Here is a 214,472-nt window from a genome sequence, read left to right as displayed (position 1 = left end):
AAGGGCAGTCTTACTGCAGCAGCAGCGGTTCCAGACACCGTTACATAAAACGCAATATATTAAAAATACTAAATATTTAGTTAATTAGAAACGTTATAATTATTTCCCTTGGTATCCATCGAAGTGAAAACTTTCCTACTAAAATGTTGCAGGCACTCACAAACGTACTCCCGACGTTGCCGGCTTCTTCTAAAAACGTCAGTACACAGGTTATTTCTAGATTTTTTCATAGAACAGCTAGCAAGCGGAAGGAGCAAAGAGTTCCTGCTCTCAGTACTCCAAGCGGGACCGACTTTAAACTTTATACAGTTGCAAGCGATGGCCCGGTGTGAAGTACCGTCTATCCTTGCTGAGTACAATTTCCTTAGAGGCTAACTTAGCCTTTCCTTCCAAATTACCGCGAAACAGTTACAATAACGACGCGCGATAATGTTAATCTCCAAAATGAAATTTAGTTAAACTTTACCATTAAATTCTTTATTATTTTTTTTATTTTAGATTAAGTTTGATTATACAATTATAATTTTTCATTGTTATATTTTTATTTTTGTAGATATTGTTATACACTTCTTGCACTTTACCCTCAGTAGGTATTTTTCCTAACAAGCGGGAGCTTATCGCTTGGCCCGTGTCATCTCTTGAAATTTATGTTACTTGTTTTTATTTGTAATAAAGAGTATATTATGTAAAAATAACAGTCGACTTCTTGCGTAAAACAAGTCGTGTCTGAATTATTAAGTTTCAATTAGCATACACATATTGACCTATAAAAATTGCAGCTAAAAACGCGTAACGACAAGGTATCTAAAGAATAGCGATATTTGAAGAACTCATAAAAAGCAGACATCGTTTTTCTTTTAAAAAACTCTCTCATTTGCCTATCAATAGTGGTTCAAGCAGATCTGACCGTAATAAATGTCATACTTTATGGCACTTAGGGAAATATGCTAGGGAACGATTTTTATATTTTACGCGGTGACCGGGCATTGTTACGTTTGGTTCCTTGAAACTTTAAAATTATTCTAGTAAAGTTATTTGAATCATATATACTATTGTTAAACATATAGGACTTTTATAATATTTTTTCTTATTATCTATATTCTTAATAATGTGTAATTCTTAACAACATAAAACAGTTTTAAGAAAACACTTTTTAAACGGATTGAAGCTTAAAAAAATTATGTAAATAATTATAAGATTATAATAATAATACATAGCTTCAATCCGTTTAAAAAGTGTTTTCTTACGGCCAAAATTAATATTCAATCTCAATCCAATTTTAGCCATCTTAGATCGACAATTCAATCCATTTCTATAGAAAAGCATGCCAATATTTAAATCATAGATTGAGTTACCAATCTATTTTTTCAACCAATCCTTCAGAGGACCGATCAGAGATTGAAGATTGCCCTTTGTATGAAAATTAGTGTTTACACATGCCAATAACCTATATGTCCATTTTGACATTTTCTTTAATGTGTAAAAGCTATGTTAACAAAAGACAATACTATAAAACAGTTTTAGTACATTCTTTTGAGGCCACAGATCTGTGTCTGTTGCATGGCAATAGTCAAGTAGGTGATCAGCCTTCTGTGCCTGACACTCACCGTCGACTCTTTGGGTCTAAGGCAAGCCGGTTTCCTCGCGATGTTTTCCTTCACCGTTCGAGCCAATCAAACCTACCTCAGAGATGAGAGTCGCACGCTGTAGCCACTAAGCCAATACTACTCTTAACAATATATGTGTATAAAAAAGGGTCCCGCATACTAGCGTCGGGGATATTAAGAAATTTATAATAAAAAAAATACATTTGTTAGGGCTTATTGGGTTTATGTTCTTGTGTCTTTTTCTGCAGTCTTGTGAAGCGTATCTTGTTCTCATGCAGCACCTCTTCCGCTGTCGCAATCTCTGTCCAGTCCCTAACGTTACGCAGCAATATTTTTCCTTCCTTCACGCAGTTTACTCTAGATCCATCATTATTAATTGAAGGAGGTTGCGGCCATGGCCGGACTACGTGTCCCGGTATTTTTGCCATTGCTCGATAAATGGTGAGGAAAGGTGGTGTCGAATTCTAAGTATTCCTTTGTCGGTATAACGTCCCCTTATTAAAAAAAAAACAAATCATATCATTATAAAACCCTGATCTGTCCTAGCATATTTTAACCCTAACTTCGATGTGTCCGGCACAGCTGACATATAAAGTAAAAATACTTATTTATTTATTAACACCTCGTTGCAAATATTCAGAAACACACATTAATATAATTAAATAAAATGGAAAAAGGAGGGCCTTATCGCTTTGAGCGATCTCTTCGAGGCAAACTTTTGCCACAACTATCGATGAAAAAATTCTAAACATCTGTAGCGTCAATCATAAACCCATAAAAAATCTTTTCTTTAAACCCCAACCATAGAAGTGATCGATCAAGTTGAAAATATGAGTTTATGCAAAATTTTAATTCACAATGTGAGTACGTGTTTAAAATAAAATTATGTGGATTATCTGTGGTTTGGGTAAAGAATTTTTTAAATTGTATTTGTACATGAGAATAAGGGGTTGATATGCAATGTATTTTAAGAGGGGATGTTAACGGGCAGGAGGCTCATACCGCCGTGATACCACCATGATATACCCATGGACTTACATTGCCAGATCGCTAGCAAGCTAAGAAGCATATTAGAAAGTTTTAATTATTTCCCTTTAAATTTCCATCGAGGTGAAAACTTACCCTCTACAATGTTGTAGACACAATGTTGTGCGTTGCCGGCTTCTTCTAAAAAAGTCAGTTCACAGTTTTTAACTAGATTTTTTTACAGAACAGATAGGAAGCTTTGATTACGGTCGAGGTGAAGGAGGTGGTACCAAGAAAGAGAGGAGGAAGAAAGAAGATTCTTGAAGGACCCTAAGTCGAATTGGTTCGGAACTACTTCAGTGGGCAGCTGGTTTTACATAGTGGTAGTGCGCGGGAAAAATTGCCTTTAAACGCTCAGTTGTGGAATGACGTCGAGGTGATACAGGGTGTATAAATGTTTTTATATCGAAATCAAAAATTGTTTCGTCATTTATTTGTTTCTCATAACTCAAATTCAAAATCAAACATTATCCTTATTTGTAAAATTGTCTTAATTTATAAACTTTAGATGAACTATTTCTGTAAGAAGGGGCAAACGGGCAGGCTCATCGTTACTATTCACCAGGCGCCAATCTTGAACCCCAAGGTCCAAGAGGCTCCTGTACTCCAAAGAGAACAAAATCTAAGTTGGAGGAAATGCTAAAATTAGTTAAACAACATTAAATTTTGATATTATTAACTGTACTTTAACCTCATTTTATTATATAATTCCAATATTCAACAAAAACGCTCCAACGCAATATTTGCGTATAGGGTCTGCGAATGTTTGATAATATTTCTCCTATTTATAACCACGAATAAGCCCTAGACATTTAAAATGCGTCACGCATTGACATCCGACTCCGCTAAGATGTAGGGCTGTGGCAAAATATTGCTGGCAACCTAAAAACTGCTATTAATAGTAATAAAATATATATAGTCGATACCAACTCCGGGGAAATAAATACAAATACCACAACTTTCTAAAGGTTCAAATTCAACACCTTCTTCACCAATTCTTCAATTCTTCAGTCACCGTGACAACGAACGCTGTAAAGCACGCGAAACCTCGGAAAAGAAATTGTTTTCTTCCAATGTGTAGCTATGTTAACCAAAGACAATACTACTTTTACATTACTAATATTATTTCTCGGCCGATCGTCACATTTGTTAGTTGAGTCATTGTTGAGATTTACTCGGGTTACGTTAGACACATTTTTATTTTGATATATACTTTTTGTCAATTATAATTGATAATAGTTACGTCCACTATTTAAATTTTTATAGTGAGTGTTTAGTGCGTTTTTGAGAACTATCCTGAGGCAAGGTATTAGCATCAGTCTAACCTCTCTTTTTTCCCAAACTAATAGAATTTCTCCAAATCCTTACGGCTGATAATATTGTGTGCCTTTCTTCCTAGTAAGAAGATATTATAAAGAGTTATGTACACAGGAATTATTATTCTAGTATAAGATTGTGTATTGACGGCCACCGAACCGTTTTGTGTTGTACATAATTATTCATAAAATATTAACATAAAATTCGTTTTACGACAACCCTATAGAAATTTTCGCGGGATCATACGACACCCCCGTCAATATGTGTAATGTCAATACTGTCGTGTGAATAATTTTTCATCCATTCCTATTCCCATTTAATGTGTCAACCCACTATCAGCACCCGTACAGCATAAACTTTTCACATTGATAAAGATCATATTTCCAAATAGGTTATTGAAAAGCTGTGTGTAAGTTATTGCGTCGCGGGATTTCGTTTATGTACAAACAAATTAATTTAACGTAATTTAATATTTATGTTTCGTCGATGTTGATGTAACTTAGCTGATTAGGAAGCCAAAGATTGGGATATCGTACGCTCTTGCACTACTTCTCCTCGGTCTGCCTGTACACTGTCTCTCTTATGTGTGTACAGGAACTTTTAATAAGGAAAGAAAGAAATTCTAAGGAGAAGGTGCAAGAATGTCTTCTTGCTTTTTACTGACATACGAGTTTTTGAAATCGGTTCATTAGTTACAACTAACAAAATATAATTTATACGATACATTAAAATACCTTATGCAAAATAATTAGTATGGAATACTATATGTTGACAGAACAAATTTATTTTTAAAATTTCAATTAACAAATACCGGATATATTTGATTAGATTTACGATTTACAGTTTGTCTAGCTATGTCTATGTGGATCTTGGAACACACAGAAATAAGTCCTTTAAATAAAAAATGCGTAAGTCGTAGAGATTCCAAAGCCCTGCGGGACTTTATACGTCAAGTCTGTACACGACAGATTTGTATACAGTGTACATTAAATAGCTTTCGAAAATTGCGTTCCTTTACCGAAGCGTACATTCCTTTGCATACGGCCAACATTCTATTCAGGTTAGAACTATCATTCATTCCATACTGCGGTCAGCACCGAAGCCAGTCAAAAGAGCTTTGGCCTCAAAGCGCTCGGGAATAACATCTAACATCAAGAGAATACAAAATAAACGCGCAAAGAAAGAGTGCAAAATAAATGCGGCAACACCACATTACACAGCCATTGAATCAAAAGACAGACAGAGCGTGAAGTGATGAAAACTGGAAAAAATAATAAAGTCCCTTTTTACTTGTGACACTAGTACTATTCTGGGAGCCGTGTTCACTTGAGGGAGATGAATTCCTAGCACAGGCTTCAAGGATCTTAAGGGGTATAGTTAATTTTAGCATAACAGACGAAAACATGCATAAGGTATTAAAAAATAAACAGTTTCCAATACTATTAAGTATTTTTAATATTATTTTGTTATCTTTGGACTCTTGGGCCGTAAGATTCAAGTGCACAGGCGTGAATTAAAGATTGAGTAGGCGCCTGGTAGATAGGTACCGGTGACCACAGTTGGTGCTTTCCTCACTCAACGAATAAGTATCGCAATACAGCGAGAAAATGCTGCTTTAAAGGTACACTGCCACAGGGACCAAACTTTTTAATTTTCTATTACCAATTTTTAATTACTACAATTATTTTTTTTACTTGTAGTAATTAAAACATGGTAGGTTAAGAATATTATATATACTGTATACTTGTGTATTGGATATAAATTTTACTTGTTACTTTTTAAGTAATTATTTATTATACCATATTATTCATTCAGTGGGTACTCACGTTATGTATAATTAATTTTAAATACGGTTTTCATAGCTATTTGTACGTTACTCTTTTGTTTTGTTGATGTAATTATAATCTGGGAAAAATTTATATCTGAGTTGACGTCAACAGTAGGATCGATTTGCATGATCATGGAGGATGATTACTAGTATTTTTATTTATTTAATAATCGTACAGCTAACGTATGAAACAAAACAATATAAAGCCAAACCAGACTACATAGATAAGCAATATATATTAAGCAGAAAACAAATAATAGACAAAAAGATAATTTACCATTAAACAAACAACAAATATTACATAATATTATAAAAAAACTAGATTGTTACTGCTAAACAAAGTCAAAATTTTACTTTTTTTATCATTTTAATACCAGAAAACGCAAATTAAACGTGTCTAAATGTAATAATAACAAAAAGCCTTTTACCAAGTCAATCAAATCAAAACTTAATCATATATAATTAAAAAAATATTACACAAATGTTTTATCTCCACTAAGTAAAAAATTAAATAAATGCCTCCAAAATAGGAAAATATTTTTTTTCGAATGTCAGGATAACCGCGTGTGTAATTGTGATTGCACTTCAGTAGTGTCAGTATGAACTCTTGTAGGGACATGATTTTTACATCAAAAGAGGCGGCAACTTGAATCATCTAGTAAACAACACATCGGAGTGTTTGAAAGACTGCTGAGGTTTGAAAATTTACACTTTAGTACGCACAGACAGAATTCTTAATTTGTTACAGAAGCGTTTAAACGTTTTTTAAATCTTTCTTCATGTGTGAATGCATTTGAAGGGAAATAATTAAACATGGGATAGATACTGTTTTATGACAGCCATAAGTGAAACTGAAACAAATAATAGTTCGAAAAAACAGTAATGTTTAATCAGGATTAAAAAACGAGTAGTAATAGTCTTGTTTTTCTTCATCTTTGCCGTTGACAGGTAATAAAGCTTTCATGTAATTTAAATGATATGTTAATACAATTTTTTTTTAATTTCCGTATTTAACAAAATAATAAAATCACAATGTGTTACATTAGAAAACCGCTGTATTTATGTTTGTTGTTTGTATTAATGTGACTGTAGTATTTTTTAGGAGCGCGACAAATGCATATAAAATTAGTTTTTTAATTTACTGTTTATGTTGGTAGGCTTATATATATGGGACTGGGTAGATCTGTGTTAGCCGCGGTAGCAAGAAAACGTTGTTCTCTCGCCATATATTGTTCTCGATGTAAAGCCGAACTTGCGTTACCGCACGAGTCTATACGTCATGCTTCACTCGTTTTTTTAAGTCATCTCGAAAAACAAAATCACTCTGCTCTTTGTTCGTAAATAATACAATGCAGTTTTTGCCGCGCACCACTTCTATGTGGAACCAGCGGTCCTCTGAAGTATTTCCGAACCAACTCGACTTCGACTTAGGGTCCTTCAAGAAAAGAGCGTACCAATTCTTAAAAGGCTGAGAATCGCGAGCCCTCCGGCATTAAGAGTGTCCATCCATCATGTCCATCATGTTAAGAAAAATACAAGACCCGCAATAGACAATATTTTAGTTAATACTGAAGAAGCTTACCACTGTTATCTAGTCGTCAAAAGCAATAAGAATAAATTAAAATTATTTAAGTCTTCTTCTATATAGAACTGGCTGGAGACAAAAAAAATTAATTACGAACTGTTTATATTTACAATAATGTAGTTTTTATATTTTACCAAAGACATTTGAAGTAAGTTTTCTTTGCTAATAGACGATTCTCTAGTTCCCGGTATAAGCCTAATAACCCACCTAAAGTTTGATATAAACTTTAAGCGTATCATTAACACTATTACAATCTGTAATACATTAATAAAATTTCATGCGAGGGATTACATTGAGAGCGGCGCAAAGTTACGGCTTTTAATACAAAAATAAAGTTTTACGAGGACATGCAGTCTGTTGCAGCAGTGTTGAGCCCGATTTATTGCCATGTAAAGACCATTTATTTCCGATAGTTTCTGCGGACTATAAAATCTCAATCATTTGTGCTTTTTCCGTAGTTTTTAAACGCCTGCTGTATTTTGTTGCGCAAATACGATTGTTTCACATTATTCAATCGTCTGCTGGATCTTAAACAATAATATGTAAAATCAAATAGCGATTGTAATAGTAAAATATATGTTTTTGTATGGTTTGTTTTATATAACGGAGCAAACGGGGTTGCAGGTATTTTAAAAATAGGTACGCTCTTTTCTTGAAGGACCCTACGTCGAATTGGTTCGGAAATACTTCATTGGGCAGCTGTTAGCATAGTCACCACCACTATGGTACGCGGAAAAAAACTGTGTTAAAAATGCTCAGTTGTAAAGCGATGGAATTTCATACGACGTTTGATGATAAAACTCAGCTGCATATATTAATCTAAACACAAGCGCAAGATCCTGCAAACCTCGGATCTTCGCTTGGGCGGTCGATCATTAAAAGGACGGAAGCTCATTGGACTGAGTGAAGTACGCAGTAAGGACCTCGTCTGCCCAGGTGAAGGTTTCTAAGCCTTATCTGATAAAGAAGAAAGGCCAGTAGCTAAGGTGAAGAAGTTGTATTATAGCTAGTAGTCGTGATAGAAACGTTTGCGCGATTTATGGTTTGAATCTTCATCTCAGTTCTCGTACTGTTAGCCTCAGATTGTAATTGTTGCTAAAGGTACGTTGCTGTAGTGAAGAATTGGTCTTATTAGCAATGTGAATTTTTCATAGAAGACGCACACATTGCTGACGATTATAAAATGCGAGTGTTTTTAAATTTAAATACATATTTAATACAATACAGCGAGGGAATGTGTAATTGAACCCTACGGCCCAAGAGTTTTCTAACTATGGCTTTGTTTCCTTTGGAGTAGAGACTCTTGGGCTGTGGGTTTCAAGTGCACAGGTTTAGATTAAAGATTAAAGTCGGTGCCTGGTGTATATATAGCATAAATGCTGCCAGCATAAAATGTACACTGTCTGTGACAAACTTATTTTAATTTTCTATTCATACATTTTTGATTAAAATTATATTGTAAATACTATATATAATATTTGTGGATATAAATAACTATTTCTTTGATAAATATAAACGCGAATTGCATTACCTGCTGTCTACTGCCAATATGCACTTTTAAATAATTTCTTATTCACGTCTGAATAAAAAATACAATATTAACGCTTTAACATTTTTATCAGGTTTTAATTAATGTATTTTTTTATAAGTGCAGTGTTGGCCAAGTGGCTTCAGTGTGCGACTCTCATCCCTGAGTTAGTCGGTCCGATCTTCGGCTGTGCACCAATGGACTTTCTTTCTATGTGCGCATAAAACTTCGCTCGGACATCGTGAGTATACCAGATTGTCTTAGACCCGAAAATTCGACGTCGTGTTTCAGACACAAGACGCTGATTACCTACTAGCCTATTAGATTGACAAATGATCATGAACAGACATCTTAGACCTAAAAAGGTTGTAGCTCTGATTAATTTATACAATGAGTGGAAAAGGGGCAGGATTCCCCCCAACATTCGACGTTAAGCGTTACCGCCGAAGAACAGCCACTCAGCCCGGCGTGAGTGAATTGGTGTTAGAATCTTGAATCTAAAAAATGTTTAGGAAACAAGTATGAAATTTAATTATTCATAAATTAATCAGGTTTAACATTGTTGTGAAACCCGATAACAGAGCTGTAGATGTTAATTTGTTTGTATGTTGATAATGAGCAATGAAGATTATCTGACAGGTTAAAATATTCCGTACTTTTAATGCGACACAGATTACTATTAAGGTGACGAGATTTCTCACAAATTAACGTTTCTAAATCGGATTTAAAACATGTACAATGTAATAATAATAACGATTTATTTACAACATAATACACACGAGAAAAATCCAAATATGTACTCGTATGTGGGCCGTCTTACAGCTCAAAGTTAATTTTAGACAACCCAGACGTAAAAAATACAATATAAAACTTAAACGTAATGCTTTGGTATAAGATTGTACTAGTGTATTGATACGTTAGCCGCGTGTCAACTCCCTCGAACAAAAACAATAGCTAGCGCCATTGCAGAGCATGTGGAAAATAATAAATGAAACAAATACAAGAGTGTTTCCTCCAAGTTGGATTTTGTTCCCTTTGGAGTAGAAACTCTTGGGCCGAGGGGTTCAAGTGCACAGGCGCTAATTAAAGATTGAATTGGTGCGTGGTAGATAGTACCGGCAACCCTGGTGCTTTCCTTGCTCAAGGAATAAATATCGCAATACAGCAAGGAAAAGCTGCCAGCCTTGAAGGTACACAGGGACCAAACTTTTAAAATTTGTTTTAATTTTCTATTTATCAATTTTTAATTATTATTACTATCTAGGTTAAGAATATTGTAAATACTGTATATTTCTGTGTTGGAAATAAATATAATATTGTAAGGATTACCCAATGTAAAATTGCAACGTAAAAATAAGATTTTATAGTTAATGTCTAGGCGATATTATGTATTCCGTAATAACGTAAATATCTATTATTGGTTACCAAATTAAAGCCATACTACCATAGTTTAGACAAGGGTATTGATTTCATTTATGTCTTAAATTCCCAAAATCAAGAACTTATACGCCAAGAGATGCCCAAGGGCGATGTAGGTGATTAGATTCCTAAAAAAAAATGCCGTAAAACGAAAATCTATTTATACGAGGTGTCAAGCTTCTATTAGCTATAAATATATTTTAAGTACATTGCAATGCCTACATAAATAATTGTCGAATTTAGTAAATTACAGATTTAGACATTTAATATTTCTTACATTACATAAATTCTTGTTCAGGAAATTATTTGCGCCAAATATATGGCTTCCTCTAAGACGCAGGTATTTATTAGCGTATTTGTATTACTTCAAGGCATACACATATATTAATTTTGTGTTACGTTTCATAAGGCTTCAGTGTCGTTAGGTAGAATTGTTTACGTAGATTTGAAGTTCGAAATGTGATTCGTAATTGTCACAAGTCATTTGTATATAGACTGTCAAATGTCATTTAATATAACTTTTGATACTCTGTATCTTTGCATTAAGAACTAATGATGACTAAGATGCAGAACTATTAGATAAATGTGTTTTATACTAGTTTTTATGAAAGCCTTTTTTTAATAGTTTGTTAAGTAAGTATTTTAATAAGTATTTAAAGTAGTAATATGTAAGTATTTTCGTGATTTATTGAAATGTAACTGATTGGTTAGTATTGCATGGCACAAAATGTGAAATAAGTAATAATTATAATCCAGTATCGCTATAACCTATATGGATATATACATTTCATTGATAATTTTTATTACATAGACAAGTAAGTGATCCTTCTGTCTGACCCATGTAATCGATTTTCGATCGGCATCATGATGTTTTCCTTCGCTGTACGAGCGAGTAGATGCGCAAATTGAAAGTCCATTGGTGCACAGCCAGAAATTGAACCAACGACGTCACTCTGAAGCCTCTACGCCAACACAGCTTCGTTAAATACAGAGTAGTCTTAATTTACATGTATAAATAAGCAAGACTAAGTTGGCAATGGAAATTATAGTTTTTTATCTGTATCGTATTCTTCTTCATTATATAAGTAGTAGATCATCGAAAAGAGAAATATATCACTATAGCTATCATGTCAATTAAAAAGTAACCGCTATTATGTTTAAGAATTTTGATGATAAAAAGCTTGGCCTTAACAAGTTTAAATGATGGCCTCTTGCTCATCTAAAGCCGTAATGAAATACTGTTTCAGTAAATAGCTTGGCCTTAATAAATTTAAATGCTGGCATCTTGCTCACATGAAGCCGCAACGATCTGCTGTTTCAGTAAATAGCTTGGCCTTAAAAAAATTAAATGATGGCCTCTTGCTCATCAGAAGCCTTAATGAAATACTGTTTCATTAAATAGCTTGGTCTTAACAAATTTAAACGGCTACCTCTTGCTCATTTGAAGTCGAAATGATCTGCCGTTTCAGTAAATAGCTTGGCCTTAACAAACTTAAATGGTGGCCTCTTGCTCATCTGAAGCCGTAATGAATTACTGTTTCAGTAAATAAAGATAAGAGTTAGATTTTAATCTGACACAGTGATTTATCATTCATAGTTAATTTGTAAGATATTTAGATTATCTTACGATTGTTTAAGCAGTGAGTGTTGGTTGAGTCTCAATTCGGATCATGCGGTCAAAGACATTTTTTATAATAAATAGATATTTAATTGCAAGAATATGGTACTAAATTATTATGTTGGTACGATATTAACTTCGTATATTCTGCCACACCTAATGGTGTTTTGTCTTAAGATGGATCATATCATTTTATCACTACATCATCAAATTATTACAATATAGTTTGCACCCTGTGGCAATGTATGTTCTACGCTGGCAACATTTCCTCGCTGTATTACGACACTTCTTCGTTGAGCCACCAACCAGGCGCCAAAATCTTTAATTAGCGCCTGTGCACTTGAACCCACGGCCCATGAGCCTCTACTCCAATGGGGACAAAATTGGAGGAACGAAGTAGGAAAGACTTTTATATTTGAGCCGTTTATTATTATCAAATTAATATTAATTACAATGTTTTACTCTAATAATCATTAATAGATAATACATATGAAAAAAAAATCGCATTTAACGCTTGTAATGTGGTTTCGTTCAAAAGCCGCTTTTTGAACCAAAAATTAACGTCGTGTGTTAAAAAAATTAATCTCGACATGACACAGAAGTCTGAGGCTAAGACAAAGGCTTGTAGTGCAACTGTCTTTTTAACTCTGTTATCAATAGTAGATCGTAATTAAAAAATTAAGTTCATAACGTTTTTTCAATGGCACAGGTATCAAGAATTATTATACAAATAAAACGATTTAAGGAATAGTTTTAAGTTCCTATATTTCTTCTGTTTCACTCGAGTGATTAGGTAGGTAGGTTTTATTATAGGGTTTATTATTTTGTAAAATATATAATTTAAGCCGTTCGTATCAATTGAATTTTGGCAAGCAAATCCTATTACTAACAGCAGACTACTTTAGAAAAAAAAACGTCATTTGTTTTCCTTTAGTTTTCTAACTTGTTTAAAAATATTTATTATCCCAAAGAATTAGTAGTCATTTTTGCTTTTTTATCCGTTTTACTGTGATAATAATTATCGCTGCGATAGTAATTAACTAATTAACATTATTTTTATCTTCATCGTTTATAAAATAGTATTATTTATCTATTTATAACGAATTATTAATATAACTATAAAGTCCACTGTCACAGTAAAGGTTTTTATGTTTTAAAATACAGAGAGAAATATCGATCGGTAGCAAAAAGTTGTCCAAATGTCAAATTTTATAAACAAAACGCGGTTTTGACAGAGACTACAATTTTAGTCTAATAGTAGTAAGAATACATGAGGTGTACTAAGCACTAAGCCAATACGATAATGTCGTAAACAAAACATAATATCAAATACATACGATACGTAATATTGCTACTGTAAACTCACTCTGCGAATAAATGTCACTTGTAAAAGATGTTGAAAATGACCACATTTCAATAAAATTACATTTAAATTTAATAATAAATATTTAAAAACAAAACCGCACAATCAGCCATGTCAAACCAGTAAATGTCAAATTAAAATCCATATAATTATTTAGTATAAAACTGTATGAAGTTCGCATGGTCACGTGGCAATTATGTCAATCTATCTCAAGTAACTTTAATTTAAATTAAACATAATACATTGAGTGCCGTCTTTGAATTTTAAAAATGTCTTAAAACTTCCTAAGTGCTCGTACGCGGCTTGAAAGTTACTCTTATATTTTACAAAAGACTTATTACTATTGTATACGTTCTTAGAATATTAAAGTAGGTAGGTTGCCATTGTTTCACCCCCTTATATTGGTTTTAATGAGTAACAGAACCGATATAAGTGTCTCTTTGTTATTTAACTATAGTTTACATTATATACCCATATATATTGCTAATAAAAATAGGGCGTATTTTTCCCGCCTGTGTAACTAAAACATTTTTCGCTGTTTTACCTTGCAATAGTCAGTCACTAATCATTAACAATACTTAAATACGTCATGTAAACAAATTTATAAAGTTGGAGGCTGTATCCGTCAAAAGTTTGATAACCTCCAGTGGCCGTGACCTCCATTTCGACCGATACTGATCGCTGCCAACACTACCTACTACCTACCTACTGCGATCAAACACGAATCTACATTAACCCCTGCTTCGGAAGCCCTACTCTAACCAAACATTGTTCTATCATTTCTTTTTTTTATACCAAGGTTAGACAAAGATAATTCAAGTGAGTACGAAGATCTACAGATATTAGATTATTGTTTTTAATTTGATTTATAATCGATTTTCATTGAGCAATGCTAATAAAGAAATATATGTTGTAAGGGCTCATTCGCGCTTCCGCGGCATCCAGGCTCATATTGATTACCGGTGACATTCTTATCAATACACCCCCGGCGCGACCGCTCCACTCGCCACCCAAAAGAAACAGGAACGTTTCTTCGCGCGCTCGCAATACAACGGAAAAAAGGGCGGAGACAGCGTCGCGGCTGCGGCGGCCAATCGCGTCGCAGCGAGTCCGGCGGGCGGCCAATGGCGCGCGAGAGCCGGGGCGGGCGCGCGCACGCGGCCGCGCCCTCGTTTCGCTCTGGGTTTTTATTTATTGTTGCGCGAAACACCGCGCGCGACGGGTGTGTGATGCACGTATAGACGTCTCTGAGCATGGAGTCCGCCGTGGACTCAGCGTCGACCGCGAGTGAGGTTAGCGGTTCATCCGGGGGTTCGCCGAGGGTTAAGGCTGCTTCACCAGCGCGCGCCATCAGCCCGCCACAACTGCTGCAGCACAGAATGCAGCTCCCACCGCCTGGTTTGGGCCTGTTGGGCTCGTTGCAAATGATGCACCATTCGCCTCTCGAGCTGATGGCAGCGGCCCATCACCACGGCCCGCCTCGGTACGGCAGCCCTCCGCCTATTTCTACTTCCGACCCGTCAGCTAACGAATGCAAGCTGGTAGACTACCGCGGTCAGAAGGTCGCCGCGTTCATAATTCAGGGCGATACGATGTTGTGCTTGCCGCAGGCGTTTGAACTGTTCTTGAAACACTTGGTGGGTGGGCTACACACGGTGTACACGAAACTAAAGAGACTGGACATAGTGCCGCTGGTGTGCAATGTAGAGCAGGTGCGGATCTTGCGTGGCCTCGGTGCCATCCAGCCCGGTGTCAACCGCTGCAAGCTGCTCTCCTGCAAGGATTTCGACGTCCTCTACCGCGACTGCACCACAGCAAGGTACGTTTCTCTTAATATAGCTCGTTCAATTTCTACACACTCTTATTTAAAGTAGTTTTATTTTGTTAAAATAACTAATTAATGTTTTAAATTTTTATTTTATTTGCTGCAAAGATTAAGTCATTACAACCATTTGTGTCGTTTTTGTAGGTGTCATACGCATTTCTTTTATTGTTTTAATTTTATTTTGAAGCTAAAGATAAGTTACCATTTTTTTAACTAGCCAGGATTTAGTTAAATAATTAAAAATGTAGCCAGTTTATGTATTCGCATTTCGTACTTTAATTTTTAATTGACAAAACGTCTACCTAAGTTTAAAAAAGAATACCAAAAAGTTTTTAATTGATACACTGTAAGATTACTTCCACAAGTAATTACTTAGAACTAGAATTTAACGACAAACACCTCAACGGGAAGGGTCGTGTTGCATTAATTTTTCACATTTTAATACGCGCCAAATATTTCCACCGGGTTTAATATTAAAGCATTCCGGCGACGGAAGGGTTAAAATCTCTGTTAATTAGTGGTCGGTTATACATTTTTAAATAGTAATTTTTACAAACGCCAAAGTTAGATTAAAAAATCTTGTGTTGTTCGACGGGCTCCGCTAGGCCTATATCTCTTTCCCTGAATGCGTTTTTAAAAATGTAATGTGAGCGGAAACTGGGCTTTTGGGAGATATAAAATTGTTTTTTTCATTTGACGTTTTGTTTTTGTAATATTTTATGTTTGTTTAATGAACAGAGGGACACGGTGGACTTTAACTAACTTTTATTTGAATTTTATGAAATCATTTATGTTTAGGGTAAATTGAAGAGTTTTATATTCATGTGTTCATACAATTAGAATTTATTGTTTTATTATTTGTATATATATATGATAACTTAATTCTAAAAATTAATAACGTTGTTATGGAGTTAACTGTTAAGTTTGTTATTGAAGTGCTGGGAAAACTGACAGAGGTATTTTTGACTTAAAAGGGTTCCCGAATCCGACACAATATATCTAATGAATTGTTTTAATTTATTTCGTGGTTCATATTTATTCTTAGACTAGGTGATTGCTGTGAAAATGTGAATAGAAAAAGACAATGTAATACAAAATAATGAGTCGCAAATATTTAAATTAAAATATATTACCGTCTACATTTTATTAGAAGATACATTTAAAGTCTTAGTTAAAATTGATGATTAACTCCTATTAAAAACGGAAAGTTTTTTAACACGCGTTGATTTAACATTATCAATAATAATCTAATATTTCCGCACGGATGCGTTCGCGCGTCTTTTTCTCGTTTGACGAGCCGTGTCTTTGGTTAATTAATATCGGTTATTTTTAACACTTTTCAAATTCTTCTTTATTTATTTTTATATTCACATTTGGCCAATACAAAACAATAATAATGCAATATAATGTTATAACATGACGTTGACAAATGAATAATTAAAAAGGCAATAATAAAGAATAATAAACAACAATACATTCAGTTATGGTATGATAAATCTGAAGTCCTTGATGCTTAAATAATTAATATCTACGCTAAAGGTCTTACAAATGTTATAATTTTCTAGTATATATTATAAAGTATATATTATAATGTATTATGTATTTATAATAATTAAATTTCATAATACATTTAGTTATAGAATAGACGGAATTCCACTAAATATTTGACATAACAACTTAATAGTTCATCAATAAATCTATTATTTAAAAAAAAACAATAACTAAAAAAGAAGTTATATTAAACGAATTGTATAAACTTATGAAGTAGTCAAAATAATTATCGTCGTTGGAAAGACTCAAATTTCATTTCGAACACAAAATGGCCGCCAATAATTCGTGCAACGTATCACGATAAATTGTATTGACATGTTTCCACTATTACGATTTTAGTGATTCCATCGACAAAGAATTATAGATTACAAAACGTTTTTTATTACAAAAGCTTCGTGTGTGGACTTTTGATGGCAAAATAGATTTAATTTTAATTAATATTTAGTTTTTAATTGATACACTGAAAGATTACGAAGGGAAGTGTCGCGTCACATAAAGTTTTCACAATTAGATATATTATAAGGTCTTTAATTGTCATTAGACATATAATTTAGGCCTGCATGATGAGCTTTATTAAAAATGTTAACTGATTTGTTTTTTGTTACCTTTGTATGTAAGACATTTTTGCTTTACTCATGTGAAGCGACTAGGCGTCCCAAATTCATATGATCAAATAACTTCGGTTTTAATCTGTTAAAATTTGTACTTCATTCATATTTGATACGGCATATGGGCCTCTAGGAAACGGGATATTTTTAAGAACGCATCGCCCGCATTACAAAACGTGTACAATAGTGGACGTTCCTTTTCACGCTTCAATAATTGCTCGACAGCAGATAAACGAGATCGTGTCGGATTTCATTCGCTCAACGGAACCCCAACTTATAACTCTTTCATACATAGCCTATACCTATTAATAAAATCTGTGACAATGAGGCTTCAAAATTTGAATATTTAAATATGGAACCTACATTTTACCGCCGTTTTTTGACACCTAAGCATCTACGGTTTTATTGGTTAATCAAAATAGTTTGTAATTAGAACATTCCTATAGTGACTAGTAATAGATAAAGGCAATAAAACCTTTTTCTAGTTGAGTTACAATGATTTTTTTTTAAATGTTAAAGATGTTTGGACATTACTAACATATTAGGATACCTAATGAATGCTTATAGAGAAATACCAATTATAAAACGGTCATATATAGAACTTTATAATAGTACTGAGGTATCAAAGTAGGTATGAATGAATGAATTACAATAACAGTTAAACCCAATTAATCGGGTACTATTAATTAAGACTTAACACGATAATCCAATACATCCTAATTCGATTTGTATTCGGAATGTAATAGATCTTCCGTCTATTGTCTCTGCCTCACAATTAGGGGGTCATCAACACGACTTCTTATGGAATTTTCAGTTTAACGACTCATTTGATGGTCCGCCTTCAAACGGAGTGATATTTTGTAAATAAACAAAGAACTGAAATAACCGGCTCATTACCTTTGAGCGGTAGCCGGTAGTAGGTGTGACGGAACTTTGGGACCATTTTTTGTCGGATTTGGGACAAAAAGGGGTTAAACAAGTTTGTTTTAGATGTCTTTGGATATATTTTGGACGCTTTAGTTGTTTAATTTAAGTTTTCTTACTTTTAGAGGTTAGAAAACATATTTCTTAAAGAAACTTTTTCGTATGTTTTTTATTGAATTGGTTATAATTAATTTAGATGACATGCTGTTTATTTGTATTTTTCTCGTAGGCATTATAGAATTAACAGTCTTGTCTTCAACTTTGCTTTAAATTTCTTTGGAGTAGACTCTTTGGTCGTGGGGTTCAAGTGCACCGGTGCTAATTAAATATTTAACTTGGCGCCTGGTAGATAGTACATAGTGGTGACCCCAGCCCTGGTGCTTACCTTGCTCAACGAATAAGTATTGCAACGAGAAAATCTGCACAGCAAGGACCTTTTTGAATTAATTTCAGTTTTCTATTTCCTCCTTTTTATTTATTATAACTATGTAGGTAATACTGTAAATACTCTTTCGTTAGTTACTTTAGTCTGTGGTTATAACTAAACCGATAAATTGTTTTCCAATTTAAAGTAATAAACTAAAAATTTTGTTTATCAATAAATGTCTTCATTCTTATAGACGCATAAAGAACTTTACCTCATAGTCTTATAGACAGAACAGCACTATCCTAGTGGGTTCAGCGCGCGACTCTCATTCCTATGACCGTAGGTTCGAACCCGGCTGTGCACCAATGGACTGTCTATGTGTGTACCGCTCGTACAGTGAAGACATCGTGAGGAAACCTGCAGGCCTTAGACCTAGTTGCCTATTAGAAATTATCACGATGATATACCAGGCCAAGACCAAGGGTTATAGCAGCTAGTTTTCTTACACACGGATATATTGAATGACCGAAGTGTGGCATGTGTTCCACTGTTATGAATGATATACTAACACTGGCGGAGATCCAAGGCGTGGTTCTCATTGAAATATTAAACCAAGATGCTGTCTCAGACACATGCTCAGTACTAAATTATAAGCGTCTTCATTGCTTGTTCAGCGAAGATATTGTTTATTAAAAGCAAAGCTAAGTTTACATAGGAGTGTGTTTTGTTAATAACGCCTCAGTCGAGGTTTTGGCCTTAGACTCTCAGGACATTTATATTGTTAAATGTAGGGTTGTCATTTATGTTATATATTATGTGGAATATAGGTTATTAATAATTTTGTAATAACATATATACTACCTAGTGCGTTTAGTGTGTGTACGATTTCGTATCTACATTTGCTCTTCTTTAGTAAATCTATGGTCCTGGGTTCCATTCCTGGTGAAACGAAGTATAGAGGGCTAGAAGGCACTAAAGGCGTAAAATGCCAATCGCTTTATACTTCATTATTATGAGATTAGAACACGACTAATTCTAATCAATGTGATTTCACATTTGTACTTACTTTATTGACTTTGGACTTAGCGTCAATTATAAATAAATTATTTATTTCTTATATAAAAAATAAATATTAAACCTTTATCGAGCCCTCGTACTAAGTATTTAGAAATCTACCTTGTAATTCATCGAATTATCAGTTTATTTCAAAATCCTCACATTCTAAATTCAAATTCTCGCCTACTGTGTGTTTACAAAAATCGTTCCATACATTTTCATGAAAGCGTTCGAAATCCATTCAAATCTAACCATGAATGAATGAAAAAGGGACGGAGATAGCTTTCAGTGCATGTGCGAGCGGGATGGAATTTCAATAGTACGTTACGGAAATAGAGAATGATAACTCCGTCTAGCCGGAGGGATTCCCTCGTGTCATTTGTGTGCGTTTTTCGAATTACGCTTTTCGAGTGTGCGTTACGACTGTTATTTTCCCGAGTTTCCGGCTTCTTTCCTCCCCAGCTACTTGTTGATCAATCGTAATAAATTGCCTCCATTCCCATTGTGGAACAGTTTGTCGCTTTACTGCGTTTGAGGAAATTGCGTTTATACGGTTTATTTGTCGCGAAACTGCCTAATAGCTCGCATTTTGTTTGGTTTATACTAAATAGTTTCTTGTCACTGAATATAGGATAGGAAATTTAACATTTGTGCTTGGGAATCGTGTTTCATTGAAAATCCAAAAAGCTATGCGTAGATTATCTCTTGCTAGCATCAAATTATTGCTTATATAAAAGTAACAAAAAGGGTTATAGGCATCGGACATTTTCGCCTGTGTTAGTTTCATCAATTTTGGCGGTGTATCATAAGTCGTTAAATGTCAGTTTATTCACTTATAGGTTTCGCGCTAACTATATTATTACAAAACGTTTTAGTTTTGTATTATTTTTACAAAACTTAAACAAAAATATTTTACTAACAAATAAAGAAACACAGGTTTCAAAATGTTTTTTAAACAAGTAAGAAAAGATAATCTATGTAAAAATTCTTTTCCGTGCCAGATATTGAACATCGCATGTAACTCGGTAGCCATATAATTGCACTGTGTTGAGCTCTAATCATGTTTAATTATAGAGTCATTGCTGGTTATCATGAGATGAACGGTTTCACAGACTAGAGAATTGATTGAATAGATACGGATTCCTATTGAGTACACCTATGTGAAAAATAAAAGACGATTGCGCGGTTTGTTGGTCTGTGATTTGTCAACTCATTAGTTCACAGATACGCAGTCCGTCGTCCCGCTTGACACAACTTCATTGATCAAAACATGTTGAAAAACGCACCCGTTCTGTAAGCCGCGGCTTCTCTCATTAAATATGAAAATGCATTAAATAAAACCTATGTATAGTATAAAAACTTGTTAATGGACAGGCCAGGACTGTGTGTCGCTGTAAATGTGTACCTAGTACCTATGCGAATACATTAATTCATTCATCTTAGAATAGATTATTATGTTATTAATCAAACATAATAAAAACTTTAAACAGTTTGTATTGGTCATAAAATTAATTGTACTTGCTGACAAAATGGTGACATTGATGTTAAGTGTCATCTCGGGCCATAGACAAGTGTCTATGGCCACACAGAGCACATTCGTTGCCGGTTTTTTATGATTTGTTAGGCTCTTTTCTTGAAGGCTAGTAGCAAAGGAAAAAGTGTATTTCTACACGCACAAATCTCATGCTGAAACTTTGTTTTTAAAGTTACTTTAAATAATTAGTGACAATTATTTTCAATTTAACAATAAAACTGTATAACCATTTTGCACGCGTTCTTGGGTCAATTTTAAAATAATAAAAATTGTTAGGTACTTTTGGTCAAAGTATTATATTATTTGTTTATTTACTTAATCTGTTCATTCATATAACTTGATACATATTTTTACATTCACGTACAGTTTAAGAGCAATCTCGTTGATGCTTTGTTAATTATAGTAAAGCAGATCTCGCTATAATTAGATTTTTCTGACTCTTAATTTGCAGATGTTTTATAGCTGGGACAAGGCCGTGGCGGATTAACTTCAAGGTTATTATGGGGATTTATTCGTAAATATTTAATTCTAAGTAATTCAAACAGTTTCAGTATGACGGCTTTTCTTATTCCTACACACTTTTCCCTTAAAATTGAAGTGTCACCGCGGAAAGAAATGAGAGTACCGATTCTAAAAAGACCGGCAATCAACGAGGCCTCTGGCAATGATATAAACATTATTTACTCAAATACCATTTTTAAACTAAAACTCTTCAGATCTTTTTAGTCAAATTTGTAGGATTTTTTAATAACTATCACGGACATAGACTACAGATTACATGAAATACAATTACACGAAACATCTGGCATAAATAAATTGCATGTAAATAGATTGTTTTGATCCACAGAAGATACACGGTTATTAACAGAGAGATGCATATCAAAACAATAGTTGAGGAAATGCAGCGCAATGACGTTTTTGCCCGTTGCGCTCCGTTCACCTTTGTGAGAATAAGCTTATCTTTTGACCGTAAAAATCATTAATTGCATACAGTTAGTTGTACGGTAACCTAGAGTAACTTTCTTCATTAATTGGATGATAGATTTCTATGGATAATCTTTGTATTAGAGGCTTCATATAAAGTGATTCGAATTGTGTATAAAATAATATATTAAGTTAATAGTCATGCATGGTTAAACAATCTCTCGTACCAATAATTATTTACTAGGGTAGGCCGTTCATGGCAATTTTTGGTTTTTTATCTTTTATAAAATCTGCTAAATAGCTGCTCTACCTATAAATAATAATAATAGCAATTTATTTCAGTTAGTTTTACACACATAAATACTTAATACTTAAGTATTTATATTTTTATCTCATTGTTTTTAGGTATCTGTGTGCCCATTTTTGGCAAGAGTCTCCTTCAAGCCTCGCCATTCTCTACACCTGTCTATTCCATAAATAAATTGAAATTTGTCGTATATGTTTCGTAGTGAGTTTGTGGAGTGAGGATTTTAGAATTATTTAAGATATTCAATATATTATGATGCTGAAAACTCCTCATAAGTATTTTAGCCACTTCCTTAACGTAATGTCTTGTAACCCCAATATGGCGCAGGGCATACACAGTGAGTCCCCGTCGCATTCGCCTCGTATTATTTCGCCCCAAGTCTTTCCGGCTGCCTTTGCCTCGTCTGCAACTGTACACCAGGTTTGGGACTTCCACACTCCCGTTTTTCTTGCGGGTTCCAATCAAGAAAAGAAGAGAAGAATCTCTGGAGTGTATGGCCTATCCATTTCCACTTTCGTCGCTTGATCTGCTGGCTTATCTGTGTTTCTTGTGAGCGTGTATTTTAATACCAATTAATTCTTTGTCAAGTAAATTCAGTGGCGCTGTATCTGTTTCGTGATCCTCTCCTGTGCGTGACACACACTGGCTTTTTGGCTCTAAGACAAGCCCGTTTAGCTTACGATGTTTTCCTTCCTTAGATAGAAAGTCCATTAGTGCACAGCCAGCGATAGAACCTACAACCATCACTTTTAAGCATCACTCAGATAAATAATGACGATCCAACTCGATAACTAAAGTTATGATACTGTCATACACATTATTAATAACCACTTATTTTTGTTACTCCAACTTAACAAGCAGCACAAACTGAAAAAGACAACTAAGCCTCGTTAAACTCTGATATACGATCTATAAAAAGTAATAAAACATTCGCAACAATTTAAAAGAGTATCGATAAAAAGTTATATCAAATCTTCCAGTCAGAGATAGTAAATTGCCCTTTATAGCATCAATTTTGTGTCTGTTACACTGCTTTTATTGTTATAGTCTTACAATGTAGGAAGATAATTAGAAAATAAAATCATGAGTAAATATAAACGGGCCGTAAATAGTAGTATAACATTAATACCTGCCGCTGAGTTTCACCAAGGCAGAGGCAGAATACCAAAATCCATCCGTATCGTCTCGACTTTATGGAACCAGCTGCCCACTGAAGTAAACCAACTCGGGTGCTTAAAGAAAAGAGCGCACCAATTCTTAAAAGGCCGCAACGCACTTGCGAGTACTTTGTAATTGAGAGTGTCCATGGGTATATCACTAGACATCAGGCAAGCCTTCGTTGTGCTCAGTGTTCTATAAAATATATATTTATAAATAGAAGCTCTTATTAACTGATATTTTATTATAATATAAAAAATAAAATAGTTTTAGAAACCTATTATGTGCATTTCTCTATAATTCAAATATATTGTTATATTTGTATAAAACATCTATCTAACGTATATCTTGCGGTATAAAATAGTTTTTTCAGAACGCTTACAAAGTAAAAGAGCGAAGACATCGGAATTTCTGTTTAATCTAGGGAATTTACGATCGATATAAATTTATTTTTATATCTACAAGAGACACATTTAAAATAATTATAGTCGCCTCACGTGGAATAACTTTGTTTCTATTTTACAACCGCGCCGACCCCCGGTGCGTATTCTTATTCGTACTTCGCACTTTCCGTTTTTACGAGTTTTGTTTATGCGATCCTTGATTTGTATTAATTGACTTTGCTTGATTATATTGAGATAAAGAATGGGCACAAAGTAACGTATTGCAATTCGAATTCCATTGCCTGTGAAGTGTGTGTTTTGAAGTGTTTAAATTTCATAAGTTTAACAAGAACGAAAAATGTACAACATTTTCGGTGTGACATACCGTTCGGTGATTTTTAACTTTGTTTACGTGTCTAAAAATCGATAGTTTGTAAAAGTGTAAAATCAATAGTGGTCCAGATGTACAAAAATGGGGCACGGGAATCGATTTGTCCCATATTTTGGCGGTCTAGCGACCGCGCCGTCGAGGGTAACGCTCGCGATAAGGGATAGTGCCCCCCTACAGGGGCGGGGGTACACCCTGCCCCCCTCTATAATATTTGCCGCCCCCGGGCCATACTTACGCCCCTCAGTATTTACGGGTTAGAGAAAAACAAGGGTACTCGAGCTTCGGAAGGTGCAACGTGGATTTTAATCCTTTCTGATGTTTTATGATTGATGACGGATTTCGCGATCGGCGCTGCTCTGATGTTGATGGATTCTTTATGATTCCTGCTCGTGCGATCGTGTGTGGGACCCGAATGCTGTGATTAAATTTGCAAGTGCAAATAGATTACGTACGTGTGTGTACGTTTCGGCTCGGGAGAAAAAATGCGGGGCAACGTCAAGTTAGAACGTGAAAGCGTGGTTTCGCATATAAATCTAGTTCGTGATCCCGCAAAACGTCTCTTCTTTACATCACAAATTAGTCTCACGAGCTTCGAGCGTTTCGTCCAGTCGTAGATATGCATTTATAAATTCATTAAAATTCAAATAAGTTCTGTTAACATGCACCATTTATTCTAAATGACGTATACATTTTAAATTGCCGCTAGCGCCATCTGCCAATCAACGAGAGTTAAAGATTCTAAAAAACTTAATTAGTCTACTTTCAAAGACAGAGCATTGACGTCTGGAGGGACATGCTTTTAGATTTGTGACCTTGTCCCGTGGATATAGAGTCGATGTTGCTCCCGTCAACGTTAGATTAGTTTAGTCATGACAATATAATGTAGTGATGACGAGTGAAGATGTCCATCAAATATTGACGCGTGCGCGATCCCGATCACAATATACTGTCAGGGCCAAATGGCTAATTATTATTTTAGTCGTTATAAAACAGCTGATGGGACTATTTTTAAACAATTACTCCGTGCCATTTTGCTAAAGGTCACGCATACATCAACTACACATTGTTACAATTTACATTTTTTGCAACCGATTCCGAGAAAATGAGCTATTTGGTTTTAGTATCTACTAGAATTGTCTGGGACTTCGTTTGCGTAGAATTATTGAAAAAGTACCACTGATATATGTATATAGGCAGGTACGCAGGGACTTGGAACTTAACTTGAAGTTGGTTAAGAAGAGGGCGCCTTAAAAAAAGGTGGATAAAAGATATTGAAGCGTTAGCAGGAAGCGAATGGAGATAGAAAGCCCAGGATAAAGATATTTGGAAAAAGCTGGCGGGAGCCTTGACCCGTGAATGGGTTCCAATCAATGGTACTGAAGGAAATTAGCATATTAGGGTATCAAGAGAAAAATTTATATAACAACTCTAACCATTTGTTAAGTTCGGAAAAAAGCGGGCTTTATTATTATTAAGTTCAAAGATCATTTACCCTAATTTATTTAATTTCTATCTTTTTTACCGGTTAGTATATTTTTTGTACACAAAGGTGTTACCGACGGAAACATTTCTATGGAAAATTAAGTTTTCGGATTGATAGCATTCATTGTTCTTTTAATTGGGGTCATTCGTCGCGTTCTAGACGAAATACGCTGGTCATCTTACATTTTCTTTATTCAACTTAAAGGAAATTTAATTATCAATGCAATTTATTGCTATTTATTGAATGGAAATCACCTTTTAGGTGTTTTCTTTCAATGTGCAAATCCTATGTTAACAAAAGACAGTACTAAGTACTATTTAGAATTTATATTTAGTTTATTTATTCATTTAAGAAACAAACAAAACAAAACAAAAACAAAACAGATACATCTCTAAATTGTATATATATATTTTAAGCACGGAAAAAACATTATTATATATTATATCTTGTACGTAAGTTTAGCCGTCTTAGCCCTCGATTTTTCTGGAACTATACTCCATGGTATGCCGAATCACTAGGCAGGCTCAAAGACTGTTTCTAACACTTCTTTAAAAACCAAAACAAATTGAATATTTTTAAAATATTATTATACTAAAACAGAACACGACTTTTTTGACAACCAAAATAGCTTTTTTGTCACATATCAACACGGTATTATGCTATTAAACCCACCTACTATATTTGTTTTCTTAAATTCATCTGGTTATAGAAGTACAACTTTCTTTTGTTATTTATAACAGAGGGCAAACGGAAAGGCGTCTCACCTGATGTTAAGTGATAATAGACACATTGGTGTGATTGCGAGTGCCTTGCCTTTTAAAACGTGGAAAATTTGGTCTTATTTGGCCAAAGTGTGTAAAGTTATCAATAAATGAAACGTCAAGAAATTGTCCGGATATGGTCTATTGTTGTGTTGAATTTATAAGAAGCCGCCAAAAGTGTAAACGCAGTGACAATCTATTTAAATGACGATAGTATGTTTGTAAATAATATACAGAACATACATTTAAAAGGTAAATAGCGCTTAAAAGCATTTTATCTCATTTAATTTCATAGATATCAAAAGGGTTGCACAGTGGGCCGAGTGCTGACTCGCACAAAACGTTCTGCATATCCTTGATTGATGTGCCCTGTAATTATTTAGACACGTTAATAATACAGCTTTCTGATGACTTAAGACGAATGAGAAACTTTATCGGACTCTTAATAGACTTGATTAACGAATTTGCGTTTTAATTTCTAATTTTAATTAAGGAAATGTAGTGTTTTGGTCTGGTCGGACTTTACTTTTTTTATTTATTTTACAGAAAAATATAATAAAATCATATTTAAGAAACCGCTGTGGTTTATTTTATATAAATGTAACTTATATATAAAAGTAATTGATATCACCAAATAATGATTTTAATTTTCGTAGTAGACAATAGCTTTTTTTATTGTCTCTGACTGCTGTTTAAAATGAAGTTTAACAAATAACAACAGATAAGTAGAATAAAAACCAAATTTGATATATTTCTAGAATTAGAAAATATCTATGAATCCACAGATGTGTAATAGATAATTTTTAAAATTGAATTTCGAACACTAGGTGACTAATAGTTATTCATCAAACTCCACCCAGAGATTTACGTAAACACAGGGCCACACCTTTCGTACAATTTTCATAATTCCATACCGTAGTTATTTACATAAATGGCGTACGTACAGATTGTCTTTATGTTTGTTGTGCGTGCGACCCCCGCTCAAACATTTGGAATTAGTAAATAGTTATGGCGGAAAAAAAGCAATTATGCAAATGAAACATTTTGAGGCAAATAGTGAGTGACTTTTATCGTTTCTATGAAAAACACAGAAATTTATATTAATAGTATTCACGCGCTAAACAGAAACGATTTACTATTAAAAACACAATAGTCAAATTTCTAAATAATATATTTTCGTTACTGTATTGACTACATAATGGGGCAGACACATATCAGCAACTGTCTCTTTGTACAAGCATAATCAAACAATGGTTTCCTTCCCGCAACTCATATATAAAAACCAAGATCTATTAGGTTAAATTTATTTTATTTATATATTATTAACATCATATATAACGTGATATAAATAAAGAACTTATAATTATTACTATTATTATTATATCTACAGTATATTGTTTCTATCATATCTAAAATATTTGACAGTTAAGGTAAACAAAAATTTTACGTAAAATTAAATGTTAAAAATATTATCGTATCGTCCGTAATTCAAACGCACAAACTCAGGGATGAGAAAAAGTTTGTCTACATGCTTTGTCATTGCATAAATTATGACTCAAATTGCACCAAAGAAAAACATGTTATTAAGAAAATAATGAAATTGGCATATCCATTCAGATTGTAGATATGAATGCGTTATGATATACATTATTAGGTTTAATAACAAACGTCAAAAGTGCCCCGTCACAGACTCAATAGAGTACGTAGCGTTTAACGCACCCTCGAAAATTGAAATAAAAAAGCATTCGAGATGTAACAGCGATATGATTTGGCATTTTTATTCCACTCAACACTCATTCAATTCGAACACAAATAGCCTAAAAACTAGTGTAATGTTTAATTAAGTCATCCTTTTAACTATTATTTTATGTACATAATTTAGTTTATATGATTTCATTTTTATTACAATAAATGTTTAAGGTAATTGTGTGGTTTTATATTAAACATAGTGAATTTAAAATACCATGTATTTTAAATAATACGCTGCTTTTAGAAAAACTAGATTTTTTAACAATCGTTTAAGATTTCAAAATGTTAAGTCGGTATTGTTAATTGAATAAAGCGCCATCTGTTGACATTGATCAAACTATATTTTAATGCGTAACAATTTAGTATCAATATTTTTGATTCGGTTCCGACAATTTAAAATGCAATTGGGGTACCTCCCTAATAATTATTTTTAACATAATTATAAGCAAGATTGTACCAAAGTGACTTGTAATTTTAACCCCTGTTTTTATGTATAGTAAAAAAGTTATAACTATTACATTCTTAAATTTAACTGGTATCATTATTTTCATAATACGTTTATTATTTGTACGTCCTAGAACCCCGCATTTATTAATTTTTGAAATTTATAATTATTAATTTAAAATAAATAATTTTTGCACATACAAAGTACGTATACTACGTACAGATATATTTTCCTTCTTAAGTGAAGAGAATAAAAAATATTTGAATTTCTAGCACAATACAGGTCAACAGAATTTTGCTTCTCATTTTAATGTTTTTTTATCAGTATGGACATTAATATCCCTCGTATTATTCGGAGTATTCCAACATTCGGACAGACCCTAGTCATAAGAATGTGATTAATTAAATAAATGTAAGCGAAAGAAATTCGACAACCCTTGGCCTTGTTTTTTATCAGAAATTCCATTTTGATCAATTATTCAATTGAAGTTATTCAACATTATTACATTTAGGGGCTTTTAAAGAGGTAGACGCATTGGTTTAGTTAGTATCCAGTGCAAATAAGTCTCGTTTTAAACCCCGGAAGGCCGGGAAGACAAACCTCGGATGAGTATTTTTAAAAGGCAGTCGAGAGTCTGCTCAAAAGTCGGATATCCGTCACATCGAGCTGTGAGTTATGGAAAAGAGAGTTCACGTGTTCGCGCACACAATTGAGCGCTATAAACATATCTATATAGATAGTTATAGAAAATTGCCAGTCTCAATATAGATTGGTGAATCAGTTGAGGGTATTATTTAGGGAAGTATGCCAAATTAGGATTGATCGTTCGCTTCCACTCTACCGATTAATATATTAACAACTCTTCATACATGCTGGTAAAAAATTAGATAGAAAACTTATGATAAAATCTCACAAAACAATCTACCTTCTTTCTTTGATTGTAATTTGTTAATTGTTGGTTGATAAATAAACTTTGTAATCTAAGTTAATAACGTAATCACTGTTATCATATTATTTATTACTGTTATATTTTGTTTATTATTGTTATTACTGTTATATATATATATATATATATATTATTGCTTTCGCAATACAAAGGTATATATATAACTTATGAACAAGCGAATAAAGCCTGTCTTATGAATGTATGAATGTTACAAACGATCGCATTTCATATTAAAATTCCTACTAATCTGATGGCACTATTGTTATTGAGTTCATTATCCTATTCTAGCGATTGTTAGGTGTAAACATCATAGAATGTGATCTATCGGATTTCAGCAAAGTTCATTGAATTGTGGCTTATATTACTTCGGTATTTAATGATTTAACCGTTTCTGTACGGACGCAAGAGAGTTTTAAACTTATCTGTAGACTGACAAATATGTAATAATAATAATCAATGGGGCTACAACCTTTTTAGGTCTGGGCCTCAGATTTCTGTATCTGTTTCATGATCATGTTTTAATGGAATAGGCAAGTAGGTGATCAGCTTTCTGTGCCTGACGCTCGCCGTCGACTTTTTGGGTCTAAGGCAAGCCGGTTTTCTCGCTCTTCACCGTTCGAGCTAATGTTAAATGCACACATAGAAAGAAAATCCATTGGTACACAGCCAGGTATCGAACCTATGACCTTAGGGATGAGAGTCGCACGCTAGAGCCACTAGGACAACACTACTCCAAACATGTAAAGCTGACAAATATGTAAAGCTAGCATAATAATACAGTACTGTTCAATAGAAAGCGACGCATTCAAACAAGTATCGCAAATTTTTTTTTTAAGCATGTAAATCGGGAATACTATTTGTACATTTCTTTAGAATATTATATAGGCTGACCCGGTTCGCGAACTGACAAAATATCTAGATAGCATATACATAAGCTTGCAGTTAAATACACATTGGGACCAGAGCTTATATATACAAAATAAAGATCGGTGAAGTCGCTGCGACAATCACCGTGACGCGAGGTTTTTATCATAAAGAGGAATTTTGATTACGAATACTCTCAAATACTAATGACCGATTTCAGACTACCATATCCATATCCCTGAGTAAAATAGGCTTTATTTATTTCCAATATATAAAGACATGTTCGACCCGAGAGATTTTGTATCTATGTTAACATTTTGAGCTAGGCCTTCTCCAATTAGACTTATTTCTTTGATGGCTGAAGTGTTGTGTGGTTAGAAATTCTTTCACGGTACTGATAAGCTAAATTTTTTATCAGTAATAGAACTTTAATAACTTATGTAGTTACTCAATTCGGTAAACAAGATTAAACGCATCCTGCTACCCGGTGGCCCAATCTGTTATCACGGAAATTTATGAATAGGACCTGTGTAATTGTTTGTAGGAGACAAAAGCTTCTTTGAGAATTTTACTATCGTTTTATCTATGGAAAAATCTATGTTCATATAAAATTGTTTATTACTTTTTATAGAACAGATAACGCATATAAAGACATAAATGTTTTACATTTCATAAATCAAAGACAAGGCGACACTTAATAGCATATAATTATGAACATTCTAGAGTAATTCATTTAGAAAATAAGAGATATCAAATCATATAAATTAATTTAAAAAAAGAAAGAAATTTAACGTTTAGATATTTAAAAACAATAAATAAGGCTTAAGTATTAACTGAATTGTGGCTTTTGTTGATCACGATTGGTAGAGCAATAACAACTACGCTGCTCTGTGGTCGCAATAACCTTCATACTGCACTGACCACAGACTACACTAATGTGCTATATTGATTTCGGTTATGGTTATTTCAGATATATACTCTGTTTATTATTATAGCCAGCCTTATTCGTTCGATTTTCAAATTATCCTTAGACAATCATTACACAAATTTAGTAGGAAATGCTATCTTCAATTAAACCGCTTCGCTCAAGCATGTAACTCTTATCGCTGTTGCATGTTTTTTCAATATGCAATCCCGACAATCGTGCTTATCCGACAATCAGAATTCTCAAGTTTTTCACATTCGTTAACGGTTTTAATTGAGTTTCATAACTAGCTTCGTGTCAATCGAACATCAATGTATGACGATAGATAATTTGTAGTATCAGCATACCATACGATATAAATCGAACTAGCGACTAACAACCTTGAAAAATTACTATCCTCATGAATCATTCTATGTATTGGTGGAAATGCAATAAATTTCATACAATTACTTTAGATAGATAGACTCGGTGTTGGGTGGGGTTTTTTCTTTGCAATTCCATGTATCACAAAAATGTCTTTTCATATTTCGGATATTTATCGTCTGTGACACTCAATAGTAACGTGGCCCATGGTAAAGAATTTTTAAAATCGGTTCAGTAGATTACTCTACAAATGTTACACTTTACAATATTAATATAGATTAGAATTAAAAAATATCAAAGTGTGAGTGTATCTTCGTGTCTGTGTTTAGCAGTTGTTAATTGATTCGAGTGATTGATTAACTCGTAACGAAATTACTAAGTTATGAAAATGGTTAAGCAATAATCCTAGCGTGCTATTACACATAAGATAATCTAGAAGATTGGTGGCATGCTCTATTTGTGTGATTTTACGTAAAAACGATTTCCGGAAGCCGATGTCTTAATATGTCCGAATGATGTATGCATGCATGTATGTATGTATGAAATGAGAGAGGTTATGGTGGAAAATATGGGGATTGTATGGAAATGTGGAAATAAACGATTTGTTCTCGTTTAAATGCCCCACCCTTTTGCTTAGTTTTAGAATAATAAACTAGAAATATGATTCAGTTCTATAAATTTGGAAAGATTTCATAGATAATATTCTAATTTTTTCCTACTATACATTTTTAGTCTGCACTAGCTACGTGGAAAGGCTGCCTCAACATGTTTAGCCAAGAAGTCTTTTATTTGTTTAAATTTTTGACGACGACCTGTAATTTCGCCACTACTCTATTGATTGTCTATAAGATTCAAGATCCTTCAGATATTTTTTCAAGAACCAACAATACACGTTAGTAAGATTTGGTGATAATTTCCTTTAAATTTTCAGGTCTAGCATTTTTAGGTCTGAGGATATCGTAGTACAGTAAAGTATAATGTTTATTGGCTATTGAAATTGTTAGAAATGATGCTATCTTATTTAAAATTGGTTGCATGCCGTGAGGTTTGTGAATTATTGTTGTCAGTATAACAACATAATACTCCTTTATGATCGTTGTACCGTGTGTACTAAAGAAATATTTGCCAGACAATTACTTCATAAATTTTATACCCACTTTGTAATACAACGTTATGTCCTCAAAAAACGCGAGGATCAAATAAAAATAACGCCGTCACCTAATACTAAAATTACTATTACTCTATTTAAAACAGACGTCACAGATAATAAATAGGTAGAAAATAAGTGATTTTTACTCTGTATTTATTTCACTTTTGCATTAATTCACATCAGGCAAGTTCTGCAGTGTTACCACATGGGAATTTGGTAATGGACTGAAATGGTGTTTAATTTGAAAGCGTTGAAGTCAATTGAACTTATATATTATTATATAAATTATCTATTCAGTTTAGAGTATGTATTTATAAATGTTACAAATTTCCGTTGATACATTGATTGTATCATCATACTATATACCTCTTTCCTCGCATTATTCAGTGAATTTGTCGAATACAACATGATGCGATAAAAGCGAGATATTCCAAGCTCATACGAGGAACAGGTTTTAGCTTCAACTGTTTTGACTGCGATCTTTCGCTAAGTAACCTTACGTAGTTGTAATAGAGAATCACCACTACTATTGTAACATTGTATGGCATAAATCGTAAATGTCAGTCGCCTGCGGGTAATCGCTCCTGTTGGCTCTTGCTTTCTGATCTAGGTATTATACAGACTTATGTGGATATATAGAACTAAGAAACATTTGCGTTATGATAACAAAAACAAAAGTTGTATAGTCGTGTTTTGTTTTTGCAAATTTTCTTGTTTCTTTTGATCGCATAGATAGAAATATTTTATTGCTATAGTAATCTGTGTAAATCTCTTGTTATTTGATTATATTAATCAGTAATGTATAATTCGTGAACGTATGATATATGTTAGTTAATTAATGTAATTTTTAGTGATGTATTTTGGCTAACAATAACATTGTCGTTAACTGTCCACGATGATTTTGACATTAACAATTGACTCAGATATTATGCACATAGGAGAAAATATTAAATATTTTATATTACTCGCATAGTCCATTATAAATTTGTTCACAGTAAAACAAACCATAAGAAATATCTAAGAAAATATTTTTTTCAATTAATTGTTTCCAAAGTAACCCTTTTAATTAGCCGTGTTTGAATTACAAGCAGAGACTTAAACGATTCAGATATAATATTTCTTCTGAGTGCAATAAATTATGAAGACATAGGATTTTGTTTGCAAAGAGGGAGATATTTAAAGTGTAGGAATTGTGGGATTACTAAATAGGAATTTAAAATAGTACTACGGTTAATTAACATTTAATTTATAAGATATGTTGTTCAATACGTCTATACTCTTTGGTTGATTATTAGAAGTCTGTGGAATGTTTTTTATTAAGAGCATCTGTTTTATTGATTCAGTTTCTATACCTACCGATACGAATTAACTTTCCTTCGACGGAAATCGAATTGAGGGCATCACTATAAAGTCATATATATTTTATACAGTAGTTTTGCAACATATAGCAAGTTTACTGAACTTAAATGATTTTTAAAAAGAGGATACTGAATCAATAAGATTAATATTGATTAAGAAACTGAGTTATTGCACTATATTTTCAAGTCGTATATATCTAAAGCGTATCAAGAAATAAATACTTTCATTGTAAAATCCTTTGTTTAATCAGATTTCTAAGACGAAATAATGTACTAATTGGGTTGGTTTTAATCCGAATTGCGGATGAAGGGAAATTAATGCCCTCCGGTGAATAAACGAGCAATTATTTTTCTTAAAAATGTTTGTTACGTCAAAACTTTTTCCTTAGGGCAGGTGTGCTAAAGAGTTCTCCCTTAGTTTTATATCTATTGTTTATCTTTTTTTATTGCTTTCAAAACAAAACCTCTACAAAGTTTCTGTTCGAATTTTGAATTACTAATTGTTGATACTGGCTATAAAAAAACAAAATGACTATTCCTTGTCTATTGCGTATGAATTTTGCTAGTTATCTATGAAATTTGAGATACGATTTAAGGAAAAGCTTTAAGTCTATAATTGATATTGTACATTTTGATTACTCAGATTAACAAAGCAAATAATATAAAACAGATCAACGTAATAATTTGTTTGATTTACAAAAGGGGCGGAAAATAATAAGGCACCGTTTAATTGAGAGCTTAGAAATTTCTAGCCCCTTGAGTTTCTCATGAAGAGTGTTTACTTTCTGCGTATCCTTCTTTATTATACTTCAAAAATTAGGATATTAATTTGAAAGCGTACTTGTATAAATTTAACTAATGTTAAATTAACTGCTGAATCAAATTTATTATTAATACCAGTTTTAAACAAGTATATGTTGATAAATCACGCCAAGTACGCTAAATTAATGTGGATACAATTTACCTTATTATCAATTTTTTGTGAGTAAATTTCTTAATGAGAAATAATAATCTACTATATACATAGAAACCGGCTTCTAACAATCGTATACAGCATATAGTGTATGTAGGTGTGCCTTAAATAGGCTGCTAGACCCCCACATCCCGACACATCACAATCAATTGATACCTAAAACATGTCAATCTAATTTGAACCTATCAAATATAATTTGCTATGATCTCACTTCACTTGTATCGTTTAAATATAGAATTTTTTTATCTATGCTCCAACTTTTGCTAATATACCCGCTTAAGTATAGACTATGTACGTTTTTTTTTTAAAGGAATTTTGCTGTTCCACATAATACCAACATATGCCGGTCAATTTTGATTTTAGAACATTGTTTAATGTTTTGTTTATACAATTTTTTTCTTTCGGAGGTTTTTCAAATTTGTTTCTACTAATGACTTCTAATTTTGAAATATTCGAAATTCATTCTAAAACAATCAACGATCAAAGGAAGATATGTCGGTCAATTTGTTTACTAGTGATTTGTTACGCTTTGGGCGGATAGTGGCTTCGATGATAAATTGCAGTCGCTCAAAACAATTAAAGAAATTTGAACCTTATTATCCTTAAAAAAATTTCTACCTTCGCATTATCTATGTCTCATCACAGATGGTTTCTTTCATCTTTCGGATTCTTGTCGCCAATGACACTGCATATCCACGATTGCCTACTGACAAATGTATACCAGTTATTTCGTGAATTGAAACAAATCTATTGTAAAGATAAGTTTGAAGAGTTTGTCTATACTAAACTGTATACTAACAATACTCCTTGAATAGAAGGGAAAAATTAATGCTAAATTGCACTTATTTACAGCGTTGCGACGATCAATCATGGCGGCCAAGTCATCAGGCGGTTCAAATGTCAAACCTAGGGTGGCGGTAAAAAAAGAAAAACTGAATTGCCATTATTAAAAAAGTGACTGTGACTTTATTTCCATTGTCGAATGTCGATTCGGGATTATTAACTGACTTGCATTATTTTTTGTGTTATAATATTGATAGATTGGTTTTTTTAGTCGGATTTTGAATTGTTATGAGCTGGCAGTGGTAAGTGTAGATTTTATCCACACACTTATAGCTTATTGGCGACTAGAAATATCGCAGTCATTGCAATTAAGAACATGAAAATAACAATAACAATCGGTTATTTAATCCAACCATATTCATACCTATTAAAAGTATTTACTGAGTTGAATGTTCTATTCTATTATTCTGTGCTATCGAAATATTATCTATGGAGATATTATCTATGTTTTTGTGCACTTCGTGTCTTACGTCTTTTAGTTATTAAACGAAAAGTAATACAATCGAATAGAAAGGAAATTTGATGGAATTAGATTCAATTTAACCAAATTGACTTCCTACGAATTTACGATTTCGTTTGCGTGATCTCGTCCAGTAATAATCTAATAAATTCGTCCATTGGGATAGGGCAGTCAATATCGTAATGACTCAATATTAATCGGAGTATTAGGTTTCGTTTATTGGAATTATATTTCCACATTTATGTATTTAACGATTTCATACATGTTGGTTCCGATTGTAATGAACATTGAGTAACTAGCTTATATAAAGCCAATTATAAGATGTAATCAATAAATAACTCGTTATAAGAAACGCGATGAAACCGCGGGTGTAGTGTAACGATTGGCGACACGAACTAATCCGCGAATTACTCTCTAGCGATTTAGGACTGATAAGATCGGCTGATCTAGGTGTATTGGCTAGTCTAAAGCATAGACTATCGGCCGGAGACTAGAGCACTATGGCGGTACTGCAAACATGCCGGCATCGCGTGCGAGCGCACAATATCATCGGAGTCAAGCCGCTTTACGCTACCCCATATTTTAACAACTGTCCTAATACATCTTGCAATGTTGTTTTTAAATGTTTTTGCCACATTATTGTTTGATCTTTTTGAATGTTTACTTTTAATTTTTGTATCATATTTTTTGTTGCCTTATTGATTCATGGTAATACGAATAGCTGCCACTATATGCTACAATTTACGTGCATGTAAATTTATCTGTGTATTCGAGGAAAAGAATTGTTTTTTAAATTTGAAATTTTCAACGAATTGGATCGAATTTTTTCTTCATTTCAGGTGCCTGTCAATGAAAGCGCCAGACAGGTATGTGCCTAAGTTGCTCGCGCGTTCGGTTTCGTTTGAAAACGTTCGGGCAGGATTGTCCCTCGACTGGTCTCTCGGGCCCCGGTGTAGCTTGGACCACAGATGACACAACCACGACGCGGGATAAGAGTATTATTTTTCCACCAAAATTGCTTTAATGTGTGTTAAATTAAATGTGTTTATTTATTCACGAATTCCATTTACCATCTCTCATCTACTGGAATTTGGTACCATTGAATGCTTGATTGGCTCTTGGAATTCTAGTACAGACCCTATATGTATCGGTGGTGTGATTTATTTTAAATGTCGATCAAATTGTGGTTTAATTAGTTGTCGTTGTAATGCTTCCAGGTTACACCCTTGTAATTTGATAGGTTTTTAATTCCTAAACACAGATAAATTTACCAATTGTAGAGTATTGCCTGTTTGTTTGAGCATGGTTGTGTTTTGTTTTGGCGTCCTAGAAACAGCTGCTTGAACTGGTAAGTTTAGAAGATTTGTATGTAAATTTAAGGTCTTTCGCGTCGATTGTATCATTCGAATTTTATCCGATGACAAACGATGACGATAATCATCAAATCGTAAGGGATTTAACGCCTCCGTTGGCACGCTTCTTTTGTTGGCAACATAAAGCCAGCCATTAACATGTTTGATAAAATGCTGGCCGCACAAAAAAGACCGTACGGCTACCGTGGACTCCCCACTGAGACATCTCATTGAGGTAGGATGCCATACAGTGGAGCACAAAGCTAACACAAAGATGCATGTTATATTATTGTTCATTGTGGATGATGGGTAGTTCTTAATTCGAACTTTAATACTTGCATGCTTACATTGCTGTTTTATAATGAGGCTTCGTGAGAAATATTTAAAATTACTGTATGTAATCGTGATTATTTAGAGTTAGTTTGGGACAATTTTAATTGTAAAAAAGGACGTTTTTAAGTTTTAATTCACTACACAATGAAGAAATATCTTAAAATATATAGGAGCGTATATTCAAGTTATTCATATCGATACAGATTTATATTTAAATCCCATTAACAGTCGCTTATATCAAAGGAGAATATTTTTTATCTGTCTAATGGAATTGGAATCAAATGTCAATAATATAATCCTATGATGGAATGAGAATTAGGATAAGGGCATGGTCTTTATTAATTGAGAAAAAAAGAATAGGTGAAAGTTATGTTTTATTATAAGGGCTTAGTTATTTATTAAATATAACTTTATTGCGTTAATTTTAAATTAAGTTATAGAAATGTAAATAGTATATTAAAGTAATTTTAATGACGCCTATTACTCTCAAAATCGGTTCAATTAAAAAAATGTTTTTTGTTATATTTAAAATCATGTATCCAGATAACACAATTTACACTTATGAACGTCAATAAAGAGATACTACATAATATATTAAATGCTTCGAATGTTACATTTGCCAATTCTCAAATTAAGGGCGTAGAACGGAAGAGAAGAACTGGCAATAAACTCTCCGCCACTCTTTCGCCAAGTTTTTTGTTTTGCAAAATGTTTGTAAGGAGCTGAAACCATTACTCTATGATCCACATGACTTTAAGTACTTAATTAATAATAAAGAACAAAGATTTTTCTTCTATCAGCAGTAGGCATGGTGAAATAGTAGCACGCACTTTCATTCTCGTGGGAACAACACGCAAATACATAGTCGAAATAACGCACATAACATATATAAACCCCAACCTTTTCTTACGTTTCTAATAATCTTCAAATTATTAAACTCATATGATGACTTTTGTTTTCGAAACAAAATAATAGCAAAATTAACAGGGAAATCACAACAAAAGATCCGTTTACATTTTAACACCTTTACTAACAAAGGCCGATTTGGAATAAACACAACTCCCCTTTGACCGTCGGAAGGTAATTTTCACTTTGGAAAACGGAATGGAAATGATTTTATAAAGGGTTTACAGTTGTCACCCTTCGGGCGTTCACACATTTCTATTTGAATAACCGAGTTCTGTTCTGCGTATTCTTTCTTCTATATTACTACAAAGATAATGCGATACTTTAATATGTATATAACTAGCTGCCCCCGCGGACTTAGTTTCTCCTTAATGTGGTAGTTAGCAATAATACCGTGACACGAAAGAAATTTTACTGTATTATCGTCACTATAATTTGAATTAGATTTACACTTCGGTCTAAGTAACACGTGGTTGGCTATGCTAACACCAAAAATTAGAAAAGTAGAAATAATTGAATTTCACGGTATTTCGTTTACTACAAAATAAATTTAATTTATACTTTAGCCCCAATAACACGTGGTAATCATGATATTGAATTGTAGCTTATATGACACGTTTGTCGGTTTACCATAGCAGTGCCATCTATTGATTACTTACTCAATCCAGTCGAAAAGTATCGACATCTGTTAGAATCTTTTGTAGTTAACAGATAATATTGACTGTCAATTAATTATAGACAAATAATTTGCAATAAAATAAAATTGCGACTATAATTAAAGATCTAAGCTATCCTATCTCTTAAGTTGGACTAGACTGCTCACGGTGTGCCAATTTAATTTAAAATCGGTTAAGTAGTTTAGGAGTCCATCGCGGACTAACATCGTGACAGGAATTATTCAATTAGTGACCTAATAGTCTTTAATTTCTTCAGGTAATTGTAGAATTGTTGAATTGACAATAAAGGATTGAGCTGATAATATCACAAATAAATTACTCATAATTTCTATATAAACTTTCCCAGGCATATTTAGCTTGAAATATGCAAGTGCTTAGATATATTCGAGTATTTCTCGTGTACATACACAATGATACCGCAAAGAGCTTGTAAGACGGATTAGCAGCTGAGAAGCTAGTGAACCTTGTTGAACCTATAAAAATCTATCTAACCGTTAACCTATTTAAGCGTTTATCTTGAGGTCATTTGTACCTCGTCTTGTCTTTAAATATTTTTAATGAAATTGGTGTGTATTGGTCGGGTCTGCGCTTCCTGTTTTTATGGTAAAAAGAAATTTAGTTTTATTAATTGCCACTTCGTTGCATTACAATATAATGGCTTACAATATATCGGCGGCCCTATCGCTTTCGAGCGATCGCTCCCAGGCAACCACTGTGAGAAAATAAAAGAATTAAGTTAGATAAGGTAGGCAAGAAGTGCAAAAATACATATAGTTATTAAGACAAAACTAAACAGGCACAAATAAAACAAACTAAACTAAAAAAGGCTACATGAAAAATAAAAAGTGCACATGAATCAGTCTCACGTCATTTAGTCGTTAGTACGAAAGTTAGGGATACGATGTGGACAGGTAATCTTTAATAATATATATTTATATAAAAACAAAAAGATCCTGAAAAATAAAAATATCACAAACATAAAAAAGTAAAATAAATCACACCACCGTCGTACGCAGTTATTGCGTTAGAGTCTACCAAAAAATTTGCTGCTGATTTTTCGAACTTCTTACCATGTTTGACCCTAAACTGACTAGATACCTAACAGCCTTGTTACTCGCCTAGAAGGCTTGTTTATACCGCTATAAATAAAGTAAATGTGAAAATTCCGCACACCTCAGGGGGTTGTTGCGAATTATGTCACGAATGGCCGGTGCGTTGGTCTTCACTGACCGCACTCACCCAGTTGCGCGTATAGGCGTGAGGACCACGGAACTTTCCCTCTCGTTATCCCCTCGCTGATAAGGGCTACATTATCAGTAATAAAACTCCATAACAATTAAACTTGTCTGAGTAAACTAAACTTGTGTATTGTTAAACTATATTAATGTATTTTGATAAGATTTTTGGAAAAGCAAGAGATATGTTTGCAAGGTTAACTTTATATAGGTACTGGTTAGAAATGCCATGACATTTTAAACTGATGATAACATATCTGAGCTTCATTGTCAGCAAGGAAATATCTGAAGCGGACGATCTGCCTCCACCGGTTTCTGTCCAGCCCTCTTTGATAACAGTGTATAGGGTTGAGGACGTTGAATTTTTTCTCGTGATCTTTTGCCTTCTGTTAAATAAACCACGATCATTGTATTGCCGAAATATGGTAGATTACTATAAATAATAATTTATGGAAAAAATCGGCAACTTGTAAACGACCTCTAGTAGAAAATTAATATCATACAATTTATATCGCAGAATAATAAATGGAGACAATCAAAACTCACTGAAAACATGTTACATAACAAATGAATCTATAAAATTAATTGGACAAGTAATCGAAAACTCACAAAGAATTTCTTCATCTCTCTGATAGGGGAGCGGGAAACAAATGAGGGGCGGACATTGAATAATTCGATTTCCTTATTTGCACCAATCAATATCTTATAAGGGAATCCGATATCTTTGAACGAGTAATAATTTATTGACATTGTATGAAGAATCTAAAACATTTTTCATACCAGCAATTACGCGAACAATCCCATCGTTCTTAACAAATACTTCGTCTCCATAGAATTTGAAAGGTTTAATCTTAGTAATGCATCATAAGATATCTAATTGTAAACTCAGGTGCACCAGTATAATAATTAACTCTCGAGTGATCCCCTCGTAATGGTTAAAGGGTGGTATAGCTTGAGGAAGGCGACGTCGGTCGCAGAAGGCATATTAGTAGATATAATTGCATTTGCTACCGACCTCCTGACGTTTGCTACAGGATTGCAACTTGCGACCCGATCTTATAGACAATTGAGTTACACAAACCACCCTCTGGAATGACTTACCGCTGATGGGAATATTTTGCTTATTGATTAAAGCCTTAAACTTGAAATAAGTTTAAGACTCGTAACGTCAACGGTTCAGGATAAATTCCGGATATAATAAGGGTAACTTCATTTTTGATTAATTAAGTCGGTTGCTTCGTTTCATGAGCTGATATTAAATTTGGCCAGTACAGGCTACTTATTTAATTCCGGATATAAAATTTCTGTGATTGAGTCCCAGCGGGTGGAGTTGAGGGGCGTGAATTCCAACAAAATTAGCACCAGGGGTCGAAATAAAAAAGCGAAGGAAAAATTTAATGAACAGGAAAATGCTCCTTTTGCAGCTATTCCATCTATTTATCTACATCGGGATGCCCATTACCTTGCTAAGAGAAAAGTTTACATTTTTAATTTAATGATTCCACTTTGTGGAAGTTGGGCGGGTTTCGGCGAGTTCTTAATTTGGGGATTTCTGAGGCGTCTCGTTTTGTAAATATTATTCCTTTAATAAGACCTCACGTCGAGGGGGTCCTACTGAAGTCCGTGATTACGACTCTCTTTGCCAGCTTCATTTTCGTCATTTTGATTGGCGCTAATGAAATTTTTCCTACTCCACCATTTCCTTGTTCCTGACAGACTAATTTCAAGAGACCCGAGAAATCTTATGTTGTCATCAACACACCCTATAAACTGTTATTGAAGGCAATTTGAGTACAGCTGAGCCGTGTCTTGATGCTGTTTAAATTTTTCACTTTTGTTAATGCGATTTCTTGCTTTATCTCTCTTGTTCCCGGGAAGTATGTGTCCCATCTGTAGCAAAATTTTTAAATTGTCGCGGCCCATCTGTGTCTCCCAACAATGACACTTCGCTTTTAGCGGCTGTTTTAAAATTGAATATTTGATGATCTCTCTCCCTTATGACGTGTTCGCGGTGAGTGGGCCAATTCTGTATGAGATAATATCTTTTCTTAACGATGGCATCAATTACAAAAGCAGTGGGTCGTTATGTTTATTTTTTTATTGAAAGATACAGGTTTTATGTTGAGGCATAGGTTTTTATTATTAAGCTATTTATAACAATAAAGGCGCCGTCCGTATTCTGGGTATCTACTGGCCCGAGAAGATCTCTAACGAGCAACTTTGGGAACGCTGCCTAGTAACCCTAAGTAGCCAGCAGTTCAAACCATGCAAGTGGTTTGGCCATACATTCCGAAGAGAGCATGCGCTGGATTGGAACCCGTAAGGAAAGCGGAAGCATTGCCGTCCCAAGCAAACCTGGCCTCATATAGTTTCAGATGAGGCCATGAGAGCCGGAAAGACTTGAACGAGCGATGAAATATGAGGCTCAATAACGGGTTATAGGACATTAAGTAATTACATATAACGACTGTATATTTTTGATTTGTTATCAACAACTGTACGGCACTCCAAAGTTCCCATTATAAACGTAAATTGTTAGAGCTTAGTACGTTTGTAATTACAATGATAAGCAACTTCAATAAGGGCGCTTTTATCAAGTTCGTACTTTTGGAATCTAATTTGAATTTCGCTTGATATGTGGACTCTTTATTAGTTGATATTGTGTTTGCTATCCGTTATCAATGTTTGTTATTCGATTGAGTGAGCGGTTACAACTCAAATGATAAATTCAGGTGTTAATTGATATAAAATAATATATCGTTCCCAATATCGACGTGTTGATAAACATTTATCATAGAGGCAAAAGTAATCACCTGCTTAGTTTCATGTATGGATAGGTAGGAAATTAATTATTGAAGAAGGTACACTAATTTGTCATAATTATGACCGAATTAATATATCAGAATGCCAAATTTGCATTTAAACGCTTACGACATCAGACAATTTAGAAAATTACAGTTATTTTAATAGAAATTATGGATAGTGAGCGAGGGTTGTTGGGGTCGAGTTTTTTACGAAAACATCTGTTGTGTACGACGAATGATTTTTGTTATTTTAAAAAGAGACATGATGGATCAGTTTCAACACGTATCTATATGCCGGTCTCTTTGTTGCTTGGTTTATGGCTTTGTAATGTGTTTCTTTGTTTGTTCAGTACGGAGCAGTTGCTACTTAAATTATTTGAAATTTTCTCTTTTGATTAAAGGGCCAAGTCCAAACAGGAGTAATTTGATGAACTCTTAAAAGTAGTTAAATTTTTTTCAAATAAAATATGACAAGATTACGATATATCATGGTGTTATAACAAAGCTTTTTGAGTGGTACTTAGTGGTAGGTAATTGGTGGGTTCTACACACAAAAAATATAAATACAGTACAAAACATGTTTCTAAATCTTCTTACACAGATGCTGCTAATCTTACTAAGATGGTTTCCTCAATTCAAGATTAGTATTGAATTTGGGCGCCAAAGCATAAAAAAGGCCAAATGCATTACGAGTGTCATCCCAATCTTTTGTGAGTGTGGGAGTGTCTTAAGTATTTAAAAGTATGCTTTTGGAAACCGATGTTGCGTGTTTTTTAATAGGATTTAGAGATTGCTATCCGAACATCTTATCTTGTAAAGAATTTTTTAATATTAACATGTGCTGAAGTTTTTCAATGCATTACCCCACTTTCAGTATACGTTCGAAATTTAAATTTCTACTTTTACTACAATAATTTTTCTGATTACGGCAACGTACTCATGAGCCCTCTGGTATTAACTGTCCTTTGGCGGTATCAATTAAAAGGTGAGCGTCATTCCCGTTTCTTTTCTACAGTGTACGTTCGAAATTTAAATTTCTACTTTTACTACAATAATTTTTCTGATTACGGCAACTTACTCATGAGCCCTCTGGTATTAACTGTCCTTTGGCGGTATCAATTAAAAGGTGAGCGTCATTCCCGTTTCTTTTCTACAGTGTACGTTCGAAATTTAAATTTCTACTTTTACTACAATAATTTTTCTGATTACGGCAACTTACTCATGAGCCCTCTGGTATTAACTGTCCATTGGCGGTATCAATTAAAAGGTGAGCGTCATTCCCGTTTCTTTTCTACAGTGTACGTTCGAAATTTAAATTTCTACTTTTACTACAATAATTTTTCTGATTATGGCAACGTACTCATGAGCCCTCTGGTATTAACTGTCCTTTGGCGGTATCAATTAAAAGGTGAGCCTCATTCCCGTTTCTTTTCTACAGTGTACGTTCTAAATTTAAATTTCTACTTGCGAATGTGACTAAATACGTTTACTATACAAAATTTTCTGTTTTTAGCGACGCACTCGTAAGCTATCTGGCATTTAGTGTCCACTGGCCGTATCACTTAACATCAGAACTTCTGCCCGTTATAAAAAAGATATTTGTCATTTATTTATTAGTAGTATACATTAATTTTTTTGTTGTTGTTGTCCAGACATTTTACGACTTGTATTAACTCTTTAGTGAAGCAATATTTACAGATAAAACGTTTATTACGTTAATAATTTAATTTGTATCGATGGTTAAGTATATAATATACTATATATATTAAGCTAATTGAAAAGCGAAAAAATTGAGAGCAGTATTAGCCTAGTGGATTAGTCGTAGGTTCGATCCCCGGCTGAGCACCAATGACTTTCTATCTATGTGCGCATTTAACATTCGAACAGTGAAGGAAAATCGATCCAAATTAACCTAAAAAGTCCACTGCTTGTGTCAGGCATAGGTTGATTAACTTGCCTCTTAGATTGACAAATGAAATGACTTGCCGTCTCATGAAACAGAAACCTGAGGCCCAGACCTTAAAAGGTTGTAGCGCCACTGATTTATTTTTTATTAAGCTAATTCAATTAGAGATTATTGCAGACAGTGAAATTAAAGTGTAATCACTATTTGCGTCATATCAACATGAACACGCTATCTTAGTAAAAGTTTAATATGACGGATTTATTAATCAACTTTTTGTGTCATAGGAAATAGGCCGTATAGGAAATTATAGAAAGATGGACTTTATACATACCATTCAAATTCCGGTGATTTTTTAAACTATTTTGTACAATATCTATGGGAGCGTCGGTACTCTGTTACCAATATTTTATATTTTAAAACAGGATTTTTTTGCTGTTCTGTTCTGTGTATTCTGACAAACACGACGTCGAGCAATCTTTCATTTCTTTTTCTCTCAAACATTACACATTAAAATGAAGACAATCAAACACGTATGAAAATATGTTAGTAAAACGGATATACGTGTCAATATTATTATTAAGCCTTTATTGCTGTACACCCATACTGATATTATATAAATAAACCTAATACTGGGTATTATATAAATAAACACTTATTTAAGTTACATACCCTAACTTAATCTTATGAGAAATGCCGGTTTTGGTGATTAGCGTGTCCTGTGAAGCATAGGTCTCTTCCAGTTGCTTCCATTCTCCTCTCCTTGTCCAAGTTGTGCCTTATATTCTCTTTATATCGTCTGCTCGTTATTTTTCAGTCCTTTTTTCCTTTTTCCCTCGCGTGGTTGCCATTCTGTAATATTTATTCTCGTGATGTGCCCGGTCCAGCGATATTTCAATTGCCTTATTGCGTCCCCAATTTCAAATGACTTTTGTACTGTAGGACCCCAATGGGGGATATACATTAAAATTACTTACAAACACTTCTCACTTGGCTCTCGTTATTAGGCACACAGTACCAGTCCTGAAAAGAGTCGCCCCAAACATGAGTAGGTAATAAATTTAGTATAGTTATCGCGGCTGCGTGGAACTCAATTTAAAGTGGCTTTACTTCAAGCAAAATATATTAAAGTTAATTTATCACACTTTAGTAATTATTTACGTAAATAATATTTTTTATCGCCCATGGACACTCGCATGGCGAAAAGGCTCGTAACCTGACCATTTAAGAATTGGTACGCTCTTACCTTGAAGGACCCTAATATGTTTTAATTTACAATTATTAATACACTCGTAGTAGTTAATCGCAAAAAGCATTATCAATAAAAAGGTTATACCAAGGTCTCGTATTTGTGTCTTTCCAAATTAATCCATAAAATAATTACCGTAATAAATCATCCCGAACAAAAATCCATCAAACTAATTTAATTCAAAATGTATCCATTTCCTTTTTGCAAACAAAATAAAGGCACATTCACATCGGTTACTGAAAGTACTGCAGTGAAGTTAGAAAAAAGAAACGAGAAATATGATTAATCACCAAGTTGATTTTTTGCGTGAAATTAAAAACACGACTCGACGCGTTAAGGAATTTCAGAGGGAATGTGTTGTTTTAATTGTTTTTGTGCATTTTGTTTATTGTTTAAGCGAGGTTTGTTCATTTGTTCGAATTTTGATGATAGCACATTTATTACCGTATTTAGTGTAATTAAAATTTTGGTATAAACAAAGTCACTTGACGATTTACGGTGACGGTTATGATGTTATTTAAATAATACATATTCAGTCGGTAATTCTAGAATTAATTATTTAGTCGAATGGGTTAGATGTGGCGCTTAGATTGGTGACGAGATTTAAATAAATACTCATATAATTATTGTAAATAGTCGTTTCTTAATCTGGTAAAAGTTCGATAATTGTGTAATTTTTTTATTTTATTTATTCACACTTCCTTACATTTATACAAGAACAAATAATATAATTAAAAAAAAAATATGAGGCACGCAACACGCGGCCGTATCGCTAACAAGCGATCTTTTCCAGGCAACCTTAGTAAGAGAAGTAACCAAAAAGTTAATATAATGGTGCAACTGGTAAACTGCAAGAAGTGCATAGCCAAATCATACGAAAAAAATTGAACCTTAATCTAAAATAATACAAAAAAAATTGTAACACAAATTAAAAATTTTAAAAGCTAGTGTCATAGATTCGTGAATTGCATTTTTTGTGTATAAAAATAACTTTTTCATCATAATGATTTTATAATATAATATTTATTTTGTACAAAAATGCAAGAAAATATGTCGTTACACATGCATCAATTACATTAGAACATTGAAATTAAATAGAAGCAAGAAAAAACAAAAACATAATCTAATTAAAAACTTATAAATAGCAACATTAAGTTTCTTAAAACCATAAGCGTTAATACCTAAGGAGTTACGGAATAGGTTGCGGAAGTAACAATGGCAATGGTGATACGTAATTATAGTAGCTGTTTCGAGCTTTATGAACGATCAAAATTGCATGGGCACGTGTACAAAATACACTTTGCAAAGTAGATTTAAATTTTAATACAAAGCTTTCTGTTGAGGGTTGTAGACGTGATGGAAATGTGTGGATACGCCACGCATCTACCCACATTTTGTATTTATAAGGTAGGTCTAAAGGGAATTAGTCAAAATAAACAAAAACATTTTTATATATTCATCTCAAATACTTTAGTTATCTAAAATAGTTTTTGTTAATCTAAGCCAAAATATAAATAAATTTTTGTCAATTTTGCTTCCACAAAAGCGTACAAAACAGCCAGGAAGAGAAACATACAACACTTTTTTAAATGCCTATATCTTTTAATTTAATGCTTCGAGAGAATTAATAAATCCTTGGCAAAATAAAGCAATATAATCACTACATATACAGATTGAGATTATACTCCAACCTTCTCTGCACAAAGACACAATTTAACATTACGATCAAGCCTAATTTAAGACTAATAAGTAATTTATAACTAACCTAATTTACTAAAAAGGATTTAACATAAGTGTCCAATATAAACTTACATCCTCTAATTCTCCAATACACTCTATTTTATCACCTTCAAGTAATAAAAAAAATTTTACCAACGGAATATCCATATAAAACTTTCACATCCGGAGACTCAGGTGTCGACTGCGGCCGATTTCACAAGACAATGCTTAATAATTTCATTTCACCATTACGGCGGCCATCTTTACTCGCAGTTAGAGGGCATCGCAACCCCCCGCAATTTGCATTACTCGGACCGCGTAGAACACAACACCTTGAATATATAATTTTGTTGTACTAACAGCAAGTTCGCGTGGGAATTCTTTATTGATGAAATAAAATGCTAAGGCCTATTATGATAGAAATGAGTTAAGGTTTCCTCATGAAAACGGATTTATAAATGTTGTCTAAGATAAAACCAGGTTTTTTTGGTTGTTGACAATTTTTTTAGAGAACGGCAGGCAACGGGCAGGAGGCTCACCTGATCTTAAGAATGGACACTCAATGCTCTGCCTCGCAGGTGCGTAGCCGGCCTTTTAATTTTTTTTCTTTTCTCGAAGGACACTAAGTCGAATTGGTTGGATGCGGTTAGCGAGTTTAAGTAAATATTTTTGTTATAAATAGTCGTAATACGATAAAAGGTTTTTTAATGTCCGAAACTATAATGACTGAAACCATTTTTTCATGCATTACTGGTGATGTATTTACAATGACACAGATTAAATGAAAGTATTTACTATAAAATGTTAATTAACATTAGCTCGAACGGTGAAGGAAAACATCGTGAGGAAACCGGCTTGGCTTAGACCAAAAAAGTCGACGGCGTGCGGCATAGAAGGCATGAAATAGATACAGAAATCTGAGGCCCAGACCTCAAAAGATTGTACCACCATTAATTTTTTTTACTATAAACAGAGTAATAACTCATGCTATATGCCCTTGTTTTGCAAAATGTAAATTTCCAACATTATTAAAATTTATATTGTATTTTTAATAAGGACAAGTATTTTTTAATATAAATTTCAATCCATACTTGTTTTCCAAATTTAAAAACAACTTCAACCCATAACTTGCGGAATACCACAACTTTCCTAGATTTATTTTAGCGCTTACTTTATGCTACCAATAAAAGCCTTCAGTAGGTTTTGTTTCAATACATTGTTGCGGAATGTATTGGGCTATAAAAATGAAATTGGAGCCTCGATGCACCATTGAGTTAATTAGTGCTCTTTGGTTTTTTTTAAATCGCCTAATTGCAGGCGTGAACCAGAAGTAAATTACAAATTGAACTTTTGTCAAAATCACTTATGCTGGAAACATTTGATTGTTGGGTTGTGAAGCGTTGTACCTTTTTTTAAGGGCCTTTACAGCACTCAAACTGTTTTAGGGAGCTTAGCTCGGCCTGAATGGGCAATTTTCCCGCGACTAGCGTCTCCTGCGAGACTCGGACTGCGTCTCACAGCACAGCACAGCTATACCGATTTATAGAAGACTGGTACCATCCATCACGCAAAAATGATATTCATGACAGACGGGAAAAAAATCCTGAATATAAAAATGATTTGGCGGGTATCTAATACGGGAAGTCAAGATTCCTTTTTTAAAATCCTAATAATAAAAATATTATAATTTTTAATAGCTTGGGAATATAAATATATATTTAGGCGTAAGTAAAATTTAAAGAATTGTATCAATAATAAACTGTGATCGTAATAGCCTCCTTCGCCCCCGCTAATGTAAAAGTTACAAAGCGTTATGGACTTACGAGTTTGTTTGGGTTGCTATAAATTAATGTGTTGTCTTCGGTAAGATCATTTCAAACAATAAGAGTTTTTGTTTTATAATAACTACGCATTTGGATTTACGTAAAAGTTCATTTAATAATTGTTTTCAATTTAACTTAAATGTATCTCTTTGTATTATCGCGTTAACGGTAATGATGAAAATTGGTCTCTACTTTCGCTTTTAAGATACAATATAAGTTAAAAAGTCTTAAACATTCCTCCCTTTGGCAATTATTGGCAAATTCCAATTGGAAACGATCATGGCTTCGAATTAGGCAAAAGTTCAACCCTACTGCGGCATAACTTGCACCTCAAATACTTATTACGACTTCCAGGGGAACGTATAATTCCATTTCGTGTTTCCAACTCTTTAAGGCATTAATAGAATAAAGTCACAGTAAAAGGTTCTAAATTCGAATTTCGCCAAGTTTGTCTTTGGTTATAGACTATATTAAATGTCGTGTTATATGTGTTGATTTACAGATGTGTTACAATTAATAAGTTGCCTAAAGTATAATTTTAGTACGAATTTGTATTTCACTTACAATTCGAATATACTTATAATATTTTTTTAACAAAAATATATGTAACCTTTGATAATTTTGTTTGCAATGCTTTTCTCAGCTAACATACAAACATCTAGATCGAGAACATTAGAATTTTGAAAATCGAATATCATTTTTTGTTAGAATTTAGGTAATTTATAATTATCTCGCTTAGTGATGAAGTCACAGGCATAGCCTATAAAATTCGTGTCTAACATTCCCACATATAAGTGCCATTATGCGGTATGAATGGGCTATAGGGGCATCTTATACTTCAGGATATTGACACTTGTTCTGTCATCAGCTTTTGTTCTATCACGTGTTAGGTTACATGAATACAAACGTACACGTGTTAGAGCTCCTACAATTCAATGAAGGTATTTTTTGATGCTTTTACTAGATTACCCACGAGTCTATATATCGCAAGTTCTGTGGGTGTGGTGTTCTGTGATTACATATAAATATATCTACCTACTACTTTGGATTCGTATCTGTCTGTAGCATGTACACTACCTTTTAATTTACCATATTCTGTTCTGATCAAAAAAGTATCTATATATTGTTTATTCGGTTTTTATAAATTTTATGCAACCTCATTTATATAAGTCATTTTAATAGCGCCATTTTGTAAGTCAATGCGTTCAAGTTTACAAGTTAATGCTATAAATGGAATAATTCAAATGAATAAAAATGGGGAATTAATGTATTATGCAGTTCTTAAACATCACAATGTCAATTGTCAAAGATTGATAGCTGTTATAAATGGTTGTTTTAAAAGTTTTTTGTTTTCGTAATTACGAATACAGTTACATAGATTAGCTATTGCAGATATTCTAAGTGAAAGATAATCGCATCTAGCGTCGTTCGCGCGTTATAATTAGTACAAATCGTCTGCTTCCAACGCAATGTAGACTTATGAATCTTATAGACAAGTATTTTTTTTGTTACGTTTCTCAATCTACAATATTATTAAAAGGAACAATTTGTTGTATTGAATAGCCTCCAATATTACATATTGAAAAAATTTGGTACAGTATATGTACTTTTACAACATAGCACGAGGACTTACTATGCTACAGTTTACGACTAATTAGGAGATCATACTCTCATATTTGTTGTAAGTTGTTCGTGTTTACGAAATGATTGTTGGTCTGTGGCTTAGCGAACATTAATAAAATTTAAATAACTTAGAATACCTACATCTTTGATGAACATAATAGATTCAAAAAAATTTACGACGGACGGTAAAAACCATTGAGAATAGGGCAAAGTAATATAGAAGACATGTAGATGTATTTATTCCAGTTGAATGCATTACTAAAATTGGTTTACTCAAGAACATAACAAAATTCACTTACATGAGAAAATATACTCATACAATAATAAATTGTATTACTATAGTAAAGAGAGTGCAACAGCAGGAAAGAAACAGAAAACTTATCAGATAAACTGCAATGAAATTAAAAACAAGAAAGATAAAAACGACAATGAATAATCGTTCATCGAAACCTCTAATTCAACAAATAACACACAAATCTATAATTTAGATATAATAGTTATATATTAAAAAAATGTCTATTTCAATTAATTTAACTTATTTTCTGACGTTCATAAGTGTACTTGTTTAACTATATAGAATTAAGTTATTTTGAGTTTATGTTTATCGTGACATCGTTATAATAATAATGAATAAATAGAAAATTAAAACAAATATAAACAGTCTGATCAATGTTAGATATTTGTTATTTTAGTAAGTGTGACTATAACAAATAATTTCACAGGAACTCTATACGTTTTATATCACGTAATCCTTGCTGGAATGGTGGAGCCGCGAGAGTTAATAGATTCAATAATTCATCGAGATGCGAAAAGCAATAGATAGGACGATTGATGGCACTTGTATCGAGTCAGGAGAAATTTACGACATCGCAAACACTAATTATAGCAATCATGGAGTTGTCTCTGCTGAATATCGATTTCACCTTGCAAAAAAGAGTATTTTCACAAAAGTAACTGTTACTGAATGTTTACTTTTAACATTCCACTGAATACCGTTTGATTTATTAGATGGCCCGATTTTTTACGCCACTCGCAATCAAAAACGAGTTACAGATTTAGTTGATTCGATTCGGCTTCGAATTGTAAGTGACAAATTTTATGAGAAATATCTATTGGGAATGGCTTTGATCGCTTCACTGACTACGATTTAACAAGTCAAATCAAGATTGATTTTTTACAAAACCAACGAAGTCTTTTTGGTTTTTGCGAACCATTATTTACGCTTGTGGTTGATAACGTGGCGTCAAATCATCGGCGGTTTGGAGCTTAATCGCCTTGAACTCAAAAGTGCCTTTTTAGGGACAATGCGAACAACAGAACTAATTTATTTTGGAAAGTGGTCGCTACCGAAGTTGCAGACGAAAATATTCGGTATAAACGCGCCGTTACTAATTATTTATCCTTAAAAAACTGTTGAAATTGAATCTAAACATTTGTCTCTTAACGAATCGTGTCGCGGCGGCGTCTACACAAAGCGGGATGATTCGGCGATTCCGTTCCATTTTCAAATGCTCGCTGCCCATTCGTTCCCTCGGCTACGCCTACCCAATAAATTAGATGCCTGGCGTAGAACGCATAGTTACAAAGTACAAACTAATGAAATCTCGAAAAGATCTCAACCCATTTTCTTAACAACTTTTCCGAGAGAACAATCGCCTTCAAAGATTTTACCCTAAGAAATAATTCTGTTAATAACGCTCAGCGCTCGCGCGGGTATGTTATGCAACCATAGGAATTTCATTAGATACACACGCGTCTGTTTGTTAAGGCGTTTTCCATTGCTAAAAGTTTCTTGAGGCGGGTATAATTCCTTTGTTTGTTCTCGGGGTGGCGCTCCCACCTCACCCACTACGTTTTCTAAGTCATCGGCTCCAATTATGCCCCTTTGTAGGTTTTGATATGTAAATTCGCGATTTTATTAAACAAACCATGATGCCATTGGAGGGCAGCGAAGCGGATTAATAGCTTCTCAGATTTGTGTAATCGCTTTCTCCTTAGATAAGATCAAGACGCGAGGGATCTATTTGTTGTTCAGTTAACCTTCTTAGCAAGTGCGATTGTTTCATACTTAATTAAATTCTCAATTGGGATAATCCTTTGAGTTATTTAAATTTTATTGACACTTGCTAAGCCACTTTAGCGAGAGCAACATAATCATTTCATGAACACGAACATCTTACAGCAACAAATGTGAGATTATAATCTTGTTAGTCATTCGTCCTCTATAGCAAACGTCACCGTACTATGTACATGGTACAGTACCAAAAAAGTTTATACATACATAATTTATCTGAATAAAAGACATTCATTCTGAAGAAATGTATAGAAGGATTGGGCAGACCTGGAAAAGTACTCACACAAGTGGTCACACTATGCCAATCTCATTAAAAAGGAAATTATCTAACATGTGTTTCACCAAAACAGCATGCATTCAACGCTTAGAAATTATTAATTCGGATTAATTTATATTAACAAGGAAATCAGCGCCTCTTCTGGTATTGTCTACCCTTAGGAATATAAATTGTCTATATTAAATATAAAATCCACATATAACCAGGCGTTATACGATAGGTCTAATTAAAGTTGTAATTTCGTTGAATGTTATGACTCCCCAAATTGATCCGCGCATAGATACATAAAACGGACATTACGATACAAACTACCCATTCGATTTAAGCTTAATTTTTACCCCAGCACTATTAATATTTTACCGAGCATCAGGCGAACGTTTGCGCCATATTACATCGCATAAATTAATAATCTCGTTCGCTTGTTTAACTGCGAATCAGATGAGTTTTATTGACAATTTGTTGGGAAAGTGCAATTTGCGGAATGGGCAGCGAGTGGCCGCGAGAGGTCGCTATATGGGGGAGACTAAACTGTTAACAATTTGAATTAGCTTTAATTAATCAAAGTTTTTCATGAGTACAATTTACATACGAGAACCGCAGTGTTGATTTCTATATATTTTTACTATAAGGTCATCAACAATATTTTTGCAAAAATAAATAATGGTTTGGCCGGAATTGGTGATAATTTTTTACTTCTTACTACTTTAGGCGCGTTAGGAAAAAAATATGAGAGTAAATTTTTACGATGCGCGCGCACACCGTCACAAAAAACCGACAACATGAAGTTACCTATAGTCATTTTAGTTTTTTTGTGATATTTAAATAAACTTTATTTAACTAGATAATGCGTCATAATAAAACTTTTAATACATAAAAACCGTTTTTCCATTGTTAGTGAGTCTGCAAACGTAGAATAAATTTTTTGTAAAGATATTTATCTTGTTACGCCAAAGAAGTATAACTACTAACGCGTGTACATAAGTATACACACATTTTTTGCTTCATCTATTTCATACATCTTTGTCATACCTTCGTCTCATTAAAATACAGTGTGATTTGTTTGTTTGTTATCGTTGGAATGATATTCCTTATAGAAATACTACTAGACACCTACCACTAACGTGAATCCCTTTATCGTTTGCACGTATGCTATACTAAAATCAATTAAGCTCCATAAATTGAGTAAGACAATCGTTAACTGCTCCATCGGCTGTCAGTAGATGCAAATGTTTCCATCGCATTACTGTAACTCAATAGTTGCACGAATGTACACAATTGCATTTGGGGTTGCATTGAGAACTATTGTGCAAACAGGGGCCTCTGTGCCTGCATGATCTATGGCATATACATTTACGCTTATTAACTTAGGTAATTTAGTGGCCTAATGGAGCACTATCGACTAGTTCACTTCGTGTGTAATGAAATAATTCTTTGGTATTGTAGACTTATGATAACGTTGAATCGTTTGGTGATATCATCACTTATTCATATTCTCGATCGTTCTAAGATAAGACGCATGAATTTCTTTTACTTAGTTGCGTACAAAAAATATCCAGAAAAAGTTTTGATTCCATATTCAAAAATTACTGCCACTTCTGCAGTGTAGAAGTGACGGGAAAAATAATAAAAATTATTTGTCAAGATGATATTATATTTATATATTCGATGCTTTAATAAACACGCTTGTTTTTGTTTATAATCCATTTAGCATTGTATAGAACAAATATCGTATGATATAGTCTTCTTAATTGTATTAACAATATTGTTTTGACACTTTTAAAATATATGACATACATAAAACTTTGTTTCGACTTTGAATACCTGTGTCATCTCAGCCGGAGTCACCTTTATAAGAAGTTTTATATAAGAAATTGCGACTATGACTTATTTGTCACCTTGTGTATGTTTAACATATGTATGAGCGAAACTCACTGTCGCCTCGAATTAACACACGCTTTTGTTATTGTTCAATTTGATTTCGCCGCTGGCTGCTTTATTATTTTAATGAGACTCAATTTTCAGGGATAATTGAATGGACGTTGCGCAGCCCTGATTATTATTATTTCATTTGATACCTAACTTTGGTGTCTATCGATATGACGTAACTATAGTAGTCACTTTATTTTATTTTACTAATACTATTTTATTAGAATGTCTAGTATTTCTGTTTTTAATCATACACTAGGTTACAAAACACTTAAACAACCGTGTTAAATGTATTTAATCATCTAAAAAGTGATCAATTCCACTTAGGGTTCTTCAAGAAGAAAACGTACTATTTCTTAAAAGGACAGCAATTGAGTGGTTCCATAGGCTTAACATCCGGTGAGCCTCCTGCCCGTTTGCCTCTTGTTCTATAAAACAAAATTATTTCAATTAAAAATTATAACACTAATACCTGTTGGCCGGAAAATTAAATGAAAAAAAAGCAAAATTCTAAAATCAGCGTAGTAAAAAAACATTACTAAAAACTAAGCTAAATAAAAAACTAACAGTTCCCACCGTACTATGACTAATTGGTAAAAAGACAACAAGTAAAACCGCCAATTTGAACCATTTATTTGCCGTCTAATGGGCATAGTTTTGTGTATAGTTAAAGTTGACACAGTGTCGCAATTTAATTAAAAGGGGGCGCTTTGATTCGCGCCATTCGAATGAAAGTAATAATGGAATTGTTTGATTATAATCTATATTTTCGCAAAAAGAGTATTATTTATGATTGGCGTACTTAATTAGTGCATAGTAATGGCAACACTGCTCTAGCCACTGATTCAGCTTGCGACTCTCACCCCTGAGGTCGCAGGTTCGATCCCAGTCTGTGCACCAATGGACTATCTGTCTATGTGCGTATTTAACATTCGAACCGTGAAGGTAGACATCGTGAGAAAACCGACTTGCCTAAGACCCAAAATATCGACGGCATGTGTCAGGCAGAGGAGGCTGATCATCTACTTACCTATTAGATTGACAAATGATCATGAAACAGATACAGAAATATGAGGCCCAGACCTAAAAAAAAATTGGTAACTAAAGTATTGGTAAATTAAACCGAAATAGAGGTATATAACGTAAATACTGATTATTAATCGTACATTAGGTACTACATTACATAACGTAGTTATCCCTGAAACGAAATCTAGACTATTAAGTCGATTTCTACTTAATGAGTCGATAAAACAGAATGATGGGCAACACGAGCGACCGCAGACCGCAGCACGCGACTTGAGGTCTGGCTGTGTCATCTACCATCACATCAATGTGGGTAAATATTATCGGTCTATATTTAAAACTAGACATTGAAAGTTACAGCATATGCGTCAATAGATGGCGTGATTTTAAATGACATAAAAAATCTAATTTTTATATGAATTATTGTGAACTCTTTTTATATTTTTGAGTGTTAATCTCATTAATTAATTATAAGGGGACGAATGGTATTTCAAATTTAACTTTTCGGTTTTTTAAAATTGAGTTAAGAAGTTGGTTAAAATACATATCTACAAATAATACTTTCATTTTATACGGAACAATGGTGCAAACGGAAAATATAATGTTGTCAAACTTACGTGTTAAATATAACAAACAATTCTTAGTTTTGACAGCCATTGCGTGACTAGTCTGCCTAATTAGCTTTTTTCTCCTTTAATTTAAAATAAATTGGTTATTTCTATTAACCTGTTATTGCTCTATTTATTTATGACTTCGAATATTATTACAAATATACTTATAAATACTTAATTGGAACGGGAGTGTGTAATATTGCATTTACCAAAATTATAAACAGTTAAATAATTACCAACAATTTACCGAGTATAACGTCACTTTTGATTACTGCTTATGACGACGACGAGACGTATGACTGTTGGTAGCTGATGACAGCTGACACATTACCGGAGACCTCTTTGTTATTACTCTGTATTGTCTATATCAAGAAAAAAAGAAATGTGAGGGCCGACAGTGATAGTGTCTTTGTATTTAATTTTTGCCTATGTTGCTTTAATCATATTTTTTACTTTCGAGCAAGAACCATACGCTCAGTCACCCCATATAACCTCAAATATATAAAATTTTATTCAATTATCAATTAAGATGAAATAAAATCGCAGACACTAACTTATTAACAGAGATTTTGTTTTCCCAAACATTCCATGTCCGAACATTGTCAGGTTTATTTACGTAAAAAGACGTTTAATTTGTTATATTTGCTGAAGATAAGGTGCTCTGATGCTGGGAACGGAAGTTGATGGCGTGACGTTCGAGATAATAGTGGATACAGTAGTTTCGATAAGGGTGTATTTAATTACTTAAAATATCCTGTAGACTAATCTATTACAAAATTTTATAAAGAAATATTTGTCATACAAAATGTTATTCAACTCTCAACCTTTCAACTTTGAGATATAGTATCTAACCTTTAGCCATTTCTTTTTTATTTATTGTATGTATGAGGAAAACTCCCTTTAAAATTACATTGGTAGTTAGGTCATCAAACGCCTCAAAAAACGGATTGAAGCTATGTATTATTATTATAAACTTATAATACATAGCTTCAAACAGATTAAAAAAGTGTTTTCTTGATGTGTAAAAGCTATGTTAACAAAACAGAACTTGAGATTAAAATAAATTAGAATTAAATTTTATAAATTGAATATCTACCATATAGTTTGTTTAAATTAAGAGAAATAGGTGATCATACCCGGATGTGGATGTAGAACAATTGATTCCCACATGTTTTAACAAAACAAAACAAAGCTAGAACACTGAAATAACAAATCGATTATGAAACGATGATAACGGTACAAGTAATAAGCTATAGAGGTTTCAACTCGCCCAAGAGCCACGATGTTAGTTCGGAGTAATTTTGATATAACAAAAAACATATCATATATTAATAGATGGTTTGTTTATTGTTTAAGTGGAGTTTTATGTTTAGAAAGACGTGTCCGCTCATCGTTTATCCCTTGGACGGATATAAGTCCGGATAGTTTCACTCAACGATCTAATATTTAATAGTTTTATGATGTATTATCAAAACAAATCTCTGTTACCGAAGTACATTTCGGATGCAGTTGTTGAATACACGGTTTTGATACTTTACACTGTGTGTGTACAAGTAATACTTAACATTTGTTAAAGGGTGTACTTTTACACTAGCTGCCCACTGACGTATTTTCAAATCAAGTTGATTCAGGCTCCTTCAAGAGCGTACCTATTATTAAAAGGCCGGCAACGCACTCGCGAACCCTCTGGCATTGAGAGTGTCCATGGGCGGTATCACTGAATATCAGATGAGCTTCCTGCAAAATTGCCCCCTATTCTAAAATATATGTGTTTGGGCTGCATGTAAGGTAGATTCACTTCAGATTTGTGTAGAAAGCATGGTGAACTGGAAACTCCAACAAAGGTGGCGAGAAGTTGTTCATCCTAAGCGGTTGGAATAACTTCGTTAGCGTGTTTCATGATGTATGTACGTACGTACGTGTACGTGTACGTCATCACAGTTAGTTAGTTATACAAGAGTGAGATATATGAAATATGTTTTTAATACAATTATCAATAAGTTCTGACTCTTGGCAAAAATCTTTGAGGATCTGATAAAGCTACACATTTAGCAAAAAAAAATTAAAATATCAAAACGATTCAATCAGCGTCTACCACAAATATACTCGATACAAAAGGACTTAGCGTGTTTTTTCTAGATATTTTATTATGAACTTCTGTTCAACATCCAGATGTTTGAGTCTGATCAAACAAAAGATTTTTCATTACTTCGTGTCAGATTGTAACTATTACATGTTTGATTTATGAATAATAGGTGTTTACTTTAAGATTCTTTACATTTGATATTCTACAATATTCTATTTTTATTGGTGACTATATAGGTTTTGAATTCAACAATATTTTTTGTCTTTAACATATTTATATTGCGTTTATTAATGTACCTACTAAATACAACATTATAACAACAATATACAAAAATCTTTTTTCAGTGCGGCAGTGTATTATACGGCAAACACACAGTTACATAGAAACAATTCTACGTATTAATAATAACTGTTTACTCTTAATAATTCGTTAACAATTACACTTGATCTTCTAACAATCATTTCCTTTATTACTTACATATAATAGTAACAGGATTTTATTCGTTTTTGGGAGGTCGCTCTGAGGACAAATAAAATATCGCCGGTTTCGAAGACAGTAATAAGTACTCGCAACTTTTTTATTAAGGGTCTTGAGTCTTTACTCATTAATAAGACCTTTACTGCTCCTCTTTCCTGCCATTTGCCGCGTTACATCTGCAGCGGATCCTTCTCCAGTCTGTCGATCCAGTTGTACCTGATTTGTAACAAAAAATAAATCAATGGCACTACAACGTTTTTAGGTTTGGGCCTCAGATTTCTGTATCTGTTTCATGATCATTTGCAAATGGAATAGGCAAGTAAGTGATCAGCCTTCTGTGCTTGACACAAGCCCTCGATTTTATTCTTATGGGTCTAAGACAAGCCGGTTTCCTCACGATGTTTTCCTTCACCGATGGAGCTAATGTTAAATGCGCACATAGAAAGAAAATCCATTTGTGCACAGCCGGGGTTCGAACCTACGATCTCTCGAGTTGAGAGTCGCATGCTGTAGCCTAATTAGAATAATTAAAACTAAAATAGTATGTTTATTATAAGTGTGTGTGTGAGATTTGAGAACTCTTTTAAGTAAAAAATAACTGTGTCGTGTTCCCAGCTCTTGCATAACAAAGTTAATATTTTTGAATTACAATTTTGATTTCTTTTTACCACAAATTCTTCTCGTAATGTATTGTTTATTATTTATGTTCATTAAGTGGTTAGAAGTTTAAACTAAAACACTATTTATTTTGAATGAAACCGATGAAGTATTAGCCATATGTGAATAACTATTTTTAATATACAAATAACCTTTTAAATGAACAATTTGAGTTTCACGTGTTAATGGTTGGTGATGAATGATCCTTTTTTGTGATGTGACTCAGCGGTATTAGAATTAATTTTGAAATCGACTATGGCAGGTAATTTTTAAATTCTAAAAAGGCTTCAAAACGGTAGCAAACCGCAAATACCGTAACAAATATACAATGGTTAGGTTGGACGCGGCGGAGCTTGGTGGCGCCATCTGCAATTTTTACACCAATTTGCGAAATGATTAGTTTTCGCTTTGAGCTATTGTCATATGTAGGAACGATTATTTTTCTCTAATTATTAACAAACTGTTTAAGCGAATGTTTTATTTATGCAATATCCTTATAGACGATTGAATCATGTTCCACAACTGAGCGTTTTTAAGGCAGTTTCTGCCGCCCACCACCACTACCCATAAAGTTATTTTGAACCAATTCGACTTACGAATCTTCAAGAAAAGAGCGTACCAATTCTTAAAAGGCCGGCAACGGACTTGCGAGCCCTCTGGAATTGAAACTACATTAGGTAGTAAACATCAGGCCTCCTCCTCCTGTTCGATATTTGATGAAATTAATAATAAGCGCAGGTGGAAACAAATAATTATTTATATATAATTAAAACGTCTGCTTAAAATTAATGTAGTATAGTATAGTAAAGAGTTTAAAACTTCTGTTCATCTTGGCTATAATAATCACATCTTATGTGATCTACACGACTGAGTTTTGTAGCTGCTTAATGGTCCGTAGAATCAGTTTCCGCACTTAGACGCTTACCTTAGTCCTTAGTCCTGGCTACCTCAGTCAGCCTAGCTCTTTCCAGAGTCACAAAAGTCTCCTGAACACCTTGTAGGCTTCACGGAGTGACCTTACTGCTCCGAGGATTTCTGTACGTTGGTTAGACACAGCCACGCATTTCAGGACTACGTGGGTGACTGATTTCTCTGCGCTGAAACAGCCTCTCCGCATGGGGATGTCTGTCACACCCGTAATTGTGTAAAGTTTTGTAGCTGGTTAAACTATGTTTGTTTTGGCGTCAAATATGGCTCACTGTCTTTTATTTTTATACCAATATAGTATATAGCTGGCTGTTCTAGACTGATATAAAATTCAATACTGTTGAAAAGTAATTTCATTTCAATTCGAAATTAAGGGCGCATAGGGGCGTAACGGTCAGTCGTCCAGAAATTGTACAATTTCATTTAACAAAACAGAGCGTCGATTTACAATGGCGACGTCCGAACCACGGTCGTCAAAGTGAACAAAACGTGCCAAACGCAAACGAAAAGTGGAAAATGAAACGTCACAAAGAGAAATTAATATTTTTGCCGATACAATTTTAAATGTGCAAATGTTGTATTAATAAAAAAATTACGCAAAACGAACGGACTTTGAAAAAAATATTTTTGCCTCTTTACAAATATATGATGATAGGCATTCGCAAGTGTTTCAACTTTGTAGCAAATAATATTATAATCGTGCCTGGATTAACAGGTATTAGAAATTCCATTAATTTTTTGTATGTAACGGGAGCAAACGGGCAGGAGGCGTACCTGATGTTAAGTGATACCGCCAGTGGACATTGCCGGATCGCTCGGATGTACGTGGCCGGCCTTTATTTTATATTAGTTTTATGTAATTGAAGTAGGTATAGTATATTTCTTCTCGTGTGTGTATCTTTTGCAAACATAGATGATTGTTATAATATATTTTTTACATCGTATACTTTGTGATTTACGCAGTCGTAGTACAGAAACATCGAGTCTTTGTTTAAAAATCGTAGAATTTTAAAAGATAAAAATAATATGCCAGACCCTATTACCGACGACAATAGGATAACGACAAAAGAAAATTGGAAGATGGCTCTTTGGCAGAGGATAATGTTACAGTGATATTACGCTAATATACATTTAAATACCAATTATGATAAAAGTAATAAATACAACAAGGAATTTTTCCCTACATTTTTACGTAATAGGCTTCTAACATTGTTTTATAATATTTTAGTTTCAGGCCTTCCTTACTCTTTAATTTAAAAAATTACGTGTTAATTCGATCGGCAATTGTTTTTTGTTGACAATTACAATCTAGTCAACGATATCTATTATATAATGTATATGATAACTTTCATAGCTTAAATTAATAGTTTATGGTTAAAATAAATCAATGACGCTACAACGTTTTTAGGCCTCAGATTCTGTATCTGTTTCATAATCATCTGTTAATCGAATAGGCAAGTAGGTGATAAGCCTTCTGTGCCTGACGCACGCCGTCGACTTATTGGGTGAAAGCTGGTTTCCTCACGATGTTTTCCATCACCGTTTGAGCTAATGTTAAATGCGCACATAGAAAGAAAATCCATTGGTTCACAGCCGGGGATCGAACGTACGACCTGAGGGATGAGAGTCGCATGCTAAAGCCACTAGGCCAACACTGCAAGTTTAACGTTAACCAACAATATATAATAAATGATATAAAAAAGTTTTGTTAAGCTAAAAACAAATAATATGTTTCTCGTATAACCAAAAGCAATGTTATTGGATACATATCGAAATGTAGGGTACGTAGAAGACTTTAGAAAGCAAAATTTAATTTATAACTCTTTGATATTAAACCTTTGATACAAAACAATGAAGTATCGAAACAACCAAACGTAAAATCCACTCTTTCTGACGGTGACGTCTTTTAGTCGAGTTTCCTTTGTAATTAAATATTGAAATTAAGAAATGAACAGCCGCTAATTACAAGAGCTTGTCCCTTGGGGGCTGATTATTTTGCCCCACCATTTGTAGAAAGGGCTCCCTTGTAATATTATATTAATAGGTTATCCTTGTTACATTTCTATGTTTTAAAGTATTTTACGATTTAGAAATATTATTTACAAATTAATTTGAATTATACATACATGAACTGTTATCTAATAAACTTTTTGATTTACGTTTATATTCTTAAAGCCTGGAAGACATCCCATATAAAGGTTAGGACTTTTTTGTTTATTGAATTTTTATGTTTTTTAATTCCTATGTACCTAAGAATACCAAACTGCATCCGGCATCCGTTCCACAACTGAGCGATTTTTAAGGCTGTTTCTGCTGCACACCACCACTATTTGGTACCAGCAAGAGTTAAGTAGTATTTTTAAGCCAATTCTAATTAGAGAGCGTAAATTTTTTTAAAGGCCGGCAACGCACTCGCAAGGATCTGCCCGTTAGCCCTTTGTTCTATAAATGAAAAGAAACCTAGACTATGCTATGTGTATTTGTACGTGAAATATAAAATAACGTATATATCCTTTAAATGTACAAAGTTTGATAAAAGTTTGCTCTGTGGGTAGAAGCAAAAAATGTAGTCACCATAGAGGCCACATAAATCCAATATTTGGACATTTCAATTATCACGTGGCGTGTTCACGTTCGTGCCAGCAGTAATAAAAATGTTAAAAAATAATTATCGCCCATTTCATCTTATATAGTAAAAGACTCAACTCGATACAATCGCTGATAAAAAGCTTTTGTAATTCGAAGTTGTAATAAGCTGATCTCAAAATGTCTGTATTAACTGTCTCGAATCAAATGAGTTTAATATCAAATATAATTAGTTTTGTAAAGTACTTCGAATAAATTGAAATGTTGCTACCGATGGATGGAAAAAAGCCCACAGCGAGGTTCCATACAAAAAAAGCATATGTACAGTAAAATATTTTTAGAGCAGCATTGTGTTGAAAACATCGATATGCTTTAATATAAATACATTATTCCAACATACAAATATATACTACATACAATATTCTTAACCTACATAATAATTAAAATTAGATATAACTAAATATTCTTCATGTTTGTTTAGTTGTATGCAGACGAAAGTTCCTTTATAAGGATTCATTATTGATATAGAATCCATACATCTCCCATTTACAATTCCTCGTTGAAATAGGATTAACGGTGATGCATATTCATAATTGATTTGCGTGAAACAAAACGTATAGGGCTACCAAGCACTGAAAATTCTGTTTTACCCGAGGGACAGGTAACATTAGGAGAACATCTTGCTCCATCAGAACAAGAAATAATTGTAAAGCCAAATTACGGTCGCAAAACTTTTCCACCCCAAAGAATTTTTTATTTAATTTTTATTTTTACGACATGCTTACGCGGCTTTGCTTTCACATTTTATTGTTATGTCCGATGTGCCCTCTAATTTTTGGCTTCAATTAGATTTTTGTTTCGCTTTATTAGAACATTGTTTTTAATGATTCTGTGTTCTAAATGTTCAAACTAAATTAACGTATCTCTCTTTCTTCCTCAGGTACTTCTCTAAGTAGGTATTGTATTAATCGAGGAATGAAACCCGCTTGAACCGGAACTCGTTTAGAAAATAGAGCAACGCTTTTTATAACCGAATTCATTTATCATGTTTGTAGTGAACCCAAGACAAACTGCTACTGCGTTTGAGTTTACCGTAGATAAGATTAGGTCGGTTTGTTTTACCTTGTCTACCGAATCCTGAGCCATTTTTAAGACAGAGCTCCATTGTTTGACGTGTTTCCTACTTCACCGAAATTCATATTTAAATCCTTCTCAACGGTTTCCTGTCGCCTTGTTATTGTTAAAAATACAGTCCCGCTTAATGAAAGCTATCATTAAAATCGATACAGTAAACAATCGTAAATGAATTTGAAAATAGAACACCTTAATATTTGTCTCATCTTTCAGCTTTATTAACATCGTGTCCATAGACAGGATGTACTTCACTAACTGATTTAAAGTCTAATTTAATGCGTAAACATTCCCAGACGGTAGTGCACCGTAAATAATTACATGAAACGGGAACAAAAAATTTATAAACATATTATGACTATTAGGTAGATAGGCTGTCAACACCTCGTGTTTGGACTTTTACAAGCATGTGTTTAAAAATTATGGAAAGGCTTGGCTTGGCTTTACCGCTTGGTTGTATATTCTGTGGGGAAATATCCGAAATCTTTTGTGATTTGATCTGTGACATGAATGATGAATATTGCTTAGCAAATATAACAAAAAGCAAAACTATCGGCGGTGTCTATTTCACTAGGGTTGGGTTTGATATGCCAATACTATTTTGGTTGCAATTTAATGTTATTGTGTTTGAAAAAATGTTTGATGAAATAAATATTAAAGATAATACTATATTAATATAAGAGACGCGCGATAGAAACCAGTGGAAACAAATGGTACGGTTACTGAAGATACTACGGGGTTAATTCATTAGTTAATTCAAAATTAACATTTAGTTAAAAAGTAATAAATAGTTATGTTGTTACAGTATTCAAAGTTTTTTTTTGATTAAATAAATATATTTATACTATATTATTAAATACTAAAAAACAAATAACTCAGGCACTTTCATATAAAATACTAACCATAAAGTATAAATAGTCATATATTAAAAGCACCTTCAAAGTGGGACGCATCTTATCAATGATTCCACATTGTCTTTAAGTAAATGGCGAACAGGAACATAATGGAAGGTTTGCGTGTTAAATTTCGATAGTATGCGAATAAATCGTTTGAAATCGTTCAGTAATAAATCGACTTTTTAATGGCAATTTATCTGAATGAGCTTCGGTGTTCCGATTACGGCTAAGTGGCGACAGGCGATGTCGGGAGGCACGCGTTATCGTTGACACTTTCTGTTTTGTTTTTTTTCCTCTGTTTATTATGGTATTGATGTGGCATTGTTCCATGATGGGGCAGTATATAAAAACTCTTTTGTATTAACGCGATAATCTGTGCTCGTGTAACTTCCGGTAGCAGTTGAGTTTATGGTAGCGACATCAGCTCTATGGATATTGAGATAATTTGCTTACAACAAATCATCAAAAGTTAGAGAGTACAGGAGCCGGTGTGAATAGAAAAACTTTCCAATTGCATAGCCTGTAGGGGACGGTTGTATTGGAGTTAATACGGGTAGTATTTCGTAGTAATTTTTTAAATAAATATTCACGGTATACGGTATACAAAATATCCAAACGAAATTATTTAACGAAAATAATTTTAATACATTACCAAAACTTCAATAGGGGTCAAAGATGTTCACTATACATCTACGCGTCCTTGGAAGCTATTGTCCACTATTACCAATATAACATTTCTGATAAGCCCCTTATCACTTGCAACGGAAAAAGAATCGTCAAAAGCAGACACGCCCTAAGCGTAACCGAAAACGAGTCGCACCGCAATCCAAGCTAATGGAGTGTCTCATAATGACGGTTGCTGACATAAAAATAAATAGCCGAGAGTCAGTTTCTGCGTAAGCCGATACTATGATAACAGCATCGCTCCCTCGATAATTGCCGAACTTGTTCCTCTGTACACGCGTTAACTTCGATATGTCATTACGGGATACCAATGTAATTGATCATGTAGCTGTTTTATCGTATTTGAATTTCGAACAAATTTCGTTTTTTAAGACACAATAATAGTTACAATACTGGTATTATGTTGTTTAATGAATACTTAATAAATCTGGATATTTTTTTGCTGCATCATTTTCCCTGTTATTTATGTAAATGAACTTACGTTCATTACTCAATACAATACATTCCAGTCAAATTCGGAATTCAACAATGTTTGTAACATGCGTCATATATTTTTTTTATTCTAAATTCAAAAATCACTGAATTTTGGCTCTTCCACAGAACTGCCATTGACTTCGAAATTTAAAATAAATACACATTCAAAATTCAAAATTCAAATCGCTTTGATTTGAACGCTAAAATTAAATTCGAAATTTAAAATAATAGTATCTCATTGGCAAAGAGATACCTGTATATACGTAGTTAATTGCCACAAAGGAACCTTGCTAGGCACAATAGGCTTAAGCGCAAAGATTTAGGTGGTCATATATTGCGTTGACCATAGACTATTACATGTCCATAAATCACGGATGGGAAAACAATAAGCGTGAAATTGTGGAAACGGAGGATGCATTAAATCTTAGGGGAGTGAAATAAATAAAAATAAATCTGATGCTACCCTCGCGAGAACTTGATTTATTAGATAAGTCCGTTAAGAAATGCCTGAGATACTGTAAAATGCAATTTATGTTATTAATTAACGTTTTGTTTTAAATGATAATTTTATTGGATTGTAGCTTTTGCGATTATTTATTATTTAGGCTTTATGGCTCGTATTCTTGAACGTATCTCAAGTCACGAACATGTATTTTGCACAAAAATGTTAAACTTGACAGTTTGACAGATGATATAAGATTTGAGTCGGAATCACGTTTGAGAATACGGATTTAGCGACATATATAATTATTACATTTTTTAAATAAGATATAAAAATCTTAATAAAATTTTTGTACTGCGTTTTGCATGTGTATGTTAGTATGTATGAAAAGTGTACCGTCTTAAACGGCAGTAACGTGCTACTATGTCCGCAGCTCCAGACCGGGTCGACCACCGAAACGAGCCTCCGGAGTTGGTCTTTCGCTGGCCGCTTCGCCCTTCCCAGGACATCCTTTCAAGAAGCACCGTCTAGAGAATGGAGACTATTCACCTTATGAAAATGGTCATATGAGTGGTAAGTCAATAAAAACATAAATATCTCTTAAATTTGGAACATAGATAAAAAAATAATACAAACTTTTTAGTGCAATTTGTTAAAGACGTGTCACACACACATCGACCAGTTACCTCGCGAATCAACTACTATAAGTTTAGACAGTCTTCGAAATAAAAAATAATTCGTTAATATCTGTGAAAAAATACCTGGAGGACTTAATGATTCTCTGTCCTTATAATTATGACTTTTTATGTTTCATAGTAACCACCTCTTTTATTTAAATATTTAGAACTGTAATTGACATTAATTCCTCCCAACCCAACTATGGACCTGTCACGTTAATTTAATTGACATTAATTCTTCCTATGTACCTGTCATTAACAAACGCATTTTTTTACTTTAATGTAGTCTGTGGTATAACAAGATAACATCGCGTTTCAACACGCCCCGGATAGGCGTTGGATCAGCGTAGGCCGAAACCCTGATCCCGTATACAAATTACACAAATACAAAATTATCCCAAACGCAGAAAAGGGAATAAAGTGATTAAATAGAGCTCAGCGCAAGACGGCTGGCAATCAATCATTTTTGTCGCTCATGCTTTGTTTATCATTTGTTTATATCCCGTTTTCTCCTATGGGTTACGAATGTGCCCTCTCCCTCTGCTGAAGTGTCGTGCCAGACAAGGGAGCAATTACATTCGTGATCTTGCATAAGCGGCACTTGCTTATCACGCTCTGCCGCATTTGACTTTGAGTATCGCTTTTTTCCCTAAAATTTGCAATTCGAAACACTCTCGCAAGTGAAAAAAAGATTTTTCCCTGTTCCATGCATTTCAAGTGTGAATGTAATTTTGTACAGGTTTTGTTTAAGCAGGGTTGGTTTCGGTGTGCTATTCTAATCCCTGAGTTTGATGGTTTCTAAATAAATTCTATATTTCTTATGTTATCTTACGAACTTTGCAGCCTATTCTTTGCGCATATTCACTCGGTAAGGTTAAGGAGAAGTCGAATATGTGATCTGATCATCTTGTCTAGAATAAATAATAATCACGAAACGGATACATCTGAGGCTCAAACCTAAAAGGTTGTAACGGCACTGGTTGTTTTAAATGCAGAATGTTCATATATAACTATATATAAACTAATACTTCAGCTGGCAAACCGGTTTAGTAGAAATAAATTATTAAATATATATATATAAAATTTTCCTGACTTAGATAGTAAGTAATTACACAAAACAACATATAAGAAATATATGAATAAAATTACAAAAACAATAATGTAGCTTATAATATCAATTTATAATTAAATTCGTGCCCGATTCAAATTTCTACTTTACGGAGCTGACGTTAAGCCAATATTATTTTGACGAGTCGTTGACAGTGGTTTACAGTTGATGAAACACACGGCACAAACACGCCAAGAAAATCCGTGTACTCACAAGACACACACACTCAGGCGGTGACTGTGTGGGTGGCCCATTTTCACCCCGTGAAATAATAGGATAGGAAAACATCGGAGAATATAATCCTTCGAAGGTTGAGTGGAATAGGAATATGAAAGGGACGCGTCAGCCCACGTGCGTTGAAAGGGTTATCTGTAGATGTTAAATCAAAATTGTTCATTCCGTTTTGATAAGATCGAATAAATGTTAATGAAAGCTTTAGGAACAGTTTTCCGTGGATTCGTTGACATTTGATAATACTAAGTTATATTATATACTTTGTTTATTGTGTAATAATAATAAAAAAGTATTTATTGTATAATAATAATAATAAAAAAATAAATAAAAAAAACTATCTTCAGTCGTCTTAGGCTTGTGTGATAGACTAACAGGATATATACAAGAAAATATATTTAAAAAATACAATACTGAACTTAAAACTACACTAAAATATAGAAATACATATACATATTAAAAAATAACATATTAAAATTATTTATATTAAGTATGGAGACACTTACAGACGAAGGGAACAGGAAAGAGAGGAACACAATCAGAAGAAGTTTACAATTGTGGTGGAAATAGAAGCTGGACACAGTTTTGTGTCCACTGTCGTGTATGTAAAACTTATTTACCAAGACCAATGACACTTCCAGAAAATTGTCTAAGACGATCTTGATAATAATAGTAATTAAAATTGATAAGCATATACTTTTAATTTAAATTTGACTGGCAGCATTTTCTCGCTGTATTGCGATACTTATTTGTTGAGCGAGGAAAGCACCAGCTCTGGGGTCACTGGTACTATCTACCAGGCGCCAAAACCTTTAATTAGTGCCTGTGTACTTAAACTCCACGGCCCAAGAGTCTCTACTCCAAAGGAAACAAAGCCATAGTTAGAAAACTCTTGGGCCGTAGGGTTCAATTACACATTCCCTCGCTGTATTGTATTAAATATGTATTTAAATTTAAAAACACTCGCATTTTATAATCGTCAGCAATCTGTGCGTCTAGTATGAAAAATTCACATTGCTAATAAGACCACTTCTTCACTACAGCAACGTACCTATAGCAAGAATTACAATCTGAGGCTAACAGTACGAGAACTGAGATGAAGATTCAAACCATAAATAGTTTAGTTTGAAAAAACTGTACACACAACGGCAATTCGGGTCGTCACGGCTTCTAAGGCGAATGAACGTGAATTTATATACATTGTATATCAGTAAGAAATATATTATTTAGTCGTAATTAGTATTGATGTCTTGTAGACGAATCAATGGAGATGACGTGATGATTATAATTACAGGCTGGTACATTATTTTCCGTTACACAACGGGGGATAATGTACGCATTATAACATTAACAGGGGTTATTGAATTCTGTTACTGATGTAAGGATTTGCCTGTTTGTTAGGGGTGATGGATCAGTCAATTTGAGATTCACACCGTTTGTTTGAAACGATGTGATTTCTTACAATAACTTGACAATTCGTTTTAGCGTGGCTGGAGACAATGAATTGAAAAAATGTGGAGGGAATTAAGTTTTATTTCTTAAAGCTTAAAACAAAACATACATTGTTAGGGATGGGCCTTACCGTTTGCGAACTTACTGGTAGTACTAGTAATAAATCAATTATTATACCACACTTAATCTAAAATTAAAAAACCATGAAATACAAAAATTTGGTTGAGCAGGACAGGATATGTTTAAGAAGTGTTTATGACGCAGAATGATTGTATGTAACACAAGAAATTTTAGTCCAGAAATGTAGATCAAAAAATCCCTAGTAAAAAAAATATAAACATAGGTATTAAAAATATTTCGTAATTCAAAAAATATCAAAGGAACTTGTGTTAATTAATATAATATATTTTCCTGTGCTTTTTTTATTTGTATTTAATTATACTAGACATAGTATACAAAGTCAAACTTGAAAAATTTAAAAATGTCATACCCTCATTTTGGAAAAAAAATTGTCGTCGTCACTTGACAGTAAAAGTAATTACAAAAGAAAATCGTCGTTACTTGACAGAAACCTACTATATTGTAAATTTTCCATAACCTAAGATATAATTAAACAAGACATCCGTGTTCGTGAGGGTAGTCATTGTATCGAAATAGTTTTTATTCGCGAACGAAATAATACATATTGAAGTCAGCATACAATGATTTAAACATCAAGCAATTGCTGGTAATCAAACAAATTACTAAATACCATATGAGGAAACGGGCAACAATGAGCGTGGTGGCAACAATAATTAAACGCCCAAGTGATTTGGAACGACGTATAGTCTAGGAGCTGATGGACAATTGTTTGTATCACTTATAAAATGTGCTTTAGACGGAATTTGAAGTTCGTGAATTACACAGCGCTACAAGCTCTTTAGGTCCTCAGATTTGGATTTGGGTCTTAGGCAATCTAGTTTATTCATGATGTTTTCCTTCACCGTTCGAGGATTATCTTAGAGACGAGAATCGCACGTTGGGGCTTCAACATTGCTACAATATGCATTTACGATTGGTCATGGAAAACGGCAGCCTTGGGCTTTTCCAATCCGTTTCAATTTTATTTCAGTCAGGCCATATTGTCGTGGCCAATATAGTGTTATTTGTTTGATAATTTTAAATAAAAAGTAACAATAGTGTCGACAGAATAAAAGATCGTCGTATCTAAACAAAATATCTCTCATACTGAAAGAATTAAAAATTCATTATGGATGCATAGCATCGTTGTTACATTGTATACAAGTAAATATTTGTTTTTTTTATGTATTTATTTATTTCGTTATCCTACAGCTAACACAAATTATACGTAACAACCAAACAATTATTCTAAAGATATAGCCAACGATGAAATACATAATACACAAAAAGGTTCAAACATTTACAAAGGGCAAACAATTAGCTATTATTAATAACTAAGTATTACCTATTTCGGCTGTGTTGTGTAATCGTGTATGTGGTGTTTATATTTTTAAATGGTTATCAAGGCAGAAATGTACTTACTATTATAATTGATAAGGCAGATGACGTCATAAATATGTATATGTCAGCTCTTAGACTAAAAACCAAACAAATAATTTGTGAAGACAACGATATTTTTGAATTGCATTTAGAAATGTATCGATACGTACTTGACAATACTAAAAAACCATGCAGTAAATACAAATATTATGCACTTCTTACAGAAGTATTATTTTGTCTCTTTCTCTCAGAGTGATATTCACCGCGATGAAAAGAGACGGTCGAAACGTTTTTTAATGAATCTATAGTTGAGTTACTTATTTCAGAAGAGGGTAATTTAAGTTAATTTCCCGTCTATAATGATCATCATGTCTAGTGTAAGAATTACAATAAAATTGCTTTAACATATTACTCACACCTTTGCACTTCAGGGTCGAGACACTCATTTTATTTTTTGCGATGTTCAAGCATAACAGAGGAATTTCTTTTAATTAGCAATACCGGCGCATTTGAATGCCAACACCCTCGACATTTTTGGTATGTAATTGTTTGTAATTTTTAAACAAGGTAATATATTTTTAGTACCTTACAAGGCGCGTTTAATAAAACGACCCAGTTCTTGAATCAAATTATTTAAAAAAAATAGTGCAATGAATCTTCTATTAATCTTATCTGTTAAAATTATTATGGTTATTAATTGATATTGTTTTGAGAGCTTCTTTTTATTTGTTAAAAAACAATCCGCTTTGATATCTATGACTTGAATACTCTCAGTTCGAAATTTGAAATTTGGCGCCTTACCACAGAGTCGATAGATTATAGTAATAAATCAAATTGGTCTTTTAAGTATTCATTTGAATTTCGAACATTTCGCATTTCTACCATTCGAATACATTCAGCCCGTACTACTCGTCTTGACCATAAAGTAGGACTAACGAGACTCTGTAGCGCATGTTCAAGTGTGAAGATAGCGATCTCAGTTCACGGGCTAATGCTATTACCTTTCTTCTCCTAATGTAAGCTTAGATCCTAATGATATTTATTCGACAACTTTGTGTTGTGCATTCACCGTTCTCCTGGTATTTATTATTGATGAAGAATTTTTAATTATAATAATAATTGTAAGAACATATGAGATTGTATTTTTTATTAGAACCAAATTTAAAATGTATTTGTCATAGTTATGTGGCACTGCACGTTACGTAACACCTGAATGTCCTGAGTTCGATTCCCATTGAAAAACCTTGTTTTGTATTGGCTGATAATTGAGCAACTCGTGGACACACGTGTATAAGATAATAAAATATATAATACTCTATCTAAGATTATAAATAACTACTAATAACTACTCGGCTAATATTTTTATGGGGATAAAAAATAATGTGTCCTGTACACTTAGAGGTATGATTTAATTTGAATTTATGTGTGATTAGTGGAATTATCCAGGACAATTTTATAAGGTAATGAGTTTTAGTTATAATTTATTTATACCATCAATCATTATAACTACGTAAGTTTATTTTATAAAACAAATGGATAGTTCGAGTTAATAATGCATTTCTTTGCTCCAGTGCAGTTGGCTTCAACAAGTAATGACACGGAATTATTACCTCTACATAATACATGTATATTGTGTATAATTGTGCGATAAGTTCACGCTAACTGCAATTACACAGTTGCCTTTAGAATTTACAAAAACACGTCTACAACTCGAACCGTAATTGCTCTATAAAATTGAATTATTGAATTAATTAAGTTAATCGTCAAATTAACGTTACGTCACTTTTTATAATAAGAACAAACTAACCTAGCATATTTTAATGTTTTCCTATACAATTATATTCTAAATTCAAAAGTTTTAGGTCGACTATCTAAATTTGTCTTTGGAATATAGACCTCTTTTATCTGAAATTAATTATAGTCTTCATATGGTGCATAGAGCATAGAGTCGATGCAAGAAAATACTCTTTATTATGTGTAAGTATTATCTATTACGATAGTTGTTTTGCATATTCGAAATTCTAAAGATAACTACTGTGGCCAAATCAAATAAGAGCTATCATCTAAAAGCAACATTGAAAAGTTGAATAGCCGCAGCTGCCGGTAAAAACTCCCGACAGATAATCTCTCTTTTGTGCAAAGATATTAATAAAAATATGGTTCAATATTACTGTATCTTTGATATGCAACAATGGCATCGATTCCTTTGTGAAAATTTACGCATGACTTCTTAACAAGTGATACATGTGTAATTGTAATATTTAAAGTACTTCGTGGAATGTTTAGCCTACGTAAAAACATATTAAACCGTTTTAATTGAAATAATCTGTTGTAATCAACTATTACATCAGTGGCGAAACAACCTTTTAGGTCTGGGCCTCAGATGTCTGTATCTGTGTCATGATCATTTATAAATCTAATAGGCAAGAGGGAGATCAGGCTTTGGGTGCACGCCACACACGCCGTCGACTTTTTTTGGTCTAAGGCAAGCTGGTTTCCTCACGATTACTTCGTTCACCGTTAGCGCGATTGTTAAAGAAAGTTTAATGATGCACAGCCAGGGATCAAACCTACGACCTCGGGCATGAATGTCGCTAAAGCTTAGGCCAATACTGCTCAACTTTTACCAAAATCAAAATCAACTTTTACCAAAGCTGATAAGTGATCTTTAGATAAAGACTGTTTCACTTACTATCTCAGATACAGTGCTTCTTACTATATGCTGTTATAGTAAGTTTCTCTGTTTTTCTGTTCGAAACAAATGCACTATTAAAATAAATATTTAAAACTGAAACAAAAAAAATATGTGTGTACTCATGTACACGCGTTACAAGTTATACTTCTATGGCGTAACAAGATAAAAATCTTTTCAAACATTTTATCTTTCGCCTTATTCTACGTTTGTAGAAAATTACACTAACTATAGAAAAAGGGTATTTACTACATTTAACGTTTTATAACTTATTACGGTTGATATTAAATTATAACGCATTATCTAGTTAAACAAAGTTTATTTAAATATCATAAAAAAATATTTCTACATAACTAAAAAAATGGAATTTTTTTATTTTAATATGTTGACTACGCTTCTACTACTTCTACTACTTCAGGGCGTCGGGTTTTTGTGATGTGTGGTGTCGGATTTATGTGACGGTGTGCGGGTGTCGGTATTTTGTGACGGTGTGCGCGCGCATCGTAAAAATTTACTCTCATTATTTTTCCCCAACGCACCAAAAGAAGTATGACTTCAAAAAAGTATGTAACAATATTTTATCACAAAATGTAATTCTCGGAACATATCATTAAACCACCGAGGCGTTTAACGTCTTTAATTAAATACGTATAATAACGAGCATGACACATACTAATCCACACATTTATATTTATCAGGGATAAAACTGTATCCCGGTCAATTTACGAGTAATTAAGCCTGACCCTCTTTCGCACATTGAGGGAGTTTTATTTGGTTGGAATCGTCCTGCCAAACTCATTTAACATTGGCTAATATCGTGTTTAGATGAACGTTTTGGTGTCAATCTTTTGCGGGTTTTCTCTTATAGTTTACGCATCTAAAATTGACGTAACTCTAACTCTTTGTATGAATTCGAAACTTACAAAAACTTAGTCTACTACAGTGTAAATCATCTGTCTCTTATCGTCACAGGAAAACATAATTTGAATAAAAGAGACGAAACAGAACTTTCGTTAATAATATTAAATCGCTGTGATCCAACTATCTTATAATCCATTCGGGTACGATATTTTATTTGTAACACTGATGTATCCCGTTCTTTCACAGCATAGACATAATATGTCTGAAAGAGACGAATGAGTACTTTATTTGTAGGGTGTAATTAGACTGATTCCTGTGGTATTTGGTTAGTAAATAAAGGCTGAATCGTTTCGCCAATAGTATAGAGGTCTCTAGGATATATAGGAAAACATCAATAGTTGATAATATACATTAATCACTATAATAAACGCAGAAGCATAATTGCGCAGACGCATTATAAAAAGATCACAATAAATTATTTAGTGATTTTCCATGAAACGTATTTTTAATAGTTGATAATTTCCGTTCGTTTGTTTTATTATGTTTACACAATGATTGTTCGGACCTGTGCGCTTACGAAAGTACACGTACAGTTTAATAAAGATATATCACAACGTTCTTGAGACTATAACTTCTCAAATTGCCTTCGTAAGTAAGGGACATGGATTAGCGAGTGCTAGGGCAAATATTTTATTACAGACGAAATCTCCAGCCCTCAACGTTTTATTGTTCATAAGGCTCGTCCGAGCCAAATGAAAGACTTTATAGCTGAGATACAGAGACTGCGTCTCGTTTAGAAGATATGGATAAATTGCTTCTTGATTCGGTAAACAACACTCAACAAGAAATTGTATAAAGTTGAGTTCTAAATTTAAAATTTGAATCGTATTTCAAAGATGGTGTTCTATTTGATTTAAGAATAACACTCAACAAAAATAGAAATTGTGATTTATATTTAAAATGTAATTTTAAAAAGGATATTGGTAATAATCTTCCAAATTTGATTTGAGGTGTTCTAAATTTAAAATGAGAAATGGAATGCTGTGTCTCGTTTTAGTAACATTAAATTATAATGGATTATACAAATAAATTCAACGCGTACAAAAAATTAAAATCTATTCAAGTATAAAACGAAAAACAAGTCATATACGCATAGTGTAAACATAGAAAAATAGACTTTACTTTTCTGGCAGTTGTAAGCCAATCAAGATAAAACAGCTCCATAGAATATTTTGTCTTTGGAATGTCATACAGGCTTTACTGTTGACTCACTTTATTGACCGCTCGCATTTTCACGATTGTGTATTATTGATTGTAGTTCGCACGTGACCGTCGCCGAGAGTAATAGTGCTTTGTCGGCGAATATATTTGTGTAGATGTTTGATGGATTGATCTTTTGTTAACGTATTATTCCCTTATTTGACAAAGAGATTGGATATCACATTGTCTTGTTAGAATCTTTTCTACGTGATAAGGAAATGTATGTAATCACATCTTTTCTTTAAAAGATACGCAAACTGGTAGGAGGCTGATCCGATGTTAAGTGATACAATCGCGGGTGCGTTGTCGGCCTTTTAATCTAAGTGGAATAGGTTCGCAAATAGTTCAGCGAATTTGCATACGAAATTGATTCAGTAACGGGTGCCCTCGATAGCGAAAAGTAGCAGTTCCCAGTTAAATATAATATTTATACCATAATCGCTGCGCTTGCGAGCGACAACGAGCGATTTATTCACTAAATTACAGTCGCTTATTTTAGCCAATCGTATATGCCATTGGTGATCTGACCGTACAATTATGTGTTTATTGTAAATGCTACGATTGCCGGCTGACTGTAATTTTCATTTAATTCGCCTTGTTTTGTATCATTTTCAAGAATTTTGTTTCATTTGTAATTCCATTTTTAAAATTTACACCGTTTATTGTTTTAAAATTAGAATCCTTTGATATTGTATTACACTTTGCTCGCGAAATAAACGAAAATGCTTTTCGGCTGTGACACCTGTTGTAATTATACAATATACAAACGTAATAGATATATATTTTAATGCTCAAAACGGCACACTGGTACCAAACTTTTTGCCACGCACCACCCCAATGCGGAACCAGCTGCCCACTGAAGTATTTCCGAACCAGTTCAACGTATAATTGAAAAGGACAGAAGGAAAATGTCATTTACGAAACATACTTGGATAAAACATACTCAATGGATATTGCGTATATTACAATAGTCAACAACTCTAGTACCTAACTGATGCCTTTCAAAACGTTTTCTTACTTTAAGTCTCCTAACCCAATACTCATATTAGTATGATACCCTATAATCATGCAGACATGAAATTGAGCTACTGTGACGAAGTTATCACAATTATAACGAACTTTTAACCAAGCTTCTCTTCTTGTCCGGGCGATTTTGTATGCAATTTTGATGCTGTTCAGATAGGAACACTTTCGCTGTAACTTTTGAGTTCATCGGTGCTGATATGCCTACTGAGTAGTCTCTGTTCCGAGAGATTTTAATGGATTTAATGCGACTCTTTGTATTTCGTTGTTTGTTTACTTATAATTATGACTAAAACCAGTTTTCACGCAGCTTGTATCAGTGCAATTACCTCCAACATTGTATTTTATAACCCTTTATTCCCTAGTTTTATGAATATATTTTTCTTGATTTACAAGCCTTAAAACTTTATACGTCATAATAAATGCGCTATTTATGGCATTAGGCCTATAAGTTATAGATAATAAATAACGAGGTGGGTTCCAAAATAGGCTTTTAATAAATAAGTATTAATATCAAAATATGATCTACTTATAAGAATTTGTTAATTAAATTTACTTAAAAAAACAAGTATAATAATGGATAAGAAAATTATGACGGTTTTACTGCTAAGACCAGATTCTTACAGACAATCCCGAAGAAATTTGACTACGAATTTTCTCCTGAAAACATTACTTATTATTGTAATAAATTATAAAGATCTTGGAATAAACTCCAGACCTATCACTTTTTAGCCATTGAAAGCTTCTACAGATTGAGCCTAAAAATATAATTTTGTCTTTATAATAAACAAGGAGGTTTATGTTTTGTCTAATTTTCGCATTATATACATCCTCTTTTGAACACATAAGTGATGTCATTAAGTCTCTAAACTACTGAACTATCTCAACGCAGGCGGATGGAGTCTATATGTTCCGAGCTTCGAGCTTCTAAAGATCGAGACTAAAAATATGATTTCGTCTTTATAATAAACAAAAGGAGGTTTATTTTTCGTCAATTTTCGGATCATATCCATCCTCTTTTAAACACATAAGTGATATCATTAAGTTGAATTCTATCGAATCTAGTTCAAAATAATGGGCCGTAATTTGGTGCGATTGTTGAGGACAATCGATATTCGACCAATCGATGTAATGATGGGGTATTTAATCGACGTTTTATTTCTTTAAATGTCCGATCAGTGGATGAGCTTAATCATAGTTATGATATCAAGGGGCATTTTGAGGCCCGGGGCGTTAGCCTTTTTTGTTAAATTTGGTGGAGAATGCGAAATGTTAAATTTATATAAAAAGTTGGGGTTTTGTTTGTTTTCCTAATACATATTACTAAGTTTTAACTTAATATAAATAATCTCAGTACAATCTAAAAAAAGTTTCGAATTAAGAAATAGAAATTTTGTTTTTAAGTTAGAACTGAAATCGTTTGTCATAATCCTGGATAAAAGCTTAGTTACTGAATTTAAGTGAAATAATTGTTACCTTGTCATGGTAAGAATTGTACAAACATTGATATTTTATTTGTGTTATAAGTATACTAAGTTTAATTTAATATGTATAAAAAAACATATTTTATTCGATGCCAAATATCACAATTATGAACTAATTTTCTATGAATGCCGGACGCTCCCAATTAGACAAGGATGGGGATACAAAAATCGAAAGAAAGAAAGAGATGAAATGTAAGGGTTGCTAACCGCAGGTTATTATGAGATTTAACACGTATTTAGTTAATTAGTAAGTGCGGTTGACCGATGCGGTTGTTGGGTATACTTTGCCCTGGGAATCACTTGTTGCCGACAAAAGTTATATTTATTTTCGCGACATATTACCGCTTCTTTAAGCTTAGTATAAGTAATATTCCAGACATAAATAATATTTTCTGCATTAAAAATGCGCTGCTTTTAAGGTTTGTCAATCTTATCAGCCTGTCACACGCTGTCGACTTAGTGAGTCTTAGGCAAGCCGGTTTCCTCCACTGGTGCACAGTGGGGGATTGAACCTACGACCTCATGAATAAGTGTCCCATGCGTAAGCCACAAGGCCAGCAATGCTTGTAATGAATTGCATGGCATGTCAGGACCGTAGCAAGTGGAAATCCGTGATCTCTGCCTACTCTTTCAGTAAAAGGCGTCTCTTTGTAAAATGCAGCGTTGGCCTAGTGGCTTGAGGCGACCTAACTGTTGGAGTCAAAGCTGGGTATGGGAATTTATCACTGATTGTGAATCCATGTGTCATCTCTTTGTCTGAATTATGAATGACATTAAGTATTCAAAAAGATCAGTACTTGAAACTGGCGTAAAGTTAAAACTATTGCCATAATATAAAAATGTGTGCGTGTACTAGTTACACACGTAAGACGTGAAACTTCTTTATGACCTTATTTTTCAAAAAATGATCTACTATATGCAACTTTATAGAAATTTATTGAATAAAGTTAAATAAGATAAAGTTTAACAAAAAGGCTTCTATTATCATAGACATGAATACAAATAATACAATTATTTTCATTTTACCTTATTACTACTAAGATTATTACAGAATTTTATTAATTGTAATAGAGTTATTACTATCATTGTTATCGTTATTAAATATTTTTGTTATTATTGGCTTCGTTCGAGTCTCATCGAATAAATCGTGGTAATTGAAATAATCATGAAAACGATCGCGCTTAACGGAAAAATGTGACGCGTAACCGAAAAATGTGACAGTACATTTCTTTACAACGCCGATAAAGAAGTTCAAAAAAAAAACAGAAATAAAATAGTTAACAATTATGGATATTTAAATATGTAAATAAGTTTTAACGGATTATAGAGAAACAAACATTATGTCCAGTAGACCCTGAATTAATTGAGCAGGTTTATTTACTTAGTTAACCGAGTGGTTATCTCCTCAACCATACGCCGTAAAATGTATTTGTTTGAGTTACGTAGTTTTGTTATTACTATTTTGGTTTAAAGGTTTTGTTCAGAAACTTCACGCAAGCTCACGTTACTTCAGCTTTAATTTTAATGATTGACTATAATAATGCGTAATCCCTTACAAAAATTAAAAATCATGATTGATTTGCCAACATGCCTAATTGTTCGTTTATTTATTGTATATCGTATGTGTCCACCGTATTTTATTTGAATTTTCCATAAACGGTTGTCTGTAAGCTATAGCACGAAAGCGAAATCGAAAGCGTTACTATCGTTTTTAATCATTATAATTTGCACTGATATTTTAAATGAATGAATGATATAATTAATATTGACAATACCTAATAAAGAACTTAATCAATTCCTATGTAGCTCAAGTGAAAACTTCTTTTGTCATTGCAAATTTGATAGAATTGATGAACAGCCAAGGTGAACTTACGATTTCAGGTTTAAGAATCCTACGGTTAAATAATAGACAACCTTTGCTCGTGTGAATAAAAGACAATATTATCTTAATGTCATCAAAGCCTGCATCGCTTTTAAGTCACGTATGAATGAAGTTATCTGCACCTTAAACATACAGAGCCATACAAATAATAGTTCTATGTTCGAAATTCAAATATTTCAAACACCTTTCTTATTCGTAAATAAAGCGGTACTAGACGTTCGAAATTCAATATTACCAAAAATACCTTTCTAATTGGAAAACAAAGCGGAACACATATTTAATACTCAGCAATCCCAAATCCTTTGTTCAATGGAAAAGGTTTTCCTTTACCCGAACGTTAATTCGTGTTTAATTCGACACCATGTTAATTGTTACCTACACCCTGCTTGGTGACCTCGGGGCGACTGTGTCCAAAAGACACCCTGTGGGGTACAGGGGGTCATTTTAAGAATATTTGCGTTACCCCCAATGTTTACACGGGATGTTTGTGGTACAGAAAACAATAGTCTCGAAATTCATTGCTCATTTTATTATTGTTGATACACCGTTTTACGGGCGATTCGATTATTGGAACGAGTAATTAAATGATAATACTGGGTATTAATTGGATTTTACCTGAGTAGGTACGTGATTACTTTCGAGTGGGCCGCTATTTATGAATGTCGTTGAATTATTCAGGAATGTTTATAGGGAACAAATTGTTTAAGCCTTTTGTGATTTAAATGTTTAATAAATGCTGTTTATAAAAATTGGATACTAGTTCATTGAACTCCAAACCCGTTACTACTTTTGTTACGAAATTAAATTTTTTGCGTATGCGTGGTCCATACCACCCGTATTTATTTCAAACGCTGTTGCTAGATTACCAGTACGGTATACGGCATAGGGCAGGCTCATTTCTCCGTAATTGTTTGATCTTAAAGCACTAAAAATGTTGTTAAGACAAAAATATATAATAAGTACATTCTTAAGAATAAACACCTCACAGAAAACAGTACAAGTAACGATATGTTGTTTTTTTACAGAAATGGCCAGAATGGAGAAGTCCCCACTACTCGCAAACGGGTATAATGCACCCCCCACTCACCTTGGTCCTATGGGTTTCATGCACCAACATGCTCTGATGTCACCGGGTATGCCACACCATGGTGTACCGCGGCCTGACGGGTCAATCATCAAGGGACAACCAATGCACAACATGGAAGCACTGGCAAGGTGAGTAAATAGTAATATGGGAACCTAAGTACAATCCTACTCTTACTAAAGTCTGGTAGGACTCAGTCAGGGAATTCGAGTGTTTTTTTTATTGACCGTTCAACAGTGAACTATAAAGGTTTTCGAACACACCAAAATAGTAGGTTTAGTCCAAAGTAAACCGATTAACATACTTGCCATGTGAAAGCCTTAAGAAAATATCCAGGTAGTAATTAAAATAATCAACGTAAAAAAAGTACAGCAGTGTTACCATAAGCACTAACTGAAAATAAATTTCTGTCTCTGAAAAACCCATTAGGAGTTAAAACCTATAAAATAACACAAACCAGCGTATGTTACAGCTCTCAAACAAAAGCAAGCTACTATGGCTTATCCAGCTACGTCTAAGATTAGTCGGATAAGCTTAGCATGAGTCTAGCCACATTTCTAAGCTTCAAACTCAAGTCTTCATAATACGACGTAATTTGAAGTTGCAATTGCTTTTAACGCCATCTAGATATTAGAATCAAAACTATAATTTTAAAAGGAAAAGGCGTCAGCAATATTGCTGATGTAAACTTATATGTCAAATGTCAAAATTGGCACAGACTAAATGTGAAATAACTTCTATAAACTAAAATTTTAATTCTTAACTACCATGAAGTTTAAGAAACTTTTTAATTTAACAAATTCATTTAGTTGTTTAGTTTTAAGTCTATTTACAGGATATACAAGAAATGTCATAAATGCTTTGTCCGGATATTGGTGACGTAAAACTGTGGCTTCCCTTACATGGTATAGAAGTAATTTTTTATTTATATAATAAACTGTACATGGTAGGGGTGACGTTATTTCTGTCTTTATAACAACAATGATTGACCGCAATGGAGTTTACATAAGCGTCTTAATAACTTTAAAATTTTCTCAACTAAAGAAACACGTTACTTTTCCGTACCTAGGTTAAAAAAGTTTAACCCTTATGGATTTCCACACAGCAATTATTGTATATGCTAAAAGATATTTCTGGTCTGTATGTTATACGTGGTATATGAAGAAATCCGTTAAATGTAGTATAATTAGTTCGTAATCAGATTACTTGTAAATGAGTCCAAAGAAACCTACCGGGTCACAAGTGATACAGGTTAAATGTCTAAGCGAGTTAAGCTAATAAGAAAAGTACAAACATCGAATGCCCTCACTTCCGGGGAAGACCCGCAACGCCACTTGACTCGACTTACCCCAGTGTCTTACTGGCACTTTCGTGATTAACTTACCGACATATGTCCCTTTGCGTAATGCGATGGATAAGGGAGGAAACGAAAAAAATATAGATTTTTTGTGCCTGTATAGCTTTACTTTCAATATTTTATACTAGCTATTTGACTTTAAACCAGCATTAATCAAATGATTATCCATACAAACTTTGTCTACAATATTAGGCGAGTTAATTCGGTTTCCAAGTACATGAAATGTCCACTACTTTATCCATATTCATTCTCAATCTTCGGTGTTATTCACTCACTCTAAATTCCGTTAAAAAATAAGTTCATAAATTTTCTTTTATAGAAATCTTGTTTTGAATTCAAAATAAAAATAAACCAATCTGGTGCAGTTGTTTGGTTGTACATTTCGGCGATTTCATTTGTTTTATTTATATTTCCTTGTACTCTAATTAAAAATTGGAATAAAGAAGGTACTTTTTTCGCACGTTCGTCGCATTTAAGCCTCACGTATGCAGCAGTTCTCTGGAAGCAGCATTATACAAAGTATTGTACATACCAAAAAAATGCTTCATTGTACAAATAACCGTAATCAACCATGATACAAGCTACTGTGCATTATTTAAATTAGAACATCTAGATATAGTCTGTATTTTAAAAAGTTCTATTCATTTACTGAACTGTGAAATTGACTAATTATGACAAAGCCTCCAGTTACGCTTGTTAACAACGTATTTATAACGAACATAATAATTATAGATCTTAATGAACAACCATATTAAATAAAAACTAGATTTGTATTACAATAGAAAATATTTCTAGAACATATAGAACACATAGTAAATCGTTATTGAATTGTTTTTTTATTAACTCATTTGTTTCTTTCTGTAAAATTTGACAGAAGATGTAATTTTTGCTTTTACGAATAAGTTTAATCTAGAATTGGCTGTTATTTATATTCCTCTTTTTCTATGCAGTATCAAACTAGAAATTCAATTAATTTAATAAGAACATCTTTCGACCCAGGTAATTGTTAGTACGTAATATCCTACTTATAAGTTTCACTTAAGGATGGCATGTAACCCTTCTGTATTGTAAGAAATATTCAAGAAGTTTACAAACAAAGTGTTCAAGTAATTCAGAAACAATTTCAACGATCACGCATGAGTTGTTCCAACACAAATATAAGCGATTGTTTTAAAAACATAATTAATTTCGACCCCTCGACCAGTCTAACGGAACATTTAATATTGAGTGCTCATAATTATTCCTTTCTCATTCAAACCCTTTTCATTTGCAAACTTTTATTTTCAATACTTTGTTGCAAGTTTTTGTCTTCCGCGCTTATTAAGATTCTTTACGTTTTAAATGTTCAATTTCGGTTCTTTTATAGTCTCACTAGGAGAACAAAGCAGTTAATTTCGTGATTCATATATTTAAGAATATACTCGTATAGTCGGTCACATAGCCCCGCATTGGAGCATGGGTGAGACACATTTCTACGTTTTATAGACTATTTTATTGCCACTATTCTTAAAAGGCCGGCAACGCACTTGCGAACCTTCTGACAGTTGTGGCCATGGTGGTATCACTTTAAATCAGAAAAAACACCCTTTTTGCTTGCCCCTGTTCTTAAATAGCGTTGTTGAGTACATCAGTTTTTGGATTTCCTTTTACAAACCGCTTTCTTCTGCTAATATGACTCTTAATGTTTTATTTTCCGTTTTTCTTATTTTACTTTCTGTCAACAGATCGGGCATATGGGAAAATTGTCGAGCCGCATACGAAGATATCGTCAAACATCTTGAGAGGTATGATTATTTTTATTTTAGTTAATTTTTTATCTTTCTTACTTGGTCAATGGCACCATCATTCATAACAGAACAAAACATTGGTTACACGTTTGATTCCAAAGATTTAATTAAAACAAAAACATTGTATAAAGCAAACAACAAACCAGTAATTTAAATGATAGGGAGTGTGAAATAAGAGGAGACAATTAGCTGGATTGGATGTATTTTTAACAAATGACCGGTTGTAGGGACGCGGGGGTAAAAACAATTCATCAAACTCATTCAGAGCTAATCTCGATGCGAGGAAAAAGCGGCTCTCATGTAAATTGGGCCGATTCGAGGGCCAATGTTTGGGGGAAAGCGCTTTTCTTTTCTTGTTTAATGGATGGTGATTGATCGGCGGTTCGCTTGAACGATACTCGCGGTTTCGACTTCATTTTCAAATGCTTCAATTGAATGTTGCAATCTGATGTTGATTGAAGAGATTTATGAGAGGTTTACGGGATAATGTATTTAAATTGAGCTGTAAAAGCGCTTTTTTCATCAGCGGTGTTTTAATTTGTATCGATTATAAAAATAAATACTTGTAGTAGTTGCTAATATATAAAGATGCTTACAATTTGAATATTTAATCAATAAAATATTCTTAAGCCTGGAACAACTATTGTATGATATACACACAAACATATTACATTCTTAACCTACATAGTAATAATAATCATTAAAATGTGTAAATAGAAAATTAAAACAAATTTAAAAAGTTTGGTCCGACCGTTTTCTTTTGTGTTTATAAAAAAAATTAAAATACCTATTTTTATATTTATTATATATAACTATTTTTTAACAACGTAGCACTGCATTAGTTACCATGGTTACATTTCATATGAAATAAAGCCGTATGTACTTGTTAAAAGGCAATTTTATTAATTCCTCTTAATTAATTTAGTAGATTGAAAATAAAACACGTCCCTCTCGACCAGTGTTGGGTAGAATTACAGTCGGACAGCGCGCCGTGTACCGATGTGTCACTGTCACTCGGGGTCCTGGATTAAGGCCGTTTTTTTAAAGAATTTTAAATTTACTTTGCAAATATCCACTAGAAAATCCCTTAATAAAAATTGTTCTTATATTAGCTATTATGATTGTTAAATTCCAACAATCTTCCTAATTCTTATTTATGCAATATCTTACGTTCAAGCTCCATCTATAAACTTCATTAAATTAAAACTCGTATGAGACACTATACCAACAAAAACTTAAATATAACTAAATTAACATATACTGTCAAGTTGTCAAATGCCATTCCTATGTGTCGCCAAGTATTTTGACTTAAAGAACAGAGAAATTACGTGGCAAATTGAAAAAACAAAAGACGATTTTTATCTATAGTTGCATATCTAAGGATAAGGCTTAGTTTATACTTAATATATATTGTAATAAAAACAAAGAGTTCATATGTTTCAATAGTCGTAACCATTCTTTCAATCTTATGTTCTCAAACTCAAACTTTTGAGTTTTTTTTTCTTTTTTGTCTTCAAAGGTTCGATTATTTTATATGATTCGAATAGCTATTAATTGTAAATCCTTGAGTTTCCTTGTGAGCACATTATCTCGGTCGGTTTGATTCGCGCATGCGTCAAGACCGGTTTTCATCTTAACTCCAATTAATTGACAGGATTATCTCTGTTTTAATATAATTTGTAATGTTTGTTTTGTTTCCTTTATGCATCCGACCGTGCTTATTTGATTTAATGACGATTATCTTGGGTATTTTCATAATTAAACCTGGTTTAATAATTGTCGCAACTATTACGATTTTCCACATAAATCAAAAATCTTTTACAAAGGTTCTTTTCCTTTCAATTGTTCAAGAATAATAATGCCAATTAAAACATAATCAAATCTATAATGTTCATATAAAGATACCTTATACATGTCTTTCTGTAAACAAAAAGACGTAGACTTTAAATACTTCAAATGAAATGCCACCAGATGCACAACAAATACTCTGTTTTATACGGATTGAACATAGACAATTGGCGGTAAATCAAACGTCGACTCAATTAGCAGTCAACAAATCGTTGGGATCTATTCATTCGTCCGGTTTAATTCCGTTTCGGATCGAATTAGCAGCGATTAATCGGCGTGCGGCGGGTTAAGCCAGGAGGGCAGACTCCAGCACACATCGCTTTGACATCAATCGTTATTCATTCCACTGTTTCTACTACCGGAAATCTTCCATCTACTAACCCTTATGTATCTCTTTGTCAGGCATTTTAAACTAAGCCAGAAGACAAGCTATTATAGATATTTAGTGAAGAGAATTCTATGAGTATACAAATAGCGCTGCGTTTTATCTCTGGACCTCAGATATATGTATCGGTTCCGTGATCATTTCTGAGGTATGCCGGATACCGCAAAATGTCTTCCTTCTCCGTACGAGCGAGTGTTAAATGCGCACATAGACAGAAACTCCATTTGAGCACAGCCGGGGATCGAACCTATGACCGTAGGGATGAGAGTCGCACGCTGACGCCACAAGCCTATACTGTTTTAAAAATATGATTAAAAGATTACTTTAATTCTATTAATAAGATTGAAATATCGTTAAAAGTATTTTTGATTTGGACGCCCACCCAGCGGTAGTTGAAATGGCTTCAGGTTCAATCGCCTGACACAATAACTGCATCCCAGTTCTACTGGCATATTACCGTTGGATAATACAGGCATTCTGACTAGGTTGCATTAAAGACAGTCACAAAATAAAAATTCAATATTTATATAAGAAAATGCCTTAAGAACATTTGTGTGATTGAATCTTCCACCATTAATTTCAGTGAAGATCAAACGAAGACCGAGGGTGATATTTATCAAGGATATTGCGAATTATTTTAATCAAATCAAATTCCCTCCGTTGTAAACAAATGCTTTTGATTAATGAGACGCGCGACAGAGCTTTTCGCTGTGATAAAACACCCGAGCAAAAGGCAAAATTAATGGTCATAAAATGAACTCTTGTATCCGCGAGATAAAGATGCTGAATGCTTCTATAATTTTTCTTGCTTCCTATTTGAAATATGATTGCGTTGATCGCATCTGGTGACTCTACATTTACTGAGCAGCTTCTGTTCACTTCTGTGTTGACGCTTTGAGATATTTTGATTGTCATCGCGCAATGCCATTAATAATGGCGACTTTTGATTTTCAGGCTAATATGCGAAGGGCGTTGTTAAAGGGTGCCGAGGCAGGCCCTCGGAATACCTCCCGAGTTTGTCGCCGATGTGGTCGTACTGGCATTTTATGAAGCTCTTTGTACTTTGCCCTTTTACGGTTGAAACTATTCGGATAGTTCCGTTGGTGAACCGAACTATTTATTGCATTCGCTTTGTCTTGTTGGAATGTGGTTTTAGTTTTAAAATATAACCCAAAATGTAAGATCCATTTTTGAATTATAAAACTTTTGTTCTAAATTCAAAATCCGCACAATGTGATTGCTTTCTGGATAGGGCGGCGTCTAACATTGTTATACAAGTTGCAGAGTCAGCCTATATTAATCTGGATCCGGCGCCTGACAGCACAAGTCAAATTTCTCATCAAAAATAAGAATTAATGGTGAACAGCATTAATCATTAGCTCGCAAACGGCACGAGGTGTCTGTATCCCATTATTTTGCATTACTAATGATATGTACACAACGATAAGGGATGCTTTATAAAAACTCACGATGTATCGCTTATCTCCATCGATTTTATGTCTTACACTGCGCTTGTAATGAGGTCTTTTTTGTGATTTTTGAAACTCGTATAACGTGTTTATTGTTTTACTAGTTTAATTAAATGAATAACTTGCAATAATGTCATTTGCGATCGTGATTTGAATTAGAATCCTCTCTTTGTTAGTTGTCAGAATATACTCACAAAACTGTTTAGTTCATTGTATTTAATTTTTTTATCGTTTTAAATGTGATAAAAAAATCCAGTATAAATAAACAAATGTTAACTTTAATTCTGTAATTAGGAAAGTCAGTTAAATAATTGTCAACTTATAAGCTCATCTTATTAGAACTTGTCAATCAGGTATACAGCACATGCGAACCACAAATTGGGTAAGGTAATCAATTAGGATCCTTCACTCAATAATTTTTAATAAGTTCGTATAACTAATTACTTCCTCTCCAATAGGCGTGACTAGGCTATTTCTAGAAGTCCACAAAAGTGGTTGACAGAAGGTGTCACCTCTCCTTTAATTACACACTGGCCTCATTCCTTCGCGCCCTATTAGTACGCATCAATCAATGTTGCCAATACCTATTTTTTACCCCGGCTCGAGTGTTTTTCCCTTGCCTTTTTGTTTACGGAGATTTTTTTAAGTGGGGAATAATTTGATGAGGTCTGCCACCCGACTGCGTTGGACGCGGGCGATACTCATTTGTCATCGTCTTGTCATTTATGCATTTCTTTTGAACAGTTGTATCGCTAAAGTAATTATGTAAGTTTTTAGCCGGCTTTTTCCATTTGCTTGAGAACTCTTCGGTATATTGATCAACTTGGACGCTTTTTATTTGGTGATTACATTCCACCATATCAATTACCTTAGTTTTTTATGAGTATGATTACAGTAACATCTTTTTATATTTCACTAAATTAGATGTATATGTAAATTATAATTTAGCAACAATCCTTTGCTAAATAATAATTAAATATTATATTTATTAGTACATAAATTACTTCATAACTATACAATATTTTAATATAATTTTGATTCGTTTGATTACCGAAACCGCAAAACTATGAATATGAAATCAGCACGTCATAATACTGATCATTGATGGGGTAAATCAAATATGTGAATGTACAGATCAAAAGAATTCATTACAATGTGTAAATCACAATTTGCATGTGGCGCATATCATGAATATGCATTTGAAGCTCGAGTTTGAACATTCAGTGCCTTGTTTACTGCGAACTGTGCACTCGAACGTATGAACAATCTGTCGTTCAGAAAATAGGGTGAATATCAGTAACTAACTTCTATATTTTTTGTCTATGCATTCTGCGGGTTTATTATATTGGTCTTTAAAATAAATGCATTAATGACCCTAAGTCACCCAACCACGAAGGCTTTTAAGGAAACCATTTATATTAAGTATATATATGTTACTCGATAAAGAAATTAATTTAAATAAACTTGAAGATTTGTTTATTAATTAAAGTGGTTGCCTGGAAGAGATCGCTCGAAAGCGATAAGGCCGCCACAACTTTTTAGGGTTTTGATTTAATTATGTTCAATTTTTTTATATTGTAGTGTAACGAAGTGTAAATAAATAAAATAAATAAATATAGTCAAAAATTAAATTAAGGTTTAGCCAAAGCATTTCCCTTTTAAATTTAAAAAAAAAAAAAAACTACAAAAACTTCATAATCATTTTTCAGAAAGTCAATTGGTACACAGCCAGAGATCGAATCTACGATGAGAGTCGCACGCTGAAACCTAGACTAACACTGAAGTTTTACACCAATTACAATAAGATATAACGTGACAAATACGACCATTTAACTTCGTATCTTTAATAACTAATAATTAATAAGATAGATCTACATTCTAGTTGGTGCAAGCGGTCGTATATCAATCGCTGAATGTGCACACCGGACACTTGTATTCGCTTTCTGACCTTTTCCCCGGTTTGTTATGCAAATCTCGGCGGGAATTAAACGCGAATAAAAAGTATTACTCTGTGTTTACTCGCTGACTTTGCGCCAGTTGTGAGTCGAGTGTGAGCGCGCATAAATTCACTTTTAAAAATTATTAGACGTGAAAATTTAAAACACAAAAATTTGTTTAATGCTTATAGAATGACCATTTTCGTGAGATATACACTTATAGATTTCACAAACTATAAACCTCCTTCGTTTTTATTTGGTAAAAAAGAAATCTGTGCAAACACAATAACTGGTTTCGGTAAAAAGTCTGTAAGCTAAGTGATGAACCATATTTTCGTATACAATTAAAACGGAGACCGTAATTCAGTAAGCTTGAACAACAAGAAAACAAATATTCCAGCCATGAGAATCGATGTAATAATCTCAAAACCCTCAACTGATTTTTTTACAGATTCACTTATAGATAGTTCGAATACTGAGAAAGGTTTAGGTGAATAATTATAAATTCATATATTTATAATTATTATATATTTATTATTATTTATTATACTTATACATATAATTATAAATATATAAATATTAATAATTATATATAATACTTATATATAATTATTAATATATGAATTGACTGGAACAAAACAATTATTACTGTCGAGGTCGCAAAAAATCTTGCCAAAAAATACATACCACAGAAGCTTGTTTTGTTCATCATTGCAGATGTTTAGATTTTTAATAAACTCAAAGCCATTTCATTAAAGAATTATCTGGAGACAGGTGATGTTGACAAGGCTCCAGACAACAGCTATAGATAATTAAATGGATTTGCGATTGAAGCTCATATAATCTGTATAATTGAATTAAGCTAATTTTCATACTTGTAAGTCACATCCACAGACTTCATTGTAACTATGCTTACAAATGCCACTTCTTTGCGTAAGTAAGACAAAATCGCATTATGGAAAAACTAGAACAGGCTAATAAGGGTTAATGGTTTTAAATAGAAATATTCCTCTTTTACTTGTATAACTAGATTTAGCTGTGTTTATCTTTGTATGAACGTATAGTAAATAAACATAAAAATGTTAAAGAAAATTCAAAATATTTCATGATTCACTTGGATAAATGAATGAAATAAATCAATGGCACCACAACCTTATTAGATCTGGCCCTCAGATTTCTGTATCTGTTTGATGATCATTTGTAATTCTCTAGGCAAGTAGGTGATCAGCCTTCTATGCCTGACTCACGCCGTCGACTTATTGTGTTTAAGGCAAGCCGGTTCGAGCGAATGTTAAATACGCTCATATAAACCGAGGCTCGAACCTACGACCTCAGGAATGCGAGTCGCACGCTGAATCCACTAGGCCAACGGCCAAATATCTTGGTTGTATCGGGATTTATTTTTATAATTCCGTTATTAAATTAATGACACTACAATTGCTATTATATATAAGGTATGTTTAAATTTGCCATTAAGTACTCAAATTAACTTTAAATCACATAAACGTGACGAGAGACGTACAAAAATAAAAATAAAATTAGTTTTTTTAATTAATTAGTTAGTTGTAATTTTTTTTGATTTGGTTATCGTTTGCACTTAACTAGATTTTTTTTAAAGTTATTTTCCCTACTAGGAGGAGATTTAATGCATAGCTATAAGGCCCGTTGTGTCACTAATAATTTATGTTATTTTTTTTATTTCAATGTTACGAAATTCAAATATATACTATATTGTCCAAATATTAATTTACGTACATAAACTTAATTGTGATTCGCTCATCAATGTAAAAGGTTATACGAGTATAAAAAGTTGAAAATTGAAATAAATAATTGATCGTAGATAAATAAGGGTCATATTGGCATCGTACGGGTTAAATAACCATTCAACCCTACAACCACAAATCAAATGTTTTGATAGCGCGGTATTAACGAGACAATTTGATTGCGGACATATCCGCGGCAAATTGCTTCTAAATTATATTTTCTGTTTACTTTCTGCCAAACCCGTGATGATACAGACATGATGTTCACAACGTTAATTGTCAAAATCGATGTGTTTATTGATATTGTGTAAACAAATATGTTGAAAGCATAGGTTTTGACTTATGCTATATCATTAGTGGAAAAGGAAGGTATTAAATGTCGATTATATCCACGATTAGAAAACTCATACAAAAGCTGATATTGTAAGGCATATAATTCAAATATTATCTACATTTAACGAAAGGTTTTTAAAAAATTGAACTACGTAATTAGAATAAAAAATATAAATTTAGATAAAATAAATTTATGCATATCGTCAGTTCAAAATCGTAAAAACAAACCGTAGGTTTAAATCAAAAGCATGTTTTCGTCATCAACGTTCGAAATTTGAAAATTTGTTATAAAGTTGGAATCTGTCATCTAAATGATCGAATAGTTGAATCACTAATTATGATATTAAAACAAAATTTGTAATATGTGAAAAACATCGAAAATCGTTCGTTAGAAGCGGTATCTTTAAAGGGCCTAAAATTTCATAAAAGTAATGATATCTACGAGTAAATTCATTAATGTCATTGTTAAAGACATTTATAGGTGATCCGATGTTATCAATAGGTGTTAGTTTTATCAATGCATTGAACAATACTATGATGGATGGGCTGCGGGACTCTGAGTTAATGATGGGACATCTCAGTTATTATCTCCTTTCTCGTCTTTTTGTTATAATGATTTTGAATATTATAAATAATACAGCTAACACTTTTGTTAGGCGAGATTTGTTTAAATAATTTAGTCTTATATTTTTTAGTTACGGTTTAGCTTCACAATTCAGTGGCAGAGTTCTGGATTTTATTTTAGGTGCTTTTGGGGTTAGACGACTGATCTCCAATATAGAAAAGACATAACTAAACATCTGAACATCTGTTTACGATTTATATATTCTTTAACCTAAATCAATAATTAGCAGTTTGTAAGAATCACTTATATAGTTAATACCACCTACCCAACACACCACCGTATGGTTCGTGCAACAGTGACAACTACAGCAAAAGTTAGGAGTAGAAAACAATTTATAGACAAGACTGAAAAATCTAAGAATATTGGATATATTAACCAATATAATATCAAAATACAGCGAATTAACCAGTGTCGAAAAGCTCTGGCCGCGTTTTGCCCACGACAGACACGAGTGCAACTGCATGGAGGAACGGTGGACAAACCAAAACCTGACAATGCAAGTATATGATGGTTCCTTAATGGTACATTGTATTTTACCTACTGTTAAAAAATATTTTTTTAGGATCCACATAAATGAACCTTCGATTAAGTTCTGGAAATTATATTGTTATTTTTAAAGGAACACCTAAAAAATATTAAACCTTTTTTTCTGAGCCTTTATAAATAACGGTCGGCGTTAAATTCGTTTGTTCGACTTAAATAACACACAAATAAAATAGTTCTACTTATTAATGGAAGAGCTTTTTCTACCCAAAGATTGTGGTTACAAGCAATGACATCCACTTCAATAATGTGACTCGACCCACCGAAAGACAACGCTAAACAAAAGAAATTTGATTTACTTTGACGAGCACCACTCATGCAGCTTAAGGATCAGGAAGGGTTTGTCTCTTTGCATTATCGAAGGAATTGGACTGGAAGCCTGCTGATGCATGTAAATTCTCTGTGGTTATCATATGCCGAAGCCGTATTCATGCAATCTGTGGTCACTGAATCGTTCTAGTGTTACATCGCAAAAAAATCTTCTCCCCAGGTATCAGTGAAATTAAACATTATCAAAAAACATTCCCATTACACTTAATGGTTATGTCCCTAAAAAGTCCGGGGCTACGAATCGTAGAAGCAATTTTGCATAATTATCCAACATTGCGTCGGGAGACAGGCGTCGCCCTGGCGCTTAAATCCTAATAACATCGTACGGGCCCGATCGGAATCTCGTTACCGTACTGTAATCTGCTTTCAACAAATACGACGTTATTTCATTAAATTTTGGAACTACTTCGCTTTAATTAATTTCCTTTGTTTCAAACACTTTTCGGGAAACCTGACCCAAACTTAGTAGCTATTGTAACAAAATGAACATGCACAGTCGTTCATCTTCACAGATTCACCAGCGACAACTTAAATCTCGTCACGTACTTCTAATATCGTAATGAGCTGGAAAGCTTCGAAGACATATTTTATTTTCTTCCCGACAGATTTTATATTTCATTTCACGTTTCATAAGCGAAATTTGCGTGTCCCTCTTTGCATTTGGCAAGCGTAATGCCTCCGTCGCTTAGTGCACTTTTATTACGGTATTAAGTGACGTAATTTTTCCATATTATATTATTCAAATTTAAATAACTGTCTCCGGTTTCCCCCGCGAGGTCCCGCTGCCGATTTCTTTGTCGCCCCTGAATTTGGTTGTTTACGGTTTCTCTTTTGTTCAAGAACAAAATGTCTATAGAGTATTTTTTATTGTTATCTTATAAGAATCCGTCATATGATATAATATATTCTAATCTAACTGGAAATATTTTAAGGGTTATTTTTGAACATTTTTTAAAATACGAATTAAGATCTTTGAACACTTTCAGCAAGTGTTTGTGTTGTTTATTGATTAAATATAAAAACTTAATCATCCTTAGTTAGATTTAGATTCTAACTTTGTTTAGATAAATACAGTAAAAATTCTCACATTAATAACATAAATGATGGAAAGCCGTACAAAACCATGATAACAATTTCATGACGACTCCTTGTATTTATTATTCTGAAACTGAAGAAGTTAGTAGGCCGCAATTTTTACAAATGACATCGTGACGTTTATGGGAAGGGTGCGCCCAACAAGTCATCATGTTACTTTTTTCCCATTATTTCGCGATTTTATTTTTGATGCTACTTAAATAGAGACAAAACTTTTACAAATTTAACATCTTAAGGGACTGTTTTTTATATATTTTAAAAAGACAATACCATACATTAGATCCATTTCGCAATTATAATATGCATATTTTGTTGAAGCCATTAGTGTCTAGAAATCCTTAGTCCCCTTGATGTATTCGAATTAAGACAAAATATAAAGTAAGAAACTTGTTGTTTGCGAAATCCCCTTACCATGTTGTTTTCTTTATAATTTATTCCATTCCCTCCCCTATACATTGGCCGCTGATATTTTTTATTCGATTAGTAAACCCCTAAGGTGTTTTTAGCCTTTTTTCGCTCGATTTTCTTCGAAGCTTTGTTGACTATTCGGGGGTTACTATTCTTACTGTGGATGAGGAAGCTTATTTGTTTTTGATATTGGGTATTTTTCGTCAGTCTCAACCTTTCTTATTACTCATGTTTCATTTAACTGTTTGGTACCTATATATATGGTATAATACTGTCTTTTCTTTCTTATATTATTAAGTTATATTATTGATTGTTTGTTTTTTATGTTTTATCAAATAGTAAATTAAAATACCTAAAACCAGGAAAATGCAAAACGTTATAATTAAAATTAATGAATGTTTCACTTGTAAGCAATATTACATTTCTTAGGGAGAAACATAAATTGGGATGAGATCGAATCCTCAAACCGCTACTTACACACTCGATTTGTTCGTAAAGGTGGCGGGGGAAGAACTTTTTGATGGATCGGACGGAGTTTGTTTTGCATGTGAGTGATATGTCTGAAATAATAAATGTTGAGGCGTCGACGTCCCCATCACCCCCGGGAGGGTGAGCTAAAGCGATTTTTGATTTGGGTGTCAAGCAAATGTTTTACGCTCGGAGAGGATTTCATTTTCTTGATACGCGTTTTGATACATAATAACGGCAGTGCTATCAAAAGCTTCGTTTAATACTTCCTCTAATCAGATTATGCATACAAGAATGGTTCGTAACGTTAGTGCGGTATTAGGCTGTATGAGCGGTTCAGAATTAACTAATCAGCGTACATTGGCTCGATGGTAGATTGCATCGTATTGTCCGCGCTCGTGGCCCCGGAATATCTGTTTAGGCCACTGCTCGTCCTGTAATGGCAGTGGTTTACGTTAACTAAGTTAACTTTCATTATCCACATGGACATTCATGTTGATAGTTAATGATATCGATTAGTTATGGCTTTTGTAATTTGAAAATGGAATTGATAAGTGTTAAGATAAAAAGTTGTGAACATAATAATTGTATTGCATTAATTGCTTTTTTTTAGGGACGATACAATTATGTAATTATTAAAGAATGTAAGATTCATAAAGCTCGGACGGATTTACATAAAGAGCCGCTCTCCCCAACTGTCCGACGCGATTTTTTCTCCATCAAGCGACGTTTCTACACCAATTATTTACAATTTGACAAGTAAATGAATAATATTTCCTGATTTCTGACTGCTGCTCCTGGCAGTTGGGGAGAATATTCATTAATTTTCCAGGAAAATCACTGTATCATTTCCATTAATTAACCTACATCTAATAAACCGATCCCACTGGTTTACGGGTATCGTGTTGTTTTTGATTTAGTTTTTATCCCGGGTTCAATTTTGCGTGTTTTTTTTTTGTATCGAAATTCTAAACTAAATTTCCAGCGAATATTAAAAAAAATAAGAGCAGTGTTGGCCTCGTGGTTTCATCGTGCGTCTTATCCCTGAGGTTGATGAGGTTGACCATCGTGAGAAAACTGGCATGCCCTAGACCCATATGTCGATGGCTTGTGCCTGGCACATCTGATCACCTACCTACTTACCTCTTAGATTGACAAAATGATCATGAAACAGATACAGAAATCTGAGGGACAGAACTAAAACAAATTTGTAGTGCTACTGATTCATTCAACACAAAACTATAATTGTCTTCTATGTATCCATAGATGGGTTATAAAATAGGAAATGAGTAAAATAAAAACAATTATAATGATTAATCTTTGAAGCCATCTTCATTTTTAATATAACACATTGTGAATGTCATCCATCACATTAACAGTATAATGATAAAAATAAAAGGAAGTGGATATAATTTATTGCTTTATTGATATAGGCGTTATCTTTTGTCCGATCGTAATGATTTAGTTTCTTTTGAATGTCTGAGCTCATTAAAATTCGATTCAAAACGAATTGATTTGTCAAATATATAATTTGAACTTTTTTACTTTGACGCTTTGATCTTGCCAATTTGTGGGAAAGATATCAAAGATATAAAGAATTATTAACATATTAATAGCGGCGGAAATGAAAAATATATTAATTCAGTCGGAGCTCCGTGACTCGTCAAAGTACGAAACGACTCCATTTTGAGGGTTCAAATGTAGAGTAACGTTAAAGTAGAGCTTTTAATAATATAATAGATGGTATTTATGAAAACTCTATTAACATGAAATAAAAATATATACTATATAGAATATGATGTTTATTTACTTTTTTGTATTCAATCCCTGTACTTAAAATACAAATAAAAAGGAATATTTTTAAAATATTGGTTTTATAGATTATTAACTATATATATAACGATTCTAAATTATTTATAGTAAATTATAGAACTATTTTGAAAAACTATTTTAGCCAATAAATATCTTTGCAATATAAATAAACTAATTTATTTTAAAACATTTCATATCATTTGAATACTGCATGACTATTTCCAACCTACTGGCAACCTACTAGCAATACTGATGAAGTAAAATAAATTGTAATAATAATTGTATTGTGATATGAAATATCACTACCAGAAGTAGAATAAGTCTTGACTCTCTGTTTGTCGCATTACTCTGTAATCCACAAAAGGGTTCCAAGGCTTAAAACAGCCACTTATTATGTATGTTACATTTCACTTTCAGACGTCATTTATATTCAAATGCTCAAAAGGCATTACTGGGCAAAAATGGTAAAATTAACCCCTTTGAAATGAGCGAAATTGGTTGCGGAAAATTTTTCATATCTTATACACTGAGCTTGTTTTTCTCGTGTTATAATGAATTATTTATTATGTGTTTAGAAGACAATTTCTAATTAGAAATTTCATTTCCAATTTCATTCTCGGTAGATACGAGAAGAAAGTTCGTACAGGCCTATGTATCTATGTTTTGTGTTGTATTATTTAAGATCATTACAGTAGTTTTATTTCTATTACACCGACACCTAATTAACATATTACGTAATCAATTACCGCTCTCTTAAAGCTTTTTATATATATATAATATATATTATATATATAAAAAGCTAGTATAATATATATTACTAGCTGACCCGGCAAATATATATATATATATATATAGTATATTAAATTATTTCCAAATTGCAAATATATAGTATATTATTTCCAGGACTTTTTTTTAGTTCAATAAAAGTAACCTATCTACCAAAAAAGAATAGGGGTTGATTGTAGAGGGGTTACAATAATGGGTTGTATGTATTTTTGTATGTTGTATCAAAAAAAAAAACATTTTTTTTTCTTTTTAAACAAAATTATAAAAAAAATTGGAGTGTGCGTCCTTATCACTTAGGGGTTTGAAAGAGATAGTAGCCGATTTTTCTTTCTTCTTCGAGTCTTTCTCAATATGATACATAAGCATCGGTCGAGTCGAGGAGTATGGGAACAAACATTGTTACACGAGAACTTTATATATTTAAGTTTATATATTAGTGTGTTTAATCAATTTAAAAACGCAATATAAATATGAATGAGCCGAGAAGACTGAAATGTCGCCGCTGTCTGATAGCGACATACATCTCATTCGTATATAATTAATGTTGTCACGTAAAAAAAATATAATTTTAAAATGAGTATAGTAAAGTAGTAAAGTTCTTTTAACGTATTTACATATTATATCATTCTTAAGAAAACTCTTTTTAAACGGATTGAAGCTATGTATTTTAAACTTATAAATAAAATAACTTTAAAATTACTCTACATTTGAACCCTCAAAATTACGAGTCGTTTCGTACTTTGACGAGTCACGGAGCTCCGACTAAAACTTATACATATAATAGATAGCTTTAATCCGTTTAAAAAGTGTTGTCTTAATGTGTAAAAGCTATGTTAACAAAAAAACAATACTATGTATCATTCTTACTAAACTTAACTCATTTATTAATAGACCAAAAAACATATTTTCCGACGATATGATACGGTAGCTAATAATTCATAATCAAAAGAATTAGGGTACGCATCCCAACAAAATTACATGCAGCGTCTTCAACAAAGAAACTCAGCGGGGTTCTATGATATTATACTTTTTCCTTTGACTTGCACAGTAGGTAGTATGCTTTATGGTTTCAAATGATACTGTTAGCATTGAGATTTGCGTGGTAGCGTGACCGATTTATTGCCGACGCAACATAACGAGATCCTGACATATCCATTCATTAATAATATCAATTAATGTTTGCGTGTTTCATAGTTTTTTATCCGATGATCTGCGAGTGTTTATTGATTAAAAAATATTGTTGAAATGTTTAATTTATGAGTTTCACTTTATATGTGAAAAGTTATGTGATGAATGTTGAGATCTTGTTGAAATTATAAGTACTTTAAAAAACATATTTGTAACTGATGTTTTGTTGTCGACTTTTGTCATTATTCTCATTTATAGAGATGTTAATGATAACACCGGTCAACATAATGTTTAAATTTGACTTGGAAGCATACAATTTCGATATTTTAGGTTGTAAATAAAAAAATGAAAATTTTTGCTTTTGTTTTGGAGCTCGATTGAATGATAATTTTGAATTCGGGATGAAACCATTCGAATAAATATGTTTATTTATACATGATCGTTTTTATTATAACAGTGCCATCTAGCGGCGCTAATTACTATCACAAAAGAAAACTTTATACCAAAAAAGGTATTTTCTTTTCGTTTTTGTGCATCATAAAATAAACTTTAGGCCAAAAATTTATTGACCTTTTATAATTAGACCGTTAATATGTAATTACAAATATATGGTTATGCTTTGATAATTCTCTTTGATTAACTCTGCCTTTGATTACTGAGTTATTTGGCATCGACCAATCAAAGATCGCTTTAAAAAAAACGGTTAATTAGTTGATGTATTTTATTATAATCATATGAAGTTTTAATTATTTTTAACTCTCTTTTGTTGCAGGCTACGAGACGAGCGAGGCGACATTGAACGCGTTATTGCGATGGACAAAGCTCGCGAAGGTTCACATAATGGTGAGTAATTACATCAAGCTATGGAAGTCATACATATCTGGAATCTCATGCGTAAAGATAATATATTTTTATTTGTTGACTGGTTGTAGTATACTACATTTTTCCGATCACCTCGATGTCCGTCGTTCCTGAACTGAGTGTTTTATACGTCAGTTTTTGCCGCGCACCACCGCTATCTGGAACCATTCCTAGATAATGATTTAACAAGCTAACAATTGTTACAGGGTCATCGCCAGGCCATAGTCCTGTTCTGAACCTATCAAAGTCAGGGTCCGGAGACCGGGAAAGGTCTGACCGTGAACGGGGAGAGAGGGGCGAAGGTTCAGCCAGTGGCCGAAGCTCAGCTGCTTCGCGCCGGACCCCTCAGCCACCCCGGATCTCTTCGGCAGCCACAGCACCGTCTCCAAGATCACATACGGATGAGAGCGACGCTGCCCTCTCTGACCAGGATGACCATAACGTTAAGGACGAAGATGAAGGTACATTTTCTCGAGAATAACTGTCTTTGTAAGACAACGATTACCATTGTACGCTATCTTTAATGTTTATTTGGTCTTAAACATTTAATATCAGTCTACACCGAACATTATTCCGAATAATAAAAATGGATTTTATTTTTCTCACTTTTGACCAGAGTTGGTTAGTGACTTGAGTGTATAACATTCCTGAGGTTGTAGGTTTGATCCCCGGCTCTACCAACAGTTTCTTTCTTACTATTCGACTCTGGTTCGTACGGTAAAGAAAAATAGTAAAGAAATCAGATTTTTTTCAGACTCAAACTTGTGCGTTGATAGGCACGGAAGGCTACCAATATTAAGAAAAAAATTCACGCGAAACATACTGAAATCTAATTCCAAGATTATGGGTTGTAGCACCTAGGACATGCTAGGTTACAAAGTCAGTGTATAAAATCTCATCATGTTTTCAATAACGTGTAAGTGAAATTACTGTGTAAGAGCTTTTAAATTCTCAAGCAATTGTAGTAAGAAAATTATCAACCATAAAAGCTCTACTCTCTCTTATTTTAGAACGCAACATTGCAATATAAGTTTATGTCTATCGCTTCAATTAAAACGGTGACTGATCGTTCCGTTTCTCTGTTAAAAAGCTACTCAAGCATAATATGGGAAATGGAAGAAACAATCGTGATTATAGAGTAATAAAAATATTCCCATGAATTCTATTTTTACACTTCACTTATATTTTAATGGCTATAATGACTTAGACTGAGCTCTATTATCTATTAAATCTATGGAGTTTTTGGCGCAAATTGGTCCGTAGACATGACACTGTCAACTTGTACGAGCACAGAGCATATTTGCTGTATTATGCTGCACAGAGTGTGCTCGTACAAAGGAAATTGTAAAATGAACTGCTTCTTAGCGAACGACCGAGAGAAACCAGACATATAAGTTGAGTAATAAAGAAGTGACAGATAATTAATAAAACTGATACAGAAAGGTAAAAAATATCGACACTTATTTTTTTACATAGAATTTCAAGTATTTTTCCATTTCAGAACCATATTTCTCTTCTTTCAATTAAATGCTGCAATCGTAGTTAGAAATTATTTAGACAGACATGACCAACGTTATTATCCTTACCCATCAAGTAAAATCAACGAACATTATATTAAATTACATACATTACTAAAACATTTAGCTTTCTATACGTTTTTGCAGATTTAGACTTAAATACTAGTTATCACTTAGATCATCAATCAAAAGATTTAATGCAACGTCACGAATTCATCAGTTAGTAATTTAAAGTGATATTAATGTACAATATGATGATAATAGAAAGTAATAATAAGATCGCGGGTATCATCGAAAATTATAAAAAAATATCAACGACTACCGTCATAAATCGTTTTTTTCTTACCTTTTATCTATTAGCCATTGCGCTTTATTTAACTTCCGTAAATCAAAATCCGACACATTTGACGTACGACAATCAGACTTCACGTAAATCTCATTTCTGAATCGCACCCAGATATTTTAATCGCGGCAGCGTCCGCAAGAAGAAGAGGTATATGTTTAACAAGCCAAAAAGTATTAGAAGCCCGATCTGCTAATTTCATAAATTAAATGTTGTATTGCCTTTCAATAGTTATCTATTTTAATAATAAATTACGGAAAGCCGTTGTAAAGCAAAACAATGATCGATGAATGTAAATACTCGAAGAGTACAATAGGTAAATTAAGTGAAACAATAACGTTTGTGTACTCAAGTTATTGCAGATTGTACACAAAATACTTGAAAACGTGGGAAATACTTAACGGTCACGGGGGATAGATTCTTATTTTAAAACTATTCATTAATGATATAAACTAAATATCATTAATGAAATGGTGCATTAACTATAAGATTCATTAGAATTAATGAACATTGAAATATCAATAATTATATTGTGGAGGAAATCTTTTGTTAAATAAAATGTCTGATTGTTATTCAAAAAATATTAATTATATTTTCAATTGTTGAATATTAATTAAATAAATAATTAATGAAACAAGGATTTATGTAAGTTTGTTACATTTATTAATGTTTTAAGTTTTGCGACTGACCTACTTAACAGAGGTGGTAAAACAATTCGTGAGTTTTATTTAATTTAAATATATGTTTCATCGTTTAAGCAAAATCGCGGTCTTAAAACATTCAGACGTTGGTATTTTCGAAAAGCTAATTTAAAAATTGGCCGGAATAATAATTAAAAACGAGTAAAATGCTAAAATCATATTTATTTATAATTAATTTCCGTACGTGCGCGATGATCACGATGTAGAATAAAAAAGCTCTTTGACCGTGTCATTCAACTTTGATCTCTGTCTGGACCTATATTACCTCCTTCTTTCAATCACACCTTTCCAAACTTAATCACACCTAAGATTATAAAGGCGTACAATTCAATTTCAACTCAATTTTAATTAGCATAGAGTTCGTTTTACAAGCATTGGGTTAGTCGGAATTTTGTTAATTGGTCTTATTAGGCAGAATATGTTGTGACAACTGGGAAAGTGCTATCGTGAACATCGACAATGACGAAACGATGTTGTCTTCATTATATGATGAGCGTTCACTATCTTGTCAGTTAAATTAAATGTATCGATAGATTACTTTTTGACCGTGAGAGAATTCAATTGGTTTTTTGTACGCTTTGTATTTACAAAGACGCGGTTCTATTTATATCTAAAGAGTGTACGAGAGTAACTATTTGATTAACCTTTTCTAATATACTTAATGGAAAGTACGCCTTATTAAAACTTACAAGCAGATTTATATTTATCGCTTATTTCTAAGATTTTTTCATATGGAATCAGTGTAAATATGTTTAATCGAATCCTGTTGGAAACAATTTCTTTATCATAGATCATTCATTATATTGGAATAATGTACCATCAGCAAACACTAATTTAACTGCATATAAAAAAAATGTGAGCAGTGTTAGCCTAGTGGCTTCAGCGTACGGCTCTCATCCCTGAGATCGTAGGTACGATCCCCGGCCGTGCACCAACAGTCTTTCTTTCTATCTGCGCATTTAACATTGGCTCGAACGGTGAAGGAAAACATCGTGAAAAACCGGCTTGCCTTAGACCCAATGTTCGATAGCGTGAGTCAGGCACAGAAGGTTGATCACCAACTTGCCCATTAGATTAACAAATCATCGTGAAACAGATACAGAAATCTGAAGCCCAGACCTAAAAAGGATGTAGTGCCATTGATTTATAAAAAAAAAATACTTAAAACTAATCAGTTAACTTAGGTTTTTATTGTTTTTTGCCCTTTTGTTAAATTATTTTTTTCATTCTTACTGAATTTATTAGTTATTAAATAATAATTCTTAACATCTATTATTATTATTAAACATCGATCTTGTACGATATGTAGGGCTAAAAGTAAGACATACCTTGCGATTGATTTTGCTGATGCTACATGCAAATGGGCTCGCATCAAAGCCTAGAGCCACGCGATTACCATGTTCAGTGCAGTTATAATTGCAATATGAATGCATATGTATCCAACGAGCTTCTAATGGCTGTTCACGTTTCTATTATAATACAAGATTCATACAATGTTGATATTAAGAATGTCATAAGTTTTATTTGTAATTTCGTCTCAAACTAACCGGATGGCCACTACTTCCGTGCGTCTTTATCTTTCATGTAACACAATTGTTTAACTTATAAGCTCATCCAAAACACAAACGCCACATAGAATGAAATACAAAAAAAAAAACTAATTAAGCTATTCTGTGGCACCGGTGTCGCAGTTATTTTCACAAAAAACTTTTTTATCAAGATGATTACTGTCAAATGTCACAATGTTGTCGATATAAAAAAGATAATTTGCGCGGTAGCAGATCTCACGACGGTTCATTCGCAGACTATATTATCTTTTGATATAGTTTTTTATTCATTTAAAGTGTCACTTGGAAACACAATTGTTCTAGTCGAAGCAATTTCACAGGTCGAGAGTAAAGTCTTGTGCCGTAGGCAGACATACGTCTGTGTTTCAATCACTTTTTTAATGAATCAAACATTCTTTGAAAATGAAAATCTTTAATCCAGGTGGCGATATAAGCGACGGAGAAAGAGATCTACAATCGGCGAATTCACCAGCCCCAGTGAGCTATGCACCTCAGTCAGGCTCCCCACCTTCAGTGCCAGTAGACCCATCAGCAGACACCCTGGTCTCATCCACAGAAACCCTCCTAAGAAACATACAAGGGCTTCTTAAAGTTGCAGCTGATAATGCCCGTCAACAGGAGAGACAAATTAGTTATGAGAAAGGTAAGTTCCAAATTTGATCAAATATTTAATGATTTATCGTATGAATAAACGTTGTTATTGATACGATGATTTCATTAAGCTTTCACAAGAATGCAAGTAAAAAATGGAATAATTTTTTTACAGTCAAAGTAAATGTATACGTACATACAAAATATGAACATGAACAGATAGGACTTATCATTATTTTCTATCATATGTTAATACTCCATAAAACTCTATAAACGGTATAAGTTTTGTATTTTCTTACATTATTAATAATACACCAAAGAAACAAGTTTTCCATAAATGTGATTAATTAAACAGTTACATGACACAAAATCATAGGCCTACAGCTGTAGTTTGCATATTTTGTTTATAGACTGTCGTCAGATCTTATCTTACAAATACCTACTTTTATATTATCTGTTTACCTATAGTGAATACATTGGTTACCTTAGCTCTACGGATTCAAGTAATTCCAGTGGAAGTCTTTCCATACCGAATCGAATATTTCTGTATTTCGAATGGAAACTATGGAGGCTGTATTAAGATTATTAAAAAAATTGTCTAGTCAATAACAATATAATTTATGGGTAGCAATATGAAGTACGGAGACAGTGTGAATTCAAATAAGCACAGCACAGCTTCGTGCCTTTTGCAAATAGCCGTAGAACAGATGCGTCTGAGTTATAGTCCAGCCCACTATCATTACATACGATTCCATTCGGACAGCATAATTGTTTAATTGATATTTCTGCGAGTTATTTATACACGTCATTCCGTTTTCCCCACGAGAAATATCTTCGTGCGCTATGCCTGTCGAAACCGAACCTCGTTGAGACCCATTACTATCTCAACACAACAGCTATGATTGTTACCTGTAATCTAAACCATTGTTAAAACCTCGCAGCTTATAATATTCCAATATTAAAATAACACCTGCACGAATTCAAACACGCCCAAAGAAAAACGAAAAACAATTGTAACAAAATTCATAAAAATACAGAGGAGAAAACTCGCGGCTGGAGTCATCATCAAAACTTGAATATCAATATTGCGCCTGGAGCCAATTGTATTAATAAACAAAACAAAATGGGAAATAATAATACTATAGGCCAACAAAAGGTTCCATTTCTCCCCTGACATGTTAGCGAGTGCTAAACGAATAACCCCCTAAGCATACTGTTTTAAGATTGTAAATCGCCTGTATTTAGATAAACCCGTAATTTTGTTATTACGATAATAAAATCATTGTTGATGAAACATTTTTTTCAAATTCATGTATCTGCTGATCCTTACCGATGAATTTTATAGAAATTACAGCAATCACTCTTGTAGTTCGCTTAGCTGAATTGATAGGTTTAGCCAGGCAGTTTGCATTTTTATTGGCGCTCACGTCAGTCTGACATATGGCAAGGTCATTGGCACGATAACGTCAACACTTTTTTTCTGTACTGCCGAACATCATAGGTATGGAACTGTTTTACGTTTGTGTGAAAAAACATCATATCATCGCCCTCCTGTTGCTAGCAAATAGGAGATCACTATCTAGACACATTTGCTGGCAATTTTTACACTAGACATGCAGAGTGGGTGTCGTACAGACAAATGTGTCTCGCATTCACTGCGTTATCAGATAACCATGAGGAGGGTTGTTTGAAAGGCATTCTATGATAAAACTTGCCGATTTGAAAGTGTCAACAGAGTCACAATGAATTGTAAATTGTGCCCATTTCGACTAGACTGTAGAAAATTTGAAAAAGATCAACTACCTCGCATTTTTATATCCGAACTTAAGCTGAATTCCACTAAATAACCTTGAAGTCTGATTGGGAATGGTCTTAAAGCATCGATATCTCGTGCGATACGATGCATTTCTTCGACTTAAAATGTTCACTCCTCCGTGAAAAAAGTAAACACAGGTAACACGCAGAATCGTTCCGATTGCAATCATCGCGACATAAATCTGCTTCGGCTACTCTTTAATCCTTTATCCCTGTTAACTCTTACCGCTTAGTTTATTTCTGAACCGTTCTGGTCTTGTTACCGCGCTTTTATACACCTCTTTTGTTTTACAACTATCAGTTTTTGTTAAGCTAAGTGCTGTTCAATGGACAAATGGCACATGCGCAAGTAGATACGGATGTATTTTATGGGGTTCGGTAATAAAGGGAATTCCACTTCCATATCAAGAGATAGCTAGCGTAGCTCGTAGTAGGCAGACGCGATTGTAATACTACGTTAAGAAGCTAATTTTAGTACAACCAATTTAGACTTTTCACCTTTAGCTGGAATATTTATGCGTGATTAATAATAGCGTTGTTATAATGGTATAGTACAGCATTGTTATGATTATAGAGAATCGCAATGTCGTGGGGGAAACAAGCCATCAATAATATGGAAGTGACCGATCGAACAAACACGAACTGGTCAATGATAAAAACTGATGAGCAAATAAACAGACAGGACTTGTGTACTCAGCTAATGGATTCAATTGATATGAAAGCTTTTACAATACTGACGGGACAGACGCTATTACGTTGTGGTGAAATCAAATTAGTGACAATTTGCGATTCCCTTTTTATTTAACATGAAACGGTACTGCGGACTCTTCATGAGTTAATATGATTAAAGACTTCCTCTGCCTATCTTTATTGCATAAATTATGCGTAGCTTCAAAGAAAGTAAAGGAATAGTTCTATTGTAACGCTTTGCTGTATCATAAGTTAGGTGAGCAATGCAAACAACCGCCTCCAGGCAACTAACGAGCCACTGCGCTCACTGAAGATGCCTGCGCGCAGATAGACCGAACGATGCATTGTTGCCGCGCCGCGCTAGCTTTCGCGCCATTGTGCTTTAGGTGTTCCACAAAAATCACTTTATTCAATCTCTGTTTGTTTACCTCAAGTCGACGAGATGAATTATTGCTTTTACGTGCTATCAGAAATATAGCTTTATTGGAGAGCTGCATTCTATACATATATCGTGATGATCATTCAAGACGACATCAAGTCTTTCCAATAGGCTATAACTGATGTGTGGTTTACGTACCACTTGTTCATACGTAAACAATAAGTGACATTAACCACCATTAGCGTAAGGATATTAAAATGCCATTCCTGCAAAGTAGATATGCGACATCAGACGGCCATATTGGATTACTTGCGCGTGTTGCTCCGGTTACACTGCGCACGCGACTCGACCACACGCATGCCACGCCATCTAGTGGCCTCGGTATGAACAATGAACATGACATACCGTGCATATGTCAACAGCCCTTATATCAGTTTTTAATATGAGAATTTCATAAACAATGCTTAAATAATTATTGAAATGTTCTATGAAATGCGATTACCGTATTTAGATCTCTCGTTACACAGCCATAAATTTTCTAAGGTAGCTCAAATATGAATCCTGTGAGCAACAACCTAAGAAACTCCCTAAGGATATCGGAGTGAATACTAACAGAAGTGGCAGATGTGCGAATGACCGAAATTTTGATTTTGCACTTTGCTGTGAGGTGTTAAGGCAACATATCTATTGCGTCATCGCGAGTTACGTCGTTATCAAATTCCGATTATAACAAAGGGGTAAAGTGAGACAATCGTAAAGTTTAATAATAATTACATTCTCAACTCTCCTCCCAGTTTGTGCACAATAATTAACCGCTCGGAATTACTTAGTTGAAATAATTCAATATGACGTACGCCGAATTACTCGTAAGGTAAAATGCCTTTATTGAATAGCGACTGAGATTTATAAAATTATTTAAATATACATATACTAACTTACTAACAATTTTTAAAGGATTAACATTAAAAAAAACATTAATTTTGAATTATAAAACAATATTCTCAACCTACTTAGTAATAATAATATATCGAATTAAAATATTTTTATTAAGTCTGGTCCATGTGTCTTTAATCCTGGCAGGATTTTCATGGTGTATTGCGATACTTATTCGTTAAGAGGGGAATGCACCAACTCAGGGGTTACTGGTTATGTCTACCAGATCCTATGAAATATTTAAATAAGAAAATAAACACTACGTTTAAAAAATCCCTGTGTATACCAACATCGCTAGCAGCATTTCCCTGTTGATCCATCCGAGATTTTCCAGGTAATTTGACCTAAAATTGTTTCTTAGTTTTTGCCCAACTTGCTTCTTGTGGACTGCAATTTCACTTGACGTTATAATATGCTACTCCCAGTTTATTGTATCTCTTTGTACTTATCACGAATATTTCTATGGATTTGATCATCGTTAATATTTAAGCGACATAAACCTCGGTTAAGGAGTTATTTCAAGGCAAACGTAACCAGGCCTATGTATGCAAAATATTTGTATTCCGGAAGAGGTCTTTTTGTATGGTTATATACGTCTCTTTGGGGTGAAACAAGACCCTTGTAATTTACATACGGAATTACTATCCCCAGTGATATGCTTGTTACACGTGTTTATTATATTATGAAATTATGAGTACACGCGCCTTCCTATGTTCATGTTTTTTGTGATCATTTTTGTACCAAATTCAGTCTATAGTGGTTAAATGGTTAACCGTCTAAGTTTCTATACGTTTGCATTTAATTTTCAAACACCGATAACACACCTGCAAGTTAAAAAGGATTAAGGGTGTTAATCAAAGGGTGTAGGAGACCTATAATATATCTAAGTTAATAAATATTTACAACATAAGGACAAAAAACGTTATTCAAAATGCTTTCTATCCTAAAAATTACTCTCTACATTTCAAACCCTCTTAAAGATTCTCTTGTTCAAATACAAGATATAGCCATTAAAACTCCACCTTCCATTATTTTTCATTAAACGGCATTCCTAATTTCAATACAGAGGGAAAAATCGTAATATAAGTCATAGCATGCAGCTGGACCACCGTGGGAATATAAATCTGTTTTATATGCAGTTAAATTTTAAGCTAATAAGAGAAAAAATTACCAGAACCGCAGAACATAACACAAGGAACAACTAATGAAAGCTTAGAAGCATTCACATAAATCTTTTTTACATTTTTAATACCAATATCGGAGGGGAAAAATGAAACGACACAGATCTTATTTGAACACGGGTCTGTTGATATTTTTTATTATCTATGGTCGGTGTTGTTGGTCTAATGAGTACAAAGCAGGATATGTACCAATAGATTTATTTAGTTTTAGCGCATTAAAACTTGCTTGGTGAAATCAAACATCGTAAGGAAAGCCTTACAACCCTAAAAAAATCGATATATTTGAGACATAGGTAGCTGACCTACTAAAAGGATGCAATTAGCGAAGACTCATATAGGGCTGTAGCGTCTATAGATTATTTTAAATTTATGGTGGATATATTAAGCTTAGATTTACACAGCTAAATGGCTGGCATTGCAGGCTTTGATATCTCTTTTGTAGTAAAGCTTTTTCATATCGTATCGAATCTGAAGGAGTCGTGTAGTCTCATTAAAATAATACACGGCTACCGGATAATCTTATCCACTGTGTTTCGATCGCAGATTGGGTGCGCGTGCGTCGATAACATAGAGTTATTTCGTTGCACGCTCGTGTTTATTTTTATATGCGAATTCTTGGCGACATCTTCATTATTTGTTCTTAAAGTATGGCCGTAAAGATTGTATTTATCTTTTACGAATAATTATGAAGTTGGAAGACTATGATCTAGTTGTGATAAAATAATTTCTATGCGTAATATACTATTGTTATATGTCTATTTTATATTTATCACATAGGATTGGTACATAAACAACTTCATACAAATAAATTAAACAGTGTTAATATTTAATATATAGGTATTGACAGTTACAATTTACAGATAACGCAAAATGTAGCGTAGATAATAAACAACATATTTTTACCTTACAACCACTTTCCACAGAGACATGAAATCTCCATAAAATGTATGCGAAGAACGTTCTAAATTTCACACATAATAAAGTGGAGCAATTCTTATGATTATTAGCGTAGAGACTGCGGGAATAATCCTTCGCAGTGACATCCCGTGACATAAGCCGGAAAAATCTAATAACAATAAAATAAAATTGCCAGTTTGTAAATTTAAAAGCAAAGGGAAGAAAATTCGTTTTTCCGTGCCATGACAGCCATTATCGTTACTTTGAATTTCCCTCACTGGAACGTGAATTAACTTGATGGATTTACAATACACAATTATGTTTATTTTATTGGAGATATTGTGAAATTTGTTGCTTATCGTCAATCTAATACAGAAAAAATTATGTATAGAAAAATATTACAATATTTTTACCAGTTTTTTTAAAATAATTGCGACATGAAAGTTGTGTTTTTTATGTATGTTAATACAATTTTTTATGTGTTTTATAAATCACCAATGGAACACTATACCTCCGTTATACGCCATATTATGAGTCACAAAAACCTTAGAATGTGTGTATGTAAAAGCCGCCCAAGCCAAACTTTAAAGGAAACCTAAAAATTATACAATCTAATATTTTTACTAATTAAATTCTCATCACCCATAACTTCCTTATCCACATTTTAAACGTCTCAACAGGAACCGAGGGGATACCATTGTTTTCAATTTGAAATGGACGCATTCACCTTAACGCGCTTAAATTATTTTGTCAGTTTTGAGTCGTAAATTTTAGGTAGACTTTAATTGTAATTTTAACTGCTCAACTTACAGGCGGGAAAATATGTCTTAATTCGCCAGTGACTTATGTTCAATGTGCATATCTGGGGGATTGGTATTGTTTATAGCTTTTAAATGTAAAATTTCTTGGCTATTATTGCGTTAAATTTATTTCTTGACATTGCTACCTATAGAAATATATCATATGTTATTGTTGTTAGTTCATATAATCGTCAAAGTAACAAATGCGATAATAAATATACAATCCTTTATTACTGTAAAAAGCGGTTGTGTTGGCCTAGCGGCTTCAGCACGGGACTCTCGTCCGTAAAGTCGTTAGATCGATCCCCGGCAGTGCTCCAATGGACTTTGTGTGCGCAATTGCTGGTACTTTTATGGAAAACATCGTGAGAAAACCAGTATACCTTGGACTCGTCGACTGTGTGTGTCATACATAAATCTGAGATCCAGACCTAATTGGTTGTAGCGGGTTTATTATTTTCTTTTTGATGATATGTATAAACTTATATACAATAAGTTTTGCTGCCACACTAGATAATAAAAAATAAAATAAATAATACTTGGTTTCCTCCGCATTGATCCAATCGTAGTGTCATTAAAGAACCTTCATATATGTACTTTACAAATCGCATCTGACCGAATGTATGTTGATGAATTAGTACCACTAGTAGTTCTTAAGTCGAAAATATATAAAATAATGTATATCACCTTCGTATCTATGCCAACTAAGTCTTTTCAATGGAATAAGTCTGAATAATATAAAAAGTGCATCCAAACAAGAGAAATAGGGTGGTGCGGATAAATTTAAATATTGTTGCTTTTATTGAGTGCGTGAAATTGAAGAGAAATAAAATTTTCTCGCGACCCTCAGGGAGTCAAATCGTATTCCTTCTAAAAATAACAAATAGAATGACTTTAACAGTCGAGAGCTCATCCTAACTTCGTTATAGCTGAGTTTTTTCATTTTTACATTTAAAACGCTACATGAGTTTTGCAGGTAACAATATTTCAACACAGTAAAATTATTAAGACGAATATATTGTTTTATACATATGTTTCTTTCCTCGTAAAATAGTAAGTAGATCAATTGAATTGTTGTTAAGTACCGTGTGCCTCAACTAACTGCCTAATTTGTATGAATAAAATCGTTATAAAAATATATACTTTCATTCAATAGTTACTAGTTACGATTTGCAATATGAAAGCTGTTTAAAGCTCTATGATAGTTCACAACAAAACTTTATACACAAACGTTACATACAATTTAGTTAAGTCAATATTGAAAAACACTTTAAAGTGACTCCTAAAAAAGCATACAATTTTTTTTTTCTAAAGTCCCGATCATCGGTTCGAGAAGCGATATCAGTTAATTATTCGAGGCCATCACTAAATTGCGTAACCAAAATCGATTCTTTTGTTTATGGGTTTCGATCCTTTCAATCATCTATCGGCCATTGAGCGGTATCATAATAATTGTCCATAATTACACATTCCCTGAACGGCGCATCACTTTTATTGTTATTTTATTTATAAAGTAATATTCTTCAAATTTAATTCGATACATCGATTTAGTTATAATCGAATTTAATGCTTGATAACAATCATTTAATGCGGTGATAAATTTGTCAGTAATTTCAGTTCGGAAACAACTTTTTTATGCATACATTTCAACGGACATGTTTATGTAAACTAAATTGTAGGTTTGATCATGATGGTCCTGTTCAGTAAATCCTATTACTAAAAATAAACAAATGTTTTATTTACAAAGTAAGTGGTACATTCAGATTGATTAATTGTAATAAAAATAGGCATGCAAATAATTACAATAAGAAATTAAGTTATTTATAATTATTGTCGAAACTAATTAGTCTAAATCCCATCCAATAATCCCATTTAAAAAGCAAGGTGCCTTACCTTATAATGTAAGGATATATTTATTTCTTTTAAGTAACAGTACATTGGCTGCAGACGCGTCTTGGTTAAAGAATCTTAGACAATGTTTTGGTAAAAGCACCAAGTCATTGTTCAGAAGCGCGGCATCCCTAATAAAACTAGTTGTCGCCAACCTTCGTAACGAGATGACACTACAAGAAAGAGTTTCTTACGTTTTCATTCTCCGTACGAGCCTGATTTTTCCACAAGCAACACTCGACGTGAATATATTTGAGTACAATGCCGTGATAGCAGCTCAGTCCTATTGAAATACTTACAGTATTTGTTGAAGGGCTTGTTCAATCAGACTAGATTTCGAACAAATCAGTCAGATCAGAACAGTAAAGAGATAGATCGCCACTTAATACTCAAAGACCACCGGGAGCATCTTTTGTTGCGACGCAACTCGCAAGATGTGGAGATATGCCGCATACCGGCTCTTAATGGGCGTCCCTTGGTAATTTAAGTCTCATGTGCGAAACCTTTCTTAACTAAAAGCCTTTTAAATTATAGCATACATCGATTGATTTGAAATTAATCTCGATCAGAGCGCTTTCATGAAATTAGTGCAATCTTGCAAATTGCTGTTTATATTTTTACCTTTATCTATAAGGGCTCTGGAGATTTCAACTCCAACACAGAAATTTATTTAGACGACTACACGTTGTCTAAGCATATAGCAAGGCGCATAGTTGGATTGCTAAAGGTCCAAAGTTCTACGCCTAAATAAAAATTTAACATTAACGTGCGTCACAAATATCACCGTATGCCGTATTTGCTAAATCTATTATGAAACTTAAATACTACCTGTATTACATCTCTTGTCACTTGTCATTCATTTAAATTTTAAATCCTTTTTTTGAATATTGTCTTATTCACTGTTTACATATGTTTGAAGTGCTTTGTTTTGTTCCATTCGTTTTGTCTAAATAACTATATGTCTTATGTTTTTTTGCCTTATCTATATTATATATCTTACATTGGTTGCTTGGAAGACATCGCTCGAAAGCGATAAGGCTTGCCAGTTGCCCTCTTTTTCATTTCATTATGTCAATTGTATTTCTCGATGTAATAGTTAAGTGAACGTTACTTTAACTATTCACGACATTACTTTAACTTTAGACTGAATTGTTGATCTTGTGTCCGTAGAAACTACATCACTAAGATTAACATTATTTTTTATGAGACCATCATAAATCTTTAAAATAATCTTTTCTCACTTTAACTATTTATGACATTACTTTAACTTCAGACTGAATTGTTGATCTTGTATCCGTAGAAACTATTAGACTAAGATTATGATACCATCTTTAAAATTTTAAAATGTTTTCTTATAAGGATTATTAGTAAGCTATTTAAGTGATATATGAAAAACAAACAATAACAAGCATACATTTCAATTTACAAGATCCAAAGTGTAGATAGCCCTTTCAAGCCTTATTCTCAAGGCTTATCACATGGCATAATAAAAGCAAGTTAGCTTGTATCTGTATTATCTTGGAGATTATTGAACAACGATATGGTCCAGTCTTCTTTACATTGTTAAAACTTTATACATTTTGCCCTCATTATCGCATGAAGAATTTTAATCCACAACCTAGTTAAGCTGGACTAAAATATTATATACGACAAATTTAAATAAATTATTGTGTACGAGATTTATTTCACTATAATATGTACGTCTATTTCGCCATCTCTAGACCTGCTGATAGAAGCTAAACGGTTTTATCTTTACGATTAATTGCTTCAATGTTATAACGCGTGGAGTATATTGTAATCGTAAGTAAATAACAAGCAACTGTAAAACAAATTGGTGATATTATATCTAGGTGATATTGGCAGATTGAGTGCAGAGCAGTGTTCCCGGCTGTGCACTAATAGAGTTTCTGTCTATGTACGTGTTTAACTCGCGTGAGGAAACCGACATTATTTAGACCCAAAAAAGATGACAGCGTGTGTCAGTCTCTCTATTAGAAAAACAAAACAAATAATTCCGTAACAGATACGGAAATCTAAAAGGTTGTCCCGTCACAAGTGTATGAATATAAAAAAATTTTTTGTCGAAACCGTCCGTAATTAGTACGATTCGTTATTATCATGTTTATGACTTAGATCATAATAAATCATTTGACAATTTGACTCCACAATAATCATGTTCATTGTGTTTTCGATAACATTGTAATTATTTCAACCGACACTCGATAGTACAATCAATACTCCCAGACCGTAATTATAGATGCCAACTCGCAAACTTTAGTGAAACTGTATGCTAGGTAGACAAGTTATTTGTGTACGTACGTACTGAAATTATTCTCGATTGCTCAACAACTTTAAAGCTAGAACATTTGTTCTTTTTAATTCTGGTTTTTATTAAATTCTTCTTTCGAAATTATTGGAAAAATAATTACCGTCACATTTTATTCAACCAATTTCTGTAAAGTTGCATATAGTAGATCATTTTTCGAAAAATAAGTTTCACTTTTTAAGTGAACACTAGTATAAGCACACATTTACATTTATTTGTACGCACACATAGATAATATACTGCTCTTACTGATATTTAACTAAAAACCTTTAAAATTATGTATATACATATACACAATAAAGTAATTAAATCGAAAGAGAAAGTTTTCGAATAAGTCTGATGTGTTACTGTTTGACAATTTTTATGTTAAAAATTATTTTATTTTTCTCAAGCAATCTCTCTTTTTCTCAGCAATTTTTATTCAAAGACAGTAAGTCTTTAAGTAGGAATCTTCAAATTACAATATTACAATATAAATAATAATTGAATTTGAATTTATTCTTATCACTCTCGAAACACTTTGCAAATGAAACGGGACAACAAACGAATACACTTAAATACAGAAAAAGGCCGTTAACGTTAACGTAGTACTTTTATGATCTGTGGAACTTCACATGTCTACCACAAGCTCACTAACGTCTCGAGGCTCCCCAATCACTTCCGGCAGGTTAGGTTAATTGAAAGTTATGCAAATCTCTGGATTCTCCTTAACAATAGTACCGGGATTCCGAATGAGTTAATCTCTGTTTATGTTCCTAATCGGCCCCTCGCTAACGGCCTTGTTGCCGGTTTAACTCACTGTTAAATTTATACAAAGCCTTTTGTGTACCGAGAAACATTTATAAGTTTAAATGTTGTTTATTCTGAATTTAATAGAAATAATAGGATTGTGATTGGATTTAATTGTATCTAAATATAATCTAATACAAATTTAAAAAAAATATTGACTACAAATGGAAATTTATCAGGTTTACGCAATACAGAATACATTGTCGGAGCTAAAAGCTTAGTACATTTATAATAAGGAAAGATAATTAAACATAATATTCGAAATTACACCCGTATCACCTCGACTCCCACCGTCCCACAACAGAGGGTTTTTAAGGCAGGTCTTGTCACGCACCACCACTATGTAGAACCAGCTGCCCATTGAAGTATCTCTTAACCAATTCGACTTAGGGTCCTTCAAAAAAAGAGCAGGCCAAAGGCCAGCATTGAGAGTGTCCATGAGCGCCGATATCACTTAACATCAGGTGAGCCTCCTGCCCGTTTGTCTCCTGTACTATAAAGAGACACGTACCTATTGTTCCAGTAACAAAGACACAGAAAGCTGGTAATCTACTTGCTTTAAAAAATACCACGAAATAGACGAAGATGTTTGTTTGTCTCGATGGCCCAGTGGTTACGAAAAGACTTTAACATAACCCTCAACTCTTTTGTTTCAGCTGAATTAAAGATGGACGTTTTGAGAGAGCGGGAAGTGAAAGATAATTTAGAGAGACAACTAGTGGACGAGCAGAAAATGAGAGGTAAGTACATTCTTTAATAGTGCGGTATATTTAATTCCATTCAAGCCCACACCATATATTCTGAAATTCACCTTAAGAACAAACCTTAATTTCATTGCTATACATACCATAAAAGTATCGTGAAGCATCATAAATACGTAACATTACCCTCGATAAGACTCGATATTCGCCACAATAATTAACTATAGATCATATTACACACCTATTGTTTGCAATATCATTTATATCCGGTGTATATTGTGTTATTCAATAACTAATTTAGTGTTTCTGAAGTTTTTGCAGCGATGTAACTCCTGTAGGGCGATTCTCTTTTGTTTTAAAATTAACAATATTAAGACGATACCAAATCTTAAATCTGTTAATAACGGACATTTTTATTGAACCTCTTAACTTAACGTAGATATAGAGTGATTTGTGTTAGAAATGTTTTGGTTTCCTCACGAATTCCTTGATAAAATGTAGGAGCATTCTATTTTACTAGTAAAATTCTGTTCTTCAGTAGCTGAACTAATTTTTATAAACATTTTTGATAAATGTACGTTGCTTGCGTTTACAAACATCTGATCACTGCGTGAGTTTAAGAAATAAATAAAATATTTAATTGATTTCACTTTATATGGCGTCGTAAATCAATAAAACAAGAGTTATCTGCCATTTATTAATCGTTGTTATTTTCACGCAACTTCGCTCCTTCACACGTTATGATGTAGGTCTTATTGTCAGCGCACGCACATAAATCCTGCTGATGTCTCAAGCATTGTTTAATGTTTTCATCGATTTATTGATATGTTCACACTAACACATTACGATTGCGTTTCTATAATTACCACAATTGTTTCTAACTAGGAAGAAACACCTTGTTGATCGGCTTCGCTTCCAATTAATCATGATTCAATGTAAAAAAAACATTTGTAATATGCTAGCGTTTTTTGAGAAATAACATTTTATATTGTGTGATTGCGTAGAATTTATTTGTTTAATGTAAATGAAAATATAACTATAATATTGAATACAGACTGGTCCTATCATTTTAACGGTTAGAATATTTTTCAGTTTCCCTCGATTTCAAGACTATTACATTTATATTAACAATCATAATTTGTAGTATAATTAGAATTACATTTATTATCAGTCATTTTTATTATTGTATTATTATACAAAATACTAACATTTATAATGTATATAAATCATTCGTGTTTATTTCCCTGGCAATTACAAAGGCCACAATAGAATACCACCCCTTTTGTAAAAGTGTTAGCAAAGAAAGCAAGAACGCAAAGGTGACCTTTGTAAATGTCAAGTGACACCATATCGACCTAAGACAAAGGGTTTATGTCTTTTGAAACAGATATTGGTTTAACCTTTTAATACCCCTAAGGTAAGTTTTGATTTGATCAAAATTGTTAAATGTATGACTAGTGGTTTTAGTAACGTCTACATACAAGTTGGTTATTTTTGCGTCTCTTCGCTTAAACTAACGTAAACTAAACGTATTGATACATTTACGATTATTGGCTAAAGCTCTTTTCACTTCCCTATGAACTAATCGGGCGTTATATGCGTTGAACAAATAAATAACGTAATTCATTGATTTATGACTTGCCTTTGATGTCTCGAACTCCATATAAAGGTTTCAAAGACAAAACTATATATAAGACGTCCTAAGCTTAACTATAAGGCCGGCAACGCATTCGCGAACCCTCTGGCATTGAGAGTGTCCAAGGGCGGTATCACTTAGCATGGGTGAGCCTCCTGCCCGATTACGCTCTGTTCTATAAAAAATAATCCATTAAAATACGTTTAGATATTTTGGGTTAAAAATAATGATTCTATTACTTATATGATTAATTTTATGATATTTGAAGTTAATTTAAGTTTGTAATGTTATTGAAGAAAACGATTGATAGTCCTATTAAAATCAAGGACGTAATAAATTAAAACGTGAACAGTGTCACCGTTCAAAATAACACAGCTTCAGTTTAGTAAAACAACGCTGCCCTGTAATATAATGACGTTTAAACCTGCTACGTTAGACATTTGAAACCTTTGAAATTTGCATACATTTATATATGAATGCAGTATGCAACAAAGAGGGAAATGCAGATCCCATACATATTTCACACGGTGAATGAACCCGATTGCGACGTGAGCAATACTGTTAATTGCCAAAAACCAATCATCAGATAGCGCTCTGTGGACAGTATGAAATACGCCTTTACACAAAAGCTTTCAACAGCATTGTGCCCGTGAAATTTTAACTCAATCAACAAACAATTGCATAGAACCGCTTTAATTGAATAGAACATTATTAAAGTCTTTAAGGACTTCTAGAAGCTTTTTAAGTGGAACTGTTGTGTATAAAGAATATGTCAGCTAACGTAGCTTAGCATAATTCTTAGAAACAATTTCGTTTGATATAAAAGACCAATTTTCTGTGTAAATATAAAAACGTCAACACGATGTATAGATGCTAATAAATACGTTTTACAATATGTATTTTAATTTAAATAAGGGCAAATAGGATTGTTATTGGGTAAAGTTGTAACATAAGTTTATGCCGCGTTATACTCGGCCCAACAATCAATCAGGGCTGCCATGAAATTGGAATAGGTTTAATGTATGTGGATCTAATCAATGTCAAGACCCAGGCACCCGGCAACATTGGAGATTTTTTGAGCATTTATTTTAACAGTAAAAAAATTAAGAAGTGAAACTTCTTTATGACTGAGAAAAATGATCTATTATGTGCAACTTTACAAAAACTGGTTAAATAACGTAAAATTAGTTTAACAAAAGGCTTTTATTATCATAGCCATGAATACAAATAATACCATTATTTCATTTTACCTCATTACTACTTAGGTAATTACAGAATTTCATTAATTGTAATAGAATATACATTTATGTTCCGTTTAAAAAGTGTTTTCTTAATATATTTATGTTATTAATGCCTTCGAGTCTCTTCAAATTTACCGTGGTAGAAACAAGAAAAAGATAACAAGCGCGTAACCGAAAAATGTGACGGTAAATTATTTCCAACGTCGATAAAGAAGTTTCCCTTCAATAATCATTTAACTAAATTGAATACTTCCTTTATTGTATACATAAATATACAAACGTAATAGGATAGGTGTCAAAACTTAAAATGGGGCAAGGGCCCATATATCTACGTCTATATTGTTAATAATTGTTTTATATCTGTGTATCTATATAGGTCTAAACGAGTTTTAAGGATGATTCCTAAACGTCAAGAAACTTTTAAATTTAAATTTGGAACTCAATAATACAGCATACAGTGTAATTAGTTTTGCTAACCAAATTCATAGTAGATGTATCTTAATTATACGAAATAACTCGATCATTTTGATTTATTCGCTTATAATTGAGACAGACCTTCCCTGTAAGGGATGACTTACAAGGGTTACCACAGAATCTTACGGAACAAGGGACTAGGATGTCATAGGTCAGTACTTTGAGATTGTAGGGCTACGAAAATCTGCATCTGCCATGTATTCGAAGTTCTATTTTTGAATTTCGGCGAAACTATAACTTGTCTGTTTACCTCTGTATGAATAAATGGCCAAATAATTTAAGATATTTTTTAAAGCTGGCACTTCTCCATCCTTTGACTTTAAAAAAAACAAGTATTTGTTGAGTATTTCTCTATCCTTATAAAGCTCTACTATGAATATAACCAGAAATCGAACCACCACATCAAAAGCAAACCAAGAACGCACTGAGCCTTATGAGCATAACATATTAACACATTAAAAATGATTATCAAATATAAATTAACGTTAAAATTTTCATATATCATTCGCGAGACTGTAATTTTGATTAAATTTTCCTTATGATTCTATATTTAATAGGAGTGGAGTATTCTCATTGTACTTGAGAATCCGTAATTAAATAACATGTAGGCAACATTACTGTCTTGAAAGGGTTGGGGAAATGTAACGCCAATTATGCGAGCATAATGTTAGGAATGGAGGGTTATTGACGTACTATTGAAGATATATCAAGAAATAATTGTGTCATTGTATCGCATCCACTATGGTTTATTATTAACGAATGTATTTTTTTTGTTGTTGGCATCTTTGGCTTATTTCATTTACGTGAATTTATTACATTACAACGTACGCTATCACGTTAAATTTTTAAAAACAAACTTTATTAATATGAACTATATCTAAACAAACTTATTACTTTCTTTAAGTAATAGTTAACTTAATATATACTTGTGAACGTCAGAAAATAATATTATGCTTCTAAATATAGTGCCAGTTCTCAAATCAAGGGCGTAGAATGGAGGAGAACTGGCTATCAATTCTCCAACATCCTTTTATATCACCCTTTCTTAAAAAAAATTGTAAGCACCTGCAGCCATCGTGCTCCTCATCACACGTTAGAATTTAAAGAATACGTACCCTAGGTGATAGATTCAAGCACTGTTTAACAAAATAACTTTCAGTGTGAATAACTATAGAACACTATGAATGGGTAAGTTAAACAAAAGTGAGCGCCATAGATAAATTCAATCACTGACTATTATTAGATCGGATTCAACCAAATTGAATTTGGTCAAATTTTATCTTCATTTGCACAGCCCACTGCATCAACTGAACAATTGCAAAAACAATGCCCTAGGATTAGTTCATTTCTATTAGTTTCGGCTGTGATTTTGAACTTTAATTCGAAAATTTAAATATTGGTGTCTGAAATTGAATTTATTTATAAAACACAACGATTTTAATATCCGAGCTGGAAATGCATATGTTCTGCCTCGAAAAGTATCGCCCAGTATGCCAACGTCCCAACACCTAGAGAAATCAAAACATTAACTTACTTCTGGGGCTATGGAACAAATATCACCGCTATATAATTAAAGCATAGATATACATATATCCCGAATCCTGGGTTCGATCCTATGCAATTGTTTTAGACTTGCCCCACATCCGTTGTAATCTAACAAATGAATCACCCCAATACCCAAAATTTGTGATCTGAAAATCGTTTACAAAAATACCAACGATTCCTCAAACTCGTGAGGAGATATCAAAAAATATTTCGGATACTTACTAAATCCTGACCGCGCCATGTTCGTGCGGTGAATTTCGGACGAGCGCCGTGTACAGAATCCAATTATAGATGATAACCTCTTTTGTACTTTTTGGCAAAATAAATATCGTTGACACTGTGTCCTCTATGATTTATGGTTGTGTTGATTTATCTCTTGCCTTATGCTTCGTCTACGTATGAATATTGGTATTAAGTTTTGAAGTATCAAGATGAGTGACCTTATTTCTAAAATATTACTGTCGATATTACGACGTATTTGAAGTAATTTTTCGTCTCTTTCTGTCAAATTGTTTTTACGCTATGATGAAAAGAAACAGTACTTTAGTAGTAACGAATATTTATTACGAACTAGTTGCCCCCTCGATCTTGGTCTCGCCTCATCATGATCTTTTACTTAGCCCACCTTTTTAGTAATAAAACCAATTTATTAAATGATTATGATATGGCGACAATGAGAATGAAAGTCTAGATAAAAATATTTATAATATTGGTAAAATATTAAGACTTGTTGAGCGTTGCAATAAATAAAGTAATTAAATCGTTAACTTTTTTGTGGCATAACTTGTTGAGGTGAATTCGCAAAGCCTGGTAAATATTTGCGCCTGAACGTTGCATTAGCGGTTTCTCCTTTTGTCGGTTTAACACGATTGTTGCTTTTTAATTGTATACTGCTTTCTTAACATATTTTCTTAATAACAATCATAATTATTAATTAAGATACGCCTTAATCATATAAATCTATATCAGTAGAACACATGTTTATATTTCAACTCTTGCTTTCAAAAATTCTTAATTCTATGATGGAAAGGGATCTGTCTTAAGATACTTTTAAGTTGATGTGACAGATTTTAAGTTTTGCTAGATTCCAGTAAGTTGATTAATATCCAAAGTATTTCAAAATCGTTGTCTGTATTTGCAAATAAATTTTGTACGTACATATAAACAAATATACGAGCAACTATAAATACTTAAATTGACAATGCAGACCAATAACGTTTTACAAGCCTTTTAACTTAAATTTAGAAAACCACATATTCTAATTGAATTTTACCGTAACCATTATGAGCATCGTTCGAGCGAAATCCATCGTCCAATTTCCTGCTAAAAGAAAATTTCAATAAGAGGAAAGCAACAAACGCACAAATCGGATCAATGTCGGATGTTCTCGTGAAATGAAGCGCAGTATGAGCTTCGGTGGCGCATCACTAATGCAAATGATTAGATTTAACCGACTGGTCAGAGCCCTAATGCCTAAATTTAGTGTATTGTACATAGATTATTCAGTAATATGACAATTGACATCAATAATAAATAGATGTAAGTGTTTATTCGAATTCCTTCTTTATTTGAATTGTTGATACACGCTCGTCCATAAAACCTCTTTAGCGACCTTTTGAATCAATTTTCAAATCACGATAGTCACATTCGAAATTCGAACTGATTATGATGTTTATTTTCGTTTTTTTTAACAGATAATTAATTGTTTTCTAAAAAAATATAGAATACAAACTTGATGGCGATTTAAAATCGGCAGTAAATAACTACCGACCACTTGTTGAATTAAAAGTCAAGCCGTGTTAAGGGGCGGCAAGAAAACGGATCCAAATGAATCTCGCATTACACAATTCACAGCTAAGTAGAATACCCTGTTTAACCTCTGAACACAAATGGACTACCTTATACGAAGAATGGTTTTTAAACATTATCTTATCTATATGTATCGCTTTTTCACATCGTTTGTAGTGATTTTTTGACGGGTATAAAACTCAGCAGTCTAACAAAATAAAGTTTAAAATAACATTACTTTAAAAAGATATTGTATTTACAAACTTGAGTATAAACTTAAAAGAACCGTGAAAGAATGGTACAAAAATCAATTAATTCTATTTCAACTAGAATAGTAATTAAGATTAAGTTTAATTTAACCAGGCATCAGTCGAGTTCTCACAATGTACCTTACCTTGTAATTACAACTTCTGTAATTACGAACTTGTAGCCAACATTACATACGCTAATCAAGTCCCTATTCATAGCAATAAATATAAAGTATAATAAAACCTCAGTAGCGGAAATAAATATTAAGACCCTATGTCTAATTAATTTTGTATACGCGGGGCTGCAATGTCTTGGGAGTAACATACAATGAGATGGCGGTAACTTGATCTACAAGTACGCTAAATTAGAATTTATGAATGTATGGGATATTGTTAAAATACGCAAATTATTTTACGGCTGCGTGGGAAGAAAATTAATTTTGGAAGAATTTTTGGTATCGATTTGTCTATATCGTGAGTGGGGCTTCTTGTTAATTTTCTTTGCTAAAATAATTATTAAATAGCAAATAATATTAGCCTTTCGAAAAGTTATATGTCTTCTTTATTGACGCAAATTCCCAGTATACAATTTAGATCCATTCTCCGTAATACGCGTACTTGAATAATATTATTTTGCTTTGATACAATATGTTGCATTTTATTGATTAAACATGTATGAAAGGCGATCGAAATATGGTAAAAGCTTTTAAAAGTGTTTCGACTTTTTATTCTTTATTAAATATAGTCGTGTCGATTTTGCTACGACCGAATTGTCGATTTGTGTCCAACCGAATGAGCGCGCCATGTGTTCAACGTATCATATTTGTAATCTGATATCTTAATTTGCTTTACATAATATCATAGAGAAATTAATTCTACCAATGGACCAGGCAACCACCGTGACGGGCAGTCACGTGCTTAATTTGACCATACTTTATAAATATCAATTGAAAATATACTTCGGTTCACGGTTTATATGTTTTTATTTTAGAATTTTATCAGTTTTTTGTATCCACATGTATTAATTAAAATCATTGCAAACAATTTAATATTACTCGTGAATCAAATCGATTTTATCGTTCATAATTAAATATTGAATTTTTAAAATCATGTCCGAGTTGCTGAAAGAATTGAAAATATTCATAATTATAGATACTTATTGATTGAAAAATAATAATATTTATCATTTGATATAGTTTTTTGCACGTTAGATTTCAGAACCTACAATTCAACATATAAACTGCCATGACAGAACACAGTCACAGTCTAGAATTTGTTCAATAGAGTGTGTAAGCGTATTGCGTGTTCAGTGTCTTAACTAAATGATTCAACCACTGGTAAAGCCTATTCTTTCGATCTATTGAGTACGTCTGACATTATTTCACTACAGGAACTCTACTAGTCATTATTTAACGCATCATGTTTAAAAACCACTTGTCCTTTTATCGTTTTTGCTTGTCACGTTTAGGAAATAGTGCCACCGAGGTATAGATGGATGGCTTTTGGCGATTATTAGTATAAATCTTATTTAGACGGCCAAATGGACAGCTTTACTTATATAACTTATACAAATTGTTTACTAAAACCTAAGCATAACAATCAAATATACAGTATTTACAATTTTCTTAACCTACATAGTAAAAATAAAATTATATGTATTGCGATACTTATTCGTTGAGCAAGGAAAGCACTAAGTTATGGAGTCACCATATCCACCAGGGGCAAACTTTAATCTTTATTATATTATTTTAATTTTATAACTTGATAAGATAAGTCTTACTTAGATTTAGTCTTTAAAGAACAAGCCAAAAACTAAGTCGGGGTACGATTTTATGACACACAACAACTATTTTTTTTGTCACATATCAAATAAAATTAATTGTTTTAATTATACATATTTCAATCTTGAAAAACATTTGTTTCTTTAAATCTCATTAAATAACTTTGACAATGACAGACGACCCGAAAACCCTTTTAATTTGTAAAGCGCAAGAACAACAAGGACTCGCATTATTATTATTGAAGAAGTTTTACCAATTAATTATAGAAACAAACGAAGCACGGAATTAGTGTCATGGCTTTTGGAAGTCAAAATCAATTTACAACTTAAATGCTGTTTGAACGGACTTCGTACAAAAAGTTTCATTAGCAAATTTATAATATTTTTTCCAAATAGTATTCAAAATTCAAAATCATTTATTCATATAGGTCATATACACGTATGAACGTCAAAAACAGAAACGGATATGAAATGCTTCTAATTTTACTGCTAGCTCTCAAATCAAGGGCATAGAACGGAAGAGAAGAACTGGCCTGAACTCTCCGCCACGCTTTTTAATCGCCAAGTTTTTGTTTTACATAACGCTTGTGCAACTGCAACAATTACACCACATTCCACATGACATCTTATATCGTATGGGTATATATGGTAGAGCGATTCGCTATTTGACACAATTTTTAGCCAGACTTTGACCAATTTTTTCGTGGTACATTATAAAAATGAAAATTTATCATTATAATATAAAGGTGAATTCAAACCAAAAAGCCGATATCTATATATCAGACACAGAAGGCTGATTACCTACTTGACTATAAAACAAAAACGATCGCAACGCCACTGGATTATTATTATTAAACTAACATAAATGTTGAGTTTTTAAAACGAGAATTGTTTTTTTTTAAATTAAAGAAAAAAGCATACGAATACGCTGCTCTAATAAACAAAGTATTATGCACATACGTGAAAAATCCATAATTTTAAAGGAATTACGCCCTGTTTTTGCCTCCTCCCAGCCGGGCATAGGAAATTCAATAATAATTGAACTTGTGTCCGCTAGACCGCATCCGGTGTCTCGGCGAAATTACTTATTGATCTCAACGGCATGCACTTAATAATTAAAATATCGCCTTTAAATTTGATAGCCTAGTTTTTCAGTTACAATATTGTATGGTTAATTTTATGGCATTAACTATTTTGTCCTATAATATCGTATATCTTATCTGAAATCATAAAATAAACAATCTCTTATTTCTAATAAAGTAGAAATAGAAACGGCGGATTTAAATTGTTAGAAATGGTACGTTTATACATTAAAGTATATAAGTATAATACATAAAGAGAGTATTATAGTATAGATACATACACGAATATATTACTTAGACAACAGTCCCATAGAAGAAGAATATAATTGTGTCCTTCGCACCCAATTAATCCCAAACGTAAAAATGTTTATTTATACACATATGAAACAAGATATGTAAAACGCAAAAACTATTATAGTTATTTCTCGATGAATATAATATTCACTGAGGCTATCGTAGTTGATAGTTATTAGTAATGAAACGTGATGGACCTGACTGTTCCATGATTTTAAATTTGTAATATCTGAAATGTGATTCGAATTTCAAATTTCTACCCCATGTTGTTCTGATAAATCAAGTCGAGTTTAAATATTTCTACATGAATATAACAGTTTGCGAACCAATAAATGTTGCTAGACGTTAAAATTGTGTTTACGGGACCACACACGATCAACAGACTTGGTGAAGCCATACTGAATTGATTGCAGGATATCGTATTTATGTTTCAAATATCATATTTAGCTCTCAGATCAATTTTGCATTATGACAGGATGCGTTTAGGTTTACAGTTTCCATTTGTGGTTTATGCTGTAATTGTAAAGTACTTATTAATTATATTATTGCGTTTAATTAAAAAGTTTAATAACAGAAAACAAAACATATATTATTACAATGTAAATTTTTTGTTACATTTTATCTTACATACAATTTTCCATTTTTAATTCCGAATGACTTGATTATATTGTTACATTATATTTCGTGTCTCGTTCTTTACAAAAGTTAGCTCAGTTCAAGTGGACCATGTACTGATTTTTTTTTAATTTAATTAATGCATACTTTTTATAAATTCCTTTTTTTAAATTAACATAAAATATTACACCAGCTGTATCGCCCGAGGTTTGCCCACTCAGTGTAAGCGTGATGTTATATCTATGGCCTTTAATGTAACACTGTAAACTTGGAATCGTTACAAGAAAGTCGACACTTGACAGTCAATAAAATCGATATCGTGTTCTAGTAGCGAGTCGTGAAAGGCGATTCCGTTAAAATCGTTAAATACCCGGTAGCGAGACGTTTACGCTATAACGGTTTATCGACTTATAGCTACGAGAATTGTTTATCCACAGCTAGTATAAATATTGCCAAGTTGAAATGTTTAGTGTGAATGGTATTAGTTTAGTTTGTAACTAGAGTAACAAGCAGTGTTGGCCTAGAGGCTTCAACGTGCCACTCAGGGATGACCTGAGTTAGGTAGGTTTGATCTCCGGTTGTGTCAATGGACTCCAATATGCGCATTTAACATTCGCTCGAACGGTGAAGGAAAACATGGAAAGAAAATACTTGCGTTAGACCTAAATATTCGACCTACATGCCTATTTGATTGACAAATGATCATGAAACAGATACCGATATCTGAGGCCAAGACCTAAAAAGCTTGTAGCGCCGGTGATTTATTGATTAATCGTAAAACGTAAAGATGTGCCATGCCATCTAAAACGTCCGTAAGAATCTAGCATGCCCTAGATGTCGCGTGTCAGGCACAGAAGTACGATCATATACTTGTCTATAAAAAACTACTCTAGAAACAGTTACAAAAATTTGCCGCCGAGACAAACCATCAATATATATATTTTTAATTTAAATTAATTTTTGTAACAATATATTTATGAAAAGATACCTCTCAATATGAGGACTCCATTCGCCCAATTGATTCATAAAAAATTAAACTACAAAATGCTTTTTATTTAATTGAAACGGTGAAATTTCGAATATTGAAAAATATTCACTGCAAAACTTTATAGTCAATTAATGCCTTCTTTGAAATCATATAAAGCATTTATTAAACTGTCAACACCCGTTAGTTCAAATGGACCGGACATACGTTTCCCGCCTTGGTTTCCCGACTAGGGGCGCCGATTCGCACCCCCATGATGAATTTACCTTTTATTTTGTCCCACTTGACTCGATTGAGAGTGATTTTTGAGCGTGAATGGGCAGCCAGTGTAATTTGCCACTGACAGGGCGAAATGTACATTAAAAGCTATAAAGGATCGGATGAAACTCAATTGGAGCTGTTATTTTAAGATAAAAACTTTGCAATTCGCAAAAAACGTATCACTTTGCAAACGGACAGTATTGCTTGACTGAAGTGAATCTCGAATGTAATTAGTTTGACGGCACTCGCCGTCCACCTTGATACAATCGCCGTGCGAATTCATTTAACTTTCATAGACAAAGTTTACACCAGCTTTATACCGCAACAAAACTTAACAGAATCTTAGTGGTACACTGTAACTGCGCCCCTCTCGAATAGTTGTTAGACAATAAATTATTTAATAACCCTTCGGTCGTGGACCCGACCTGTACACTTAATCAAGGAATATATTCGACGGAATCACCTCTTTAGAAACAATTAATTCCGTCTTGATTAGGACCCTTGCACTTAGATGTCTTTGAGCCGCTCATAATGGACACGGCCTTGTTACGAACAATACTTCACCAATTATCTTTTAATTTGCAGATCTAGCATCGAATTTATAATAAGTATGAATACCTTAAAATTCATTGGTTCAATTTTAGCGTAAAGTATTATATATCGGCAAATATCGACTGTTTCATGCACCAAACTAATTAAGTGGTTAAGCTTTGAATATTGTAGCTAAACACTTGAGTGGTCCTCGAAAGTTTCTCTAATTCGTTCGCTTCGTGTTACAAAGCTGTGCAGAACTCATCTGTAATTATTCATCCCGAGTGACCGGCACCGACGGATATCGGGTTATTGCTAAGGCACTTCGTAACTCATGAGCACATCGTGTCCCGTTACACACTTACTTGAGCATTACCTACTAACTACTCAGACATTGCAATGATTGTCTAAAATAACGTGTGTTCCATTTTTGACTTCGGAAGTTCGATAAATAAATATGAAAAACTTCGATTTAGTTTCGATATAAATTCTACTTCAAACATTATTCTTATTGAGCCCAACATCCGTAAACTTTTAATTTTCTGCACAAAACGTTTATGGGGTCGTCTATTTGATGTCCAGGGTTGGCGAAGTTCGAACGCTTTATTACTGTGTCCGGCTTTAAGTGGGTGTAAAGTTTCAACACCCTTTGATTTACTTGCAAAGCGGGGAATTTGTATGCGAGAAATCGAACCATTTATTCGCGTCGCATTTGTTTTTATTAGATTTGTGTGTACACTCTTCCAACACGATACACCTCTCAAATAAACCTTTGTATCCGATTGGCATTACTTAATAGTTTCTGGGGGAATACTAACCACATAATGGAACTCGCAATTATTACACTAATACCCTAAAAGGACTCACCTTAATCCCCTAATCGGAAGCCAAACTAACGCGATGCCGACCCGCATAGAAATATCTTAAATTGGCAACACGGTCCGATGGGTCGACCATAAAACATCTTAATGAGTACACCAGCAGCTGTGGAGCTCCATATTGCCTCTCATATCCATGCAAACTACCCGCCGATGTCTTAGCGGCGTTACTTTCCTCCGTGTTTACAAGTAGACAACTAATTTGTTGCAATATGTGCATAGGGCAACATTATGAGCGCTATCTGCTCAGTGCGTGTCTTGCATATATTACTTCCTAACCACTAGGTGTCTCAACGTGACCCTTCCTTGATACCCTTTATATTCAAATTCAGCCCCGACCGGCCATTTGGACACGGATTTGTTATAAGATTAAAGGAAGATTTCACTTGTGAAACAATATGGCTAACGATTTACATATTTCGTTTCCTTATTAGTTTCGGGATATTTGTTTTGGGGCCGATAAATTTACATCCACTGACCGATTAAATAACCTTTAGGCATCTTTAATGGGGGTGCCGCGTGGTCGCTGGTGGCCTTAGCAAATGTGTGCCTGTGCGTAATTGAATATTTTATGGAGTGACGCAAATTTACTGAGGGAAAACTTTATTGATTTCTCTTGGCGAGTTTAATTCTTAGGAACAACTAGAGCTTTTACTAATGAAAAGTCAACATTGATGTCTCGTTTCTCCTCAACTCTCATGTGTTTATCGTTTGCATTTATCTGTTGACTGTTTTTATTCCGCAGTTGACATTTACCCTCTGTTTCAACAAACTCATCATATTTCACTTCGAGTTTCTTTCATTCGCGTACAAGTGCTCGCGTTACATTACCTCTATTCATCTCGAGATAGCTTCACTTAGTTTCCTCTTTTTCAGTGCTCGGGTTAATTTCTGCATCTTTATTATTCGAGTGGCCGGTACAGTGTAGTCTGGTAGCGTAGATTGTGTGGCGGAAAGCAAACTTGAATTGTTGGGTCGCGTGGAGGTAATGAACGTGCGGGTGGGACATGGCTGCTGGAGGCGTCTAGGTGCCCTCTCACCGCGAGGAGGATGGGGGGGCATCGAGGAGTGGAAAGGGGGGATGCAACGCGTCCTGTATGCACAGTGCCGCTTCCGCATTCGTTAATGCAAAAGCGAGCACAGACTTCAGGTGTACATTTTCAGCGCTTGTATGCTTTATACTCGATTCTAAGGCATACGACTTTGTGCAATGTTAAACCTTAATTATTATTACATTTTATCTTGTACACGTCTTCAGTAATATGCTTCGAGAAAGCAATTTCATGAAAGCTCTTATCTTCCATACAAGTAGTTATTGTGTTTTGCGTTTAATTAAGAGATAGTAATAACTTTGTGTATTTCAGAAGATACATTTAATAATTTACCATCTAAAGGAATGCGTATAAAAATTGTAAAGGACAATTCTTATTCTTATTTTCATATAATGCCTACACAAAAGCTATCTGGAGACTTAACAATTCATTATTACATTCGTTCATTTCGGGTTCATTAAAATCGCATTAGGATTAATTTTTCTCGTCCCCATTTTAATTCGCAGTTTGCCAAGGGGATCTGGCTGGACGGCTGCAATCATCCACTGTAAATATTTGTTAAAATTTACCTGCGCCTTCATGATATTACACAAGTTGAGCTAGACTCCATTGTCAATTGAAAAGCTTTTAACTCAAATTCCATTCTCGTAAAAATATATTGTATTAAGTACGTCTTTCACATATATCTCATAATAGAATTCTATTTAAGTTTACGTGTTGCAAAGCGTCATTAAATGCAATTTTCTTGCACTATACATTATTAGCTGATCGATACCATTAGTCTTCGTATAAATTGATTTTAACACGACCAAAGATACATAACACATAACCTATACGTACGTCATACTTATGTCATTATTGTCATAAATTAATGTCCGTCATAAATAATGATTAAGGTTTTTTGCCTTAACGACGTCGACGATTTCAGTTACGTATCATAAATATACTTATGGAAATAGATATAGTTTAACAATCGTAGCTTAGTCAACGAAGTCTCCATTTATTTATAGCATTATACCCGGAAGTATTGTATTGCTCTCTAGGGAAACAAAAGGTTTGTATTCAGCAAAAGGCTATAAAACCAATAAGACAATCACCAATAAGTAACAGCACCACTTGTATGAGTCTGTTTTGTCTTTGCATATGTTTTTTGACAATTGACAAGTGTGCCATTTTTGTTTTTTTTATGAGAAATAATTTTACTGCACGTAAATTAATATTTTGTATGCAGCGAAGCCTCATGATTTCATTTGCACGCGATATGGCCCTCCGACGAATATCTACAATATTATTAAGTCAGGCATATTAATAAAGGTGTCGTGTTTCGACCACACTCACTTCGCAGGAAGCATGGCCCGATGAGCGACTCCAACGAAAACAGTGTTCATTCTGATTCGATTGCCCTATCTACCTGTCTCTTTCTTATTTAGTGTTTAATTTGTTTCTACACTATCATGCTATGTAACCACACTACATTATTTCCTTAAATTAATTGTGATTTTAACACGATTAATTTATGTTATTGCCAATATAAAAGAGAAACCTAATATTTTATTTGTGTATTTATACTTTTGTGTGTAAACTATCTCTAGAGAAACTATGTATGCGTATTAATTATTATTTTATAACTGTGAAGTCGTAATAGTTCTAAATGTTTGAGATATCAAAAATTTTACGGAGCATAAAATTTATAGACGAACACCCTTATGTTATGGGACATATTTATGATAAAAATCATCATTAATAATTCGTACATTTGAGTAAAATTAAGATAAAATTTTATAAATATTTGATATTCAGTATTTAAATTAATAGTCCAGTATCAGACACAAGTACCAATCTCCTAGATTCCCAGAAGAAAAAAAATCTAACAAATCCTAAATTAATATATATATTCAAATGAACCGCTTTGAATTATTACAACATAATTTTTTGCACGTACAGATTTCTTTATCGTCGCGTGAAGATATCTCTAACTAGATTCTCAAATTACAATTATATTAATAGAATTAGATATTTTGTAACATATAGTTTGTTGTTATAGTTTTCTTTAATAAGTTAGAAAGAAGTGCAATAAAAAGCTAGCTATATACCCATCTATATTAAATTTGAATACTAAAGCTCCCAAAAAACTTCGTATCAAGGTTGTATTACAGTCCTATACAAAAAATTTAAACCAGAATATTTTTTATAATTAGGGAAATAAAGATTATCTTAACACTAAAATGGCGTTTCGCCGGGGGCTGCAATATCGTACATTTCACGGTCCGTAATTCGGCTGTATCGACACGGATATAATAACCAGTGGAATGGTAACTATAAAGAGAGATTGTATTTTTTACTAACGTCGTAAGAAGTTGGAATGTCCGACCGGCCCTTTGATCGGTTTGATAAAAGTGCTTTCAATTTTCTCTCCTTTTTCATAACAAATTTCCCTTACCTTTATTGTAAATATGGAATGTAACGTTATGGAATATTATAAGTCATAATACGCGTGGTATTGACATTTGACAGCTAAAAGCGTTGCACAGATTACACAGCTAAATAAAAAACTAAATCCGAATGGCCATTAGCAACATTCGAATTCGGAAGTTTTCCTAATTTTTGGTTCGCGCGTATCTTTGAATTTAGTTAGGGTTTTTTTAAGACATAAGTGAAAAGATAAAAGATATCTGTGTAGTTAAGGTCATTCGTAGCACATAACTCAGAGTCCCCACTTCGCCGACAAGAACAATAATCCGCGCAATTTTGAGGAAAATTGTTATCGCGAGAGCCACTCGCCTCATAAATTTTGTCCAAATAAAACAGAGGAAACAGATAAAAAGCTAAACTGCTGTCAGCAAATAGTTTACGGATATTGTCGCGGACACTTTGGGAGGACACTCGTGATGTACGATCGTTGCCTTTTTATACGCGTTTTCTTTACATATTCACATACAGGCATACAGTTATTTATTTACACTCCGTTGCTCATAATGCAATTCAAAACTACGTAAATTTTTTATGGTGCAACGAACGGGGCTGTTGCTAATCGCTTCCAGCCTATATAGAAGTTAAATAGCGATAAAAACAATTAAACAAGGATCTTAATAGTAATTATAACAATAATTTATTTGTCTACCTCAAAGTATCTATATTTAAGTATGTGTATCTTAGTTAAAATATGCTTAAATGTCAAAAAGATGACAGGTCAAAATCTGTAATTGACATGAACTATTTAGTGAAACGTTCTACATTCAAATAGTATCTATAAATGAATACTATATTTCAAATATAGAATATAAAACGTAAGTCACTCCAATCAATACCGTCATTGAACCGAACATACGCCACGATAAGTGACTCATCTTATCTGACAAACATTATTTCATACACATCTATCGGAAAGCCATTCCGACTGTGTCTGATTTTATTCTAGGCAATTTATTTTCAATAAAGAACTATAAAAAAGACTTATCTAAATGGCTTCGTGCGACTGAGAGGGGAGGCTGTCATAAAAATAGATTCATATTTACTTTTCATCATACTTGGTGAGTGTGAGAAGTTAAGTTAAATGTAACTATTTGATTAAAATAATAAACTAAACTTTATTTAGATTGATCGTAAAAAAAATCTTCACTCAATACTTTATATTTCGTTTAAGAAAACAAATTTATTATATATTTCTAATTTCCCTCAAAGATCCTACTCATTTACATATTATTTGAACAAAGCACCCAAGGGGACCGTTTCAAGCATTTATGAGTCGAAAGTATTAAAGAAAAACCGGATATGAATAAAGAGATAGATACGAAATAAGTAAGAAAAGCGTGCAAGAAAATCGCTCGCGGCGAATGAGCCCCGCGGAAGGCGGCATTGTTCCGCGACTTTTAAAAACGAAACAAAATGAACGAGGGGAAGGAAATCGGATGAAAATATGAATAGAGTTCACCTATACATAGAACGAAACGAAACGTCGGAGATCGGGTCTCAACCGCGGCGGTCCGCAAATATAATTTGCATAGTCAAGTAGCCGAACTTTTGTCTACAACGGATGTTCGCAACCATATTCGTTCGTTACTTTTTAACCACACTCTCATTCTGTCGGATCGGGATGGACTTTTTATTGCATTTTTTCCCCTTTGAACGGATTCCTTCAATATTTCGCCGGTTTGTTTTTATTCATACACTCGTTCGTCGAATTGTTTCGTTACATATTGCGTGTTTGCGATGAAACAACAAAAGAAATAAAACATCACTAATCTTTAATTAAATTAATAACACAAAGAACTATTTGATTCAGGCATTATTGTCGAGCACAAAGGATAAGAACTTTTTATTACAAACCTCTTTGGTGCCGAAAAGAAATAATCTATTGAAGAATTATTACGATTCATCTTTGCTCATGATTTTATGTTGGAACAAGCGCCGCATCACAAAGCGACGCCGCCGATCCGTAACCAAATATTGACTTATAAAAACAATAGACCGATATTGCTACTCCGCCTTATTGAATTCAATGAATGCTTAATACTTCTAGAGCTGGATATTAATATTTAAACCGTATAATTTCATTTTTGGTCAAAAGAGGCAAACAAAGCGTTGCTTGGGCCATTAGTTAATGCGTTAATAAACAAATGAGGTGAGATAAAAAGGTCCAAAAATAAACGTCATCGAAGTGAGAAACTGTTTTTCAGAGGTGTTAGACTGTACCGGTGTTCAAAGTCGACGGCCCGTTGAATTTTCCACTGACTGGACGTTTGGATGAACACATTCGTATAGACCGAACCTTTTCATATATGATGCTCAAATCTGTAAATTAACCGAAACACCGCACCTAATCTCTATTTGTACTCCTACTTTGTAACCTTTTAAGGAGAAAATAACTTAATTATGTAGTAGGCAGGACGTAAGGGAATGAGAATAAAAACACTAGGTTATGGGTAGATTATTATGTACAATGTCAGGGGTCGTGAAACAAATGATGCGTAGGAGTCGATCACTATTGAACCCCGACCGATTCATTAGCAACAACATTAATTACTAGCGAATGCTAATGAGAAAATATGCTTTCTAGTTTATGATTTACTTTAAAATTGTGTTTTTACAAAGGCACTATTATACAGAGATATTATTTAAATTTTAATTAGAGTTCAATCAAATAATTTCAAAATTAGAACCTATTAAATACAAGAAAATTAACTTTTAATAATATATATCCTATTTATTGAAAAACCAAATCTAAATTTAATGTTTTTCTTTCTAGTAATGTACCAGAAACGATTGAAAAAAGAACGGAAGCAACGACAACAAATACAAGAACAACTAGAGATGGAATTCAAGAGGCGGCAGAAGATAGAAGAAGCTCTCAAACAATCTGGGGCCCCTTCCGAAATACTTAGAATAGTTACTGGTTAGTATAACGATATTATTGAAACTGAATGCCATCCATTTTGTCTTATTTATTATATTTTTGGACACATACGTGATGTTGAGTTTAATCGTAAAACAACTTTTTTTATTTTTCATTTTTTTTTATAAACAAAAGAACATTTTATGTGCGTGTTACTCTGTCAATTAGACAAGTGAAGCTCGCCATTCTCGCATGCATCGAGCGCACTGAAGTTAGTTACATTAAGAATTACATTAGTAATAACAATTATAAAAATCTTATACTTGATGCTGGCTAATGCACAAACCGTGAGAAAAAAAAACAGTACGTTAAATAATTACACATTGCCGCTCTTATAAGCCAACTAGGTGTTATTACGGCCTTTAATTTATTAAATGTTATTTGATTTTGGGACATTATTGAGAATTTTCAACTCACACGAATAGTTGTTGTACACTTGGAACATTATCTAATCGTAAACCTATCGTGTCTAAATGGCAGGCCGTTGTCTTCCTTGAAATGTTGCTCGTATTAGCCGTATTTCCTTGTCAAATCACCCATAGCTCAACAAGTAACGTCGAGTGCTACTGACATGTTAACTTACCGTCTGTCAAAGTATCTGCAAGCGATTCTGACAGCGGCAAACAAATTTCAACTATATTGATTGGTCGATTAGAACTATTTCAGTATATTTGCGTTATAACATTCGCAGTTGATGAGTGCGTGACGTAAGAAGGGTGGTAAACGCTAGTGATGGTGTGTACTAATCTCCGTGTCAGGAAATCGTTCTGTAGACCATTTGAAACGTGGGCCTATAAGCTAACACGCATTGGAGTTCGATTGCATAATCTTGATTTCATTTTGCTTTACAAATCCTTCAATTAACTTAAGACTCTTAACTTAACTCAATCCAAGGAATACTTATGACTTTTCACTTTGAATTGAATTGCCTGTGAATATAACTTAATAATGTCTTTAAGACTATAAAAGAGGAAAAATAATTAAGATTAACATTTAAGGAAAAAATTAGTTTGTAAATAAAATCGTATATATCTTCCAGAGAACCTAACGCCGCAGACGCAAGAGAATCGGCCGGAGAGAGAGAACGGCACAGAGAGTAAGCCGCCAAGCACTGAACCGCCAACCACCTCACCACCATTCCAACGGGAGCCACCAAGAACACCGGACAAGCCGCAATGGAACTATCCCCCACCACCGGTGGACATTATGAGCGGGGGAGCCGCTTTCTGGCAGAATTACTCTGGTAAGAATATGCCCCACTATTGATTCTGATACTATAATTTATGGGAAATATAATATAGGGGTTTTAATTGATAATTTTAATTATGTTCGGAATATCAACATGTCAGGTCGAGCACTACCACTTTTTTTGTTTAATTTAAATATGACTCTTTATTTTTTAACTCTAATATTTTGATACAGTATTTGAGTTATAACACCAGCAGTGTTGGTCTAGTGGCTTTAGCGAGCTACTCTCGTCCCTGAGGTCCCAGGTTCGATCACCGTCTTTGCACCAATGGACTTTCTTTCCTTTTATCGCATTAAACATTTGCTCGAACGGTGAAGGAAAACATCGTGAGGAAACCGGCTTGCCTTAGACCCAAAAAGGCGACGGCATGATCACCTACTTGCCTATTAGATTAACAAATCACCTGAATGGTTGTAGCGCCATTGATTTATTTTATTTTAATTTGAGTTATAACTATTTATCTATAGGTAAGTCCTTAAACAACGTGTAAGCTTAAATATACAAGAAAATATGACTTCACAATTTTACACATACAATTCTATTAGAACATTGAAGAATCGTTATACATCTTATATATAAATCAAACTATTGCTAATAAAAATCTGTTAAGTACTCTTTGAACGAATAAACAACAAAAAACGCGTTTCTAAAGGAAATTATAGCATGAGGGTTGTAAAAGGAAATTCAACATCAAAATTTTATACTCATACCATACAGAATTGAAAATGTCAAGTATTTTAAAAGCACAAAATGAACGATACATGCACAATGTAATGTTATTGGGGCGTTTTGATTCGAATTGTGAATTGTAAACCCCTGGAATGCTGTTATTGGTTTTTGGCCATTGATGGCTTTTGGGAAAGAAAATTCATAAAAACCATACAATTACTTAAATTTATTTCCTGGAACTCAAACCCTGGATAGTTTAAGTTTAATTAGTTTTTATGTTTGTTCAATTATGAGTATTTTTACTCGAATGTTTAAAGTATTTCATGATATCTTCCTATATTTGATCGAGAAAAAGTTCTCAGAATTGTTCGTTCAGTAAACTAGCCATTTAGTAAAGATGTCTATAACATAAAACATGTTTAATGAGTGTTGGAAGTGGACCTTCGCTGCCCAAATTCTCAAGATTATTACCTGCGTCTGTACTTTGTGATACCGATTTTAAGTCTGTGTGAAATCTCTATGTAACACAATATCTGTACCCATCAGCGACAACAGCGCTTAACATTAAAAGGAGTTCCATAGAACCGGTCAAATAACAGTGTCCATTATATACAAATAATAATAAATGTTAGTGGAAGAAAATAATTTAAGATGCAATGGCTTTATTATTTATTTTAAACGTATATTTTATTAGATCCACTCATCATTATAAACTTTAATCAAAATAGGGCGATGGTAATTAACTTAATATCAATTGTACTTTGCCATTTGACATTTGCATATTTATGGAGTCAAAAGGTTTACGTGTACACAATAAACGATTTCCCCCATTGAAACGAGTGCTTTCCGAGTTGAAATTGCAACTAATTTAAGTGCTGCCCCAGTGTCTGATACACGCTAACACGCGAATCTAAGTATTTTGTAAGTGTGATTCAACATCAGAGATTCTTTTAAATCATTATTTATTCGTAACAACCTGGCTAACTTCGTACAGCCTAACAGGACATTTCAAACCGTGAAACAGGAAATTTATTTTTTCGTAAATTTTCTAATACTTTTTGGTATTCGGGACCGAGAAAAATATAACAAATAAAAGCATAAAAATCAAGATAATTGTCATTACTCGTTCAATTAAAAATGCGTGAAATTTTTAAACATTTACCAAAAATTTAAATTTCGAAATGTGTTTGGACGATTTAAGGTTATCATAAGATAATTAATATACGCACAATGGACCTATTGAGCGTCTAAGTGCGGAAACAGAGTCCACACATACAAGATAATTAATAAAAATAAGAAGCGACCCAACATTTTTGATTCCATTGAAAGATCATTTTCGAATTACAAATTTTAATTTTGATTCGATTAAATATACAACTTTTTTTTAATTTTTTTCAACAATTAATATTTAAAATATATATAGAAATGGTATTTGATCCAGTTTGGTGAGCTGTTTTTCGTGTTGTTATTATATTTTGTTTATTCTATATGATTTTAAATGAATAAACATAATATAATTTATACAGGGTAGGTACCCATCAGGTACTCACTCATCCAGCCATGGAAATTTTGTACCATACATTACATTTTTAACATTATGTTTACCATACGAATGAAGCAACGGATGTTAAGTAATACAAAGTTGAAAAATTAATAAAGAGGCAACTTCGGGCACTTTTTAGGTGCGCTTGTAAAATGAATGGAAATAAAATATACCGCACAGGTGCGGCCGAAACCTTTGACGATATTAACTTTTTGTTCATAATGTAAAATATGCAATATATATACAAATTCAATTTCTGAACAAGAAACATTTCTTTATTTTTAAATGTATTTTAATTGTCATGAAATTGATTCTTTGAAAAAATCTTGATACGATAATAGGAATTCAATCAGTTTAATTTGATACGCTTCAGTACTAGAAGGGCCAACTCGCTTCCTATAAACGTTTTTAGTCTCATACAATGCATTTATATTGTGTAAACTGTAGATCCAAAGATAGCGTAAAAACTAGTTAAATTTTAACTCTAACTGATTGACATTTCACCTATGTCCTGGACCTATTAATAATCACTCGCGCTAACAACCAGTGGAGTTACAACCTTTTGACATCTGGGCCTTAGATATCTGTATCTGTTTCGTAATCATTTGTTTTTCTAACAGCTGATGAGCATTTTGTGCCAGTCACACGTTGCCGTCTTGCATGCCGGTTTGCATGTTTTCATTGACGTTACGATGGAGTGTTTTTTTTATTTATTTCTTAAAGTGTACCATATCATACATAGTACTAAATTTACGGCATATTTTACAACATCTTCCATATAAAATGTGTGACAATTGAAGTAAACGTAAGTGTTTAATTTTTTTTAAATACAATTAAAACATATACAAGATAATATCCTGTAAGAGGTCACTGCTCAGTATATACTTATTTAGCTGTTTATATAAGAAGGTAACACCGGCTAAATTTCTCCGATCGTACAATTATATCATATGAATTTTTTTAAGTCGCTGATGGTTAAATGCGCACATAGACAGAGTGTCTATTGCACAGCCGGGGATCGAACGTACACCCTCGTGGATTTCAGTCGCACGCCGAAGCCACTAGGCGAACTTTGCTCTCGTTTATAGTTTCTTTAGTCATTATGTAGTTAAAAATTCAATTTGTTTCGTAGGTGAGATTTGGACATAATAATTATTTTTTCCATTATTCCTAAGTTTTTCTCTTAACAGAAAACTGACAGAAAACGATCTGAGTAAGGCAATTCTCTGAAATATTCTTCTCAATACTTTCTTCACTTAAGTTTTGTCAATAGGTATCTATTTTTATGGTAATTTAAGGTAGAACGCGTTCAGTCCAGTTACTTTCTGTTTTGTCCAAAAAAATTAATATTTCAAAGTTCAAAGCCTCTAGTTTGTAAAGAATACCCTTTGAAACAAATATAATTATTTTTCTAACAATAATTAATACACCCGTGTCGAATACCGTGTTACGTTTTTTACAAAGCGATTGAGTTACAAAAAGTTTCAAAGCCTTCGAAAAAGTTTCGAACAATGACATTTATGTTTAAAATTAAACAACTGAAAAAGGCAAGTTTTTGTGAGAACAAAGCGAGAAAATTATTATCTTTAGAATCGATAAAACATCGATGACGCAATTTATTGTTCGGAAATCTATTTAATTACATAACCGATTCGTTACTCATCAAACTCTGCATAGATTGAACTTTTTACCACTAGATGGTGATGCTAGTAAATCAAACAAAACAGATAATTTTTCAGTAATGAAAAACAATTACTTATCCTTTTGAAGTATATCTAGTAATATAATAACTTTAGCAGACGGTTCACGGAAAACTCTTTACGAGAGCGCTCAAGCATAACAGTTATTTCAAAGAACAAATAGATTATAGCACTCAAAGGAACCGGCAATCTTATTTTAAAAGCAGCAAATGCAAAAATATTACGTATTCAAACAGACCTAATGGGACATTTAGGGGTGGCAGCGAAGTGAAACGGCAAAGGCCGAAGCTTTTAAGTGTATAATATTTAATTGTGACGCCCTAGGCGAATAATCTCGCCCGGGATAATAGGTTTCTGTTTCGGGACAACCCTCGATGAGCGACACTTGTGAGTGTGACGCCCTGGAGCCAGTCTACACTGAACAAATCGGATTATAATTGAGTTTTTTCAACTGACAAATTAATCTTGCACAAAACAAATGCTAAACACAGACGAGTTTGTATCAAGAAAGTGTCAATTTGGGGCTTGTTAGTTTCTTAAACTTATAATTCTAAAGTGGAAATAATGAGACGGTTTTGGCAAATTTTAACTTTGGTTTTAATTAAATTTCATTTTTACCAATACAAAAATTCAAGGAATGTTGATAACAGATATGTTTTGCTTAATTTCCAATGTGAAATCATTTTCTTATCAGAATTTCATTTAATAAATGTAGCAGAAACTTAGCAATCATTTTCGTTTGCATTGAATGTTCTCCTCTTTTAAGAAGTAAGCAAAAAAGATTCCGTTTATATCTTTTATATCTCGTAAATTGCAGGAGGTGACAAGCGTTGCATGAAATTGAATAAGCATATTTCGTAAAATACGACGTTTTGAGAGACAATTGGCTTACCTCACCTATTTGGGCCTTTTTAAACTTTGTCAATTTATTTAAAATCTTGTAAGAATATTTGATTGTGTTTCGCTTTGACTTTCTGACGTTTAGCAGGTTAGGATTCTTCAGAAATGTATTATCGTCCAAGTTAGTTGTATGTCTATCGACCAAGAATTTTCAAATATCATTTCTTAATTTTCCTTAACCTATAATTAACTTTATTAATTCAACAGGCCTTTTCGCTTTGTGACTTTTAAATGTGTAATTTTAAAAGGCTTCTAGAATACTGGGTGTCTAATAGCCATTTTAATTGACATTAAATAGAATTAAAAGTTTTGTTGTTATGTGAAAATTACATTCACATCGTGTCGAACGCAGAGCAAATGAGTATCAACCCTTTCAAAATTTAATAAACGATTCTAATATGGCAAGTGTACGTTTTTACCGAAGGGAATATCGAATATTAAATTAGGAAGTGCCATGGAGATGTGGACTCCGTTTGATGTCAGATTTTCCCAACGTTAATGACATTTTCCATGGTACATGTATGGGTTATATGACAATCGTCAACTCTGTAATGAAAATTACTTATTTGAAATATTAACGTTTCGTATGAATTGAGGAAGCTACATTTTGTAAAAAAATCTCGTAAGAATAGATTGTTTATGAAGCAAACACATTTCTTTTTGTATAATTCATTTCTTAAGTCTTTCATTCAGTATCTATCGAACTGAAATAATTATTTTATTCGCCGGTAATCTGTGATTACCTGTGGCGCAGACACGGCCATCCGATATAAAAAAAAGTCCAAACTAAAGTTATACTAAAGTTTGTCTTTGATATCTAGTAAATTAAGTTGAAGTAGTTATTAAAAACACCAATAGTTATTTTAAAAAATCGTAAGAATTATATCGTGCGAAGTTATCGTATTATAGTATGTATGCCAGCAAGAACGATGGAGCTGTCAGCAAGGTTGCGTCAGCACATAGAACATATTAAATATAAAATTTTAAATATAAAATTTTGTTTGTCAACAGAATCCTTGGCTCAGGAGTTAGAAATGGAGCGCAAATCACGGCAGCAGGCACTCGAAAGAGATGTGAAGAGTCCCTTATCCGACCGTGCAGCTTACTACAAGAACTCAGTGCTATTCAGCTCAGCCACTTAGCTGACGAGCACCGGGGTCACCGAACACCCCGACAACCAAGAGTGCGATAAAGATAACGACGATACGAGAAAACCTATGATAAGTGTCAAACCTGAGTTTAGAGAAAAATGAATCCAAAGATTGTTATTGGTACAGTTCAAGTAGTCGATCCTAACGGATGTTACTGATAAAATCAATCATTGTTCATGTATATTGAAATCAATTCGTAATATTTAACATTTCAATGTATAAGATCTCGATTTGAGATTAGTGTAAATAATGTAAGCGTGTAGCTATTGCATAAGACGAGGTTACGATAACATTTCTTCCATAGTGAAATTTGTAAATATTTCTTTATATGTTAGTATTAAGATCGATTCATGTTATTTATTCACGAACATATTTTAATCTTTAATGTACCTTGAAACATTTACGAATGCCATATTTACGTTTAAGACTAATCAGCATTAATGTTTTCTGGAAGATCTGTTCTTACGTTATCGAATACAATTTTGTGAAACCATTGGAATTGATAGAAGACTGTTCTATGTATCTTTTTTGAGTTTTTTTACTTCAATCAGGCTTCATTATCTTTCTCAGACCATAGCTTGTTCAGAATTTAAAATTTTATCAATTCGAAAAGAGCATGTGATCTTCATGTAATTTATTAAAATTTAGTGCAATGATTAGCTGTAACTGATACTAGAAATACCTTATAGTACGATAATTACGTTAAGATAGCAGTTAAACAGTTCTTTGAATTACAATAATAATGACTGAATAAAAGTTGTTCACTGAAAGCGTTTCAACAATTGCTTAGTAGATATTGTATAATAATGACACATCCCATATCTACAAGAGTACGAGAGTAATTATAAGTTAGGTTTATAGAAAGAAAAAATGATAGCATTATCGGTACATAGATTACGAAGCGAATATAACTTCATTAGAGCATCGATCGGCGTTTGACTATTCAATAAGATTCAAGGATTTGAACAAGTAGTCAGGCGCCGATGGACCGAAGCTTGTCGGTTTACGTATTATCTGTAATGGGTAATGAGTAATGGATAATCTAGTTGTTATTATAAATGTTTAGCTGAATGAACTTGTGTGGTTGTACAGCGCGTGAATGTGGTTCCCGATACGGTAACTTTATTTTCCAACAAGTGCGTTATATTAAATTATTTTGGCATACACTTGTGGTAATTTTTGTCAATTCATGGACGCTTCACACTTTTGTTCTTGTATGCAAGCATTATTTATTATTTTTATTGTAATAATATTTTACTTAAATTGTGTGTGTGCCTTGTATCGTAGAGAAAATATCAAGATTAAAAGGGAAAACTATCAGTTCGTGTTTGATTTATGTATCCTACAAAATACCTTAATATGTGACCAACGTTTACCTTTAAAACCTATTAAATTTATTGGAAAAACATGCTACATATACCAAATGAAATCAAATCATTTATTTGCGCTTGATTAAGTTATTAATGCCACTTTGATTGCATTTAATCAAATGGACGTATTACGTACGTACGTTTGTATTATTAAACACTTGTATAAGTAATAAAGAATTGAGTACTATTAACTTGTCTTTGATACTAGAAAACATAACAACATAATTTTTTAAAGACCCAACAACCGTCAAAGGCAATGCAGCTAATTTAGAACCTCATGGTTACATATAAATTGCTCGCAACGTATATATGTAATTAAGATAACACTTGTTGAGCAATGGCGCTGGTATCGGCTGCCATTTTTATTATAATTTAATAACATCAAAGTCAAATCAATTCAAAACAGTTCATAAGTATTCATAAATCTACAGATTAACAGGCTTTCTGACAGTCTATAGCAATGTTGCTAGATTTATAAATTAACGACTATTTAATGGTCAATAATAATAATGAGTTATTATTAATATTGGCAAATCAAATAAACAATATAACTGTTTAGAACTGATTTGACTTTAATGTTATTGAAATATAATAAAAATGGCAGCTGATACCAGCGCCATTGCTCCGACATACTTTACTTAAAAAAAATTACGAACAGAAGTATTTGGTCCAAAAAGGTTAGATTTTATTGTTGCTAAATTCATTTATAGAACTTATTTAAGCGACGCGAGGCTTAATCTTTTAGTGGACACCTACCCACTACAACCCAACTACTCCATCTGCTATGGACATAGTAACATTTTCCGTTCATCCGTTTCCCCGTCAAGAGAGTCTGCTGATCCAGTACGAAGGTCACAGTGGAGAACTGGTGTCGCATCGTACCACCTCCCAAGCCTTCTTGTGCGTTGAGAGTTTGCATCTGGCAACAAAAAACAACACAACGCTTTCAAAAATCAATCATTTCTGTAAGGCGCTCCTTGTCAGCGTCCACTCATAGCTTTGACTATGAGGGCGACAGATCTATTCCGGGTGGTTAGAGACCTCCATCCAGAGTTCCACACTGGGCAAAAAAGTGTGTTGTCAAGGTTCTCACACGTAAGGTCCAGAGGGTCATCCAAGGCCTATGATGACCTTAACGATTCTGTAAGAGAGCGCCCCTATCTTCTATTTACCCTCAAGTTGAGCAATGGAGATGTACTCGGTCGAAAAATACCGTCACATAAAACACTAATAAGAAAGTTAAATTTGATCACAGTTCTACTGCTATCCGGTTAAATCGGAAAAGTTCATATTTATTGCTAATAGATTTCCGGTGGATGAACACGAGGTTATTTGGGATGCAATTTTATTTTGTCCATATGAATGATTTTTGTATTTGCCCCGAGGCGACTGGACGCTTCGATGCGTCGATCACCCTTCCGATTTCGGACCTCGAATCATATATTGAGGTCTATCCCGAACACATTTTTTCTCGATTAATGCTAAAGATGGGGTTTTGTTATATTACAGTATTTTAGATACGCCCGAGGCGATGTTTATGTTTTAAATTTCGGACCTTGATATTTGACCCGGGTAAAAATTATTAAATGCTAAGGAAAAATACAAATACTGTCATAGGGCGTGTATAGCTAAATACAAGTCAAACAAAATATAACGTCCTTTTTACCACAGATCATATAAGCTTCTATTTTGGATACTTTAATTAGACCCATTGCGTTATTTCTTATGAAATCATATTTTATTAAACGTGCATACGTTTATAAGTTTTTGGCAACCAGCCCTCTTCAATTAACACAGGTCATTTCTGCTAACACAAGTGTCATCCGCTGTTTCTAGTAAACTACAAAAAACGCTATTTAATATCTTATTAAATTATGTATTTAAATTTAAACATTTCGTAAGTAAGTCGTTACGCTTATAACTAATGAATGAATCAACGTTTTTGTAATAGTAATAATAGAAAATTGTAACCTACTTATAATTGTGTATCCCTTAAAGAAAATTTTGGAAACAATTCCAAGTAAATTGTTGTCTCATGGCAGTTAATATTGCGGGCATAAATATTGTCGCACGCGACAGGGCCTCGCCGCCTTTAGTCTCTATTGAAGTATGACTTATACAGACTGTTCATTTTTAAATATAAATTAAAATCTGTATTTTTTGGATTCCGAAGTCATCGGATACTTTCAGATAAAACTGACTTTGTTCTACAGTAAATAACACATTACTATTATTATTATTTACTAATTAATAAAACTAACATCGAGTGATTTACATAAGTAGTAACAGTAATGTGTTTTAATTTGAATTATAATATTAAATTGGATGGTATTTGAATACCTTCTTTAATGGTGTATTTATTTTTTATTTGTAAATCTAAAACTGACACAAATATAGGTACTACTACAATTATAGGTACTAGTAAAATATATATGATAAGGCCGAGTCATAACGTATTTTGTTTTGTCATAGTCTACGATACACATTAAAAGCATCCTTTACAATCCACGCACACGCATATCACCTGCCGACGCGCGTAATTTTCGCTCTCAACGGATTAGTTTTTCTTACGATAATTAAATAACTTTGAGCTACGTTCGTTGCGTGATGTATGGGCTTGTTTATTGTCTTGTAAACTGCTATATTCGTTAGAGGGTGAGATGTATGCCTTGTGTAATTGCCTCGGCAATGTTTTATTGCGCAACGAGCGTGCACCGAGTTTCCAGGTTATAAGTTATATGAAATATAAACAGTTACTTGTTCTAATAGAATATTCGTTTATTTCTGGATGGACTATAGTTTGTTTTCACATTGAATAACTTTGTAGGTAACGAGAAGTGTGCACAAAAACACTGCAATAACTACTTCACTATTTTTATTGCTGGCAGCATTTCCTTGAAATACGATATACATACTTTCCAATGTCTACTATTATAGCCAAATGAAGATCGCATTCTTTCGCAAGATTCATTTTTATTGAATCTAATGCTATATTAAGAAGCAAGTGGGATTGTTGTACATTATTTATTATTCCCACCACTGAATACTTCTATCGTTTCATTTGTATACTTCATTTGTTTAACGTGTTTTAATTACTGAAAATAATAAAAAATTAACGATAAATTAGTCTGTACGTGCGTTTTGTTTTAATTTTCAAATGATATGTACATAAAACTTTATAATATTATAAAGTTTCATTTAATTCAAGATATTTATGGTTGTAAATAAATGCTATTTTCTTTTAGGGTCTTCCAATTCATCTTCTTGTAAAAGCGTGTTAACTATCATATATTAAAATCAAACACGCATTAGACATATTAAGTTGTGATAAAATAAATATTAGTTCCTAATCAGTGTTACATTACTTCGACAGTCTTTCGTCTACCATTAGGATGAGAGTTAACACGAACCAGTTATTAATTAAATTGTTTCTTTGTTGCAAAAGGTATTATATCAAAAATGGCCATATATACCCTTTTGTTATTACAATCGCATAATTTCTATGAATTCATGTTGCCATTAAAAATTACATTGTAAGACCCAAAGACATAAATCGTTGCTTTCATCTTCTAAAATAATAATCTTTATTCATTTTCATTTAACGGGCCAAAGACGATTACTTTACAATGAAAGGTGGCAACAAAATCCGCTGTAATAACAACTTACCAACTTTGTGGGAAAGGGTTCTTGTAAGGGTTGAATTAAATGCAATTTCTATAATGCTTATAACAATAGATAGATTATATTTATAGTTTTAAACTGATTTTTATATCTATTCCTCTGTCCTAAGAAGAAGATTGCCACTTGCTTGCCTTCGCGGTTTGGAAAAAAATATAATTTATTACAATGCAGAAATGCTGCCAGCTTTAAAGGTATGCTGCCGCAGGGTACAAACATTTTAATTTTCTTTTAATTTCCATTTTAAAGTATTATTTTTATTACTAAATAGGTTAAGAATATTGCAGATATGTTTCTGTGTTATAAATTATAGTAGTCATAATTGAATTGTACTACAAATTTGTAGGGTCTAGGTCTTACAGTTTCATATGACTCATTGAGATTGACCCATTTTTCTTTATAGGCTTTTCTAAATAGGTATCTGTTACTGACACGTAACGTCAGATTTTTGGTCTAGACATACCGGATTCCTCATGATATTTACGTTTACCGTATGAGCGAGCGAGCGTAAATAGTTTCAACGTGCGACTCATCCCTGGCCTTCAAGGTTCGATTCCCGGCTATGCACCAATTGTTATTCTGTCTATATCCGCATTGAACACCGCTCGTACGGTGCAAGAAAACATCGTGAGGAAACCGGGCATGTCTTGGACCAAAAAAGTCGACGGTCTGTATCAGGCATAGAATATTGACCTACTTGCCTATTAGAAATGATAGCAAAAGAGATACAGGAATCTGAGGCCCTGATCTAAAAGGTTATAGTGACATTGATTTATATTCTATGTTTATTTTATTACATATCAATATAGGTATTGGTAGTAACATTTACTATATAATGTAAAACTGTTTTACTGTTCTTTCGTAGTTGCTATTACTAAGTAGATTTTATGATGATTTAAGTTAAGTGATAGCTATGGACACCGTCAATGCCAGAGTGCTCGAGAGTACGTTGTTGGCTTTTTAAATATTGTTAAGGTAGTGTAATACAAGCAACTTAATTGCGCATTCAACCCGGATTCAAACTCAACACTACAGGGTTTAGAATCTAGGCAGGGCTACTAAGATAAAAGAATTAGGAATAATTCGTTCTGTATCATGTGTTATTATGATACTCAATACTTACTTTTGACGCTCGTCATAATTGAAGGTCATGTCGAATTTCTCTTAACTCGCCCGTCTTCGGAGAGCGTCTAGTTGATGGTGAGGTCTAGAAGTAGAACTTTACTTGGCCTAGTTAAAAGAGTAATGCCTATATCTGCTCTCTCATTAAATAATATTGCTATGAAACGAGAGAATTATTTAATTAAAGAGGTTTATGGTGATTAACCCATTTTATACTGATCTAGGATTATCTTTGCAGTTTGCCTATATCGTATAGTTTATCGTGTTTCCCGGCAAAAAAGTGATGTCCAGCAGTTCATTGAATGGCACCTTCCTATCTCATGGATCGAAGTACTTTACTGTGTACCCTATCGAAGTCAGCAATGTAATATTAATATAAAATTATATTTTCAATCATCTTCTAGTTGATGACTTTAAATATAGTAAATGCAAATAAAATATTAAATTTTTGCTTTATATATCCCTAATAACACTAATAATTTTTTTCTTTAATGTAATATATTTCAAAGGCATATAAAGCAGTGATGAATGTCAATAGCATTTGAATAGCTTTTATTTATTTGAAAACAATTGAATGAAACCACTTCTATTATTGGGATATGTCAGAAAAAGGTGTTTTTCAGCAAACACAGACAAAGCCTTTGCCGACATCATTCACTGTAGCGATAAGGGTTTCTCTAATCGTCATTAGCTATTAACTCTTGCAAACTTGCGATTGGAAACTTCAGAATTATACGAAAGCATCGATAAAATGGCGTCGGTCGATGAAGGCGGCACAGAGACACAATAATAAATTGTAATTACAATTTAAAATGAGCAGGCGTCGCAGTGGGTGTGGCCTCCCGTGAACCACCTCGCCTCTCACCTGTGTGCACTTTTTACACACATGCAAGTAATTAGTGCATATGTGTGCAGTTAATAAGAAAAATTTCTTAGGTATGAATCGATAATCTGAAATACATAAGGCAACTGTTGACATAACTATATAGTTAACTATATATATAGTTAACTATATGAAATATCTGAATGAAATATCTGTTATATATATATATATATAACAGATATTTCATTCGAAATATTTTAATAACATTTATCGGCTTCGTAGTTAAAGAGTGAATAATAATTCAGTGGCGCTTCAACCCCTACGGGCCTCGGGTGGCATCCGTTTCTTTGATCATTTTAATTTCATAGACATGTAGGTCATCAGCCTTCTCTCTGACACATGCAAGCGAGTGTTAGATGTGTACATAGTTGCACTTACCGGCTGTGGACAGACGGGGATCGAACCTACGACCTCAAGTTTAAGAGTCGCACGCTATATCCTCTAAGCCAAACTACTTAACACAGTTTAAGAGCCTCTTTTTATGGTCCATCTTCCTCCATTAAGCCCTGCATTGGCCTCTTTGCATTCACTGTGCCAACCACCTAGACGATGTCCTCCGTTCACCCAGTTGGTGTACGTGGCCTTTAGTTCTGCCAAGGTCTCAATGATAGAGGTTAAAGAGAGTTAAAGGGTTATCAATCGTTAATATATTCTGTATAATTTCCGGAGATGGAACTACGAAAATATCTCAATTCCCTCAAAAGCCTGTTCAATGAAACATATAAATATATATCAAATTTACGTTTATTACATACTTATATTTTACACTATGAATCTGTTATCATATCATATATTGTAAAACGGTATAGAACACAGTATATGATTTCCAAAGCCAAAAAAGCTGTATTGAAACAATATTCACATTAGCTTTTTGTTACAAAAACGATTTGATTCGTATCAAATGGCTATTTACCAAAATTATATGTTTCAAAACTACTTGTTCTTGTTTTCCCTTCCCCTACATTCGAATATGATTTTAATTAAAGAGATGACTACAATGCCTTATAACATAATGTGGTTCTGTATATTTACAAGTATTTGCAACTAACAATTTGTAACGAAATATTAAAAAAGTATTCACGGACTGATATGTACAATATAGTTCTTATTAGATAAAATAATAATAACTTTAGTTTATACTGTAAGTAAAAACACAGACACACAAATATACTGTGTTTACAATATTCTTAACCTGCTTAATAATAATAATAATTAAAAATAGAACATTTGAATATATTCAAAAAGTCTGTTCCCTGTGGCAGTGGTCGCTGTATTGCGATACTTATATGATATCTTAATTGTAAATTAATGTCATGATAATTGTTAAATTATGAATTCTACAGAAAGATACCACATTATATATATTGATCATGTCTAATCAGTGGCTCTTAACAACTATTACATATAATATATTTTTATATAGAACAGTATTTGAAACATACTCTGAATTGCCTTAAGGAACCCGAAAAAAAGGATAGAGATCATAATCGGAAAGGTTTGGGTTCGAGCCCGAATTAAATGGGAATACATTTTAATGATTATTATGGCCATAAATGAATTGCTGTGGCATCAATGTTCACATCGTAAAATTGAACGCTTTTCACCTTTTCAATAATTTATGGGTTCAACCAATCAATCATAGGAAATCTATGGCGTGTAAATTGTTTGATCTAAATATGTAATAATCATATGTTTTCGTAAAATAAATAAATAAAAAGCCTTTTTTATTTCTTGCAAAATAACAAAGTTAAGTGTATTTATTATTTAATTATAATATTTATATATTCCAATTATTTATAAGATGGGCCGTAGTCTTCCTCCAAGGATTTCCAGGTATCTCGGTTTTGGGTGAGTTGCATCCAGCTGGAGCCGGCCGTTTTAGTTTTAGTATGAGCTTTAAGATTTTTACTTAAAATTTAATGAATTTTTAATAAGTATTATGAATTATCGAAATTTTATACTTTATAGTACAAAGACTATTTCAATGTCATTAAACTGGTTTAACTAAAGCACAGATACTTCTATGATTTTTTTGACACCTATATGAATTGACTTAAAATCTTATGACTCCCGTGTCATAGGGAGCGTCTACTATGCAACATCAGCGGTCGTTCTGGGAAGCTTCCCAGCAGGCAGCAGGCAACTGCTTCACCTTTTGACTTCACTAAAGGTCAGCTTCTTTCGCGTTTGCTTCGTTGCTGTTTTGTTCTGCCTGTCCTTTTGTCTGAGGATTCCAGTCGACAGTTTGCTGGCCAATGTGACTTGTATAACTCCGGAGCGTGTGGCCCACTTCCAATTTCGGCGTTTTCATTCTTTGAATATTGAGCTGCTATTACGGCGATTCACATTAAATTTATTAGCTTTACTTACTCATATAAGAATACGATAAGCCACTATGAAACAAACAAGTAACTCAGTATAATGCAATGTATTTTCTCGTATTTTCTCCATGGGGGTCATCTGTGGCTAGAACTAAGGCATGTAGGTTTTCTCTGGATGTTTTTCTTCACCATGCGAACGTGATTTAAGTGCGCACGTAGAAAAGTGTGTTGCAAAGCCCAGATTCAATAGTACGACCTCAGGGATGAGAGTCGAACGCTGATGCCACTGGGCGAAGATCGTTTTTTTTGTTAATATTCTGTATGAGTTTACGTTGTTTTTCGATGCGTAATTACGATTAATGAATTGATCGGCAGTTTCAAGTAAAATTAAATTCAGTTGCCCAAAATAAAGGTGCACTTACTTAATCAAAAGACCACGGGTAGCAAACCTAACAATATAACATATTCCATTTGTATGGTTTAATTTATAAGATTTTTCTACTCTATATTTTAAATTAATACAATCGAATTGACCATACAAGCGTTATTTCGATTATCAGTTAGAAAAGCTTTTCTTCTTCAATCCTCATCAATAATGAAGATCGTGACTGTTGTAAAGCTTTCGAACATCTCAAATCTAAAAACCGTAAATTTTTATATCCATTTAAGTTGCTTTATTTAAAAATACCGTAATAGAATTGCAAATTAGAGAAGGTCAGATGAGCTTGGTGACATAAAACCTTTGTCCAGAGAACAGCTGATGAGTTGGAGTAGTAAATAATAATATATATTATATATATAATAAGTACTTCGTCGTAAAGCTGTTTATTGTCGTTTTTGCAGACGCTTATTTAATTAAATTATTAATCAAAGTTACGTAAGACAAAGACGATACCTTGTGGTTTATGTTATGATTTAGGATGGCTAATATACGAATACATAAACTTAATATTAGCATTTTATTTTATATAACTGGGGTCAAATGGACAGGAGGCTCTGTATAAATGAACACTTTACCAGAAGGATCGTATGTGCGTTTCCGGCCTTTTAAGAATTGGTGCGCTCTTTTCTTAAAACACACAAAAATATATCATTGATTTTTAAGGCAAGACGTTCATCCTCTATGAACGCCTCTTTATTTTTAATATGCATTACGGCCAGAACTGCTACTATTGCTTTTTTATATCAGCTTAATAAACTTGATAAATAAGCTTTTAACTTGGACTGAACCACCAGAAAAGCGTAGAGAGCACTCTTCGTGTGGCACACAATGCCGGCATGTTTGTCCCTTCTGTTTGTCGTGCTCGCACCAGCTCACTGAAATAGAGAAATTATAACTAAATTTTCAAACCACATCGAAAAGTTGGTTATAATTTATCACGTGTTAGCTATTCCGTTTGGAAATATTTGCACGTCCATTGTGTAGCTGAGAGCAAATTGAGCACGATAAACATTGCAATTTGTGACAGAATTGCATAATTAACCATTTAATTTGTTACTTTAATGAGGCGTAAGGGAACAAATATAAGTTACGAATTTAATTTGGAACATTTTCTAAGTAAAAACTGCCGGGCTATTCAGTCCCTATTTGATAACTTTTTACTACATTCGAGAGTAGCAAGAGCAAGAGTTTTAGCTTATCATTATCAATTTTCACCCAGGAATCAAACCCGACCTTATTTCGCAACAATAACAAACTATATATTAAATAATTTGTTATCTAATAGCCGTCTGAGGTAAACTTTTAATTAAATAAAACACACGTTTAATACACATACACACATAATTCAAAGATATACACACACACCACTCATGCTTTAGTTTTATTTTGTTACTTTAGTTTAGTCTTTGTATGTAGTCATCCCTATGTATATTTTCTATCCGCGATGGAAGGCTGGTGACCGGTTACCACAGGACTTCTATAGTCCTATTATAGACACCAGACCCTAATATAGATGGTCAATACCTGCGAGTACATGACAAGTAATCCCCTGAGAAGGCAAATAAATTTTGTTGTTATGACATATTAAACACGCTACAGTATATATATGATATAAACACACAACTTTTTTGTATGAGAAGGTTTGTCAATGGATATTACAATAAAATCTTACATATAAAAGCATACAAAAAACAACTGGCGCCTCAACCCTTTATATTAGTCTCACATTTCTGTATCTGTATCGTGATTTTTTATTTTTTTCTTAATGAATGCCTTCTGTGCCTGACAGACGCCGTCTTTGAGTCTAAGGCATGCCGGTTTTCTTACGATATTTATCTTGACAGTACGAGCGAGTGTTAAATTAAGTCCACTGATACATAGCTAGGATTCAAACCTACGACCTCACTAGGCCAGCGCTGTTGTATACAGAAAAAAAGGAAATTAATTGCAGTTTGTGAATAACACACACAGAGTATTACTTACTGACATACACACTTGAACTAAAAAGTCAGCTTATTCAAGGTGATATTAGAATATTAGTTATCATTTAATTATGCAAAATACACTAGTTAACAGAAGTACTATGTTATAAATTTACGACAAAATGGCCTCCATCATGACTTATTAGAAAAACTTAAAACCCCATGCGGTAATTGAATAAGTTGCAATTTTAATTATCTAAGTTAATTAAATGCGTCATGCCTTAATAATTGTAATAGAATAATTATATATAATTGCCTCCAAGTATAGGGAAACAGGTAGAAAGCTAATAGAGTTATTTATTTAGCAAGAGACATGTCCTATTTTGCCACACGCGAATTTGCAATTTCATAAAAAATAGGTGCAACGTGCGTGGTACAAAGAGCTGATTTTTTAAATTCACAAATGGGAATAATTAGAGTTAATAGATTTAGCCAATTAATGTGATTTATGCTTTCAACTATAATTTTTCTATCTCTTATCCGTTCTTAGTATATTTTAATTGACTTTTAGACATTAATATACATATAAGACGTTGACGCGCGTGTCGTTAACATTACAAATAGCCAAAGATACCCATAGCTTTGTTTATATTCTTTTAAATTCTTTCAAAGGTAATGCAATGTAAAGAATATTTTTTTTTAGAAAACAACTCTCAGACCGCTTGTTTATCAAATAGTTTTGGAAATCTAAAATAATACTAGTTAAGGTTTAATTCAAAAGTTTTTTTTACCTTCTACGTGGTTTAATATTAATTGAACATAATTAGCACACACTAATATGTACTGTGAGCGGATTGCCAACAATAAGAATAATAATCAAATCAAATGACTGGCCACTAATAGAACAAAATTTAAATGTAAATGCGACATTTTTACGCCGCCATTGCAGTGATAGAAAGATAAGCGCAAAATAAATCAGTTCCTTGGTTAGTGACCAATTGCGTTTTGTAGGAGTGGATAAAGTCGCGTGCTGCCTTCCATTAGCCCGCCTTTCTGGGCCAAGTGCCAATCTTATTACGTATTCTAATCTCTATGGACTTTTATCCAGTGATTTGCTAATATTTCGTTTAGCACCGCATAAAGCCTTCTTGGATATTTGACATCTTTGGTGGCCTTTTATACTTTCCGAATACTGGCTGGCACGGAAAAAACAAAGTTTTGCTGTGATTTAACAATTAACTTAATTTTGAAGTATTTTTTAGAATTTAGTTTACCCGCGATAATATTATTTTATGCAATAAGTGTACTCAAGGGTTAAAAATTGGTCAGAACTATTTATTGTAGATACTTGCTTTATTACATCACAATGAGTTTTATGTTCGCAGTTTGTTTAAAGAGTAATTATTTTTTCGACTTCTATTTCTTATATTTTTAAAACCTTTTACATATCATTGTAAGTGTATTATCGTTTTTTCACTGTACTTTATTCATCTTTCAATAATACAAAATATAATTCTGAAATGTGTTAAGTCAAGTTGACTTACCTAAAATATATCTTAAAATTCGTAAATAGCTAAACGTTGAAAACATCACCATTAGTAAGAACGCGTAAAGCGAGATGCGAGCAATAACTCAATTACTGGGGAGGCTGGGGTATGGGGTGAAGACGTCGGAGGATTATAAGAACTTCGTTAGTCTCACGTAGGTGTCTAACTCAGGTCTGAGACGACAGGGATTATCGCTTTTGCCCTTAGCGTTGCATTTTGTAAACTATTTACATCGAACCAAGTAATTTAGTACACAATCAGACAGTTATATATGCTAACATGTCCTGGCATGGCTGGACAATTATTAGGTTAAATATTTTGGAAATATATATATGTATATAATATGTAGAAACATTTATCTGCGGCTACCTACAACAAAAGTATAAATCTTTTAGCTTCCTTACTAGATGTCGCTTAAGTATTATTTGCGATTGGGATTGCACATTAATAAATATTAATCCGGTAATGCCACAGACTTCTATAGAATTGTGTCTATGGCGTTGATTATATTTTGTTATATCTATAGATAGGGAGTTGGTAAGATCTCTGTGCCACCCGTCGAATTTTGGATGTGAATTTCTTCATTTTCTCCTTCGCAATACGAGAAAGTATCACGCGTATAAAAGTAAGATTCTGATATATGCCTTCGATGGTGATGTGAAGCTCTGTCAAAATTCTAGAAGAAATTGGATGTATTTTCTATTTTTAAAATTTAAAAAGAATAAACACCATTAATTGCGTACTAACTAAGTAACAAAGAATTTTTATTATAAACATTACAATATAGTGATTCTAAATTTGATTATTTTAAGTAAATTTTAAAAGTGTTCAAGCTTTTGTCAGGTCGCTTGACACTCCCAATGCGGCAAACTGATTTTTGCGTCTGTTTTAATTATTTGCTTCTCAGTAGCCTGGCTAAACTATACATAAAAAAGCCAGTGGAAAGAAGCTTTTAAGGTGTGATGTGATGTATGCGTATCTGTTCCGTGATAATTTGTTTTTTCTAACACGCCTACATATTGTGTATAAGAAATACCAGCTTTCCTCTCGATGTTTTTAATGTCAGAGATGAGAGTCGCCAACAATGGATAAAATAGAAGTCCCTAAAGTAGTCCCTAAAATAAAAAGGTGTATGGCGCTATAAAAACAATGCATCAGATAACTGTATTATTATGTAATCACAGCTTTCAAAATTTTGCAACTATAGATTTTACATTATTTATCTATATATTTATGAAAATGAATCCTTATTTTCCTTGATCTCGGCCTCACGCCGGACCGATTTCGCTAATTCTTTTTTGTTGTGTTTGTTATTGTCAGGAGAAGGTTCTGATGACAGAAAAAAAGGAAATTGCGCGTAAAATTGGAAAATTTAAGAATACTTAACCACCATATTGAGTAGTCCTGATTTTTGTTACTTCGCTAATTGTTTGTGGCATTAATCTAGAAAATCCATGTTTTTCTCGTGGCCAGTTATGTGTCGCAACAGCAACAAAACTATTTATATACGCGCCAGAAACAAAGAATGCTGTATATCATAAAGCATTAAAACAATGAACACTTTGTTTATGAAATATTTTTTAGTTATTATACCAATTCAAAATTAATATTCATAGTTAAGACTGGACAAGGTCTGTCGGGTCCGCTAGTTCCTTATAAAAAAGAAATAATTAACATTCAGTTAAACAGTATATTATTTTCATTGATGTATAAATAAAAACGACCCCCTGAATAGTGGTTCTAAGTCAGTAAAGACTCTTTTAATACATTTAGTCGCAAGTATATAAATATATATATTAAATCTATTAGATAGTGTTCGCTAAAACTAATTTAACTCCCGTATGAGCATCTATGAATACGAACAGGCAATTTCCGTACTTTTACATACAAAATCGCTTCTATAAACTCCACTGCAATCTAACTTTGTGAAAATTGTTGCCATATAATGCAAGTCACAGTCGTACAAATACAGGTTTCAATGTGTATTTTATGACTTCGTGCGCTTGTATGACTTCGTTTTAAGTCTAGATAATCTAGAAATCAGGTGAGTGTACTCCTACTTACCTAGATTATGATACCTAGTAGGGGTTTCCTCTTGTCTACTTTTAAATACCTTCGAACGAAGGAGGTATAACAAAGGGTTCAAGCTTGAAACAGTAGTATTGATAACCTTTATGGTCAACGTATTATCAGTTAATAAATGATTTAAGAAAAATTAAACCGATCAATATTATAAAGGTGTGCAAAAGAATGCACCAATTTTGTTCAAGCTTGGACTGTTTTAAAAGTTGGAATATATTTTATTTAAATCCAAACGATCTTCTTCTTTTTCAAGTTTCTTAGAAGTTTGTGGACAAACAAATTTAAAATTTTGGACATGTGCTTGAAAGCCTAAATACTAATACGATCCAATTTTAACAATATGTTATACAAACTGAGTCGAAGTCGAAAATCATTTATTCATATAGGTAACAAAATGTACACTTATGAATGTCAAAAAAAAGGAAATATACATTAAATGCTGATCACTTGGTTCTTAAATAGATAACATAGCTTAAAAGGCCAGCCTTTTCAGTGACAAATAGGAATTTTCTCGATTTTTTCACGTTTGTAGGCCGACAATATTTTTATTTGAAACGAACAGTACGTACGTACCGTACACATAGAAAGAACCATCTATTGCACAGCCGTAATTTGAAAGTTCGTAGCTAACTCATAATCATTAAATAATCGTCACAATGTTTTAATAAATTTAATTTTTTTTTAATATTTGACAGAAACGTATTGTTAATACGAGATACGAATCGTTTTTTGGGCAAAAAAGGTAATGTAAGCGTTGTGTTCTTTGTGCGTTTGTTATGTTGATATTATGATATAATATCTAAAGTGAAGCATGGCGTAATGGTTGCAATACCTTACAACTGTATTATTATTATTAATTTCTTGTGCACCAAAAACTTGGGAATGAAAAAGAGTGACGGAGTTTCTTGCCAGTTCTTCTCGCGCGCTCTATGCCCTATTTGGAAACAGGGAGTAAATGTAAATTTTAAACTACACACATATGTTAATAAATAAATTTTCATTTCATTTAATAATGCAAACCAAAGCAACCTTTGTCTTTTCTGTAAAATTGTGTATACTTGGAAAGAGTCCAATTATAGTCAAACCTGGATAATGGAGAGTTCAATCTCACTCTCGCTTATAGAGGTTACTAACCCTAAATTTGTAATTTGTTTTGACATTTGTTACTGTACGTATGTATTTTTATTGTAGCTATAGTTCCTCCTAAATAATATAAATAAATAAAGCTCGACTGTCGCTTATAGAGGTATAGATAAGTAGCAGTCTCACTTACGGAGGTCCATGAGGCAAAAACGACTCTCTCTCGACTCGACAGAGATTTCTGTTTCTTGCTAATAGAGTTTTAGGGAGCTTAAAATGACAGGTCCCGGCTATTACTCTCACTTACCCAGGTTTGATTGTATTCAGATTTTTTTACAAATAACGCGGTTTCTACGTAGAAAAACTAGAATTTCTTATAAACTGATCCAACCCTTTATTGATTTAACTATAGACCAAACTACAATTTCATATAATGGAGGGTAACGGAAGATACGACCACATCCTGTTTAATGATGTTTCTAGAATTATTAACTAAGATTTGACGTAGGTGAATTCTAAGTTTCGAACCCTCCCGAGTTCCGGTCCATGGATAGCTATTGTTGGAAAGCGAATCTGTATTCTGCTAATCATATTAACAAGTTAAATTCCTCAATTGTAATAGCGAATTTATTACTCGGTTTTAAAGTGCAAAATTGAGGTATCCTTACATTGTTGGTCATTAATAAAACCTTTACGAACTCTCTGACGATTTCATCAAACACGAAACTACACGACTGTCTAACTAACACAGTTATACTTTCCATACAAAAATGTATCATTACTTTTTAACACGATAGCTAAGCATTATATTTACGTATTGACACATAGACATGCACTGACTATATTTCCTTCAGGCTTCTATTATAATTCGTCGTACTATTTTAACCAAACTGACATTTATTCCAAAACTTAGAAGATGACTGCCCAAAACACAATTCAATCGATCTAAGTTGGTAAGTTAACCCTTTGACGGGCGGGCACTTCCGTTCGCCTCTCATTTTAACGTTTCACCCACTCATACGATATTAAAGATTGCTATCAACAAGGAAGGTGCTCTAAATCGCTTCGTTTTCATTAAAACATCCATAGCTCCAAATTAAATGGCCTATAGCTTAGTCATGTTAAATACGTGTTTATATTTTTTTAATAGTCGTCCGCAGTTTTATCTTCGTGAGGACAAAATCGGTAACAAATTATCATTAAGATAATTTTGTATGTATTGTGTGAAAACTTCAGTCAGTACAGGAAGTGTCTATATATGTTTATATAAAGGCTAGTATTTGAGCCGAACCAAACATACCTCATAGATTTTTGGTATAAAGATTGATTGATTGGTTTGATTTCTCACGGTGTACTTTTATTATTATATTTTATTGAAGAGGCAGCAACTGGGCAGAAGGTTTCTCTATTAAGTGATAACGCCGCGGATGGACACTTTTAATACCAGAGGGCGCGCGAAAACATTGCCGTCTTTTTAGGAATAGGTACGCTCTTTTCTTGAAGGACCCTAAGTCGAATTAGTTCGGCAATACTTCTGTAGTGCGCGGCAAAAACTATTCTAAATATTACTCAGTAGTGGAACAACAGATGTCGAGGTGATACGGATGGAATTTTGAATTCTGGGCCTCAGATTTCTGTATCTGTTTCATGATCGTTTGTGAATTGAATATGCAAGTAGGTGATCAGTCTTCTGTGCCTGACACACACCGTCGACTTGTTGGGTCTAAGGGAAGCTGGTTTCCTAATGATGTATTCCTTCACCGTTCGAGCAAATTTTAAATGCGCAAAGATCATCCATTGGTGTACAGCCGGGGATCGAAACCTACCTCAGGGATGAGAGTCGCACGGTGAAGCCACTAGCTGCTGCTGAAACTCACAATTACATATAGAAAATATATACAATAACAAACATGAAATTACATATATAAAATATATATGTACATAGGTTGTAAGGCCCTAAATGTATAAGGCTGATCATATAGTTGTCTGTGAAGAAAAGTTATCACGGAACAGATACAGATATGTAAATCAATACTAAAGTTATCTCTGAGACCCAAAACTTGGTTAAAACAATTAATGCAAACAATAATATAATCAAACTGTTGAGAGAACACATTATACAAATCTAATACTTGAAATGACACATCAATTCTTAAATATCATGATAAATATCTCTGATATCATATCTCGTTTCAGAATTAAAATCAGAGCATGGTCCAGTAAAATTTTGCCCCAGTCTCTCAACCCCGTCCAATCACATTATCCGAGCCACCATCGAAGCAGTAAATTAAGAATTAGCAACGAACTTGATTATTTTAAAACATGCATCGCATACTTTCTAATAAGACTGAAAGATAGACGAATATATATAAAACTACTAAAAAAATTGCTACTAAATGGAAAATAAATCTATATATATTTTCATATTTTTTTTAATTCTAATTGTATAATTATCTTAGTATAGTTAATACTAATTATTTAAAGAGTTTATAAATTGTCACAATAATGTCAATGTCACAGTTTCGACCTAATGGCTTCAGTGACTCTCATCCCTTAGGTCGTAGGTTCGTTCGCGGCTATGCACTAATGGTATTTCAATATGCGCATTACATACTCGCTACAGCAAACATCGTAAAGAAACCTGCATGTCTAAGAACTAAACTGTCGATGGCGTGTGTCAGGCAGTTTGCTGATGACCACGAAACCCATACCTAAGAAACTAAGATGCTGTAGAATGTAAAAGGGCTTATTTTAAAATCTATCACCCAATTTTTGAAAAAAAAGTAAAACTTTTCTCTAAAAAGCTTAATACAACTTGCGAACGACAACGACTAATATGTAGTTCATGAAAAAATCGCGATCAAAACGGGTATAGGAAATGGTATCGTGACAAAGTCCCATACCTCACACGGGCGCAGTACATCATCGCTCAAATAAAAACCAATTACGATCACAAAAACCATACACTACAATACATGCACACATTTTCCTTATAGAATTTTCTGATCGCATTTGTTCTTAATAACTGCTGTAATTCCACAAAGTGAGTTTAATTAAAATATTTTTATCTTAATAACGTCTTTTGGCTACGTTCCACAGTTTTTTTTACATTTAGTTGTGTTGTGTTGTTATAAAGTTAGTTGATGCAACAGTTTAAACCTAGTTAAGGGTTGAAAATCAACCCTGAGCGTTCAACACCGGCTATGCACCGATTTTTATTCTGATCTACTTGACTTTATAGCGTAGGCGAGTATTTGGACCATAGACACCAATTGTAAATAACTTAACATTGACATTATTTTATGTTCCTATTATAAGACATTGTAATAATTGATATGACATTTGCATGCCTATTTATATGGCTGATTGTGCAGATATTTGTAGTTGATCGATCTAATTGTACCACTATCTTGGCAAATGAACAATTTGTTATTTACACTTGCTCGTGATGTTGACGAAACCTATTATTGCAGTCCCCTCATTGTACAAACGTATCAAATATGTTTCAATGTTAAAAAAGTTTGTATAGTACTAAATAAATCGTTCTAGGAATCGCTCTAAACAGTTGTTATAATGTAAAATAACATTTCTTGTATGAATTACACAAATAACCATAAATTGTTTATATATTCCATCAAGCGATTGATTCGATTTATTTACCTGTCAGTTTTTATGAGTTGCAATCAAATTTGCGTCATCCATGGATATAACAAAAAGTACAAATAACAAAATTATTGAATTTTGCAATTTAATATCAGCAAGCGAGCCCACTGCTGTCCGTAATTACCAATGCGGGCCCAATTCATCATTCTTTATTACAAGTACAAAATTCCATGTAAATTTCATGCACGACCAATGGAACAACTTGAATATATCGCGGAATCTCTGTTTTTGCATATACATTTGATTGGAATTATAATAATGTAGTTAAATTGGTCATTGCTTCCAATTTTAAAAAATTATGATAATTTTATATTGCTTCTTCTAATAAGTTCTTGTTTTCTAGGGATCGTTGATGATACTAAGTAGTATTGTTGTCTGCAACCATGTGAACCAGAAAAAATAAGCGGCGAGCTCTACCTGAGCTTTGATTTGAAAAACTGTCCAAATCTATGTATGATCTATGTCTATCCTTTCTATTATTTATTATCAAGTAATCTTTATAGATTTCAATTAAGAGTTAAGAGTTGCTGGCAGAGTTCGGCATTGTGGGATTTTTTATTAAAATTATAAGACTAAAAATTATATATGAAAGATGGCGGACAACTACCAATTTTTAAAGTAATAAATATATATTTTTTTAATTATATCGAAAAACACCACAGGTTTCGTTTAAAATACATAATTCTCATGCATAATACTCAGTTTTTAATTAGATAAAGAGTCAAATAATATTAACGAATAAAAAAAATCAATGGCACTACAACCTTAATCAAACCAAAATCTGGGCCACAGATTTCTGTATCTGTTTCATGATCATTTGTTAATCCTTCCTAAAGGCTATTGCTTATGTGCCTGACGCACGCCGTCGACTTTTCGGGTCTAAGGCAAGCCGGTTTGTTCACGATGTTTTCCTTCACCGTGCAAATTTTAGAGAGAAAATCCATTGGTGCACAGCCGGGGATCGAACCTACGACCTCAGGGATGAGAGTCGCACCCTAAAGCCACTAGGCCAACCCTGCTCTAATATTAAGGAATACATTTGTAATTAATCAAAAAACATTTTATAAAATCCTTTCGAAGACCTTAGGTGAGATGCGATTTTTGTTTAGTAATTTACTGTTATATATATATATACCTTCTACGGTTATATGAATTACATCGCGAAGTTTAAATCTGAATGATTATCACGAAATGACTTTCAAAATTATTGTCACAACATTGCGTAGCGACAAAGCCCTCGTACCAAGTGAAAATGTCATTAATGCCTGAGTGAAAATTGGGGTCTAATCTCGTCTCGGCAAAGCTTATTACATTTATACAACGAAGTAATCTCCGAATAAACTTTTCAATGGAAACTGTTGAATCATTGAGACTAACCTATACTTAAGGAACAGTCAGTTTAGTTACCTAATTGAAACTTAAAATATAGTATCACAGGATGTTATGTTTAACTTAACCATTGAAAGCTAAAAAGGTTCCTCTCTGCCGATTGCCTGTTAAAGGTAATCGGCCCTTATATTAGCCGAAATAAAAGATTAATTGAAGATACAATTTTCAAAATATGCTTAGCAAAAACCTTACGGAAAATTATATTAATGTTGGTTAATAATTAAAACTTAATGACGAATCTATCGTTGTTCGCTAATATTTACATTACCTTGTTATACTTATCACACAAAAGTGAAAAATTAAATTTTACGGACAATTTACTTGTATCACCTAGAGGCCCGGTCAGGTTTTACGTAAGCACTATTGTGGGGGAGGGGGATCCTTGATTTTCAACAGTATTTATTTACTTTTGGTCATCTTACCCACACGTTGTCTATGCCTGAAAACTAAATTATTACAGCTAAATTTATTATTGTATTTTAGTTGAATTTTTCAGTTTACATATATTATTTATAAGTAAATAAACAATTTCATGTGAATAAGCTAAAAAATAATGTACGTTTAATCCTTTTCATCATTGGCAAACATGGCGGGGCCTTCGCAAACCGCGAAGTCATTGCAACGCAATAACCAATTGTGACCATATTACGTCCTATCACAAAGACTTGCTACCCAACTGATATATTTTGACTGGAAAGGAATTCGTTTAACTTTATAAAAACACAATTATTTTTTTATTAAAATTATGAGACTATAAAATTACATATGAAAGATGGCGGACAACTACTAATTTTTTAAGTAATATATATATTTTTTTGTAATTATATCGAGAAACACTACAGGTTACGTTTAAAATACATAATTATACTCGGTTTTTAATGAGATAAAGAGTCAAATAAAATTAACGAATAAAAAAAATCGTTAAATTTGTGTACACATTGTGTAACAAGTTCAAAAACCTCAAGTTTCTGTCTGATTCGTGATCATTTGTAAAACACTATTATTTATTTAGGAAACAAAAACATATATTAATCTAAAGGCAAAATTTATATATATATAATATAAGACTTTTAAATTAACTTAGATGGACTCAAAATTGTTTATATTTTATTTTTGTGTCCGAGACAATATGACTTTGAATTATTTGATAGGCTTTCGTAGTTTAAATATAAAAACCAGTACTAATATATATTTATGGTGACAGTAATAGGTTCAGCTAGTTTTTTACACGTTAATTTGCTTATTACGTCTCATAAATTTAATATAGTTTTAGTCTAATATTACAATTATCTTTTCGTATTCGCTTAGCTCCTTCTCTATCTTTCTTTCTCTACTGTACAAACATTACCGGTACATCGAATCCCTTTTATTCCCGTAACTTTCGTACCAATTGACGTCAGACTGATCTTAAATTATTGTGATTCAGGTGCACTTTTTAATTTTCATATGTCCTTTATATATATTGTCCTGAACATTGAATACATAATTGCTTTGTTTTGTCTATATATGTTATATGTATTTTTGCACTTCTCGTGTACCTTATCTATTTTTTTTTCTTTCTCCCAGTGGTTGCCTGGAAGAGATCGCACGAAAGCGATAAAGTTGCTGCAAGTTGCCCTCCTCTTCATTTCATTATGGCAATTGTACATTGTTTCTGTACATGCAACGAAGTGTTAATAAATTAAAACATTGTGTCAAGGTCACTTCTAGAACTATGTGTATGGACTTTTTATGGGTTTGACTGTGATGCGACAAAGTTCGTTCGTTTTTGCGCAAACATATCGGCGACAATGGAAGGCCGTCTTTTGTATTTTTTCGTTTGATTGATGATTTTAATTTCCTTCTCCGATATTGAAATATGTAGTAACAGTAAAGATTACATTAATCTCCTAAAATAAAGATTCAGATCTATATTTAAATACGTATTTATAAAAAATAATGTTGTTAAAGAGCAGTGTTGGCCTAGTGGCTTCAGCATGCGACTCGCATCCCTGAGGTCGTAGGTTCGAGCCCTGGCTATACACCAATGGAGTTAATTTCTATGTGCGCATTTAACATTCGCTCGAACGTTGAAGGAAAACATCGTGAAGAAACCGTCTTTCTTTAGACCCAAAAAGTCGACGGCGTGCGTCAAGCACATAAGGCTGATCCCCTACTTGACTATTAGATTAACAAATGATCATGAAACAGATACAGAAATCTGTGGCCCAGATCTAAAAATGTTGTAGCGCCATTCATTTATTTATTTTGTAATTGTTAAATCAGAAATATATTTAATAGAGGACACAATTTGTAGTTGAGCTATATTAATATTTTTCATAATATTAATATAGCTCAAATTTTATTCATAAAAATAGTTAAACAGATATGGCGATTAAAATGTTTATGTTTTTTCACATGGGGTGTATGCGGGTTCGCCAGAAAAAGTAACGAATGCAGCTAAAGGAATTGATTACATAGTCCAGTTTAGTAGTCAATTTTTTTTTATTAAAACAAAACTGTGAAAAGAAAATGTATAAAATTATTTTGACAGGCAGAAAATGTGTTAATATTACCAATTATCCACATAAACGTAAATGACACAATTATTTTATTAATAAATTATTTTGAACCTATTCTTAGAATTTATCTATCATTAATCACTGTTTCTTAACGATTAACATCATCCCTGGGTTCGATTACCAACGACTCAACAAATTTATTGTTGAATGAAATAAATTAATAATTAATTCATGAAACAATAATGAACGAATAACCCAGACATGTATACTCCTCACTCAGTTTGCCCTTATACTCCCTTCCAATAAACAAACCTATTGGTTATATAGGACGGTACAGAAACCTATTCCGGGAAACGCGGATGTGACGTCGCATTTAAATATGGCGCCCACATCATCCCAGTGACGTTGTGACCAACCATTTATCACTCGGTAAGCCTCCGCCGATATTATGATCAATTCCATTCGCCCTCCCAGGTCTCTATTACATGTTTACTACAATATCCACTCCTATAGACACATTAGATTTTTGCTACCTTAACAATATTTAAAAGGCCGACAACGTACACTTAACTAAAATTATCATAAAATCGACTTACCAATAACTTACTACTAAAGAACAGTAAAACATTTTTACATTATATAGTAAATGTTACTACCAATGCCTATATTTATACGTAATAAAATATACATACAAAATAAATCAATGCATGCAATCCCTACATGCATGCCGTCGACTGCAGGCAAGCCGGTTTTCTCACGATGTTTTCCTTCACCGTTCGAGCGAATGTTAAATGCGCGCATAGAATTAAAGTCCATTGGTACACAGCCGGGGATCGAACCTACCACCTTAGGGATGCGAGCCGCACACTGAAGACACTTTGTTCCAACTGGCCAACTTTGTTCGCTAAAAAATATAAAACGGATCAAAAAATCTTCGCTTCTTTCATTTATTTTAAGCTTTTAATATTACATGTAATAGTTCGTTATAGGAATCGGCCGTATTACATACTTTATATGGTGATAGTCACCACCTGGAATAGTGGCTTTTAAAATCACCATTTTATCGCATAACGACTAAAATGGAAAATCCAGTTTAAGGTTAAGACGAAAGATTTTCCGGCGCAAAGTGCAGTGTTAGAAATTCGAAGCATATCGAAACTATAAGATTCGTGAAGGAAAACATCACATCACATCACCATAGAAAATGTGTCAGGCAGAAGGATCACCTACTTGTCTATGAAATAAAAATGAGGCCAACACCCATATACAGAAAACAAGCGTGAAGTGGCCCACGCAAGATGTGTGTCGCGTTTCGTTTAATGTTCATCCGAATCATGGCAGCGTTCCAACTCTTCAAAATTTGAAGCGTACCTCTATCCTCAAAGGCTGGCAACGCACCCACTGCAAATGGTTGTCTATGGGCTGCGATGACTGCCCTTTTTGGGCGTTCTGCAGGCTCGTTTGCCCACCTATTATAAATATTAAAAAAACAGTTGTAACGCCAACGGATTTTTATAACCCATAGTATAATAGTAATATAAGCCTAATTTAGTTTAGTATGAGAAAAACCAAATACATATAATAAGGTAAGCTAGATAGTTCTATAGTCGCAACAGACTCAAGTAGTTGAAACATGTGCATGGAATGGCGGACGACAGACCTCCAACTCCAAGGTATTTACTGAACTCACATCCTGGTGGCAAGAGAAAACTCGGTAGGCCGAGGCTAAATGTCGTCAAAGACCTCGAATCAATAGGTGATTGAAGTTGAACGCAAGAAGCCCGAGATAGTTTGTACGGGGAAATGTACTTACGAAGGCCCATATTGCCATAGCCATTGATGATGATGAATAATAATGGGATAAAACTAATTAGCATACAATTGTTTTTTTTTAATTTTAAACTCTAAAATATTACAATAATAGCGGCTTCTCTACACCTAAATCACTTCTAGGAGGTAACTAATTAAAATGCAAAGTTTTACAATAAGTCTAACCTGAAGAGGTGTGTTTTAGGTCAGAATTAAACTCTGACTGACTATATAGAAAAATCTGTCCGGAAAAGTGCAAAATTCAAAGACTATTCTCGATTGAGTGTAGCCATATCCAATCACTTATCACAGACAATGTAACAAAGACGGTGTCGGTTATCAAGTATGGCAACTCAAAGTGCGCCTCACAAAAGATATAACCGGAAAGAGAGCTACTCCACTGGTCCCTAGTTTGATCTGAGTGCCATCTCAGGAATCTGCGTGATCAATTGATATCGGCACGGAGTAACACTTGTAATTTTGATCCTTGTAATTCGCTTTTTACTGTGGGGTTGTTCGTTAAATTTTGGTAAATACTGATTATTTACTATAAATAAAAAAATATTTAATGCAATGGAATATTTTGTCGTTGCCTCTTGTGAGAGTCTATTCTAATCTATCTATTGTAAGTACGTGTATTAATAATGTTTATTTTTGTAGAATCTTGTATAGTATATAATTACGAGACGTATATTAATAAAGTTTAGTTAATCTAACTCCTTACAATTTTATTGAAGCAATTCAATCTAATTATGTATTTACATACAGTTAAACACAGTGAGACAACTGATCGTATATTGTAAGAGCTGGAACACCAAGGTTGCTGCTCAGACAACCACCATTCGATTTTACAAAATTTGATTAAACGCTACGTGAAGAGCAGAAGAAAAACTTACGTTTATTCCATAATTCGTCATCGATATTTAAATTGCAAAAGTTGAGGTCAATGAAATAAAACTTACTCCATCATAATTTTAAGAAACTTAGAAACTCATAAAAGTAAATCGCACTCAATTATTCACCGTCCCCTCGGCAAGCACTTGAAAAAATCCAATCAGCATAACTCGTCACCTTATCGATCCTCAATTTGTGAACACTTTTCATTTTATGCATAGAGAAAACAATATGCAATTCTGAGCTTTATTACTTGAGCAATAATTTGTTTTATTGATATGAACGAAGTTTAAAATATTCATAGCTTGTACTGGATCGTATTTAAATATTTACATAAGTGTCACGCAGCGGTTGACGGTTGTCGATAAAATGAGTGGAGCTGTCGGGAATTGGCTTAAGGGGAAACGTAAATTATGGAAACGTATTAGATTATCTCTCTTATTTTTAAACTCCGTTGATGCGAATTTATTTTGACATTAGTTATTATCTTATTCTGCCATATACTGTTGTCTAGTTATTGAAATCTATAAAAAATATTAAAGGCTAAAAATAAAAATTGTCATAACATAACTAACTAGACTGGCCATAAACACTGTTACATAAAAACTTTTTTTTTTCTTCAACTTTTTAATTATTTTGAATTTGGAACGCGTCAATTATTTTAAAAACTAGAGAAAAGTGGCGAAGTTTCCTTGGAAACAGTGCGTCAATGTATATGTATAATATAATATGTAGGTTTAAAGTTTAATAATATTACATTACTTCATTAAACAAAATGCATTTTCATTTGTAACAGAACTTATGGGTGGACTAGGTAGTATACGTGACAGCTTATACGATGAGAAGTGACATATATCACTTAGCAATGTAAGATGTAGGTATGATTTTACTATAGACACAAGTTACTATTAATTTTGCTAGATGAAATCTCTCAGTAAATAAACATTAATATAACAGTTTTTTTCGTAATATATATCATTCGCTGTAGTATCACTGTTAGGCAATCTACACCACCATAAATAGTTAAAAATTATCTTATTCCTACTTAAACTTTTATGTCAGCTAGCATTGAATACTATACCCAAAAAGTATAGTACATATAGACGTACAAAAATATAGTAGTATATACAATACGTTAAGTCAGTGTTTGTATGAAAAATCTTTATTGATAAAAATTGTTCATTGTCATCATGTTTTATTTAACACATACATTAATTTACGCACACGTTTAACGTTTTAATGATGGCAAGTCATTACAGATGACTTTACGAATGTTAAAAAAATATTATTTCTAAAAATAACATTGAATGTACACGTTTTTAATGTATCAACAATTAACTGCAAACTGAAATTTAATCCAAAATTTACCTCACAGCCACATACACACATGGGGGGGAATGTACTAAGCATCTTATATTTTAGCTATAAAAAATAATGTATTTGTGAATCGTCGCGATATGCGTGAAAATATGGAGTGAGGTGAGCGCTCGAAATCGTAATGGCATCGCGAAAATGGGGATTAGAAAACGATCGAGTGGAAATCGATCGAGGGTATGCAAATGGCTAAGATAGCTGTTGATGTTGCGAGGGGACACGTAATATTTCAGTACATATGTTTTAAACGCGGACAAATCAAGAAAACTAAGGCAATCCAATAAGATATTTTATCGTTTATTTCCAAATTTTGTTGAGGCTCTGATGTAAATTACATAACAGCGGAGTGTTAAGGCAAGACTATCAAGGAATAACTCAAAGATTAAAGTGGTGACAAATTCAATAGAATTGCCAATAAACGTACATCAAGTTGAATATGTAAATAAGTAAGTCTACTTACAAACAGATACTTGAAAATGTCTTATAAGAGAAGAGGCTTTGATTCCTGAATATACGGCGTACCGTGTCTGATGAAGCATGTCAAACTTGGCCAGTCACTGATATAGAAGAAAACAAACTAAGAGTATGTCGAAATAGTTTCGAAAGCAGTGTTCTAATTTTGAAATTGAAAGATAGAGTAAAACTAGAAGAAATAACAGAAATTACAATGTTTAGAAATGCTGTAACTTCTAGTAAATGATTGAAATGGTAATGGACGGGACACATTATGGGAGAAGGCAAAGATAGACGAAAAAAGCGGGGGAATGGCTATCCCAAAAGAAAAAGAGAAAGACAAATAAAAAGATGTGAATATGATTAGTAGAGCAGCTGGCCCTATGCGGCTACGTAAGCTAGATACCGAGAAGAGTGGAAGCTTTTAGAGGAGGCCCAAGAACAAGCTATGTAACAGAAATGGACCGGCTTAAATTTATTATTAGTGTCTATAGAACTTCACATTATTATATACCGGGTTAAGTATTTCAGCAATAAAGGCTATTATTATTATTAATGTTACATACCAGCGTTTTATTAAATTGTTTTATGAATAAGAGAGTAAATGTTTCTAACTCTTCTAAAATATGTTGTTGCCTTCTAACGACTAATGTATAACTGTTTTATTTACGATTATTATTTTTGTAGTATGCAACTGTTTTAGGATGCATACAACATTCTAACTTTACTTTATGAGCTATTTTTTTTGTTTGTGATGTATGTTTGTTTCCTAATAAACAGACACGTTACTTTATTTTATTTTATTATTTTACGTTACGATACATACATTGAATTTGAGTATCAATGATTTATATATAGTATAATAATAGTTTGAATTCGATTTAGGCTCCTCCAAGAAAAGAGCGTACCAATTCTTAAAAGGCCGGCAATGCACTCGCGAGCTGTGCATGGCCGTATCACTTAACATCAGGTGAGCCTCCTGCCCGTTTGCCCTCTGCAGTATAAATAAAAGTTTTATGAGTACACGTTGATCAACTTTTCAAGTTATGATCTTTATTTCTTCATCCCATTGGGGCGTTTCCTGGTAAAGTGGGATCTTCCAAAAGGTATTCTCTGTGATTTTTTATAAAGCTTAGTGGTCCGGCTCTCATCTCATGTCATCATTCGCTGGCACGCTACAGTGATACTATCTAAAAACCTTCACGTCCAGCCTATCATAGGTTTTATGGCTTTTCCGACGTCAGTTTCACCACACAAATACAGCTCTTATATACGCTTACACTTTTCTGTAGGTATAAAAAACTGGTCTTATATTTTGTTAAATATAACGGCTTAAAATATATTTTAAAAACATATCTAATTATCTAAACGTACATCGTCCGTCGTATTTCGTGTAAATAACAACATAAAACACTACCCTTATTCCAGGTAATCGTGTTTGTTCGCCGCAAGTAAACATATTCTCCTGTAAATGACGATATTCCTTTGCGAAAACACACTCGTATACGCTTTACGAGCCACCTGTCACACCTAATATGATTTTAAATTAGATTTAAACAAATATTTATTAACTTAATTTTTCGGCATTGATGGTCTCAGGGCAGTTTTGAACCATTCTTGTTGTCACAAGTCTAGAACCAGGCGATTTACGCAACGCAAATTCTTGGTGTAAGAATTAAAAATTAAATTTCGTTCGAGTGTGCGCACGTGAATATCGACTTAGATCCGAAATTGACGGCGTATGTCAGACACAGAAGGCTGATTAGTGATTACCTACTCGAGCGAAACCGTTTTTTTTATTAGGCCTTTAACGCTTAAGACTTTTATAAAGCTATTAGATTTTTATAGTCGCTAGAACTTTTATTGATTAATTAAAGATTAAATCACACTTAAGCCGATTCTTTGACAAAGTGTGAACTGCTTTTTTTAGCCACTCTATATCTCTATGGCATTTCACCGAGTCGTTTAAGGTTGCTAACTTTGCTGTGTTAACTGTTTGGTATTATTATTTTCTTTATTTCTAAGTTATTATGTATTTACTTAGCAGACGCATTCGACTTCTTCGATACAAAAAGTCCCCTTGGGAGTTGTGTGATGCGATATTGCGGGCTCGCATTGTGAGGAAGTTGCATGAAACGTATATCCTTTCTATAACATATATTCATAAGTATCTAACTGTCCACATTATGACATATTATGTTTGAGGAGAAAAATAAAATAAACTAAAAAATTTGTATTATCGTAATCGATTTTGACAAAAGATAAATAGAAAGTATGGTTATATACCTCTATAATGTCCAAGTAATTCGTCTCAAGTTATCGGCAAGTAAACAAAGTTGCGGCCGCCGGGGAGCGTACCCAATTACCTCTAATGAAGACAATGATATAAGCGCGGTTATTGATCTAGATTTAAATTTCATGACGGGTCAGTCCCTGCTATGCCCTTAATGCTTCTTGCTAAGTTTCATATACGGGGACTACACTGTTTTGATACATTAAGAGGTTGACAGTCTAGATGGTCCTGTGATAAAGCAAGTTATTTATTTATGCAAGACATGAATACGAATTATCTTAGTATGCATTCAAAAGTATAACTTTATTAAGTGACCTTTTTTCATTATTTAAACGAAACAAATATAGATGTTTGGTAAAATACTGTGAAACTATTACAAATAATAATTATTTAACTATTTCAATTAACTACATTACAAATTAAACCCACCGGGTTATATATTTATATACGTACTATTTTATGATTTGTTTTTATTACAATACAGATATAGGCAACAGATAGGAACGCACGCAACACCAAAGAAACAAACACTCCAAAGTCACGTGGTGTAATAATCGGAATAAAAAATAGGCATAAAAATCTAACAGGTATGTTACGAGGTGCTAAATTTCATCCCTGAAACTGTGCGACATCGGAGATTTTTCGATCACTAGGTAATAAATTTGATTGCACACTAAAGTATCAAAAGCGTCCATCCAAGACTATTCAAGTTTGATGTCCACTAACTAATTTCTTATCCCCAAAACATAATATTGTGAACACACATACACATAAACGTCTGAAATTATGATTAACGACCGTACGCATACATAGACACCAATCGTTAACCATTGTTCACACAAGATACCTTGCGATATTAGATTGATTAATTTCATTATGCGCATGAGTTATGGAATCTTCGCTAAATTTGGATTCAATAGGAATTCTAAAATTACTTGGTCATTTAATTAAACTTCCAGATTTAATGATTAGCTGATTGTTCACGTTATTTAAACTATTTTTATATTTTACGCGTAGTTTTAAGTTCCAAGAAAATACTGCCTTAAAGGTACACTGCCACATGGACCAAGGTTTTTTAATTATTTGTATGTAATTATTTGTGTTTTCTAATGATTTGGTTAAGATTTTTCAAATATATGCTTGGTAACGTTACGGTTACGTTGGTAACAAAATTACCGTCACATTTTTCGGTTACACGCCGTCTTTTTCTTGTCCCTGCCATGGTTGATTCAAAGAGATTCGAAGCCATTAATAACAAAAATATATATAATAACCATAACAAAGATAGTAATAATATTCTATTACAATTAATGAAATTCTGTAATAATCTCAGTAGTAATAAGGTAAAATGAAATAATTCTATTATTTGTATACATGTCTATGATAATAAAAGCCTATCTTATTTAACCAATTTCTGTAAAGTTGCAAATAATAGATCATTTTTCGTAAAATAAGGTCATAAAGAAGTTTCACTTCTTACGTGTGTACACTAGTACACGCACACATTTTTTATATACTCTAATACCGACCGATACATACTGAATACATACATACTGAAGTAGGTAGCTCGGCGATACTTTTTTGGTGAAATACTACTATATCACTGGGCATATAACGTGTCCATGTAATTGAAAATCTCCACAACACTATTGGAGGCTTCGATAGCCGAAAGAAGTTGAAAAAATCTTGACTCAGAAGGTTCCGTTTCCCATCAGCAAATTTTCATTATTTATTCTAATTATCCTTTATTGCTGCGTTTTAATTTAGAACTCTTCGAGACCTGCAATTATGACGCAATATTGTAAAGTCATGCAAAACATATTTTAAAAACTAAGGAGAAATAAACTTTTGATTTACAGTAGATTCTTTGAAATATATTTCTAGTATGCATAAGCCATGAAAACCTCATTTTTATTCAGTAAAGAGTATAATCAAGGGCACTTGATCGGCCGTTCGCACATACGGGATTGTTATCGGAACACAGGTGTTGCAGGCTTATCGCTAAGATTTTATAGATTTATAAACTTACTGCCTTAAAGTTCAACGAACTACACCATTGATAGAGTAAAAAAATATTTTATACAATGGGGTTTTTTAGAATAAAATACACCGTAGTTTGCAGTATGGACAGAGTTTATTATTTTTATACATGTTACATTAATGTACATATAATGTTCACTTAAAATCGTACTCCTAATGTAGGCTATCACTGTTAATAATACATAATAATCAAGTGGCGCTACAACCCTCTATGTATGTAGACATTGAATGGCATTAGACAGCTTCCGTTATTTTAAATATTTTTATTTCATAGACTAGTAGGTGAACCATTTTCCTTCACCGTACGAGCTTGTGTTGTATGCGTTAGACAGTCCATTGGTGAACAGCCGGGGTTCGAATTTACGACGTCAGGAATGAGAATGTTTATTACTAAAATTAGGTCAATTATGATGTTAGCGAATGACAAAGATATGTATATAATATATCAATTCGCCTATGTAGTCGTATCAAGTTGCATTTGAAAAAAAATATGAAAGACGAATGTATTTTTCATACTTCACGTGTAAACCGAAGAATATTAATCTAAAATTCTATATCAATCAGTTTCAGGGATAATCTAGCTGAACTTACAAAATATACAAAATCATTTATTCATATAGGTAACACAATGTACACTTATGAACGTAAAAAACAGAAATGTATATAAATGCTTCTAATTTTACATTTACTGCTCAATCATCAAATCAAGGACGTAGAACGGAAGAGAAGAACTGGCAATAATCTCTCCATCACTCTTTTGAATAGTTTTTAAAGTTGTTCCAAATTAACACGACTCGCCCATTCGATGTTATTAAATTTCGTTCAGACATTCGACAGAATTTATATAATATCTTACTTATTTTGGTTAACTTATTTATTCTAATTTTTTATTTTATTACAAAAATAAACTATTTTAACAGCATACAAACAATTGATAAAAATAACCTTGGCCCAAAAGAATGATGGAGAGTTTTTCTCCTGTTTCCGTTTATTTTCTGACGTTCATAAGTATACATTAAGTGAAACATGAATATCATATTTTGATTAAATGTTCATAATATATATATAGTTACACGAACGAACAGTCTTATATAGTACATATAGGGAAAATTACCAAGAAAATTGATGCCAAGACCAAGGTAATCGACAAATGTAGTTGCGCTGATTGTTTCTAGTAAACCATAAAACCTCAGAAACATTAATATATTTTTACTAGCAGCCATTTCTAGCGGCGCGAGCCTAGACAATTTTTTAGTTTTTAAAATAAATAAAGCCCATGTTATGTAGCATTCTCATGTTAATACATTTTCTTCTTCCACAAAGTCCGGAATGTGCCCACTAACATTGGGTTGTAGTTTCTGCCTTTTACGGCTGCCCCGTACTCATTTCTTCCCTATATAATAATAAAATTAAAATACTTCCGCTATATAATGTATTAAAAATGATTAGTACCCGCTTTAAAAAAGATTTTTCAATTCATTTGGACTATGCCGCAGTCCTACACGGTCTCCCAAGAACTTTTAATGTAGTTTTCATAACTTTCAAATAGACGACGTTGCTGCAAGGAAAACATCTTTTTAAAAATTAATAATAATATTTTATAGAAGCTGGTGGTTTATGCGACATTTTAGACTTTGAATTTATTTAATAAGAGTTACATTTTTTATGTATTACAATTATACAATAAGTCTCTCTTTTTTTATACAATAAAAAATATAATAAAATAGTAAGATATAATATAATATCTGTAGAATATCGAAACAATGTTTTATTACATCGGATGGGCGAGTCGTGTTTATTTGGACCAACTTTCAAAAGAGTGATGGAGAGTTTATTGCCAGTTCTTTTCTTCCATTCTACGCCCTTGATTTGAGATCTAGCAGTAAATGTAAAATTAGAAGCATTTTATATACATTTCTGTTTTTAAGTTTCATAAGTGTACATTGTGTTACCTATATGAATAAATGATTTTGAATATTAAAAAAGTTCAGCTAGATTATCCCTGAAACTGATTGATATACAATTTTAGATTAATATTCTTAGGTTTGCACGTGAATTATGAAAAATACATTCGTCTTTCATAATATTTATTTCCAAATGCAACTTGATAAGAATACATAGACGAATTGATATATTATATCTCTATGATCTATGTATAGATATAATTACTACCACTTCTATTAGTACGTATATATTGGATCGTTTTTCATTAATAGGCAATAAGCTTCCTTCTTAACATTTCAATTCATACTAAATTTATAATTCTATCATATCTAAATATTACACAATAACAAAACACAAGAATAACAGTTGAAAATACATTAAAGATAAATAATATATTCACAATTACACAATTTTTGTGAATGGAGAAGTCTAGGGGGCACAAAGGAGGTGTTTGTGTGAAATGTATCGGCCTGGCGGTGACCCCCGACCGAGCGGCACTTTCTCAAACGATCCTATCTCTAACTTTTGCCCATTTTTATGGCCTTATATTTCTCGACTTACTATTACGCGTTCTTATAAGATTCTAATCTAAGTAAGTATCTTCTATATCCCACTTCTATGAAAGCAAAGGAATTGTACCTATTATAAAAATGATTTTCTTCCTTTATTTGTGGAAAATTCTGATGATAATTATTGAAGTGTTGCTTTAAGTATAATGTAACATATTTTCTTAACACCGATGTGCGAGCTTTTATGAAACCTGTGGAGAATGAAGACAAACGTTTTAAGATCTTAAAAGTTTTTTCGTAAAACTTTTCCAATAAAAAACAAATTAGAATGGCTGTTTGATATTTAAACTTAATTATTCATACTTATACCCCAGTAGAGCAATAAAATTCCTTATTTATGTTTCGTGTGTACGAAAAGCAATCACCTGTTTTTGTTTTTCTTTCATTTTCTCTGCACTGAGAAATCATTTACATTCCGATCTAGACTTAAGACTAATAAGTAATTTAAGTTTAAGCAAATTTACTAAAAATCATATTTCACATAAGAAAGTGTCCAATAACACTACTTACAGTATCTATAAAGAAGTAGACACTGTGTTCTTGTGAACTGTTTTACCACCATTGCTTAGCACTTTAGATCTATACTCACACTCTTCTTCACACAACACAAGATCTTTGTTTGAAAATATAATATGTAAAATTAAGACTATAAGCTAGAGTTATTTTAAAACCTAACATAACAATTAAACATACAATATTTACAATTTCCTTACTAGCTATAACAAAAATAATTAATAAAAAATAAGTTGAAACAAATTTTAAAAGTTTGGTCCCTACGGCAGTGTCCATTTAACGCTGGAAGCATTTCCCTGCTGTATTGCGATACTTCTTCGTTGAGCAAGGAAATAACCAACTCTGAGGTCACAGGTACTATCTACCAATGGGCCAACTTAAATCTTTAATTAGCGCCTGTGCACTTGAACTCCAAGGGTATTCTACAACAATACTAATGCAATATTATATGTGGAACAAATTCTAATATATATAGTCCTTAAGCGTATACACACGTAATTATGAATTTAAAGTTTGTTAAAGTAAAGTTATAAAATTGTTATCGTTCGAACACACGACGTCAGATGAGAGTTGCGCTCGCCGCTACTAGGTAAAATGATCTCAATAGAGCTCAAGTTAACCGTAATTAATTTAAAAATATTCTTCATACCTTTCCAATTAATTAACGCTCATTTATATTGCTTCTTAATCGAAATCGTAATAGGACTGAAAGGAACACAAAATATCAAAGTGAACAAATTCTTTGACACAAAATAATTAATTAAAGATGAACAAGTTATCTCGGAGCGACACCTAGCGGCAACCTTCTCTTTGTATAGCCATCTTTTCATCGTCAAAACTCATTTCAATTAATTTTCTTAAAAGTAAATGATGTACCCTCTAAAAGCGAGATATCATTAACACCGAAGGGAGGCAATACCGCTACTTTGTTAGAACATCATATTCCAATTTTTCAACAGACAAAGGTGTCAATGTGTGTTTGCTTTTATCTGTCTGGCCACAGTTCTCTGGTTTATAAAATTAATTAGTAATTATATCTAACTTACGGTTCCGGATTCACTCGGCTGGACTTTTTTATATTTTAGAAATACATATATATCAACTCTTTTCGTCTAATTAAGTACTTCTTTTATTCCTAATAATCTTTTTTTTAACAGGGAGCAAACGGGCAGGAGGATCACCTGATGTTAAGTGATTTCGCAGCCCATGGACACTCTCAATGCCAAAGGGCTCGCGAGTGCGTTGCCGGCCTTTTAAGAATTGTTACGCTCTTTTATTGAAGGAATACATCTTTATAATATTACTATACATGTAGAAGTGAAATGCAAATTAACTTAATTAAATTCCCAATCAGTTAAAGATTACTTTAACCATAGGCAGTAACCTTTTTTAGATGCCGTTTAATTATTTAACTTATTGAATTATAAATGGCTGATTTTACCGTAAACACAGTGAACGTCAAATTTCCTTGATTATTAGTATTCATATGAATTAACTTTTGTGTTAAGCACGTACGAACACCAACATCCAATGAAGAATGTTTGTTTTTGTAATGAACTTAAATATGAACAAAAAACTGAATAACGCTGTTCCTGGTGGCCTCTTTATTATCAGAAAAACGCAAATACAACAAAAACTTCAGGTCCCACCCCCTGTCACCCGCCCCCCGTCCCGTCCCATGGGAGAATCATTAGGAAAAAATCGTGTTGATGGATTTAATTACAAAAAATAATTATTCGTAAGAAAGTTGGCTGAATAAACTCGGACGGAGCGGGTTCTTCGATTCCCCCCTTAATCGGATTAATTTACTTTTAAAAAGCGGGGGGCGGCTGTTGTAATTAATGGAATGATAACATTACCCACCTCGCGGTTGACGCCTTTGGAAACACAATAACCTTTTATTCTAAAATAATAATTAATACCCGATTTTAATTATGCCGGGTAAAAATTTGGCGGTATTAACGAAAGGTGCCTTGGTTGTATATTTCTTTAATTTAGCGTTACGCAACGTTTGGGGGACTATCTGGAACCCGATGAGAAGCGATTTTTCCACTCGGTTACCGTTGGGTGATCTATTTTAAACGCATCTCCACTGACGCAAATCATATTGTATGGAAGGGTTCGAATTTTGCTCAGTACGGGGGCACGAGCATCCAAGTACTCTTATACAAGTTTCAATACGAAACATAGATTGGCTATCATTACGAATTATCATAAATATATATTATATTTTATTAATTATCATATACATATATATATATTTATATATATATATATATAAACATATATATATACCACTATATATATATATATATATATCTGGAAGAGATCGTACGAAAGCGATAAGGCCACCAGTTGCCCTCCTTTTGATTTAATTATGTCGTGTGTTACGTGTGGTATTGTTGATTGCAACACTCCTACTTCAGCCTTAAATCTTTATTTAATTAGTTATGATATCAGCATTATCGACACTGTAAAACTGCTATTTTAATTTCAATTTATTTATAAATATATTGCCCGCATATTTGGAATTGTTAATGATCTTGAAAAATACTAATAATGGTTTATTTTAAATGAATTATAATTGATTTTAGAATAGAAGTTCATAGAACATTAAAGCTTCCCGTAGTTTTTAGCAAAAGTTAATAGGATTGGTTTATTTCTTATAGCTATTAAAAAATAAATCAATGGCTACAATATTTTTATGTCTGAGCCTCAGATCTGTATCTTTTTCATGATCATTTGTTTATCGAATAAGCAGGTATATAATTATCGAATAAGCCTTCTGTGCCTGACGCACGCCGTCAACTTTTTTTTGGGTCTAAGGCAAGCCGGTTTCCTCACGATGTTCTTCTTCACCATTTGAGCAAATATTAAATGCGCACATAGAAAGAGAATCATTGGTGCACAGCCAGGGATCGAACCTACGACCTCAAGGAATGCGACCTTAGTGGCTGCAGTAGCAGGATGTCAGGAGCCAATACTGCTCATATGTCTATTACTAGTTTAACTAGAACTTAGAACTTATAATCTAGAATTTAGTATGAATTTGTACTTTATTATATTTTTTTTACAAATAGGTAAAACTGTGCTTTATGTTTATGTTTGAATGTGTATTCCGTTTTTGGCTTTTGTGTATAATGTAATTGTTTGAATATTGTTGAATGAGTAGCTGTAGGAATACTTCAATAAAATAAAATAAAAATAAATACGTTTAAAAATATACATTTTAAAATTTATTGCCAATCCTAAAATGGCAGCTAAAATTCAATTCTTAGTTAGATGTTTAAATACAAAATAGAATTAGCAACATTAATGTTTCGGTTTATGAATTGTCATGTCATTCTTACCGATTTTTGTAATCTCTGCCACCCTTCAACCAAATGCTTTCTTCGAGTCATTTGCTACATACGGGTTTCACCATGACAGTTATAAATAATATGTTTATAACGTAAATAATAAACTTCTATTGCTATTTATTACTAAATAGAGTAATTCTAATATTAGAAGCCGATCTAAATTCCTAACATATTCATAGCATAGGAATTTGTTAAAGATTTAACATCACAAAACATCTATTGGTGAGATGAAAAAAAGTCACATTTATCACTATACATTACTTGTATTTAGCATCGTAACAAGGGAATAAATTCATTTACAATATATAATAGTCTGTTTCATGTTAAGGTTATTTCACCGGAAATCAGATCCAGGATGTTCAGATGACACGTTATAAACAATGAAACTATACACATACACAAATTCTATTACAGTAGTTTCTACGAACAATTTTCGAAAATGGAACGAGAAACGAAACTATTTTTTACCCATTTCAAATGGGTGACTCGGAACTTTCGCAGCCTATACGTAAAAATAAAAGCAATTTAATCCTAAATCGAGTAAGAAACTCTTCTACGTACACAATGGGGAATGGCGTCATTTTTCTTCCAAGTGCTGTCTCATCACAGGATCATTCTTTAGCATTTTGTTTATATGCTATGTACATGTTGGTAATCTATTGAAATTCCTACGTTGTTCGTTTATTGATCAATATTGGATCGTATTTATCGCTAAATCGCACTGGTTTGTTTCCAAATTATAACCACAGAAAAATCAATGAAACACTTAATTGCTATGTCCTAGGCCCCATTGCGGAACTTAATATTAATATGTAAATATAAAAGTTCTATACACAGTAAATATATTTAAAAATCGAATTAAAAAATGTGAGTAAAACTCATCCATTCAACGTTATTCGAAATTCGAATTTTTACTTTTAAAGACTTCCTCATTTATTTCATAGATATTTGTTAGTAGTAAACTATTTAAAAAGATGAGGCTAACGAGAATAAATTAATATTATGTTAAGTGGCATTGCGCAACATAAGATTCACTCAATGACGCTGTTCGCATAATTTGATACCGTACGTATAACATACAACGCAGCAAAATTATTAATTAACGGAAGTGTTTTTACCTTTAACTTTCAAGTTGCATATTTAGAATCCTTTTACTCATCTAGTTAATTGTGTTATTCATTGGCGCCTGTAAGTGGAAGTTCGGTGACCATATATTGTTTAAGGTACGGTAAAATCTCTACTCTTAGACCGGCGTGAAGTGATGCAATAGGTTCATAGAGAGCTCATCCCCCCTCCCCAAACAAATAAAATTAAGGTGCGTAACAAACGGAAACTACCCCAGGGGGGAACCACATGCACTCGCGGTGGAGAATCCCCCTCTGGGCATCCTCCGTCGAGACACTCAGCGCCCGGTGGTTGACGCACAGGCTACCCTTCGTATTCTGGGTGCAATCTGGTCTGATCAATATAGGTCAATAAATTATCGATCTCGGGGCGAACGGAGCAATCCAACAAAGGCATCCCCCTTCCACACTCGCCGTGGACTTCACTAATGTCAGGGGGCTCAACTCCAACATTCATGCTGACTACTACCATTTAAAGGGCTGTGGGGTTTCTCTGCATCTTCTACCTCCTCTTCTTCTGCATTTACCATGGAGAGTATTCAGAGGAGTTGTTCGGACTAATACCTACACCTGAGTTACATTATCTGACGTCAAGGCAGAATACAAAATACCATCCGTAACATCTCGATGTCCATCGTTCCACAACTGAGCGTTTTTTAAGGCAGTTTTTGCCGCGCACCACCTCTATGTAACCAGCCCCGCGGAAGCATTTCTGAACCAATTCGACCTAAGGTCCTTCAAGAAAATAGCGTATCAATTCTTGGAACGCCGGCAACGCACTTGCTAGCCTTCTGGTAATTTTATATAAAAAATAACCCCTAATATTAACAAGATTTTTAAGAACCATTTCAAATTATTTATAAGTAACTATAGAACATATACAAATTGTTATTTTTAATTCAATTCGTATTGGATTTTAAAATCCAAATGAAACATTCAAAATTTGAAAAAGCCACCAGAACGCTTCTCTAGACAAGATGGCACCAGCTATGACGTGCTTGTAAATACGTAAACAGACGTTATGTTGTGTCATTATGTTTAATATATAATGACACTTCATTTCATATAATACACGAATATTTCAATCAACAGTCTCCGACGATATTAAACTGCAAGATAGATTAGAAATACGAAGATTTATATTATTTACAGTCCTTGGACACTACGTCATCGTCGAATTGACTTATCTGTAACGGTATTGTGTCACGTGACTGACGTATAAAAATCAGTATATTTCTTCATGGATATCTTGATAAATAAATCATTATTTCCAATTTGTTACTGTACAACGTTTGTTAAAGCAATTTTTTCTGATAAGCACTATTATTTTACTGTCCAATACTATCTATATTAAATATTTTAAAAATTAACTGTGGTGAACCACATGAAAACGAAAAGACAGAAATTTTCTTATTGGGTTTAAATCGACTGAATCAACAAATACGCAATCTGATTTATTACAACTTAATTGCAAAATTATAAAAATCTAAACGCTGCCAGTATCTTCGGAACCTTGCCTAAAGGCACTCCTTTTAACAATATATTTTAAGGTTAGTTATTGTTTTTTTTTTATATAAATATATGTTAGCTGTAGGATTACTTTATATTATTTTTCTGTTAAAATGTGTGTTGTCGCTTAGGTTAAAATTATATAAATGTTTGTATTTCGTTATTAAAGAGTTTTATTATAAGAACATTAAAATATTGTCATAATTATTTATAAAATCAACTCAACGATAGCTGGTAACTAAACAAAATCACAAACACGTTTAAAAGAATGTAATTAATTACATAGTAAACTGTAATTGATAATTGATCAACTATAACATGTTTCATCGTGCTATAAGGAAAAAAACAAAATACGTAAGAAATGCGAAAATTTATTTGTCACACTTAGACTACCTTTAGTTGCGAGACATTATGATAATTCTTATTACTGAGAAAAAACATTAATGGATTATCCATTGTAAACTAATGTTTTACGAACTTGGTATTTTGACAGTACCGAGTTTATATTTTTTAGAAACATTTATGCGTCCTAGAAAGTTTATTCAAAACATTTAGGGATTCAAGACAGTTGTATTAAAAAATTGCTACGCCATGGCTATCAAACTACTTTATCACCGTGTAATGCTTTCAAGGGCAAGGTCAAGTTTTGAAAGGCTGATTCTATAGTTCGAGGGAGTTCTTACATAAGATTATATATACCTTTATAAATATTTTAATTGCTTTTAATTATAATTTGATATTTGCATGCTAATTTGATATGGATGATTATGCAATTATTTTAATTCATTCATCAGTTTCATGGCGATAAATGGGTGATAATGTCTATACGGTTAAATTGAAGACGCGTCTTATACACAAAGAGCGACGTGTCGGAAATGTACTGGACTGAAAAAATATTTTGAAAGAAGCGCCGCAGTTACTACAGCACCTAAATATTATAAAAACGATATATATATATATATATATATATATATTGATAATGCATATATGTGCATTAAATCTAGATATCGACAGCAATCTGCATTTCTTGATTGTTGTTGATCTGTGAAATTCCAATTATTTTTAAATAAAAGATTTTTCTTATTAATAAAACATAATTATAAATTTTATCTCATCATCTTTATCTCATTTCTTCGTCTAAAAATGTTGAAGTTCGTTGCATTGATAAAATTTGGAACTGTGTGTATGAAATAAAAAAAAAAAACATTCACCAAGTTAAAAAAAATATAATATAATCTCAGTACAAGGATGATTATTAGATTAGACATAAAGATTTGCGCTACAACTTCTCTCTAGGCCTCCGATCTTGCTATCTGTTTCGTGATCAATTATTTTTCCTAAAAGGCAAGTAGGTGATCAGCCTTCTATAGCTAAGATCCCCCATGTATTGTTGTGTCTAAGTCATGCTGGTTCACTGACAATGCTTCACTGAGCGAGCGTACATGCGCATTTACGAAAAATGTAATTAATAGATATGTCATCGCATCGACAGTATAATATCAATCGGCATTCTTACCACATAATATCAATAAAGACTTCCAGAGATCGAAACAGTTCTTGTACTATTTAATTCCAACTTGGTGACATCAGCATATTAAAGTAATTCGAAATAGGATGTTATTATTGGATGAGTGCATCAGGTTAGGGTTATATTATATTGTATGAGATTCAGTGGTAAGCGTGCTTGTTGTAAAACGTAAATTGTGTCAATGCGCAAGCGCTTGCCTATCGTAGATTAGATTTGCTACGGTGCTTACGGCAAAACCTAATGCGTAGTATTATTATACGTCAGTTGTTGATACTAAAATGCTGATTGACCGATGGTTAAACCATTCAATCTCTCACTGTGTAACTATGTGCTTGTACATAAGTGAAAATTACAAATCGTAGCATGCGCACAACATGCGGTATCGCGCCAGTGGTAAGTGTTTTTTTTTTTAAATCTGACACTAATATTACACTTAACTGGCGCATATGACTTCGTTTATAATTTACACTAGATTTTTTTTTGTTTTGACACAATCACTTATTTTCCCTGAGTATGATTTTGGTGAATAATTTTAAAGAAAGCTTTTAAAGGAAAATTTTATTAAATTTTTCTTCAATTCGAGTTGCGAGATTTTAAGGTTATAGATAAGTTTCGACATACTAACTATATAACTAATATAACATTTGCATGCTAGTTAGATATGACTGATTGTGCGGTATTTGTAATGAAATAAAGGAATTATTTATTTTATCATTATTTAAAAAATATATACGTTATGGTTACCGGAAATTTGGCATTTTAAATTAAGTATGCTATCATTTCGCCGGGTTTTACATAATTTACTCTTATTAATAGAACTGATTTGGAACATTGTTTTTCGTTTGTATGATAATACTGTCCAAACTATAGTTGGGTTAGGTAATTGTCTAGTCTTGTATTGTAAGTTTCAACAACAATCGTTTTTAGATAGACTTACAACGTACGTGGCACTTTCCTTGCGTAGATCCATTTTAAAGACGCTTATAGAATAAAAAAAGCTTTGTATAATCGAAACAAATGCAGTTAAATCTATTATTCGTCAATAAATTAGGGGACCTAGATCTGTGACAATCCTCAGATGTATCATATTTGTACTATAAAACTTTCAAGCTGCTTAAAACTTTAAACATATGTGTTAAAGTCTAAAATAGGTTGCACTTTGCTTTTCCAAATATCATAGTTAGGTCAGTAACTGACTTATGCAGAAAATATGTATTTTTCGTTCTTACCGCGAACCATTTTCTTCCCTTAACTTTGTAGTACAACAAGCTATAGGTCAAGACAAAACGTAGTTGAATATTAATAAATAGACGCTATTAGTAGAATGTGTAGGCCTAATACTGTGCATCAGATAAGAATCATCAATCAGACATATATTTCTGAGGCCAAGAAAGTCACCTAACATAATAATAGCATTATTAGTTGTAAAATATAAATATTATATAAAAAGAAACATTTCACTGAAAAAACGCACTAGAATCGACTAAGAACTGACCTAGGATCTATATACATTGCGCAAGAATAAGCGATAAATCGAATCATACCTTGTAAAGGAAAACTTTGATCACGTTCCGTACGTTAGGTAATCGTTCTACTTGCTGATTAACTCTAGACCTTTATTGATTTGCATCTACTAGAAACAGTGGTTTATTGGTTTCATAGAATGCAATCAGATTATTATTGCTATTAATAGGCATATAACCCCGATATGGTTGATATATATATTTTTTTATATTCTTTACCATTTTGTAAGGTAATCCATATGTCATTGTTACACGAGAATAAATTAAAAATCCTTATAAATTGTCATCAGTAACTTTTTATTCACGGCGAAATGTCATAATTACACATTCAACTTTGATTGGTGACGTTTGATAATGACATACATTTACTTGTCAAATGACAGTTCTTGTCGACAAATTTTCATACAAATTCTAGCATAGCCAGGAATGTGTCTGCCACATTATGACTTAAGTCATTATTAAATGCTAAATACATCGCCTAAGAAATGATTTCCATAGCATATGAGAAAACGTACAGAAAATATTATAAACGATTATACAAACAAAAGCATATAATATCTTTTGTACTCTGCAAGCTAATTTTCTTATACTTCGTCTTCTATGTCTCTATCTCAAATTCATGTTGCCTATAAAACACTCATGACTGCAAAAGAACATTGCGTTAACATATAATATCAAAACAGGAAAAAGGTAGTTAAAAACAATATACGTTAAGAATAACTTATCAACATAACCAAGATTTTTCAATAGACTATTACTAGTTGCCATTGTTCGAATTAAATGATTTAATTTTACATTTCCACAAATCTATTAAAACATCTACATTAAAAATACACTTATAAACGTGTTGTTTTCACTTAAACCCTCTATACTGTCGCAATATAATTATAAATATTGTTGGTCAGTCTAATATTTAAATATATACGAAAAGTAAAACGCAAAGATGGCTTCGAGCAAGACGGCAACTTACGTCGTGTTTCTCATTCGGATTGTTACCGTTAGTGTAGGCGATACATAACTTCCAAAGCTCACGCTCTGAAATATTTATTCCTGAAACGTAAAGATCGGGGGGAACGGGTGGGGGTGGTTTATCCCGCGGTTTCCTTCCCGCCGTGTTTTACTTCGAGAATGGGAAGTTGCCGCCGACGGGTCGATATCGACAAAGATAAGGAATATCAGAGAGATTCTAGATGTTAGCTTAATGAATGTCTCAGGTTATATGACAAGGTATGACAAGATTAATACAAGATATGTCAGGTTTTTAATATACTGAGCAAAAGTACATAAACACCAAATGAGAGCTTTTTTCTTAGAAAAGAGGGATTTACTACTTTAGGGGGCCTTGATGTAGATTTTCAATATGTAGCTATTTCCATCAAATCAAATTTATTTCTTTACGTAGATATGTACATTTATAAATGTCGATATTAAAATCATTCACCACCTAAACTTACGCGTAATATTTAAAAAGTAAAAGTGGTATACCATCATTAAAGATCATATTGCCAAAATTAATACTCTCGATAAAAATATTCTTATTAAATAATGACAAGTTATTTTAAAAAGAAATTTAGCTCATAATAATGTTTTAAACAAATAAAGGTTTAAACTGTTACTAATATGTCTAGACTATAGAACGATATTTTATACCGAAAATTAAACTCAGCATCTGTAAACAATACTCTGTAATATACATCTGTGGTGTTAGCAATAATCTGTGGCAGTTCTCCGGGCTCCAGTGGGGGTGGCCCCCCCCCTCCATTCGATTGTCTGCGGAGGCTGCCCCGCCGGTGCCATCTGATGTGCCGAGAGCACTCCAGATCTGCATAGATCGTTGCCTTCGTTTTTTCCCTATCGAAAAATCAATACTCACTGTTATATATAAATGAAAAGAGACACTCTTTATTGGTATCAAGAGCTAATTCTCAGAGATACCTTTGTGCCTTTCAGCGCTTTGTGCCAACGACCTTTTCTATGCGACGTCTCTTTTCCATAAAAGACTTAGGTTTATTATATACGTCTATATTAATATACATATGTCTGAAGGCTTTCAAGGTAGTAAAAGTAAATAGGACAAACGTACATTCGTAGCCTACAGAACGTTACATAATGTGGAATATCCCTCAAAACCATACCGAGGTTTCCGCCAGTGACTTCCTCAAGGGGAAAAGAGGCTCAAACACTGAGCAATAAAGCCTTCGGATCGAGCAAAACAAATACAAGGCACATTCCAATGCTAGATATCATTCGCCCCGCCCCTACAGTCGGCATGACGACTGTAGCGTTCCCATTGGTTGCCGCGGAGGCTTCTCCATTTCGAATTGGTTATTTTTTCTACAATTGAATTTGGAACTGTACGTTTGTTCTGTACGAATGCTGTACGCATGCGTTGCTAGGAGGTGGCTACGCCACGTAGACGTATCTACGTTTGGGCCACGAATGTTTTATTGGATTTCTCTCTCTGTTCCTATTCGCACTTCGTTTTCGAATGTCGATTTGTGGTTCTTTTATTTCTGCGCAGACGTAGTATGTAAAGAGGAAAAATCCTTCTAAAACAATGACCTTACTTAGAAATCATTTATAGCAGATTGAAGTTTCCGCTTTAGCGGTTATCATCGTAAATAAAACCAACTCATTATTTTATTCATATGGCCGCTAGTCTACTCCACTATTATATCGTTTTATATTATTTCGACAACTGGTTTTATAATAGCTTTCCCTTGTGCTGCTATCACCAAAGTTTATTTAATGTAATTACATTGATTCAATTCATCACATAGTCGATCTATAGATGTACAATTGATGCCCTGCAACTGTAATAACATAGGCATCCATAGCAGGCTCTGTCCGGAACAATTTCATTTGCGACTGGGCGAGGATAGCGTTGTAATTACAACAACAATCGATAGAGGCGCCACCGTCTGCCGCACGTTTAATCTCGCCAGAATCAAAGGACTGTCGCCTCACACCCAACTCTGCACACTGAAAACCTCACCGCTGCAAATCACGTCATACGAAACATCCATTGCGTGGCTAAGTGAATTTACTAAACAGTTAGCCAAATAAACAGTAATGTATCGCACAGAAATATATACAATTGTTTGAAACTCGCCGAGTGGTAAATACTTTGTCTCCAAGCCTATATCTGCAGCGGTATGTTTAGGCGTCCTCGGAGCAGATAGTTGCATTTCCAGTCTGCTTATGTATAACTATTCATCGAGTTTTATTAAAGCTTAACATTGTTTGCCTCTAGTTTGAGCTTTTATACATTCGCCGTCGTTCCAATATTGTTTTGCAATTAAACGTACTTAATTGAATTCCTGAACGGAATTCTCGCTGTTTTAATGTCAATAATTACGAGTAAATGCTTTTGAATTCTTTTTACTTAATTTAATGTTGTCTTTGAGACTATTGCTACGCTCACAGTTGAATGAAACAGAATTAAGCTATAGAAATAACGATATATTTGTGAGCGATATTTTTATAAGCGTTGGCCACGACTCTCTACCTTGCGGTCGTGCGTTCGAAACATGACTATACAATAGATTGTTCAATTTTAACACTTGCTAGTACAATGAAGAAAACTTTAGGGTTTATTCTGTTTAATTAAATTTATATCTTTCGTGAATAATTTAAGTTTTCATTTAGATAAATTGGGGCCAAAACCTAGTTAAAACTACTGATTTTTAAAATAAATATCTAAATATCTATGCCATTAAAAGGATAACGATTACATTAGCTCATAAATATCATTGGTATCAGATATAATCGTTCACAAAGCCTTAATCGAAATAAACAGGGTTAATTGCATTCCTCGCAAATTCACTGAAATTAATCCAAGCATTGTAATAACCATTTGAGGACATAACGCTCGCATACAATCGCGAATCAAGTATTCGAATTAAATCATCAATCGAGTAATGGTTAATAACAATTCCATTTTAGCGCTAGAACTGTTTATGAATCTGTAAAAGTGTTATAATTACGATCGGCATTTGTTTTCTATGATATTCATTCATTTACCTATTGTAGGAGCCGTTTTGCCTAGTCAAAGCACAACAAAGGTTTCTAGTCATATTAATTAGTGGCCTGGACAAGTAACGAATAAGTTTTCCTTTAATACAGCACTTTTCTTTTTTTATACTCTTATATTGTCTATGTTTTAAAGAATAAATATCTATAATTAATCTGAGCTATATGAGAAAATTACGTCTTGTATTGTTGACGGGTAGAATACAAAAAATAATTATCTCGTATATGTTTTTTCCATAGATACATAGAAAAATCTTTCGCGTACCAATTTCATTGCATGGCATTGGACGTAGAAGAACGTAAAAATTACATGTAAATAAAAAAAAGTTTGAGAAAACATTTCCCTGGATAGGTAACAACGTTAAACTTGGTCTGGAATATTACCTACTTTGTCTTGGAAAATTTTAATAATCCTTACACGGAAATTTTCACACTGACGTCCTAGAACGCTACTTATAGAATAGGAAGCGAGTGTAGGTAATGGCGCAAAATAGTGACGCAGTATTATTGCAGTGGGTGGGGGGCATCTCCACCCACCATTTACCACCCAAGAGCGACTGAAAAGGTCCATGAGAAAAATGAGATCCGTACTCCGTCCTGCTTATTCTTAGGAAAGCTTTTTGTAAATTGTATGTGTGTGAGTAAATAACATTGAGCGAATAGAAATGAAAGCTGCGAGTGTTGTTGTGACCGAATATTAAGTTCGGAGCATCTTTTTTTCATTTTAACTTCTTCGTACTTTTTATAAGAGCTTTTTAGATGAGAAATATTTTTGTAATTATATCCTGTGTGCATATTGCGAAAGGCTGCTTAAAGTTCGCCAGTGGTTCATATAATATAACATTTTATTAAGTAGTTAGTCAAATGTGGGAAGAGCCCCATAAAATGAATTTATTAAACTATATTATTCGGAAGTAGAAGATATAATATATTATTGGTCGCGTACGTAGGTATACGGATGAAGTTTTATGGGAACCGATATCGATAATCAATCAAGTCATGGAAATGGTGCTTAAATAACTATCTAACTAAAATATATTTTTGTAAGACTGTTTTATAAAAGTTCTAAATACAAAAGAATATTCAAGTTGTAGGGAAATATTTTGAATAAAGTACTCGGAAGACTTCGGGCACAGACAATAAAAATTAATAATATTATTTAATTTAACACCATCTAGTGGCGTTTAAATATACTACGTAAAACTTTCAACTTGGTACTCTTATTTTGTACTAGGTGTTTCAATAAAATTTAAAAGATGGCAGTGGTGTCAGTTTTATTTTGCATACTTTTACGTTAAATCGTTTTGTGTTTATTACCCTCTAGTACAATTTGAATGTACTACTTAAACAATTTAGCAGGATTAATTTACTAGCATAAAACACTCCACATAAGAGTTAAAATGATATTGGAAAGATGGCAATACAAAATAAGCATTAATTCATTGTTACCATATTTTCCTCTAATAATTTATGTACGCATTACTCGTTGTTTCATTTAGTGATGTTTTTTTATTATTGTCGTAAATTTTGTTACAACAACATTTATTTGAAAATATTATTTAGGTATAAAGCCTTGCATTTAATCACATTGCCTAGCATTTAAGCAAATCTAACCTAATCTATTATAGAATATATCTAATATTATATAATATTAGATTAAAATATATCAATAGTTTGACATTAGGATGACATTACATAACCTGCCTTAAGGTCTACGCCATTGCGTTATCAGTGAGACGCCAATTTTAGCTGATGCCTAAACAATTTATATCATTCTTCGAACCTTTCCAACAGTATATTTTCATATAAGAGCGACAAGGATAGAATATCAATGTAAAATTTCGGTTATATACTAGGGGCAACGCACTCACTAACAGGTTGGGAGAGGACGAAAGTACAATTTTTGTAATAATTTGAGTGTAATGAAGTCTTTTGAAGCATACAATACGAGATCAGTTGTTTGATATGTCTTTGGGCTCAGTTAGGCTTCGTTTATTCAGGGTCAACTCTTAAACATTAGTCTTATATACATACAGCTACATACATGATATACATATATTACGTTACCATGGAAACAAAATGTTTTGTTGGGTTCTATTAATTCAACAGCGCGGAGATATATCAGATATATAAATTAAATTATAAACTAGAAACAAAAAAAAACGCGAAAATATTCTAAAAATGGGTCTTGGTAACAAGAAAAAGCGGCGTCACTGTCCGGAAACGATATCATCTTTTAATTAATATTGATATTTAAAATAATGAATAGCGTAAGTCTTAATTACTGGTGTTTTAGTTACATTTATTTATTTTTCAATTGGTTCTAAAGGGATAAGAATGACATCCAACTATTCGATAATTACCAATGCTTTAATATTGGTTTAATAGTTAATACTAATTCGTTATCTTCTATAATCATACGGTCGTATCAATAAAAAATATAACATCCTGTTGTCATTATAACATTTACTGTTGTATTAATCTAGTCACTCCATTTATTTTTAGTTAAAGCCGTGAACACGTATGGCCAACAACAATGTTATTAGATTATTAGATGCTATTATACTATAGCGTCGGACAAACAACGTACAATTTTGTGATTGCGATGTCACCTAAAAGGCCATTATAATAGACAACCCAGTACATGCTCTCTGAAGAGTTAATGACAAGGTCAACTGCTTTCTCCATGATCATGATAAGCGTAATACCATAGAGTTAGCCGGTTTAATATTGACTTTTTCTTAACTTTCCCTTCCCTATTTCATCATCGTAGGTCAATGTCTTGACTCTGGTTAAAGTAGACATGTACTTCATGTAATAAATACATTAGGTTAAGCCTGAGTGATTGAACGAATGATGTAGAAATGTATGAAGATTCCGCATGTATTCGTAAATTTCACGTCAAACGGACAACCGAACAAGTCGTCCATATAACACAACGTTTTATGTTCGTTTTGTTTATGACCAGATATAATAATGAATTAAATGATTTAGTTGTTACAGTCATACGCCTGGGTTTTTTTGAGATATTGAAATAAAGTAGAAGAAAGGTAAACATAAATTTAATCTAAACTGATAAAAACAAGTCTAATTCTAACATCCAACAACTAGTACGAGTAGTGTAGATTTTAATCCCGGCTGTTCCGGCTCGGGCTTTTCTGGCCATGAGCGTAACATTCCCTCATACGGCATGCCTTAGTCCCAAAAAGTACCACAGAATGCTAAACATCTCTGGTACGAAACAAATATAGAAATTATTTTGTACTCTGTTAACATACAATACACATATTTCTTATCTTAAGATTACTATGATTCTTAAATTAAAATATCCTAACAAACTGCATGCGTACGTAATGAGATATAGAAAGTGAAATAGAGAGATGTTGGTGTAAAATTTCCCAAAAGCCTGTCCCTCCAAACCTGGGCTTTTGAACTCACGCGGGTGACATTGCAAGCAACTGCATATTGCCGAATTATATACTGTACTCGAATACCCATGATACTTTTAAAGGATTTTTTTTAATTAAATGCATGAATTAATATGATGACCAAAATTGTTTTATTAATATAGTGTAATAAAGCGGAAAAATCCATAAAAATCTTTTATTTTGTATGTTAATAGACTCATTTTTTATAATAACAAAAGTCTTAGTATTATTTGAGCTCAATGTATGGTATTATTATTACCATGGTATTCAAAAAAATTAAATGCTTGTTATGTAAAAAACTAAAGGATCAAAGTCGTTGCTTGTGTAGCTGTATAGTCTGCAGTGCACTTGCAGTATGATGCACCAACTTGAATTTTTTGCCGGTTTTTAAGTTCGTCCTTGAATTTCAAGTTTAGATTACGTTCACATGGCCAAATGCATTCTTTGAACTGTCTGTTAACACAACACAATATACATACAAAACACGATACAATTAATGATAATAGGTTCGTTACTTACATTACATTCTTATTGCCGAAACAAAATGTAATATATGTTATACAAAACGTGTACCTTGCAAATTTTAAGAATTGTAATGAAATTATTAAGCCGCCAAGCCGGCTTGGTTAACTTAAACAAAACAATTTAAACTTTCCACCGCATTCATATTATATTTAAATTGCAGAGAATTCTCGCATCGAACCCGTTAGCTTCTAATGTAAGCCAGTTACCTCAACACAAATTTTATTACCCTAGGTCAAGATGCCTAACACAGCTGAGTAGACGCGAATAAAGGCTATAAAAACACCGACACAAAGGTGAATGCACTTTTTCGTACACGGTCAAGAAGATCGCGACGGCACGGCACAACTCAGCTTGCATGACAATTGCACCAATCACCCGCATATCATTATATCTCTTAATCCAGGACAATAATACCTAAGATCCCGTGAACGTATAACTGGACATACGCCCTTTTGATAAACATCAGTAAACCCTGAAGTACACGAAAACAAACAAATGTCAACCTTAGATGGAGAATGTTAACTATGATTTTCAAATGTCAGAATGTTGATTGCCAAAAATTTGGCGTCGCGTATCGCATATACGAAAATCGTAACTAAGCCAAAAGTAATAAGATGAACATTCTAATAACGTTGTTCGTATAGTGCCCGTCGCATTACGCATTGTAATGCAAGACTCACGCAATTCTTCGTGACTAAGGTCATGATATAAAACATTTTTTGCTTATACCTGTTTTGAGAACTAAGCCCATCGTTGTTTTTTATCACCCTAACACCTTATAAATTACGTAATGATTTAAATAAATATGGAGATTATGAGTCCGACAAAATTTTATATCAATAAATAATTTTTGCATCCAGTGTTTTGTAACTAAATTAAACAAAGATACATCCTAACATTGGCATTGAATAAAAAACGTTATTAAAATTTAAGTTCACCAAGTGATTATCACCGTCAAATAGTTTATTGGTAATACAGTGAAAAAATATTTGATTCCATACCCAGGGTTACACATTTTAACTGTTTCAGAACAATTAAAAGCTAATCACATCCATTCTAGTGTAACAGATTATAACATCAATTATATAGTAGATAGAGTTACTATTCGGCAAACCCGTCTTCCACCACGAATCAATCATAGTTTTGACGGAATTCAGTTTAAGGAAAAAGACATTTTACATTATCAAAGACTACACGACATACTCATAGTGGGAATAGATAATATATTTCCCCTTTTCATTTATACCATTGTAACAAAACATTATGAAATAAACCAGATATAACAAAGGGTATATACAAATGCTTTGTTATATAAATAAAAATAGACAAGATGGAGTACAATGATTTATAAGAATACAAAAGAGTTACGTATTGATTGAAAACTGAGATTATTTTCATGATGCGGATGTTGGAAAACATAAATGGAATAATCTTAGAAAAGTATTGTTGATACAATACAATTCAAGATAGTATTCATTCTGTCTCCTATACTTGTCTTTATATAGTCGTTAAGTGTAGCCAATGATCTAAAAACATTCTTTCTAAACTTGCGGTATAAGCTAGTTATCGTATGACAGTTTCTATACGATAAGAGTTGAGGATTTTTTAGTTAACATTTGAATACGTTCACTATAGATCCAATAAGAATTATCAGTTGTTAAATATTATGTTTATTAATATATAAAATAAATTAATAATGCGCTTCAGTTGCACCGTTATGAGATATATAATTGTGTTGTAAGATATACATTCTCTCGGTTACATTACTTTCATTTGATTAAATTTTGCTCACCAAGTTGTTGATAGCAACAGAATCCTTACGATTTAATTCACACATACTTACAATGCTTTAAAACGCAATGTTTCATTCAGCATTAGACAATCCGTCAAAAGGTGAACAACACCAAATCTTTTCTCAACAAAATGCCTTTAGGCATGGTGCGTTGAACTTAACGATAGCTTCCGCCCACATCATCAACTCTGTATATTATCTATATTGTTTTATTATTACTATTACTATTGCCTACCTAAAGACAGCATAAACAAATTAATTTATTATTGAAGACGAAGACGACATTCGTAAACATAAACCGTTTCCTTCTTCTGGTGGATATATGACGTATAAGTCTAACATATAGTATGGATAAAATACGTTTAAATAACGACTTATTTTTATTATTAACTATATATTAGTTATATATAGTTTAATATATAGTCAGTGGGTAATGCAATATTTCATTGAAAAGCATTCTAGATATATGATTTCTTATAAACCTTTGGGTATATTTCTAAAGTTATGTCCCACAACTAGAGAGCATTCAAACTTATATGATTTTGGGCAATTTGTAAATTTGCTTGTTTAGAAACTATAATTCGTGTGTAAAGTGTTAGTAGAAACTTGTTTAGAAAATCCTACTTTAAATATGGAAAATATTGGGCTTTTGCTTATTTAAATTATTTATTTTAATCAATAGCCCGTAAGATAATAAACATGACATACAATACAAACGTTCCCATTTCTATTACTGCATTATTTAATATATATGTCGCATCTAAGTCTGAATTTTAGTTGTTTGCATTTTTTAACTATTAAAGAATAGATCTACTAAGGATGGAATACGAAAATTAATAGTGAAATCGGAATATTTTCCGCAATTTTCAGCGACTAGCTACGTAACATTGCTTCGTAGACGTAGCTCGTAGAATATGCGTAGTGCGAAAAGCTACATTCCGTAGAATATGTTGTTCTTAACATTTCATAGATTATCGGCGTTGGACGACGTCTGCACTTAAAAACTGGCTCACGCCTTCATGCGCGTATAATTAATATGAGAAAAGACTTTTGAGTTTTCAGTGTATAAATATTTTTAGTTAGTTTAATTTTTAGTGATTTTTTTTATTGAAGATCAATTGTAGATTTTACGTACGATTTAGCAATTTATACAATAACAAATTAATTTATCATTAAAACCATTATTACATTATATATGAATGTGTAGATGATTTTATGTATTCACACACAGCTAATACATATAAAAATAACTTCAGATCTTCTCGTTTACATGGTCGATGAGCACCAAAACTGTTTTTCATTTTTATAGAATTTACTTAAATAAATTCATGTAGATCATTTGATTACAGGTTGAGTTACTAGTTAGGGCCAAAGTTGCCACAATAGTCGATGATGTCGACCGGTAACACATATAAATACATACCGAGAGCGCTTCTGACGAGACTGCCCGCCGAAACCGCGTCGAGCACGCCATCTTAGCGCACGCGCACCCGAAAAATAATTTAAAAATAAAAAAAATGAATAATGCCGAGCTTTATCAGAAAAGCAACAACCTGCAGAAACGCGACGCACTCGAGTGCCTCCAGGAGTATGCAAGAAAGATTAAATGGAAGAAAGATGTATCGGTGATTGACATAGGCTGCGGGGATGGCAGCGTCACAACGGCGATTACGAAGAAATTTTTACCTAATTGCAAGGAGATTGTCGGGTGTGACATAAGCAAGCAGATGATACAATTTGCGAATGACAAATTTTCGTCGGAGACCACCAGTTTTATGGTGCTCGATATTGAGGGGGACCTTCCGGAACAGATGCGAGCTGAGTTCCACCACGCTTTTTCTTTTTACACCCTCCACTGGGTTAAGCAGCAAGAGTAAGTGTATTTTCACATTTAATAGTTTGAGCTTAAAACAAGGTTTTTAATGAAAGCTTTTTATTTTAAGTGGATCATAAGATTTAATTTCTGCTTTAAACACGTTTTAAGTTCATTTTTAAAGCATTAGTTTAAAAAATCGTGTGGTTTATTAGATATATATATGACATTAATTTATATAAATTTTCTTTTTAACAAATAATTTTTTTTTAAGTTTATTGCTTATATCTGACAATGCGACGTAAGATTTCTAAATTGTTTGTATCTAATCGTACGTCTAAAGAATAAAAATAACTTCATTCATATTTAAATCCAAATTGAATGAACAGAATAGGCACGTGGCTTGAAATTTTCCAATTCATTGAAAAATCTATTGAATAACATCATGTTTCAGGCACGCGTTTAAAAATATATACGATCTACTCCAAGATGGTGGGAATTGTTTTCTCATATTCCTCGGACATATGCCCCTTTTTGACGTATTTAGGATCTTGGCACGGAGCAACCGTTGGAGCCTTTGGTTAAGAGATGTTGACAAATTTGTGTCGCCTTACCACGATTCTCAGGTGAGTTATACTATGGAAATAAATTGTAAACTTTAATGAACACGGAAGAATTACCGCAATATGTGAACCTTTCAGTTCTTTCCAAACTTTTTAGAAATCCTGTTCATGAGACTGTCATATCAAGTTAACAGATATGAGCTATGTAAATAATTTAAAAGTTAAAAACGACTGTTTATATACCTGGTTAAACCAAAGACATTCAACTGAGTATAACACGCTTAATGAACATAAAAGAAACACAAATAAAATACATTAAATTACTTTTAATATATTAATAAATAAAACTATAAATTTAATGTTAGTTAATAAATTATTATTTTGAGAAAAATTCGGGTCTGAACGGACTCTGGATATAGTAGATGTTTTATCACGAACAATGTTGGCCGAGTGGCTTCAGCGTGCGACTCTCATCCTTAAGGTCGTAGGTTCGATCCCCGGCTGTGCACCAATGGACTTTCTTTCTATGCGCTCAATTAACATTCGCTCGAACTGTAAATGTAAAAACATCGTGAGGAAACCGGCTTGCCTTAGACCCAAAGAGTCGACTGCATGCGTCAGGCACAAAAGGTTGATCACCTACTTACCAATTAGATTAATAAATGATCATGAAACAGCTAAAGAAATCTGAGGCCCATACCTAAAAAGGTTGTAGCGCCATTGATTTATTTATCACGAATGGATTTGCCGTTTTCGCGTGATAATAATCTCAAAAAGACTTTAAGCTCAATTTTGTAACGAGATAGGGTCTGAACACACTCATATTAGGATTCTCAATTTTCTCTTAGAATTATGAAGTTGATTGTTTACAGGATCCGGATAAGGAAATTAAAAGGATGATGTGCAAGATTGGATTTACAAATGTTGAAGTACAGTATAAGCCGAAATCATTTATATACAATAGTTTGGAGGCTGTTAAAAGTAAGTCTCTAATACATTCCACTATAAAACAAAGTTAGAAGGCGTACAAAATTTACTCCAAATCTATAAGATTTTGTCAAATTGTGTTTGAGACGGATGAGTGATATATTATGTTATCATAATTATTGTATTATATACGAGATAAAAAGTTTACTATAGTGGAGATATAAAGAAAACATATATTTTCTCACCCACCAGGATGTCGACGAAACTTAAAGCTTATATATGCATACTAATTATTACATTGCGCAGACTAAGACGGTATAATATAAACTGAGTCCAGAAAAATATGATGTTTAATAGGTAGCCAATCCACGGAGAAGTTAAAACGGAGCCATTTTTATATAATTCTTTCTAGTAATAGAAACATGCCCATATTTTTGTACTTTTAGTTACTAATATTATCTTTAAGGAATATCACATTCACAGAGACTTTGATACCCGTACGTAAATTTTTGTATGAATAAAACGTTTAAAATATAGGCGTTACAGGTCATCGACACCCATCTTGCACTAAATATGTTTCTAGAAAGCCTAAGTACCTAAGCGAGTACGTTTTTTCGGTATCTGAAGAATAGTATAGTCTCTTTAAATCAGCGCTTAACTTTCAATAAATTGTGATTTAATGAGCAACATACGACATACAATTATGGAACTACATACAAATTTTAAAGCTTCATAAACAGAGTAATTTTTTTTTCTGATATATTTATTTGTCGATTTACAGAAGCAGTAAAAGCGGTTAACCCCTTCGAAATTCCGGATGAACTGCACGATGAGTTACTTGAGGATTATATAGGCATTGTTCGTGACATGCAGCTCATTGACATTGATAATAATAATGTGGAACAAGTTGTTGTACGGACTAATTATAACCTAATTATTGCGTACGGTGAAAAGTGAAACTATTTATTGAACTATGGAAATAACAATGAAGTATGGTTTGGTTGAGGTCTGTGGTGTAGGGCTTTTTGTCTTTACTTTATGGTACCTAGATGTAGTCAGAGTTTAGTGTAACAGTAGATCTGATTGTTTTTATTATGGATCCATATTTAAAGTACGTTTCAGTTGTCATTCATTGTACCATCAAAACTGTTTATTAAAAAATCCAAATAAGAATACCTAATTGCTATCATAAAATTTACAGGCGTTTACCGTGGTTATTCTGATTATCAACGTATAAATTTAACACCAAATTAAAGTTTAGTTATTTTGTTTTGACTATTTTTAAAAAAATCTATTTCTGCTGTGAATTCTTGGTTATATGTTGTCTAAGAAGTTAAAAAAACATTGTTCATAGTATATTAATGACAACAGTGCCTTTATACTTATTAGTTTAAGTATAACATTTAAGGGTAGTAGTATTTAAGTATTATGTCTAAAACTACTTTTTTATTATTTATTATGCCTAATATTGATGTAACTTTTATAATTATTTATTTAATAGGATTAGTATAGATGTATAATGTATGTATACCTTTAATGGAATTGTGACGTACATACCCATCGATAATGAAACAAAAGCAGTTGTTATTATTATATAGATTTCTCCAAAAACGTTAATCTCCAAATGTTGCTTTAAAAAATAGACGATCAAAGTCAGTAAATAATTTAAAATTAAACAAATCCTATTAATTACGATTAAGTGATATAACTACTCCACACATCATAGTATGTTAAAATGTAATTAGAAAAAACCATTATCATCTTTCGCTTCATTGTATTTGTTTAAACGGAAAGATGAATCGCGTAGCGTCTCTGTGATCATAACGAAACATATTCACATATTTCTTGTTTTACATTAGTATAGTATAGTAATTGGGAGTGGAAAGAGTATATATCTTACAAAGTACAAAATAATATAGTTTTACACATTTAAAATGATACTTTTATTTAACTGTCTCACTACAACCATTTTAAGTCAAGGCCTCAGATTTCTGAATGCGTTTAATGATCATTTTTCAATCTAATAGGCAAGGCAAGCCGGTTTCCTCAGGATATTTTCCTTCACAGTTCGAGCTAATGTTAAATGTGTTTATAGAAAGAAAGACCATTGGTCAACAGCTGAGGATCGAACCGACCTTAGGGATGAGAGTCATACATAGAAGCCACTACAACAACACTTCTATGGCCATTATCCCATTATCATATTAAATCCTGCATTAGAACGATCATTAAAAAAAATTGAAAGATGTTCTACCGTAATGCTATAAAATTAGAAAATAATATATTTTTTAGTTTATAAATATATTAATAATACATACAATCTAAATATAATTTGTATATATTTAATGGTCCAAAAACTCAGTCGACAATTAAAATCGAGGAAAGTTGGTAACACCAAAAAAAATCCACCTCCAACTGAATCTATTTACTAAACAAATCTCTGAAATCTAAGCTGATCTTGGAGCTGGTCGAACTCGTAGACTCTGAAGTGTCGCTATCATAACTGCTTTCGGAAATAACTACGTTTGGTTTCTTTTCTAAACATTCATCGTCTATTAGAGAAAAACTAGCACTGTACTGACTGTCAAGTATAGAATTACTATCCAATGATTCATTTAGAGACACTTCTGGTTCTTCCAACACGGTATTGTTAGTTTGTGAATGTTATTCCATGTCTATTGCTCTCACTATGTTGAGTATTTTATGTCCTCTTCTACTCATTCTGTAAAAAAAGAAAAATACAATAATGCTATGACCAATACATACGTAAGTCCACCCGTGGACCAAAGTCGTCGCCAGGCTCCTTTTGAACAATCATGCCAACATGATGGTTAAAAGGAAACTTGGCGTTTGTAAAATGACGGAACTTCATACAGTAGGCAGTATAAATAAAATACCTTGTCAACAAAAATAAATCAAGATAAAACAAAATTAATTTTCAACAATTTACCGTAATACCTACTAACGCACGCCTTCCAATGTACCTACAAGACAAAAGCAATACGTAAAAACGCACACGCACACCTACAATTTTATAATATTTTGTTTTGAGATAAGGTCAGGTTTAATTTTTTTTACTAAAACAACTCTGTTAAAATTAAAGCAAAAGCAGTGTATTTCGGAATAAAGCTCTCTTAACTAGAAGTTAGTATACTGTATTGTTTTTATACAAAACAAACAATTTTTCAATAATTTGAATTGAACCAGCGATATATTCGTTGTAAAGTAAAATCTGGATATTGATTAGATTATAAATGTAAATGTGTATCTAATAATCTGAAAGGAAGTAATTAAAACTAAGAAACTAAGTAAAATAACACTATTATTATAACACAAATATATCTATAGTCCGACTTATTAGACTTTCCACTGCCACGAGTTCATGTCTACACGAGTAAATCCGCGGGGCATTGCTATTATATATAAAATAACTTATGAAGTATTGTTTTACTTATAGCTTTACATTAGCTAGATACTGAACCGTATGTAAGTATTTTTCTGAAATATTTAATAATTAGATAATGTCTACTAACATTGTTCATATGGCCGCATATACTGAAAAACATATACTCATTTGATCATTTCTAAGCTACTTATTTAATAATAATCTTATATAATATATATATATATAAATCTCCTGTCACGATGTTTGTCCGCGATGGATTTCTAAACTACTTAACCGATTTTAAATTAAATTGGCACACCGTGAGCAGTCTGGTCCAACTTAAGAGATAGGATAGCTTAGATCTTTAATTATAGTCGCAATTTTATTTTATTGCAAATTATTTGTCTATAATTAATTGACAGTCACAATTATCTGTTAACTCCAAAAGTTTCTAACAGATGTCGATACTTTTCGACTGGATTGAGTAAGGAATCAATAGATGGCACTGCTATGGTAAACCGACAAACGTGTCATATAAGCTGCAATTCAATATCATGATTTCCAAGTGTTATTGTGGCTAAAGTATAAATTAAATTTATTTTGTAGTGAACAAACAAAAAAACCGTGCAGTTCAATTATTTCTACTTTTTGCTAACACCAAAAATTAAAAAAAGTAGAAATAGCTATAGCCAACCACATGTTACTTAGACCGAAGTGTAAATCAAATTCAAATTATAGTGACGATAATACAGTGAAATTATTCTTTCGTGTCACGGTATTGAGGCTAACTAAAACTAATTAAGGAGAAACGAAGTTCGCGGGGGCAGCTCGTTTTATATAAAAAGTGTAATGTTTTCTCAATATCACGAAAAGCTATGTTTGCTTAATATTTTTGGACAGGCGCAAATTTATTAATAAAACGAAAACAAATTGTGGAAAAGTCGCATGCAATTCAAATTAAATTCATTTTGAAGATATATTTAATGTTATAATGCTTTGAACAATTAAACAGGTATAATTTGTATGTGTCTAATCTGGATTTCAAATTTATTTAATATCTTTGTTGTCAGTACATTGTCCTTAATAAAAATTTACATTTTGAAAAATGTCAATTTTGTAAATATCCCCTGGAATATACTTTATATCTTGCTGCTTGCTTTATTCCACGGCAATTAATGGAGTTAATATCTTGCAGTCTCAAATTATGGAATATACGTGTTTTTATTCTTTTAAAAAGCTTAATTTATATGTGTAATAAATACTTTATATAAAGAAATAATTTATTAGGGCTGTTAAATCTTATATAGATATAGAGATAGAACAATAATGAATCTAAAAATATGTTGCTAAGCGCAAAACTCAAAGTCAGCTGGACTAATAAAAGTAATTATTTATAGGTTTTTTGTATAGGAGATAATAGTCCTTAAACTCTGAGGATGATTTTTATGCATTAATCGGTAAAAAAAGCTAAGTAAAAAAACATAATAATGCCATACCAAGTTCACGAGGGCAGCTAGTAGAAATAATACGATACTACAAAACGTAGCCACTTCCTAATAATAACTAAATTAGGTAGTGTCAATCAAAAAACAAATGAATCAACCTTTGTAAAACGTAGTTCTTATATATCATGGGATATACCTACTACTGCTCAAAGCTGACTGTGTGAACTAAGGGATTCAGTATAGTTTTATCAATAGACCAAGTGATTTAGGAAGGCTTACGAGTTGTATAATATGAGTCATATAGAAGCAAAGGTAGCAACATCCAGTTTTAACAAAATGGCAGTAAACAAATTTTTAGTTTTAAAGCAGTAATATAACTATACATGATGCTATTTTTAACATACAAATTTAGAGAATTATGTGATTATTAAAAGCAAAATTTACGATTTTACAGTAATATCATATTCTGTCTAAAAACTAGAAGGTTGGTTTGGATATTTCTGTTTCTGCCCCTAACTCGTAGATATTGCTACCTTTGCAGCCAAATCTCTAGGATGTTGCTGCATTTGCAACCATAGATTTTACATCATAATTAGACTGAATAATCTTGATACTTTTGGTGTAGAGTACATACCACAGGTGTATACGTCAGGAGTTTACTGTATTTAAGGGATATCATACCGATAAATCACATTATAAACTTAAATCATTATTCTAAATTAAAAATCAGTGGATTTTTCATTGGGCACGAAAGAAAATACATATTGGCACAGTAAAGGAGATTTATTATAATGGCTACTTTCTGGGTTAGTACTCAGAATAATGGACGGAATTTATGTTTTGAAACCCACATAATATTAGGTCCTTACATATGAAATTGGCGTTTTGTCGTATTGACCACTTTGACCTCAAATACCTCCTCTTTGGTTAGGAATTTCAAATTCAAATTTGTACAGCTATTTACTCATGTATTTGTGCTTCGACAACCGTCATTCATTAGTTTTTTTCTTCTATTTTTTTCTGTTTGCGTCACTCATTTTACAAAATGGAAAATTTAAAGTATCGCATTATTTTCGAGTTCGAGTTCCGCCGTGGCCCTAGTGCTGCGGAAACGACTCGAAGGGTGAATGATGTGTATGGCGGTCATGTTGCAAAAGAAAACACAGTTCGTTTTTGGTTCCAACGTTTTCGTTCTGGAAATTTCGACCTGCAGAACAAGCCCCATGGACGGCCTGAGACCCAAGTTGATAATGAAGTATTGAAGGCTATTGTGGAAGCGGATCCATCGCAAACCACGTCCGAGTTAGCTGCAGGCTGCGATGTTAGTGATAAAACTGTTTTAATTCACTTGAAGCAAATTAGGAAGATTAAAAAGCTTGAAAGGTTGGTACCTCACGGATTGACTGAAGCAAACCGGCAAACGCGCGTAGGTAAAAGGTATTTTAAACCGAATCATTACTTGTGATGAAAAATGGATTCTTTACGATAATCGGAAGCGCTCAGCGCAATGGTTGGATCCTGGCCAGCCAGACAAATCCTGCCCCAAGCGAAAAGTAACCCCAAAAAGTTACTTGTAAGCGTTTGGTGGACTAGTGCCGGTATTGTTCATTGCAGTTTTCTCAAATCTGGCCAGACTATTACGGCTGATGTCTATTGTCAGCAATTGCAAACCATGATGGAAAAGCTAGCTGCTAAACACCTAGGCTGGTCAATCGCTCCACGCCACTGCTACTTCACGACAACGCTAGACCACACACTGAACAACAGACGGCTACCAAATCAGAAGAGCTTCAATTGGAATGTCTAAGACATCCTCCGTACTCCCAGGACCTTGCTCCAACAGATTACCATTTTTTTCGAAATTTGGACAACTTCTTGCAAGGGAAAAAATTTAACTCTGATGGGGCAGTCCAAATCGCCTTCACAAATTTTATTGATTCCCGTCCGACTGGTTTTTTTAGTAAAGGGATGCCTATGAGATGGCAATAGTGCATAGAAAACAATGGTTCATACATTGATTAATTAAATATATTATATTAAAAAATATTCGACTTTTTGTTCCTCCCATACAAAACGCCAATTTCATATGTAAGGACCTAATATATTGAGAAGAGGCATAGGAAGGAATGAAATAAAACTACTATAATTATAAATTATTTTTATTTATTTGGCGTACCTACCTATAATTAAATTGATTAAAATGATGTTATTAAATATGCAAATCATCCACTTCCTGATATTCTTCACACTCTAAATTACACTCTTTGTCTTCATTTTCTTCATCTTCATGTTGGTTGTTACTTTCTAGTAACGCTACAAAGAATGACCATTTTGCTGCCAATCATTTTCCCAATGGCTTCTAAGCAATGTTAATAAATCTTTTTTCTTACTATCCGTTATTTTATTGGAAGCATTAATCTTTCTTGGATTTATCATGGATGTAGTTTTATTCCTTTGACAAACGTTTTTCAAAACTCCAGCATCTGTTTTGTAGTATAGATGACCTTCAATCTTAACGTTTCCAGGCCTTTTAGAACGTTTGCAGAGCTTGAATCGAAAATCCCAACTACCGACAGGCTTGAAGACTTCCTGTGAAGCTGTCTTCCAATCGAATACTTCAAAGTCAGTTCCCAAGGCGGTAACGGTACTAAATTTCGAAATTATTTCGATATATTTTTCAGGACCGCTACCCTGTTTTCTCACTTGTTTTTCTATTTGGGCAAAGACCCTGTCAGGTGGTATATATGCATGTCCGACAACAGGAAAAACAAGCTCAACTTTCTTGACGTTTTGCGGAGCTTCAGTCAGCCATTTCGACAACATTCCCAACATGATAGTATTTTTATTTTGACCTGCGCATCCATCTGCCACAAGTCTTACTGTTTCTATAGATGACAGGTCTGAATTTTTAAGCCTGTGATAAAGGGCTGATGCAATTTCATTTGCAGCCTTGGGGTACAAATTTTCGGCCCAACAGTAAGCGAACACATTTTCAGGAATCAATTTGCTTTTTGAAGATCCCTCTACTATCGTAAAATTGTATAAATACACATTTCTTAAGTAATATGCCACCTGATCGGGCAGTTTTAGCAGGTTAAGATTTTTTTGACAGTCATACGAGAAGGTTTTTAGCGTTTCATTTTCTTCTTTAACTTTTTCGAAAAAAGCTTTCGCTCTTAATTTGTGTAGCCTTTGGGCTACCATAAAATATTTTTTTACTAGTGTCTTGCTCACTTTTCATTTGTTCGTTGAATTTTATACAAGTTGCACAAACGTCGGTACGCGGAGTTCCAAATGAAAGGTTATATTTTGTATTGAATACATGCCTGAAATAAGACTTCTTCACTTTCAGGTCATCATCAACTTTCAAATTATATTCTTTGTGTAACTTATTTATTGATAATTCTGACGGCAAATACAACCTTTTAGTATTTCCTCTACAGTAATGTGGTTCTTGGCATGGTATCGTGTTGATAAAATTGATAATAGCTTCTCTTATAATATTCTTTCATTACAGATTGAACTCTGTACTTTGTGATTTGTAATACTGTTAAAAAATATCGTTGACACACTCTCACTTCTTTTTTAGCATTTTGCTATAAATGTAAAATTTTGTTTGAAAAATTTTATTTGCATATTTTGATGTAGTAGGACGGCGATGCGATACCTTGCAAGGTGTGCAATGTTTTAAAATATACGCATCCTGTTTATGCTTGTCTGGGTCTGCATAAAAATTATCAAAAAATCGCTTTAAATCAGACAAAGTTAGTGCCATACAGCCAAAATCTTTCTTGTGCTGACATAGCAACCTTTTTGGTAGAGTCTTCGCAGAATACCTAAAACAATTAAATTAAATAATATAAATAAAATTCTACAATATCCACTGCAATTCCATTTGTAGTACCTACATTATATTCCTCTAATCAAATTAGATTCACACAGCCCAGCTTAATTACAAAAAAATATCAGGTGTCAACAATAATAACAAAACTACAACGAAATTAGTAACAAACTACTTCAATAATTGCAAGAGCCAAATTTAAGAAAACACTTTTTAAACGGATTGAAGCTATGTATTATTATTATAAACTTATCATAATTTTAAATTTAAATTTTTCCCACGTTTCGCGTGCTTTACAGCGTGCGTGGTCACGGTGACTGAAGACAAAAAGTGTTGAATGTGAAAAGTATCACAGCTGTAGAGAAATTTGTGTTATGTGTTTTTATTTCCCTGGAGTTGGTATCGACTAAACTACACTAAAAAGTGTTTTCTTAATGTGTAAAAGCCATGTTAACAAAAGACAATACTAGAGCCAAATTTCCTTATGTGTTTGTTGATTTTTCTAAAAAATACTGAACCGATTTAGATATATTTAAAAGAACCCAGGGGAATTTTTAGACTGATTTCAAAAATAGATTTTCTGAATACAGTTATTTTTATTTTATTTTAAAATCATCAGAAAAACATCACAACAATATTACACTAAAAACACAAATCGAATTAAGAAGCTCTTCCTTTTTGTGTCATTTAAAAAACATTATTAGGATCAAAAACGTTGAATCACACTATAACTTACCTCATTTTTTTAGCCTCATTTCTCTTCCATTTATCGGGGTCAGCTTGCTTTTTTCTACTAGAATTTTTGTCGCATGGGGTAGTAAAAAACTCCATCGTGTTGTTTTTCACCTTTTACTGGGAAAAGTGTAACCTAATCCTGTTTAATTTTATAAAAATAAACATCACACCAAGAACAATAAAACAGTAATCGCCA

At 33.0% G+C, this 214,472-nt stretch overlaps 2 protein-coding genes and 1 long non-coding RNA gene across 5 annotated transcripts; 2 read left to right on the top strand and 1 right to left on the bottom strand.

The window, feature by feature from the left end:
• The first annotated feature begins 14,508 nt into the window (after nucleotides 1-14,508).
• On the top strand, nucleotides 14,509-148,178 carry LOC123717444 (dachshund homolog 2). Of its 3 annotated transcripts, XM_045673430.1 has the most exons (12): nucleotides 14,509-15,110; nucleotides 37,479-37,505; nucleotides 68,968-69,107; nucleotides 83,730-83,919; nucleotides 86,870-86,929; nucleotides 102,635-102,705; nucleotides 102,930-103,184; nucleotides 107,274-107,495; nucleotides 119,800-119,883; nucleotides 139,500-139,646; nucleotides 140,686-140,889; nucleotides 146,719-148,178. In XM_045673430.1, exons 1-12 carry the CDS (start codon nucleotides 14,545-14,547, stop codon nucleotides 146,847-146,849), a joined length of 2,097 nt encoding a protein of 698 aa, XP_045529386.1. In that variant the 5' UTR covers nucleotides 14,509-14,544; the 3' UTR covers nucleotides 146,850-148,178. The 3 variants fall into 3 exon arrangements, with proteins under 3 accessions (XP_045529386.1, XP_045529388.1, XP_045529387.1); XM_045673432.1 differs by lacking the exon at nucleotides 37,479-37,505 and having other exon boundaries at nucleotides 68,974-69,107; XM_045673431.1 differs by lacking the exon at nucleotides 37,479-37,505.
• Nucleotides 56,817-58,316, bottom strand: LOC123717445. Its single transcript, XR_006754817.1, has 2 exons — nucleotides 58,181-58,316; nucleotides 56,817-56,968 (listed from the first exon to the last, which is right to left on the bottom strand). It is a non-coding gene; the product is annotated as an uncharacterized LOC123717445 (long non-coding RNA).
• A 42,363-nt stretch (nucleotides 148,179-190,541) lies between the features above and the next one.
• LOC123717525 (juvenile hormone acid O-methyltransferase-like) lies at nucleotides 190,542-206,799 on the top strand. Its single transcript, XM_045673567.1, has 5 exons — nucleotides 190,542-190,660; nucleotides 202,917-203,440; nucleotides 203,835-204,006; nucleotides 204,816-204,924; nucleotides 205,652-206,799. The coding sequence occupies exons 2-5, from the start codon at nucleotides 203,085-203,087 to the stop codon at nucleotides 205,825-205,827; spliced, it is 813 nt and encodes a 270-aa protein (XP_045529523.1). The 5' UTR covers nucleotides 190,542-190,660; nucleotides 202,917-203,084; the 3' UTR covers nucleotides 205,828-206,799.
• The last annotated feature ends 7,673 nt before the right edge of the window (nucleotides 206,800-214,472 follow it).

The sequence above is a fragment of the Pieris brassicae genome, chromosome 12, assembly GCF_905147105.1.
Source record: "Pieris brassicae chromosome 12, ilPieBrab1.1, whole genome shotgun sequence".
Classification (NCBI taxonomy): Eukaryota; Metazoa; Arthropoda; class Insecta; order Lepidoptera; family Pieridae; genus Pieris; species Pieris brassicae.
The sequence above is the reverse complement of the archived record's forward strand: the minus strand, read 5'-3'. Positions and strand labels throughout refer to the sequence as shown.

What these genes read in the sequence shown, in the direction of transcription:
- LOC123717444 (XM_045673430.1), top strand. Translation starts at nt 14,545, where the DNA reads ATGGAGTCCGCCGTGGACTCAGCGTCGACCGCGAGTGAGGTTAGCGGT. An exon ending in TGAAAATGGTCATATGAGTG is followed by an intron (nt 69,108 to 83,729) that starts GTAAGTCAATAA and finishes GTTTTTTTACAG; the next exon opens with AAATGGCCAGAATGGAGAAG. An exon ending in AATACTTAGAATAGTTACTG is followed by an intron (nt 139,647 to 140,685) that starts GTTAGTATAACG and finishes TATATCTTCCAG; the next exon opens with AGAACCTAACGCCGCAGACG.
- LOC123717525 (XM_045673567.1), top strand. Translation starts at nt 203,085, where the DNA reads ATGAATAATGCCGAGCTTTATCAGAAAAGCAACAACCTGCAGAAACGC. An exon ending in CACTGGGTTAAGCAGCAAGA is followed by an intron (nt 203,441 to 203,834) that starts GTAAGTGTATTT and finishes ATCATGTTTCAG; the next exon opens with GCACGCGTTTAAAAATATAT. An exon ending in TAGTTTGGAGGCTGTTAAAA is followed by an intron (nt 204,925 to 205,651) that starts GTAAGTCTCTAA and finishes GTCGATTTACAG; the next exon opens with AAGCAGTAAAAGCGGTTAAC.